The sequence below is a fragment of the Salarias fasciatus genome, chromosome 14 (genome assembly GCF_902148845.1).
Source record: "Salarias fasciatus chromosome 14, fSalaFa1.1, whole genome shotgun sequence".
NCBI lineage: Eukaryota > Metazoa > Chordata > Actinopteri > Blenniiformes > Blenniidae > Salarias > Salarias fasciatus.
In genome coordinates this window covers 5,561,156-5,824,672 of record NC_043758.1, presented here as the reverse complement: position 1 = coordinate 5,824,672, position 263,517 = coordinate 5,561,156, and the positions used below count along the sequence as shown (strand labels likewise).

General features: G+C 45.0%; 18 protein-coding genes across 27 annotated transcripts; 8 read left to right on the top strand and 10 right to left on the bottom strand.

Annotated features, from left to right (window-relative positions):
* Nucleotides 1–1,470: 1,470 nt before the first annotated feature.
* foxn1 (forkhead box N1) lies at nucleotides 1,471–6,657 on the bottom strand. The gene is made up of 8 exons (XM_030108710.1): nucleotides 6,643–6,657; nucleotides 6,057–6,302; nucleotides 5,763–5,858; nucleotides 5,479–5,606; nucleotides 5,250–5,346; nucleotides 2,495–2,702; nucleotides 1,981–2,412; nucleotides 1,471–1,841 (listed from the first exon to the last, which is right to left on the bottom strand). Exons 1-8 carry the CDS (start codon nucleotides 6,655–6,657, stop codon nucleotides 1,471–1,473), a joined length of 1,593 nt encoding a protein of 530 aa, XP_029964570.1.
* Nucleotides 6,658–15,871: 9,214 nt separating this feature from the next.
* On the bottom strand, nucleotides 15,872–21,562 carry LOC115400923 (solute carrier family 13 member 2). Of its 2 annotated transcripts, none has more exons than XM_030108992.1 (11): nucleotides 21,449–21,562; nucleotides 21,225–21,361; nucleotides 20,396–20,649; nucleotides 19,957–20,128; nucleotides 19,417–19,539; nucleotides 19,110–19,319; nucleotides 18,811–18,905; nucleotides 17,675–17,781; nucleotides 17,424–17,585; nucleotides 16,334–16,471; nucleotides 15,872–16,000 (listed from the first exon to the last, which is right to left on the bottom strand). In XM_030108992.1, exons 1-11 carry the CDS (start codon nucleotides 21,545–21,547, stop codon nucleotides 15,872–15,874), a joined length of 1,626 nt encoding a protein of 541 aa, XP_029964852.1. In that variant the 5' UTR covers nucleotides 21,548–21,562. The 2 variants fall into 2 exon arrangements, with proteins under 2 accessions (XP_029964852.1, XP_029964851.1); XM_030108991.1 differs by having other exon boundaries at nucleotides 18,787–18,905; nucleotides 19,957–20,115; nucleotides 20,404–20,649.
* Nucleotides 21,563–27,725: 6,163 nt separating this feature from the next.
* On the top strand, nucleotides 27,726–33,205 carry slc46a1 (solute carrier family 46 member 1). Its single transcript, XM_030108988.1, has 6 exons — nucleotides 27,726–28,071; nucleotides 29,168–29,559; nucleotides 29,649–30,127; nucleotides 30,886–30,969; nucleotides 31,202–31,358; nucleotides 31,454–33,205. The coding sequence occupies exons 1-6, from the start codon at nucleotides 27,760–27,762 to the stop codon at nucleotides 31,506–31,508; spliced, it is 1,479 nt and encodes a 492-aa protein (XP_029964848.1). The 5' UTR covers nucleotides 27,726–27,759; the 3' UTR covers nucleotides 31,509–33,205.
* Nucleotides 33,206–33,288: 83 nt separating this feature from the next.
* sarm1 (sterile alpha and TIR motif containing 1) lies at nucleotides 33,289–39,615 on the bottom strand. Its single transcript, XM_030108987.1, has 8 exons — nucleotides 39,020–39,615; nucleotides 36,938–37,556; nucleotides 36,636–36,848; nucleotides 36,206–36,297; nucleotides 35,780–36,106; nucleotides 35,493–35,682; nucleotides 34,956–35,077; nucleotides 33,289–34,670 (listed from the first exon to the last, which is right to left on the bottom strand). Exons 1-8 carry the CDS (start codon nucleotides 39,481–39,483, stop codon nucleotides 34,559–34,561), a joined length of 2,139 nt encoding a protein of 712 aa, XP_029964847.1. The 5' UTR covers nucleotides 39,484–39,615; the 3' UTR covers nucleotides 33,289–34,558.
* Nucleotides 39,616–42,991: 3,376 nt separating this feature from the next.
* On the top strand, nucleotides 42,992–46,018 carry vtna (vitronectin a). The gene is made up of 8 exons (XM_030108795.1): nucleotides 42,992–43,056; nucleotides 43,476–43,595; nucleotides 43,683–44,108; nucleotides 44,386–44,525; nucleotides 44,609–44,765; nucleotides 44,869–45,021; nucleotides 45,101–45,625; nucleotides 45,900–46,018. Exons 1-8 carry the CDS (start codon nucleotides 42,996–42,998, stop codon nucleotides 46,016–46,018), a joined length of 1,701 nt encoding a protein of 566 aa, XP_029964655.1. The 5' UTR covers nucleotides 42,992–42,995.
* A 393-nt stretch (nucleotides 46,019–46,411) lies between these two features.
* scarf1 (scavenger receptor class F, member 1) lies at nucleotides 46,412–52,353 on the bottom strand. Its single transcript, XM_030109423.1, has 11 exons — nucleotides 52,186–52,353; nucleotides 51,823–51,884; nucleotides 51,575–51,676; nucleotides 50,813–51,353; nucleotides 50,516–50,734; nucleotides 50,293–50,421; nucleotides 49,580–49,686; nucleotides 49,321–49,432; nucleotides 48,888–49,012; nucleotides 48,220–48,357; nucleotides 46,412–48,144 (listed from the first exon to the last, which is right to left on the bottom strand). The coding sequence occupies exons 1-11, from the start codon at nucleotides 52,290–52,292 to the stop codon at nucleotides 47,030–47,032; spliced, it is 2,757 nt and encodes a 918-aa protein (XP_029965283.1). The 5' UTR covers nucleotides 52,293–52,353; the 3' UTR covers nucleotides 46,412–47,029.
* Nucleotides 52,354–53,089: 736 nt separating this feature from the next.
* Nucleotides 53,090–60,732, bottom strand: rilp (Rab interacting lysosomal protein). Its single transcript, XM_030109299.1, has 8 exons — nucleotides 60,067–60,732; nucleotides 58,478–58,601; nucleotides 56,925–57,046; nucleotides 56,018–56,203; nucleotides 55,768–55,934; nucleotides 55,502–55,627; nucleotides 55,299–55,397; nucleotides 53,090–54,568 (listed from the first exon to the last, which is right to left on the bottom strand). Exons 1-8 carry the CDS (start codon nucleotides 60,409–60,411, stop codon nucleotides 54,442–54,444), a joined length of 1,296 nt encoding a protein of 431 aa, XP_029965159.1. The 5' UTR covers nucleotides 60,412–60,732; the 3' UTR covers nucleotides 53,090–54,441.
* A 2,109-nt stretch (nucleotides 60,733–62,841) lies between these two features.
* Nucleotides 62,842–77,142, bottom strand: prpf8 (pre-mRNA processing factor 8). Its single transcript, XM_030107961.1, has 43 exons — nucleotides 76,966–77,142; nucleotides 75,835–75,952; nucleotides 75,553–75,721; nucleotides 75,291–75,455; nucleotides 74,959–75,177; nucleotides 74,664–74,876; nucleotides 74,388–74,513; nucleotides 74,177–74,282; nucleotides 73,673–73,863; nucleotides 73,414–73,533; nucleotides 73,133–73,322; nucleotides 72,893–73,012; nucleotides 72,623–72,757; nucleotides 72,349–72,478; nucleotides 72,039–72,235; nucleotides 71,601–71,807; nucleotides 71,014–71,177; nucleotides 70,797–70,923; nucleotides 70,492–70,684; nucleotides 70,164–70,351; nucleotides 69,840–70,078; nucleotides 69,597–69,743; nucleotides 69,304–69,514; nucleotides 69,098–69,214; nucleotides 68,724–68,971; nucleotides 68,457–68,636; nucleotides 68,228–68,363; nucleotides 67,912–68,081; nucleotides 67,637–67,766; nucleotides 67,403–67,549; nucleotides 67,133–67,293; nucleotides 66,854–67,045; nucleotides 66,197–66,434; nucleotides 65,956–66,084; nucleotides 65,704–65,817; nucleotides 65,421–65,594; nucleotides 65,108–65,301; nucleotides 64,751–64,990; nucleotides 64,516–64,657; nucleotides 64,262–64,402; nucleotides 64,002–64,141; nucleotides 63,674–63,876; nucleotides 62,842–63,426 (listed from the first exon to the last, which is right to left on the bottom strand). Exons 2-43 carry the CDS (start codon nucleotides 75,941–75,943, stop codon nucleotides 63,272–63,274), a joined length of 7,017 nt encoding a protein of 2,338 aa, XP_029963821.1. The 5' UTR covers nucleotides 75,944–75,952; nucleotides 76,966–77,142; the 3' UTR covers nucleotides 62,842–63,271.
* A 666-nt stretch (nucleotides 77,143–77,808) lies between these two features.
* On the top strand, nucleotides 77,809–81,039 carry LOC115401071 (arsenite methyltransferase). Its single transcript, XM_030109230.1, has 10 exons — nucleotides 77,809–77,964; nucleotides 78,185–78,318; nucleotides 78,721–78,871; nucleotides 79,078–79,214; nucleotides 79,315–79,384; nucleotides 79,516–79,597; nucleotides 79,684–79,815; nucleotides 79,894–80,036; nucleotides 80,218–80,340; nucleotides 80,443–81,039. The coding sequence occupies exons 1-10, from the start codon at nucleotides 77,929–77,931 to the stop codon at nucleotides 80,518–80,520; spliced, it is 1,086 nt and encodes a 361-aa protein (XP_029965090.1). The 5' UTR covers nucleotides 77,809–77,928; the 3' UTR covers nucleotides 80,521–81,039.
* Nucleotides 81,040–82,001: 962 nt separating this feature from the next.
* On the bottom strand, nucleotides 82,002–88,365 carry aifm4 (apoptosis inducing factor mitochondria associated 4). 2 transcript variants are annotated; one of them, XM_030109229.1, is made up of 19 exons: nucleotides 88,235–88,365; nucleotides 87,492–87,579; nucleotides 87,252–87,361; nucleotides 87,028–87,137; nucleotides 86,345–86,389; nucleotides 86,167–86,248; nucleotides 85,963–86,075; nucleotides 85,796–85,882; nucleotides 85,602–85,693; nucleotides 85,262–85,392; nucleotides 85,040–85,155; nucleotides 84,866–84,937; nucleotides 84,591–84,654; nucleotides 84,250–84,326; nucleotides 83,981–84,098; nucleotides 83,816–83,914; nucleotides 83,652–83,727; nucleotides 83,461–83,565; nucleotides 82,002–82,725 (listed from the first exon to the last, which is right to left on the bottom strand). In XM_030109229.1, the coding sequence occupies exons 2-19, from the start codon at nucleotides 87,575–87,577 to the stop codon at nucleotides 82,695–82,697; spliced, it is 1,614 nt and encodes a 537-aa protein (XP_029965089.1). In that variant the 5' UTR covers nucleotides 87,578–87,579; nucleotides 88,235–88,365; the 3' UTR covers nucleotides 82,002–82,694. The 2 variants fall into 2 exon arrangements, 1 of the variants encoding a protein (XP_029965089.1); XR_003932856.1 differs by lacking the exons at nucleotides 82,002–82,725; nucleotides 83,461–83,565 and having other exon boundaries at nucleotides 83,653–83,727; nucleotides 83,816–83,910.
* A 1,082-nt stretch (nucleotides 88,366–89,447) lies between these two features.
* tlcd2 (TLC domain containing 2) lies at nucleotides 89,448–107,290 on the top strand. The gene is made up of 4 exons (XM_030109422.1): nucleotides 89,448–89,955; nucleotides 91,602–91,684; nucleotides 93,571–93,653; nucleotides 105,563–107,290. Exons 1-4 carry the CDS (start codon nucleotides 89,777–89,779, stop codon nucleotides 105,941–105,943), a joined length of 726 nt encoding a protein of 241 aa, XP_029965282.1. The 5' UTR covers nucleotides 89,448–89,776; the 3' UTR covers nucleotides 105,944–107,290.
* A 4,274-nt stretch (nucleotides 107,291–111,564) lies between these two features.
* ccdc92ba (coiled-coil domain containing 92Ba) lies at nucleotides 111,565–119,029 on the top strand. Its single transcript, XM_030108897.1, has 4 exons — nucleotides 111,565–111,599; nucleotides 111,950–112,090; nucleotides 115,967–116,014; nucleotides 118,329–119,029. Exons 2-4 carry the CDS (start codon nucleotides 111,958–111,960, stop codon nucleotides 119,027–119,029), a joined length of 882 nt encoding a protein of 293 aa, XP_029964757.1. The 5' UTR covers nucleotides 111,565–111,599; nucleotides 111,950–111,957.
* A 6,072-nt stretch (nucleotides 119,030–125,101) lies between these two features.
* On the top strand, nucleotides 125,102–145,734 carry cluha (CLUH binding protein of NUMT mRNA a). 3 transcript variants are annotated; one of them, XM_030109220.1, is made up of 27 exons: nucleotides 125,102–125,460; nucleotides 132,127–132,320; nucleotides 132,405–132,576; nucleotides 133,321–133,464; nucleotides 134,584–134,711; nucleotides 134,795–134,949; nucleotides 135,081–135,206; nucleotides 135,333–135,480; nucleotides 135,564–135,656; nucleotides 136,211–136,645; nucleotides 136,773–137,032; nucleotides 137,112–137,437; nucleotides 138,622–138,723; nucleotides 139,277–139,377; nucleotides 139,506–139,658; nucleotides 139,741–139,803; nucleotides 139,892–140,136; nucleotides 140,230–140,314; nucleotides 140,702–140,855; nucleotides 140,948–141,087; nucleotides 141,187–141,267; nucleotides 141,353–141,478; nucleotides 142,508–142,629; nucleotides 142,730–142,823; nucleotides 142,910–143,044; nucleotides 143,122–143,195; nucleotides 143,605–145,734. In XM_030109220.1, exons 1-27 carry the CDS (start codon nucleotides 125,334–125,336, stop codon nucleotides 143,729–143,731), a joined length of 4,110 nt encoding a protein of 1,369 aa, XP_029965080.1. In that variant the 5' UTR covers nucleotides 125,102–125,333; the 3' UTR covers nucleotides 143,732–145,734. The 3 variants fall into 3 exon arrangements, with proteins under 3 accessions (XP_029965080.1, XP_029965079.1, XP_029965081.1); XM_030109219.1 differs by having other exon boundaries at nucleotides 137,112–137,524; XM_030109221.1 differs by lacking the exon at nucleotides 125,102–125,460 and adding an exon at nucleotides 126,456–126,526 and having other exon boundaries at nucleotides 137,112–137,524.
* Nucleotides 145,735–148,414: 2,680 nt separating this feature from the next.
* On the top strand, nucleotides 148,415–179,709 carry LOC115401068 (lissencephaly-1 homolog). Its single transcript, XM_030109227.1, has 11 exons — nucleotides 148,415–148,553; nucleotides 154,979–155,288; nucleotides 167,115–167,199; nucleotides 169,480–169,554; nucleotides 170,010–170,216; nucleotides 172,978–173,146; nucleotides 174,231–174,333; nucleotides 174,447–174,675; nucleotides 175,156–175,257; nucleotides 175,337–175,493; nucleotides 176,338–179,709. The coding sequence occupies exons 2-11, from the start codon at nucleotides 155,257–155,259 to the stop codon at nucleotides 176,409–176,411; spliced, it is 1,233 nt and encodes a 410-aa protein (XP_029965087.1). The 5' UTR covers nucleotides 148,415–148,553; nucleotides 154,979–155,256; the 3' UTR covers nucleotides 176,412–179,709.
* Nucleotides 161,965–199,752, top strand: mettl16 (methyltransferase 16, N6-methyladenosine). Of its 3 annotated transcripts, XM_030109223.1 has the most exons (11): nucleotides 161,965–161,975; nucleotides 165,289–165,293; nucleotides 181,392–181,527; nucleotides 190,101–190,288; nucleotides 190,875–191,015; nucleotides 191,476–191,591; nucleotides 191,914–192,056; nucleotides 193,796–193,865; nucleotides 194,940–195,029; nucleotides 198,515–198,682; nucleotides 198,854–199,752. In XM_030109223.1, exons 3-11 carry the CDS (start codon nucleotides 181,400–181,402, stop codon nucleotides 199,325–199,327), a joined length of 1,518 nt encoding a protein of 505 aa, XP_029965083.1. In that variant the 5' UTR covers nucleotides 161,965–161,975; nucleotides 165,289–165,293; nucleotides 181,392–181,399; the 3' UTR covers nucleotides 199,328–199,752. The 3 variants fall into 3 exon arrangements, with proteins under 3 accessions (XP_029965083.1, XP_029965082.1, XP_029965084.1); XM_030109222.1 differs by lacking the exons at nucleotides 161,965–161,975; nucleotides 165,289–165,293 and adding an exon at nucleotides 181,034–181,146 and having other exon boundaries at nucleotides 198,854–199,751; XM_030109224.1 differs by lacking the exons at nucleotides 161,965–161,975; nucleotides 165,289–165,293 and adding an exon at nucleotides 181,038–181,066.
* On the bottom strand, nucleotides 199,583–202,801 carry n4bp2l2 (NEDD4 binding protein 2-like 2). Its single transcript, XM_030109226.1, has 6 exons — nucleotides 202,707–202,801; nucleotides 200,989–201,908; nucleotides 200,783–200,907; nucleotides 200,265–200,353; nucleotides 200,111–200,187; nucleotides 199,583–200,025 (listed from the first exon to the last, which is right to left on the bottom strand). Exons 2-6 carry the CDS (start codon nucleotides 201,906–201,908, stop codon nucleotides 199,842–199,844), a joined length of 1,395 nt encoding a protein of 464 aa, XP_029965086.1. The 5' UTR covers nucleotides 202,707–202,801; the 3' UTR covers nucleotides 199,583–199,841.
* A 914-nt stretch (nucleotides 202,802–203,715) lies between these two features.
* Nucleotides 203,716–215,308, bottom strand: brca2 (BRCA2 DNA repair associated). The gene is made up of 25 exons (XM_030108709.1): nucleotides 215,221–215,308; nucleotides 214,836–215,066; nucleotides 214,599–214,662; nucleotides 214,458–214,510; nucleotides 214,323–214,351; nucleotides 214,106–214,217; nucleotides 213,958–214,013; nucleotides 213,774–213,864; nucleotides 208,406–212,575; nucleotides 208,193–208,291; nucleotides 208,053–208,119; nucleotides 207,553–207,971; nucleotides 207,286–207,476; nucleotides 207,012–207,199; nucleotides 206,757–206,927; nucleotides 206,251–206,611; nucleotides 206,013–206,168; nucleotides 205,788–205,935; nucleotides 205,604–205,716; nucleotides 205,326–205,521; nucleotides 205,070–205,236; nucleotides 204,840–204,978; nucleotides 204,494–204,750; nucleotides 204,164–204,265; nucleotides 203,716–204,082 (listed from the first exon to the last, which is right to left on the bottom strand). The coding sequence occupies exons 1-25, from the start codon at nucleotides 215,273–215,275 to the stop codon at nucleotides 203,735–203,737; spliced, it is 7,983 nt and encodes a 2,660-aa protein (XP_029964569.1). The 5' UTR covers nucleotides 215,276–215,308; the 3' UTR covers nucleotides 203,716–203,734.
* Nucleotides 215,309–217,465: 2,157 nt separating this feature from the next.
* Nucleotides 217,466–262,270, bottom strand: frya (furry homolog a (Drosophila)). 4 transcript variants are annotated; one of them, XM_030109429.1, is made up of 63 exons: nucleotides 261,875–262,270; nucleotides 252,014–252,213; nucleotides 248,437–248,490; nucleotides 247,564–247,703; nucleotides 247,392–247,482; nucleotides 247,190–247,269; nucleotides 247,028–247,108; nucleotides 245,698–245,866; nucleotides 245,295–245,387; nucleotides 244,177–244,275; nucleotides 243,495–243,596; nucleotides 243,088–243,191; nucleotides 242,343–242,451; nucleotides 242,181–242,267; nucleotides 241,866–242,037; nucleotides 241,516–241,648; nucleotides 241,233–241,340; nucleotides 240,821–241,076; nucleotides 240,539–240,721; nucleotides 240,353–240,439; nucleotides 238,755–239,014; nucleotides 238,291–238,480; nucleotides 237,933–238,057; nucleotides 237,513–237,570; nucleotides 237,208–237,299; nucleotides 236,037–236,209; nucleotides 235,740–235,900; nucleotides 235,486–235,596; nucleotides 234,829–234,983; nucleotides 234,455–234,557; nucleotides 234,189–234,360; nucleotides 233,816–234,072; nucleotides 233,589–233,735; nucleotides 233,333–233,501; nucleotides 232,720–232,810; nucleotides 232,549–232,631; nucleotides 232,037–232,187; nucleotides 231,665–231,768; nucleotides 231,386–231,571; nucleotides 230,461–230,659; nucleotides 230,002–230,123; nucleotides 229,723–229,910; nucleotides 229,182–229,276; nucleotides 228,503–229,083; nucleotides 228,331–228,428; nucleotides 228,074–228,244; nucleotides 227,845–227,985; nucleotides 226,519–226,698; nucleotides 225,656–225,820; nucleotides 224,592–224,666; nucleotides 224,319–224,489; nucleotides 224,150–224,158; nucleotides 222,641–222,841; nucleotides 222,412–222,555; nucleotides 221,444–221,592; nucleotides 221,156–221,363; nucleotides 220,527–220,676; nucleotides 220,350–220,448; nucleotides 220,179–220,262; nucleotides 219,439–219,456; nucleotides 219,158–219,268; nucleotides 218,884–219,080; nucleotides 217,466–218,804 (listed from the first exon to the last, which is right to left on the bottom strand). In XM_030109429.1, the coding sequence occupies exons 1-63, from the start codon at nucleotides 262,089–262,091 to the stop codon at nucleotides 218,546–218,548; spliced, it is 9,168 nt and encodes a 3,055-aa protein (XP_029965289.1). In that variant the 5' UTR covers nucleotides 262,092–262,270; the 3' UTR covers nucleotides 217,466–218,545. The 4 variants fall into 4 exon arrangements, with proteins under 4 accessions (XP_029965289.1, XP_029965290.1, XP_029965292.1 ...); XM_030109431.1 differs by lacking the exon at nucleotides 261,875–262,270 and adding an exon at nucleotides 258,154–258,506 and having other exon boundaries at nucleotides 218,546–218,804; XM_030109430.1 differs by lacking the exon at nucleotides 219,439–219,456.
* Between the last annotated feature and the right edge of the window lie 1,247 nt (nucleotides 262,271–263,517).

Here is a 263,517-nt window from a genome sequence, read left to right as displayed (position 1 = left end):
TGCATTGGTTTTCTTGGGAATCACTGGTATTGTATCTAAAAACATGAGTCTGGGTTGAAGAGTGAATTTAAATACATACTATTAGTCCTGAGAGGGATGGAAAAGCTTTTATGAGAAGAGTCAAACAGCTTGAAAATGATCTTACGGTACTTAAGGTTTCAACTTTAACAGTGATTAAATATTAGATACAAAAGTAGATGAAGAGAGCTCATGAAAGAAAATGAAGTGAAAACGTTTTCTCTTTTATTTGAAGGACAGGTATCTTTTCAGGTCTGAGCTGTGCTCAACTTTTATTTTCTTTTTGTCAAAAGAAACTCGTAACCATTCGACTTCAGCTATTCTTACATCCATCAACCCACCAGCTGCAAACAAAGTTTAGCTGTTGAGTTTGTGTTTGTTTTCTGTTCTTGTTTACCAGGAAGTTGTTTTTGGATCTGGGGATTTTTCTGCACAGGCCTCAAGCTGCAGGTCATGAAATATCTTTGCTGCCACCTTCTGTGACAAAAACCTCACTGCATCGTTTCCATAGCAACCTACTTCAAACAAACATTCTGCTATATTTCAGTAGAAAAAGTAAAAAAAATAGTTTGCATGATTGAAAGTTGAATAGCAGTCCAGAACCCTAACCCTAACCCTTTGCACAGCCAGTGAAAGAAAATCGGTTTAACAACAAATCATTCAGTCAGTCGTACCTTGAAAAACTCCTGTGGGATTCAATCTGGGGTTTTTCTAAACACGTTCCGGAGTTTTTCTCCTTTCTTTATACTTTGTGTCTCCTGGTGGCTCATTTCATCTTCCTGTATCCCTGACCTGAAGTTTAGAACGAGTGTGAGGTGTAGACTGATTTATAAACAGTTCATTTCGCTTTCCTTTAACAGACAATCCAACTTTGGACAAGCAAATTCAGCTAAACAGTGGTATTTCTATATTGTCGTGTTTTTTCATTTATTTTATTAACACATTTAATATATCAGGTTGAGGTTCCCAGTAGCAGGGCTGCTCTTGGGTGTAATTTAAATTTTAATGCAGTAATACATTCATTACATTGAAACAACTCGATGATCCGCATTTATTTCATTAGAAAATATATTTACAATCGACAAAACATTACAGTGTTTTTATGGAAATAGTAAATTTGTAAATGACGGTCACAACACAGTTTGAGAAATGTTAATAAATAGATAATTCACAAATATATTTAATAACAGAGTCTGCAGGGAGAAAATTAAATACAAGAATAGATCATTGTGTGATGTCCAGTTTATTCTTCCAGTGATTAAGACTTATTTTTCTTTTTATCCAGATTAGGAAATAAAGAAAAACAGATCTCGAAAAAAATGTGTTTTCAAAGACAAGAACATTTTTCTTTTTTTCCAATTTGCAAACTGAAATCAACAGAAGATGTTCATCAAGCAAAGGCTGCAGCATCAGGAGCTTCTAGAGTGCAGGAGGGCGAAGGCATCCAGATGTTTACATCAGGGAGATGGGCGTGGTGCAGGAGGTCAGGTACCCCGCCAGGCTCTCCACCCCGGAATAAACCACAGGGTGCAGTCCGCTCAGGCAGCCGTGCTGCTCCATACCCGACTCCCTGTCCTCGCACTCGGCTCGACAGCGGCCGGCCGGGGTCACGGCCGGGGTCACGGCCGGGGTCACGGCCGGGGTCACGGCCGGGGTCACGGCCGACGCCTGGCTCACCGGCGGAGCCGCCTGCAGGCAGCGGGTCTGGATGAAGTGTTCCTGCAGGGCGGAGGTCCCGGACGAGGCCGTGGTGGTGGTCGGGGGAATGTTCTGTTCCGAGCCCGGGTCCAGGCTGTCGTCCCTCAGCTCCTCCCACAAGTGACCTGCAAACAGGAACGGAAACACATGAGAAGACTATCCTCATCGTTTAGCATCATCACGGTCTTTCTACCCACAGGTTTCTCCCTGGTGTTTAGTTTTTTTTTAGGTTTTCATCCCGAAACCTTCGTCTGACGCTGTTACCTTGCAGCTGCAGGTCTGTCAATGAGGGGTTGAGCGTGTCAATGTCGTAACTGGTGTCTCCCTCTATTAGTAAGTCCTGCATGCTCCTGGGGCCGACGCTGAAGTCCCCCTGCGGAGCGGCCATCTTCCCGGCCAGGGGCGAGTTCAGACTTCCAGTGGCGGCGGGCTGCTGCCCACACGGCGGGTACGTGGAGAAAGAGTTGGCGAGGTGAGCGGCAGCGGCGGGGGGCAAGTAGCAGGGCTGCGGGGGCTGAACGTGCGCGTACTGTGAACGCTGAATGGGCGAACTCGCCGGTCGGAGGTGAGCCGGGGAGCAAGACGAAAGGGAGTCGCTGTAGAAAGGGGCCACTCTGGACAGCAAAGCTGGACTGGGGTACGGCGGCAACGGCTTGAGCTTGTCTCTTCTCTCTCCCAGCAGACGATCGAGGTCCTCTGTGGAGGAGGTGAAGCAGAAAGTTGTGAAGAATGTCTTTCTAAGCCATGAGTCTCCTCCTCCCCTCTGCTCACATCCCACCTGGCCTGGCCATGCTCCTGCGCATGGTGACGGGGTCTTTGCGACGCCACTTGTGCAGCTCCTCCTGCATCTTCTCCACCTTGGCGGGGTTGAGGGCCCACAGGCAGCCTTTACGAGAGGAGCTGCCGCTTTTGTTCTCCACTTTCTCAAAGCACTTATTCAGGGACAGATTGTGTCGCACAGAGTTCTTCCATCCATCGGGAGCCGTCTGCACAGAGAGGGGGACATTTTGCCACTGAGACGCTGGACGTGAGAAATGTCTGATGTACTGCTTCAAAAGTGTGTGAAAAGTAATAAGTTATGTAAATGTCATGCACGCATAACTCCTGTTTTTGAGCAAATGCATGAACTAAGCTTGAAAAGAAGCAGCAGAAAAACAGATACATACAGTACCAACATGTAGAGAACGTTTGAGAGGAAAACAGGGGAAATCACACAAATTTCTAATAAAGTTTTCATGTCGTTGTTTCCATCGTGTCCTAAATTCCCCCGTCTTCATTATTGACGGGCTTTAAATTCACTGAAGAAACGTGGCCTCACTGCTGAAATCACCTGTGTTATGTTTCAGTCTATGTGTCAGGGGAGTTGAAGCACTATGAGATCTGTTCTAAATGAACTGAACTCCAGCCAGCTCCGATCAGGACAGCCGGTCCTCCCCTGGAGGGAACATTACAACATATATTAATTTTTTTGCCACCATCTGCTCTGGCAGAGAGCGATACCTGCGTGCCGTGACAGGAGTCCACAGAGCTCCACTTAAATCAAACACACTTGACAATATTCACCAAGTATTTAGACGTATCTCAAAACTGCATTTTGCAATTTTCTTGTGACCTGCTTTCAGATGATCGCTTTTATTATTGCATTGTTTATTTTTCAGGCCCTGCAGCCTGCGATTAATGCTACTGACAGCTGTTTGGAGAGACGCCATCTATAAGACGTCTTCTTGAATCTGAATGGCGGTGAGTCTTTGAGCGCTTTCCAGAGCTGAGTCTGAACTTATCTGATTAGTACATCGCTGGAATCCTCGAGAAAATGAGCAGGAATTCGGGTGAGTAGGGTTCAAACTGAGGTGCAACCCTGCAGCGGCCTTATTTAATCAAAGATTACATTTTATTATGTGATTACATCTCCAAAATAAATTCCTGAATAAATCTAAGAAGTCAATGGAAAATGAACTTTTATAATGCAATTCGCCCCTACAGCAGTCTCAGTGCGCTTTACATGATCCATCACGTTCAGCCGTTTACACACACACACACACGTGTGTGTGTGTGTGTGTGGGTATAAAAGTAGATAACATTTCTACAGGGATCCTGAGAACTTGTCACTTCCCTGTTATCTAATCGGGATGTGATCTGTGGGGAAAAACGAGCTGTTAACTTACATAATGTTTTGTGAAAGTTACAGTGAGCTGCTTTCTGAGAGGCGACAGAGCCACATGCACCCATTTCAAGACTTACTGTGGACAGTTTCACAGGAGTGCTTGGACTTCTGTTAAATTTTTTTTCTTGTTTTTTTGTCTCTTCCTCTCAAGCTCATTGCCTGGAAAGCACCAATAAATGGCATCCTGGATGAGGAATATGTTTGAATTTCAGTCGGTCGATGAACAGAATATTCAACAACTTGTGTACAGATTGGCAGACCGATAAGTGAGAAGTGTTTTAATTTTCAAAGATCTGGTTCATTTGCGCCCTCAGTGTCTCAGTATCGTTCATTTAGGCTCAACTGAACTGAATCACAACTGAAGTGATTAGTCGCGTCTTTCAAACTTGTAGAGTTAGTTCACTTGTTGCTGAAAAAATGAAAGTCCTAAAGATAACTCTCACTTTGTCTCTCTTATTCCAGACACTGAAACAGTGTTCAGGTGACTCAGTAACTCAGGCTGATTCATTCATGCCTTAAATTCAGCTGAAGTTTAGTTAGTTAGTTGGAAGTCACGTGGTTTTGTTTATAATTAATCTTGATCTCTTGGAGTGAGTGTTAAATTCCAGCATATTGTCTGCCGTCATTCAGTCTGAACTCCGCCTGTTCTTCAGAGAAACAGATTAATGAAGGAACGGCAACAACAAGAAGCTGCAACAAAACAAGCGAGAGAAACTTATGAACGCTGACTAATGTTTATTTAGAGACTTCAGTCATAGAGAGAGCAGATCTCTGTTTTCATACACGATAAAAGTGATATAATTCTAAGTGCTTTAATGTATTGATAGCAGGAGTCATTTATCAGCAGGTCACCAAATGTGCAGGTGTTCTAGTCCAGCATGTGACTTTCTAACAAAGCAGAAAAACCTGAAAAGTCTACTACCAATTATTTCTTGGACATGAAGATGTTGGCTTGAAGACGGGTGTGTTTTGCATGTCAGGGATTCCTGTCACGCTCCTGGATCCAAGAGCTCATCTCTTCTTTGTGTACGACATACAAATCGTCGTCATCCACAACAGAGGAAGTTACTCTGGTATCCTGAAACACCGAAACATCACGTCTCTTTTCTTTTTGTCCTGTCTGATGTCTTCAGTGTGAGTTTTCCAAGCGTGTTTTTCCCCAAAGTTTTCCTCCTTCGTAGTTTCTAGATTTCAGTGTGGAGTATTGCGTGTCTGTATTCTCAGCTTCGTGTTTCACACCTGCGGTGTCTTTTTAAATGCTTCTCATTTGCTGCCTTCTCTGGGTGTGTGTCCGTAGTGTGCACTGTCCTCAGCCTGCCAGGCCATCTCTCATGTCAGCTGCACAGTGTGTGTCACATCTCAACTGTACCTTGAAATAAGGGAAGTGTTCAGTCATGAAGCTGTAGATCTCACTGACGGGAAGACTTCCTGTTTTACTGTTCTTCAAAGCCATGAATATCAAGATGCTGGAGGGACGAAGGAGACGGTGAAAATGCATATTCTGCTCTGATGCTTTCAATGAAAATTCAAAGAAGATGCACCCATAAAACCGGGCGAAACGCGGTTGAATCTTTTGAGTCTGGTTTAGTTTTCCTGACCTGTAGGAGTAGATGGGCTTGGGGAAGTTGGGCGGAGCGGTGCCCTCCTGATGTGGGGGGCTGGACATACTTTGCAGGGGATATTTTGAGCTGTTGGAGCCATTTAGAGGGTAGAGTCTGGACGAGACCTGCAGAATCACAACAGAAGTTATGACCTGAAAGCTAACAAGAGACAAAGTGTTGTTGTAATTTCATAAAAACACAGGTGAAACTGAATATGTATCAATCATGTCACTATCAGATCATACAGATCCTGTTCCTGCACTGACACACACTACGCTCACCTGCTGCAGAGGGTATGAAAAGCTGTAGGATGAATAACTCTGAGACAGGAAGCATGAAGGCTCTGCTGCTGCTGCTGGAAGCTCTGAGTACGAACTCTGCAAAAATGAAGAGGATCGATTGGAGAAACCGCCAAACGCCTGGCCGATGGAGCAGATTGTTTAAGAAATACCAAACACTATCCCATTCACACAGAATTCATGAATTCATTTTGTTCTCTGTGTTTAACTGTGAATATCAGTGAGACATTTGTGTTATTTGAGTGAAACAGGATTGAACTGAATGGGCGTAAAGACCTGAAAGCTGCCTCTGTACTGCTCCCAGGGCAGCGGAACGCCGTCCCCGTGCGACTGGGCCTCAGAGCTGCACACCTCCTGCAGACTGCCGAACGAGGGCGAGCACGGCTGCGGGCGGCCTGCCGCCACCACGGCCCCGTCGCTGAACTGCCGGCGGTACGGGTGGAAGCAGTCTGCAGGTCTGAGGTTAAAGGTCCCGTCGACGCTGTGCCTCCGGTTCACGGCTGCGGCCCTGATAGTGTCCTGCTGGGTGGAGCAGACACATCCAGCCTCATCAAAACAAACACTTTTCATTCAAAATGCTGATTAAAAGCACTTATATTATATTCAATTTGCTTGAACACAAAGTTTTTTTTAGTTTCAGTGAAACATCTTTCAAATTCGTTGTTGTTCACCTTTTTCAGTTTGTTTACAGTAGGAGTTACTCCGGACAGTTTGATCATTCAAACGTGCTTGTTTTTAGGGAAATAGCTTTGAAGAGGATCCTTTTTGAAATGCGTTGTCTTGTTATTGATATGTGAATGCAATATGCTTGTGTGAGAAGTTGATCCTGAACTTTTGTATACAAAAACACAGAAAGGAGTACCTGTGACTCTGCCATCTGCTGGCAGGAGGTCCCTACAGGGCTCACGGTGGTGTCGACTGACCAGAGGGGTCAAAGTTCAAGTCTGACTGCTGGAACTGTTATCGAGTGTTAAGCTCTGCACCTGTGAGGAGAATGAAAATCACATCAAGACATAATGCTATTATCTAAACAGTCAGAATGATAGATGGGAGGCAGAACGGTGGCTGAGACTTTCCCTGAACTCACTGACCTTCAACAAAAGTGCTGAACTGATTTAAAGAGAGGAAGATGAGTAGTGGAAGGAAGCGATTCTGACACGTCTTTCAAAAGCTCTCGTGTTCAGCGATCCTTTGAGATCGTATCTTCTGAGACATTATTCTCCTGTAAACCGGGAAGACACACAATACGGCATCCTCTGACAGCGTGAGCGCCGCCGTTGAGTAACCGTGCATTAAGACACCGCTGGATGAAGGTGAGTCCAGGGTTCACCTGACTCTGAGCGTTATCTGATCCCAGCAGGGGTGGGAGACACGTGGCCCCGCTTCCCGTAAAGCTCACCTCAGCTCCAACATAAACCAAGCTCATTAAAACTGCCAGCAAACCAGAACTGGCGGCTCACGTCAAAGCCAGATACTGCTGAGGCGCGCAGACCGGACCCGGAACGGACGTGCGCGTTATAGAGTGAAGCAGCAGTCGCAGCTCTTTCTGTTCACGTGAAAAGAGGCTAAAGTTGTCGAGGGGAAAGTTGAGAGGTTGCATTTTTTTCGTGGCTGCAGCAACAAGTGCTCTCGTCTGCTTGACGGACGCTCTGGAAGCAGCCAGAACAGATGCACTTAAGGTGGAAGGTCAGCGGCGGAGAAAACCTGTGTCTGTGGGAGCGTTTCCAAAAAAAAAAAAAAAACACAGATGTCTTTAAAAGCAGCTGAAGACTGTTCAGCTGCTGAAGTGGAGCGGCATTCAGTGTAATGAATGACTCTTTAAACCGTCGAGACCAGGGAAATACCTTTTTTTCCTAGCTTTTAATTTTTAAGTGCAAAATCTCTAGATCTTTTAAACTGAAAGCACCTAACATACATGACAAGTGTTATGCTTTTTCTTGTCTAATACTCTTAAACAGCTGTTGACTACATATTTTTTTTAGTTTTTCCATTCTATATATAGTTTTCTAGTTACTGAAAACTGAAAGTGAGTAATTATCTGAGAACATATCCTCGGTGCTACTTCTGAGTCTCAGTTCGACCTGTTAGTCAAAATTAGCACTGGTCTGTGTTTTCGTAGCGCCGCTGTGGCCATTATCCGAGCTGTCAGCGCCGTCTGCGGCTCTGCGTCAGTCCGATTCGCTCGTTACGTCAGTTCCATCCGAGAGCTGCAGGACGAGATGATGCTCTGCGATCTTCTTGAGAAAACACTGACTGGGAACTAAAACAAGAAGTGGAAACTAAACAACTGAGATCAACTCTCAACACTCAGACGGATGGATTTATGGAAGAAAACAAACATTTCGCTGAAAGTCTAAAGATGTTTTAAATCTCTGGACAAGGGGATCGTCAACTTTTTGTTTTTTATTCATTTTAAAGGAATTCACACAAAAAAAAAACTTAAATACGTTTTCAAAAAAGACCATGCAATTTTTATATTTTGCTAAAACGAAGGCGGGATTGAAGTGAGACAATACATTTGGTGTCAGGATCAGAAGCTGAACCAGTTTATGTAAAGTAACATACACCAACGGTTCCAAGGAAATCCATCTGATCTGAACATGTAATTGATTTTAGTTTGGTATTTTTACAGTTGCCACTGTTTGTTTTCGCAGTAACTCTTCCTGCAAGGCAATTCTCTGAAACTTCCACTGATCTTAGGAGTGGCTCCTTCTGTGGTTTCTGCCAGAATGTTTTGGGGATTAATCATCTACCAAGTGCGTGGGTTTCAATGTTGTGCTATGTCAGGAATAAATGTCACTCATATTTATTGTAGTTATTTCCTTATTTTGCTCTGTTTTCTTGACAGTGATCACATATCCGTGATGGAGAAGACCGCTGAACTGCAAATATTCACTTTTACAACTCAGTGGAGATTTTCAGTCTATTTAGACCCGGTCTGCATGAGGAAAGTGGACTTAAAATCATTAAAACCAACAGGAAATCTCAGCAGAAGCGTGTTTTCCATGATGTGTTGCTGTAACCCGTTTGTTGTCATAAGCAGTCACACATCATTTCACTCCTGTGCAAAGTGCTCTCATATGATTTAGAGAAAGTTGAGACGGGGTCATCTAAATGGATGTAGGTCACAGGAAAAACTAAAGACCGTTTCAGCTGGTACCAAACCCCTGAAAGACAAAAGCCCTGCAGGATCGAACCAAATCGTGATGGACTCGATGGCTGACTCAGGTGTCTCCAAAACTGCAGCCCTCAAACGGCGTTCCCGGCCTGCGCTGGTCAGTTAAAAGCCGTGAGCACCGCGTCACGGAGGGATGGGGGTCCGTCATTCTCCTGGGGGAGTGAAGCCTGGCCTGTGTGCCTCACTCCGACAGATGAACGACTGCAACTCAAACTGCAGCAGGACATGAACGTCGCCGCTTGCAGGAAGGTGCCGCGATACGCAGCTGTTGTTGGTCATCGCAGTGTTACTGAAGTTCCTGCACCAGCAACAGTAAAATATTCATCACATATTGAAAATTTCAAAGATTTTAAGGGAAAAAAAAAACCTCTTTTTAGTTCATTTCATCAAACATTGTTCTGGTTGCAGGTATTCCATCTTCTCCAAGGAAACATGTCCAAAATTCGCTGAGGTCACCTGCTTTAAATTTCATCTCATTAAAACTGTTTGTAATGTAAACAGAAGCGATGATTGTCTGAATATTTGTACTTATTCCCTATTCCTGCACACCGTGTTTGTACTTTGATTCAGTTGACTCCTCCGTTATAAACTCAACACTGATGCTTCAGTGTGTCAGTGCTGCAGTGTTTTCTGACCACGTGCACTAATATGATGACAGGTTGGACCTGGCTGTTTGCATTTTGGATTTAAAGCGGAGGCACTACGAATTTATTCCGCTGTTGACAGCGTGTGAACAAACGATTAGCAAAAGCCAAAGTCAACAGAACTCAAATGAGGGAAAAGCTGTTTCTGATCTTATCTCAACTATCTGAGTGAAGAATCAGGGTTTTGTGGTTTGGCTTGATTGGAAAATCCTTCCTGGTTGTAGTGTCATGAGGATATGTGGCGTTATGCCCGGCAACTTTAAGGAGTTCTTCAATCTAGCTCCCAGAAATTGATTATATGACAGCATAAATAAATAATCTCAAGCCTGAAGCACGTTTAAAACCTCATCTTAAAAGCATCTTGTGTCAATCAGTTGTGTCCAAAAACATAAATTAATAAAAGCAATCAATGGTTAGTATTGCCTCCTTCAGGAGAACTCGTAGATCTTGCCAAGATAAAAGGTGTTTAGTGCAGCGGCATGAACAGCTATTGTCAGCAGAGGAGTGCACGGTGGTAATCATCAAGCATTGTTTGTGCTACTGTTAATAACTTTTAATTATGATACCTGTGCTATCCTAATAAAAGAAATAAATAAAACAACACTAAGCAGCTTTGAACTCAGAACTGTCTTATAAATACTGTGGTAGTACAATATTTATCTCTCAATTATATAATTGTGTTTACAGAGTGATCTACAATCACAAAAAATTAGAATATAAATTTCTGGATAAATGAGAATAAAAAGTATTGCAAACTCCTGCCTGATGAACTGAAGTGGTGAAAAACAACAAGTCACACTTCATACCAACTCACCTAACTTTGGTTCTGCTTCAGTCTTTTTCTCTCTTTATCAATCGACTTGTAGCTGCGGTCCGATGTTGCAACTTTTACTCCTTCCACCAACGTCGACACCTTAAATCCATTTCCCTCACAGCTCTGCGCTCGTCCTGCCTCCGCCGCCCTGACACTGCAGCACTTCAGACCGATCCACTGTCTAAATGTGTATGGAAATGGTTGATGGGTTGGTTTCATATTTTGGCATGTCAGGCTATCATCTTCATTGTGTGTGTGTGTGTGTGTGTGTGTGTGTGTGTGTGAGTGTGCCTGCGTGTGTGTGTGTGTGTGTGTGTGGCACTCGTCCAGGCTAGCCCAGCATAAGATATACAGAAAGAAAAACCTGCTGCAACAGGTTCCAAGAAATCTACTGGTGCAGTCACTCTCAGCTGGCAGCGCTCTCTTCCTCCTTCCATCAGTCTCTCCCTGCCTGGCTCAATAGCTACTTGTTTGGAATGGGACATGAGATACACGACTGATCACAGCCAGTGGCAGATCGGGCGTCGTGCCCTGTTTTCTGAACTTGCCTGTGGCGAGAGCTGCTTTAAAGGTGATCCGGTTTCACTTAACTGTTGCGCATTCAAACTAAATTTCAGTGCAAGTGAACATGAGCAGGATCGACGGTGCGTTTCTATGGTGAACATGTGCAGTGCACCGGATACCGGAACGGACAAAATCGATCGCAAAACCATCAGAAGCAGTCAACCTGTAAGTTTGTATTTCTCAGGGACACGTGACAGCTGCCTGATGGGAAGTCAGACTAACCTCAGCAGCAGTCGGCAGCTCCTCTGCTCTGTTTTGAGATGCTCCACACACGGGAGACTTTTCTCGAGCCGTTCCTCTGAAACCCGTGCGATGACGATGCGAGATGAAACAGCAGAGGAGGCAGTTAAACACAGGCGGGAGAGCCTGCAGAGGTATGTTAATACAGGTAGATTCCTATCCTATCCTTCCAGTGAACCAGGAACAGCAGCAGCAGCAGCTTTAGCTCGTAGCTATACGGTGAACAAGCCCTGTCCTCAGCGAGAGGGCGCGGCAGAATGACAGAGACACACAGGGTTATTTGCACGTTGAATAAACTCTAGTGTTACAGAGCAAGGCCTGCTCCGAGCAGGACTACTGCCCAAGGCTCTTTCCGCCAGAGATGGAGTTCTCGAGGAGGGAGTGCGGTGGGAACAGATTCCAGGCGACTCCTCGGAGAACATCTCATTGTCTGGCAGAAAATAAGCGCTCCAGCGCTCAGGTCGCCCTCCGCCGACGCACAAGGCAAACAGCCAACCTGAGTCTGCTGTTTTCTGATCATCGCATGGCCCAAACTGTGAGTTCAATACGAAGCAGGAAGCAGTGGTATGAGGTCGGGCACATGCATTTAGAATCTGAAGCCATTCTCTGACTCATGTATTTCTTTGCAAATACATTCTTTTCAGCAGCATCCTTTTGTCAGCAGAATCGGCCTGGTACATCCTGATGTGACCAGCTTTCATCTGCGTGTGACTCCGGTCTGGATAGATGGATGAATGGATGACTGAAACACTGTGAGGAGCTCACCCAGGGCTAATGTACTGGTACTGCTTCCTTGACAGGATGGGGTGAGTGGTTCAGGAAACAGAGTCAAAAAAATGAGTCTAATTAGCTCACGTAGGATAATGACTCTTTCTCCTGTAAGCATGCTGTAGGTCTGGTTGTCCTGTCACCAACACAAAGACAGTCACTCAGTGCGGCTGTATGCAGTCTGTTGTAGTTTTTAGTGTGCAAACTCACTGGTTTCATGTCTTCTGGCTCCAGAGACAAAGGCCCATTTGTCATTAGAATACTGCTTTTTGAGAGTTTCAATACCTCCCTGTCAAATGGAGCAGATGCAACGTCAGAACGCCGTGTGACATGTGGTACGACCACTTGCCTTCACGCTCTAACAATGGAGACACTGAGGTTTTCATTTTAATCTGCTGGAGTCAGTAACAGCGGAGACGTTCAGTGGATTAGTTTTTCTTCTAGTAAAAATGAAAACATTCCAGGTTCTGAAATGTGTTCAGGGGTAAAAAACAAAAAGTAATCCTTTGGAAGTCCTTTCTATCAACTGTTCCTGCTCCATGAGCTAAGAACTCCAAATATTTCTCTTGAACAAATACATATACAGTATGATTGGGGAGCGCAGCGTTTCACAGCGTCTGCGGGGTTATCTGGTTCACCTGCAGACATGTGACTACCGGGTCTGCTGTCATGGACGTCAGATTTATTGGGAGCCTTGTAAGTGAAGTGAGTCTCTGCACCTCTGCCTGTGTTGTTTTTGTCTTCTTGAATCTTCGGGGAGTAAAACGTACAGACACATATAGCACCGTCCTCTGCATGTCATTGTTTCAGCTCTTCAGGTTGGAATGTGGCTTAATGCTCAGAAGGTGTTTAATGATGGAAAAAAATAGAAGAAATAACAAGTGTGAGATCGATGCAGTGCTAAAAGTATCGGAAAGTCAGCAGAAACAAAGCCGATTACATTCAACGTGTAGTTTGTCTGGGAACCAAATAATTCCATTTCACTTTTCTAAGACAAAATCCAAAAAACACTGGGGATTAGTGAAGCACGCAGAGAAGAGAGTCTGGTAAAAAAAAAATAAATTCTAGCAAACACAAAAGGTCTATAGAAAGAAGTAGAAGAAAGAATTCGGTGCATCAGATGAAATCAGATAAGTGAGTAGAAATAAATGCTGTTAAACAGCAGTTTAACATCTCTTCATGTGTCCGATGTGCATCTGTCCTCTGAACCTCTCTGAGGCAGGGATGTCAAACGTGTGGTCTGCGGGCCAGGTCGCAGGTGGAAAGCATTAGGATAAGATCACAATATTTTCAGGCTGTGATTATTCTCCTTTTGAGCTGAAACTGTTGAAGCATTCAGGTGATGTTTGTATTTACAGGTAAAAATGCAGCGATTTCACTGGTTCAGCGTCAATCAGCATCCAAGCCAGACTGTGAGGGTGAACGTGGTTTTCTGGGGACGAATTTTATTTATGGCATTCATTGTTTTTCTACAGTGATCATATTTAAGATTTTGCACATAAAATGTATTGATATAACAGAAAAAAATGTGGAACTGTCTGATTTACAGGTGATTGTCCTATTATTTTTTACCTGCTCTGTGGCACCTTGCAGCAGCAGCCCAATGCTGCTAATACGTGTCGTTAAGTTTAACCATGAAGGTTCGGATCCATAAATGATTCTTTCTTTAATATGACTGAAATATTAACCAGAGGATGAATCTGTTACAACATTTTTTTTAACTCACTTGAGTCCTGCCCAGGCGCCTTTTTTAATTATGGGAGCATGCGGATTGTTATTTTTAGAAACAACATGTGAGCAGAAGCATTCACCTTGACAATACTGCAATTATGAAGCCTGTTGACAGCAGTGACACAAACACACACCTTCCTTCACCCAACCCATCTGTCCGAACACCGCAAACAATTCCTTGCCTGTTGCTCCAACTATTTGCTCTTCTCGATCTCTTTACTCTTTTCTCCTCTTTACTCTTTTTGATAAAATGTGCAAAAACAGGATTGGTTTAAGATATAGTCAAAATGAAATCTGGGTTCCGTGTTCCCAGGCGTGGGTGATTTATGAGTGTCCTTTGAAAACTAAGAGGAAAACATTTAGAGGCCCTGCAGCGATGAGCTGAATACTTCACTTCTTTTGCCGCAGGATCAGGTTATATAAAATCAGTAATTACTTATTAAAGTAATATATCGTAATAAAATGTGCAGCTGTCTTTTGAAATGAAGGCTCTCAGAGAGATCTATACAGAATTACAAGCCCATAACCAATCGGTTAACGCCAGAAACTCAGGGGCTGACGCTTTTCAGAAGGTGGCAGATTATTACTCCCCTCACTGATTTACATTTTGATCAGTCTTGTCAGGTCACCGACCCCAGAGCTGCTCCAGCAGTTCAGCAGCGCTCCGGAGGCGAAGCAGTGCTGCTGCAATCAGACTTTAAACTTTATTAATAACTTTATTAACTCTATTAATAGACTTTATTAATAATTCTCTTATCTGGTTTTAAAAAAAAAAAAAGGAAGGTGCCTTACCTTGGATAGCAGATATCCACTAAACCCTCATTAGATTCCTTTATGACAAAAACCAGCTTCACAAGAGAAAAGAGACTCATCCTTGGAGCAACGCTGTCGTCCAGCCTTCACCAGAATCCTGGGCTCTGGATTAAACCAAAATGTTTCGGGTTTCATATCTGCTTGCTCCTTTGACCCCTGCGTAGTGGAGTTTCACCAGCATTAAATCCCTCCACGAAGAGTCGGCACACGGCCCCCTGCCAAGGAGTTCGACGAACCGCGTTCAATCAGTCTCCTTGAATAGATTTTCCTTACCTTCAATCATCCCCCACAGTGACCCCTCCGAGGGATTTGCCTTCTGTCCCCGTGGCCTCCCCTCCATGGGGGCCAAGAGGTCCTAATCCTATGGATGGCAATGAGATTTGAGCCCATCATTAAATTTAGCAGACGAAGGTTTCAATGCTGCTTTTAAACTGCGGCCACTAAATATTTATTTTTGACCAACATAATAAAAATGGTGTTTTTGGGCAGCATAGCTGGACGGATGGAGGGATGGAGGGATGGCAGCTTTTTGGTTCCATAGACAGAGGTTCATCAGCAACTTTATTTTTTAAAATAGAAATGATGTAAGTCCTTTATATGTAGGTCTGTAACTGACATGAATGGCACACTTACAGTTCGTCTACATTTCATCATTTCAATTGGTTGCATTTTTTTTTTGTACATTTTTGATGCATTCAGTTGTAGAAATGTGTATTTTAATGAAATAAGTATTATTGTCATTAATATCAAGGTTTCTTGTTTAAAAAAAAAAAAGAAAAAAAATTCATGGTATTAAAAACAAGTAACGCCCCATGAGTGTCTGTCAAAAACACCTTGTAAATTGGTTTGAGTGACTCCAGATTTTTTACAGATTCATAAACGTCAGTGTGTTTTCCAAATAGACTTTATCATTTATCATTTCAATACATTGATATCCAGCCGTCACACACGGAGGCTGGAGATAGTCGTACTTCTCGCAGACACACTGTAACAAGAACACATGCATCTGCCCAAACCAGTAATATCATATTGTACATGGATAAGTTCACTGTATGATTTAAAAAAAAAAAAAAAAAACGCAGGTGATTTTACATTGAGTGTAACCCTGGTATTCCCAGATACAATGAAAAGAACTCAAATTAAGGTTTTACTACACGATATTTAAACTACAGCTCACACTGGTGTCTGTCTGCATATGTACAGCATGAAAACATGACATCTTTTCGATGAAAACAATCCAAGCAAAGTATGCCTTTAAATAAAAACACAGACACTTGCCAGCTACATCTAACACTCCTGGGGTCCCCATAAACAGGCGAATATCTCCTCAAGTCTCTGTTCAAGGAGTCTTGGTGATATTGGCCCAGCTTGGGAAAGTATTGAGGTCGAACATGGCTGCGCCCCACGTGTTGACGGCGAGGTTGATGATCAAGACTCCAACGAAGTTGAGGACGAATCCAGCTTTGGCCTGAAAGGAGAAAAGGAAAATAAGATCCTGACCTTGATTTAAGGCAATGCAGTATTTTTCCAATATTATCAAAGTCAGTATTTTAATGATATCAATCATTAATCTATTGCCTAATCTATCGGGCCAGTGAGGTATGTGTAATCTGCATTCTGCTGCTCAGGCTGTCTGGGCTCAGTTTCAATGGTAAAATCCATTAAACATCATGCAAACAAATAGGTAACGGCGATCAGATAGAGGGATTACTATAAGCCGCTTATCTGAGAACCCTTGTCCAAAACACCGGGTCCATCCTGCTCCGCGACTCGGCGGTTCTCGTTACACCGCGGGCCTCACCATGTCGATGACTTTAAGGTTGCCGTAGGAGAAGGCGATGGCGTTGGGCGGAGTGGCCACAGGCAGCATGAACGCCAGCGAGGCGGCGATGGTGCACGGGAGCATGACGTACATGGGGTGTATCTGAATGGCAATGGCCTGAACAAAAAAAAAAAAAAAAAAAGGTCAAACACACAATTTTCCCTGGTGAGTGAGTGTATTTGGTCAACTCCATCTTTCTTCATGGTTCATGTAAACTGACAACGGTGGATTTAAATGTGTGATCGGTGAAGAGATCGCTGTTGTGCATGTGTGATTTCTAGAGTCTGTAAAGACATATAACACTGCCTGATACATCTGCTCCTCTTAATAATGAATACTGTTGAGTTGTGGATCTTCCTTTAGGTAAAACACCGCTTCCTTCCAGATAGTGACGAAACATTTAACAGGAAAATATAGAAAAATAGAATCAAACGCTGTCAACATGAAGTTCATGAAAGAGAGACAATGTCCTTTTTAGAATATACTCAAAAAGTGGTAAACCTATTGTTTCACCTTTCACAGAAGTCCAGTGAGAAACCGATCCCACATATGACAGAGAGCAGTGTTTTTATCTTTACTGAGTTTACAAAAAGTAGAAGAACAAAGCAAATGTTTAACCCTAAGGAGCATTTAGAGGTATTTCGGGGGTTTTCTCATGCAATTGCTCTTATTTTCCAGTCGATGGTTTCCTCTCATTTAAAAGCTTCATTCATGTCCAAACCAGCTCTGCCACGAGGTGGACTTTCATCAACAAGGCGCAGTGGTCTTATCCTGCTTAGTTATCGTGATATTAGCAGTTTTTTATTGCTCGTGGGTCATAAAAGCAGCCCCAACATCGTTGTTTCATATCGGCGTGGAAAAAGAGCAGATTGATGGAACGGCAGTGGGGCTCCACTTATGTAACTTTGGCTGGTTCAACAAGCTCAAAGAGCTCTGCATTATTAGTCACATGCACCCATTTATACACTGTGCTGTGCAATATAATCGACCTTCAGGGTTCGGAGACACGTTGGCTCATTGACAGATGACAGACCATCTATTCTGAGGGCTCGGACTCGTGGTCGCTCACCATGGAGGCCAGTATGGGCAGGAAGAGCGTGGTGGTGGCCGTGTTGCTGGAGCATTCGGTGAACATCGCCACCAGCAGACACAGCAGGATGGAGATGGCAAACGGGGGGATGCTCTGCAGTGGGATCAGACATTCTCCCAGCCATATGGACAGTCCAGATACCTTCATCCAGGAAAAACACATCATGTTTAAACTCAAAAAAACGTCTAGTTTGAGCAAACATGTCTTCATGCTACTGCGGGTGTCGTTACCTCGCTTCCATGAGCCAAGGCAAAACCTCCTCCGAGGAGCAGGAGGATGTTCCAGGGCATTTTTTCATGGACGATGTCCCAGTTAAGAAGGGTTGAAAAATCATCATCTAATGGAATAAAGAGACAAAGAAGAGAAAAAAAAAAAAAAGCTGAAACACTCAATGGCTGACTGTTTATTTGGCTGGTTCAGTCATAAATGATGTTCTCTCTGGACCTGCTGTGAAAAAGTCAACCTTTTACAGTCTCCAGATAAAAAGCTGTCATAAAAACAGACACACAAACAATATATATAGAAAAACAAAGAAAAAAGCAACACCGGCAAAGCCACCAAATCAGACGGTTGTAAAATAAAGTGTGATCAATATGGCACTTCTTCTGTGGACAGAAATCAGGACGCTCGTTCACTTTTTGAGGAGGTCTTGTTGCTTAACGTCAGGAGCAGGACGCGCTCGACTTGAGTTACCACCAACTGTTGCACAGGCGTGACCTTGAGGCTATCGGGCTTCACGTCAGGAAGGAGCTGAGATGCAGTTTATTAGAACGTCCTGAATCAGCAAGATGCTTTGTCACTGGCAGTAAAAGTTCAGGACTGTATCTATGGCAGTAAAAACACAGATAGAGACCACAAGTCTTCATAAAACTGCACTTATATCTTCATGTTACATGCCGCAAACATGAAAGTGTGACGCAACCGCGAATGAACGTTCTCTCAGAAAGAGTATGGGAAAATAGATCAGAATGTTTTTTTAAGCTCAAGTAACCCTGGTTTTTATTCATTATTATTTCTGTGAATAAATTGTGAAAATCACTGATATAATTACATAATTATCATGTTTCTTTTTTGAAAAATGCTTTATTTTTATTTTAAATTTAAATCATTAGTAACTAATGTATAAATATATAAGAAAACAGCCAAATTTTAAATGATATATTTTAATTAAGAACTACATATACATAATTATTATAGCTATTACTACACTGCTCAAACAGGTAATGCCACTTAGATGCTTTATAATTTGATTTCACACTGTTAAATGAGATCCCAGAAAGACTGCATGCTCATCTAATTTGAAGCATCTGTTTTCTGAGCAGGCAGCTGCTGGAACCATGACGCCATGGTGAGTTAGCAGACCCACCGTCGTCGGCGCTCCCGCGGCACGTGGGAAACTTGGAGGGGATGCAGAAGAACAGCGACGACATCAGGATGGCCACGGTGCCGTCGGTGACGAATCTGTTTTCGAAAAGGCAACGTCAAACGTCCGCTTCAAAACAAGTCACCAAAAAGCCAGTCGGCATCCAACCTCCACTCAGACACAACATGCTGAAAGATTACGCCAATCAATGTCTGTTGAGTGTTAAACTTTAACGTGCGGCTCGTCTTATCTTCTATGAGCCGTAATATCCATGGTTTACTGTATTTCTGTGTTGGACTCACTCTTTGTCTTTGTTGAAGAGCACAGTGGCCCAGCCGGGGATGAAGCCCGGCTCTCGAGTGAACCACAGCAGAACCAGCAGAGTGAAGATCGTCAGCACACAAGCCTCAGCGAAGGTCATCCTGCCCAGCTTCTTGTACTCGTCCTTGATGACCTGGAAGGCCTCCTGGTCAGTCTCCTTCTTCGTGCCGCATCCGAAGGACTTCTTCAAGCTGAAGACCCACAGAACCATAAGACACTGTAAATCCCTCCGTTTTGTTTTGCAGCAGATGTTTATAGAGTTTCAAGGGGTCTGCTGGAGAAACTCACTTGAAGCCCAGATACAAGAACTGGAGCCAGAGCCACGAAAGAGCGAGCATCAGCACCATGTTGGGGAAAGCGAAGCCGAACCAACTCGCAAAGTTGATTATTCCACCATTGCCTGGGAAGAGTCTGTTGAAAAAAAGAAAATACACAGAGAAATCAGAAAAATAACATGTCAGTAACAGATCAGTAAACCAACAACTGTATTTTGCTGTTATTTAGAAAGCATCTGCTTTTCTGTTCCGTCACTTCATGTTTTCCACGTTGACGATGAGATGAGAATGAGAAAGATAAAATGAGAACGTTTTAGTTTATAATCTATAAAAAGAGGGGATCAGTACAGGAGAAACCACGATAATAGAGAATAAGCAGAATTTAAAAATAAGTTTGGAAGTGAATGTTATAGGAATATGATAAAAACCGATCACAAAACAAGTGTTTGGTCAAAACTACCAGGTTTCATGTCTGCAAGGTGTTTCATAAAGATGTGTCTGACTTTTAAAAACACAGTTAAGCACAGTCGTCATTGCTCTTTTGTTGTCGTACTCATCGATCTGGCCCTTCAGGATGACGTTGGGAGTGGTTCCAGTGAGGGTCGCCGTCCCGCCGATGCTGGCGGAGTAGCAGACGCTCAGACTCATGCCTTTGGACAGCTTCTCGTACTTCTGCTCCCTCTTCAGCCGGCGCAGCTCCGCCTCCGGACTCCTGTCGCAGACAGCTGGAGGGACGGAAAGTTTTCACATGGAGGAAGCTCATCATAGAGATTCCTATCCTTGCTTTTTGTGTGTTTGTTTATTTTCAAACACCTGACAGAATGCGTCAGCTCCAGATCTAAAAACTTACCTGAAGCTGCATCATCTTCAGTCATTTCCTTTGAGTCTTTGTCCTCGTCGTCTTTATCTGAATCTGCAAACACCACAGCAGCGCAAGTCAAGCAACATCCAAAGAGCAAGGAAATAATGGCTACACACACACACACACACACACACACACACACCTATGGTGATGCTGTTGTGCTTGGTGATGCTGCCTTCTTTTTTTTCGTTCATCTCAAACGTCTCGTTGTCCTGCCCGTCCTTTGCGGCTCGCAGGCCCATCTCCCGCTCCTCGGCTCTGGCCTCGGTGTCGCACAGCTGCTGCAGGACGGCGTTGGCGATGGGCAGCATCATGGCGGTGGAGGCCGTGTTACTGATCCACATGGACAGGAAGGCCGTGGTGCTCATGAAGCCGATCATGAGGCTGGAAGCGAAGCAAATGATCGGCCGACACGGTTAAAGATGAGATGAACAGTGAACTGGGACTCTGTGTGCGTCCTTCGCTTGGCCGACCGTAGCTGCTGCATGTTAAAGCGCACAGAGTCACCCGCTCAGTCTTTCCTTCAGGAGCGTCATCACACTGTCAGCCCCGGACTCAAACCAGAGATTATCCTGCTGTGATGCAAGAGAGCTCACCACTGCTCCAATCTGCTGCCTGTTCTTGGACGTTCGTATTGTTTGTTTTATGACTTATATTATATCTCAACTAAATCTGTAAACAGCTGCATCAAACCAGGATACAGTGTGATCAAGGCCCTTGGTACTGTGTTTTGTTTCTTATTACTGCAGTTAGCAATGGAATTATATATAATTTGAAGAAGAATTAAACCACAGCTCAAGCATGTAGCTGTCGATACATTGCTATAAATATGTAGATCTAGAGCTGATGACCGAAAGAGAGTGGAAATCCGTTTAATTACAAAGTTATCAGGTTCATTATAAACCGTTTTCAAAGCTGAGTCGGTCGGCTGTGTGCATGAGCGGAGAGAGGAGGCTCACAGGGATGGCTTCACGCCCACAATGAGCAGAACTTGAAGTGCGATCCTCTTGTGTAGGTTCCAGTGCTCGACGGCGATGGCAACCAGAAGCCCTCCGAAAAACAGCATGTTGGAGTCCTTCAGGTACTGGACACACACCTGAATGGTAAAGAACACAAAGAATCAGTCAGAATCCAGTACTAAATAGAGAAGATGGAAAAACCAGCAGTATGCAGAGAGAAATACCTCAGACGCCTCCATGATGCCCAGCATTGGGAAGAGGACGACTGGCAGCAGGGCGGTCATCGCCAGAGGGATACACTCCGTGCACCAGTACAGAGCCATGAGGATGATGGCAAAGCCACATTTTGCTTCCTGTGAACACACACCGCCGCTGTTGAGTTTAACACACTCATTTAAAGCACGTGACCGCAGCCTGCATGGGAAACAGTCTTGGTGTGTGTTTTGTGTTCTGTAAAACATTATGTAAAGCAGAGTGTGTTTGTGACTAACATGAAGCAATCAGATAAGAGTACAGCAGCCAGCACGTCATGTTAAGATGAGAACGTTGTGGGACTGCCGCTTCCAGATGAACAACAGAGGAGTGTCGGCATGTGATGCACCTTCATTTGTCATGTCGAGCAGGCAGATTCTTTTGAAGCGGCACAATTAACACGTGATGTCTTAGACTGAAAGGCCTGAGCCATGACCATCTTAATGGAAATATGTGTACATAACTGACTAATCAGCACTCTTAACAATATAAGACTAGTTAAATATCTCTCACTCCTGCAGCTGCTACGCCAATGAGGCTGTTCACTTGTTTTAATTAGCTGTTCACAAGCATAACAATAGCACAATACACACTATCTGATTGTTTACATGAACAGGGTTAATAAACAACACTGATTTGTCATGAGTGTTTCAGTACAGAGCCTTTCAGACAATACTAGTGCATTATAAAGAGAATAGTTATGAGTGAATCAGCATAGCAAATCCAAAACTGAAATGAGAGAAAATCTGGTATCAAGAAGCTACCATTTTATTAACGCTGGCTTGCTGCTCCATATCATTATTATGCTATTGTGAAAGATTCAGATTTCTTAATAATACGTGACATTTGTGAAAAACATTTGTGAACACTCCGCATGATTTGAGGAAAAATAAGTGCTTGTTATCCGTCTGATCAGTGTTACTTTCTCCTTGCTCACTTGCTTTATGTGAGGTTTAAAGTCACAAGGTGAGCAACAAATCATCAACGCTTCAATGTGCCGCTGTTGTAACTGTGATTCTCGTGTTCAGTTTTTATATGTATCCTTAACTCATTTAAAAACTTTGTAAATCTCATTTGGGGAATAAACGGTAAAGTAATTAATTTTAATCGTGAAAATAAGGGGTGTTTTTTTTAACTATTGTCATTGTCAAACGGTTGACTCAAACCTCACATTTAACTAAACACTAATGTCAGTTGACACATTTGCATAATTCTAATTTTCTCTTTACATTACATGATGAAAATTTTGACTCTCAGACCAATCTCTTTGAAAACAGAAAGCAGTGTAAAGGTAATCTGCGTATAGCTCCGCTAGCATTGCAGTTTACTTTCCTTTCACTTGCCTGGAAACAGTAATAAAAAAACAGAATAGCAGAAACACTCAGTGCAGATAAACTGTTTTTAGGTAATGCGAACCAGTCAAACCAACCCAGTGCATGTACGTTATATTTATATTCCACTTTTCAGACGCGTTTTAACTCCTCTCTCTCTCCAGACTCAAGATTCCAGGATATCTACAAGAAACAGGGCTTATCTGTGTGTATCTTCAAATAACACCCCTCTTCATTATCTTTCCTCAGCAACCCTGACAGCTTCCCATCTCGCCTCCACTCACCTATCAGGCACAGTGAGTTTCACAACACAAGTTTACTTTGATGATAATAGCAGTGCGACCTTTATCCTGCTCATTCCTACTGTCACACAGCTGAAGTAGGAAAAAAAGGCTCATTTTTGTTCTGCTGCTTTACATTTAATGAAATCATGAGAAGAGAATGATGAAAAAGTAGATAAGTACAAGACAAATATGACGAAGAAGAAGGGTGTAAGAAAGAAGACAAAGATGAAGAAAATGAATTAGACAAAGTTGAAGAGAAAATATGTTACAAAGTGCAAAATTATGCATAAGAGTCCAATCAAACTAGAGCTGAAGAAAGTCAACTGAAAGAAAATACTTAGAGAGACCTAAATAGAAATATTTTTAAATAGAAGAAAACCATTTCAAATTTATTCTGTAATAATTTAAATAAAATTAAATCAATTCTTAAAAACAAATAAATGAAATAAATCAATTAAATAAAATGCATTTTAACATATCAAAGTCTATTGAAGTTTGACATTACTAAATGGGGAAGGCCATTTCTATATGTTTCAACCTGTTGAATCTGACTGTATTTAGTTTGACCTTGGCATTCATATCAACTTCATTTAGAAATATAACAAAAAATTACTTTTTATATATTTATGAGAAGGACCAAAAGGTGGTTGATCGATGATATATTTGTCTGAATGTAAATAAGGGGGTCATTTTTGAGCAAAATGTCAAATGATAGCTAACGTTTGCTACATTTGATTGATTTAAGGAAATGTCAGTTTCTGTCAAACACTGTGGAAAAGTATTAAAACATCTCAATGGAAAACTCAACCTCAGAAACTCCTTCTTAATCCTATGTTGAGCAATATTTGGTTGCTTTAATTACCATGTGAAGCACTATGAGTTCCACCAATAACCTGCCTGCAAATAAGCATGTGAAAAATATCTGAAGATTAATGTTAGAACATCAAAACAAACATTCTTATACACGTGTTCATTTTCTTACCCGAGTCGGGATGATTATCGGCAGAGGCAGGAGTAAGAGAGGAGTTAGGATTATTATAAAGTAATTCCTATATCCCCACAGCTTTTTGAGAAATCCAGCCATGACCCACAGAGAGTGATGGATATCCAAATAAATGAAAACTATAATGGGAAAAACAATTACTGCTAAAAACCAGGGTACTGTTTTCAGAGGCAGACGCTGTCAAAATAAATAAAATTCTCTGAACTGAACTGAACTGAAAAGTCCTGGTATATATAGCTGTTCATAAAAGATGTCCCCCTGAAAAAAAGATTAAAAATTAACTATTGAGTGAGGGGCCGACAAGAGGAGCGTGGAGCTGCATGTGTTTCCAGTGAGTCAGATAAGGAAAGCAACAATAAGTCATAATCATCAGAAAAGCCAATCCTTTTGATCTCTTCCACAATGTGACAGAACAAGGTGGGTTTTCTGTTGTTGTTGGAGTTTTTTGCCTGTGTCAGGTGAAAAGCTGTCTCAATGGTGTTAAAGACAGGACGTACCACATTAAATGAGACATGAACAAGACCTAAAAGACAGTGTGTTAACTGAGGAAGCGGCTTATAAGTGATTCATATATGATTAATATATGATACATATGATTTTTTTTACATACAGCAACCTCAATGAGTGTGCATAAAAAGCAGTTAGGTTTTAAGAAGATTGGTGAGAAATAAAATCTTTATAAAATGTTTTGCATAAAAAATGTTTCCAGAGAAAGATTGCCTACATGAGTTGAAATGTTGACAAACCAGAGTCCATCAAAACATGGCAAAATTTGACAGGACAATGATTAATGGTGATGGGTGTGTTGCTTTTGGCAACTGAAGTGAGGTATGAGATACACGGCACAAACGTGGGAATGCACAAATGATTAATGTTATCTGTTCATGTCAATGGCTGAAGTAATTACAGAACACGTGCCAACAGTGGTGAAACCTATATCTAAAATAATAATAATAATAATAATAATAATAATAATAATAATAATAATAATAATAACAACAATAATAATAATAACGAATTTCATATAAAAAAAAATATGTAAAATAATTCATCTCGATAAACTACATTTCAGTCTAAAAACAACAACAAACACTTTTTTATATTTAAATGGATATCAGTGAATTACTGATAAACACAGACATAAATACTGCAAACTCAGGCGCTTTTTATATATTAAAAATTGTATTTCAATTCAAAAGAGTAAATAAATAATCAGAAAATCAGAAGAAAGAAAATCTCTGAGTAGACCTAAAGTTAAAACGCCATTTTTATGTACTATCTCAGAACAGTCTTAATTTTAATAGGTAAAACAAGAAAAGAAAAACAGTCATTTAAACTACAAGTACGCTTTGCACATATTATTTTGTACATTCTTCCATAACAGTTGAATCAATGTCTTAGTGCAAAAAATAAACCCACGGTTTCACAATACCCATGCATCTTCTCCCTCTCTTTCAGTCAGTTGCTGACAAACCACAAGGTAACACGTGTTAAGAGCCGACAGAAATATGTAGCAGTGTCTTCGCAAACACAATTTAACAGTATTTATTTAAGTTTTTTTACCTTTTGTGAGTCTTCTTTGTAACATCGGCAGCGTCTGTCACAAGTTAACACGGAGACCAGTTAATCCGAAACACCCGTCCTGCTATCATCAGCTGCTGTTCTCGCTGCATCCTGCTCTGCATTTGGTTTCTTCTGTAAGTTTGAAGTGTTTAGGTGGTGGAAAAAAAATCGTTTTTGCACAATACCATATCAAGGCTTCCATCCGGTAGTTTTGTCTTCCATCAGTCCTCGCCGTTAGCCGAGCTCCGACAAGTGCGTCAGTGAAATCGGTGTACCAGGAAACTGTGACAAACTTTAGGGAACTCAAAATCCGATCAAATGTTTGTTTGTTTTTTGATTAATTAATCGTAACCAACGAATTTAAGTCCCAATTACATATCAATATATAAAATCTGTACAAGAAATTATTTTAAATCATCTTTTGATTTCATTTGAAAACTACATATATTGACAAATATGTTGTCTTTTTTAATGTATGATATATTATTGTATATTTGTGAGTGTTATTTTAGTGTTTAACATAGATTGCTTCATAACCATACTTTGCAGCTTTACTGGGTCACAGCCAAACTGGACATGTCCCCACACAGTCCCTAAAAGTAAAGGACACAGAGACAGACAGTGTTATTCCACAGGCGTTGACACCACATGTCTCCAAATGGAATGTTTTTGGACTATATTTGAATCCCAGAGAAAGTCCACACATTTTCAGGGTCAACATCCACAGTGAAACAGTGCGTTTTAGTGTATTTAATCTATCAGTTCGTATTTTAATGTATTGTATTTATATATAAATGAATTTGTTGGTGGGGTTTGCATGGTCTTCCTGGGTGTGCACTCTAGTTTCCTTCCATAGTCCAAATGCATAAGGTGCCTCTAAAATTACCTGAGTGTGTCTGTCTCATTGTTTGTCCTGTGATGAACTGAGGACATGTCCAGGGTGGACCCTCTGTTTTCCTCAAATAGTTCAAATTGTCTCATGAAGGAAGTTTACAAAGTGCTCAGAGAGAAAGAAATGCTTGCCCTCTACCTCTATATGGATGTAATTTTGTGACAGCATTACCCAACAGACATCTTCCATAATTTATTTTTTTCCCATTTAAAGAGGACATGAGTCAAATACAATGTTGTCATCAAATTTTACTTCATGAATTAATTACTGGCTTTACAAGAAAAGGTAGGATGATGGTCATGTGAACCACTTTTAAAAGAAATTACTCCAAGTTACTGTAATGAGTGTGTTGGAAGGGGAAAAAAATCAAATGCATGTCTGATGACAAAAGATAGAGATATACTTCCCATGAATTATTCCCAATTTCACATTAATCCATCTGACTCCCAGAGCATCAATAACCTGTGCACAACAGTGGGCCCAGATGTCAGCACATTCACAAAAACAACAGATGTGCAATTCTCCACTACAGCCACACTGTATGCAGATCCATCCACTAAACAGAAAACTCATCAAAGACATGATCCAACAGTACTATACCCACAAGAATCAGTATCTCTGTTAAAACTGAATTTTGTTTGATATTTGTTTAATAATAATAATAATAATAATACCTTTAATTTGTAATGCACTTTACATTTGAATATCTCAAAGTGCAACAATAAAAAAAAAGAGACAGTTATACCACAGTTTTACTCCACATATGGTAATGCAGATTTTTTTAAAGTAATGCTCACTTTATGAATCTATAAATTAAACTTTCACCTTAAATCATAACCTCACTCATTTTCGCCAAACATTTTCTGAATATTACCAGCAATAAGTTATGTCTTGCTACATCATGTAAATAGCTCTGAATTCCATGGAGTTTGAATATTAAAATTAGTGCATATAAGTGGCGTGAGGAGTCTGAAAATAACGTTTGTATGAATGTTTGTAAAAGAGGAATACAAATTTTTTTTAATGACATAAGCTTTGTAAAAGTACTTCATGTGTAATTCGTGTGCTCTTCCACGTGAGGTTGCTGAATCCACGCTTTGAGCGCGTCACTGTCTTTGTTAACACGAACGCGACGCGGCGCGCGCTCGATCCACGCCTACAGGGAAGCTCCGCTCTTTTCCGGTTCAAGTCTCCTCGGACCTGGCCGGACATGGAGGACCTGGACACCGCCGCCATCCTGCCCGCGGACGACCCGGACGCCACGTCGCGCGTCCCGGAGGACGCGGGGGAAGCCGGGAGCGGGAGCGGCTGCTGCGGAGGCGCGCGGCCGCCGCTGAGGTGCTGCCGGTCGCGGTGGCTGACGGTGGAACCGGTGCTGCTGCTCTCCACCTTCTCCTCCACCATGCAGATCCCGCTCACCTCCCAGTACCTGTGGGAGCGCATCAGCGAGGACCTGGGCTACAACGGCTCCAAGCAGTCCGGGTGCAGCAACGGCTCCGTGCCCCCGGACCCCCTGGAGGAGGTAGACTGGCACGGACACGCGCACGACTCCTCTATTGGCAGGAATAGGAGCACAATAACAATATAATGCACGTGCGCTTTATTCAGAACTCACGAGGTCAAAAATAATGCAAAACTTTTTTTTCATTTTAACTGGACGCACACAGGTTACAACACAGCAGCTTCATTCAGCGCAAACTGATGAGAGGAAAAGTTTTAGAAGTCACAAAGAATGCTGGGGGTTTTCTGTCACAAAGAATGCTGGGGGTTTTCTGTCAAATGTTTCTCCAAACAGGCGGAGGAAAAAGAGAACTTCTCATGAGCATTGGCAACAATTACAGAAGTCATGTCTTATGTAAATATGAGATAACATATGGTAGAGTGACAGCTGAAGCTGTGAGAGGAAGTATAAACACAACGATTAAAGAGCCAAATGACATTAACTGTCCCATCATACAGAAGATTAGATCATCTCTTTTTAAAGCCGGCGTCCTGGTGGGAGCTCAGTCGCTGCTGTTGTTAATCGAGATCATACAAAGCAAGAAGATGTGAGAGCACACAGGCTGAGGAGGAACTCGCCACCTGTTGTTGATGCTCTGATCTTGTCTCTAAATCCCTCCGCATACTTCCTCTAATGAAGTTCTGAAGTTCAGCACAGTCCTACATTCACCAAGAGAGAGTCCACATTCACAGTCAACACGGTATCTGCTTCTTTATCTTGAACAACAACCACACACACATATAGTTTACCTGAAATAGAAGAACAAACCTATTCAAAAGTCAAACCAGAGTTTAACCCCGAAACAAAGTTCAGCAAAGAGGAACAGAAATCACAAGTTGAAACCGAGCCAGAGACAAAATGATGATCCTGCACAATTCAAAATGTTCCGGCCAGTTTGACCAGCAGTCAGAGAACTCCATCGAGGGGCTTTTTCCAAGCAGTGTTTTATTTTGATTCTGGAGAAGATCAATAGATTTTTTTTTAAAAATGTTTTAAATGTATTTACATTCATGTCAGAAATAAAATGTTCATCCATAAGTTACTCCTAGCAGGTCTGTCAGTGCCTCTTCCCACGGCTGCTCAGTGCGGCTGACTTGGCTCCTCTTCCGTTTTCCAGCAGGTGCAAATCTTGACGGCCAGGTGGAACCTGTACCTCAGTCTGGCAGTCTTCTCTTTTGGCCTGTTGACCGTCCCTCTCATGGGGTCGTGGAGCGACCTTGCCGGCCGCAAGTCGGTCCTCATCCTCACCAACCTGGGCATGGCCGTGCAGACGCTGGTGTACCTGCTGGTGATGTACCTCAAGCTGCCCGTGGCCTACTTCCTGCTGGGCAAGGCGCTCAGCGGCCTGACCGGAGACTTCACGGCTCTCCTGGCCGGCTGCTTCTCATACGTGGCTGACATCAGTGACAAGAAGTCCCGGACCTTCAGGGTGGCGATCCTGGAGGCTTGTCTGGGTTTGGCAGGGATCGTGGCCAACATTATTGGAGGGAAATGGCTGCAGGCACAGGGGTAGGAGAAGCCTGGTTAATATCATCAGAAGTGTCGTATCAGTATAGAAACTGCAGGTGTTTACTTTTTTTTTCTCGTTTCTTCTTCAGTTACATCAACCCTTTTTTGCTGGCACTGTCCACCAGCTTGGCCGCGGCGCTGTACACCTACCTGTTTGTGCATGAGTCCATCAGAACCGACCCGAGCGCCAAGCTGTTCACAACACGCCACCACAAGGCGGTCTGGCTCCTCTACCGGACGGGGGGCTGCAGCGCCATGGCCGCCGAGAGACTCCACAGATGCAAGCTGTGGCTTTACACGCTGTGCTTCTTCATCACGGTGGGCGTTCACTTCGGCATCCGAGACGTGCACGTGCTGTACGTGCTGAGCTCGCCGCTGTGCTGGGGGCCGTACCTCATCGGCATTGCAGCGGCGACTCAATACCTGTCCTTCCTGACCAGCCTGCTGGGCCTGAAGGTCCTGCAGTGCTGCCTGCAGGAGGCCTGGGTGGCCGTCCTGGGTCTGGCCTCCAGCATCGCCGGAGAGGTCGTCATCGCGTTCGCCAGCACCACCCAGCTCATGTTTACAGGTCAGACACTGGGTCTCAGTAGGATTTTATACATTTTGAGATGAATCATTTGAGCCTGAGTCGAAGGCTCCAGGTTCTGGTCGTTTCACTGCCACCCAGCAGTGTGTCAAACACTGACAAAGCAGAAAACACTCTTCCTAGAGACAAGCTGCTGAGTTCAACGCTTCCCTAACTTTTATGGCCCTTTTTTTATTGAGCTTTCCTCGCTCCACCGGTGAAAATGAGTTTACAGTTTTCCCGAACAAGCTTCATTTCGGAGGTTTCAGCAGATTGAGTCGGCCTCGGATATGTCAGCAACTTCATTTACAAGCCAATAAATTAAAAAACAACTTGTGACTGCTTTCAGTTTGAGCCCTCGGAAATCATTAACATACTCAAACATTCTTAACCAAGCAGTGAGTCTCGAGGAGGATCAATTATTGTTTATGACTCTGGATTCATTGGCAATATTATTTGAATGGACAGGCAATAAGCAGATGCTGTAATATCAGTTACACTTTAGGTTTTATATAAAAGAATACATTTTAATAATATACAACAGCCTTGACTTATTTATCTGTAATAATTTGTTTTTTAAAAGTTATGAGGAAAAGGCATTCCCTTGGCCCTCTTTCTTTCCCTTCTGAGGCTCTCTGGCGCCCCCCCAGGGGAAACCCGCCCACTCTTAAACATGCACAGATTTTAAATGTTTTTACATCCAGTTTTCTGTGTTGATCGATTGACCTGACTAATAAGTGGAAGATGTGTTTCGTCCCCAGCGTACGGCCTGAGTTTCCTCTCCATGGCGGTGTCGCCCGTGATCAGATCGAAGCTGTCCAACCTGGTGGACCCGTCGGAGCAAGGTGAGCCGGGCTGACGGGGTCGGGGTGATCCCAGGGTGGAGGGCCGTGTTTGTGTGTGCAAAACATATGTAAATGAGACCCAGCTGCAGAACGAGCCGGTGCACTAATTAAGTACACACCAGCGCCGTTTCACGCTTGTGTCACGAGGGACAGCAGGCTATGAACGCACTCATCTGTCTGTGTGTGTGTGTGTGTGTGTGTGTATGTATGTGTGTGTGTGTGTGTGTCCCAGGTGCCCTGTTTGCCTGTGTAGCCTGTGTGGAGAGCTTGTGCTTCCTGGTGGGCAGTTCGGTGTTTAACTCCCTCTACGCCGCCACGCTGGAGTTCATGAAGGGCTTCGCGTTTCTCTTCGCCGCCGTCGTTCTCCTCTTCCCTGCTGCGATCATCGGGTGAGTCCGCTCCTCATCCGCTGGCTTCAAATGAGCTTTTCAGCCGCATGTTGGTGAAATGTAAATGTTGTATTTGTTTTTGTTTGCCTTCATAGGACCCTGCAGTGTATAGACCAGAGGAGGAACCGCAGAGACTCCACAGTATCCTGATCTGACTGGAAGAGGACGGCAGGAGTCTGACAGGACGACCTCTTCACTGCCAGGTTTTATTCCAGGATTCAACAAAGACATTAAATCCAGCAGACCGATGAAGACCAACCTCCTGACAGACGTCACTGCTGTCTCAGATTATGGACAATTTCACAACAACAATTTCATGAAGCCTTCATGAAGGCCTTCGTTCAGATGAACATGATTCAACATTAAGCTTAATAATGTGATTAGCACATTTCCAGTACAGCATTAATGCCAAAAACGTGCCTTACATTTATGCTCCAGTTAAATGAAAAGACTTTTTTTTTGCTGATTTCTCCCCCTCGTGTTTATGGGCATAAAGTTCAGTTATCTCTGAACATGTGACCAATAGCTGTTAAGTAACTAATTCACTGCAAAGTTCCTACTTTTCCTCATGTTAAGCAGTGTTATTCATTGATTCTCCATGTTTCAAAAAAAAAATGCACATGCACCGACTGCAGAGCTGTAAAACTGACTGTGAGGAGGAAGAAAATTAATTTAAACCACGCTCTTCACAAACAAGCACTTTACACAATATTCTTAACAAAATCTAAATACAATTTTAGATGAGTAAACTATATGGGAAGCTCTTCGCTTTCCACTTTTTGTTTTTACTGAAACAAACTTATCAGTTAAAATATTATCCGATACAGATCAATTTTCTGTCTTCATCGTCATTATTAGGTCTGTTTGTTCAGTTTGGAGGTTTTATCTGAAAAGGGAGATAAAGTGCAGGCCTAAACAGTCTGAGGATAAAATGTGTGAGAGTGTAAAGTCTTTTCAAATAATAAAATCATAAGAGCCGAGAGATGTGAGGAAGTTGTCAAGCTGTCAGTAATGTTATATACAAATACGTCTCAAGAAATTAGAACACAGTGGAAAAGTTTGGGTGTTTATTTTCCCAAATTCTATTAAGAAATGTGATCCTAAAATGTCATTTTATGACTTTATTCTTTCATGTTTATCTTAAATCTTCTTCAAAAATACAGTATTTTATAATATACTATTTCATATGATGAGGTGTTTAAATTCATTTTAAGCCAGAGGACATAATTTCCAAGGCAACAATGAAAAAAATGGTTGAAATTTTCAAGTGTGTTTAGGTAAAAACACAACTGACAAAACACTTTTCGGTGTAGTTTTTCTCTGTAGAAGTGATTTAAAAATGATTATTAAAACTGAGGTCACACAAAAATATCATGATTTCGGGTTGTGAGCAGAAATGTCCCAATGCAGCGCAGCACAAACTGCAGCAGTAGCTGTAGATCCCCCACCCTCCGCCCCCCTCCACCCCCCTCCACCCCCATCCACACTGGATAGTCCCAGTGAGGGGCTCGTGGCCCACATGCACAGCCGGGTCACGTCCAGCGAGGGAACACAAGCCGCCGCGTCGGCTTCAAAATGCACAAAGGGAAGTTAGCGGGTTAAGTGAAGTATGAAGTGAGCTGCTATGAATTGATCGCTGTAAACATCGCTGCAGACCGAGCTGCAGTTTGAGCGGATCATGTGATCGAAGCCATTTTTCTGTGGAGTTGTGTGAGAATATCGAGAACTGATTTCTCCAGAAGACATCTGGATGATTTCGTGTTGTTGATATACAATATATCTTTGCATTTGTTTCTGTAAGTGGAGCGTTTTTATTTTCTGATTTGAATAAAAAAAAAAGATTTGCACATTTTTATAACTTGTTTTATTATGTTTGATCGTTCAGGTTTAAATAAAACCAGCAAAAATCCTACTTCACACTGTCAGAACACACAATGGTAACAGATGGCTCCGAGCTGACAAAAAAAAAAGGTAAATGTTAATAAATACATAGAGTACATTTAATTAATTAGTTAGCATGTTGAAGCAAGCATCACAGGCAAATTATATTAAGGCAAGATGAATTAAATGAAAGCCCTGGAAGGTGGTGGTTTTATCCGAAAATAAAAAAAAAAAAACACTGAGAAAAATGTCATTTCAGTCTGAAACAAATATCCAGTACGATGCCGCAATAAACCATGTTGGCCAATTTCTAATTCAGTTACATGATAATCTGATTGTTTTGTTAAATTACTGAGAATAACTGCTGAATCTCACAAATACATATTTAAATGAAGACATTCTTGTTTCTCCAAAGCTGAATGATGAGCTGAATTTGTTTTTATTGGCATGTTTACTAAACACTGAAGTAAAAATGAGTCTCGAGTTAACAGGAAGAAATGGTTTGTTAAATGACACTGTTATGATGGCGATCTGTAAAACATACGTGTGAGTAAGTGTGTGTTAATGTCAGTCACCAGAATGATCGCGTTAATACTACATGGATATGTTTCATGTTTCTACTTTGGTCGTAAATGTAATTCTGGATAAATCAGGCGGTTTATTCATCCGAGCATCATGTCTACGCTTCCCGTCTCTCTGGGCTGCTGCATTTCACAGTTTGCACAGCGAGTAATGATCGTTCCTCATCCTTCGAGCATGTTCAGGAATCAAGTCACATTTGCGGCGGCTTGTACGCGTTTCAAGTCTTCCTTGGAAGCCGATTCCTGAATTGTTTGTGCCTCTGCAGCAGCTCGGTGACATTCAACCCTCAGGCTGTCCCTCTCATCACATCGGTCATTCCTTCTGAAACCCGCACTATCAGTTGATTCTCCGACCTGCTTTGCACCGATTGAACAGACCATGTTTGCATACGGTAACTTCTGAGTGGATGCTGCACAAACTGCTGTTGGTTACGTTGCTGGGTGCTGCTGTCGGCAGATCACAGTTATTTTTCCTGAGATACAGAAGGCGCATATACTGTACCTGAAAACACACATACAGCAGTATCAGGGAGCTAAACATTAAAGGCTTAAACTTCATTACATACAATCTACAGTGACCTCTGTAATTTTTTAGGTCTAGTCATGTTAGGCAAGTAATGTTGGCTTTTATATCAAATTCAACATGCATGTGGGCCGATTGCGGAGAGCTGCTGGCACGTCGCCACAGGACACAGGGAATTTGACATCGTGAAGAGTTACAGCTGAGGTTATTGCCGTTTATTTCTTTTTCTGTGCCTTGGGGTCGCCTGCACTGTCCGTTTGGTCCTGGGGTCCCTTCAGGAAACGCAGTATCTTCTCGATGGTGGCCTCCTGGTACTCATGGGACCACCTGTCCACCGGGCAGATCGCAGCAGTTACTCAATGAAGTGCATTCAAAAACAGCTGCAGTACTCACAATAAAGCTCTCGTACAAAACATGCAGAGAAACATATGGACTCATGCGAAGCAGAAACAGTAGCTCATCTAATCCAAGAAATGTATTCATATGGAGCAGAATCTATGGCTGAGCCGTCACAGTTTTCCATGTTACTCCCCTCAGGGAAAAGAAACTGTCCATCTCTTTCCTGTAGCAAACACAGGAAGTACTGTCCTATTAGACTAGACCGAGACTCACTTGATGCCGTTGAAGTTGAGAATAGCTCTCATGTCCTCTGGTAAAGACATGGGATCAGGCCACAGGAAGTTATCTGTGACAGGAACTATGTTCTTCTTCGCATCCAAGGCTGTGACGATCTCCTGCAAGTCAAAAATTGCATTTTCTTTTTAACGTTCATGACATTTAACATGCAAAATCTGTGATGAATGTAACCCCTGCTTCACTTTTTGAGCCGGTACCACGGTCCGATTGAGTTATCTATAAGTCACTCATATTACTAAACATTTTAATTCCTAGAAAGGTTGAAATTACTTATAAAACTTCATCAATTCCATGTTATTTATAATTGTTTCACATGGTTATGTTTAACATTCTCTCTGACAGTCTTCCATATGATCAAGATGCGATGTTTAAAGCTTTTGTTGTTAATTGTTTGCATTTGTTATTCTTATGCTTACTGTGCTGTGGAGTGAAGGTTTTTTTTTTTTTTTTGTTTTCCGCTCCTCGGTGAAAGACATTTCAGTCCACACATGCAGAGCAGGAACCGTGTCTGACCTTATGCACCCAGTCCTTCATGGCGGTGTCCCCCATGCACTTGTCCAGCGCGTTGGCAGACAGGACCAGGATGAAGTTGCGAGCCTTCTGCACACTCTGGATCAGTTTGTCCTGGAATTTACCGGCCTCCAGCTTCTCCACGTCGATAAAGACGCTGTATCCTCTGACCTGCAGGTGCACCTTCAGGAGGCTGTTGAGGGAAAGAGCCACAAAGTCAGTACTGTTGTGCACTAACAAAACAAAACAAAACAAAAATCCCTTTCAACCCGACGCCGTCTCCGTCTCACCTGGCCAGCTGGGAGCCGGTGGTCCGCCGGTAGCTGATGAAGACGTCGGGCCCTGCCGGCTGGGCGTCGGTGTGGCAGGGCTTCAGGGGCCGGCGGGCGGACGCCAGGATCTTTGCTCTGTGGACTCCGTTGTTGATGAGGCAGTCGTGCTGCAGCTGCTGATCAGTCAGGTGCTGAACGTTGTTGCGGTCGACTCCAGACTGGACCAGGCCGTAGGTGTACTGGCGGAAACGAGGGTCCACCTCCACTAACCAGTCGGCCATGTTGTTTGGGTCACACGTGGCGTAGTTGGCATAAGTTTTCAGAACACGCAAGTCTCTCAGGAACCTGCACAAAGAGCCACAAGACAAGGTGTTACGACAATAAGAGCCCAGTATCGCATTACTTCACTTCATATCTGTGCACTGAAAGTGTTTTGCTACTTGCCTCTTGCGGGTCAGACCTGCACTCATGCCCAGGTCGGTGCTCAGATCCTGATCCGTTATGTTCAGCAGGATGTCTCCATCCACCTGAAGCTCCTGCGTCAAAGCATCACAGTCATTTCACAGGCCGATTCGTTTTCCTGCAGTATGACTGATCCTCAGGGTTAGGATTCGCCTCAGGTACTGAGACAGAGAGAACAAATCAATCTGGAAGAGTCTGAGAGTGAAGCTGCTACGTCTCCTCAATCAGAAGAAGCAGGCTCCACTGAGACGGAGGCCAAGGTCGAACAAGGACCACCTGGAGACATTATGTCTTTCAGATGGGATGAGAATGACTCAGGGTCTCAAGAACAAGAGGAAATTATGTCTTCATATTACTACATGCACTAAGCAGAGGAAAAAAATAGAAGGAGTCTTATTAATATTTCACTCACCTGGAAACGGTCACAATAGGCACTGAAGCCAATCTGCTGCAGCCACATTCGCACTTCACAGGTTTTCCAGTTGGGGACACACGAGAGGATCCGTCTTGGGACTTCCTCTCCCATCATGCTCAGCGCCCGCTTGGCCAGGGAGCAGGCCGTGCCGTTGCTGGAGTACATGACGATTCGCTTCAGGCTCTGCACCGCTCCGATCTCTTGAAATATCTTAAAAAAGGCAAATTAAAGGCTCAGTCACAGCAAAACTGCCAACACTTTGAGGGTTGATCTTTGAGGTGGGTGATCGGCGGCTGTACCTTGGTGTTGCGCTGGCGGGACTTGATGCTGGCCTCAACACACAGATAAAACGCCGCGATGCATTTACCCTCCAGCCGAGTGCCGTCCAGCAGAGGCAGCAGGTGCTGCAGGTCGGCCGCGGTTCTGCCCTGCATGGAGTCCGTACTGTCCAGCAAGCTGCGGGCAAAGTCATCGGGGTCCAGGGAGGCGATGAACGGCTCCACCAGCTCCAGCGTTCCCGACTTCACCACCTCTTTCTCGATCTCCCGGTTGGCGGCCAGAACGGTGACGGCCAGGCAGGCGTGGAAGCGGATCAGTTCGTCTTCTTTGGAAAAAGCCAGCGGGAAAAGCCACTCGGCCGCCTGCTTCTCGATCATCCACCTCTGGCAGCGGTGGCCGCCGTACATGGCGCAGTTGGCCAGAGCCACGGCGCAGTGGCGCAGCACGGTGGGGTCGGTGCCTCGGCACCAGAACAGCAGGGCGTCCAGGGCGCCGTTGGAGATGAGGTGGACGGCGGTTTCTTCCGTGTGTTTGAACATGTGCTCCAGGATGCCTGAGACGCTGCGAGCCAGCTGAGCATCTTCCTGCTGTTGAGACAAGTTGAGGATGACGCCCAGACCGAGGCGAGCCACATAGTCCCTGGAAAGCATGGGAACAGTGTTAACACACAAACAAGTGCAAAGCGAGGCAGTGTGACTTTATTTTTAGGTCTGGTTTGCACCTTCATGTGCATTTACATGTATCTATATTTATTTTTATATTCATAATACTTTTCAGGTGCATTTTTATATATATCTATATCTATTACTTCCATGTATGTATATCTTATGTATTGTATTTATACAGTACATGTATTTATACAGTCTGTGTTTGCATACTGCTGCTGGCAACACTGAATTTCTCCACTAGATCAATAAAGGCTTATCTTATAAAATGACATTTTAGGCTTGAATAAAAATACAGCATATGCATGGTGTGCAGCACTGAACCAACAATTTTCAGTTTTTTTAACATTTTTTCTTTGAAATAGGAAATAAAACTCCCAAAATTTAAAGTAATCCCTGTCTCAAATGTGAAGACCAGTTCCTCTTGTGTGTTTTTACTTTGTTGTTTGGAGCTTTCACAGCTGTAGCGAGTCAGTTTCAACAGGAACCAACCTCCTGGTCCATAAAGTAAATCAAGTTATTCAGTTAGGGAGACTGAAATGTTGAGATGCCACAGAAAATAATTGTCTCTGCTTCAACACAGCTGCTGCACTGACAGGCTCATCACTGGGCTCTGCTCTGTGTTCAGTGAGGACAATCATCAGATTCAGGTGTGTTTGCAGCAGGGAGGGAGCTAATGCATGCTGGACAGGGGCTCTGCAGGATGGGTGGGGCACCACTGGCCCAAAACACAATATACACTTTTTATATACCGTAAGTTAATGGTTTAAAAAAAAAGTCCTGTAAATAGATATCTTATACATTCCAACTGAATCAATGTCTCACTGTTGCCAATTCAAGAATGTGGTTGATCTGTAACAAATACTTTGGGAAGTTTCTAGCAAAAAGAAAAAATATTTTAATTTTGAGGGTTTTTTTAATGTGTGAAATCCAAGCATTGAAAATAGATTGTTTTTTCTTCGGTTTTAGACTCTGATGGTATTTGTTGAAGCAATACTGAGTGGCCCCCGGTTCACTCAGCGTGGGAACGACATGATTACATTGTGGTCAGTCATTACTCATCAGATATTCTTGTTCGCTGGTGGCAGTGGCCTGATTGTTCCACTTCACAGGCCTCATTAAGCTGTGGCCTGCATTAGTAACGCGTGGCCACCAGCTGGAATGATGAGGACTCAAAGTCACTGAGACAGATTCCTCAGCATTCAAGATACTGCTCAAAACTATGAAAATAAAAATATTTTTTTTGGTTCTGTTTTTACATACCAAAGCCTGAAGGAAGTTGTTAGTGTAAAGTGTCTAAATAAATTCGTGTATCAAAAACTTTGGGTTTGTTTTGAAGAGACCAATTTCATTTAAAAGTCTCTGTTTAGTTTGTGGATCTTTATATATGCTCTGGATTAGCTCTGTTTCTCTGAGCAGCGGTGAACCGTGGCGTACCTGTTCTCCGAGATGAGGATCTGCTCCAGCAGCTTGGCGGACTCATAGGTGAGCTCCACCGCGGGGGTCTGCTGCAGCTGCAGCAGCTTCTCCAGGCCTCCGTCCAGCCGGATCCGGGTGCAGATCTCCTCGGCCACCTGCCGCCCCACGGTGGGTAAGACCCAGGCCTCCTCCACCAGCTGGTAGATCTCGGCGATGGCCCTGCGCGTCTCCTCCGCCTCCGAGGTTTCCGTGGAGGACCGGAGCCTCCGGATGGCGGAGCGCAGGGCGGGGAGCGACGCGTCCAAAACCGTCTGCACGTCCGCGTTGATGCCCGGGGAGACGGCCCTGGGGTCGCTCCCGGAGCCGCTCCGGCCCCGCTGCAGCCGGCTGACATACTCCGGAACGGTGAGCCTGTCGGAGCTGAACATGACGGAGAGATGTCGGTAGAGCCTCCACAGGAAGAGCGCCACAGAGAAGAGCATCTACCGGACGCGACTCTTCAAGGCCCGCCAGGTGGCTCCAGGAAGCAGGGCCGCTGTAGATCACAGCTGACAGCGTCCGGCCCGCCGCATCACTCCTCTCCGGGTGTCATCCCAGATAAACCCCCGTAAAGACTCATAATCTGGAGCGGCTGCTTTGTCTGCCTCACAGAGCAGGAATAACAAATCTGAATGGAACTAGAAAAAATTTGCAGTTCCTGAAGAAACTGCAAGTGTGAATGCTGAGCTGAAAATGCTAAACTGTAATGCAGAAAAAGCTCAAGAAGCTCAAGATGAAAAGTTGAAAAAGGTTGAAAAATTTGAAAATCTGCAAAAAGTTGAAAAAGGTTGAAAACGCTGCAAAAAGTTGAGAAAGATTGTAAAAATTTGAAAACGCTGCAAAAATTCGAAAGAAGTTGAAAAAGGTTGAAAACACTGCAAAAAGTTGAAAAAGGTTGAGAAAGGTTAAAAACGCTGCAAAAAGCTGAAAAGAGTAGAAAAAGGTGGTGAAAGTTTGAAAACACTGCAAAAAGTTGAAAAAGGGTCAAAAAGTTTGAAAACGCTGCAAAAAGCTGAAAAAGGTTGAAAACACTGCAAAAAGTTGAAAGGGGTTGAATACGCTGCAAAAAGTTGAAAAGAGTAGAAAAAGGCGGTGAAAGTTTGAAAACACTGCAAAAAGTTGAAAGAAGTTAAAAAGGTTGACAAAGTTTGAAAACGCTGCAAAAAGTTAAAAAAAAGTTGAAAATACAGCAAAAAGTTGAAAAAGGTTGAAAACACTGCAAAAAGTTGAAAAAGGGTCAAAAAGTTTGAAAACGCTGCAAAAAGCTGAAAAAGGTTGAAAACACTGCAAAAAGTTGAAAGGGGTTGAATACGCTGCAAAAAGTTGAAAAGAGTAGAAAAAGGCGGTGAAAGTTTGAAAACACTGCAAAAAGTTGAAAGAAGTTAAAAAGGTTGACAAAGTTTGAAAACGCTGCAAAAAGTTAAAAAAAAAAGTTGAAAATACAGCAAAAAGTTGAAAAAGGTTGAAAACACTGCAAAAAGTTGAAAAAGGTTGAAAAAGTATGAAAACGCTGCAAGAATGTTGAAAAAGGTTGAAAGCGCTGCAAAAAGTTGAAAAAGGTTGAAAAAGTTTGAAAACTCTGCAAAAAGTTGAAAACAGTTGAATAAGGTTGAAAAATGTTGAAAACACTGCAAAAAGTTGAAAAAGGTTGAAAAAGTTTGAAAACGCTGCAAAAAGTTGAAAAAGGTTGAAAAAGTTTGAAAAGGCTGCAAACACTTGAAAAATGTTGAAAAAGGTTGAAAACGCTCCAAAAAGTTGAAAAAGGTTCAAAAATGTTGAAAACGCTGCAAAAAGTTGAAAAAGAAGCAGTAGACATCAGTAGAGTCAGTGTCAGAGTAACAGAGGATCAATAGAGCTCCAGTCTTAATGGAAAAATCCAGACTAATCAAGCAGCAGTCAGCACAACAGGTGTGTCTGTTGCTATGGAGACCAGCTGCACAGCAGCCATGACAGTGAATCAGCACTTTTTAATGGAGTGCGCATGGTTGAAGAAATGGCATTTCTCGGGGACCAAAAGACGAAATTGAAAAAGATTTTCACACAGTCAGATTCAGAAGCCTTTCATGAATTTAATGGTGCAGGAATCATGTCTGTAGGATCATCCATTCAGCCACGGCGATTGTGCGAACACGAGTGAAGTTTTGGATTCAGGCGTCTCGAAAATGCATTGGAGCGGATGGGAGAAAATTCTGCACTCTCCTCAAACAAATGCCTCTGGAGAGAGAACCGTGTGAGATAGAGACAAAGTGACTCAATTGTACGGGTCACAAGAAAAATTCCTACATTTTGAGGGGTTATTGTGCAGATTGAGCCAGAAATGTGGCCGTACGGACGAGAAAATAATTTTTTTTTGGGTTAAAATTCAGAGACTCCCGCACTCTAAATTCCTTTCTCCCACTCTAGCTTTTCCAATACACACCCATTGTAAACTTCAAAAACGGCTGAAATTCTCTCCGTACTTGAAGGCTCACAGCTGAAATTTGGTGAGAGATCGTGCAATGACATTACATACCTGAATAGAGGACAAAAATGCCTACGTTTTAAAAGTTAAATGACTTTTCTATGTGAAAGTATGACAAAGTTTTAAGGGTTCAAAGTTGAAGGAGTTGAAAGGTCAGTTGAAGGGGTTTTCCATCCACTTCAATGTTAAAAATAATTTTAAAAAGTTGAAATATTTCAAAAAGTTTAAAAAAGTTTAAAAAGTTTAAAAAGGTTTAAGAAAGGGTTTAAAAAGTTGAATAGTTTAAAAGTTGAATGGTTAAAATCGGTTAAGATTTGAAGGAGTTAAAGGGTTTCAAAGTTTGAAATTTTCTCCATCCGTTAACATGGGGCAAAAAGTTGCACAAAAGTTGAAATATTTTAAAAAGTTTAAAAGGTTTTAAAAAGCTAGAACATAGCACCGCTGTCCTTAAAAAGCTGAACATTTTGATACTTGAATGGTTCAAATCGGACAAAAACTGTAAGAGGAGTTAAGGGTCAAAAAACGGCGGAAGAAGTCAGAAGAATAATAATAAAGAAACAGGAAAATAAAGGTGTGAATGCCTTCAGCATTCACACAATGAAAGATTCTCTTTAAGAGGAGAAATAAAACAGCAACGAGCCTCTGAAGCCCAGAAATAAAACCTAATGTTGTCTTCTGTTATGTTCAGCGATGTTTTCCAGACAAAAGAGGCCTGTTGTTGTCTTCAGAGTTTGTCGCTCCGCAGCAGCTCGCCTCCCTCCCGCGCGGCCTGTCGCATCCTCCGTCTGCACGAGCGGCGCTGAGCGGCAGGCGCCCCCTGCTGGACGAGCTGCAGAAGACACCGGAGAGGGACCGCAACTACACTTCATCAGGACAAATACAACCGAATAAAGGGCGATATTTCTGCAACAAATACACAAAAACAAAATGATCAAAACCAAAAATGACTAAAATACTAACAGAAGGGATTTTAACCATGGCGTCTCGTGCAAAATACAGTGAGAACAGCACAAATAAGGTTTTAAGACTTGGCTCCAATAATCAAAATAAAGCTTCTGTTTATTGTCTTTTGTTATTGTTTTATTTTTTTTATGTGAAATATTCAAAATAAACTTTAAAAATTAAATCAAGTTGTCATGTAAACTACACAGAGAAAAGCGGGTCTGACATTTTTATTTAAGTGCTGTGAAAGCCCTCCCCCCCCCCCCCCCCCCCCCACACACACACACACACACACACACACACACGCACACACACACATACACAGAAGAGCTTGTTGAAAGCTCACATGACTTCATAACTTTTGTTTCTTATTGGTCGTGTTTCTATTTTTTTTTCTCCTGTCCCTGTTTATTTTTCTGAGGTAAAAAGAGGATTCCTGATAAGGTTAAAGCAAACAAGGAAGAGGGGTGACTGACACATGTTTCCAATGATTGGAAACGCACAGTCGATCATTACTTTCTCAATCTGTCCTCCTACACTGGCAGAGGAAACATGAGGCTGCTGGCTGTCCTGCTGCTCTTCTCTCTGCTCACTGACTTTTTATCTGCCGATGGTGAGTTTAACATCAAAACTCTGCTTTAAAGTTTGAAATAAGCTGCCGTGGAGGAGACGAGGGACTATTTGTATTTTAGTTTCTGCATTTTGCTATGAGGACTTTATTTTGAGGCCTTTTGGACCCTGGATATCCAGTGTGGAGTGACTTTTTTACAGTAATACTAGATGTTTAATGTTTAAGAGTTTTCTGTATTATCTGTTAGCCCTATACCGAACATTACATTTTAGTCACTATATGTCTGATTATCACATTATTCTAAAGTTAATCCAGATTGTGTTTTAAAATTCACCAGGAATCCTCTCATGCTCAGTAAAGACTGATGAGTTTACACTACTTGACGAAAACATTTGGAGTGCTTTGAAATCATTACTCTTCTTCGTGCATTGAGTCATTGAACTTTGTGGTTTCTGTTGTAGAGTCCTGCATGAATCGCTGTGAAAATGGCTTCGACTCTGAGAAGCAGTGTCAGTGTGACTCTATGTGCAAGTACTACAAGTCTTGCTGCTCGGACTATGAGGTGACCTGTGGTATGGCAGGTAGGAAGATCACTCTTCTCTAGATCTCTCGCCTTGTGAAATCCTCCAAAATGCACAAAAGGTTGCATCAATGTAATCTCCTTTCAGCTCGAGGAGACACCTTCGAGTTTGCCGAGGATGATGATGAAGAGCAGCTTACAGGCCCATCTCCCTCACCGGGACCCTCGGGGGACAGCCAGCCCCTCACAGCTGTCAGCCGTCAGCCCAGCCCCACCCGGCCTCCTCTCCCAGACTTTAACCAGAGACCACACCCCTCTGCAGAAATGACCAGAGCACCACGCGTGAACCAGAGGGTCCACGTCACTCCGAAAACACCCGTTTCCCACACGGTTCCCCCCTCACGCTCGCCCCCCTGCACCACTGCAGCTCCTCAGACCAACGCAGCCGTCGGGGTGACGACGGATCCCACGACCACCACCACAGGAGCGCCAGACCCCGACGCTCAGGTCTGCAGTGGGAGGCCTTTTGACTCCTTCATGCAGGTGAAAAATGGCTCCATGTACGCTTTCAGAGGTGAGCGACCAGCAAGGGACACTTGTAAATAAAAAAGGAGAGCATGCAACTCCAGACAGAAAGGCCCTGAACCAGCAGAGAGATAAGGAAACCATGCAAGGACAGTGACTTCCTTCACATGAATGTTGTGTTTGATATCAATGTTTTACTGCTGGCTGTACCGCAAATTACTCACCTAGGGTAATAAAGAACAGTTGACATTGACTTTGATTAGGATTGAGGAACTCGGCTGTAGAATAATCACGCTGAAGGTCACAGTTTGATATTTCTGTTCCAGGGGAGTACTTCTTCGAGCTGGATCAGAAGTCGGTGCTGCCAGGTTACCCGAAGCTCATCAAAGACGTGTGGGGCATCAGTGGACCCATCGACGCTGCCTTCACCAGGGTCAACTGTCAGGGAAAGACCTACATATTCAAAGTGGGTGAAATTCACCTGGTTTTGAGAGAATAAGAGAATGCCAGGTCTGCCTTTACACTGTCCGTGTCGCCGTGTCTCATCAGGGGACCAAGTACTGGAGGTTTGAGGACGGCGTGCTGGACGACGACTATCCTCGTGACATCAGCGTCGGCTTCGACAGGATTCCCGATCACCTGGACGCGGCGTTCGCTCTGCCGGCTTCCAGCCACAACGGAAGAGAGAAGGTGTATTTCTTCAAAGGTGCAGTCAGAAATCACACTTTTCGCCCTTCGAATACCAACATTTTCCACGATGATCTGATTTCCATGTGGAGTCTAAGCTGGCATCTTGTTGATTTTTCCAGGGGAACAGTACTACACCTATGAGTTCTTGCACCAGCCATCCCACGGCGAGTGCATCAAAATGTCAGCGAGTTCTCCGTCCGCGCTGTTCAGGCGCTACACTGACGTGTACTACCACAACTACGAGCGGTTTCTCAGCGAACTCTTCTCCGACTGTGAGTCATGCTGTCAGATTCTGTTAGCGTGGAGTGGATCCACATGTCCAGCTTAACTCAGTCCGTCTCTCTCCCGCAGTGCCTCAGCATCACGACAATCACCACTTTATCAACAAGGACTGGAAGGGCCTGAGGGCCCCCGTGGACGCTGCCATGGTCGGAAGGATGTACGTTCCCATGTGGAGGAGCGGCCGCCGCAACGACTACCGGCCCGATCAGCAGTGGGGTCGACAGCAGGGTCAGCAGTGGGGTCAGCCGTGGGGTCAGCAGTGGGGTCAGCAGTGGGATCAGCAGTGGGGTCAGAGGAGAAGGAGCCGGTCAGCCTATTGGAACAGCATGGCCGAGCGAGGAATGGCCATGGGTCAGGAGTTTGCCGAAAGAGGGATGGACATGGGTCTGAGGCTGGCCGAGAGGAGGATGGAGATGGAGGAGAGGCTCGGCCGAGACTGGGACAGGCAGTGGGATCAGGACTGGGACCAGGACAGACGGAGAGACGGGTACCGACGGAACAACAACAGAGGCAACTACGACTCCCGAGACGACCGATACTGGGATTACTTCCAGAGGAGCCTGCCCATGCAGACCGTCTACTTCTTCAAAGGAGGTAAATGGACCGGAGCTGTTTTTTAACAGGACCATTCAGATTCAAACATAATGAGTTGAAATTTATACATTATAATATTCACTTGTGACGTTTGCTTAAAAGTGACACATATAGTATTTTCATTTCGCTCCACTAGTTGCCCTGCGTTGAGTCCAAAAGCAGAAAACAGACCGCCTCTGATTTTCTTGGCAAGAACGTTAAAACATTAACTAGAGGGGGAGTTCCCCTCCCGAAGAGGTTAAACAATCGACTTGACTTGATCTGTGTTTTCCAGATAAATACTACCGAGTGGACCTGAGGACCAAGAGAGTCGACCCCGCCGTGCCTTCCTACCCCAGGTCCATCGCCAGGTACTGGCTGGGCTGCTCGGACACCACTGGCTCAGAGAAGTGAACCGGTGCTCATTCAGTGAAAGAAAAAAGTGTGCCAAACATGTCGAGGGTAAAACTGGCTGCTTGTCAAGGCAAACAGTGGAGATAAGTGAAAGTTCAGATGGAGCACACGGCTAAAGTTCAGCAGGCTGATTTTTTTTGTTTTTTTTTATTAGTTATCTCATAATTTCCCAACATCAGCTGACCGACTTTATTTAATATTCCAGCTGGGGTGATAACAGGCGGCCTCGCAGCTGCAGCAGTCTGCAAACAGCCAGGAAACCCACGGTTTGCTTTGACTTTGAAAAATGCTAATCTGCAACATTTCCAGGTTGAATGTTTTGTACATTCACTGCTTTTCACAGAATAATCGCACAGCTCTGTATATTGTTTTCAAGAATAAACCACGCGTATCTACAAATTCCAAGATTTTTATTTCTTTAATTTGTCATCTTTAACATACATAAAAAAAAGTGTAAAAAAGACATAACAGCAGTCCACCGTGCTTTCGGCCACTTCGTGTTCATATTTACCTTCCTGGTGACAGAAAGTCGGAGGTCTGAGAAGCAGCGGGGAGACGGCGACTTGAACACAACACTTCTGTCTGTTGTCATGGTCTCAATAAAAACATTTAAAAAGCAGCCTGCACAAACATGAGGAACAATCACTCAGTGTATCAACTGAGTCACGCATTTCTTCTCAACAATATGTTCCTCCATACTGATCATAGCTGAATATTGTCTGTTCAGCTTAATGAACCTCAATAATCTACAACCACACACACACACACACACAGATTCACACGTAACGGCAGCTTTTGGTCACCAGTTAACCTCACATGTGTTTTTGGACTGTGAAGTCAAGTTAACAGTCATCGCTCCAGCAACCTTTCAGATTCATTCCCATAGTTTTAACGTTTTCTTCCTCATTCTAACCATCATAAACTGTCAGTCAAATTGAACGGAGGACTGTCTGGAGGGTAACGGCTGCACAATAACAGGCAGGCGTGTTTCTGTCAGACCCGCTGGTGTGTTTAGGAGGGTTTGACCAGGACATTCTCATAGCAGGGTTCATCTGTCACGCTGACCGCGGCTCCTTCGTTGGTGATGATCTCAGTGAGACTTGCGGCGTCCCCTGCTGGCCCCACCGTCAGGTAGTTGCTCTCCGTTTCTGCTCCACTCTTGTCAGCGTCGGCCCTCCGATCTGACCCCGGGTCAGCAGAGGACAGCTCCGGCACGCTCTTCAAAATGGATGAGAGCGGCCGCTTGGGAGCGACGCCCTCTGAGGGCGGAGCCTCGTTGGGAGCGGCCGAAGCTGAATCGGGAGGGTTGTGGGAGGCGGGCTTCCTCCGGACCGGCTTGCACACTGCAGCCTCCCCTGCAGGCGCCCCTCCCTGCTCCCACAGGCTGGCCCGGGCCCCCAGCTTCCTCCGGGGGGGCTTGGTGATCCCCTCGGCTCCCCGGGGTTTGGACCTGCTGGGCTCCTGCTCCCGCTGCCTCTGCAGGCTGCCCAGTCTCCTCAGCATGGCCTGAACCGGCCCCTCAGAGCTCGGCTCTGTCTTTGTCACAGGCCTGCCTGCTTTACCCACGGTAACGTACACCGTGGTGACCTTACTGGAGCCGCCCGCCGGCGCATCGGAGCCAGATGTTGACTGCTGCGTCCCTTTATGGGCGGCTGCGTTGGACACGGTCCGTTTTCTTCCCGACAACCCAAAAACCTGCGAGGTGGCTTGAGACGGGGTTTTGTCTTCCACCTGGTTCCCCGCCTGCTGCTCCGACTCCTCGTAATCTGCTTGTACATCCACTGCGTCTTCCCTCTCCTCGCCCCCACCCTCCTCCTCCTCCTCACCAGTCCTGGCTGCAGCTCCTTGGCTCTGCAGAGCCGACAGCATCAGGACGCCCCAGGGTGACTTGGGTTTGCTGCGTTGGAGAGCCGCCGGGTCCTGAGCCGAGCCCCGCCTCTCTTTGGGGCTGAAGCGGGTGCCCTCTGCGAAGGAGACGGACGGCCGCTTGGACTTGGCGATGCTGGAGGTGCGAGGGATGTTGAAGGGTGACGTGATGTCCTCGCTGCTGAAGCCCGACGGGTCGAGGAACATGTTGCACTTGGAGCTCATCTCCTGAAACTCTCCGGCCGCCACAGCCGGGATGTCTGTCCAAGAGACACAGCGCAGGAAATGAGACCGTCCCGGTCACCACCAACAGAGGGCGACGTGACTGCCCCTACCTTCTCTCGGGGGGACGCAGTACAGAGCTTCTCCCTCCTCCTCATCGCTGTCGAAAGAGGAACCCTCCGTCACCCAGCCGGAGGACGGAGGCTCGATGAAGCTGTGGTTGAAGGTCAGCTCCGGGTCGTGGTGAGAGACTGAGAGCATGAAAGAGTCACACCGAAACGAGGCCTGTCATTTATAATCAGTTTAATCATTAAAGTTCTGTTAGTCACCAAGTTATGGCCTATTTGATTTGAATTAGATTTCCTGTTTTTAATAACATTCTATTGAGAAGGTGAATGGCAAACAAATATAGATTCAACAAACAAACCACCCAAGAAAAACATGCGTTGTAGTGCACAAAAAAAACAAACCTGTTTATTTCTAAGGGTATCCTAAAGTGTGTCAGGTCACACAGGTTTTCAGTGACTCACCGCAGTGACCCTGATGTGGCGGCGAGCTGCTGATAAATATAGTTGCGTTGTACTTTCATTTCACCACACCTTTGGCCAAGAATCTGAATGGTGCGGCTTGACTTCATAACCCACGTGTCATTTCTGCACAAACACTGTAGGCCTAAAAATAACTCAACTCTTATAACTCTGCAGACTTCAAGCAAAATTCTCTAACAGTAGTGTAATACTGTATAAACACAGTATGCACTGTTTGTGTGTTTGGTGTTCACCTGTGACGCGAGGCAGTCCAGAGGACCAGTTGGAGATACAGGGCAGAGCAGCACCAATGTTGGCCAGAACACTGTAGACGTGATATTTCATCCGGACCGACAGGCCGCCGTCAGCCACTGTCTCCCTTCAGATACAGACACAAAACTTTTCAACACTTTATTGGTACGTTTTCTTTCGGTTGTAAAATCTGAAGCGATTTATTTTCGACAGCTAAAATTATTATTATAATGAGATAAACACCACAACAGACCAGTAATGCAGTTTGAGTTTCCTTCTAAGGAAGGATAAAACTCACTGATGTCATTCAGTGTTTTCATTTTATTTGAAAAACCTTTCTATATTTGTTTCTGTGTTTCAGACAATTTAATATTTTTATGCAACTGTATTTATTTCAAATTCCTTATTAGTGGTGCTTATGATGATTATAATGACCTGTCTTTGCCATCAGCTGGTCCTCCTCCGCAGCACAAACAGCAGCACAGCACAGCAAGAAGCAGCAGCAGCAACGGAACCAGCACCCCTGCCAGGATGGCGCCTCGATTGCCTGACACACACACACACACACACACACACACACACACACACACACACACACACACACACACACACACACACACGACTTACTTCAGGCCCATAACCACACTAATGGACACACACACACGCCGTGGCAGAGGGCTGAAGGAGGACGTACTGCTGGGGCAGGAGCCGGTGACGGAGTGGCAGGAGACTCCCTCCCCACAGCTGCACACAGAGGAGCAGTTCAGACCAAACTGCAGGGCGGGACAGCTGCTGTTACAGCTGGAAGAAAGCAGAAAATCAAATCATCACATCACCGGGATGAACAAAAACCGTCTCTGTGTGAACACTGAATCAGCGTCTATTTTAAAATCATGACGAATAAACTCTGACGTAATAAAGGAAATTAAAGGGACCACAGGATATTTCAATCCTCTACCCTCAGAATGACAGGAGTTAACTCTGGGTTTGTTTGTTTTTTTCTATTTTGATGGGACAGATTAAGCAAATATCCTTCTCCAATACTTCTCCAAGTTAATGGAATAAAATCTCATTACCTAACTGTTGCCATGAGTTTTTTACTTATAAAATCACAGTTAATGACTGGCGTGCGGTTTGAGGTCGGCACAGTGCAAAGCAAAGAAGCGCAATCAGTCACAGTGGATCACACTTGAAACAGCAATCGAACAGATAACTCTTACTTATACAGTCACAATACATATGGTGAAAGTTTCCATTTCCCCCCAAAAGCTTAATGGTGACAATTATGGCACCTTGTTAAAAGGAAATCAAGAAAACGTGATTTATTTCTTTACGGCTCTGACTGTGAAGAATCCTGAAGTCATGCAGACTTGACTGTGTGTATTTAGGTGAAACAGCAGACCTCACCTTTCTCCCTGGAAGCCCGGCTGACACACACACCTTCCTGTGACGTGGTGGCAGTTACCATGGATACAAGGGCTGCACAGGAAGTGGCACGCGTCTCCAAATGTTCCGTCGGGGCACGCCTCCTCACACCTGCAAGAAGACGCAAAACAGTAATGAAACATCTAAGACGAACTCCGGTTCGATATTCTAACTGAGTTCCTTGTTGTTCGGGTTTTGCTCTAACCTGGGTCCAACCCATCCAGGGTCACAGCTCCAACACCTCCCGGTTTTGGGGTCGCAGGGTTCATTATTCCTGCATCGGGGACATTTCTCCTTGCAGCCGTTGCCGTGGTAACCAGGCGGGCAGGTGCGGTCGCACCGCGTCCCGTTCCAGCCGGGCTCACAGGCAGAGCAGGCGCCGTCGGTGGGGGAGCACGGCCGCTTGTTTTCACAGTAACCACAGCTAAAACCAAGACACGGAGTCCTTCAGACGCCGCTGAAGGGGTTAAAAGCGGAAACGCTGACCTGCACACACCCATACCTCTTTTTACAGCCGCTCCCGAAATACCCGTCTTTGCAGGGCTCGTTGCACAGTTTACCGTGGTAGCCCGGCTGGCACAGGCACTGGCCGGAGGTCGGGTCGCAGCTGCCGTGCGCCCGGTCACACGTGCACCTCTGCTCGCAGCCGGACCCCCACCAGCCCGCCTCACACTCGCACCGACCGCTGCCCTGGTCGCACGGCGACTGGTTGCAGCTGCAGGCGGAGGTGCAGTCCGGCCCCCAGTGGCCGCGGCGGCACTGGCAGCGGCCCGTCGCCTGGTCGCAGCCGGCGCCCGCCGAGCCCGCGCCGAAGCACTGGCACGGCTGGGCGCACGTGGACGTCCACCAGCCCTCGTAGCAGGTGCAGTTCCCGTGGACGGGGTGGCAGCGGCCGTGGCGGGTGCACCGGCAGGTGTTCTGGCACAGCGGGCCCCAGCGGTTGGGGTAGCAGGTGCACTCGCCCGTGGCGGGGTGACAGCGCCCGTGCGGGTAACACGGACACACCCGACGGCAGTCCGAAGCCCAGAACTCCGGAGGACAGCCTGGGGAAATTGAAAAAACATATATGTGTGCCAAAACTGAGCCTCTGTGTAAATTCATTCAACTCTTATGATTTTAATTGCAATTGTAATAAAAGTTCAGAGTAAAAGATGAATAGACGGATGTGTTATTGTAGTAATCTGTATTTTTCCCGAACCCAAAAGGAAATGTTTGGGTTTTCTGCTTCGGGGCCAAACAGCAGCCGGTGTTTACAGTGACTCACGTGTTTTACACTGAGCTCCAAAGTAGCCGGGTGGGCAGCGACACACTCCAGGATACACACAGACCTCGTCCTTCAGGCAGGCCTGCTCCCCCTCGCACACAGCTACACACGCACACGCACACACACACACACACACACACACACGCACATTGGCATGAGACACAAGAAAAAACACAAGAAAAGAAGGTCAACTAATCTCACAATGGGACTGATAGAGAGGCTTCGGTCATTTTCGGCTTCGAGCTCACGTATTGTGCACTGGTTTCCTTCTTGACGCCATCCAGTACAACACACCAAGGAAGAGGGCTTCCTGAATGTACAGAACATGGATTGATACATTTGAAACAAATCAAGATGTATAGACAAGAGCAAACACAAGAAAGAGGAGGAGATATTTAGGATGAAGACAAGGATTTGATTAACACCAAGGAGCTGCTTTTCAGCTGATTGAGAGATAGTCACAGTCCTCCCCCTCACACCCACCCACACCGACCACCGAAGCTGTTTTCACACCGATTACATCAGTTGAAGGATGCCACGTTTCTCCTTTCGGTTAAAGTCCATCAGCCAGACAGCGAGGAGCTGTCAGGTGTGGGTGAAGCGAGGCGTACCTGGCATCGGGGCAGACGTTCTTCCCGGCGGGATCCAGATCCACAGTGTGAGCGGACAGCAGCCGGCAGCAGAGCAGAGCGCCCAGCGCCCGGAGGAGAAGCTCCATCTCCACACCAAGTCCAGACCCTGCCACCGAACCCAGCCCTGTCCCCTCTGTCTCTGTCTCCTCTCCGCCTGCTCTGCTTCCAGTGGGGAGCACAATGAAGGGCCACTATCTCTCCCCGTCTGCCCTCCACCCTTCCCTCCTTCCCCTGCTCCCTCCTCGTCTTGTGGCTCCGGCGCAGCCAGAGAGGTCGAAGCCCCCGGGTTTCCTCTTCCCATTTCCTGGGGAAGCTTGAGCCACTTCCTTCTATTCAGTCAGACACAGAGCTTTTTAAAGATGGTCGAACACTAACACTCAAAGCTCGCCACACACACTCACACACACACCGGCTGGGTGCGTACAAACACAAACATACACCCCTGATGCTCACCTTCTTCCCAGAACCTATTGTTGAAGGTCCTCAGTGGGGGAAGGGGTGAAAAATTCCTTCATCCTCCCAAAAAGTTGATGGAAATATGGCCACATGATGAGTTTTAGCCTCTTTAAAAATGAACCGTCACAGCGGCGTCTTATGAAAGATTAGAATCTGAATGAGCAGCAGATTCCCGGTGTTTTTAATCTCAGTTTGAAATAACAGTTTGAAACTGTCTCGGCCTTAACTCTCATAAAATCAGATTTTCAATTTGAAGATTTTTTTTCTAATTAAATGAAAGGTCTTAAATAGATTAATAAAAAAAAGTGCTTGTTGCTCTAACTAATAGAGAGGAAGAAAAAAGGAACTGAGATCATTATGTTTCATTTAAACGTGGATTTTATTGAAATCTCAAATTTCAGGAAATCGTCACCAAGACTTTGTTTTGGTTTTTTTTACAAAAACTATACAGAAAATACACTGCCGTGGCTATCCACATCTTAAAACCGCTCGATAACACACATGCTTAAAAATATATATTATATATATATATATATATATATATATCTATATTGAAACACAGTATTTTAGAGGACAATGTTGAGACTGGAGGTTCGTATGTCGTCGATAAACAAGTATCACTGATCTGACGTGTCCTACCATCAGACACTCAAAAGAGAACTGGGGGATGGCTTTAGGAACGAGGCTGAATGGATTCCTAAATAAAACATATTTCCACTTGAAAGCATGTTATGATCACATGTCAAAGAAGCCGCATGGGACTGATAGAAGTCTTTCATGTCTTCACTGGAGCTCAAAACACTGACTCTTTTACCAGCTTCATCACTTTCACATAGCGTCTCAGAAAACACTTAAGAAGTATTTTAATGTTTTGGATTTTTATGACTTTTCAGCTAAAATCATTAAGATTAAAACATTAAATTATCACCACAGGAGTTTTTCCATCGTTTTCTAACTGTGAGCTGGTACCTGTATTCATATAGAGGTATTGATTAATATCAATGTGGATCAATACTGCTGGATACTCTGAATTCTCCACACTGATTCTTTAGCACAACGCTCAGATTGGTGCAACCAATCAGCACATACTTCTGGCACACCGGCCCGGTGCTTCGACATTTACTAAAAAACATATTTCTAACATAAGCAGCACGTTAAGGCTTGACGGATTAAACAGAACTGGCTGCTGGAAGAGACTGGTACTAAGACTTTTACTAACTTTTCTTTTTCTTTGTGGGTAAAAGTGCTTTAAAGATACAAGAGTAAACACAAGGCTTGGATTTGTCCTAATGAGGTCTGAGATAAAACTCTTAAACTTTTAAAAAGAACAACTTTACAGAAAAGAAGTGACCCTTATTTGTCATATTATTAGAGTCATTCATAAAATACTTGTTAGTATTGTCTTTGGTTTTAGCTAAACGTGTCTTTTTTACCTTACTTAAAATAGTGGCACGACTGTAGTTTCAGTACCTGAATACACTAGGCCATCTGAAAAAGTGTCCCTTTTATACTGTGAATTGTACATTCTGCTGTTTTATCACCGCTTCTCACTTGGATTGTGAAAAAAGAGCCTCGTGATGAGATTGAAATTCGCATATAGAGGAACTTAAAGTAGCCTTGATTGAATAACCTGACTTGTTTCCACACTGCGTTTTACAGTCCTCTTGACCTTTTTCTCCTGAACCGAGGGACGAGTCACAGCTGAGGACACGACGGGCGTCACACACACACACTCGGGAGGAGTCTCACAGTTCAAACTCCGCGATCGGGGAGGAAGCCTCAGGAAGCCCCCGGCCGCTCCGCCTCCTCGCCGGCCTCCGAGTCTCCGATGATCTCCCAGGTGGAGGCGGAGCTGGTCATGTGGGTGGGGCTCCGGCCGCTGCCAGACCGCGACAGGAAGCCAAAGCTGCAGCCGACACAGTGAGAGAGACACAGCCATGAGGTCAGGCCTGGAGTCGGGGATTACTGCTAAATATAGAGCAGGACTGACGAACATCTCAGTGCAGAGACTGCAGCAGCAGAGAGAAAGGCATCGAATTAGTACTGAGACTCCATCTGTTTATATATGTTTACGTATATTTTGCCCCTGATTAGCACATAGACAAAGTTATTTTGTAAAGATCTGCAGTTATTACTGTTCAATCAACCTGTCAACAAACAACAGATGTGACATTTCATAAGTGTAAATTTACACAAGTGGGAGGAGCAACATATAAACCACTGTACTGACTTTTAAAGCATGTCTGAAAGAAACGCCACTACCAGTAAGAGAACATGTGACTCAGTAAAATAACTCCAATCGTAAATCCAACGTCATCAGAGGCAAACTCATCATATGACTACGAAGTTATTGTCAGGCCCAAAGAGTCATCATGGAGTTTGGACGAAGAAGAGGTAATCATTCGTTGCACTGAGAAATAATCTGGAGAGGATACAAATCTGAGGTGTTACTAAAAAAAGAAAGAAAGAACTGAAGCTGGTTTAGGTGCAAAGTTCAGCGACACTGTAGACCAATTCCCTGTGTACTGTACCAACATCTGGATTTCAAAAGAGTTCTTACTGTGCACTTGTATTGTAGATCTTGTTTATTTAGATATATTTGTTACATTGTCTAGTTTGACTGGTGCAGAACTCACAAGTTTCGAATGCGTGACTCATCCGGCTTCACTGGACCATCCACCTCTGCTCCATCCACTTCTGACTGTGTGAACAGAGACGTCCTCTCTTCCTCGTCACTGGAGAAATGAAGGACAGCGTGAGCGAGTCCTCCCCATCTGAACGCACTTCGCCCGTGATAGCTCTGAGTGTGAGGAGTGTGAGGGGTGTGTGCGACAGAGACCTGCTGCTGCACTCGTTGACGGCGATCCCCAGCATCTTGGCCTTGATGAGCTTTCTCCTTTTCTTAATGGTGGAGCGAACAGCTTCTAATAGGAAACCTGGACACCGCTCCTCGCTCAGTATCTCCCTGCAGGGTGAAAGAGAACCGTGAAATTAGCTGAGCAGAAAGAAACAACTGCGCCAATATTTTCAACATTTTGTGTCTGAAGCTCTGAACCAGGACAGACAGCTGAACGGCAGCTCTTCTCATGAACACGTGAGACGCACCGCTGATAGTAGTTGAGCTCCTCCTGCACCAGGAAGAGGTTGGTTTTCAGCTCATTCCTCTCAAACAGGATGTCCCGGACCTCCTTCTTGGTGAAGCATGGCTGATCTTGATCCTTCTGGTCGGGAGGCTTTTCCTTCGACTGCTGCTCTGTTTTACTGGGACTCGACTGAAGGGACGACACGAAGGCATCGGATTAGACCACGAAGACAGAGGAAACACGAGCGGGTCGTATGCAGGAAGGCTGCACACCAGGCTGTTGCTGTTGGTTCTGTCCAGCAGTGCTTGGAGGTTTTCGATCTCCTTGCTCTTCTCCTTCAGGTCGGCCTCCATGTCGGCCTTCCTCTCCACGGTGCTCTTCAGCTGGGCCTGCAGCACGTTCTGCTTGTGCCGCAGCTCGGCGTTCATCTTCATGAAGCGCTCCAGCTGCTCCTGGAGCTGCTCACACACACACACACACACACACACACACACACACACACACAAAGAGACAGACAGGGAGAGAAACTTCAGATATTGAACATGTAGAATGAGAAAAAGCTCATTTTATCTGCACCAGCAGGACTGAGCGTCCGAGGAAAGCAGAGGGCGAAACAACCGTACAGTGTCCAGACAAATGCTGCTTTCATTTCCACGATGAAAAATATTTGAGGAATTTGTCTGACCACACAAACGCAAAAACAATCGGCGGTCAGCTGAACACTGACCAGGAAGCAAGTTTTTCTTTTCTTCTCTCGGCATTCGAGTCGCCTGATCGGAACTAAAGAGCTAAACATTAACAAACACGCTCAGTTATGGCTGCTATTTAAATCATGTGGTTTAACACATATATAGGCACGTGCCAATGCAAGAGCGCGCGCGCACACACACATTAGCACACGTGTGCCGTTGCAAACGGTGCCCTGACTTTCTGAAGTGCGGCTTAAATCCTGAAGCGGAGAGTACGGGGATAATCTCTGGCCTGGTTTCCTCGCTGCGTGGCTTTCCCCTGGTTGCTGTGGTGCCGTTTACACCATTTTGATACTACAAATACTGTTGATTCTCAGAACTTCACAGGCATAAGGCCAGATTCATGATTGTAGGACAATGGGATGAATGAATAATAACTGTGTGTGTGTGTGTGTGTGTTCTCCCAGTGTTGTGTTTTGGGCCCACTTACCGCCTCCACCTCTTTAGAGATGGTGCCGATCTGCTGCACTTTGGCCCTCAGGTCATCTCGCTGCTTGTCCACGACGTCCTTCAGTTTTAACATCACCTCCCGCTCCTGCCGCTGGACACGGTCTAACACACACACGCACACACAAAACAAATGGGTTACATAAAGTGTAGAATATGCAAGTTATTTTTGTGAAAACTGTCCCTCCCTGTAACAATCTAGCACTACGTATGAACGTATGTGTGTTTTAAGATACACTAAATTATATGTGAAATAAAGGAATCACCATAACAATTACATGAATAGAGAAATAATATGGTTCACAACAATAACAGTACATTTTCCTGAGGAAAAACTGTTGTACCGTTGTGTTTTTATACAAACACTTCCCACTACTGTGGATTGTTTCAGGTGAAGCCGCCGAAATGTCTGAAAACTCGGTCAAATAAACCCGAGTTAAACATTAATCGCAGCATGTTCTTCTCATAAAACGGCTCTTCAATCATAGAGCAACAACACAGATACATGGGGTGTGTTTGTCCATACACAGCAGTTTGTTTTCATTAAAGGAAGCAGTTTCTGGGACATCTGAAACTCAGCGTCCTGAAGCACAGGGATCGTATTCAGAACATAAAAAATACAGACCTTCACCTGCCTTATTGCCTCCTGTCAAATAAACTGCTTTAGTGATTAGGCTGAATGTTTTTTTGTCCTGTCAGGACAAGAAAATGAAAGTCAGCGAAGGGATCCACCCTCTGACTCTGATGAACACGATAAACCAGAAACAGGCTGGAATCTGTCGGCGCTGTGAAACGACATTAAAAATATCTTTTCACATTTGCTTCACGTTCTGTGTTTTGTAATGTTTCAGTTGTCTTTATGTGTTTTCAGGGTCAACAAGTCGTTTCGGGCCTCTGAGAACTCAACAAAACAACAACGCAATACCAGTCGGACCACTTTGTGCCTCGGGGCGAAAAGCGTTTAACTGCCAGCTTCTTCAAATGTGAGCAGTGACTGTAGGAGAAGGCAGTCGGTGCTCAGTATCTCCTGCTGGAGTGTTGACGAGAGCCTTTACTGGAACCGATTGGTTTGAACGCAGCATTGCTGGATTTACTTTGAAGGAAACTTTATCGTGGAAGCTTCTCTCTCTGAAGTAGAGGGGTTATATCATCATCATCATCATCATCATGAAAGAAAAGCGTCTGAAGTGCAGTTTTGTGTGTGGAGGTGAATCTAAAGGCTTACGGTGGCTCCGCTCTCTTCACCTGGCGTTTGAATTGGTTCAACAGGTGTGAGGTCGAGTTCTTAATGAATCTGAGCTGCTGACAATAAGGTAATCGTAAAATCCACTGGGGTTTGCTGTCACCCCGTCATTCTGGGAAATAATTACTTCTTACAGTCTTTTAACTCCAGAAGGATGCAGGAGTTTATTATTTTAATGTCTGAAGATGAACTGAAAGCTTATGAGGGAAATAAAAGGAGACGCTGGATCGGTTTTAGATTTTAAAGTTACAGTTGATTCGAGTAAACAAGATGAATAAAAGATGAGGCCAAACCTTCCTGAGCGTTGTTGCCCTTTAGCCTGATCTGCAGATCTTCCTTGTCCTCCTGAAGCTGCTGGACTTGAACCTGCAGCTCCTCACACCTCCTCTTCCACTGCTGGTCCTTCTGCTCCAGCTCCTGTTCAAAATGGACGACAGCCATTCTGTGAAACTAGAAACACTTCCCGACAGAATCCCACCAACAGAACATCTGAAATGGCTCAGCAGAAAATCTCTGGAGAGTGTTTAGAGATCCAGATTTGTGGAGTGGCGTCCAAACGGGTGTGTCTTTTCACGGTTAAGTCATCACAGATGTTTTAATAAAACATAAAGTTTACTTTGCACAAACACATTTCAACAAACCCCTTTCTGTGAGACGGTATTGTCTACATGATGATTAAAGGTGAATGTGTGGCTGCAGACGAAAACATTTAATCTTTAATCAGACATCTGATCTGAACGAGCTGTAAAACATTCCGATATGTCCAGTCCAGACAGGAAGCACAGCAGGACATGTTTCTGTCACCCATTTGACATGTCTTTGTCTGTATTTGTGATAATTTTGATGGTTTTCTTGTCTAGAATCACTTTACGTCTCATTGTAATTGTTATAATTTACAATGCTCCATATTGTTTGATGTTTTGTGGCAACACAACGAGCGACTTTGACTTCATATACTTTGTTTTGTGGACTGATAATAAAAGAGAATATATACAGCCCTCCATTTGGCTTTAAAAAACACTGCATAACAACTCAGTGGTGAGGTATGGCGGAGGTACCATCATGATTTGGGGTCTATCATCACTAACAGCAGTAAAATGTTAAGGTTTGCTCCAGTATAATATCAGAGCTGCTGTAAGTGAAGCTCATAGAGCAGGATGGGTAGGGTCACTTAATCCTTTTACTCCCATGATGCACCTGCTGACAGGTTTCTGCATGCTTCTCATGACCACAGCTCCTTGATCGTTTAAATGATCCAGATATTGAGCAGCTTATTGCCCAACCGAGAAGGGAGATATATTTTAGGGAGGACTGGAAGGAGCTGAACTAAAGCTGACTGCTGTCAGGACAGGGTGGGACAAGCAGAGCAACTTCCAGGACTCTATAACCCGGGAACTAATGTCAGTGAGGATGAAGGGCTGCTGGCGGTCAGAGGTCGCTGCCCATGAACTACTGTGTTTTAATATGTTGGACTTTTAAAGAGAAAGTGGTGACATATTAAAACAAGGTTTATCATGTATTTTCTTTCAGGAAAATGTGGAAATTGTCCTAATTTCACCATTACCTGACAGGTGAGGAACACCACTGCACTGAATATTGATACAATAGTCATTAAATATTAATTATCCTGATTGGGATTTTTTTTTTCTTTTGGGTAAATAAACATGCAGCGGGTCAGACGGACCTGTACTATTACTGTTCGTGACAAATGAACATAACAGGAGGCTTTAAAGCTGAAACTCCCAGTTGTTCCACTGCTGTCACGTTGTCATTACACACAGACACACACGCGCGCGCACACGAGGAGTAAATACAGTCGCTGATGCAGTGTTTATAAAATGGTGGTGGTGGTGGTCGTAAAGGGGCGGACGGCGCTCCTCACCCGGGCTCGGTCCTTGTCCGGCCCCTCGTCGCCCTCCCGGCCGCCCCGCTTCTTCTGCTGCTGCAGCTGGAGGGACTCGAACGTCTTGAGCAGCTCCTCCTCGCGCTGCTGCTGGACGTGGTTCCTGGAGGCGAAGCTCTCCAGCAGCTCGAGCACCTTCACCATCCGCGGCACGAGCCCCTCCACGCTCTCCTTCCCGTAGCCGTCGATCAGCTTCTCCACCTCGGCGCCGATCAGCTTGGCGATCTCGTACACGTCGTCGACGGTGAGGGTGGAGAAGGTCCTGTCAAAGCAGGGCTCCACCGCGGCGGAGCTGCCGCTGCCGCGCTCCGGCTGAGTCTCCATGTCCGAGTCCCCGCTGCTCGCTTCACGTGCCCCGCATCCACCGTCGAAAGCGATAATGTCCCGTCAGCGGGGGTGGGGGTGGAGGTGTGTGTGTGTGTGTGTGTGTGGGGGTGAAGTTTACAGCGTGTCCGCGCCGCTGAACTCCACCCGCTCCGCGCCTCCAACTTATCTACTCGGTCCGCGTGCCCTCGTTCCAGCGGTACACGCGCATTCTGGCAGGGCCGGTGGACAGCTCGAGACAGTAGCGGGCAGTGTACCCGCTGCAGGATCCTCCTCCTGTCCCGACCAATGTAACGCTAGATCACACACACACACACACACACACACACACACACACACACACACACACACACACACACACACACACACACACACACACACACACAGTCAGAGAGATGCATGCACTAACTTGCCTGCTGCCAAGTCGTGCATGCAGTCTTATGCAAGCAACAGAGCGCGAGCGCTGCATTTCCTGTGCAGGCTTCAAAAAAAAAAAAAAAAAAAAGAAAAGAAAAGAAAAACTAGCTGTCAAGTCAGAAATCAGGTCATCAGGTTTAGGAGATCTGATAAAGTGATGTTTTATCCTCTTTTCACATCCTTTATCTATATATATATCAATATTGTAATTCAACAGCTTTCCTCCTTTTTTTACAGTGTGTTCAGATAAGTGTGTGTGTATGGGGGGGTAAAGAAATCAGACTACAGGAAAGACTAAAAATTGCTGAAAAACATTTGATCACCCTGTGAAATTGGTGAAATTGAAGTATTTCCCTTTTTCTACTCTCACTTGTCTTCACTCATGTGTGACTGCTGAGATTTTCCTACACTGTATTTCATGGGTCTATAATGAAATATTACAAAACATGATTAATTAAACAAGAGGAGAACACAGTCAGCTCTGTTATCGGCGGTCCCTATTTTGGTATCCGGTAAGTGCACTTCAAGAGCAAGTCACTGAAACCAAATCATGACTGATGCATCAGAGCAAAACCAGTGGAGCCCTTTCTTCTCAAAAGAGGGAAGCGAGGCGGTAAAGTTCCCCCGTAGAGCCAGAATAAACTTCAACGCTTCAGTTCCCTTCTGCTCGCTTTACATATACAAGACCGTGGTGAGAGTTTAGGACGCAACACAATAACCACTATTCAGCAGGAGGGACGGAACAATCTGAGTGAGACTACATCTACAGACAAATAAATGTTATAAAGCATCAGGATGGAGTGAAGGAGGAGATGGAGATGATCGGTCTAACAGTTGAGGAAGCCGGGCGTCGGGCGAGATGGCCTGCTGTGGAAACCCCTGAGGCCAGCAGAAAGAAAACTTAACTGACATGTCATCTTTTAGGTTTTTCCCCAACTCACACCTACCTAAAACCATTTCACACTACTGTACAATTAAAAAACCTGTTTCTGAAAATAACTGGTTGTTGATTGTATCATATTAGTCTCTGACTTGCAGATATCTATGAAAACCCTGCTTTGTCTGTAGTCTATTTCAAAGGGGATTACCCTGGGAGCAGGATTTTAAAGCCGCCATTTGTCTGCTTTGACTTCTTCAGATAAATATAAATATTCTGTTGTGGAATTTTACAGATACAGAAAACTCAGCCGACTGAGAGTAAAGGCCAACGCTGACACACAACTCCAACCTTCTCTGCCATTGATTCAGTTTGTACAGACAACAGTCAGGAGAGTATCATCTGTTGTAGTTCAGATCAGAGTCTCTGGCTCCTCTCAATGTCAGAGCAGTGTGGCCTTTACACACCGTCGGTAACCTCAAGGCAAAAGCATGCTGGATTCAAAATATTCCATATCAATTACTCCTGCTGTTAGATTTTAAATTAAACAAACTGAAAAATAAGGGAAAAATAAATTTGGATTTTAACAATTATCTAACTAGCAGGAAGGGAGTGGCGCACACCTGATTAGGGTTAGGGCTACGGTTCGGGTTAAGACCACCAATGGCTACTGGGTACTGCCGGTAGGTTTTTGTAAATCTCGTTTTTAGTGGGTGTTAATGAGTTTCACATCAGTCACAAAAGCATTTTAGGCTCATATGATAATCATGCATGAAGTGAAGACGGAGAAGTGACGGGCTTTCTGTTGTATAAAGGAGCACAACAGATGGAGGAAGGATAATAAATAGTTCTACATTGCTGCATACATTCTGTATTTATCATGTCTCATGTCTAATGAGTGCTGGGGTTTATTTTCCATTTCATTTTACTGTCATTGGGACAGTTTTTTTTTTTTTAGATGTATTTTTGAAGTTGTGCACACCGTGCATGCGAACTGAATTTTGACCCTGCATTGACACTGTACGGAAACTGTCGACTAGAAGCAAACTTAACTGACATCAGCTTTTAAGTCCTCCCCCAACCCTTTTCACAGTACTGTACAATTTAGAAATGAAGAAAAACCAAACACCACACAGTGTTTCTAAAAATTGTCATCTTTATTTAAGCCCCACGCTACAGTGTCACAGAATGTATCCAAAGATAGCAAGAGGTCATGAAAACACAACTTTCACTTTCATTTCTCAGAGGGGTTTGAGGAAGTGAGTCTTTAAGAAAGAAGTCAGAGTATTAATGTGTGTCACTGCACATTTATGCACATTATGAATAGATAAGTAGCCACATAAACCAAAGAAAGTTGATCTCTAATTAAAAAAAGGGAGGGGGGGGGGGTATGGGGGTCGGAGCACATTACAACTTTTATAGAAAACAACAAAAAAAATTAACACATTTCGAAACATCTCCTACATCAACTTCCACATTTAACATGTGATCAAAAGAAACATTACAGAGCCCGTCGTGGACGAGCTCCTCGCCGTTCGGGGTGATATCTACAGATGACGGCGGCCCTCAGGCGTACATGTCCTCACGGTCGGCGTTGTAGATCTCGCCCTCCTGCAGCGAGGCGAAGTTCAGGAAGTGAGACGGCCGGTGGACTTCGTGGTAGAACTCTTTGGGGTTGGCCAGCTGCAGGTCGTACTTCATGTTGGGGTCGTGGCGCACGCCTGCAGCAGGACGAGGAGACTAAATTATCATCTGAACTTGTGGCAGTGCGGCCGCGATCATATTCTTAAAAGCAGAAGCTCGGAAAAAAATAAACACAATCGATGAAGCTGACACAGGGGGAGTGGAAACATCAATGAACGGGACGGATTGGTCACAAATGAGAGCAGATCTGTGTCACGTCAGCGTGGCACACATTCAGCTCCACCAACAGCGACGACCCAGAAACTGCGTGAACTCTCCACTCACCCATGAAGTTGTAGTTCCAGGAGACCTGTCCGGGAACCATGAAGAAGCCCAGGAAGCGGTCAGACAGCAGCATCTGCACCCTCTCGTAGTGCGACGGCAGGTAACCTTTGGGGTTGTTGCCCTTGTCCGTGTTCTGACGGCCCCATTCGTAGCCACTGGGCGTCAGCTTGTAGGCCGTGAGCGTGCACGAGCCCGGGGTGAAGCTGTGAAGCACAGTTACAGTTAATAAATCGTCACTTCAGAGGAAAGAGACTGAAAGAGTGACATGTTCATGATGATTAACACTTCTAAATACTGACCGTAGGATTTAACAGAGGCAGAAGCGTACCTGCAGGTGATGATGATGGTCTTCTCTCCATCCCATGAAGGATTATCCGCCATGATCTTGGCGTGGGTGGTGACGTCCTGTGGGGAAAGCTGCGGCGACTCGTTGGGCTGAGTGTGGATCCAGCCCAGGGGCTCCATTTCCTGTTTACCACAAGAAAAACAAACAAAACACACACTTCAGAACTGATATAGGTCAACAATTGCAAGTAGCAAGTATTTTTCAGACTGTATGTGCAGTGGACGTTCGTGTGCGTGTCTTACTTTAAGGTATTCGTGTCCAGGCAGCTGGTTGGGCAGGTGGACGGTCTGGTGCGTCCCCCACTGAGGAACCATGACGATACAGCGGATCTCCTTCACCTGGGGGTTGTCTGGAGGGCTGGTGCCATACAGGTACCCGGCAATCTGGAACAAAACACCACGGTGAGTACGTACAAGTGGGAATTGTTGGGTTTTGAACCAAGAATCAACCAGCTACGCTAAACAAACCAAATGAAAGCAAGCTATTGTTGACGTGCCTGTGCTCGCAGATCTGAGATGCAAATGAACTTCTTGAGGACGTTTTTGGGCAGGATGTAGGTGTAGCCCGTCTCCTTGATGTCGTCCGAGGACACGTAGATGTGGTTGGTCCGGAGATGGAGGTTGGCCGCGGAAATGGCCCTGGAGGAAAACGGGAAAGTGAATATTAAATATAATATATTGTAATTTGCTGAAGTGAGTTCCAGAGTTTATTTGTTGGATCTGCGGGCTCACCTGACTCTCCACTCAGTCTTGGAGGAGAAGGTCTGGGTCTCGTAGTTAGAGGTGGTGGAGGTGATGATCTCGTCTCCGTGCTTGTTGACGGTGCGGGTCTGAGTGGCGGTGAGCTGCGACTGCTCCTTCGTCTGTTTCTCGATCTCGGCGATCTGCTGGCGCTGCTGCGACGGAGCAGAGATCTCCATGCCGAGGATGATGTCTCGGATCTCGGACTGCGTCAGCGACGCCACGTTCACGCTGGGTGGATAGAAAACAAACACCAACTATTAAACGTTTGTCTGGTTCCATTCCCAGCTGTTTGAGCGACACACTGGTACAGTTTTATAAGGAAAAAGGCTCAAACTGAATACTTACTTGTTCTTTTTGCCGTAATCGGCCAGAATGAGATCCTTGAGTTGGACTTCCACTTTGATCCACTCCTCGTCAGTGAGTGTGGGCCAAATGTGGTGCGGCTCTGTGATGGTGGTTTTGTCGGGTTTCAGGATCACCTTGGCGCGGTCGTTGTTGACGTGCAGAGCCCGGAGGATCAGGATCAGTCTGGAGAAAGCCTACAGGAAGGCACACAACCCAACAAACTATTTACACACAAGACTAAGCTCATTTTCCTTTCTTTAGATGACCGTTAAATACAGATCATCACTAGTGTTTGGAAAGCAGTGACACTCACAGTGTAAGACGAGATGGTCTTGAGCCAGTCGTCATAGAGGTTGAACAGCACCATCTGTGGCTCGGTGGCTTTCAGGATCAGGTCCCCGAACTTCTCCACCTTCAGACAGGCCTGGAAAGGCAGCTGCAACTCGGAACCCTTGATCACGATGTTGGGGAAGTCGAGCAAGTGGACCTGCGCAGAAAGGACGAAAACATTAGAAAAACAAACAACAGAGAGGTTGAGCAGCATTTTTATCTTTCGGAAATCACAACAAGGTGATGCTGAAAGAAGCGAGTCTCACCTCCAGTGGATCCAGCATGCCCTTCCTGGTCACAATGATCTGTTTGGGCTGCTCCTCCACAGGCAGGGAGCGGATCAGGGCAGCCACTTCTTCAGCTGTTTTCCATTTGGCCAGCTACAGAACGAGAAGCATGTCGAAGGGAAATGAGAATGTGTGAGAACTGCTATGCTACTGAACAGAGTCCAGACGATGAATACTAGAATGAATCTATACAGACTATGGCACAGGCTGTATATGACAGCGTTTCCGTACCTGTCCCAGACGCTTCTGTCCGGCCCACACAGATGTGTGGATGATCTTGAGGAAGAGCTGACCCGTCCTGGGGTTGAAGATGAAGATGGCTCCATTGATGGGCTTCGTGGTCAAGTTGCCCTCAAACGTCTGTAGAAAAAAGATCACAGCAACTAAATTCAACGGGTTTTATAGAATTAATTACATGATAAAAAATGTAATCACGATCAGTACTTGAGGGGAATAAGGGGTTACTCCTCACCTTGTGGATGGTGACTCGGTAGACGTTGGTGTCGTCCACGAACCAGATGATCTGGTTGGAGAACAGCTCGCCGTAGTTCTGGGAGGAGAGGTACGGCTCGGTGGGCTCGGAGGAGTAGAGCTGCAGACCTTTGCGGATGCGCTCCCTCAGCACATACAGGGCGGGGTTGGCCTTCATGATCTTGGCCATGGCCTGCTGGATCAGAGGCTTGCTTCCAGGGAACCAGTTCCCGTACGCACTGCCGGAGGAAAACAAAAAACAGTTCAGGCACAAATTGACTTTTTCCCCCACCCCCAATGAACCAAAGACAAAAATCAAGACAGTAGTGTCCATGTGCAGTCATTTGGGAAGCGACTGTGAAGATCCTGAGGCTTCTGCAGAACATTTGTGGTGACATGAGCAAGTGTGTGTGAAATTCCAGGCAAGGGCTTCAGCTCTGCCTTTCAGTTTAACACTTGTAATGGATTTGGACTCTTTGTGAATCAGTTTGAAAAAGAATCAATATTTTACCATCTGTAATAATAGAATGTTAAAAAAAAAAAAAGGTACACATGAAACAACAATTTTGAGGTAAGTAAAGGATAAATCTATCTTTGTTTCCATGACTCCTGTAACTACAGTACCAACCCCTATGTTTCCACATGTAGCAGTTCTGACCTGTGCAGGTTGTAGGCCAGGTCGATGGCGATCAGCACCCCGGTGGGGGACGGGTAGATACTCATGTTGTCTGTGGTGTAATCCAGGAACTTGGCTCTGGCGTAGCGCTCGATGTCATGCGAGTCGTAGTCGCCCCAGCGGAGCTGAATGTCGATCCAGTACTTCTGTGTGGTGGTGCTGTCCATCACATCCCTACAGGAGGAGAGGAAAAAATGCAGTTAAGACACCGACAGTCCGGACAGAAACATCAAATTATGTTTATTTTGATTAAAGTCATACTTTGAGTCAGCGAGCAGAGACGGCCGAGAGACGTTCCACTTGTAGGACGCGAAGAGGAGGATGTCTGCACAGGATGAGTTCATCTTGTACGACTTCCTGGGGTGAATGGTTTCCTTCTGCACCGTCTCAATCTCCAGAGCATCCAGCTCCTGGTCAAACACCTGGAAAACAGAGAGGAGCGCGATGAAGAGTGACGAACGTGTTTCACAGCACTGTCGCGTAAGACCGGTTTATTCATCGAGGAGGAGAAGCTAAACCAGCAGGACCGACCTGACAGAGATCCATGACGATGCTCTCATGAATCTTCTGCCACAAGTGGGCTCTGAAGATCTGGATGAGGGAAATCTTCAGCGTTGGGATCTTTCCATGCATGAAGATTCCTGTCAGATCAAGTTGTACTTGGAAACCCACATACACCTAAAAAACAAAAACCGCCAGTCAGTTAAACCTGGGAACACGCTTCGTCTGATATTTCTCCAGCTGCTGGTTGCTGGTTTGACTCACGTTGGCTCTGTTGATGGTGGGTGACCACCACAGGGTGAAGCGACGGTTGGGGATCTGGTTGAGACCGGACCTCTGGGCATTAGTCAGCTTCTTCCACTTCATGGACTCCTCAAAACCACTGGCCTTCTCCCTGAAAACACAACAGACATGACGTCCTTTTGAATGCAGTTCATCAGCAAGATGCACATCGAATGTTTCCAGTACTAAATCCATTCTTCTCTCCCACTGTTTCTCAAAATGTACAATTAGCATTTGTAAAATATAAATGTTCTCACCAGAAGAGACCCTCCCAGGTGGGGAAATAAGTGCCTTTGAAGAGGGTGTGCTCCAGGATGCCCTCCACGCCTCCGAGAGCCTGGATCATGTCCGTGCGGTAGTTGTTCAGATTCCACAGTTTGCCGTCGTGCCTCTGGTGAGTCCACCAGAACGGATTCTGCTTCAGCACCTTCAAGACAGAAACATCAACACAATCAGAGGCCGCTAAGTGTCTTTGATATGTGAACACAAGATGAATTGACTGGTGTTGTATTGTTGGTTTAAAAAAAAAGGTTGAGGTCATTTCCAACGATTCTGGAAGTTTCTCCATCATACCTGGTACTGTTTGAAATCTGTTCTGACTCTCCAGCCTTTGTCGTAGGCCAGTGTGTGTCTGTCTTTCTGGAAAAGTGTGTTGATGCGGGGAATTCCTCTGTCCCATGAGTCCTCCAAATCCTCCAGAGTCAGACGTCTGCATCACAGAAAACGCAAATAAGTGTAAAATTCTCCTCGTTTCTTGAAAACAGCAGCTTCCACCAATATTTTGCTGTAATGAAGCTCACACCTGTTCTGTGCAATGGCCTCCTGCCTCTTGAGGGCGTACTCGGCCCAGACTCTCTGGGAGTCGATGAACTCGCTCTCCCATGGCTGAATGTAGCGGTACAAGTTAGGGATGAGCTGGTCTTCCTCGTGACTCATTCCAGACCTGAAGTGAGTGATTCCCACATCTGTCTGCTTCGACCACCTGGTTAAAAATAGAAGAGAAATCCCCATGTGGTTCATTAGCTGAGGAGGAAGTTAAGTGATCACAAAAATCGCACATTAAACTTACCGCAGGTCTGACTGGGGAATCAGCACGTGGCCCATGGACAACATGCCGAGGCCGCCCAGCTCTTTGGGAGTGTAGAAGACGACAGGGGGGAAGCGACTGGGCATTTTGGAGTTCAGGCCAATCTTGATACGGGTCTGAATCTTGTTCTCGCACTTGACCAGCAGGTCCAGGAGCTCCTGAGTGTTCACCACAGCCTCACGGAAGTACGTCATCAGACCGATCAGAGCGGTGTTCCACTTGTTCACAATCTGGAGATAGAAAAAAAGACATACTGAGATATTCTGACAATGCAATCTTGGCTTCTTTCTCTTTGCCATTTCAAACTGTCCATACTTTGTTTACACCATTATTCCTAGTAAGAGGTGCTTGCTAACCTTTGTGAAGGTGGTGGATCCGGAGGCCATGAGGATCTGACGCACTCTGTTGTGGAAGCGCTGCATTGATTCATCGTCCACACGCAGGAAACACTGAGCCGTCCTCTCTTTTGTTACCTGCACAAGTCAGTACAAGTGAGCTTGCAGTAGATTTCGAGGGGAAGTCTGAACCTGAAGCCTGTTTGTCTTTCTCTTCTTTAACGCACCTCATTCTGCAGGTTCCAGACGCCGTCCTTGTGAGTGAACTCCTCGTAGCTGGTGCGGCACTTGGGGAGGATTCGGCACTCGAAGCCGCACATGTTGAAGAGCAGGTTGGGGTTGTCCTTGCTGTAAACCGACACGAAGCTGTTCTCCCACTGGACCGTGGTCACAGACCTGGGCAGACGATTCTTGATATCCCAGAAGACGGCCCGTCCACTGAGAAAAGCCAGACAGAGTGCATGCTGGGACTGCTGTTCGACCGTAACCACACCCGGCCGAGACGCGACGGTTCACTCACAGGTTGACGTCGTGCTTCATCAGTCTCATGCGAGCGTCACGAGGCCAGCACTTCTTGTTGTTGTAGCCCACGATGTTCTCGTTGTTGGGGTCTGGATGCTCCGTCAGGTATCTCTGGATCAGGTCGCGGGCCTCGTCAGCAGAGAAACTAGAGCAGGAAAGAAAAAGACAATTAGACAACTCTGAAATCAGTGAAAATATAAAAATTTGGCTTAAAAAAAAAAACAGTTTGTTACAGTCATACCGGAAGAAGATGTGAATGCGGTCGATGTAGCGGCAGTACAGTCGGATTGGGTGAGCGCTCTCTGTGGCGGTGTCCTGGAAACTGAGGAAGTCGTTGGGCATCTGAGGCGGGCCGGCCATCTCGCTGGCCCGGTGCAGGCCCAGGACCAGCAGGTCCATCACCAAACCGTAGTACTGCACGATGAAGGACGCAAACTGGAGGCCCCTGATGATCCCATAGGAGTTGGTGTGGTTCATGTCCTACTCAAGAAAGAAGTATTTACTCAACAGCACTGAAGCCAACCCTGAAAACTAAACCTAAAAAAGAAGAGATGATCCCTCTAACCTTGTAGTTGATGACCACGTTGTTTTTGGCGGTCATGTAATCAGCGATGTTGTGGTCCACGATGAGACGCAGCAGTCTGTTGAGAAGCGTCAGATCAATCTTCTCGTACATTTTCTCGTAGCGGGACTCCAGCATCACGTTGCACTCTCCCTCTGCCGTCTCCCACACGTCCTGCAGGTTGTTGATGCCTGAAAAAGAAGAAACAGTTCTCAAAGACAGCCTGGAAAACAACGTCAATAAAGCAGGAATGTCATATTTTCAATGATGATGATCACTGGCAGCGTCCTTGATGAGGAGTAACATATTGAAGATGTTTTTTTTGACCCACCTTGGCACCACTTGTAGACCAGCAGCGGAGGAGGTTCAGTATCGGCCGGTTTGATCCAGGGAGGAAACAGGCGTCTCTTGTCGGCTTCGTACCACAGGTACTGGTCCAGGTAGGCGTCGGTGATCTTCTCCAGCGGCTCCACGTCGTACACCGGCACCAGGTGGCTGTACAGGTCCATGAACTCGATTCCCACCTGCAAAAGAAAAAACAATATACTGAACTGAATGCGATGGGTAAGAAAACATGTCAAGAGAAACACAATCCATCTTAAACATCATGTTTTCAGAGCCTTTTAATCTGCGGACCTCTTTGAAGGCTCTCTGGGTGAGCAGGTGACGCTTGATCCTGGAAAGAGCCTCGTGCGGATTGTCGTAGGCCTGCTCGATGAGCCCCAGCTCCTCCCTCTGACTCTGGTTCAGACGGGACTTCACACTGTCGCCGCACAAAAACGGAAACTCTCAGTGAAAACGGCTCAGAGCGAACTCTGCTGACGGCAGGCGTCAACGTGCTCCGCGTGTTCACCTGTACGCCTCCTTGAGCCGCTCCAGGGCCAGGATGAGCAGCTTGGTGTCGTGTTTGTAGGACAGCGGAGGGAAGGGGATGGGTGAGAAACGCCGACTCTCCAGCCAGTGCACAGTGGTGGTGTAAATCGCCACGGCCTCTTCCGCAGTGATGTAGGGACCGTCCTACGAAAAATAAAGACATTTAAAAAGAATGTGGTAAAATATTATTGAACTACTGAGATTCTTTCAGACTAATTTCTGATAAATTCCATTATAAGTGATAGAAAGCATTATCTGAACAGTGAAGAGCAAACTACACGTGCAGCCCGCAATAACACAAACACCATTCATGTTATTATTCCTCCAGTTCTTACGCACAGGCAAGCAGATCAATGCAAGTGCGACTCTGTAAGAGGACTTCATTTGAACCTTACACCCATTTCAATCATCACTGTGTTTTTATCTATAAAAAAATCTGCAAAACCAATTCATACTGGGCATAACTCATGAGAAAAATGGAAATATCAATGTCCAAATCCAAATCACTCTAAAAACCCTAACAATTCCCAGAGGTGTGTGTTTTCGGAGTGACTTCCTGAGTGTTACCTTCAGGTAGTTGTGCTGTCTCTCCTGCTCCGCCTTCAGGTAAAGACGGGTCAGCCGGCCCAGGTTCTTCTTGCAGACGGTTTTGTCCACAGTGGCTCCGCGGCGGATTCTCTCACGGTTGTAGTGAGCCGTGTTGGTCCACCAGTCGGCTTTGGCCTTCACGTAGCGCAGGATCATGTTCTCAATGGGAGTGGGAAGACCGGGCACCTGCAAAGGAAACCAACACAGTCAGTACTTCTCTCAGTGTTGATCCACATCAAGGAAAGACTTTTAAACAGCTTTTAGAAAGGTTAATGGACTTTACGCCTTAGTGACACATTACTGTGTTAACAAAAAGGTCAAATGTCCAGAGTTTATTTATTTAGCTCTGTTTCTTCACACACCAGACCATCACCCTCCCTGCTCGAGACTCAGTCACAGTGAAGATGATGTACTGACCTTCCAGGGGATGTTGGCTTTCCAACACCTCCAGGACTCGCTGAGATGCTGCAGGATGGTCCTGGCCTTGTTCTGTTTGATACCCTCAGGCATCATGTCCAGGATGTCGTGCATGACAGCGGCACGCAGCTCCAGGTCAAAGTGCGACTCCACACGCTGTTTGGTCACAGTCTTGGCCACGCCCTTGGAGTGTCGTCCTGTCGAAGCAGACAAAGCAAAGTTGCTGTGGACTCTGCCAGCAGAGTTCTCTCCAACAAATGTGACTTGTCACAGTTAAAATCTGAAGAAAGCCTAAATCGGTGAAGTGTACCTTCAAACTGCCGCGCCAGCAGATTTCCCAGCCACCTCTCCAGCAGAGGAGTGATGCCCCTCATGAAGAACAGCCACACTCTCCAGCCGGGAGCCCAGAAGCCACAGCCAGGACCTTTTCCCACAGGACCCTGGTTGGATGCACAGAAAACCACACAACTAAATAAAAAGGTGGAAATCCTATCTCAATATGACTCTTCAAAAAGAATAAACCTTCCATTAAACTGGGAGATTCGCCTTTACAACCAAACTAAATGCACGGCGTGTTTGCTCACAGTGTTGAAGCGGTAGTAGATGAGATGCTTCAGGTCTTTGCACATGCGGATTTGTCTCATCAGCTTGTACTTGTAGCGGTACATGCCAGTCAGCTGACCCACGTGAGCGAAGATGTACTGCAGTCCATCAGCCAACTGCAACAGAGGCAGAACTCTGAGATCAACCAAGTGTTATAATCATAAAACTTGAGAATATTAGACACAGCCAGGAGTGAACAGAACATGTTTTCAGAATGATCAGAGTGAGACTGTGATGAGGCAGCCACCCACCTGGAAAGCGTCAACATTTCCCAGCCTGTACTGCACGTGGCTGTCCACCACCAGCTTGCTGAGACGCAGCACCTCTCTGCAAAGATGGAAGGCATTTCCGAATCTGGACTTCTTTCGCTCCTATAGGGCACAAACACGAACACAATTTTACATAAACATTGATTAAATGTGTTTGTTTTTTTTTTCCCCCACACATAAAAATACATTCAGATCTGTTCCTCAAACGGCTGTGGCCTGTACCTTTGTGGTCAGCGTCTTGACAGGCTTCAGGTTGAAGTTGTAGTCCAGATGCAGGTAGTTGAGGTTCTTGCGGTGAATCAGCAGGTTGAGCATGTTGTAGCCCTGCCTGCACACCTGCAGGCCCACCTCCACCCAGTCCAGCTTGGTGGACTGAAAGAACTTTGTGGCTTTAAATGAGCGGAACAGATACCTGAAAGACAGCAGAGAGAAAATGTTAAGTTTAAAAACAAAACAAAACAAAACACGCTCTCTGAGATCAATTACTTCATCGTGACACTGACCTCTTCTTCTGAGCCTTGGGTGGTCTGTGTTTGAGAGCATTGAGCACGTAGTACTTGAGGAGCTTCTGGTAGGACACACGCACTTTAACAGGTTGTCCTGCAGGGCAGTGTTCGCGGTACCTGGAAAATATACCAGCTATTGTTAACGACTCTCAAACTGCATCATGCTACCTCAAAATGACAGATCTTATACAAAGCTCTGCCTTGACATGATTACCACTGATTTATTCCATCTCCGACACGCTCATAGTCTCCTCACCAGTTCTTGATCAGAGGGATGTCAATGGCACGCCTTGTACGGCCAGACCGGAGGTTGAAGGGTCTCGGTGCCCACAGCAGCGCGATGCCATTGGCGGTGTTGTCCGTGTAGAGTGGGGTCTCCTTGAGGAAGGGCTCCACATACTCAGGGAGCTCAAACTCCTCATCATCGTCAGGCAGAGGCTCTTGACTCTGAACAGGGCAGAGAAGTAAAGACTTTATGGACACTGAACCTTCATTAACTATGAAACCACTTAATTCACTGCATATAAACAGAAGGATTGTCTGAACAGTGACGAGTAAACTGCAGCTGCAGCCACTAAAGCATCGTAAGTCACCCTTCATGTTTTTATTCCTCCAGTTCTTACGCACAGGCAAGCAGGTCAATGCAAGTGCGTCTCTGTAGGAGGACTTCTTTCAAAATCTGGATGTGACTTTATGTAATGAATTTGTATTTCTGTCATTAGTTCCCAAAACTAAAATGGGTAAAATGTGCACCGCTGACCTTGACAGAGTGTCTGTGTGAAATGGGATTAATCAGCGGGTCAAAGTAGAAGGCTGGAAGATCCGGATCCTCGGTCTTGATGAACACCACGTTTGGAGTATGGTACCTGCAGAACAAAAATCACAAGTCTCAAAACCCTGAAGCCACAACATAAAATAATTGGCAGCTTCCTCAATAAAGCCAGTATTTGAAAGATCTCTCCACTTTTTACCATGTGAGGTGGACGTGGTGCGGCAGGTTGTTGTACAGGTAGGGGAAGGCGATCTTGTACTCCGTCCTGATGGGCTGTCGGATGATGATTTTGTTGATGTCATTGAACTCGTTCCAATCTTCATCCCTGCAAAAGGAAACAAATCATCTGAGACACAAATGATATAGCATCTTTTCTTGATTTTATCTAGAACACAAAGATGACACTTTTTACAACAAATATTAACACTAACTCCTCATCAGAGCATACCAACGCATGTAAGTGAGGATTACTTACTGCAGGTTGATGTCTCGAACCAGTGGCTCAAACTTTGGCCCTCCAGGGATGGCCATGTTTAATGCCTTGGAGGTGAAGAAGGCTTTGAGGTCGAACAGATAGAAGTAATTTAAATCCACCAGGTCTGTTAGAAGCTGATTGGCCAGTCGGTACAGCGTGGACATCATGGGCAGCGTGAACTGCCATCGACGATATGTGGTGCCATTCACAAACCTGAGCAGAGAACAAACTGGTTACATAACTCATCCAGCGATACGCCACCGTGATGCGCAGTGTTTACGGAGTGTAGGATTACTTGGTTGTGTCTTTGAGGGGCTGATGTTCGTAGAACCACTCCACAACAGAAGAGTCTTCCTCAGGGTCGAGCTCCATCTGGATGGCCTCCAGAGGCTCCACATCAAGAATGTTGTCAGCGTAGTCCAGCGGCGGCTCCTCATCGTCAAAAGGGGGAAAACGCATCCGCTTGAAGTGCCGTCGGTCGCGTTTCTCACGACGCATCATGATCCACATGGTGCTGGAATTCAATACGGGTCACCATCAATTTCATGTATTTTCTGAACACATAAAGGTTTATAACATCTTCTTTGCAGGTATAATGAAACCACATATGTAAAGCACAGCTCTTACCCCCACTGGGCGATGTAGACTGGCTCTATGACCCATGGGATTTCATTCACAAAGGAAATGGCTCCAGTGATGTGGTAGAGAACGGGCACATCCCGGATCTGCTCCCAGGGCATCGGCATGTTCTCCAGGAGCTTCAGCACCGCGTGGGGCATGTACTTGAGAGCGCTGTTTAAAGGAAATCAAAGAACAGCTTACTATATTAAGTACACGTGAAGCCTAAACAATACATTTTTTTTTCAGACTTTTTAAAAACGTGTCTTACCCCAGATACACCCTCTTGTCATGGCGAAACTTCCTGTTGGTCATGTCTCCATGGTCCCTGATGATCTTGCGCACATGCTCAGGGGGCATGTCCTCCTTCTGAGCATCCACAAAGCCAAACTTTCTCTTCTCGGAGTAGCGCTTTGCCTGCAGCTGCTGCCATTTTCTTGCTGTATGTTAAGAAAATGTTTTCTTATCACAATAAAGTTTTATTTTCTAGTACTATAGTTTTATTTTGACACCACATCTAGAACATGCAACAAATAAAGAGAAAACAACCCACCTTTCTCTTGCAGTTTCTCCTCAGACATGTAATCTGGAATGGGTGCAGGAGGGGGCACGCCGGGTGGCATGGCCGGAGGAACCCCTCTGTAGGGAAAAGCAGCCGCCATGGTGCCTCACTGTTCAAAAAACGGCAGACAAAACAATTAATATCAAGCACATATATTTGTGGGTAATAAAGTTGGTTTCACTCACATGACTGGAATCATAGCTCATTGAAAGAAAAGACTGATGGGATGCTGCTAAACAAATTAAAATAACCATCCCAGAGCTCACTTTGGAAATCCCTGAGACATCCAACACAATATACAATTTTGACTTACTATATTCATACTTTTACACTACAAGCGCTATTTCCATTACATACTAACACATCACATAATACAATAGTGCAACACTGTCCCTTAATTTATTTTGGCTCTAATAAATAAACTACACATTTAGTCTATTTCACAGAAAACGGCTCTCAGGACAAGTCATTTATAAAACGGTCTAAAACACAGTAACTTCTTCAGACAAAAAATGGTAAATCACACGATGATTATCTACTCGCTCGTTCGCTACACTGCATGCAGATATATACCCAAGTTAGATCTGCAAAAAAACCCGAGATACTTTAAATCTCAGATCAGGAATCGACTTTAATGCTTTTGACTAGTTATGTGTGCACAAACAAAGTGACAAAGTTCAACCACGACCATAACCTTACAGCTTTTCCAACGATACAATGTAAACTTTATATGTGAGGAAAAATTCCTAAATATTGCAATCAGTAAAGATTGGCTTTAAAATTTAAACAACAGCAGTACAATGAAAAAGCACTCTGTTTAACTCTGGTTTTTTGTTGTCACAGAAAATGCGGCTAGCTGAATTATCTCAACATGGCTTCCTGAAAGGCACAAACTGTACTAGCACGGAAAACTTTAGCACTACAGAGCTTGAGTTTGACTACAACCCGACTCAGTTACACTTGCACTTAAAAATACAGATCAACACAATATATAATCATAATTTTAAAGACAGCTCAGATTCGAAACGCGTGCGTAAAGCGGGACCTCCTTGCAGGGCCTAGCATGGATGAAGCTAAGCTAAAGCGGCTAACAGCTACGAGTTAAGTAACAAACGCACGTACCCGTGTTGCTCCCGCGTAGACTGTTTCCGAATGTTAAAAACAGCCTCAGTCTCCTCACACACTCTCAGCTACCACCACATCTCTCTTTACAGAGGTCTTTTCTGTTTTTCTTTTCTTTCCTGCTTCTGCGTCCTCATTCAAGTGCCGCACACGCACGATCGACGGCGGCCACACGATCGGCGCACAGAAGCGGAAGTCACAAAGAGCAGCTACGCGATGTTTACGTCCAAGTTACGTACGATAAAGCTCATCTACGGCGATCATTTACGCAAACGTAACACAGGCGCAAATCGGGAAATACCCGGATGATCCGGTTTTGGACGCTACTGCCGCCTACCGTGTCGGAGTATAAATAATAATAATAATAATAATAATAATAATAATAATAATAATAATAATATGAGAAAATTGAATAAACTTTTCTTGTTGAGACAACAGAATCAAAGGGTTATTAAGAAAAGGCAATAAAACAAACAAAATCTATTACTTCTGAGAGAAATATGTGAATTTAGTAATTTCTGCAAAAAATAATACTTCCTCTTTCACTGACTGGTTTTGAAAGTTTATTTTGTAATTTGAACAATTGTATAAACAGATTAATTCTAAATAATATCATTTTTGAAGCATTTCAAAAAGTAAATCTGATGATTCGCTGCTGCAAAAGTCTTCTCAAAAAATAGATATATATACAATATTTATCTAAAAATGTTCACGTTCAAATGTGTCTGCTTTGTTGATATTGGTTTCACAAGTAGAAAAAATGCATTGAAAGAAACAGGAAACTTGTCGCTGCTTTTACTCTGAAGTAATGGAGCTTGGACCGGAAACAGGGCAGATCTGCAGATTTTCCTGCACCTCTGTCCCACATTCAGATTTGATTATATACAGCGTCTGCCCCTCTGATTGAGAGTTTAGTCTCTGTGCACACTTCAGATTACACTTTATTTCGCTGTTTGCTGCAGAATGGACACGAGCGAAGGCGTGCGGGACAATGTCAAGGTACTGAAACTCCTCTTTGGACTTGAGAAACTTAAGACTCGATCAGCAAATGCGCGAATGTCTCATTTTAAATCGATTGAGTTGAGTTGTTTTCTTGCTAACAAGTAAAAAAAAGTAATTTTCATTAATGCAAAACACTTAAATAAACTTGTTTCAGTTACTGTTGCGCTGCATTGTTGTTTCCTCTAACCTGGATGTTCATTATGTGTCACATTTGCAGAAATACTACGGCAGCATGCTGGAGTCCAGCAATGATCTGCAGACCAATGCCTCTTCCTGCGGTTTGGCGAACAGGCCCACCAGCAGGAGTGTGACTGAGGCTCTGAGCCAGGTTCACCCTGAGGTGGCTAAAAGGTACAGAGAAACTGACATCACCTTTCTGCTCACAATCTGGGAAGATAGACCCAGACTAGACTGATTGTTGACACCCTCACTTGATGGTGTCCACCACAAGCTAAAGTTATAAACTACTCTGTCTCCATCTCTTCCTCCTGGCGCTGCTGTGGCTGAAGTTAGAAATCACTATGGAAACATGGTTTATAGACAATTCCACTTTAATAAACAACAAAACATTATTTCTGCTTCACATTTTGTGACCTAGAAATGTTATAGGTTGAGGAAAAGAAAAAAAAACTAATTTTTACTTAACTGGGATTGTGTTCATAGACCCCTACAGAGAACATCTGATTGCATCTGGTCTGTTTGCCCCACCCCTCACCTGTACTCACTGCTGCCATCTCTGTTGTTCCTCTGCAGATTCTTCGGCTGCGGTCTCCCGTTCCCGGCCAAGCTGGCGGGATGCAGCGTCCTGGACCTGGGCAGCGGCTCGGGCCGGGACTGCTACGCCTTCAGTAAACTGGTCGGGCCCAACGGACACGTAACAGGACTGGACATGACCGAAGAGCTGGTGATTACACACTACAACCGACCCGTACACACTGATTTAGAGTTCACTGAGTTGGAGAGGAATTAAGTTCAAATACTTTATTACAGCTCTTCTGGAAAGTTCCTAGGTTTCTGAATGTATTAAATACAGTTTACTTACGACATATATCATCTCTGTCTGCCTTCCAAGTTCACAATTCACCATGAATGACTTGTGTACCCCTGTAGATCACAGTGTCCCGTCAGTACGTGGAGTACCATCAGAAAAAGTTTGGCTACGACAAGCCCAACGTCACCTTCGTCCAGGGATACATGGAGAAGCTGAACGAAGCCGGCATCCAGAACAACTCCATCGACGTCGTGCTGTGAGTCTGAGCGATAACCGTCACCCTTCCAGATCTGTTTTATTTCAAAGAAAAACTTTAATGTGTTTGAAGAGTCACGTTTTCGGTCTCATTGCTTCAGGTCCAACTGTGTGATCTGCTTGTGTCCGGATAAGAAGCAAGTTCTCCAGCAGACCTACGACGTCCTGAAGGTCAGCCTGAAGAGCAATGCGGCGCAAACCACCAGAGACCAGATATTAATGAGTCACCGTCATGACGGATAAATGCAAAGTGTCCCGTAACGCAGTGTTCACGGTTCCTCTCCTCCCCTCCTGTCATACAGGACGGAGGTGAACTCTATTACAGCGACTTGTACGCCAGCCAAGTCATTCCTGATCACATGAAGCAGGACCCAGTCCTCTGGGGTGAGGTACAGCTCCAGTATTTGGAATGTGAACACACACCTTCTTCTTCTCCTTCTACAAACCTTTTTTTTTTCTTTCCGCCTCAGGTGAGGGAATGGGAGGCGCTCTGTTCTGGCAGGACCTCATCTCTCTGGCCCACAGCGTCGGCTTCAGCACGCCACGCCTGGTGTCAGCGAGCCACCTGGTGGTCCACAACGCCGAGCTCAAAGCTAAAGCAGGTGACTGACCACAGTGGCGCTTCTACAGTCGTCAGAATATCAGTTTGTCAGTTATTTCTACAGCCGTCCGTCTCACAGGTGACATCCGTTACGCCTCGGGAACTTTCCGCATGTTCAAGCTGCCCAAAGGTTCGGTGAAGTCCAAGGCGACTGTGACCTACAAGGGAACGGTGGAGGACTTCCCAGACCAGCTGAACCTGGATTCCAATTCTTCTTTCAAGGTATCAAAGCCGCTTCAGATAAAGCTGATGAGGCCATTATCGATTTACTCTATAAACTCCACTGGATCATTTATTAACCTGAGTATTTGATTCCATTATAGTAAAAAAAAACAACAACAACAAAAGACACTCTAATAGTGTTACATTCTTTAATAAGACGTCACAATTTTATCTCCTGCAGAAAGACGTGGCTGTGGAGGTAGACGGGGAGACGGCTGCCGTCCTGCAAGCTTCCCGTTTCTCCTCAGACTTTAACATCCAGATGTCGGATTTACCCGATTCTCAGTCCGGGTCAGCGCCACAGGTATGAGTGTTTTATTGCAGCGCTGACTCTTAAACTTAATCTAATCTGTGGCTAAAACGCAACCAAACAACAGCACGTGTGTGTTCATGTCTGCTTTCTCAGTACTGCCATCTGAGTCCATTTCTGCTGGCCGACAAAGCGGGATCGTCGGTGAAACAATGCTCCAAAACAGGCAAATGAACAGGCAGCTGGAGCAGAAGGCCGATCAGGGATGAAGGAATCCCCCTCAGCAGGGGGAGGCTGGGACGTGACGGGGCATTTAGATAACACAAATGAAGACATGGGAGGATCGAGGCTCCTGATCAAGTGAAAATAACAATCTGTTTGTTGGGAAAAAAAGGAGCTAATTAAATCCACACGTAGACATTTGATACTTTTAATCTTGAAAGGGATTAATTATTGAGTCAAATCAAAGAGTTTTTGAAATATTGCACACTTGATAACAATTTAGTTAAAATGCTGAAATGACCATTTTCTTCAGTTCAGCTTTGAATCTACTAATTTCCTGATATTTGCAGTTCAGAAATGGGATGTTGGCCCAGAGCTGCCTGTGTCTGCTTCCATTTACTGCAAGAAAATAAACCTGTGATACTCATGTACTGACTTAATTTGCACATTTAAAAAAATTTAATTAAATCAATGCAGTGACATAGTCAAAGAATGTCTTAGATATCTGAGGTATGTTTACAGATGCACCATAAGATGATGTTTAATTTGATAATAAACTTCTTCACAACAAGATCTTGAGGTCAGTGATTCCTGATTGCTTGTTCATGACCAGTCGCTCGCTGCTGCTGTACTGGTTTAGCTTTTGAACTCGTGTGTGAGGGACTCAGACCCGGGGGGTAAATCCAGGTCAAATATTATCTAAAGTCTACAGTGCGAAGCTGTGATGACTTGCTGTTTTCACTCCTATAAAAGGGAGTAGCAGAAATGACAGTGTAATGCTTACAAGAGCTTTTTTTTTTCTCTTGGAAAGCTCACATTAAAATCACAATGCCACAACCACACAATAAAAGTCTGAAATGAAGTTGGAAAGCTTCCCTACAGCTGAGTCACGGATGATATGGCTGTAAAATAATACCTTCACATTTAAAGTTGTAGCACAGATTTCATATTCTCACAAAACCTAACAATTTCCTCATAAAGTTACTACAGTTTCAATAAGGAAGCAAATTTTGACGACAGCTTCTGGTGCAAAATTCAGAGAAACATCATGAAAAACTTCAATAACAAAATTTCTTCGAGGCTCATGCTGGTTTGAGAGCTTTCCTTGCAGCATCACTGAGAACACAGCATTTTATTTTTTCGACTACTCTTAAAAAAATGTGTACAAAAAAAGTCTTATTTGAAATTTTTTTAGTTTCCTTGCAGGTTTAGATGTGGATAGAGTGAAGCCTGTCATCAATATCTCCCGTAACCACAGCTACAACTTGATGGCAACATTAAACTTTAATTCTACTTCTGCTGATGAGGTTTACTCGGTGATGTTTGTTGACACATTTGCTGGAGAAAGATGGTGAAATATCAGGCATTCAATAACTGAGGATTCATTACATTTCACAAAAGCATGAGAATTTATATTAAGTAACAAAAATCTGCCACTTTGCTGTAAACGTGTGCATTTATATTGATTTCAGGCATTAGAGTACAAGAAAAAATAGCTTTCTGTAATGTTTAATGCATTTGTTGACCTCTTTAACCTTATTCAAAATCCATCAGAGACAAGTAAGAGCATATAACAACAGACTCGTATCATCACAAACGGAATGAAGGAAACAAAAATACAAGTAACAGAAGCTTTTATAGTCTGGGAATGGAAAATCAGAAACTCTCTCTGACTTCGTTCAAGTTTTAAGCTGGACATAATGTCAGTAACTGTTAATTATGAGCAGACGAGGCAGAATGTTTCTCACCATGACTCAGTGAAGATAAAGAAATGCTCTAACACAGACAGACTGTTCTTTTACAACGTTTAGATTAATGAGTATGGCATATGGGTCAAGTTTAAGGTCGTGGCAACTGCATGAAAAAAAACATAAGCAGTGATAATATTTATTGTTACTTATAGTCGAGTAAAATCATTTTTATTGCCTCATAAAAACAACCGTCTGTGAACAATCCTGATAGTGGCAGCTATAGTTTGACATGAAGAGCCGACATGTCAGTCGTGCTCGTTCCAGAGCGATCAGAGGTCACGATCAGCAGACTCGATAAACTCGATCAAGCCTTCTCTGCTGCCATGGCAGCGGCAGCACGCCTCATTAGGAGCAGAGCGGGGCTCCGATGGTTCTCAGGAGGCCGGAGACGACCGGGTTTGGCACTTTACGGGTGAAAAGAGAGGAGACGTCCTCCTACATGTGGAGCCAGCTCAGGTCAGCAGCTCTGAACAGAAACAGGAAGCAGATCGTCAGATCGAGGCTACGCCCACATTTTATTCTTCCACTTAAATATTTAATAGAAAACATAAAGGAAACCTGAAACCCTAAGAGTCAATGCTGCAGGCCTCGATTCTGTACACTTACAGACTGTTTAATAGTGTGGTTTTGGTGAATGTAAGTGTCTTTGTATTTTGCATTCTGAAGATTTAAGTGGTAAAGGAAACTCTTTATTTACCATATGCTGATTCTACCCATTTATTTTTTTAACATCTTTCTGAATCTGAATAGATTTGATTGTTTTTTTAATGTTTACACTTCTTGTAAAATCTGTTCTACCTCAACATCAATATGTATAAATCTAAACTGTGCAGCATTAAAGAACCACGTTCATCTGAAGAGAGATAGAGAGGCTGTACATTAACCCAGGTGCCAGAAAAAAAACAACAAACTGTCCCAAAGAGCTAGGAGGACCTCTACAGGTGATGACTGGAACAAATAAATAAAATAACAGGTTGACCATCGGCTCCGCATCGATCAGAAGTGTTTTTACTGATCATCACTCCCAAATATTCATTCATAGTTCCAATTCAAGTTATTAGTTTCTTGTTGTTGCTGTTTGGCTATTTGATGAACTGCATGCTGTATGAGTGAAACTTTTAATTTCACCATGACCCATTTGACCTCTTTATTTTGAAGAACTGCCTGAACCAGATCCATAGTTTTAAAAGGTGGGACTCACTGCGCCTGGGCCTTTGTCACCATCTGTCCGTTCGCCATCAGCTCTGCGATCCGAGCGACAGCAGGGTCAAACATCAGGCTGGCTGCAGCGACCGCCACCCCGTCCCTGGAGACAGGACAGAAACACACCACGGACATCAGGAGTCGGCGCACAGCCGTCTCACAGCTTTTCTACACACACCGGATGCTCACTTTATATAGAACGCCAGAAACTTCCTGTCTTCCACTGAGCCTTTGAAAATAATCTCTGTGTATCCTTCGCCATAGCCTGAAAGACAACGGGAGAGCCACGATTTAGTAAAACTGCCACTGAAACATCGTTCTATCAGGGGAAATTTCCACTGAAAACACACAACCTGTGTATCTGATGCTCTTCCCGAGCAGCACGGTCCAGAAAAACGGGACAGACTCAATTTTCGTGGGCTTGTTGAGCATGTTCAGAGCTGCGACTCTGCCTGGCGGAAAAATCAACACGTTAGACATATGGAGATAGAAAGTGTTTCTGTGTTTTAGCCTCTGACCTTGAGCCTGGGACATCTGCCAGTGGCCGATGTGAACTCTCTGGTCGTCGCGGATGCTCAGAGGGAAGGACGTCACGTCTCCCGCACTGAAAATACCGGCTACGCTGGTCCTCATGAACTGTTGGAAAATAAAGCTGCCACGTTAGAGAAAGACGTGTAGGACTCAGAGTTCACAGAAAACCTTCTACTTTAACCATATCCGCAGCTTCAGCTGCGAAGCCATGTTCATGCTCCGCCTGCCGAGCTGTGGAGTGTCTGCATACGTTTACCTTGTCAACAATCACGGCTTTCTTTGAGTCCACTTCCACCCTGCTCCCGGCCAGGAAGTCTGAATTGGGGATTACACCTGAAAAACACATCGAAGTGTTAAATAGATATAAAACCCACATCTTGTCGATATTATTGGCAAAGCTGCAGCTGAATGTTTGCACCTTCAGACAATCTGAACATGTTCAACATGAGACGATTATGAAAAAAAGAATGTAGAATCATACATTTGACATATTTTGGTTTAAGCATAATCTCTAGATTTCACACTTGAAAAACACAGATGTTATTCTGGGGTTGTTGCTTGTAAAATGTTGGGTCTCATAAATATTCACAGCTTTACCTATTCCAGCAATCACCACGTCGGCTTCCAGGATGGCTCCGCCCTTCAACACCACCTCCTTAACCTGCAAAAGGAAGATGCAACTTAAAGCTTTACAGCTAAATACAGACAAGGTGAGAATGATAAATGGGAGAAAAAGTTTAGGACAACAAATAAACATGAAGGCCTACTCCGAGAAAACATCGACATGCATAAGAAGAACATGCAAACTGACTTAAAGTACAAATGAAGTTTTCATTGGGATGCCTGTGACGAGGCGGTCTACACACACCTACCTTTCCATCCTCTCCTCTGATCTCAGTAACTTCATCGCTCATGTAAAACTTCACATTCTGCTCCTCCAGCATCTTCGGGAAGGAAACTGCACTTTAGGTTGTTTTGTTTGATAAAAGCTGAGAGACTCCGACCCACTGATCAGAGACAGACTTGCTGTCGTCTCCATGTCCTACCTGCATGCTCATCTTTCCGATCTCCGGCCCCAGAGAACGTTCATAAGGGAAGGCGGTTTTACCAACCAGAGCCACACTGGCAGCTTTGTCTGACAGGTAGGAGGCCACCTCCATGCCTAGAATAAAAAATAAAAACAATACGAAGCATCATGTCAGTCTGGTAATGATGCGTTTTTGGAGAAAGGGACAAAGTCTGCTGAGCTAAAGAAGAACAAAACCTACCAATGAAGGACGCTCCGACCACGACCGCTTTCTTGCCCAAACATGAGGCGTGAATCTCTTTGGCGTCTTCGTAGCTCTGCAGTAACTTTACTCCTCTCAGGTGAGAACCGGGACAGCTGAGCGGCCGCGCTCTGTCAGCCACAACAAAAAAAAAAAGATGGTATTATCATTAATGGGACACACACACAGGGGTCAGAATTCAGCCTCAAATCCATATTCTTTTGACTGCTGGAAGAAAATTTGAGTGTTCTCAGAAAACCTATCCATGCAAACAACTGAGGTTTTTTGTTTATTTTAAAATTTAAATCAAAATTCCTGATAAAGAGATGATATGAATCACCTGCAGCCTGTTGAGATGAGGAGCTGATCATACTGCTGCACGGTGCCGTCGCTCATCTTCACCACCTTGTCATCAGAGTTCACAGATACCACCTACAACACACACACACACACGTTATTACGTTCTTAGCTACCGCATATATGACTTAAACAAAAAGAGAGACGAGAGACAACACAAAAAGCTAAATTGGTTACCTCTGTCTGAGTCCTCACTTCAATTCCGTACTGTTGATAAAAGTCAGCAGATCGCAGGAGGATGCTGCCGCTGTCCACGTTTAAGGCCTGAACAAAGCGCACATCAGTGGCACTCATCACTTCAGTTAGCGGAAAAGGAAAACCACAAAGCGGTCCCATCCTCTCACCTTGCTCAGTTTGGGCTTGTCGAACGGAGCCAGAGTGTCCTTGGTCAAGATGACGATGCGGCCCTGGAAGCAATTTTGACGAAGCGTCTCTGCACAGACTAAAGAGGCGGGACCTGAAAGAATAATGGCAGCACGTTCAGGGTGTCAGTTCTCACCTGCACACACAAAACCAGCGTTTAATTCATGATCACAGGGACGCCGTACCTCCTCCTACCAGCAGGACGACTTGTTTGATGTCTGGCGACATCCTGCACATCTCCTTCACCCGCTTGCTCAACTTCAGAGACTGTGGAGGAACAACCGTTTAAAGAAATATAATTAACATGAAATAAACACAAACTTTTGGCAATTTTTAGTGACTTTTATTTGACGCTCTGCTTACGCTTTTGCTGATGGAAACATAGACGTTACCATCCACAACCTTGACCTGGAAATACAAACACAAGATGAGGCGTAATTCGTCCGCAAGCTGTAAAATTATCACAGCATTTTTACATAATATTTATATTTTTATGGGAAATCTCATCAATAGCAATACTGATGAACAGAAACTAAAAGCAATAAAGAAAGAAGTGGTTCAGTTTTTCCAGGAACTTTCACCCGTTTTCTCACAGAACGTCAATAAACACTTTCTGTGACAGAACTTTTGAGGGAAAATATATAAATTCGTGATGAATGTGTGCATGACAGCTGCCACTGAGCATCATTGATGTTTGGACCTTGGATGTAGTCACAGTATCTAACAAGCTTTAACTCATCTGGATTTGTCAACAAAGGTGTGCAGTGTAATGGAAAACTGTCAGCGCCATATGTCTTTGTGTATGTAACAGAGCTGCTTATCACTCTGCTGGAGGTTGTCTGACAAAGTCTTTGTCCAACTGTTGACATACGAGCCCACTTCCCGGAGTTTGTATTAATAAGCAGAGGGGCAGGCAGTGAGCCACCCCAGCTTTTATGGATATGTGTCTTACACAAAAGCATTTTATATCTTACTGTAAATGTAATATGTGTGGCTATCTTTACTCATACCAACATTTCACTAAATCTCAAGAAAATTAATTTTACCTTATAGCTGGGCAAACAGTCCAGGCCTGGATACTCTTCAATATCTCCAGTTTTAACACTGAAACAAGCTCCATGGAACGGACATCTCACTCTGTCGCCCACCAATGCTCCTGGAATGCCATTTTAAAGGGTTTTAATACGTACATACGTACGTACATACGTACATACAAAAACAGTGTAGACAATGTGAAATAATCTCAAATTTCAGGGACAATTAGTTTTACCTTTGATCAGAGGTGCATTGTAATGAGAGCACTGGCTTCCCACGGCATAGAACTGACCCTGGATACGGACTAACAACACCTTCTGATCGGCCACTGCGACTTCTCTCATTCTTCACACATAAAAAGCACAAAAACAAATTAAACATAGAGAAGACAGGGCAAAAACCAATGAGGGTATAAAGTTGTTAGTTACACAGTTTGAAAATTAATAAAACAAAACATATTCAGTTGTTCACTTACTGTCCATCTTGGAGGTCATCCTCCTGACACACCTGTCCCGTCACCTCCTCCTCTCCATGTGGACCGGGCTCCCGGGACTGAGACATACCTGAAAGATAAAACACACACACACACACACACACACACACACACACACACACACACACCCCTTATTGTTTCAGTAACTGACTTGAATTTCAACTGTGCAGAAGGGGATGATTAGAACAGGTTTTACATGGAAACCTATAAGACCCATACAGATGGATTATGTGAGAGTTTGCTGAAACGTTTATAAACAATAAATCCATTCATATTTTTCCTGTGATTTGAAAAGCAGCTGATTCGCAGAACAAGTCATCTTGTTTGCAGCTGACTTCAACGACACCTAGGAAACGACTGAACGCACAAACACAGAATATGCTGGCAAAACGCTGTGTCACTGTGATGAATGAATTTTACAGACACCTCCAAGAAAAGCTATTCATGAACAGAAATCATTTTTTTTCTACACTCATCGTAACGCTCCGAAGCACCTGACTGAATGAAAAGGATCCTTAGCATGCATTTAGAAATTACTTTAGAACAGAAATGCAGCATTGTCTTCAAAAACGATTACACCTACACTATCGGTGAGTTTATAGAGATTATTTTCAAATGCAATAGCAGATATAAATGTATTTAGCATTAAGCGTTGCTATAAAACTAAGCATTAAGTTTATAATCAATACGCTGGATGAAAGTAGCTGAAGTTAAAGGAAGCTCACGTGCGGCGGTTTGATTCTTTGAAGTGGTCAGTAAATGAGCATCAGCTCTCTGCTCCTCCGCTGTTTTCAACCCTCCGCGAGGACCTGCTGCCACAGAGGCAACAGAACCGCCCGCGTGACACTCTACTCGGGTCCCGTGCGCTCATCACAGGGCCCCTCCCACTGCCGACGGGAGCCGGAAGGAGACATTTTACACCAGCTGGAAAAGGGCGAAAGCGCTGTCTTTTTTTGGAATTAAATGACCTAAGTCTCTAAAATTTGCCAAAAGTCTAAATTGAAGATAAATAAATAAATGAATAAATAAATAAATAAATAAATAAATAAATAAATAAATAAATAAATAAATAAATAAATAATTCTGGCTTCTTTTCCTCACTATATAAGATTAAGATTAGAAAAAAAGTTAGAATTCCAGGCCAACGTTAATGTAAAAGTAAGAGCGCGCTAGCCTCCCTGACTGAAACTGGAAGCTGTTTCCATGTGGAAAAAGCAAATTCCAGGGATGCTGGTGCTGAGAACATTGTTTTTGTTTGTGACTATGCAGTGCTGTTTATAACCGCATGGTGTCGCTGTATCCTCAGATAATCCAGCTGCCATTCATGGGTTCACAGCAGGCCAGGGTATGAATGGAACCAATGTTCATTTGGTTAATCGATTGAAAGAAAAAACAACAACCGTGATGTGGCATCCAAAGCATCCATCAAATCTTAATGGTCACTGCAAATGGTACTAATTATGTAATAAATTTTGTATTAAATCAGAATTCCATGCTATTTTTCTATGCTGAAGGAACACTTGAAATAAACTACAATTCCCACAATGCAACGGGAGCAAGGGGTCTAGTAGTGTTGCCTTGAAAAGCTTTAGTAATTTACACATTTTTGATGGGACGGTATTTAGTGTGACTCCTTTCACAGTCGGGTGAACATTTACTAAACTATTAAAGACTACTGTGCGTATAAAACTTTAAAATCTATGTTAGTCTTATTTTAAAGTTTGAATGTGATCTGTAGCTCCAAGTAAATTTGTATGATTAAAAAAAAGGAGAATTCCTGCAGCACGCGAAGGCGGCGCAAGGGAGCGTGTTTTTGGAGGAGGAAGAGGAGATGGAGGGGGGTGAAGACGAAAGGAGGCGGGAGAGAAGGAGGAGGAGGAGAAGGAGGAGCGCCAGTCGATGTCAAAAAGTTACACAAGCGGGCGGACGGGGTTTTACAACAGGACGGTTTCACAACTGTAAACACGGCTCCACGCCTTCCCTCAGCCATTCACTGAGCCGCACTCAGCTGGAAAATCACTGGAAACATATCTGGCTTCATTTTACTCCTCGCTTCACGCCTCCTTTGTGGACAGCAGTCGTGAAAGAAACACTTTTTATTCTTTTCTCCTTTTTTTTTTTCCTGCGTGTTTACGACCCCGAGTGTGGAGGAGATGCCCGGAGACACTCCGACATGTTAATGTGATCGTCTCGGTTGATCGTCTCTGCTTCGTCCAGCCTCGCCAGAAACCGAGTCTCGCGCCGGGGAAACCTCCACTCTCTGAGCCATGGAGTTGAGCTCAGTCATCATCACCACCGTGTCCTCCACCGGCTTCTTCACACTAGTCAACAGCGGGTTCGGGAAGCTTCCCGTGCCCGAGCCCGCCCGCAGAAACACGTGGAAATGGAGAAATATCTCCACATCGTTCGTGCACAGCTTTATCACTGCCGTCTGGGCAGTGATGTGGTGAGTCCAGCACAACATCTGCACATTGATCTCTGCTGCCACATTTTCTTTCACTGTGCCATCTAATATTGGTATTCTTCTTTGACCCAATAAATATTTATTTGATAATATTGATGGTATTGCCAGAATCCAGGGTTCCGCAACCTGTGGCTCTTCGGTCTCCCTGCAGCTCACACAATCCCATCGAAATCAACATTTCGACCTTTTCGTTGCATAGCATCAGAAAATTTAAATGGTTTTTGGACTGAAATAAACATTATCTGGCATGACACACTGCAGGCGCTGAACAGTGAGTTATGAAGCAATCAGTATTTTATTCAGGTATTCAGGAAAAAGTATGCACTTCCTTGTCTCACTTCGAAGAAAAATTTGCATGCATTATAAAACATTTTTTCCTGTTTTTAATTGCACCAAAATCCCACATGAACCAGTTTCGCTTATTGGTTTACCAAAGCTTTATATGTACATAAAAATCTAAAAATCCATTAGGTATTCATGTTAAAATGACAAAAGCAGTTAAAACTATAACAAAGTTTTAATGCTAACATTTAATTAAAGCTAAACTACAGAAAAGGTTAATAAACAAATATTTATTGTAAAATGGTAGAAAACACTACAAAAAAATCAAGTGCTTTGACTGTAGTAGAATATTTGTTGCATGAACCACAGTTTTGACAAATTCTGCAAAGCCATACATGGAAGTATTTAAGAATGGGGTGTCAAACATACGGACCGTGGGCCAAAACCGGTCTACAGTAGGTCCCAATTCACCAAGCAAATGGTCAAAATTTGTTTGATTTTTTTTTTAAACACAGTTTTCTTAAAGCGAAACTTCAACATTTTGGCAAATTGGCCCATTTAGCGCAATTATTTAGTCATTTCGAACAGCATACTTACTTCTTTTGTGAGGGCGAGCTGTTATTTATTCAGAGGTGAGTCGGGGAAGGTTTTCGGGACGGACACAATGGAAGTGGATGGTATTTTGGTTCCCCCTCGTCAAACTCATCAAATACACAATCCAACAACCCAAAAACACTTTGGTGGGCAAATTATAATCCGCACATTCACTACGCTGTGGAACACCAACAAATAATATTGTAGCGTTACGACATTGAAGCAAATACTGGGAACTACTTTTTCTTTTGAAATCACTACGCCCAGACGCCATGTTTAGTAAGTAGCTCCGTCTTAGCAATCTTCGCATAAACAACTCAATCTCGTAATTTTGCATTAATACTTCACAGCGTAGTGAATGTGCGGATTATAATTTGCCCACCAAAGTGTTTTGGGGTTGTTGGATTGTGTATTTGATGAGTTTGACGAGGGGGAACCAAAATACCATCCACTTCCATTGTGTCCGTCCTGAAAACCTTCCCCGACTCACCTCTGAATAAACTACAGCTCGCCCTCACAAAAAAAGTAAGTATGCTGTTCGAAATGACTAATGAATTGCGCTAAACGGGCCAATTTGCCAAAATGTTGAAGTATCGCTTTAAGAGTAGCGGGCAAAACCCAACGCTGAGACCTTAACTGAGATATCGGCGATGCTGCCAAACTTTCAGTAGCCTGAATGTCATTTTGTCATTCTGTATGCTTCGTCTGAACCTCTTCTTCTAATTCTTTTTTCTTTTTTATTTTTTTTACAGCTTTTTCATTCATCCACAGATGGCTGAAGATCTGATAGAAACGCACTCTGTCTTTTCTCATGCTCTGGTGTCGTTTTCTATCGGTGAGTAGCTCTCCCACGTTCTGTGCACCATCAGTTACAACCGAGCTGTGGGTGGAGGGCAGGGTGCAGTCGGAGGTGTAGCCATCCCAAGGGAAAGTGCCCAAGTAACAACATCCATCCCTGCTATCCTCATTGTCTATCTATCATGTAAATTATGGGATTTGGTATTATTTATATTTGTTTATCATGTCACTTGTCAAAAATAAAGCATTCCCGTTACTTTGGGTTAAAGCGCTCTGAATGTTTTAAGGTTTCTTCCCACAATATTGCTTGAAACCACGATTCCATTTAGTGAATTTCACAGTGTAGAAACTTTCATAAATTAGATCCTGTCTGATGCGCTTGCGATTCGTCAGACCTGGGCGTGCCGGCTGCCCCACATTCCAAAGATAGCAACTATCCCTTTTCCTTTTTACCCTCCTTTTATTCAAGCTTAACAGTGTTACAGTGCCACTAGTGGCACGTGAGCGCTCCCAAATCCACACAATGTTTTGGATCTGTGCCAGCCAGCGAGAACTTGCAGAGGATTCCCAGGATGTTTGAAATTCCTTCAGGAAGCCCGTCTGTGGAAGCTGGCAAAGCGACACGCAGCGCTGGTATGTGGAAATCAATGAGGGGCATTATGATCGGTCCCAGGCACGGGGCGTAACCCCTGACGGTCACGTGACCCCGGCGGGGCAACAACTACGCAAAAAGTCGTTTGATTCATGCAAGCTGTGCACATCAGATACCGCTGCTGGCAGAGAGAGGAGTCGGTCACCCACACAAACTCGGCGCTCCTCTCAAACCCCCCCCCCCCCGCCGGAGAAGTGGTGTGATGCAAGGTCTCAGCAGGACTCCAGAGGAGTTCTGTGTAACAAAAACATTCATCAGTTACCCAGCTGTAAACCTCTCCTCCAGCTCCTCTGACGTTCTCTTTTACGGTTCATGTTTTAAGCCCGTTGACCTGATTTCATCCATTATTAATCGTGCAGCCATGTAGGACTGGATTGCAAATTGCCTGTTTATTTTATTTGTGGGTGTTGTCCCGTAAACTTACATTTCTGCTCTCATTGTTCTGCAACTAAAAAGCCATATAGCAATAAAACACAAAAGAAAGCCGTGAATCAGTGAGACATGAACTCGGGTGGCATCAGGCAGGCGTCTGCATCCGGTTTGGCCTCGTTGACTCATTCCAGCAGAGACATTAAAGTCAGCCTGAAATCATGAGCTTTGAAGAACTGCTTTCAAACTGGAATTCCCTGCTGACAACTCTTATTTATGATCAACACAAATGTTTAACTTTTGATTCTTTGCCATTGCTAGTCAAATGGTGCTTGATTCTCTTGTTTGAGGGCCACTCATTCTTCATAAACCCTGTTCTTTAACATATATGTTTAAAAAAGGTGCTGGTGAATAAATCACATGCTATTTCTGTGTCGATTGGTGGAGTGGAGGTAATGGAGATTCACCTGATAGACCTCGTGTGTTTTTTTTTCTTCTGCGGTTGGAGGTATTTCTGTGCGTCATGAGAGGAACCCAAACATGTCGTCACTTCAGCAGAAGGCTCCTCGTATCGAGTTTCCAGCACAATGGGGCCAGCCCCGCCGAAGCCCCCCGCTTTATTGCCCCTTCAGTCCCCATCCTCAACCTTCCATTATTTTTCCTGTGATCAGAAAAGCGGTCGCCATGGATACGGGTGGTGGTGGTGAGGGGGTGGGGGTGGTGATATGAATAGCCCCTCTCCGCATCTTGGTTGCCATCGCTGTCGTCATGGAAGCAGGGCCCCCCGACACACTTGATAGGCTCAAGCCCGCCGTTGTCAGAAGAATCTGTTGAGTTTAGTTGATCTCTGAACTGAACTGAGGGACGACGTTAACCTCGGCCCCGTGTGTCTGCCCCTGCAGGTTACTTCATCTACGACCTCCTGGACATGCTGCAGCACCAGAGACTGAGTGAAGCCTGGGAGCTGCTCTTTCATCACGTCGTGGTAGGTCTGTCAAAGCATCGGTGCCAAATGTGGAGAAACTCTGGTGAAAGATTTAGCGTCTTCACCCCGTTCCTGCCCTCATCAGGAAGCCCTTTGATTTGTTGCTACTCGGCACATAATGATCCCCCGCTAAAACCCCGGCACACCTGCCAGAAGCACGACGCGAGAAGACGAAAGACCCGTCTTTCTCGTCTAGTAACAAAGGACAAATGAAGGAGGGACAATGAGACAATTAATCCAGTGAACCCCCCCCCCCCACCCCTCCTGCTAAGCATTCATCCTTTCACTCCTTAAGAGCATTGAACTCCACCCGCCTCCCTCCGCCGCTCGCTTTCCACTAAACCACAAAACAATATCCGTCAGATTTCCACGAATTCCTCCCCCTCCAGCAGACCTGGCGTGTGCACAGATATTTATCTGAAGGGAAGGCTTCGCTCTCCACAGTATGGAAAATAAACAGGGAAATGACCCTGAAGCGTCGATGTGGAGCCACATCCTGCAGAATCAATTCTCCCTCTGCTCCTGACTGCATGACCTACATCCTACATGGTTCTGATGCTCATAGTGCCAAACCTGTTCTCACCACTCCCTCCGCCAGAGCTGCTTGTTTAATGTTTCTTCTGATAATCATGGGAAGATTAGAGTAGATTTGTGCAGTGCAGCAGCTGTGGTCTATGCTTTTATTGATATATTTATTGCCTTTTGTCATTGCTGAAGGATGTAGAAACAGTTCTCTCCTCACTGTGCAACACATGAAGAGTTATTCCGAGCATCGCATGCTTCTGGTTAAATTTAATGCTTTTAAAGCCAAATGAGCTTGAAATGCAAGTTCTGACATGCGTGATATGGTAACCTGCAAAATCATCTACATTTCAGCAGATAACCAAACCAACGTTGTCATTACCGACGAACTCGCCTATCAGGGTTTCGCCTATCAGATGAAGCTATCAGAGGAATTCTCTGCCCTCATGACGGATCACTCACAACATCGCTCAAAAATGGAGATTCAGACTAAATCGCACGCCGCCTGACGTGTTGCACACTCCTAGTAATTAATCACTATATTACAGTAGTTTGTTTTGGTAACTTGTCTGACGCTGTTTGTTGGTGGGAAAGGCCTGACAGTTTGATAGCTGTATTCGTATGTATGTATTTGTTTATTTCTGAACATCTTGCCTTTCTCTCCTTCACTTCCTGGTAGATTCCAATGAATGGGCTTCGGCCAGGCCAGCTGGCTTTAGATTGTCATTAGAGAGAGAGAGAGAGAGAGAGAGAGAGACACACACAGAGACTTCTTTTCTCATTCTCGCAGCTCGCTGTGCTTCTCAGCGAGCGCTCTTCCTCCTCACTCACTGGTTCTCTGACTGTAACCCCACTGGGACTTTCATTCATTCTCTTCCACAGCGGAGCCATGCTTCCCTCAACTCCTGTGCAATTTCAAATCATCTTAGCATTTTTTGACATCAGTTTCCCTTTATTTTTCCCTGTTCTTGGTTAAAAACATGGTTAAGTCGGGGATTGATTTACAAACGATGATCACCTGATGTCTGCAGAGTTTCCCCGGTCAGCCAGCGCTGACCCAAGGAGGCCCAGCTGGTCTTACTGCCAGGAGCAGAAGGTCGCTCTCTGGTTAATCTTCACCTCATATAGGTAGCCAACATGTCATATCTATTTCTAACACACCCTTCCTCCTCCTCCTCCTCCTCCTCTTTCTGCCTTCAAATACATCAAGAAACCAACTCCCCTTTAGATAAAAAAGCGCACTTTGTCGTTTTACATTTCCGTCAGATCTTTACGTTAATGTTTGATAACCCAGCAAACATTACTGTGTGTGGACACAGCTACGAGTTCAGCACAGAACACCGAGGGTGTGTTTTGGCCAAGGAAAACAAGGGAAAGGTGTCAACATGTTTTATTGTTATATGTTGAGTCTTTAAACAGGTGTGAGCCCTTTTATAACACACTTCACTGAGGTGGATCTCTCCCTGCCTGCCTCTTGAAAACGCTAAACAAATAATGTTAACTCTCACTGATGAGATCTGTGGTACAAAATGTACCAGCGGAGATGAATGTAATGTATATAGTACCATTTTTAGTTAGATGGCAGTGGCCTCAGCGCTTGGGTTGATAGTATGGAGCCTTAAAATAGTTGGCACGATGAATCTCGGCTCCATGAATCGCTCTCAGGGGAGACCCAGCGTGTTTTTGTCAGAGGCGTTCGGCTTTCAGACCTCACTCCTGTCCTTCTACGTGTTGCTTCGTGGTGTCTTCATTCAGGAGTATGCAGTTTCAAATGAATTCACTGGCTTTTCCTCGTCGCAGTCCAGGAGAAATAATAAAGTCAGACATTCCATGGGAAGTTTTTTTCCTTCTTGTTGACTTGAGGTTGAGATTCCAGCTTCTTATGTCTCACTGGGAAAAATGTAAACCTGTAAACCTCACTATCGGCGCTCTTCGGGGCTTCTTCTGACTACCTTATATGAGTATTTATCTCTGCAGTTGCAACCTCTGCAGACTAGTTGGTGCAAAGCTTGGTTTTATTGTGCATTTTCCCAAAATAATACTAATTTAAAAGAAGTGTAATCTCCATTTTGAGACTGTTGCCATATTTTGCTTATGACGGTTGGAAATACTGAGCTTGTATTTAAAAATGGAACCAGACGAGAGAAATGACAGGCAAAGAGAGAAGGGAAGCTATTTGGTTTTTCCATAAATCCAGCGGAGCCAGCGTTCTCCTTTGAGGCGTCGCTGACAACGCGCAAGTGGAAACTCAGAATGGGTTTTGCCCTGTTGCTTTTCTTGCCGTATCTCATGTGTTTCAGTCGGTGAAGCATTCCTGATGTGCTTCTCTGCTCCTATCATTTGGGTCAACTCTGTTATCTGTGCGGGTAAATCCAGATCGGACGAGGCTGAATAAGTCAGGAATCACTGTTATTTGAGGCTCAACACTGATTCTTGACGGTTCAGTCAGCTCCGATATATGAACCAGGACAACCATAAAGGGTGTGAGTCAAAACAAAAGCTTGTTTTCTGTCTATTTCTGACCCAAAAGTGCATAAGCAAATTATTATTTTTTTTTTGCAATTTGTCACTTTTCCAAGTCAGTCAAGTCTCTTTGGCCCATTGTGCTAAAAAATGGACACGCCTAGTATTTCTGCACACCTTGTTACTGGGTGTTGATCTGCTGAGGACACGCCCCTCGTGACACAAATACACTCGATGTGTTCAGATCCAAGAAGTAGGACAATATGCATAAAAGGATGATATGGCCAAAACATGCACTATTGTATTCATAGATTTTGTGGATTATATATTCATGACTGATTTCTCGTCTTTACCAGCACAGCAACTGATAATAAAATATCTGATAAATAAATGAAAAATGAACGTGTGTGTGTGTGTGTGTGTGTGTGTGTGTGTGGCGGCGTGTTTCAGAAACCCTCGTGCCGTGTGTTTGAACTCAGTCACCACGTCTGCGAGGTTAAACGTGCACCAGCCTCAGATATGAGTAGAACTTGTCTCAGTTTACCGGGGATTGAGAATAGATATTTGTGGGGGGGGGGGGGGGGGGGGGGGGGGGGGCGTGGCGGCGGCGTGGCTCTCACGTAGCCCACAGGGAATGTCACTTTTGGAAGCACAGCGCACGTTGGTGGAATGCCGTGTTTGCTGAAGGGACTGTCTCAGTTGTGCAGAACGTGATAAACCTGATGGTCCTGTAGACCAGTTCCTCCCTCATTCAGCTGCTCTTCTAGCTAAAAGCTTTTTATGGAAACCCGAAGTTAACCTCAAGTTACTGCAATATTATTCATCATCCCACCGAGGAGGGGGGTGGGGGTTGTTATTCTTAATTCGTCTTTGTTTATCCAGAGATATCTGAAGCTATTTATTTTCCCAATTACTTTACTTCCTCTATTCATCAAGAACATTAGCAGAAGTTCTGCTTTTTTTGAAAAACTGGAGCGCTGATGTGTTTCCAGTCGTCCACACTCGTCTGTGGCTTCGTCAGTCCTCAGCGACACACCTTTCGCTGTGACGCACCACATGGAGGGATGACACGTTTTCTGCATCTGCACAGAGCTTCGGAGGTGTTGTGAAAGCCAGAGATAAAACTAATGCATCATAACCGGTGAATATAACCACATGAAATCACATTTCTCAGAGAGGAAGTGGTAACTTCTAATATAACGCAGCCAGTCACTGAGACCAAACGTCAGACTTCGGCCTGGTAATCTGCAATCTTGAGTCCAGAATCTCTAAAATAGTTTGGGTTTTTCTGTTTAATTGTTGGTTTTAAGTAGATTTTGCTTGTTTAAAAGACTTAAGGTATTAAAGAACCATTTAAATTTTATATTTTAATGGTTTATGTATGTTCAGTGTCTTTTATGTCTCACTACTTTGTTTTAACTTAAGTTTTTTTTTTATCTGGCTTTAATCATCAGTTTTACATTTCCTTTGCACTTTCAGTCATCTTCTTAAAGGCGTTTTTGGTCCACTTCCTTTTCTTTCAGTTTTAATCATCAGTCACCATTTGATTTCATCTTTCATTTTAAGTTTTCATGTTATCATTTTATCAATGTTACCTTGAAGCATTTTGGTTCTCCATAAAAGCTGCTTTATACTTGGTTGTAAAAGAACCAGTGAAACCTGAGCCGTTATAAGGAGAGGAAGCGGTGATTGTGTTGCTGCACCAGCGGCTCCTGAGACGGTAAAGAAAACCTCAGTGGGTCTTCTGGATGAGACGGGTTCTCATGTCTGCTTGAGTTACATATTTTTGGCGGGAAACCCCTCCTTCTCGCCTCGTTCTGTGTGTTTCCAGACATCTGGTCTCCACACGGACCTCCGGCTCCCCGAGCGGTGCACACACACACACACACACACACACACACACACACACACACAGAAACACTCCGGCTTCCTGAGAGGTCTCCTCTCTCCGCTCCGAGCGTTCTGTCCATATATCACACACGCTGCCTTGTCCTCCGCCCCTCCCTATCCTTGTGTGACTTTCAAGCATGTCCCCCGTCCCCACCCATCTGCCCGCTCGCCGCCGCCCGCACTGCCCCCTCGCACGGCTCCAGACCAATGAGAGCCTCTGTGTGTTTGTAGTTCTTGATGTGTTTTGTGTGTCATGGCGGGAGGTGGGGAGGGGGGGTATCCTCCTTCATGCTATGTCTGATACTGAGGAATGTCTTTGTGCATTGTTTTTGGGTCAGATGTATCTCACACCCATCAAATGGAATACTGAGAAATGATAAATGGATATATTTGGACTCTGGCTTCCTTCTCAACCCAAACCTGTTTGTTTGGTTAATTAATGACTTGAACCCGAGTGGTTGACTGTGTCCTTTAACCCCGGAATGACCTGACGACCGGTCTGTCGTGTTCCAGGCTTTTTGATCAGCGTCAGCTGAAGCAGCCTACATCTCGTGATGTGTGATTCGCAGTCCCAACTTTCCAAACGCAATCAAATGAAATCCGCCTGCGTGTCAGATTTGGAACATGATCTTAACATACTGCCACACCTGGAAAGTTACCTTGAATGAAAGGGGGCCATCGGTGTTCAGTCAACACAATTTAGACGATTCTTCAGCGATAAAATCAAAATTTATGAGAGAAGCGTAAATAGCGCGTGGAAATCGCCGTACACGGCGTGTCGGTTCGATCACAGAATCCTGTCCAGCTTATCAACTGTGAAAAACCAGTGTGACGTGTGACTGAGCGATGTTACACTGGAGGACTGGTGCTACAAACTCACACACACACACACACACGAGTGCTGTGGTTTCCAGAGAGGCTGGAAAAGCAGTGTCTTAAAAAAAAAGAAAAAAGAAAAGAGAGCGAGGAAGCATTTGTTCGGGTTGGCATACCAACCAGGAATTCTGTTTGTAGAGGCTTTCATCCGTCAGCGGCTTTAGAAAACGCAGAGAGAGAGTGGAGTAGAGTTCCCACTCAGTGAGCTGATCGTCATCTTTTTTGAAGCGCGAGGTGGGGCACAGTTCAGGCTGCGTGTGTGTGTATGTGTGTGTGTGGGGGCACCACACCTAATGACCTGCAGCGATCAGATCGAGATTTAAGGAGGATCCTGACTCGGATCCAGCCGCTGTAGGAATCCCACCGTTCGTACGAGCGATTCCAAACGCAGAGTGTGGGCGGGTGTTCGAGCATGTGAGAGAGCAGCGTATCGGTAACCTCAGGTTGAACACTCGATCGTAACGCTCTCTCTGTCCTCTGAGAAACATCTGGAATCCCTGTTTTCTCTTCCTGTTGGAGAAACAACATTTGTTATTTTGCTTGCTGTAATTGCTGAAGAGAGAAATATCAGTCCTGATTTCATATTGATCCGTTCATGCAGGCGTTCTGAGTGCAGAGTGCATGAGAACCATGAAGTATCATCAGATCTTGTGACGCTTTCTCTCCTGATAAGTGTCAAGTTGCGTGGAAGAAAAGGCATCACTGATTTTTTTTAATTTCTTTTTTTAATCCATCCCTTTTGCCTTCGAGAAATGGCTCCAAGACATTATTTATTACACCGAATGTGATACGAACCACCGCTCTGCCTTTCACGTTGACCTCCCGCCTACCTCTGGAGGCCGTGCTTCAACTGACTCGCCACTGGATGAAGAGAAGAAACGCTCGCTCTCTTCGTCCGAGCTTCAAAATGAGCAGCCGCACCGTCCCCATTAACAGAAATGTCCCTCAATGATTGTGTTTGTGTGGATTTCTGAGCAGATCTCAGCTGACCTGAACTTAACGCGGGTCGCATGACTGCCGTTCGGTCCACCATCCCGCTGTCCTTATTTCAAACTGTGGACCTCCCCGTGTGCGTGCGTGTGTGTGTTTGTGTGTGTGCGATCACCACAGTCTCATGTTTCCCAGCTGCACATCTTTCCCTCCATTTCCTCTTGAAGGCTTTGAGTTTTTTTGTTTTTTTCCCTCCAAGGCCCTCCCACCTGCCCATCACCCCACTTACGGCCTACCTATCACCAGACGTCGAGCATCTCTCGAGCTGTTTCCTGTCCGTCGGCTTCGCTCGGCTATTTCCTGTTCCTTTATGACTTAAGAAACCGCTGCTCCTCCGCTAATAGACTTTTAGGAAACGGAATGCTGTTACGTGGTTGAACCAGAGAAATGTTTTTGAAGCCATGTGGAGTAAATCCACCAGAGTACACAGATTATAGAGTTAAAAAATATTGTTGGACACATTTAAAAAATGAAGACAGGCCTCGTCTTTAGTGAGGGGTTTTCTAAATCTATTGATCCACATCGACTCCTCAGACCTTTTCACTTTTAATTGCTGCTTTACAAGAAGGCGAAGAATGTGTTTTATTTGCTTGTGTTGAGCCTCACAACATCTCTCAAACACGCCGCCACAGGTGAAGCACGGAGGTCAATGACCTCTGTCCTCTTCAGACACTATCCTGTCTCTTCCTTTTTCTTTTTTTTTTTTTTTTTCCCAGTGTCACTCAGCACTCCCTTCATGCTCTCTGAGAACGGCTCAGCGCTGATTACCAAACCTGAATTTCTCCTCCGACTGAGCCAAAGAGTTATCAGCTTTAAGACAGAGAAACTGGTTTGGTGTGGAAATATTCAATCACCCTTTGTCCCCGACAGGAGAAGCGAACGGGCCACTCTAAAAAAAAGAGACACGATTATTTACAAGAGTTCATGAAACGTCAACGTGTGTTTTGATGAGGGATGAAACAAGGCTGAGTCCGATCCAGTTTACCTGGAGGTACATCCTGTCCATGCATACAGTGCACAGTGTATGCACAGTGTATAGGTGTGTGTGTGTGTGTGTGTGTGTTTCAGTTAGAGGCAGTAAAGCAGAACTGAAGGCAGATAAAGAGTCGAGGGGCTCGGGCAGCTGGCCGGCTGAACATATGCAGCCACTCAACGATCAGAGACGCATTTTGGGCGAAAACCTTCGTAAATTAGTATTCTGAAGCCGAATTTTATGTAATGCTGATCAATCAAATGAACGTGAATGCAACACGTGAAGGACAGGATACATAAGCGTTATGATTTTTTATGATCTCTCTTACATCTCGACTTATCTCGTCCGCTTTTCTCTCAGGTGACCTTTACGATCGCCTTTATCTGCTGAATGTATACGTATACATGGGGTTTATTGTCGGCTTACACTTCGGGTGCTGATTGTCTTTCTGCTCCAGAGTTAATTTTTGTTTACATTAACATTCGCCCTACTTTCTGACTGACCTCGAACCGCTTTACGGTTTCGCTGAAAGAGCTCGTTAAACAGGGTGGGATTGGTCAAGAAAGCAGAGGATGGTGTTTATTGTTCTCAGCGACCGTTATTGCCTTTCTTTACAAGAGTTATTGAGTAAAAATGGGATTGGGGCCGTTTAGAACAAATATTCATTTTCATTCTGAATTATGTTATTAGAACTGAAAGTAATTGGGGCACTGACTTACTTTCAAAATAAGTGTCTTTCCTGTGTTTTTAATTGTGAGGCAGCGTTATTCACCCTGAGATGAAGAGGATTTGAGTTGATAACCTGCGAAAAGAAGCTTGTATTGCAGTTCATGCATCTTTTTTTTTTCTTTATCAGTTCTTTTTTAAGGATCGGTTTTCACCATTTCCACCCAGACCTGTGCTCACCGATCATCTTTTCCCCTTGAAAGTGGGACGAGGCGAACGTCTCTCACCAGGGTCTAGAGAACGTCTAATTGAGCCCACGGGGAGGGAACGTACAGAACAAACACACACTTATACCGCCTTGTTTTGCAGCCCTTTGTCTGGATTTCACACAGGTGAGACTAACATGTAATGTCTTTTATTTATTTTTTTATTCAAAATATAAAGTTTTAGCAATGCGGTGCAGAGCAGAAAAACATCCTGTGAACCAGATCCTTTGGAGCAGCAGCTTCGGCTCCGCCGCTGGAGGTGGAAGCCAAGTTTCAGCAGGACTTATTGTGGCAAATCCACATAATGCTGAATCAATTCCACTTTGGTAGCTCCAGCCGGCTGGCGGGGGGATTACTGTGAGCCCCCCCCCCCACCCCACCCTCAGAGCACAGTGCTGACGCCATGACTGCGAGTGAGAGTGTTCTTCATGGGAGTCCAGTCAGCCCCGATCAGCTTTGGCTTTTCAGCCATTCATCCATTCATTGTCCCGATGACGGCTTGGTCCAGTCAGCTGTGAATCCAATCGCCTCCCTGGAATTTTTATTCATGTAACTCTTTATGGCTAGATTGTTGTAGTTCATGGAAATGGAGAAGTTTTGTAACCCTGACAGGAGCTTCACTATCTGTAATCTTGGCGAGATAAGGCGGCGAATGACTGCGATTGGCCGGACATCAGTTGTGCAAACGTCAATAAAACCTCCATAAACGTATACGCACGTGCCAAGAAGTGGTGAGTTTTTGTAACAGGCTGGAAGCGCTGAATGCATTGGAGGATCTGGACGGGAGCCAGTTTGTTTATGAAATCTGAAAAAGTGGTCTTTGTCTCCGGATTTGTCCCGCCCTCCCTTCATTGGGTTGTATAAGGGTTTGTTTTGACCTGACCTGAGCGGCGCTGCGCTCCGACACGTTTTATCTGCCTCGATCTGATTAGACTTTAGATAAGTCGGGCCCGAGACCACCGTTTGAAGGTGTGTGTTTGGATATATATATATAGATGAGAATAAGGAGGAGCGGGTAGCATAGAGAGACAAGCCCCAACATGGCGTTCTGGACCGCCAGATAGAGGAACAGGCTGGTATCAAGAAGACCGACTGACAGAACAGGCGTGAAGCATAAAGGCTTCCATACAGAGCAGATCCACAGTGCAGGCTGTGGAAAGACGCCCCAGAGACGGTCCAGCGCTTCAGACCAGGATGTAGGGTCAACACACACACACACACACAGACACACAGCCGGGTGGCGGGGGTAGTGTACAGAAACACCTGGACACATCTGCATCTGAAAACCACTCTGCACCCATTATGAGCAAAACTGAGATATGCATTATCTCATAAGTACAACTGGATTTTATTACATTTTTAGCTTTGGTCACCATTTTCAGAGATATTTCCTCTTTTTTTTTTTTTTTCTTCATGGATTTTCCTGCTTTAGTCATTTTTATGAATCATTTCTATTTTGGACTCCAGCTATTTAGAAGTTTGTAGCTGCTCTCAGTTTCTTACACTAGCTTTTTTTCCCTTTTTCATTTGTCAGGGACCGAGCCGGAGGGCGAGGTAGCCTCAGTGAGGCCACCTTGTTCTTATTTTCCTTTGTCCTTTCATTAAATGTTTCCTTTTTATTTATTTCCGTTTTTTCCTTTCCTTTCTTCTTTTTCAATTTTCCCAACAATTTCTGTCAATATATTTTCACAGTTTTACTTGTATTTTTGTATTTTTCTTTTGGGTGGCTGGGTGAGGGGTAGTTTTAGCTATTTTATCTATTTTTGTATTTTCCAGCTCTCCTGGCTGTTTGAGCTGTTTTTATCCTGGAGATGAGAGCATTTTCAAACATCAGTGTGGAATGCAAATATAAAATAAATATTTGTTTACAAGTAACTTCGCCAAAGCTTAATGGAGCCGCGACAGAAGAGCTGAAGAGCCGTGTGACTGAGTGTCTTTCAGTTTCTAAAATAGATCTAATAATAATGAACTTTTCTGTTGCACTTACAGTTTTTGAACAATCCCTGATTTCTCACATCAAATGAGACAAGTCTAAAATCCTTAAGCATACATTTTTACTTATAGTAGTCTATCAAAGAAGGATTTTTGTGAGAAGGAAAGAGGCCTTTAAAACTATCTAATGTGTTGATCATTTGTGAGCAGAAGTCGTGGCTGTGTCGTGCTCCTGGGCGGCTTCGATGAGAGGGTGTTGCTGTCGCCGGTTTAACCTCATTCAGGCACCTGTCTCACCGCAGAGGAATGTCACAACCAGCCGTCCGCACTGCGTGTGAAAAACCCTCTGTGCTGTTGCCACAACCGTCTCCACCCGTGCGCCGTGACCTTGATGATGCAGCTTGTTTGTTGCTAAATACGCTTTCTCTGTGCTGGTTCTGATTGGCCAACACCTCGGCCATCAGAAGCTGTCAACAGGTGAGCGGCTTTGGTTCAGTCTGTGATTAGTGTGAGTCAGTGGGAACCTCGACACCTTTTGCTTTCATTGTCTCAGCATATTGATGCAACATGTTTTCTGGCTCATGCCGTGTCTGCTGGTAGAAAGTGGACTCAGCAGTGTGCGAAGACATTTGTTTGCAGCGACATAGAAAATAGTCATAAAACTGCCTCATGCACACCACAGGTATGTGATCCAGTGAAAGCAAAAAGCTGCTGCGGCCGGATTCCCTCTCAGCGTTGAACCTTCCCCTGCCTGTCACTTGACTGTTTACCATCCTGTGCCATCACATGAAACGCACACACGCGCCAACACGAGGCGCTTCTCTGACATTCTGGATCCCGTGACCTCCATTCACCGGACTCGGGGTTAATTTTCCACTCCGCTGGTCCTCATCCTACGGGGTTACGTGAGGACCGGCGGTGTGTGTGTGTGAATGTGATGATGGGCTTCCTGTGAAGAGTCGGCTCCACTGTTTTGGCGCAAACACACTGGTGTTTTCTGCGTAAAGCGCGGCGGCTGTGGGCGTGCCGGCCTGCAGCTTCCCTTCTGTCACATGGAAGATAACTGAGTAATCCTTTCTCCACCAGCTACTCAGTGGAGTAATAAGCAGACAGGGTTTGTTGACTTGTCTGTGGTCTGATGGGTTGTTTTTCTCTCCTCAGTTTGGTTTCCATTACTCTGCTGCCACCTGGTGGCTTGCACTTGTAAACTTGAATCAGCGTTACATGAGCTCTGCTTTCAATTCAATGTGTAATTTTAGGCATTACCGTTTTTTCCCCCCCTATTTTTTCCCATTTTAACGCCGTTGCTCTCTCGCTCTGTCCTCCTGCAGGTGATCACCTGCTTCGGCCTCTCCGTGCTCACCTGCCGCTACGTGGGCTTCGCCGTGGTCGCCCTGCTGGTGGAGATCAACTCCGTCTTCCTGCACTTCAGACAGATCCTGCGCATGGCCGGCCAGGCCGCCGCCACGCCGTACCGGGTCAACAGCATGATCAACCTGGGCACCTACGTGGTCTTCCGCATCAACACGCTGGCCTGGATGACCCGCTGGCTGGTGCTGAGCCGGGACAAGCTGCCGCTGGTGGCCTACACGCTGGGCAGCGTGGGCCTGGCCATCATGACCGTCATGAACATCGTCCTCTTCTGCCGCCTGCTCAGGAGCGACTTTTTAAAGAGCAGCACCCGGGAGGCCAAGAAGGACAAAGAGATGTAGAGAGGAGGGGAGGAAGAGTCGCAAGAAGGATCTCACACACACACTCACACACACACACACACACACACACACACACACACACACAGATCTCATAATTGCACCATGTGGCTTAAATCTGTTGCCGTTTTACCTGTGTTGTCGTATAGAGAACAAAATGTCTTGACTTAACGTTCAGGAGGCTGAACGCTTCTTCAGCTGGTCAGTCATGTTTTGAGCAGGTTTTTAGGAGTGGAGGAGGGATTCATTCTCTACGATCACAAAACGAGGCCTTATGAAATGACACCTGAGGGCTTTTTTGTCCCCACAGGGAGTGAAAACCCTGCGATAAGCGAAGACACACAGGACTCATCCACTACGGTGCATCGCGAGAAGTTAGAATGGAAAAGAAAAAAAGTTCCCCATAATGGTAATCAAACAGGAAAACTTTCTTTGTTGTTATTTTAGCTCATCAGCCATAAAAATAGAAGAAAAAAAATACTCTAATTATCTCATTTATTTTTGTTATGAATGAAGAATTAACGAAACAAATAACATTGATGGAATATTTTAGGAGGTGCACCTCTATCCATCTCTCTCTCTATATATATATATACACATATAAAGTGCTACACAGATTCTGTTATGAGTTGTTTTTACTCTCATCTAGAGATTTTTATTTTCTGCTGAAGTCAGTGGAACTCCGTCTCCTTGTGTTTAACACTGGCACTGCAGAGGTGAATGTCTTTTCCTCCAAACCTCCTCAACTTAAAACCTGCTACCTCAGAAAATGATTCTCTTTCCAACCCTCGCTTCACTGTTAACATTTAGATTGCTTAATCTTCGCTGAAAAAAACCATAAATGAGGTCCTGCAAACAAAGTGATGAATGAATGCCAAATTCTTTAGAGTAGCACTTAAACGATTACAAACAGAATTATTTCAATCAGCATTCAGAACAAGCAGATGTTCGGCATGTTGAAGCTTTGCCAAATGAAAATTTCAGGGAAGTGGTTCTGTCAGACGGCTTCTTTCGCAAACTGGAAAAACTTAACGGTCCATACTGTTATAATCGTGATCTAGATGTGTATTCATGCGCCGTGACGGCGTGCGGCACGCAGTAGGAGCTTCAGACAGGCGGAATCTCTTCATGTTGCCTTTTCCTGACCTCAGCCGACCGCCGCAGGTGCTTCTGCCTCGTCGCCTCTCGCCTCGGCCTGTGCCATCCTGCCTTTAAATCGACGCGCGGAGGCGGTCGCGACGTCCATGTTGGAGCAGGAAGTCTGAAAATCTGTGAAAAAAAAAAAAAAACAGCGAACTGTTGGAACACAGCGCTGCTGCGGAGCTGCCTTTTCTCCCGCCTCCGGTCATGGCCTGGAAATATTTCTCCTCCTGCTCTTTTTTGTGCATAATCAGTGTTTTCTTGGCTAATTGTGTATCTTAGTAATTTATTTGGATTTCAATGTCAAACTGTGGATTAAAAGATGAATTGAACACACGTGAGTGTTCCAGTTGTAACATAATGATGGATTGATTGATTGATTGACAGCGCAGCTGATGTGATTGTGTAGATCACGTTGTGTATTTCTTGACTCCCTTCAGCCGGCGTCGGTGAGCTCCAGTCTGACTCATCTCCGCCACAGTCCCTCTGCGTTTTCGCCCCGAAACCAGGCTGCCCCGCCGAGTTGCACGTCAGCGTGCCGAGTGTGTGAACCCGATACGCTCAGAGGAAGCGTCCCATCCAAGCCGTTAGAGGACGATCTGCTTCCAGCACCAAGTGCTTCAGCTCAGCGAGCGACCTAAATCCACCATCTCAATCCCCCCTTTGTCTCCGAGTGTGACTGCGCTCATGAAAACGGCACTGTTTGGGAGAAAAACAATACAGTTTGGATTATTGTTGGTGTGGCTGATTAGATCCTTTTACACGGGGCTTTTATAGCAGCAGAATGACAGTTTTGTGTGTGTGTGTGTGTGTGTGTGTGTGTGTTTTGGTTCAAGTATGTGCTTATTGTTATTTGGATGTGTCGACTGTGCTCATATATACAATTTTGTATGTGTATTTTAAAACGTGTGCGTCTGAGATTAGTGTAAATCTGAAGGATCTGTGAAAATCTCCACAGTCTGAGTCTGGCCTGTCAGGCAGGCGTTAGGATACCAGTGGTTTTACTTTCTTCTGCAGGGACAAACGTTTGTCCGTAGCTCCGTGTTGCCTTCATTCTCTTCTGCTCTTCTTGACCTTTTTGATCTGCACTGTGTTTTTTTTTTTTTTTAATTCAAAGTGTTAATAATGCCAATTACCACTGTAGGATTTAAAAGCATAAGATCGGATAAAAAATGAACCTGCGAATCTCAACTGAGGGCAAAGAAAATCCACGTGTGAAAACACAGAGCGGCTGTCTGACCGAGACATGAACAGATCCTTCAGACTCACACCGGACAAATCACACACATGCAAATTGTATTAAGCATGCACAAACCTTAACACACAATGTTAAAGGCACATGTAAATATGTTTGTGCACAAATCAGAACACACACACACACACACACACACAGTGTGGGAGAGGCCTGCAGAAGTCATTCTGCTGCTGTGTTCCAGCCTCTTTCTACTGCAGATGTTTTTCTCCTCCTCTGTATTTTGGGGCAGCTTTGTTGTGGTTGTAGTGAAAACATCTGGTAACAAGTGAACTTATATTTGAGAATCAAGCTGACCGTGGTGAATGTGTTGTGTGACGCTGTAACGTTATTGAAGTTCTACATGTTTTGGTCTCATGTTTGTTCGTGACGTTGCTGTGATGGAACCCGGCAGTGCGGACGCTGCTTCACGGACGTCTTCGCTTCACCCCGAGAGGCCGTTTTCTAACAGCAAACCGTCGTACGGCTCTCTCTTCGCTCTTTCCGCTGCCTGTGTGATACGGACTTCTAAACTCGACTGTACTGAAGCATCTCCTTTTCTATACTTGTGGCTCAGTAGAACAGCTCTTTCAGGGTGTAGCTGCATGGAAGCAGTTATGTACTAAAACTCTTAATTGAAAAAAAATCTTCTCAACCAGTGAGAATGAAGAAAGACCAGAGTCCGTATCACAGCCTTTGTTTGATTTGAATTGAAGCAATCCAAACCAGTCGAGGCCCAGAAAGTGACTCACCTGCTTTCTCCGCCCACCAAACCGTCACATCTGGATGTAACAGTGTGTGTGTATATATGCATATACATATATATATATATAACCATTTTATTTTTTCATGTTTTGGAAGAGATTGTTTTGTAATTAAATTTCCTGTTTCTATGTTTATAGTAATAACATTATTTGTTTTTATGTCTAAATAAAGATCAATGAAATCAAAGTCACGTTTCTTTCATTCTGTATTCATTATTGGTCTCAGAATTAACTTTAAGAGAGTTTGGGAGCTTATGCAGCCTTTATTAACCAATGTTTCATTTTTATTACATGAGATGTTGTCGGTAACAGGTTTCTTTTATCTTTGTTTTGGTCATTCAAAGTGAACAATACTTTGTTTTTATTTTAAATGTGCTGAACTATAATCAGAAATAAATCATGTATTCATTGTTGGATTAAAAAAAACCCAAATAATCAACTTTTTTTATCAGCAGGTTGGTAGATAAATAAACAAATAGCACTCTTGGGTATACTTACAGTTTTAAAAATAACTTTTCAAGTATGGAATTTTACTCATATTGAAGTAAAATTTGATTGTGCCCATATTTGAAACCCTTTGATCATCGCATTAGTGGCCAATAGCTTGATTGTTTAGTGGAGAAACACACATTGTGTTTCCAAAATGAGTACCATTTTTATATAATCTATATATTCTATCTTTAAAAAGCGTTTTGAACGTAGGTATATCCGTTGCTTTACATGACTTGAGATTTAAAAGTAGCACTGTAGTTTTTGAGAAACGTCGTTCAGATGGGATTCGTCCTCCCACACCTGAAAAGTGTCATATATGTTGAGCTGGTTTATGAGATGGTGTCATGGTTTATTTATCTGAATATTGAGCCCGTTAATTTAGGTGATATCTTTGATCTATTGGTTGAGAACCACTGCAGAGATCATCTCTGTCCATGGTGCTGGAATCAAATCAGTCCATCTTCTTCATCTAACCACGCATGTCCAGGGAGGGCAGGCAAACTCCACATATAGAAATCCTCCAAAGCACAGACTCAAACTGGGGATATTTTTGTGGGGATGTGAGAGCAAACCACAACACCACTGTCTCAGGAGGAGTAGTCCACACACTGAACTCATCCCCAGCAGGTCCAGACTGAAATTATTGCTCAGTCAATGGGTATTCAATTAAAACACTGCACCCTGCTGGTGTGTCCTTCCCTGGTCACATACTGAAGTGCAGAAGTCTGCAACCCCAGGCTCTGCAGACACATGTCTCTGTGGGGACAAATGGAATAGGGAAAATAACTGAAAGCACAAGAAATGGGGAAAACAAACAAACAAAAAAGAAAAAACGGCTTTTAAAAAAAACCCCTGAAATGACTGAAATTCCTAAAAGAAAGAAATGAAAATGACCAATTCCAATAGTAACCGATCGGACCCTAAAAGAAATGCAAAACCGCTCAAAAATGGTTAAAACAGCTAAAATGTGAAACATCTTATACAATAAATGATGAAATAGAGAGAAACATCTAAAATCAGGTATCACAACAGTTAACTTGAAATGAAACGTTCACATTCCTGAGTCCTGACTTGCAACAAAAGCACATAAATGCAACATAAGATATAGTTTAAGATATGTTTTATACTTATAATATAGCTGTTTGTCCCATTTTAAAGATTAAACATGTTTTGCAGCTAGAGTTAAACTTCATTTAGCTAGAGTTAAACAGATTTTATTTATTTATTTATTTATTTATTTATTTATTTATTTATTTATTTATTTATTTATTTAGTTATTTATTTGTTCATTTGTTCATTTAATTGAACAATTCATATGCAAAAATTCAAACAATAGAACAGCGAAAACAGTCAATACTTTCCAACAGTAATCCAGCAAGAGTTTAATTAGAAAAAAGAAAAAAAAAAGCATAAATCAAAGAACATCAGTCAGTAGTTTGATTCCCTTTGGGGCAGTTGAGCGTCGGACGCGCAGCGCAGCCTTGACGCACAGACGCAGGGACGCGCGGTCGGGATGGGCCCGGTCCCTCCAATCACATTTCGCTCGGACTCCGTCGTACGACGTTCCGACCGCGGTGCCTTGTTTTCATCACCCTCCTCCTCCTCTTCTTCCTCCTCCTCCTCCTCCTCCTCCAGCTCTTCCATCCATCCCGCGGCTCCAGCTCAGTCTGTGGGCGAACGCGGGGAAGATGCGCACCTTCCAGCCGGACTGCGCATTTCGACTCCGCCGGGCTCTCGCGCCACATCCTCGCGGCTGATGTTTGACGCAGATGTTGCAGCGCCTTTCTCGGTGCCATGCACCGTGGAGGGTTTGCTTCTTCTTCTTTTTTTTTTCGCCCGGCCGTCCAGCCTCTTCCTCCTCCATCCAAACGGCGTCACTTGCGTCCGAGAGGCGCGTCGTCGCTCCAGTTTGACTGAATGCCGCAGCCGGCAGCGTTTGGATCAGCTCAGCAGGCCAGCATGCAGGCACCCCGGGAGGTTCTTATAACGGGTCACATCTCTCCATTTTTCTGTGCTTAGCAGCAATTCAGAGGTAAGTCAAAAAACTGACTTTTTCTTCTTCTTCTTCTTTTTCTTTTTTTACTATCTAGCACAAAACTCTCTGAGGTTATTGATCTGGCAGCTTCTTGACAGGATGTGCGTGGTTTGTGCTTTTTCCTGCTGATTTCTCTGGTCATCAATACCTTATTTATAGCGTCAACATGACCTCAATTCAGAACAAGCACTTCTCTCTGTGACTGACTTGAGCGATGCTCTCTGTGACAAAGTCAGCAGCTGAAGTTATAAAAGCTGGGGTCTGTTCCAGGGAGATGTGGGGGGGGGGGGGGCTTGTGGAGTGAAACTGCCCCCACCTCTGTAACTCTGCTCCCTCCGTCTCTCCAGCCTCTGCCATGGGGGACGACAGCCGCCTTTCTCGGCAGATCGAGAGTGTGGAGAGGAGCGTGGTCTTCCTCAGACAGGAGCACCTCTCCCTGCTGCACGGCCTCCACCTGGAGATCCTCTCCCTGCAGAAACGATGCTCAGGTGAGGCTGGCGTGCTGCCGACGTGTGTGTTTGTATGCGTGTGTGTGAGAGAAAGAAGGAAAGAAAATAACTTTGTGACCCCAGAGGACCGAGATCAGAGAGTGAAGAGCCAAATTATACTTAATGCTTTTCTTTTTACTAATCCATGCATTACTGAGCTGAAGACGAAAAGTTCCTCTATCTATCTATCTATCTATCTATCTATCTATCTATCTATCTATCTATCTATCTATCTATCTATCTATCTATGTATCTATCCGTCTAGTTTTCATTTTGAGAAGCATCCCTCACACTAATCCTCTTTTGGCATCACTCTTTTTGTATTTTCCGCTGCTGTAGCTCTTCCATTAATCAGCATGGAGCCCTATCGTTGACCTTTTACCCTCAGAGAAAGGATTTACTATAAGATTCTGAATAGCAGGCTTAACTGGCTGGAACGGACACCGCTCTCTGGCCTTTTGTTAGTGTTTTTCTTTCTGCTTCATATTAATCCGTTGAGCCTGGACTCAGGCCGTCTCCCGCTTCCGTCCAGGTAGAGCTCCAGTTTGAAATACGACGCTTTGCGCTGAACCACAGCCCTGCGTTTTGAAGGGGACTCTTGTGATTCCTTTATGGTGTTTGCTTTGTTCATCATCAGACGGGAGCGTGCGGCGTCCGTCAGAGCCATGATGTCATGCTGCCATTCCTGTAGATTACATCATTTCCTGTCCGGGGGCCTAATGGATATGACTTCCATTTAATCAAACATGCACACGTGTGTGTGATCACACACACATGCTGGGTTCTGCTAATCCCGTGAGGATTGCCTGTTTAATTTAATTGCGCTATAGAAGGATTTTTTTCTCTCCAACATTGATCTCCAGTCTCACTCCAACCAAACCCTCCTAATAAGTCACTTAAAACCCTAAAAAATAATAGAATAAATCTCTGAATGGGAAGCAACACACATCTATTGGTTTATTGTTTACACACAATAAATCCCCGGAAAGATACACACACACATATATCCATTATGGTTAATCCATAGCTTTTGTAGCTTTAGTAATCCATATGAAGAGGATTGTGTTGTGCAGGAGGGGGAGGGGGGAGATGGCTCGGAGTCAGCTGTGCTAAAAACCACTTCCTCCACCCTCCTGTAGTCCTGCTGCACCGTCACATCTGTCCAGTCCAGCTGTGCGTGGCAGTGAGGAGTTCTCTCACCTTTTTCTTTCTCACCGATTGAAGTTTTCTGCTGTCACGACACCGCTCAGCCCACATTGTTCATAGTTTCTGGTTTAAAAAGAGAAACAAATTAAAATGGCAAATGAACCAAACAGAATGTTTGATGCTTTAAACGAAATAACATCAACAGCCTCTGGACAGGAAGCATCATGCGATGATGGTCCAGGCATAAAAAACAAAAATTCAAATAAAGACGGAGGTCATAAGTTCAGGAGTCTGAATGTAAACGAGGCTGGAAAACTGGTAGCAGGAGGCGGGATCAGTGTTTGCTGCCAGCTCAGTCTGTAAGGTGACTGCAAGGTTGAGTCCAAATGCTTCCACGCTCGTCAGCTCTGTAAAACTCTTGGAGTTTCCTCATCTCGTGCTCCTCTGTCTCCTCGAATGAAGAAGAAAACCACGTTGTCAAAACTCACGTATGATGTGCTGATGTGTGGCAGAGAATAGATTAGCAGCACGTGAGTGTCTTTGTCCTTGAAGATCATCTTTGCAGAATTCAAGGTTGTATCAGTGAAAGGAATAGACGGTGAAAACTCAGCGAAGCTGCAGGAGATAAGCCTGAGAAATGGGACGTTGCAGTTTGCAGAGGGGCCTCACTTTCACCGTTTCCAGAAATATTTATAACCATCGGGTTCCTGTGGCTAAATGAACTTTCCTGGATCCTTCCGGCAGTTGCAGGGGAGGATAATAACTCGAACCTCAGAGCTCTCCAGGTCTCCCTCATTTGGCAGTCACAGTTTAATGCTAAATCCAGTAATCGCAGAGCGTGCCTCGGCGGAGCCGGCCCCCTTCGTCTTCCCCTCCCTTCACTCCCGATGTCTCTCGGTCTCCCTCCCCTCCTCGTCCTCCTGTGTCTGCCTCTCTTCATGCCAGCTGCATGGGTGGGCGTGTTATGCTGACTGCAGAGGGAAGAAAAGAAAGGGTGTGACAGGGGGGATCGAGAAGAGAGGAAATGCAGTCTACAACTAACACGCATCCCTCCAGTTTGACCTGAATCGCTCTGAAAATCTCTCCTTTGAGAAACGTTTACGGTTCATCGTGTTTGATACCAATAATTTGATGGTGATAAATGTCTACTTGTCTCATTTCCTTACAGGAAGATTTGTCTTGAGGAACTTCAGAATTATCTTTTAATTTAGTCATAACACATCAAAACTCTGTAATCAGGACATCAGATGACAATTCTACATATTAGCTTTTCTAAGAAGGCGTCATTTGAATAGGATCATTTCAGAATTGCTCACACACTTCTTTTGTAGTAAAATAAAGACATATTTGAGATTGTATTTCTCCTCATGGCTCCACTGAGATCAAACTGGGTTGAACTAAAATGAATGAGACTGAAGACATTAGTCTATGGCTCTGTGAACAAAGACACAAAGCAAATTTAGACCAACGTGCGTGACTGTGCTGAAGTGTGCGCTGAATATGCCGAGCGTTAGGATTTCCCCGAGGCGTTCAATGACCATCAAGATGACTGGCAGGCCTGACAACAGCAGCAGTCTCTCCCCCCTTCATCACCACTTCACCTTCGGATCTGGCCTCACGGCTGCAGAGCGGCCGGACTCGAACATGAGATCCGATCCTGAGTGGCGGGCAGCGCGATGATCCCGGTGAGATCCTCAGAGTCGCTCCAGTCGTCGGCCCTGCTGCTTCCCGCTGGGTGAAAAACTGTTTGATCATCCAAACCTGATACACACAAGCCGCTGAATGTCCAGAGCCTCTTAGCTGTCTGTGTTTTTATGACACTGGCGAAGTGCATTCCCTAATGCGGGACATAAAAACCCATCTGCACTGTCACTGAGACGATAGCGGCGTTTACGAGGGATGCAACACACAAGGAAATGTATTTTCTCAGAGGGAGTTTGGTGAAAGCTGTGGAGGTTTATTTGTAAATTTACATGAAATGAAACAGCATTTCACTCCTTTTTTTGTGTTTTCTATGTGAGTGACTCAAGTTACTACCAAGCATCTTAACGTCTGGACGTATAGAGGCCTCGTCAGCATTAAAACCGAAACATAATCGTGTTATATTAGTCAGCACATGCTTAAGTGCCTCCATAAATACATAGTGCAGCTTACATGCTGTCTCCTTTCTTTGGAAACAACTTCCTTGGGAAAAAAATAACCTAAGTGGAAGATTCTATAAATTACAACATGTCAAGACAGACAGACAGTGTGGATGGATGCATCTAACAGGAGCAATTCTTCCACATTTCTTTCACGAGAACCGAATAACTGAAGCAAAGCAAGAGCCGTTAAAACTCTGGCTATGCCAGCATGTGACACTGAACTGCCCTGAGTTTACCCCTAAAGTTTACCCTCTGGATGCTCACCAACAGGGGGCGCCGTTTTGAAAGGTTAAAAGATATATATTTTTTGTTTTGTTTTGTTTATCCTCCCTGTGACAGCAGGGACTCCAGCTCCTCAGTCTTTGATGTAAAGTTTCAGTTTTTGTTTCATAAATTATGCATGTGATAACGGAAAATGCGCCGGTGACTGACTCAGACATCTGTTATTCTAACCAGCAGCAGCAAGCGGGAAATGTCCGTGTGCAGCAGGGCTGTCGTGCTTCTATAACCTACCTCAAATTAAATCCTTTCTTTCTCTGTGGCACCTCTGTAATCTGTGTTTTTGTGTCTCACTTGTGCTTGTCAGAGCTGACCAGTGAGCTGAAGGTGATGCCTCCCGGCAGGAGCCAGATCGGTACGTTGAAAGTTCCTGACTTTACACATCTGATTTCCTGTAAATGATCTCTTTCTTCCTCTAAATGTTTTTTTTTTTAGTTTTGGAGACACGAAAGACAGACAGACGTGTGTTTACATCTCCCCAAGCAAGTTTATCCTCATCACAGTAAACCTCACCCTCTGCGTCACGTCCCTCGTCCCTCCACCGTCCCATCCCCCCCTCTGGGGGACAGATCCCTGTCAGCCGCCCCCCCCTCCTCCCTCTCCTCGCCCATGAGGAGGGCAAACACCGTGACCCTCCCTGCACAGGCCTGATGAAGCAAATCTCTGCAAATCTCACACATGCAATTATCCTGTGTGAAAGCAGAGCGGTGCAGCACAGGGAGGCTGAGGATTAAAACACAGACACACACCTCATGTTTGGCTGCCGGCCTCCTGCATGCAGCGACTCAGAGACGGACACCATTTTGTCACGGAAAATTAGAGCCAGAGGAGAACGGGAGCAGTAGTAAAGGACTGTAAATGTGCGTGTTTGTGGAGAGTGTGGAGCGGAGGGAGGAGTCGTGCTCCTCTGCATTACTCAGCCATTAGATCCCATCTCCTTTTTTCCAGGACAGGTTATCCCCGGATCCATCAATACCAGCTCAGCCCTCTGTTCTCCTTCCACCCGGACAAATTGATCCATCCTCTTTTTCTTTTCCTGCTCTCGTTTTTCCTCGAGGTCCCGGTGGAGGTGTCCGCTTACAGACTCTGCTGAAAACTAAAGAGTTGTAGGGCCAGGGAAGGAGGTGGAGAGGAGTGTGATTAAGGTGCAGATGGTATACAGAGGTATCAAGATCCTATTAAATAGAAATTTGTGTTTTCATAAAACAAATATTAGTTTCAGACTTGACAATATTGCTTTTTATCAGTATTCTTCTCCATCCGCTTGTTTAAAAACTACTAGAAGACAAACTGGGAAAAGAAACACACCTTCCCTCTCGCCTTTTCTCACATTTGCACCCATAAAGCGCCGTCTTACTCTCAAATCTAAGACCTCTTTGCCTGTGGGATTCACCAAACCTCCCATCATCCTCGAGGTTTCTGCAGGCAGAGGGGTCAGAGTCGGCCTCTGAGGGTGTAATCTCCCTCTCCAGCTCCAGCTCAGGCAGTCTGGAGGGCGCTGCACTGAGTCAGGGCTTTTTATCCAGAACCCACTCGCCTCCAGGGAATTCTGCTGTAATGAAAGAGGACAAAGGTTGTCCGCAGAATTTAAACAAAAAAAAGAAAGAAAGAAAGAAACACACACACACACACACACACACACACACACACACACACATACATAGAAAACTAGGCAGGATACTGTGGTAAAGCTGGCCTCAGTACAGACAAGCAGAAAAGGCCTCAGGTAGGAATGTGGAGCTCTGTGGGGAAACGTTCTCCGTTACTGCTCCGTGAATCTGTTTGATTGGGTGAATATCAGATATCAGGACTATTCGCTGGAAACGAAGCCTCATGACGCAGCTTTAACTGAGCCTTGATATCAAGACGTGAAGCAGCTTTGAGCTCCGAACAGCATTTGTTTGTCTGGTTTTCTCACTTTCTGTGCTCCACCCATGAGCATGAGCATCAGGCGCCGGCGCTGGGTGGAGGACAGGGCGGGTCGACAGGAGATCAGAGCGATGGTAAAAATAACACATATGAACCTGGATACCCTCATTTAATATGAAGAAAACTCACTTTAGAAAACATATACCGAGTCCAGGTACATCATGATGCTGCTCAACAACCCCCTGGACCGTCTTCAAATCCACTGAGCTATTTCCAGTGTTACAAACGATCCCTGACAGATTTGGAGAGGAGACTGGAGACGATCCAGATTCTTGCTGTTTTCCGTCTTGTTCGCTGCTGCTGTCATTGTCTCCAAACACAAATATGATGTGAACAATCTGTGAGTCACGCTTGTGTGTGAACAGTCGGCCAAACAAAGGCTCAGCTTCACTACAGAGAAGAGGGAGCTGTCCTGCATCACTGCGTGTGTAATTACTGCTGTAAATCAAGGTTTTGGTTACACATTACAGGCAACTGCGGAAATACATTTAACAGCACTGAACTGGATTTGTGAGTGAAGAATCGATGTGTGTGTACATGGAAGGAGGGTGTGTTTTGCTCTGTTTTTGCTGGAGGGGAATAGAGGCGAGCGATGCTGAAGTTCTGTCATGAGGGGGATAAAATGTATCTTTCTGACAGTAATCGATGCTTCTTTCACAGACAGTCTGAGGAAAACACATCCTCTACATGTGTTTTGAAAGTGATGCAGGGTTCCCGACCGTCTGCTCTTTGTGCGTCAGACCTGCAGGTGGAGGAGGAGCTGCTGGAGGCGCGCTGTCGGGACGTGGAAAACCACCTGTCAGAGCAGGAGTGCACTTTAGGTGAGATCCGCAAGGAGCTGAGCCACAAGGGGGCCTTGGTGGGGGCCCTGAGGGCCAACCTCAAGGAGAAGGAGCGCCACTTCCTGGAGGAGCTCAAGCGCCGCAGCCACTGCTCCACCGTCCTCAACACGGAGCTGCAGAAGCAGACGGAGGCGGCGGCGTACCTGTCCTTCCAGCTGCACGCCGCCAGGCAGAAGCTGCACCACCAGCGGATGCAGCAGAGGCAGGGCCTCCTCGCCAGGGCCGGCGGCCAGGGGGCCCAGTACGGCGCCGAGCAGAACTGCCTGTCGGCCCAGACGCTGTCCGGAGCCTCGCCCTCCTCCCCCGTGGTCAAACCCAAGCGTAAGAGCATCCGGGCGTCGTCCCGGGTGGAGCGCTCCAGGGAGTGTGTGCCTGTGGAGAAGGTGATGGGCCCCGCGGAGCCCACGGCCATGCCCGACCCCGCCCTCTTCCTCCACCCTCGCAGGCACAGAGCCCGTCCCAGGCACGCCGCCGCCCAGAGACAGCCTCCACCGGGCCTGCAGAGAGAGGCTGAGGAGGAGGAGGAGGAGGAGGAGGAGGAGGACAGACTGGTGACCTCTGCAGCAGCGCCCCCTGCTGCTCAGACCAAGGCAGACTGATGACCACTGTGACCAGTATGGAGCTCTCCTCCTGTCAGACTGTTATTCTGCACCCAGACCCGTTTTAGCCATTTAGCCCGATCACACCCACCGCAGACTCTTTTTATTACCGACTTTGATATATCTTTACATGACAGAGTCAGTGCACCTTGAGTGGGTCTGAAATTAGAAGGAGTTGTTTACAGTGCTGTCCGGCGTCCGGGGCCTTATTTCGGAGCGGCCCCCGCCGCTGTGATTTACGGTGGCGGAGCGTTTGACTGTAGGAGCAGCCATTTAAAGACCGCCAGCCCAGTTGTGTGACCAAACCAACTGTGACCTTTCAAGGCCGACCGTACATCGCCCCATGTGGCCAAACGTTTGTGTAGCCCCCCTCCCCCCATGTGAGCTGAAAATACCAGCAAAGGTGGGAACAAAAGTACTTTTCTGAACGCCAACAATTAATTACCTATCACTTTATTTTCACTCTCTTAAGCCCACGACCTTTAAGCATAACTGCTAGTATTCAAATTTATTATCTCTATTTACACCTAGAAAATACAAATATGCGATTGACTTGGAGATTTGTTTGTTTTTTTTTAGACTGCTTTCCTCTCTCTCTCTTCTTTTCTTTAAATTTTACACTCTATTAACAGCCGTCAGAGCAACAGGACACAGTTAATGGAAAAAAAAATCCCAATTTAAATCACGGTGCTTTGCATTAGCTGACTGTAGCAACAGCTTTGAAGCCTCTGTTGTTTTTATCTGCTAAAGAAAGACTTTTTCAGGGTGAAATTCAAATAATTCCTTTCTTATTTATTGCTCTATATAATGGAAATTAATGTTTTCACTTAGTTATAGTGAGTAAATTCAGCAACTAATATAATATCATTAGTGGGTAAAAAAAATGGATATTCTATTACGTATTTTACTACAAAGTGACAAAAGGTGACACTGAAAAACAGCTAAATCAGCTCAATTGAACAAGTAGTAACATTATATATGTAAGTTAAAGACAAAGCGATTCAGTAGATGACTGGAGGGATCAGTGAGAGATTAGCAGGGACAGGATCCTGATAGCAGATCATTCATCATCATCATCATCATCATCATCATCATCATCCTCATCATCATCATGCACCACAGTAATGATGAAATCTTCACAAACCAGTTAATCAGACTGTGAAACTTGTTCATATTTTTCCAGAGTGATTTTCTTATATCAATGAAGTTTGAGTTCACCAAATATTGGTCCATGAAATAGTTGCAGTAATTTTCCTGTTAAAGGAGGGATTTCCAAATCTAAACTATCAAAAGCTGAACCAGTAAAAACGTCTGCGGTTCTTACTCTCTTCATGGAATCAGCTGGCGACAAAGTTTTTAAATGTGAATTTCAATTTTAACACTACCTACTGAAATGGGTTTGTTCAGTGTATGTATTGATAATATATAGGCTAGTCCAGAGTGTTTATGGACTGAGCTCTCTTTAGTGACGTCTATCTCAAAATAGATGTAAATCATTAAAATATCTTTTACATATCATCAACATGTCACCCACATCTTTAAAAGGGTCTTACTTTGTTCTTTAAAAATATCCTACAAGGGAAATTTATAATTTAGTGATTAAAGAAAAAGTGTATCTTATAAATATAGGCCCAGAGTTCATGTTATTCCAGAGTCTTCTGCCTGTAATTTGACACCTGCCTCATGTTGTCTCCTGGTGCTGCTGTGTGTTTTGTTGATGATCAGCTCACAGCTTTTTTTTTTTCTTTTTTTTTTTTTTTTTTTTTTATAGGATGTATAGAGACTTAGCATGCAGTTAACTCTTTCAGTGCTGTCCTATCAGTGCTGGGTTTGATCCCAGCCGATACTGGGTGAAAAGGAAGGGAACACCCTGAACAGATCACTGGTCACAGGACAACCTCAGAGATGCTCCGTCACACGCCCGGCCAATTTAGAGACAGCAGTTGACCTGAAGCACATGTTTTTGGACTGTGGGAGGGAAAAGAAAACATGAATGCACAAAGAGAACAAGCAAATTTCAGAGAAAAGGCCCCTGATCCAGAAATAGAACCGATATTCATACTGTGATGCAGCGCTGCTAACCACTAAGCCACCGGTGCAACCCAGTATGAGCATCTCGGTTTAAATTCACCACTGAAAAGACAAAAGGAATCATAACAGTGATTCCTCTATATCACACATTATTTCATTCACAATTCACAACCTACTTCTTTATCATTTTCTGAAGATGAAAGGACAAAAACGGTGAAGTAATCATTTTTTCAATAATTTCATCACATTCATCACATTTATCTTTTTTTCATCAGTGCCTGTTTCAGGAAGTCAGACAGCTTTAACGTTGGTGATGTGTAAACTTTTCTTCTTGGGCAAAATCGGTGTGTTTTAATACGTGGTGATTCACAGAGGTGCGTCTTCTTCCTTTGGAGTGACTGCTTATTCGTAGAAGAGAGTCACATTCAGGTGATAGGAATGAAACAGACCATGCGTTTTACTCAGGTGGGGTTTGCATATGAAACACACACACACACACACACACACACACACACAAATAAACACTTACAGATGGCTGCTGTCTCTTCATGTGTGAAACAGCTGTAGGTTTTTGTCGGGGTATAGTTGATGGACAGTCTGTCTGCAATGTGTTCTTTTCCGTTTTCACACATTTCACAGGAGTAGCTGCGTTTCAAATGCAAACAAAGACAGTGACAGCATTTTGAAGGACAAGAGTCGTGTGTGTGTGTGTGTATGTGTGTGTGTGTGTGTCCTCTGTTATCAAAACATACACGTGGAGGCCTCTTGTTTTACAGCAGGTGAAGAGCATTAAGACAGCAGCAGGAAAAAGCATCAAACTAACCCTTCAGATGACAATATCGTAAAGCAGAATGTGGAGTTATGACGGTGTTTTATTTTACAGACACTTTTTTATGCCTCCATGTTCGGGTCCTGCTCATGAAAGTTGGGCGTTTTAATAAAAGTTGGTTGTTTTTTACTTGAGCTGCGATTTCTTCTCAGCATCACAAGTTTCATATGAGGCCCTTCAGGATTAAATGTTGATGTTTTAGGAGCATATCATCATAAAGCAATATATTTATACGCTGTTAGCGCGACCAGGTCTGCTGGTTGAAGGACACTTGAACAGTTAAAGTGAATTTTATGATTCTTCGTATTTTGTAATTCTCCTGACTCTACTGGACGTTTCGCAAAATATTTTACTCAGCTGTCTGATGCAGGAGTTTTCAATGTGTGGGAGCATGAGCTCCCCTCACACACCTTCAACCACCTTGAGTAACTCCCCCAATTCTCACAAGTCACACGCTTCGTCTCGCAGCAAGTGGTCACTTCAGGTTGAACGTTGGAGGCATTGTGAGATCCGTATGTCTGCCTGCAGTGTAGATGGAAATATCTGATAACAAATGTTATACTTCTAACTTCTACACGTTCGCTACAAGATCACTGTGTAATTTCTCTTAGTCTCCATTATATTTGCAGTAAACTCAAGTTATAAAAATGTGTTTTTGATAAAATTAAGTATTCACTAGGAAAGAATGAATATAGCAGAAAAGAATCCCCTCGTCTTCCTCCTTCAGGAGCCCCCATGAACCAGTCTGACCCCTCCAGGGGAGGCCTGCCCCACACATCGAAAACCACCTGACTGTGTCATTTTACAGTTGTAATGGGAGGCATATCCAAAGGAAGGGTTCAGTGATGTGCTGGTTGGGAAAGTATTGTCAGGAAAATAGTTTAATGTATTATTAAAAAATCAGTGAAATTGTCTTCTTTGGTAAATGTGATGCGGGTTTTCATTCGCCTCTCTGTTGGTGAGACATTAGCATGAATTCTGTGCACTATTCTTCCTCCAGTTTCACCAGACGGTTGGTGAGAGGAGTAAAGCACTGTCTGGTTGAAAACATTGTCCCCTCTCAGAAGGACAAATGAACTTCAGACTGTTAAAACTCCATGAATTTATCCCTCCATCCATCGTCCACAGCGGGTAGATAAAATTCCACCTTTTATTCAACTTTCTTCTTCCATATTTTTTATCACGCAGTGAAAATCATGGCTGCAATCTGCATCTTTGCCACGTTAGGTGCAGGTGAGAGACTGTCGACTTCCAAGGGGAACTGACTGATGAGCCAAAGAGGGTCACTATTGAAGAAAACTGAACAAATAGCCTTAATGAAGACGTCTCTATACGAGTATTTTAACTTAAAACATCTGAATCTGCATCATTTGACCTGCTTTTTCTACTTTCCATAGAAAGCTACAGCATATCCCTCATTAGCAGGCCAATATTGCTCCCCTAACACCTACTGAGAATGTCTTCCATCATCCTGATATAATCCAGAAATTGATCATCGGTGTAATAAATGTCAGTAGCAGCGTCAGAGTGTCTGCCATTTCTTTCCTGGTTGAGGTCACGCAGGTTTGTTTCCCTGGATATGGAAATATATCATTTGACATGTCATTGTTGTTTTTTTAAGCAATAATGCTGTGTATGTGTCTGTGTGTGTGTGAGTGGTACAGAGAGATGTCACTTCGGGTAAGTCTCCCGGTTTTTAATCAAACTGATTACCGCTTACACTGTGTGAGCTTCCTACAGTGACCTAATGTACACATAACTGGAATAAAATGAAGGGTTGTCTAGTCTGGCTGTGTCGTTATTGTTATTTCACAGTTTCCTCTCAAGGGAGAGACAAATCAGACGTTCCGGCTTCATCCGATTCAGGGTCATGGGAGACCGGGGCCGATCCCAGCTCACTGTAAACGTGAAGGCAGTTTACACCATGAACTGCGTTTGTTCTGACCATGGCTACTTAAACATTTAAAAAATAATAATGAAAAGCTTATGTTTTGTTGAGGCATGACTTCAAATCATAAAATAATTGAGTTTCATATTTTGAATTTTACTTTTTTCAGGCTAAACGCTAATTTAGAAAATTTCACAGGTTTATATTTACAAAGTTTGTTTGCATCTCTTTATCAGAATGTAAGTTAACCTGGATTCACCAAACAGATGAATTTTAACTCTGTAGCAGAGCTCTGCTTCATTTAAAATCTGAAATGAAACAGTGGGTAGAAGCTTCCTGAACATGGAGTCCTTTTTGTAAATCCTTGCATACACACTGGCTATATTCTCAGCAAGATTTACTGACTTGAACTGCCACAGTCACAGGGCGCAAAGCTCAAAAGGCTTTGTTTCTTTTTCAAGCATGTCTTATTTCCGGTAACATAATTGTAGTGAAATCGTGATAAAATTCTTTTTTTTCTGAATGATTTGCCAATAAAATTAAACTTAATGTGCAGCAGTATTAATCTAGCTATATGTGAGGATTAACAAAACTGATTTTACTGAAATTTTAAGATACAAATATTTGATATGATTTGCTGCTGGTGAAGTAGCTTTAATCGTCGTCGGCCAAACGTTTCTACTTTTGAGATAAGCTAATTTTATCAAAATATTGTGGGCTCATATCATAGAACGAATAAAACTTTGTTTTATGCAATATCCAATCTTTTATTAAAACAATCACAATGGTGATCCTTTATTGTTGTCAATATTGGAAAGTTATGCTTTATGGTGGGATTCAAAACTGTCCAGGAAGTGAATGTTTTGAGTGTTGGATGGACAGGCAAAACTGAGTGTTACAGTAGTGGAATTGTAGCCATATTATATTTATTTGAAATATGGGCCAAAGGAAACAAGATAGACAACGAAGAGAGTGGGGCTGAGGACATAGCCCTGGGGAACACCAGATGAGACTGGAGAATTGAAGATTTCAAATAAATTAACTGTAGTTTCATGAATAAAATGAATCTTATGGAATAAACTTTAAAATGTGGTGAATTGTAGGTTGTCCCCAGCCAGGCATCATTTCTATTTATTTATATCCAGGAGCTGCTGGGGACAAAAAGCATTTGGATAATTAAGTTGACAATATGGTGACTGACGAAGTTAAAAAAAACAAAAAATTAAACAATATTGATTTGTGAAAACTAGTTTGTCGCTCGTGGCTTTCCGTAGTGCCACGCTCGGTGGGAGGGGAAGTGCAACGCAAAGGCAAAGAGGTCAAGAGAAGGGGAGGAGACAAACCACGTGTGATCCCCACTATGTGCCGCTCTGTCCTTCCTCACTAGACTTGTTTTTGTAAGCCCATACCCTTCGCATGTAGCCAGCTAACCCGTGTGAGCCCGGAGAAGCAGAACTGTGTGTGGGTGTGTTTTAATTTTCCGCGTCCAACAACAGGCTCATACATTCAAGCAAAGCTGCGGGGGGACTTCTGTCACCACACACTGACTGCCGACCATGGTGAGCAAGACAGATGACATCCCGGCGTCAGTGCCTGGCTGTAACCCGGTGGATGTTGCAGATGAAGCCGGGGATGGGACCCAGGACGGCAAAGAGACGCGTCTGAAGGACTCCCCTGGCTGCGGTGAGAAAGCTGCACTATGACGGCTTCGTGTGTGCACAACATACAGACACATGCAGGGGGTGAATGGCAACTCCGGTGCATGCTGCAAACTTCATACAGCAGCTCCTTGGTGAGGACAGCAGCTGTCCTCCGTGGTTTCCAGGGTTGGTTGGCCTTGGGACGTGTACTTCCATACATTTGTTATGTGACTTAAAAGTCCTCAACCCCAAGGTGGAGTTAGGGGGGGTTACCTCCTCCTCCTCCTTACCACCCCCAAGCATCTCCTCGGTAGCCTCTGCAAGTTTATAGAGGTGCGCCGTGCAATATCCTGTGCTAATAAACTGTTAAGTTATGTGCAAATGTGCGAGCTTTCACAAGATTACACCCATCTGCATGCACGGGTTCACGGCCGCATGCATGGACTTCAGCCCTTTGCTTGAACACACCAACCAAAACAAATTAGCCGGTGTGCTAACATGTTAGCCGCTCGGTTAGCTGGCGGCTAGCCCACCGGTTAGCCTGCTAATTTAGCCTGTCCGGGCTATGTCGGCGCTCAGCTTCGTGGCCCTAAAGCCTGTCAAACATGCGAGGAAACATGCTGCTTTCACACAGCGTGAAGCGGCTGCATGGCTCATACTTTAGTGAATTAAATAAGAGCCGGGGCAGCTGACAGGCAGGCAGCCGCGTACAGACACACATGTTCGGTAACAGCATGTCACAAGAGTCCGCTGAAGGTCACCTTCAGTGGATTCCTCCACTGTCTGCGCAGACAAAGGGGCCTGCAAACACACACCTGTTGTTTATGGGGGACATACGCCCCAAATCACTTGCTGTCGACGTGTTAGAGGTTATTAAAAGCTCGTATTATTCGTATTTGGATGGATGTTCAGCGCTCTGTGGTGGGTGGTATCCTCCTGTCGGGTCTTCCCGTCGAATTTCACCCCTTCCAGTGAACACCAGGTGGACTGTTCCAGGTCGACCCTGGAAGCGGAAGCTGCTTGTTGTAGTAGAAAGAGTCATGATGGTGTGTGCGACGCGGTGAGAGAGAAGGTTACGCTAATAATACATGAACAGCCGCGCAAAGCAGGTGAGTGACAACCTGTGGGAGTGAAGCGGCGGAGGCCAGTCTGTGGAGGCTGATATCAGACACTGTCAGCCCGTGGAGTTTGTGCGGTAGAAGCACCGGGGTGCCCGCACCCCGTCACCGGCTCTCACATGTGGGACCTTGAAGCGCCTGTGCGGCTCTCTCTCCTCTCACCTCACTCCAAAACACTCGACCTCAGGTGGTTTGTGGCTGAACAACCCTGCTGGGCGTGTGATTAGTGCGTGTCACTATTTGTCTGGGTAGTTAGTGGTTCATGCTTTGAGTTGGAGTCATTTTGTCAGACCACATGGACTACAGTCATATAAAACTTGAAATAAATGCTACATTAAACATTCGTGTATTAGAACACCGGGATCACTGACCCATTTTATGGAAAAAAGTTGTTATCTCTCTTTCTGACCTCTCTACCGGTTAGCTTTTGTCATGCTTTATGTAACACTTCATTCATTGTCTGGCTATGCTGCATTTATTGGGCTGCTATATGTTCCAAATTTGTAGCCTTAACTATTACCCATGTGCACTCAATTCACTGATAGAAAAGGCAACTTTACCCATAATCATTTAGACTTTTGAGTATTTTCTCTTTCAAATTAACACAGTATACATCTGATACCAAGCTGGAATGTGCTTATTTTTGTGTTCTCTGGAAACCTTATCAGTATTAAGCTGCAAACTCTGGTTAGTGTGGACTTTCAGTGTGTGTCTTTGGCTTGTGGAAAGAATTCTGGGCATATCACATTTTGACGTGATTGAGGCTTTAACGGATTAAAATCTACAAGAGCATCTGGAAGTAGAGCACCTTTAAAAAAGTTTGACTTGTATGTTAATGTGCACTTCACATACAAACTATAAAGTAAGTTTCAAATATTTATGGTTTCAATTGTAAATTTGTTGGTCTGTTTGAAATAAATTCAGTTTCATAAATGTGAAATTGGGAAAAACTTCAGACTTTACATGTAACACATTGGGAGTTGATTAACTTTGTACAATTTTCAAAGAGCAAACAAAGAATTTATTGAATGAAAAACAGTGTGGTTAGTGATTTTTCTGAGGCCTGATCATTAGTCAGTGAAGGGTTGTTAAATGACAAGCACATGGTGGAGCAGACCGATCAGGGCGAGGTTCACCATCCCTGGTTTTAAGGAGCTTACAGCTCCAGTAGGTTGAAGAGTGGCTGAGTTAATCCCAGGAGCCACTGACACCCTGGCACGTTTCCTCATCTGGCTCCTGAGCAGTGCAGGTTAGACTGCAGGCCTCTGCTCTTGGATCAGTGCTTCTTGAACTCCTGAGATCATTAAATAAAATGTGTAAGCCTGATTTGTGTGGATATTTGGAGGTGCGTAGAGATCAAACTGCATACTTGTCCAAAAGTGTCTTACTTACCACATCTCTCAGGCTCAACAAGATTAAGTTTTCAAATCCTAAAAAATAGATTTTGAAGTTGCATGTTGGGGTTAATCAACACTCTTACAGATATTTAGCTGCAGTACTAAGCTGTGACAGAATGAGCATGGTCCAATCCAATGCACTAACATCAGAGAATAATTGACTTTTCTTTCATAACAAGGATGATATATCAGTAATTAAACATAAACTGGTAGTAGGGCCAGTTGTCTGCGATGTTATATTCAGTGACGCTTTTATCTTTTTTATCTGTTTATTTATTTTCTATCAAAACAGAACTCAATGTCAGGATCCCGTCTGTCCACCAAGAGGATGCTCCCTCGTAGTGCAGCAGATACTGGCACAGAGAGGCCTTGTGTGCTTGTTGTGGTGGTTGTTTTCAGGGTTGTCTGGCTGGTTCATGTTGCTATGGCAGCAGCCATGGTCCCCCATGTCAAGGGCCGCCAGCTTTATTAGCTGTGCAGAGAAGTGAGCTGGAGTAATGGGCTGCAGAAAAGCTCATTTTGAGTGTGACGTTTAAAGCCGAAGGTGGAGAGAACAATCACTCGGAGCTTTTTAGAGTTCGATTCAGAGTGAAAAAACCTGAGTCATGTGTTTCATTGTATCTGATTTGTGTCCTGGTTCCTTATCCTCTGCATTGCTGACGGTTTTCTGTCTTTCTCACTATCCGAATGTTTGTCTGGTCGATGAGTTTGAGTTCCTCTGCTCACACTGTTGTTGTGGTGTGTGTGTGTGTGTGTGTGTGTGTGTGTGTGTGTGTGTGTGTGTGTGTGTGTGTGTGTGTGTGTGTGTGTGTGTGTGTGTGTGTGTGTGTGTGTGTGTGTGTGTGTGTGTGTGTGTGTGTGTGTTTGGTCTCATTCACATCAGTGGTTTTGCTGCTTTGTGCTCATTGACACAAAGCTAAGAGCTTAGTTTTTGTGAGTCAAGAATTGAAATATTCCAAGATGAATTGAGAGTAAAGTAATCAGACTATTTTAATTTCAGTTGAGCAGAAATATTTCTCAAGATGCTGCCCTTTCTTCCAAGATAAATTTAACTCTCAGTATCTGACAGGGTTTTTCCTAATAGCATGTTTTTTGACTGAGAAACTGACCAAATGGGGCAAAATAGCCCAAACCACAAGAATGGCTACCATTAAATCACAAAGGGAATTTTTTCTGCTTTCTCGTAATTTTTCAAAGCTTTCAAGATATTGTATGTATTCTTTGAGTTATGGTCACAGATGTATGCTTAAGTCAGCACTACCATGATAAAACTAAAGCAGTCCAAGAGTTATCTGTAACACATCAAGACAAGTCAAAGTGAACAGAGAAATCTTATGAGATAAAATCATTTTATTGGAATAGCAGAATATTTGAGAGACAGAAATAAAATTCATGCGACTTAACATGCATAAAAACTCGGTTGTTTTCCTTTAATTGAACCACATTTTTAAAAGTGGTGAAGCTGAAGCCTCAGAAGTGGGGAAAATCAAACGTACTTGAATAGAAACAGTTTCTGAATCGTCACCATGACTCAGATCTTCACATACCTTAACCCTGTTTGGAGACGTCATTTCATCAGGAATACGTCAGGAAAGTTCCCTTTTGCCGTTCTGTGTTTACATCTTTTCCTTGTGAACAATAGCACGAGACGCAGCGCTTCTCCTGTGTCGTGTGTTAAACTGTAGCCAGAACTTTTCTTCTCTCCGTCCTTAACTCCTTGCTTTCAAATGAACTTTATTCCACTGGTCTGGATCAGTTTTGCAAGACGTTATTCAGCTTGTGACACATTGTACTGCTGCATTTCTGATGCAGCCACAGCTGTGAGGTTCAAACGAAGTCCAGATTATTTCACTTTCCCACTGAAACACCAACTAAAAACTCTCACCTATACAACCTAACTTCTAGCAACTGTCTCTGCTGATCTTATCACATGAGTGTGATTAAAAACATTGGCCTCTCGCCTTGGTCAACAACTGAACTGATCAGTTGGTTCAGTTTTACTGTTATTGCGTCCCGTTATTAAAACCATCCAGTAACTTTATACACCATCTTGTAGCACAAATCTGGATTACAACACTAAACAAGATGAGGCAGGGTGGAAAGTTTGCAGATATTTTGGCAGGAGTACACAGAAGACGGTCTTTGAGGTGACATTGTGACAGTTCTTGATTATTTTCCAGTTTGGCTGTTTTGAGAATTGTTAGCGATGGCAGTGTGATGTCCCGTTCAGACGCTCAGACTTGCCAAGCGCTGACAGATTTCTGCTCCGGTGCTGAAAACAAAAGCCGGCGGCTCTGAAACACTCGACACCGAGCGCTGGCTCTCCTCTGACACCGCCGACCGGCTCGGACGCCGTTGTGTTTGTTATTCAGAGCGTGGCCTCTCCAGCGCTCCCTCCTTCGATTCCTCCTCCGCCACCATTCCAGTGCCTGGGCTCTCACCCGGGGTCGTGGCCCAGCTACGGGGGGGGAGGGGAGCCCCCTCCCTCTCCTCAGTAACCCTGAGGCTGTTACCCTTGACGCTGAGCAAGGACACCAGGCGTGAGCAGCAGTTGTGTCCCGGTGGGAGAAAACAGTTGTCATTTGTCCACACAGCCATTTTTCACCCCCCCCCCCCCACCCCCCCCCCCACCCCACCCCACATTGTGTGAAGTTTGACTGCAGAGTAAATACAGAACATTTCTGGAGTCGGAGATGTCTCCGATCCATTTTTCTGTTATAAAGAAAATGTCCGCTGACCCTCTGCTGTTTCAGAACATTATCGCTGGATTTTGTTTTGGCCCCTTCCTTTCTGGTTGAGCCAGTTACTTATTGCCTCATTTTGAGATAGATTAATTTGTGTTATGTTGTTGTTCCAGTTTTTTTGTTTTTTTTTTTTTGGACAGATTGGAGCAACAGAGCCAATGATTGATCACAGGGAGAGCATTTCACTGTCACGCTGCTGCGTGTGTGGATCTCGGCAGTGACACTGTAGCTGATCCTGCTGGCTCTGGTCACCCCATCATCAATATTTCACACTGTTATTGGTAAGATCATCCAGACCCAGAGGTTTGTGATGCTCGTCTGTGACTCGGCGGCCCAGCAGCCTACAGAGGAGGAGTCTGGCGTTATCGAAGCCCTGCTGTGCTGACCCTCTGAATCATCAATTCCACTGCTGTTTTGTTGGCTTATTTTGCATTTGCAAAGAGAAATAAACCAGAATATAGAACTTGTCTCGCAAAGGCTTGTAGAGGTTCCTCGGCTCTGGTCACAGAAACCAAAGGTTTGTAATCTCGGACCAACAAAAGATTTAGGCTGTTTTTTTCCCCACTGGCCATATTTAGGTCATCCTTGTTGAGTTCCTGGTGTGAATGTGATGCAGCGGTGCCATCGAGACAGCAGAGCTGAGCTGTGGGCAGCGCTGAAGCCCTGCTGCACCCGTATTGTGGTTTGAAAACAGTTGCACTGTAACAGAAGCTTCCCGAGCCTGTCCAGAGCTGCTGAAGTGGGAAAGTGCGACCTATCTGCACCATAACTTATCTCGTGTGGAGGAATGTTCGTTGCAGTTTTTAGGGCAGGATGCTCTTATCAGCTGATGCACCCCTTCACCAACAGGTCAGGGGTCAGGAGGACAGTAGAGGTTTAGTGGAACTGATACACTTTAACGTTGAGAAAATCCAATCAGCCTGGCTACACGGCGGTCATGTTGGCTCATATCAGATATATGTCTGATTTATTTTCACATGTGAATGAGGCCTGGATCCCGTCTCAAAATATCTGGATTAATGGGTCTTTTTCCTGCTGACTTTGTCCAAAAGCAGACCTGATCTGTGCCACACAACAGCAAAAAGATCAGAATTAGGTCACGTTGCATTGACTGAGGCCTGAATGCCCTTTGCTCGCAGCTGCAACTGGGAGCTGGTGAGCAATGCAGAGGACTTCATGAATGCACGACTATAAGCAAACACACAAGAATGGAGATTTCAGAGCAGAAATGAATTTCCCAGCTTTAACGGGGCAAGCGCGTATTCACACCAGCTGTCAGGGAACACATTTGCTTTAATGTAAAGAGGAGCGTCAGTCTAGGTATGGCTCGCTCTAAAGTACTTTTTACTTTGTGGAATAAGAGTCTTTTTTTCTTTAATGTGTAAAAGTCATTTCATCATGTCTTCACTTTTAGATTGAAATGTGAATCTCTCCGTTTGTGCCGTTTCAGGGCACAGTGCAGATACAGCCATGGTAAACGGTGACGGCGCTCACGATCATACAGAGGAGGCGGAGTCCAAGCAGGACCGGGATGGAGAAGCAGACGGAGGCGAGGAGTCGAACGAACAGGAAGTGATCGTGATCCAGGACACGGGCTTCACCGTGAAGATCCAGGCTCCTGGAACCGAGCCGTTTGACCTGCAGGTGCAGACAGAAGCAGTTCTTCTTTAAAATCATCATCGCCGGTGGTTCTCTGCTTCACATCCTCTGCTGTCTCTCGCTCATCAGGTGTCACCGCAGGAGATGGTGCAGGAGATCCACCAGGTGCTGATGGACCGCGAGGACACCTGCCATCGCACCTGCTTCTCCCTGCAGCTGGACGGAAACGTGCTGGACAACTTCGCCGAGCTCAAGTCCATCGAGGGCCTGCAGGAGGGTTCGCTGCTCAAAGTAGTGGAAGGTCAGAGGGATTATGTGTTTGGACGGAGCACGATCACACACTTCATACATTATTCACACACTATAATCAGGCTTCATCACAGAGCTCTGTATGAACCAGACAAGCCTCCATGAGGTGACTGACATCAGGATCACTCCTTCTGCACATTTGAAAAGCTGCTTGTCGGCTCTCAGCTTGTAAAAATCATACCTCAGTAATCTCACATGCATTGTGCACATTCCATTCTTGCTGCAGTGAACTCGGAGAAAATATAGTGAAGCATCTTTTTAGCTTACATCTTTTAGATGTAGAGACCCCAGTGTGATAGAGAAAGGGGTTTGTTTTCTTCTTTTCGTTCCAGTTTTAGTATTTAAACCAGGAAACCCCATCACATGTGCTTTCTTCACAATATTCAGTCATCCTCACCAGAAACAGTTGAATCATTCAGTGACTGTTGATTTAAGGATACAGACTGTAACTTTCAGGCTTTCCACTCATAACAAAGACTCCACTGTTCTGTTTCTCTTCATCAACGTTGTGAAATCAAATTATAGAATTATACAGCAGGTCCAACTTGACAAACCTGGTGGATTTAAGTCACAACAAAAGATGTACTTGTTTTGTTCTGCCGTCCTGCAGATAAAAGTTTCAAAGCAGTTATTAGTTTTCACAGCAGAATTTCCCCTCCTCCTGATTCCTCATCTTCACCTTTGTGGGATTTGGCTCCTTCTTACCAAACCCGTTCACTTCCTGTCTTTTCTGCAGAGCCATACACGGTGCGTGAGGCTCGCATCCATGTGCGTCATATCAGAGACCTGCTCAAGAGCCTGGACCCGTCAGACGCTTACAACGGCGTGGACTGCAACTCGCTGTCTTTCCTCAGCATCTTCACTGACGGCGACCTCGGAGGTGCGAAAGCCACAGGCGCTGATAAGTTTTAATTCCTTAAATAACGCAGGATTTTTGTGCAAATATCCATACAAGCTATGTGCATGCAGAGAGATATCAGATTGTCCCATTAACACTGAATTATATTATTTGAATATTATCTAATTCAGTCTGTGGATTAGTCCCATAAATCTTGCACACATGATCCCACATCCAGCTTCACCAGGAAGTAGTAGTAACTATTGAGGATGAGTTTATAGGCTCCACACTAAATAAATAAAACATCCATGAAAACCTGCTTTACCTTTTCTTTATTTTTTTCCTTTACTCAAACAAAGCTATTTGTTTCATTTAGAAATTTTACATTTCACATTGAAAGCTTGTCAATCACCACCCTGATAGTTTTGGCTCGGCCTAAAAAGCCAGTGGTAAATAGATTTCACCTATGAAGCACTTTACCACCACTTGAATGATCCCCAAAGCCCTTTACAAGTTGGTGTTCAGTGTCTTGCTCAAAGACAAGTCAGAAATGACCTCTTTGGTAGTTGTGGTTGAGTCATGGACAACACAGGTATTTTCCGTCTCTCTGGTGGATTTTATAACTCACTTTTCCTTCAGAGCACATTAAGAACCATTGTTTGACGCTGGTTCACTCAGCGGATCCGTTTACAGGCAGCTTTTATTTTACTTTCCCTTCAAAAGTCACAGCAATGTAACTCAAAACACACGTTTTTCTTCCTGCTTCTGCATGTTTCACTGAGCTGCTGCAGGCATTAACATGATTACATGCAGTTTACTGCTTGAAGTGTTGGCCCGACCCAGTTCCTGTGTCTGAAACACATTTGAACAAATACTGTAATCCAAGCTTTTTGTCCCCAATTTGATTCCAAATGCCATTTGATCAATCTCCTCTAATCTTTACTAAACTTCGTGACCTGGTTTCCTCCTCCTGGTAAAGCTCAACAGCTGTGACTGAACTTGTTAGACTGTCTTCTGGTCAGTTAAAGGTCTGAGTATTTCCCCTGATATTACATCTGTGATAGAGTATCGGCGTCCTGCAAAGCCGCATTCTGCCGTCCGCGGCTCTCTCTTTAACACTTCTCACACAGAAAGATTCAAACTAAACTTTCCTCCTTGCAGATAGTGGCAAACGCAAGAAAAAGGGCAACGAGCTGGAGCAAATCGATTGCACGCCCCCAGAGCACATCCTGCCAGGCAGTAAAGAGCGCCCCCTAGTGCCGCTCCAGCCACAGAACAAGGATTGGAAGGTGAAGAAAAGATGGAAAGATGTATCAAATGTCAAGTTATGGTTATTATATCTTAGTTGTCTTTTCCGTGACTTTGTGAGCAGCCCATGCAGTGCCTGAAGGTCCTGACCATGAGCGGCTGGAACCCGCCGCCCGGGAACAGGAAGATGCACGGCGACCTGATGTACCTGTACATTGTGACGGTGGAGGAGCGCCACGTCAGCGTCACTGCCTCCACCCGCGGCTTCTACCTCAACCAGTCAGTCAGCCCCTCTCTCACTCTTTCCAGTCTGTTGGTGATTTTGAAAACTTTTTGCCTTGTTTTGTAGTTTGATGGAAGTTTTTAAGAAACTGTCTCACAAATCCAGATTTTTCTCCCGCCTTTCTCAGGTCTACTACCTACACATTCAATCCCAAACCAGCCAATCCCAGCTTCCTGAGCCACTCTCTGGTGGAGCTGCTGAGCCAGATCAGCCCCGCCTTCAAGAAGAACTTCACCGCCCTGCAGAAGAAAAGGTTCAAGCTGCCTCTGGCTTCAGGATTTCTAGTCACTGATGCACGTTTGCTTAGCTTTAAAAATTGTACGTTTTTGCACCTAAACTCCAAATTATACAAGTTATACCATGTTTTTTTTTGTCACAGAGTCCAGAGACACCCATTCGAGAGGATAGCCACACCCTTCCAGGTGTACAGCTGGACCGCTCCTCAGGTGGACCACGCCATGGACTGCGTCCGAGCCGAGGACGCCTACACCTCCCGCCTGGGTTATGAGGAGCACATACCTGGACAGGTGTGATTGTCAGCCTTCACAGAAACACGATGGGAATTGCTTCTTACAGTGTGAACGCGTTTCTGAATGCTTACGTCCTTCAGACCAGGGATTGGAACGAGGAGCTGCAGACCACCAGAGAACTTCCCCGGAAGAACCTGCCTGAGCGTCTGCTGAGGGAGAGAGCCATATTCAAGGTACGGCGTCGGTCTGCTGGTCATCTGAAAGACGTCATTGACGTCTCTTCTGAGTTACTGGATGCTAGAATGCTTTTTCCACAGACTGCGTGCAGCCTCAGTCATTTCATATTGAAGGGCACTTGTCCATTTGTTGCCACAGTTTGTGCCTTTGACAAACATCAGAACTCCCTTTGTGTATTTGAAATTTTACCTCAATGTTGCGGAACCTAAAGCATCAGCTCTGCTTTATGAAATAAGAAATCATGTTGCAGTATTGCACTTGAATATCACAATTTTCGCTTACTGCCCCCGAATTTTTATAAATTAGAGACGAAGTCTGTAAGAAAATGTCTGCATGTGCGTTTATTTTCATTCCAGATGAAATTATTCTCTGCCATGTGTTTTATCTAGTTTCTCAAACTGGGATGTGAAATTCGTTTTTCGTGTCTGACATTTGTTTTCTTGCTGTACAGCCTTACTTCTATTTAAAGTAGCTTCTTAAAGTTACCAAGAAAATTGATCGCAGCCTGTCAAACTCCTCTTCCCTCCTCTTCGTCCGGCTCCTCCTGCAGGTCCACAGCGACTTTGCAGCCGCCGCCACTCGAGGCGCCATGGCGGTGATCGACGGCAACGTGATGGCCATCAACCCCGGAGAGGAGACCCGCATGCAGATGTTCATCTGGAACAACATCTTCTTCAGCCTGGGCTTCGACGTGCGGGATCACTATCGCGAGCTGGGCGGCGACGCCGCCGCCCACGCCGCGCCCACCAACGACTTGAACGGCGTGCGAGCGTACGGCGCGGTGGACGTGGAGGGCCTCTACACTCTGGGAACGGTGGTGGTGGACTACAGGGGCTACCGCGTCACGGCCCAGTCCATCATCCCGGGGATCCTGGAGCGGGAGCAGGAGCAGAGCGTCATCTACGGCTCCATCGACTTCGGAAAGACCGTCGTGTCCCACAGCAAATACCTGGAGCTGCTGGATAAAACCAGCAGGCCGCTCAAGGTCGGTCACATAACTGCTGAGTAACTGCAGCTTTCCTTTTCACAGCAGTGTATGAGTGAAAAACAGTCGCATGTACAAATACTGAATGAAAAACTGAGATTATTCTTCCTCCTGCTGTGAATTTCAGGTCCAGCGCCACAACGTGCTGAACGAGAAGAACGAGACGGTGGAGCTGTGCTCCTCCGTCGAGTGTAAAGGCATCATCGGAAACGACGGCCGACACTACATTCTGGACCTGCTCCGCACTTTCCCTCCCGACCTGAACTTCCTGCCGGTGGAGGGCGAGGAGCTGCCCCCGGAGAGTCAGCGCTGCGGCTTCCCCCTGCAGCACCGCCATCGCCTGGCCTGCCTCCGCCAGGAGCTCATCGAGGCCTTCGTGGAGCACAGGTCGGCGCCGGCGCCAGGGTCTGCTGCGCCGACGCTTTGACCTGAAGGGCTGAACGTGACTCGCTCTCTCGTCCCGCAGGTATCTGCTCTTCATGAAGATGGCGGCGTTACAGCTCATGCAGCAGAAGGCGAACAAAGACTGTAATAAGACGGACGCGCCCGCCATCACGGACGCGTCCGCAGAGAGCAGCGCCGACACGACGCAGGCCGCCCCCTCAGACCCCCCCGCTGCGGCAGACGCTCCCACGGACGGGACGAGCCAGACGGACGCCGCCGCCGCCGCCGTCGTGTCTGCCGCCTCAGACGCAGCGAGTGACGGAGACGAAAGCTCCACAAAGCCCGCCACAAACGGGCCCGTAGAACCCGCCGCCACCCAGAATGGCGAGTGCAAGAGCCCACTGGAGGGTAAGGAGCTCGAGGAGAGTATTCCGGGATTAGCTCAGGCCAAAGAGCTGGCGGAGACCTTAGTCGCCGAGGACGGATCTGGTATTGGTACGTCCCAAAAAAACCCCAAAAACAACTCCCAGAAGGCAGGGTCGGGACGATACGGGGAGAGCGAGTCTGGTGGATTACACGTTTGATAGATATTAATCCAAAAAGCACCTGATCTGATTCAATTCTAGAAAGGAGGGCTCATGTAGAGGAGAAGCCTGGCGTCTTTCCACCGGACTTCCTGTCCCTGTTCAGTCCTCGGCCTGCCGTGGGGATGAGTGTTGGCCCCCAATCAACCCCGCTCTAGCCTGTGATCCCGCTGCAACCAGATCTGACCCTAATAAGCCGAATAATCAGTTTTGATCCTCGTGTTTTTTGCAATCCTGAAATAATCTGGTGTGGAGTAGTGGTTTGTGTGGTGCTGTATTGACCCCGAATGAATAACCTGCATGACAAACGCTGATCTGGAAGGTTGGGACTCGTGATTCAACTGGTGTGGGTACTGAACAGACTGTCTGCATTTTTGATGGTGAAATTACATATTTTATGTTTATAATAATGTGAATTATGAACATCTAGAAGCAATCTGGTACCAGGCATTTTTTTTTTTTACCTGACTCATTTAAAGACAAATCTCATTGCAAATACTTACACAATATCTTTTATCAGAGCTCAATATGGTGAGGGAAGCTTAATTCTCTGACATTTATCACTACACATCAAGATAGCACAAACCGTTTCCATCGCATCAAAGTTTTTCCAGTAATTCCTACCAAACAGTGATGATTAAATCCTGTGAACAGCGAAATCACTTTGTCCTGTCATGAAAATGAAGCTTAGAAAGCTTAGCGTGTAGAGAGAAATTCTGTCTTTTGTGGCAGGCATTATCATCGATCAAACCATTTAAGCATTTATCCATCTATTACATAAGTAAAAATAATATTTTAGGTTTCTGCTTTTGTCTCCTGCTGAGGACTGATTTGAAGGATTTTAGTGAATCCTGCAGAGTAGAAGTGTAGGAAAGAAAACGCATGCACTGACTCAGCGTTGGCATAGTTTAATTAATCCCTTTTCCATTGTGTTGATTTGATGTCCTTGTTGTCGTCGTTACTCCGTTTTTAAAAAGCATCTTCATGTGTGACTGAAATTGCAAACAGATCCCAAAAGCCGTGAGGTGGTCCTGAATGCCTGCAAGGCGGTCGGCTCCATCAGCAACACGTCTTTCGATATCCGCTTCAACCCAGACATCTTCTCTCCAGGTCGGTATGAGAAGCATTATTCGGCTGTCTGGTAAAAGGTTTTGACAAAAATACAGATGTTCAAAAAACTTGTAACTTTATTTTGTGGGACAAGAAATGCTTTATGTGACTTTGCCTTTCAATAGTACAGTCTGTAATATTTTGAATTGAATGAGACAGTGTCATGCATTAATACAACATAGGTTAACATGCTTTTACTCATATTTCACTGATATTAGTATGACCAAGTGCCTGTAAAATATAAAAGAGTGAAATTGGGTGCTTTTCAGAGACACAGAAACAAAGCCGGGAACATTTTTAATAGAATAGAGATATTTTAATCCCTGAGTAAAGTTCGCTTTGCTTTTATAATTATCATATTTGTATAAACACACTGACAGTTACTCCATCCACATACATGATTTATCAACAAGTAAAAAGTGAGACCTTTTGTAAGCTAAATGAGCTCTGATGAAAACCTGCTATTAGTTTTAATAGCATGATTGTTCTTCACACGATGGTATCGTCCAGTTAGCTTAATGCGTGTCTGTGTTTGTTTGTGTTGTTGTTCCAGGAGTGCGTTTCCCTGACGACAGTGCAGAAGATGTCCAGAAGCAGAAGCAGCTGCTCAAAGACACGGCGGCCTTCCTGGTGTCCTGTCAGATCCCCTCGCTGGTCAGTGTGCATATCTACGTTTTATTCTTACTTCCTCGGAACAGTTTTCTTTAAATGGGGAAAAAACAAAGCATGTTGGATCACGATCTTATGAAGTGCTTTTGACACCTGTGGTGTTTTCTCACCAGGTTAAAGACTGTTTGGACCACAGCGCTCTGCCGATGGACGGAGCCACGCTGACGGAGGCTTTGCATCAGAGAGGCATCAACATTCGCTACCTGGGCACGGTGCTGGAGTTCGTGGATAAGACTCCCGCTAAAGCGCAGCTGGAGCACTTCTACGTCGGTCTTTTTCTTAAACTTCTGATCAGTCCCAGCAGTCAGATGCACAGTGATCCTGATTCGCTCTGTTTTCATCCTGCAGAGGATAGGAATCAGTGAGCTGATCACCAGATGTGCGAAACACATCTTCAAGACGTACCTGCAGGTCGGTCCGAGCTGCGGCGCCGCACTTTATCCCGCCTCCTCAGAGAAACCCGGGCTGATTGTTGAGTTTTATTTTTCCCCCGCTGCAGGGCGTGGAGCTGTCGGCCCTCTCTGCCGCCGTCAGCCACTTCCTCAACTGCTTCCTGAGCTCCTTTCCCGACGCCGTCGCCCACCTGCCCCCCGACGAGCTGGTGTCTCGTCGCAAGAGCCGCAAGCGGCGCAACAGGGTCCCCGGCGGAGGCGACAACACGGCGTGGGCGAGCCTGACGCCCAGCGAGCTGTGGAAGAACATCGCCTCGGAGGCGCAGAGCTACTATCACTTCACCATCCAGTGGTGAGAACGCGGACTCCCTCATTCACTCCTCTCTGAGCAGTGATGGAGCGCTGATAGGTTTTTTTTTTCTTCTTCTTCTTCTTCTGTAATCAGTGAAAGTGCGGACCAGGTGGTGGAGAAATATGGCCTTCAGAAAATCACTCTGCTCAGAGAAATTTCCGTCAAAACTGGCATCCAGGTACACACAGTGAAGCAGTTTAGAAATACTGACTTGATCAAAAGGCAAATAATTCAAACATTTGTTTGTTTGGTTATTTCAACATTAACTTAAAAGTTTAAAGATTTTTTTAACTACTTAAAACAGATGGATGCTTCACAGTTGGATATTAATTAATGACAATGTGTTTCTGTACTGTTCAGATTATTTAAACTGCATCTGTCTGTGTTTAGTACCTTTTATTGATACCCAGCTTCTGTCTGTAAATCAGATATCATTCATTCTGATTGATTTCAGCCTCTGTAAAACCTCGAGTTCTTCAATTTAAATTGGAAGCATTCAAGGAAGTTTTGTATGTAGCCTTTGTTTCATATAGTTTTCCAAATTGATGTTGTATTTTGCTTCCAGATTTTGATAAAGGAGTACAACTTCGACAGCCGCCACAAACCTGCCTTCACAGAGGAGGACATCCTGAACATTTTCCCCGTGGTGAAGCACGTCAACCCCAAAGCTTCGGACGCTTTCCACTTCTTCCAGAGCGGACAGGCCAAAGTGCAGCAAGGTGACGCTCGGGAGTTTTCAAACCTTTGATTTAATTCTGTCTGAGCGCGTAAGCATTTCAAAATACGTGAAACTGTTGTGTGCCGACTGCAGGTTTTCTGAAGGAGGGCTGTGAGCTCATCAACGAGGCTCTCAACCTCTTCAACAACGTGTACGGAGCCATGCACGTGGAGATCTGTGCCTGCCTGCGCCTGCTCGCACGCCTTAATTACATAATGGGAGACCACCCTGAGGTACACACACAGACACACACACACACACACACACACATCAGTTCTCACTGTCTTTTTTCATCGTACGCCCCCGAATGACGTGTGAGTGTCGACCTGCAGGCTCTCAGCAACCAGCAAAAGGCCGTCCTGATGAGCGAGCGAGTGCTGGGCATCGAGCATCCCAACACCATTCAGGAATACGTGAGTTGAGTCGCCGAACGTGTTCAGCGTGTTGGTTTTGACCCGAAGCCTCCTGACCTCCGTGTCTGCTCCCCTGACCTCCCAGATGCACTTGGCTCTGTACTGCTTTGCCAACGGACAGCTGTCGACTGCCCTGAAGCTGCTCTACCGCGCCCGGTACCTCATGTTGGTGGTGTGCGGGGAGGATCACCCCGAGATGGCGCTGCTGGACGTAAGTGCGGTTTAAAAAAATTCGACCTCATTTATAATAAAAGTCATATAAATATGTCATTTTATGAATAACGGGGGACAGAAAAACAATGCTGCTGGTTTTGTTCTGTGAGCAGATGTAGGGGGCGCCGTATAAAACCTGACCTCAGGCGCCACAGTGGGTGGGTTCGGCTCCAGTGATGAGATTTTAAAAAAAAAGAACAAAGCACAGGCTGCAATTCGATGAATCATTGACCCTGACTGGCCTGGTTTTGTGTCCAACTGCTGAACGTCTGCAAAGATTTGGAAAATAAATCAAGCACTTAAGAATGGGAATTAAATTTTCCAAGATTCAGGTCTCGGGTTTACTGTTGACAATGAGAGACTGATCTGTACTGTCTGTTTGTATTATATAATGGATGATGTGGTGAAATAATTGTTTTACCTGCTACTTGGTTCTTTTTGTCATGACTTCCCCTGACCTCAGGTTGTTTTACTGCTGTTGCTCCCCGTGAGCCTCACATTTCCCCTGCAGGAGCACCACTGTCTCATAAAGTCAGATTCACTAATGATTGTGAAATAGTGCAAAAAATAAGAGATTGAGACGAGCTGGTGCTTGAAAAAGCAGCGTGTTGTCACATCTGGCCGTTTGTGTGCTGCTCATCATTCAGTTTTAGGCTCAGTGTAACAGTTTGGATCGGTAAAAAAAAAAAAGAAAAAAAAAAAAGCCTAATCTGAGGGCATTTTTCATTTTTTAAGTCGCGTGGTCTGCCGGATGCTGTGCAGACTCCGGCCTGAGGGCAGACGGTGGGCTGAACAGGACGGATGGTGCCACTGCTGATATAAACATGAGGAGAGATGAATTACAGCAGATGGCACTCTGTGTGGTGGCATGAGAGAAAGTCTAGATTTTCTCAATTTCTCTAAATTTTAGGAAAGCACACATTAATAGTGCTAAAATTTATATAGAAATCTTAATTAAAAGAGAAAAACAAATGGATTTTAATATGTGCGTCTCTCAAACCCTTTTTCTCTCTTCTTGTTTTCGCAGAGTAACATCGGCCTGGTGCTGCACGGAGTGATGGAGTACGATTTATCACTCAGATTCTTGGAGAACGCCTTGTCTATCAACTCCAAGTACCACGGACCCCGGTCCCTCAAAGTGGCTCTCAGGTGAGGGGGGCGGGGGTCCATGTTGTACCTGCACAGGTAGAAGAGCGCCGCCCACAGGGGGACGGATGACTGAGTGTCTTGTTGTTGTTTTCCTCTCCAGCCATCATCTGGTTGCGAGGGTTTATGAGAGCAAGGCCGAGTTCCGCTCGGCGCTGCAGCACGAGAAGGAGGGTTACACCATTTACAAGAACCAGGTAGAGCCGATCGGAGCCGAAACCCGTCCGCCTCGCAGCAAAGCCGCTTCTGCAGCCAACGTGGATTTTCTTTATCGTCATTTCAGATGGGAGAGGCACACGAGAAAACTAAGGAGAGCTCAGAGTATCTGAAGTATCTCACCCAGCAGGCTGTAGCTCTTCAGAGGACCATGAACGAGATCTACAAGAACGGCTCCAACGCCAGCATCATGCCTCTGAAGGTGACAGGGTCCAGGACAGAATACGGTGATGCTGCGACTCTGAGCGCTGGTCTGACCCTGGTCTCTCTGTTTTCCAGTTCACGGCTCCCAGCATGGCCAGCGTCCTGGAGCAGCTCAACATCATAAATGGCATCATCTTTATACCTCTCAGGTAAAGTCAGAAACAAGTGTGAGGCTCATGATCGCAGCTCAACGCCAAAAGCTATTATCCACTCAGCGTTTTCATTTTTCGGTGGGAAACTAGGTTTTTGTCTGAATAAATGTTGTTGAAGCGTCACAGTTCATTCCAAAGTGAGAATACAACCCTTTTAAATATCGTTTATAGCAGTTAAAACATTCAAATATTATTTATTTCTCTAAAGAATTAATTACTGGCTAAACAGCATAAAGCACAACAGCTCCATCATGGATCTCATTTATGCTTTCAGATTTTGGCAGAGATAAATCTGATCCGTTCATATTTGTCAAGAAAACACAAACTGGATGTTTGACAGCTTTCGACTTGTGGAGAGGCGTTGGTGCAAAAATAGTGAAAAGCTTCCCGTTTGTTCCTTTTCCAGCCAAAAGGATCTGGAGAACCTGAAGGCGGAGGTCCAGAGGAGGCAGCAGCTGCAGGATCTGGGAAAGAGCGAGGAGCCCGTGGAGGACAGTCCGCTGGAACTGGAAGACAAAATTCCCATCGATTAATACTGAACTGCCCCTCCGCACAGCGTCCTTCCTGCTCGCCGGGGGAGAGGAGGGCAGCCGTGACGCAGCAGCCAAGTCGGCGAGCCTGCGGACCCGAGAGCCGAGCAGTCTCGATCAGCATTGAAATACACAGGGGGAGGGTGGGGTCGGGGCAGTCCAGAGAAAAACTGTTTGAACTGTAGGACACAGAGCAGTGTCCTCCGAGGTAGGACGAACGTGAGGGAGGGAGGGAGGGAGGGAGAGTACGAGCATCATAGAATCAGTGTAATGTGCAATCTGAAAAATCCCCAGCCCGAGAACCCGGCGAGCGCGCCACTGGAGGTGTGAGCTACTTTGATATACAATTAGCATGGTGGCAGCCGGGGGAGGGAGACCAAGAATGACCATGACATTGTATACCAGAGCCTTATCAACTGTACATCACCCCCCACCCCCCTCAAAAACCCATGCTTCCACAAAGCTTAGACCACCGTTAGCCCAGCATCATGTTCCCCCACCATTGCCTAAAGAGCCTTGAAGACCTCTGACCCCTCCCCCCACACCCCCCTCCCGCGACGGTGCTTTCAACGCGTTACAGCACCCACCCTGTACTAGAACTCAGGGCTGCTTTCTCTGTGCACTATGACCACAACACAGGCGCTAAATTCGCGAGTTTCCACGTGAGGCTTCAGAATGTAAATTCGCTTCTTTGAGCCACTTACAGATATCACCCTTCATTTTTCCCCCCCCCTCTTGTCCCTGATGGTTAATGAATTCAGTCCCAACAGACGGTGACACATCAGTGAGCATCAAATGGTCATTCAGCTTGATTTTCCTTTTTGTTTTTTAGTTTTTTTTTGTTTTAGTTTTTTTTTTTTAAATAAACGAAACAGATTTTTGTAAAACTGCACAGGAGAATTAAGGTATTTTATGCCTGCTGATCATAAATTAATTTAAGCCATGTCTGTTTTTTAGAAAATGTATAGAAGTGGCAATAGATGTATAAATCTCTATTGGTTTCAGACAGGTACTTGATTGATGTTAATGGGAATAGCAGATTTGAAAAGGTTTAGGAAAAAAAAAAGCGTCCACCTTTAAGCAGTAGATTTATCTATCTATATACTAGCTGTGTTCAATCTTCTATTTTTACACACTGAAAGGAAAAAATATGTGCATGTGTGTTTGTACGGTTGCCGGTGTGTGTGCGTGTGTCTTTGTGTAGTCTGACAGAAAAATCTAATGGCCGGAGCTGCTGCTGCTTTTTGCTGCTGCATAGTTTGATTAGCGGACGTCGGCTTTCCAAATGTTTTATATTTGTAAAACCGGTTTAAAGACACTGACTTTGGCCTCTTCTCTCAACACATTCACATTCAACCACTGTTGCAAGATCTGCCTATGAATGAAGCTAACCTCTTCTCACCGTTAGACAGGTGCTCAGCATGGGCAGAACAGATCTATTGTGGCTGTATTTGTTTTTTCTTTTGTTTATTTCTGTCTTATCCTTCCATCTTTTTTTCAAGTAACTGTCACAGAAACCAGCCGGGAGTGAGCCGGGAGTTGTTTTAGTGCACTTTTCCCATGCTGCTTGGATGTGCTGAACTCATCCACAGCACCACCAAAAGTGGACAGAAGGGCTGCTTCAGTGTGATGTACCAAAAAGAAAAAAAAAAGGACTGATAAAGATTTCTTTGTGCTTGTATACATGCAATGTATCCCTCCCATGGCAATCTGTTACTTAATTGTTGCCGTGTGTAGACGTATGTGATTTAAAGCAATAGAGAGATGCCGCTGGAGCTGATTGTTTCAGAATATGCAGATTTTATTGCACAAGGTGGGCTTTTGACTGCACTGGCCGATTGACCTGGCAGCAAGTGAGTCGCCTTGAGAACAAAGCGAGCTCTGGAGACCAGGAGACGAGGTGACTGCAGTGAATTTCCCCCTGATTGTGCTCTGAAACATGATGTGGATGGCAGAGCGTGGTGGTATGTGCCTATTACTTCTGCTTCTGAATGGTGATGATGGGTGAAAACTTTACGATTTATAAAAGAGAAATATACCTCCTGATTCTGTTTTCTGGGTTTCTTTTTCTTTTGTTTTTCTAGTGTGTTTTGTTACCCTCGCGTGTCAGTCAACAGTAACGCTGCCGGTGTCCAGCAGGTGGCGCAGTCACATCTTATTGTGAAGGATGGACTCTGACCTGAAGGACAGGAGGTGTCTGAGATTGAATACAGTTTAACATCAAATAAATGAGGGTCGGTTTCATTTTATGGTCCAGTATCACAAAAAAGTGACATTATTCTGAAGCTGTTGAAATCACAATAATTCCTGGAGGTGTTTTAATAGTGTGGATCAAAGGATATGCAGAGAATGACACCAGTATTGCTTTTTCAGCGGTAAATATCAGTCTCAATCATTTAGAATTCTCTAGAGTAGCTATTTTCCCTTGTAATGCACCAAGATTGCCACTAATAAGCTGAAAAAAGATAGCCAATTGTCCGAAATATTACAGTTAAGCCAAACGCAGACACAGCTTGTCTTGGATCAATGCATCCTTTAGGTTTGGAACGGTTAGTTGTCAACTGACTTTTCAAAGGAAACCATGATAAGAAACTGTTTAGATCAGACGATATGTTGGTGCGATTGGCTTTACTCTGATATTCTGGAGAATCTGGGATGACACAGGGGTTCTGGGGATGGCCTTCGAGGAAAGGAGGGTTTGGAACCACAGAATTTCTTTGCAATGATTCACTCATGAGTAGCTGAGCTGTTTAAAGTGCACCAGATTTATCTTTTTATTGAAATATATATGCAGTAAACAATGCAAAACCTAATATTTTTGGTTTGTTCTGCACAGCAGCAGGTCTGGAGAATGAATGTTTACCAATATGACTTAAATACAGACTTATAAAGATTAAATATTTCATATGCCGATTATGATATGAACAGTGTTTTGAGAAAAAATGTTCCTGTATCTATCCTTGAATATGAAACATTTCACTGCTCTCACTGGTCAAACAGCTTTGTTGTCTTTGTGTGATGTTCATAACGACGATTGTTTGAGGGGTTTTGCGTTTTCCCACTGATTAAATCTGCACAAAAGGTTTCTTTACGCCCCGTGTTTGAGTCTGCTCCCCCTGACAGTGTGCGGTAAATGTGTGTTGCTCTTTACTAATTAATCCAGTTATTTTCGGGGGGGGTCTGAATATGCTTTTATATCGAAATAAATCAAATAAAACCAGGAAAAAAAATATGTTTGAGGGTTTGTCATGACTTCATCTTCCATTTATCTCTGTCAGTTTATTGAATTCTGGGTCATGGAGCTGAGCCACAGTGCCCACTGCCTGATGTGACCCCGGACTAGGAGTCCGAACTGAACATCAGATTGAAATTGATTCTGTCAAAGAAGTGGAAAGCTTTTGCCAACATTGATCTAGAATTAAAAACTGGTGGAGTTTGTGATTAACGTAAAAGAATAACGTGCTGGACATGGCCCCTGCTCTAGAATTAGACACCCCTGTTAATTCATAACTTCTCTGATAATCTCAAGGAAATTCTAATCATATTTATCTCTGATAGTGCAGAAGCTATATAAAGTGAGTGTAATGTTAATGATTTCTTTAACATTTTATCATTTCCCCCAGAAAGTATAGCATCAGTTTTAGTTTTAGTTCCTAAATAAGTTAAATGAAATATTTGCTTTACCTCTGTGTGTATTGAAGGATGATTAAAAAAATCTTAATTTAAAGAAACAAAGCCTAATAGTTTGAATCTTTTTAGTGTCTACATAGTAATATTCCTGCTCTCCCACACTCCATCTTCCCAAAACGTTGGTGCAATACTGTTTCAGCTATACATAAAAACATGATGCAATGGATAGCAATGAATATAAACCCCTGGTTTTATTCCCAGTAGAAACCAGACAACATCTCAGATGCTGAAGGAAACGACATTTTAACATTTCATGTAGAAGCTCACTTTGAATGTGAAGGGAGCAACATTTCAGAAATGTTGGGACATGAACATGTTCACTGCTTTGCAGCATCCTGCTGCAACAGCTGTCTGTAGTGTGAATCTACATTGAGGTGTCCCTTTCCTAAAACGTTGGAGACAGAATGATCCTCCAGCTCCACTCAATCTTTTTTCTTTCGTGTTTTATTTTTGTTACTCTGACACATTATCAAAATGAACAAAAATCTGACATAAAGTTATAAAAATAATTTATTTCTAATTCATGATTTGTTGTACATGATGTTTTAGACATTCCCCGATGTTTTGGAATTTATTGTGTGTCTGTGTAGCTAGAAACTTAGAAAATTACCAGACGGGGAAATTTTATTTTCATTTTTGACAAGAGTCAGTTTGCCTCACACAGATGTGCAGCTGAATGACAGTGTTATTGTGTCCTAATTGAGCCAACAGAAATGGAAGTATGCTGAAGAAATCAATATCATCTATTGAGTTTGATTTCAGAAAAATGCGGATATTGCTTTTTTTTTTTAGTAACTAATGGGAAATTCCCACTTGTGAAGGCGACGTGTTAAAATGAATAAATGACAAATGAATCACTGCAGTGGCTTCTGTAAAGTCCGATAAAATAAAGTAAGACATGTAAGAGTTAAAAAAACCCTATTTTTTTCTGACAGCGGCGTGCGCGCCCCCGACAGCCCGTGAACGCGAGCTCCGTGCGCGTCCCCGTGTGAAGAGGAGTGCGGCTTTGAAGAAACAAGCAGCAGCGGCAGCGGCAGGAGCGCAGTAGAGGCTCACTACACCTCCACATCACGCCCTGTCAGGTCGTGTCAGCGAGCGGGGACGGCCGAGGAAACCCACGGGCACCAACAATACAGTGAGTCCAGAGTCTTCCTGGCGTCTGAGCGGCGGCTCGGCTCGGTTCGGCTCGGCTTGGCTCGAAGCGGAGGGGCGCTAAGGAGGGGAAAATGACGATGTGGCTGTAATTTGTGCACCTCCTTTTGCTCTCAAAATGGCGGACAGGCCGCTCGGAGCAGAGCAGCGGCAGCAGCAGCAGCAGGTAGCCTGTCAGCGGAGTTTACCGTGTCCGCTCAGAGTGCTGGTTCAGTCCTTGAAGTGGCTCGGTTTGGTACAGGTTCGCGTTCGCTTACCGTGTGTTGTTATTGCCGGAGAGGATGGCTAATGCTAAAGTCGAGCTAACTTTCTGACAGCACCACCGGAGTAGCTAACTTTGCTAACTTTGGCTAACGATAACCTGGAGGAGATTTGGTTGAAACATCCGCTCTTGTTTTCCTCTGATTCATCAACACGGTTTGTCCTCTCAGCCAAGGCTCTGTCTGTTCCAAAACTGTTCATATAGACGTGATTTACAGCCTCGTTCAAGGTGTAACCCGTGTGTAGTGTCCGATAATTGGCACCGTTTGCTGCCGCCGCCTAACCTTGTTTTGAAAGCTCATGATAAACCACATTATTCTGAACGTCTCGTTCACACGACGCTGAAGTTGTTGTGGCAGTCAGCAGTAATTGTAACGTGTAACTGTCTGGACGGTTTGCTGCAGTTTTCCGTCGCTTGCTTGTATCCAGTCTTGGCATGTGGAAAGCCGTTAACTTAGTTTATACCCTTCATTTACTGAGGAAATCATCGCATTTAGGTTTTGCGTGCACTGCAGCTGCTTTCTGTCACAGTGCTGTTGAGCCGAGCCTCTCATCACCATCCTCCCTGGCTCTCCACGCCTCACTGTGTTTGGCACTGTGTTTGAAAATCAGGGTGGAGCACGTCGGAGGCGAAGTGTTTGTATGATTTCCTTCTCAGCGACATTCAGTGTCTGATGTGCTTTCTGGGTTCACGATCGAGGGATTTATCTGAGGTTTGTCAGCTTTTTTTTTTTTATAATATACTCGCGCGAGAATAGTAGTCTGCCTTCTGTTTTCTGTTTTTTACCCTGCCTGGTTGGATCTTAAGCAGTGTGCTTTACCAGGATTGTTAACCGGTTTCCTTTCCCTGGCCACACCTGCAAACAGTGCTGATCTTGATCAACATGTGCGCTTGAATATTAGTGACATTATTTATTCCTCTACTTCAGAACATCAAGAAAAATGTTCGTGGCTCTTACCTTAGTTACAAGAGTTTCTGTCCGTCTTGACATGGTACAAATTGAGCAAAAGATTTGTGGTTATTTTGATAGCGTTAACCTTTATCATTTAAATACTATCTTACCTCAAGCACAAAGCCAGCAGGAGTGTTCTTTCTTCTCCTCTGGGATCTGTCAAAGCATAGCAGGATGAAAGATTGCTTTCTTTAGCTAAACAGTATGTTCTACGTAAGTTATTTGTAGACTTTACTCTCATTTGTCAGTTACAGGTAAAGTTTGGCATACTGTGTGCCTGAACTGTACATTACTTCTGAACTATTATTTCATATTAAGGTGTACACCAGCAAATGTCTGGCATGACTGATTAGTCACATTGTTATTCGTGCGTGAAATAAGTGCATGTGATAAAAGGGCCTGCCGTTGCTAATCCTATGTTAACATAGCCATTAGTTGGAATATTGACTGCTTAATATTTAAACAGTCAGTAATTTGATGCTCTGGGGGCGTTATTACTGAAATCTCTGAAAACTAATGTGATTTGAATTGTGTGCGACATGACCAAGTAATCAAAGTTGCAGGTGGTCAAGCCTACAACTTCCTGTTATACTTGTACATTAAAAACCCTTCAGTCAATTTACATTCCTGCAGCGTTAAACACATGATCATAAATTCCTAATCAATGGACACTGTAGTGTGCCACTTAATGTTTTTAATATAATTAATATATACATGGTTTTCAAGAACATTAAAGTCAGTTTTGAAGTATTCAGTAACCTATATGAAATAGTTTGTTTTTTTGGTAAATTCTGTAAAATTTTACTGTAACATTAAAAATAACTCGGCTTGTATTTTCGAAGAAAGCCCCCTTCAGTCATTTTTTTTCATCTGATTGCATTGATAATATTGACTCTGGCAACTCATGTCATGCTCTTATATAACAATATTAATAATAAGACTTTGTTTTCAGCTTTTCCAAATATGAGAGAGGTTATGATGTTGGACTGGTTCAAAGGCCAGCGTTCAGCGCACACGCAGCACAAGAAGCACTATAATAATTGTACCTGCCATAAAAATACACAACTTTTTTTGCCTTGTGATTGTATGAGTCCATAAATGTTATCAGCTTGTTTCATGGTAGATTTGCTGTGTGTATTCGGTCCCTAGCTTCGTCCAAATCTGATTCAAACTTGCAAAGCTCCATTCAATACTGCTTGCAATAATACCCAGTAAAGCTAGTTGTATATCACTGTGATAGGAAGTGATATTTACAAGGGTTGCTTTTAGCTGATCAGTCTTTGGATTGGATGGGCTCTCCTTTCTGGTGTGTATACAGTGGAGGTATTCTTGGAAAAAGAGCGCCTCCTTTTTATTTAGTGTCAACAGACAATGAGGAGCGGGAGAGGTTGTTTGGAGCAGACTGAAGGGCAGATACTGTGGTTCTTGCTCTTATCCCAGCTGACAATATCACAGAGGCTGACCTTCCTGACAGCTTGCGCTTGACTCAGCTGACCAGTCTGTACTTTGTGCTGCCGACTGTCTGCTGGTCTCTTTTTTTTTTATATATAAAGAAACATTAACCAGTTTTGCTGTAAGGCTGTTCACGCTCCCAACCATCCCCAGAGGCCATTAAAAACTTCTCTGTTATGGTTGGCAGGGAATGAAAAGACTTGATATTTCCAATTTGTCAATATGTCAACAATAACTAACAGACACTCTATATTTAGGGCTCCAGTCTATATTTAGGGCTGCAGTAAGCTTGTTGGCGGGAAAGAAAAGCCCTGAAGAGATTTAAGTATACGAGCGGTGAACAAGCATTTGATGTCTGCCAACTTCTCCGTGGAGGTTGATGGAGTTCCTCTTCACTCTGTGTACACTGTTCCTGTTATTCCAGTTTTATCTATGAGTTACAAACTACCACATTCATGCTACTAGCTGTATAATTTGCCAAGTTTCTAATTGCTGTTGCCAACCCACTGAAGTGGCATAAAGACTTTACAGGTCATAATGGCTGCTGATGGAAAGCCGGGCCAGATGTTCACCCAATTTTAACATGAGTTAATGATGAAGCTCGTTGAATAACTCCTGTCTGAGAGTTTCGCTGTCTGCTGCTTACTGAGAATGAGCTTTCACAGAAGCTAGAGATGATTTACGAACTACTCAGTCACGCGTCCAGATTAACATCTGAAATTTTGAGGCTTTCTGGAGTTATCTGTACAATTAGGAAGGCTTCCATGCAGGCTGACGACGGAGGTTTATTCCTTTCCCTACTTGATTACACAGCTTAATGAATTATGCATGTTTTCAGCAGGTGCAACTCAGCAATGCACTGCTGGCATGCAAATTACTGTTTGTGTAGCTATCACCTTTTGTTAGGCCACAAAACTGTGTTAATCAAAACTGGTGGCATGTTGCTGTAAGCATATCTGCAAATAATCCACATGACCACTTTGCATTGATAATCCATGTTTCTGGTTACTCATTTAAAGATGGAAATGTTATTGGAATTTGTTGACATGATTTTCCTTCTGATTCTTTAACTTTAAAATCAAATTGAGTCAGTTGCAGTCCATATTAAATTACTTTATTCTTCGACCCCTTTATTTCTTGAGCGGTTTGTGCTCAGCTGGTTTGGATCATTGCATGTGAAATCCACCTTGACTAACACATGCACAGTGTTTTTCTTTTTTTCCATGTCATTCTCATTTCACCTGGCAGTGCTCTATGTTGTCAAACCCAGTTTTGGCCAGCATTTCTCATGCGCCGGCGAAAGCGAAGCAACCACCGGAAAATGACGCTCTTCCAGATTCCAGCTTCTTGTGATGCCCTGCATCTAAAGAGGATGTTGACATAATTCCACTTGCAAGAAACTGAGTCAGATGTGACTGTGTGATCGGCGTCGACTTCGTAAGCACTGATATTCTGCTTTGTGATAAGTTGTTTGACACAGTGGGACACCACCTGCCAGACTGTACATTAGGTGTTTTTTGTTTTTTTTTTGTTTTTGTTTTGCTCCTCCTCGTTTTGCATTTTCCACAAGTGTGACTGCTTGACACTTGGTGCTGGTAGTCAAAAAATGTAGCACACATAACATGCCGCTCTGGTAGTGCAATGCGGTGCATCAGTCTGATGTGCTACATTTCATTTATTTTAATAGATCTTTCAATCCCGTTTTAAGATTGAGTTTCACCTTATCCATTAATATTCACCTAAAATTAAAACTCTTGTCATGTACTACTGTGCTCTTTGTTGTCACTTTTCAAGCATAATTTTGTTATATTAGTTGTATTTTTTTTGGAAGATGGAATTAGCATAGATTATAATAGATTATAAAAAACAGGATTTCAGTTTTATCTGAGTTGTTATCTAAAATCAAAAGAAGTGGAGCTTTTTCTTCTGCTTTGTACAATAGGGCAAAATCTGGCATGGTCTTTCAATGTTTAAGCCGTTACTTTAAAGGGACCTGTTATTTCCTGCTGCTTTACAAAGACAGACGACTCGACGGCAGGAAGACACATTAACGTTATTAACCATCAGTGGATGGATTTATAGCATGGCTGCAGCCTGTATCCCTCTCCATCGAGACACTGCATTTTCCTGCTGAACCAATTAGCCTGATTATGTGATTGTGCAAACATTTAGCTCAATACTGAAGCCACAAATGAGATTTTCAGAGTGGGGAGTCTCGCATAAATGGATGCATACAGTGGTGGCAGCTGCCACCAAGACGGAGGGAAGTATCAATATATGCTGCAGTAGATGACCTAATTTTCACACATAACGGCTGTAGATGGGGCCTGCTTTTTGATAGATTGTTGTGGAGTTTCAAAAAGAGCCCATTTTAGCGCTGGTGCCGTTGCCTTATGTTGTTGTAGAGCCGTGACCCTGAATCACAGTAGAGTTTTTGGGCGGCAGCCAGAAGCCTCCGGCATGCCGTAATACACACAGCCAGGGGTAAGGAGGCATTTGGACTGCTGTCAGCTGGTGACATCAGGGTCCAGAGGTTAGTTCTGGGCCACGTTGGGGCAGTTCTACACAGTCACAGTGTCAGATATACAGTTGATGCGACACTATTTTACACTGTATTTATTGACTAGAACTCAAACGTCATGGATGATTATTTAATAAATTCAGCAAACTGAACTGTGTGCCAGGTAAATCAATCTTGTATCCTTTGGCTTCAAGGTCCCTGCATTGCTCTGCTTATTTTTTTTGCAAACAAAAGCAGAAGGAAAAATCCCCAGTGGTAATGTCACTGGTGCTTCATCAGCTGAATTGAGGAATGTGTGAATTTTCCACATCATTCGAGCTTCCCGGAGTGTTTCAAGCTACGACTGATTTCTTCACTGCCCCATGCAGGAAGTTTCCAGCCGGACAGTCTTTTGTCCATCTTCCTGAATGTTTGCTTTACTGCATTTGAATTTTTGTAGTTCTTTGAAAGAAATATTTTTGACTTACTTGGCACCTTCATTGATCTGGCACAGAATTAGTCTGGCTGGTCCCAGGAGACCAAGAGGCTTAATGTTATGGGTACAAATAAAGAAAAGGTGGGGGGTAAAGACTTGTACACATTAACAATCCACTCTGACAAAAATAATCACACCAAAGTGGCAAAATCTTTACACTGAGGTAAACTGTCGACGTGATTTCAGTTCCCAGAAGTGGAGCCTGTCAGCTCTCTGGTTGATATCATAACGAGATGATGGGGTCAGGGGAATTTGACAAGAGCCCAGCCGTTACTGGAGCCCGCTCAGCCGTGTCCTGTTTTTCTTTCCTGTTGGCAACCTGGGAGAAGTACGTTGCTGGAAGAATGTGGGTCAGCGCTTGTATGCACGGGGGAGGAGAGGCATTTTCTGTAAGAGCAGACCTCTCTGAAAGCTCTCAGACCAGATGGGTGACATGACTTCTCTGCGTTGCAATGGTAGAGAGCATGGGTGGATCAAAGAAAGCAGAGAGAGGCGCCAGTTTTCAAAAGGTGTTTTAATTATATTGCTCAGAAATTTGAATGCAACTACATTGTGTTTTCTTCTTTAATTGAATTTGCTGATATATATTTTTGACAGGTAGACAGCTCCTTCAGCCATTTTATCTGCATCTAAACTGCTGAAAACACTGATGCATCACTCCTCTGGGCTATAAGCCTTTCTTTTCCCACCCACTCCTCATGTTACCTGTCATGCATACCTAATGTTGACTTTCTGTTTCTCTCCAGATGCAGTGTAGACTTGGCTGGTGAGCGGTCTGCAGGCTCTCCTCTTTCCTGTCCCTGGAGTCAGGCGGTTGGGGAAGATTTCTGCATTCCCCTTCCTCTCGGTCTGAGTCTCTGTTTGGAAACGACCAACCGCCCGTCATTGGAGTACACGCGTCGTCTTCGTCTGTGTTGTGTGGATCAGCACAGCTCATCTCCTGATTGAGGGGAGCGCAGCAGCTGCACAAGATCACCTTTTACCACCTGATCCCTCCCGGCCCTGCCCACACTGCCCCGTCACCATGGTGCTCTCACAACGGCAACGAGATGAACTGTAAGTAGGAAACTCGCCTTTGAGAGCCAGTGGCTTCGGCATTCAAATATGAAAGAGTGAATTTAAACGTCAAAGATGTGCACATTATGGTTTGCTAGTTACAACTGCCGTCTCATCCACTTGCATGGGTGTCCAGTTAAACGGCATTCTGCTGATAGTTCTGTGAAACTATTCGAAGTATTAGGTGCTTCAGTTGTCCAGTGGAAGAACTGTTTGGCCGGGTGGTTAAGTATCTTCTTCAGAGCAGCTAAAAACAGGTTTGCAGTAACTATGCTTTGCCCTATATAGCCTATATCTATGTTTCAGGTTGACATTCAATGTGGATTCCACTTATCATTGCGTTTTATGTTTGAGATACTTAAAGATAAAACAATCAATAATCTGCAGTCCTGTCTTGATGGCTGTGTGAAAGGAAAGGTACTGCACTTTGACATCCTGAACTGGGGATAATTTTGCATGAGTAGATGGAGCTGTGTGAACTGTAAATTCACACAGGACCATGGTTATATCTGTTTTACAAAATAAGCATAATTAAAAAACAAATCCATTCATTGTTGGCCTCGTAAGCTGCAGATCACACAGTAAACTAAACTCCCTGATTTTCCCTGAAGAAAGGAGTTTCCAAAAGTGAAGAAAGTGTGCATTCATTTTAAGACAACTGCTTTTATTATCAATTGATTTTCCAGATATTTTCTACATTTGTTACAAAAGGGAAAAACTGTTCAGGGCAGTTTGAAGATACATCGAATATTGTTATCAAAATACTCTCTGCGCTGTGTACGACAAATGCAATAGACCTTCGTTGGAAAATTATACACTCAAATGTAGGCAAATCAGCACCAATGGGGAAATGGAAGAAGTTGGTCATATTGACCACAGCAGTATACTTTCTGTTAAGCCCCCATCATAACTCAGGGTTGCTTAAACTTGTTTACATGTTACAGTGGATGTGATGCTGTCGATGGAAAAAGGACATTTCCTTTGAGCTTGTTGATGCTGTTGCTTAGTAATTGTTTGATTCCTGTCCTGTTGCCAGTTATGGTGTTTCGCGTGTGTAGTCCTCAGAACCCGAACTTGTACGACGTTTATAGTGTTAGACCTCCAGCACTTCAGCAACTCAACCATCCAATCACATACAAGATGTATTGTTAGAAATGTGTGACACAGTGATCATCCAAAAACAATTTGTTGTTCTTTGTATGTTCTACAGGCATGAAATCAGCATTAAACCCTGAAAGTACCGTTATGAGCAAATCGCTGTTTCCTCTTATTGAAAATGTTTTGAGTGGTTGAGTGTCATCTGCACGTGTTACGACTTCTTAAAAAAACCAGTCTTTCTGTTTCTCCTGCTTGCTGACATTTTCCGTTGACATCTTATTGCAGCCCGTGTTATTGTGATGTCCATCTGTGCAGGGGCTTAATTTGCAGCGCTGCAGTTGTGTTGATCTGAATCTCATGTTTCTCAAAGCTGCCCGGTGACACGAGAACGAATTATAAGTATCAAAATCAAAGCTGTTGATCAAAGGCTTGATGTGTGCCGTTTCCAGTGAGCAGTGTTTGTTCAATTGTGCCCAGGAAGTGGTATTTTTAATGTTTTAATTCTAAAAAGCTAGAAGGCTTGTTTTTACCAGGTTATTAGTCTGTGTGCTTTTAGGCAGTGATGTGCATTGACTACAGGCTTCAGATTAAATTAGGGTTTTTTTTTTCTTTTCTTTTTTTTTTTTTTTTTGGACTTCCCTCAACATCAATCAATGACTAGTTGGAGGTTCCTGAGTCCCCCTAGGGCCTGAAATACAAATGTATTGATTTTCCACCTACACCACCCTCCCCTTAAAATGGTCAGAATTCATTATGTGTCTGACCTGACCCAGAAGAAGCTCAGGGTCACCTTTGCCCCAGAAAAGACACAAGGGGCTAAACACGGAGTGATTCAGAGTGTATGCGTTTGTTTTTCTTCGGTCAGTATTTTTAATTCAGCAGGAAAACTATGTGCCCAACAAGATGGAATAATCACAGGCACCATATTGGTACTGAGACAAAGAAGCGCATTGCACATGTGCTGTGTAGCATATATGGAATGAGAGAGATAATGATGATGGGAGGTACTTGCTTCAGATTGGCACTGCTGAGTTGGAGCACTTGGTAATTAACCCCTAAGGCATGAGATTAAAAAGTTAAGGCAGCCAAATATTGGATGCAAGGACATATGAAGGAGAAGGGGGATCATTCCGAGCCGTAATGTTCAGTAGTCCGCCTCCTGTAGCAAGTTCTGCCCAAAATCAGGTGTCAAATTAATTTGATTATTGAAAGAAAAAAAAAAAGAACAAAATGTAACAATTGCTATTAATTAAAAAAAAAAGATCTAAGTTAACATCTTATCACACAAAATTCTTCCCCCTCCCTCTCATTCGGAGGTGCAGTCGCAGGTTGCAAGTTTTGATGAGTTTATGAGTTTAGGGATGTAACACCTCTCAATGTGACAGGAAAAAAAAAACTTAATCAAGACATTAAAGGTGCATTAAGGAGTTTTTTAACTATAAAAAATGCTTATTTTCCACCATAAATATGTTACACATTTTTAATGATGTGTACAATGTGCCCTTACATATTCATTACAAGTACCTCTAACAGCGTTAAATTGTCACTTTAAAGTTGCAGTGCCGGTCCAGCACCAACATTTTTTTGGGGAGAATTTGAAAGGAATGACGTAATGCACGCTCCGGCTGGCCTGATTTAGTTAGGTTTCGTTTTGTCCGCCATTACTCCGCCAGATGCTTAGCAGCAACAACTGAGCAGGATCTTCCAGAAAGTAAGAAAAGACTGGCTTCTAGCACTGCCACAACTCCAGCACAGACTCCACCAGGCAAAAGAAACTTACATTTTACTTGAGCGCTACTAAAAGAGCTAGGAAGGAGTTCCCCTCTTCCGTGCATGCAAGCCACAGGCACGAGTTTTTCACTAAGCTGCATTACCCAAGGCCTGCAGGGGGCGCTGTTTCGCATAAAACGTGCAAACTCCTTAATGCACCTTTAATGGCGGTGAAGACATTGTTTGAAGGGAATGTTTATTCAATGACAAATGAGAATGTTTTTCATTATTTTTCTACAGGGAATTTGATTCTTATTGCACCTTTAAAGAATTGATGTGTGGAGAGTTTTGAAATATCATTGCACTATAAGCAGCCAGAGGGAACACCTGCTAATGCTGCACCCAAGCAAGCTAGGATTTCATCTTTCCTTGCTTCCCTCCTCACCATCACGCAACTTAACCTGCAGTTCAAGAGAATTTTTCAGCAACTCAGCCCTCATGCTTATATACTTAAAGATAGGGTAGGCGATGTTGTCCAAAAGCACTTTCTGTCATACTGAGTGAAATGCTCCTTGCCCCCCTGGGAGAAGTCAGTACATTATGTGTACGGAAAAAGGTGCGGAAAAAATCTGACAACTGTAGCGGCCAAAGGACTGTAAAAACTCCGACCAATCGTAAGGCGCGGACCGCTCTTAAGAAACCAATCAGATGCTCCCCCCCGGCGTGAAAAATAGAACGAGGCGGAGCGGGCGGGCTGCATAGTGTGAGCCACGGCGCGCGCAGCGCTCCCCTGCGCGTTGTGTGCGGGCAGTCAGGCGATCAGAAACTCCGCGCACTCCGGCACTTCCGCATCCAGTGTGTTCCCCCGTAACAGCGGGAGCTCCTCCAATGGGGTGGGAGCTGGGCGGAGCTAGGCGGAGCCTTGGGGAGATGCTACATTCAAATACATGCTAGTTTTCCAAGATCGCCAACCCTATCTTTAACCGAAAAGACCTCAGAAAAATGTTTTACATCAAGAGTGAAAGATGATCATTAAAGTTGGTATTTGATAAGCTGTGAGCTTTGAGGTGATGTTTGTTTAGTTTGACTCCTGCGCGGCCGCACGGCCATTGAAAAATGGAACTATGTTCACATGACGAAGCTCTTGTCATTCCTCAGTGTTTCTTGGTTTTTCTGCGATTAGTGCTGAGGGAGGGATCTGTTGGTATGGAGCGCTCTATTGGAATGCTAATCTTTCATGCTATTTGCTATTCAGAGGAAGCTGCCAGGACCTCCCACTCTCTGCCCCCCTGCAGCCCCCTTTTCTCTGCTACTGCACAAGTCTGTGGCCCCCTTGGTTCACAGGAAACTGGTGTTGGGACCACTAGAGTCACATTCAAGAGTCTGCTACATTCCAACCGTTCAGAGACGTTGCCCGTCTCAGGCCATACGGTCATTGATTCGGCCGTGAAGTGCCCCTAAGATCTCATTTCCTAGCTGAGCATTGCATTTTGGCAATCTGCGCAGCCTATTTTGAACCAGACGAAGGAGGGAATGAGAAAAGTGACTGAGTGACTGCCTGCTATTCATTCTAATTTTTTCATTGGGGAGGCCTCCCTTTTTTCTTTGTTTACCATCAGGCAGCAAACAAATAGATTTCTCACTGTTTGATTCAGGCATCCTCTTCTCTCTCCAGGATTTTCCAGCCTCTGCTATCAGAAGCACCCAAGCTGCACTAACCCTGATGGATTGAAATGTCTTTGGCTTTAACTTCGTATTTGCTCCCTTTCCTGAAATATATAAAAGTAATTAAGACAATGCAATTAATCTTCAGTCGTTCAAGTAATTACTGACCTGCTCTTTGCCAAAGATCATCTTGTTTTATTTACCCAGTGTGGAACAGCATATTTTTAAAAAAGAAATAATCTTTGTCTCCCAGACTGGTGCTATCTCGTCAGCATCACAGTCAGATGCTGTGATTGCGTAGCATCTGCACAACAACCCTGTTTTCGCCTGTTTTAGCGAATGAAAAGCACACTTGTGTTTCTTCGCAGGGTCAGGGGACTTATCCCCGGCAGCATGGAGTAAAAATAGATACAGAACACAAACTAGTTGCTCCCCTGAAAGACCTGCAGGCGCCTGTGTGCAGATGGGCCTTCTGCTTTTCAACTGCCTCTTTGCTTTACAAAGAAAATCCCCTCAGCCTCCTCCATGTCTCAGGCAGAGAGACGGTTCATGTGATTTCTGTTCTCTTTCATCGTGCCCCTACAGTGTATGTGATGACATAACGGATTAAAATGCCATTCAGAGATATGGATGTTACTTAATGAGTGCTGTAAGTATGAGTTTCCATACACTTCACTCGTTAGTGTTCCAGAATCTAATGACATATTGATGTTCTAATTGCTGCTGCCTTTGTTTCCCTTTACTTCACCTGAGTCGAGACATAATATTAACATATACCATTCACTCATATGGAAAACCTGATGCACATTTTTTCTTTAAGACTTCTTTCTGTAGCTTTAAATAGGTTAAAGTTGGCTCACGGTTTTAGAAAAAAATATCAATGATAAAAGTCAAACTGATACTTTGGGAGTGGTCTTTGAGAAGAAGCACATCAGCCTTAAACCAGTGTCAAAAACTTAATTGCAGAAGCTAAAAGGCCATATTTAGTTATTTGAGAATGGCGCCAATGCGCTTTGACTGCGTCAGTTGTTTTTCTTAAAAACAAGTGAAACTGGAAGGGAGTTGATGTAGAAGGTATGCTTTCAGATTATGTTCTTCAGAAAACTCTGATTACATGAACTAGGTTTTGTTATAACTGGATCAGATTTTAAGGTTTTGAGTTGCTTTCTTGTGACTGAACTCATAGTTTTGCAGTACCACAAAAAAATAAAGTTTATTTGTTAATATGCTTACATGTGCTGGCATGGCCCAACTGAAATCAAACTTGGCTCTGTGGCCCACGAGCTGAAATAGGTTTGACACAACAAGGATTTATGTGTAGTTTCTGGTATATTTGCCACCACTAAAGGATATTCCTGTGACTAAAACACCCGTATGAGAGTAATGTACACACTCGCATCGATTTAGTGTCACTTAAATCATTTCCGCTTTCGCATACATTGTTTAAATTTTGATAGCCTTGTCAATTTGCAGTGTCTGCAACCAGATTTATGAATTAAAGGCCACAGCCACCCCCCAAAATAAATTGCTCTCAGTTGCCCAAGTTTGACCAGTATTTGGGAAAAAAAAGGAAAAAAAGGCTGCCATATATCCTCAGTGTTTGAGTGACAGGCGTCTCCTGATTATGATGGGGGGGTTGCATCCAGGCTTCTGTTGCTGGCAAACCCACCTTATTTTAGCATGTGTGTGTTCTGCAGTCTTTTAGATCAGGGGTTCTCAACCTTCTTGACCTCTGGGCCCAATTTACCCAGTACATGGTGAGCCCAGGCCCATTTAAATATTAACACTTTAATTTCAGCTGATCCCAGTCTTGGTTTGATTTGTATTCAGTAACTAAATCAAGTTTTTGTTTTTGCTCTACAAAAAACTCAAATTCTTGACAAACTCTACAAATCTGTGACAAATGAACATTACAATTTATTTATGTTATCATACTCTTAATGAGACACTTCAGGGTTTCCGTCAGACCTTTTTTAGTCCGGGCGCCCCGCCCACGCTAAATTCTGCAGCGCCCGGACAACGAACAGGGGACAAAAAAAAAAATAGCGGCGCATTTGCGGCTAATTAGCAGTTGCGCACCACGGAGCAGCAGCGGCGGCCGCTTGGACACGCCGTGTGAGCAGCGCACTGCTCGGCTTGTACCTGCCTCTCAGACATGATCAGATCCAGTCTGGGTGGAACGGGGGACAGCCTCACTCTGTTCAGCCTCCAGTGGTTCTTGGGTCGTAGTTGTGGACACAATAGAGAATCATGATTCACACAGGTATGTAATTGTGAATGAAAGAAGGAGTTGCATAACCTGTGCTGTAAATGCAAGTTATTTTTAACTCATTTTCTTTATCTCTTGAAAATATCTGTCAGCTTCCCAACTATGTTTCGATGTTTGGTTTCGTGATGCCGTCTTAGTTTTGAAGGCTTCAGTGCTTCGTTGGCTTTAGCGTTAGCCCACGCTCAGCACTTGGCTCCCAGCTCTGCCTCGCTACCTCCATTCACTAAGCCAAACTTAATAAAGTCAGGGTTGTACTTGAGCACAAATTTTGCCTTTGAGGAAGGAGTGACATAACGTCACCTTCATTTTTTTCATTTTGTAAAGGTTTCCATCACTTCAGCTGAATGTTTACATCTGGCTTCTTCTGCTGCGGTTTTTCTGAAGCGTGTTCAACGACCGAATGACTCATCAAGGCCACCTGGAGTTGCAAAGCTGCATTACAGTCTGCAGCCGCAGGACTGGGCCACGACCCCATGATGGAGAATCACTATTTTAGATGACAACAAGTATTGAAAATGACTGTTTGCGTCTGCAGGTGGTCGTCAGCACACAGATTTGATTTTTCCTGACTGATGGACTGGCACAGGGACTGTCTCCACATTTCTGGACCATCGTGTCCCATCTCTGGCATCACTTGAGTTATTGCCTTTTTTTTTTTTGTATTTTTTTTTTTTTAAGCTCATCGATTAGTTTTCACAAAGCTTCAGCTTCAATGTGGCTGTTAATTTCATTTTCATCAACTCCAGACATGTTGGTTTCAGACGTGTCTTGCTTCTATCTTGTGTTGAAGAGCTAACTTCGTATTTCATTAGAACCATGTTTGCATTATTGGTGTACAAAAGCATAAAAACATAGAAAAATCTTTGGTTAAACTCAATGTGTGAAACTTAACTCAGTCCTGATGAATGAAAAGGTTCCACATTTAGTTGTCACACTGGAAAAAATAGAGCAAACTGATTAAGTATTCATTCAAAGTGACCCTCAAAAATGTGAAGGTTTTTGTTTTTTCTGCATTTAAAAAGACTTGTTTTTTGACTTGAGGGCTGGCTCTTAGTGTTTTGCTTTTGTATTGCTTAAATATCGATATGGACACACACTTGAACAGAGCAGATATTGGTTGACTTGTCATACACCATCCGTCTGAATGTCATTATAGTAGTAATTGTTTTGTGCTTCTTTAATAGGTTTAGTTTACAGGCAGTTGTCAGGGAGGATATGGCTCATGCTTGTGTTGTATGGCCCAACAGATTTTGATATACCTGCGCTAAGTACTTCATCATATGTCACATGAGTTTTCAGACGTGAGTTGCAGTCTTTTAAATATTGGTGAGCACTTTTTACCTATACATAACAGCCCTGACATGTCTGGTGTGGAAACGTTTCTTTGTCGAGCTCATGCATGAAGACCACTTTGATTATGATTGAAGACACAAAAGTATCATCCTCTCTTCCGGAGGAAGGAGTTACAGCAGATTATTTAGTGATGTTTGAGAATCAGAGTTACTGATCTAGCACAAAAGTTTCACATCATTGAAGGGATCATTGACCTTAGTTGTGTCCCCTTTTTTGTCAGAATGCCTTCACACCGTACCTGTTTGTTCTGAGCCAGAGTGTTTCAGTTCAAGTTCTCTCCATTTGGGCAGGTGTGAAAACTCACTCAGACTCTGCTCCGCCGATGCGGGTCTGAGTTCGCTGGCAGGTGGACTGTGGTCTGGTCTGGTTACGGTGAGAAAGCACAGTGACTATCCAGCAGACTGAGGGAGGACGTGACGTAGAGCACAGTGCATTTTTAGGTTGTAAACAAACAATGTCAACACAAATCTGAAGAAGCAGACTTTAAGCAGAGAGAAAAAGTTGGGAAATGTCTCGTGGGAAGAGGTAGAGTAGTGAAGAAGTGCAGGCACTCACTGATATAAGCCAGAAGACTATATATCACTAGCTAGCCACTAGCCAGTTTACCATGTGCTCTGTAGGCTAGATATGGCATGGGTCAAGGAACTGCAGCACATGGGAAGGCTGTGTGTCTGCTGCCAGTTCAGTGTGTTACTTCTGCCTTCACGGGAGGCTGTTTGCTGGCTGATTAATTTCTGAGCTCTGCCAATCACTAATCTCTTATTTAGCATTCCAGTGTCAGATCTGAAGAACTACACTTTATTTCCAGCACCATGCTCTTACTATGTAATTGAATAATGAAACAGAATGGGCATATTAATCAAACTATCTTGATTTAAAGCATAGATGCTTTTTTCCCCACTGTCAGGGGTGAAAGGTAGTTTTGTAGTTTAGTAATTGGTTAACATCCCCACACATACATGTAAAAGCTGAAATTGAATCATTCTTTAAATGTTGCCTCTCTTGTTTGCTTTCAGATGTCAGTGGCCGAACCTGAATGAAAGGAGAAAATGTTTGTGCTTTTGTCCTCTTTGTTGTAAACATGAACATTGAGCTAACATAATAGTAACCTGCAGTGAAGCTGTGGCTCCTCTGACAGTAAATGTTGCTCATTTCTGAGATGCATGTGGAAGATAATGAAGCAGGGAGTTGGAGGATGTGACATTGGCGTCCGACATGCCGGATGTCTGAGTCACCGTTCCCCTCTGAATGTTGAGGTCATCTTTTCATCATTTCATCTCTGGCCATCCTGCTCGCTCTGTTATCTCTCACCCAGCCCATTATAAAGCTGTGATACGCCACATAGTGATCAGTGCTGTGCTCATCATGTGGTCAGGGAAATTCTTTCGGTCTCACAGGAGTGGAGAATGTGTGTAGCTGCTGTACAGGCTCTCCTTGCTTTCTATTGTTCTTTCTTTCTTTCCATCTGTCCTCTCTGTCCATGTATTCGCCCTGCCCTCTTTCTCGCCATCCCCTCATCACGTCATCTGGCTGTAGGGTGCTAGTAACCATGGAAACCTGCTGGTTTGCTCTCTTTTTGTCAATGTAGTACACTTCTCCCTATTTTCCCCCTTTTTTATTTATTTTTTTCTTCCTCCCCTGCAGCATTTGAAGAGTGTATGTTAAATGGTTTTATGTTGTTTGGCACGTTCACAGTGCGGCAACTTCAGGGGCTGTGAATGCTGTCTTGATGTTGTAAATATTAGCCTCAGTTGTTTTTCCTTTGTCGCTGTGCTGTTGGTACACATACTGCTGCTGTGTGTGTGCTTTATTGTTCTCAGATGAAACCGATACAAACCATGCATCACCAGCATCATGCTGGAGCTCCGCACAAACTGCTCCTCCATGTGGTTTCCATATAGTCAGAAGAGGTGTTCGACCTGAAGCTGGATCGTCTCTTTAATCTCCAGTATCTTCTTTTTGTTTTGGTGGTGGTAGTACATCAGCTTTTCAAACATGATGCACACACCCACGCCACATCAGAGTGTTTTTCTCTCTCGCCTTCACCGACGTATGCATGTTTCCAGACATGCTGGCACGCCCTCGGCCCTCCTCGCTGGTTTTGTAGGTGTGCGGCATGCTGTCAGAGGAGTAGATAACCTCCTGCTAACCTTGAGCTGTAATAAAGTCTGCTCTTGCCATCGTGGGAGTTCAGGTGGGCAGGGGGGACAAGACAGGTTTGCTGCAAAGCACTGGCCGTGAGGGCACGGGGGGCACAGGCTGGGCTGACAGATTGTGCCCCCCCCCCCACCCCTAACCCACCCAGCCCTGTCATGTTGGCACCTTAAAGCCCTGCCTCCCTGACAGCTTGTCTGGTGTCTCCTGTCATTAAATGTGGCCACAAACAGAGGAGAGTCACGAGAAATATTGTCCTACTGTGTTTTTATCAGGTATTCATGAATTCACTGTCTTGTCTGTGTGTACTTTGGATAATTATTCAGTGTTTTGCCTTTTTTTTTTTTAAACGGTCTAATATTTCCAGTATTCTATATGTGGTCTGAAGACAGAATTAGTTTTCACATGATTTGTCTTGACATAAAAGCTGTTGCTTTTATATTGCATGCTCATTGCACATTATTACGCAGGTTATCAAAAAAGCACCGAAATCAAAATGTGTAAATAGTATATGCTAAGTGATGTGGTTACGCAAGGTATGCAGTGATATGGTTTCAGTTTGATTAATTTACCTGAAAGTTGCTTGTGGTAACGTTGCGATGTGTCCAGTAAAGTGATGATAGTAAAGCTGTCAGTCCATGACCTGCATCTGCATCAGTTTAATGATTTGCAAGGGAAAAAAATGAAAAGAATAATTTTCCCTGCACTCTTTAGGAGAAGCTAATTAGATGAAGACTAGAAGCCTGCACTGTTGAGAGTAACTTGACCCTCATTAATAATGCTCAGTAAATGTTCTGCTGCTGAGAATGCAGTTGTAAAGTGTGTGTCTGTGTGTGTTTTTGTGCGTTTCCTTGTGACAACCCAGGAGACAAAACCAGGAAGAGTGAAGGGGTTTCTCCTGGCTTTCAGCTGGGCCCGACTGTCTATTGTCTGTTCTATCTGGCCATCTCCTTTCACATATTTGGAATAGTAGGGCTGCTACACATCCCTGTTGCTTACGCTTCCATCACACCCACCACCCACCTTTGTGTTGGCGTTCTGAACGGTCCGGTGCCTTTGACTACCCACTTGTTTTTTTGTCTGTTAATTTAAGCCCGGGAAGGAGATGCTCTGGTGTAGAGTATCAGTAGCCAGAAGCTTGTACAGTTCAGAGGGTTTGCTCTTGCTTTTCTTTTCCTCTGAGTAATGGAGGGATGTACGCTGACTCTCATTTCCCCGATATCCACACCACAGGGAGTCGTCCATTCCCATTATTTGCCCACAGTAACAAGAGCTCATTATAGAATCCAGACAGATGTGTTCTCCGTTTGGGTGGAGGGCCGTGTGCGGATGGGACTGACTGCTCTGCAGAGCCACCTTCAGCAATACACACACACACACACACACAGGCATTTTTATGGCACGTGATAACAGTGAATGTGAAATGTACATCTCTGTCACATCTCCTCAACCTGCTCATTTTCTATCTTTGTTTGACGCTGCTGAATACAGCTCTGTTACTCATGCCGTTGGCAGTTTAAACAGTATCTCCTCTGGTTATCGGAAGAACTAATTATGGTTTTCTTTGTCTGTTTCAGGAATCGAGCGATAGCTGATTATCTACGTTCCAATGGGTATGAAGAAGCATATTCCACTTTCAAGAAGGAGGCAGAATTAGATAATGTGAGTAGATTGAGTGGACACACACACACACACACACACACACACACACACACACACACACACACACACACACACACACACACACACACACACACACACACACACACACACACACACACGCACGTGTGCGCATGTAGAGCCAATCAAGGCAATTTGTGCTAACAATATGCCCTGATTTCCACTTTATTTCTCACGTTAGTCAACATGCTCTTGGGTGTGACCGGGAACACCTGCACCCTATTAAGATGCTCTGTGCGGTTAGTGGGGGTCTTCGCTCTGCGCTCCTGCTAACTGATGTTAAGAGCCGGCTTTCATCTACCTGTAAATGTTGCGTTCAAAGCACCGCTGAGACCCATGGCCTTCTTTCTGTTTTTACAGCGTTACAATTTTTTTTTATAAGTTGATACTTACATGGGCTTTCAGCGTCATGCAACTTGGTGGGTCTGCTCAGCCATGTGTCTCTGTATACATTCTTAGGTAATTTTGGTTAACAGTAAGTAAAACCGATTTATGAACATAATATCCACCAAACAAAGCACATAAAATAATTTTATTTTAAGACAATTGTCCTGCAAAATCACATCACTTCAAATAATTTTGGTCTACCTTTTGAAGCACTTCTTTTTTTCACCTTGCCTTCACGTGATTCCCCGCCCCCTCCGTCTCTTGTCTTCATTCGTTCTTCTCTCAGTTGCTCTTTGTGCAGCAACCCTTTGGAAGTAAGCTGAATAATGGATGAATGGCATCGAGGGATCGGTGCACCCTGTTGGATGTTAGCTCTCAGACACACACACACACCTCGGCAGGACAAAGCTAAACAAACAATTGGTTTTGTGTGCCATCTCCCTCCAGCTTTGTTATTAAATGTTCTTTATTCAAGCTTTTTGTGCCTTTAAGAGCGTTTTAAGTTTTGTTCTCTTCAGCCCTTTGTGATTATTTTAGTAGCAACTTAAGGTTAATGCAATGATAGAACGTGTGTGCCAGTAGGAATAGTTAATAGAGGTCATGCTCTAGTTTTTTTTCTTCTGCCTTGTGGTATGAAATGTCCATATATTAATGCATGCTGTATATATATTGGCAGGCTTGTCTGAAGTCTGGCGGCTGTCACTTTCTGTGTGTTAGTGTGTGGACAGATGGCAGATTAGATGGCTGCACACTTGTCTAGGCTGGGTTCCCCGCTTTCCTTCTATGTTTTCCACCTCAGTTTCGCTCCCGCGCCTTACTACGCGTCTTTGTCTTCTATTTTTTTTTTTTTTTTTTTTTTTTTTTTTTTTTTTTTTTTTGCACCTCATACCAGTCGGAAGAGCCGTCGCCTCTCATTGAGAAGTGTTAAATATAGTCATCGGGTCTGCCTGCAGCTCTCCACACCTCAAGGATGTCTGCTTTGTTTCCAGTGGAAGCTGAGGAGGTAGCTGTGAAATTGGAGCCAAACGCTAATTTTCTCCCTCACTGACACCCGCGGCAGTCTGTCACTGTTGGTTTTTGATGCTTTAATAGTTAGTAGCAGCCTCCAGGCCTGGGTTTACACACTCGGTGGCATTAGAACTGTCATATAATGAACAAATTAAGGACACACAAAGCACTAGTTAGGATGCTTTTAGTAGGTTTCGTCTTTTCAATTAAATTACAGTTAAACAGCAATCAAAGAAATGCAATGATCACTTTGAAATGTTGTTGTTGGCTGATTTAAGAATGATGATTCACAAAAAATTCTGTCATTTCGAGTCGATTGTTCTTGTGTTATAAAAAGCAGGGGGTCCTGGATTTGCAGACCCCCACTGAGGGTCTCCTGGACACAGAAAACATGCCACGGACTCGTGTTGTTTCCCTCTTGGCTGTGAGAAACAAGATGTTTTTGTGGTGAAGTCGGTTACGTAAAACGTGGCGTCCAGCTCGAGGAATTAGCCCGCAGGTGGAATCAGGCGTCGCTCTGCCAGGACAGCCACAAGTTAACTTCCAGTACCGGCTGTGTGGCTGTAAGCTGCCTAAGCCTTTCTTGTCTGCAGGAGATTAGCTTGTGTGAGTAGCATTAGGACTCGGGTGTGTGTAAAGTGTGTGTTTTGTACAGTGGGATGGCAGTGTCTGGCAGTCAGTACTGGCCTGTGAGCAGCGTGTCCATAATTCCCTGTTTTTTCTTACTATAGTTAAAGACCCTAACATGCCCCCTCAGCTGGACCCCCGCCCCCTCCACCTCACAGCCCTCAGCTTTTACGCTGAGCTCGCCCCTTTAATTGGCTTTCTTTTGCCTGCTTGCCTGAACTTCTCCACCTTTCTCCACAGAATGAAGAATTGGATAAGAAGTATGCCGGCCTGTTGGAAAAGAAGTGGACCTCAGTCATCAGATTACAAAAGAAGGTTTGTGGGAGTTTTTTTTCTCCGCAGTGGATGCTTGTGGGGATTGCAGCCTTGTGAATGGTTCGTGACATTACTGCTGATTCCAGCGTTAACACTTAAAAGGGTTTACTGAGGAAGTTATGAAGCCAGCTGTTCATGCACAACAAATTCTTGTTCTTTTTTTATTTATTTTTTTTGTTAATCTTCAGCACAATCCTATTGACACCAAAAGTTTTTGCACCAAGCACCTTTGCCATCCCTCACATGTCACAGCTATCGAGATCAATGATGCCAAACCGTGGTCCTTAAAGGCCACAGTCTGAAATGATTCATAAGTATCCTTCCTTAGAGATGGCTGAATCAGATGTACACGTCCCCAATAATGAACCCCTCACTGCAGTCAGGTGTTTTGCCGAGCCGAGAGAAGTAAAGCATATCTGCACCTTTCTTTGACGGTTGCATGTGTGCTCCATCAGGTTATGGAACTGGAGTCCAAACTGAATGAAGCTAAAGAAGAGATCACCCTGGGTGGGCCTGTAAGTCAGAAACGTGACCCCAAAGAGTGGATCCCACGTCCACCAGAGAGGTACTCGCTGAGCGGCCACCGCAGTCCCGTCAACCGCGTCGTTTTCCATCCTGTCTTCAGCGTAATGGTGTCTGCCTCGGAGGACGCGACAATAAAGGTCAGTGCTTTACAAAGTGAATCTGTTAACAGAGACTATGAGGCTGCTGCAGTGTTGTACAGTGCCGAGTCCCGTGTGGCCGTTCTGGGTTTTAAAAAGAGATATTCCTCATGTGAGATGTGAAACTGGTGGGATGAAAGATGTCGATGGTAGCAAAACCCGCCGTTTCCTGCTGGTTGGATGTGTAAAGAAAAGCTCATTTGTATGTGTTTACAGTCACTTTGCTGACTGACTGTGTTTGAAGCATTCGAACAAAACTCATTATTCAAATGTCTTCCCACTTGCTGCTTGCACAGAAGGCACAGCTGTTTCTCTGTTTGGATGATATTTGAGTATGCTAATGTTTACAATCAATGTTTGGACTGAGGCAGACATTCATGCTCGTGAGAAATGCTCATCCCTCCACACCGGAGTTACGGACACACAAAAACCTGACATACACCCATGTGGTGTCTGAGGCTTTCTTATTTAAGGCTTTAAAATCATAGAAATACATCTCCTGGTTGTAGAGAGAGCCTGATGGATCCTATCGACCCCCGTTTATTTACTCTTCCAGTCGAAGTGACAGTAATAGGATTTAGGTTTAGAATTGATGGGAGTGGTCTTTGCATGGTGGCAGCTCGCTCTGAGTGTTGCTCCTCCTCTTCTTGATCACACTGCCTTCAGTGCTGTCCCCACCTCCCTCCGCTTCCTAAATACACCCTGAATTATCTCTCCAGTATTTCTGTCTATGTTCCCTCTGTGTTCTTAGTTCCTGTATTTAAGCTACGCTCTTCTGTCTCAGGTCTGGTTTTGCAGCAGCGTCTCCCCTTTGCTCTGCGGCACAATGTCAATACTGTGCTGAGCTGTTTGTCGTCCATATTTTATTCATGAGACAATGAAAGACACTTGTGCATCTCCTCTTTTTGACTACACCCTTGCGTTTTGGCATCCTCTTCCTTTCCCTGCAGCCCCCACCTCCATTGCCCCCCGCCAGCATACTTACTCATTTATCTGCCACTTAAAGCGTTTGCTGCTCTCCATGCAGTATTCATCCCTCCAGAGCAGCCAGCCCGGAACCCAAATCTTACATCCAGCCCTCCTCTCCACATCTTTTGCTGGTCACCTCATCTTCCTGTGGTCTGCTCCCCCGACTCCCACCGTGTCCTACTTTTCCCCTCCTGAAGAGCTCTGTTAAATTTTTTAAGCAAGAACTAGACTTCATATTCTTCACGTTGGCACACAGACGGAGAAGTCCGTCAGTTCTACACTCAGATTTGGCCTGAACACCGTATGGGGTGATGTGTTGTGACCCCCTCCTTAAATGTTTTTAAGAGATTATTTTGACGTCTTTCACTTTTATACGCAGATTTGGAATTCATCATCTGCTGCTGTGAAAGATTTTTCTCAGTGGTGTGATCAGCTGATTCACTTTGATTTTGTGCTGACTGCACAAACGATGTGGTATTAACAGTGGCCCTCTTTGTTGTATCGATAAAGCGTCAGGGCTCAGCGTTATCAGCCTTGGGGCATCACTACAACAAGCTTCTCAAGGTCAGGGTTTCAGAAGTGTCGGGGGATGAGCCCACAATTTCCGATGAAGCGTTGCCGGGAAAAGGCATCACCCTGATTCCTGGATTTTCTTTTGGTGAAACTCTTGACACCCCCAGGAGAGACAACTTGAAAACTAACTGCTCTCGGTGAAGTAGCTGCTGTCTGGTAAACACTATTATCGTTGAACCAGAGAGATCCTCCTTGTTTTTTGTTTTTTTTTTTCTCTTTTAATGCAGTATTTTTGGCGGTAAGACGTCGGGTCATGAGATCTCCTCATGGATTTGCCTTTCAGCTCAGAAACATGTGCAGACTGTGTGAATTGATCAAAAAGAATGTGAGTTGAGTTTAATGCTGCTGACAGCAGTTAACTGGGAGTGAAAAGGCGGAACTTGGAGTTTTTCTTTCGTCGTTTTTGGTTCATTTCATTGGGATAGCTTCGTGTCATCTTGCGCTGAATAACTGGAAAGAGTCGATTTGTAATGACACTGTGCTGCATAGTAGAACGATCAGTCAGTGGTACTGAGTTACAGGTTGATAGTATATTTTATGTGCATTAAGTGATGCTGTTACGTGTGTGCATTGTTCCGTCTTGTTCACATTAAACAGATTAGCCGCAGCTAGTCAACTGCATAAAATCCAATAAAACCCCACTGCACTTTGTGCCTCGTGGCCATCTGCAGCTTCATCCCGGGGAGGAGGATGAGGAACGACAAGGGTGGGGGAGGCAAAAGACGGGGGTGAGGGTCTTCTGTCACCGTCTGCCCATGCCCCCCACCCCCACCCCCACCGCCACCCCCTCCATTCGAGGAAGATCGAGGAGCGTTTATCCCCTCCGTGACAAACCGTCTGTCTTTTTCAAAGCCGGAGACGCAACAGCTTTTCAGGCTCCAAAATCACTGTTCATGCCATATTCCGTCTGCCCTTCAACCAGCTCCTCCACATGGAGCAGCGTAAACTGTTCTGGCTTTTTATCAGGTCTCAGTGCAGCTCCAAACAGCATCTGACAACAGCGTGATACAAACTGTATTATTGGAGTGTGCAATATGTCTCTGAGCTGGGCCATTGTTTCTGAGTTCTTGACATTAAGACGATAGTGAGTCTCTCCTCACTGCTCAGATGAGTGATGTGACACTTTGGGATTTATTGAAGGGATTCAGTGCGGCCTTGTTGAGTTGTGTCTGTGACATTCCAAGTGTCTGGAGGTAACGGAACCTGCTCTGCTCCTCAGGTGTGGGACTACGAGACAGGAGACTTCGAACGCACACTGAAGGGCCACACAGACTCTGTGCAGGACATCTCATTTGACCAGACTGGGAAGCTGCTGGCGTCCTGCTCTGCTGACATGACTATCAAGCTGTGGGATTTCCAGGGCTTCGAATGCATCAGGACAATGCACGGTAAGACAACCACCAACCTTTCTCCTGGATATTCGCAAAGGTTTTCTGGCATGATGAAAGCTTCCATCTTTACAAACATGTTCTGCAATCGTCTGAACTTGTTACCACCTCCTTTTTTTTTAAATCATGTTCCAGCCCTGCTCTTTGTTTTAACACCCTAATTGTCAACTAAATGACAGTCTGGTTTCCATGTGCCTGCTGGTACATCTGATTGGTTATGCGCCTTACCAATAATTCACTTCTCAGCTTCATATGACGTGGCTGGTTTGATATGAAGCAGACATGGCTGAAACTGAATTAAGGAAGCCACACAAAGCCATTTGTGTGTGAGCAGCAGCTTTAACCAATTCCTAGTCGTTCTGTTCTCATAAAAGTGGGCGTGAACGGCTGGCACACATCCTCACTCAGAGGAGTGATCAGTGGTTCTGTTCTCTGTTTTCTACGTTCATCCTCTTCATCCTCGTCTCTCCACTTTAGCTGCGTCTGCTGAACCTTTCCTCCTTTTTCACATCTCGAAAACCAACATGAGGCCAACTGGTGAAGTAGATTAGTGCCGATTTGGACAGCAGTTTAATTATCCTCTTCAGCGGAAGATAGCACTTTTCTTCCCCCCCATCCCCCCCCTGCCGCCGCACACCCCCGTTATTATAGCCTCGTGCTGTAAGTGCGCAGAGGCACACAGGCTGTTAAGCTGGCCTTTTACAGTATACTTACTGTTGTCTGCATCTGTTTGGGAGCTTAAATATGGACCAGCATTTAGGTAATTAGCCGTCTTTTATTCTCCATAGAACAAAAAATAAGCCTCGGCAAATTGGCTGCCCGGCTTGTCATTTAATTGGCTAATTATGACCAAACCCATCATTTTTATTTTGTGTTCCTGTTGTGTGTTGGATGCTGCAGATGTGTGAAAATGGCTGCTGGATTTGCTGGTAGTTAAAAGAGAATACAGAACGATTAAAATGATCATGACTTGTGAAGAGATTAAATTGTTTTGCACCCACTTTGAAGATTTTGTTTGGTTTAGGTGTAGCGTTTCAGAAGCTTCCAGCTCTGACGGAGATGCTGTTTTGTGTTTCCTGTTCAGGACATGACCACAATGTTTCGTCTGTTGCCATTATGCCCAATGGAGATCACATCGTTTCTGGATCGAGGGACAAAACCATAAAAATGTGGGAAGTTGCGACCGGGTACGCATTGAAAGAAACCCACCCTCAAAACACTCCTGAAGCAGATTCTCTTACTCATCACGTTCTCTCTCGCAGCTCCGTAACCCCGGCGCCACATTTCTTCTGTCCATCAGGTACTGTGTGAAGACCTTCACGGGCCACAGGGAGTGGGTCCGCATGGTGCGGCCCAACCAGGACGGCACGCTGATCGCGAGCTGCTCCAACGACCAGACGGTCCGCGTTTGGGTCGTGGCGAACAAGGAATGCAAGGCTGAGCTGAGGGAGCACGAACACGTGGTGGAGTGCATCGCCTGGGCGCCGGAGAGCTCCTACCCCACCATCCTGGACGCCACAGGCTCCGAGGTGAGGAGCGCGTCGTCGTGTGCTTTTGATGAGTGATGAGTGCCCTTTTTTTTTTTTATTCACGTGATCTGAAGCGCCGTCCCTCTCCGCTTGCGTTGTCCTGTCAGTGCAGCTCAGACGTCACCGCTCAGACTGACAGCCGTGCGTGTGAACAGACGAGAGGAATCGGCTCATGGCCTCCAGTCAGCCTCCTCGTGCCTTGTGATCTCGAGCGTGTCCAATTGTAGCCTGACTGACTGTAACCAAACTTCCCTCCCAGCAGCTCTCTAACCTGCGTTTGTGTTTGCAGAAGCTGGTTTTTACACTTTTTGTGTTGGCTGTTTAAGACGGTATAAGCCAGACGTGAAACCTCAAAGGCAGCTGTTCTCTCACAGATGTTTGCAGATGTTCCCCGAACCTTAAAGCCAGCGATAAAATGTTGTTACAGATAAGTCAATGTATACCAGAGAGATGAATTTTCCCCTCTGTGTGTCCGAGCAGACCAAGAAGAGCGGCAAACCCGGCCCTTTCCTGCTGTCCGGATCGAGAGACAAGACCATCAAGATGTGGGACGTCAGCATTGGCATGTGCCTTATGACACTGGTAGGAACCGCCGTGTCTGGTCTTGCTTATGTAAAATATTGAGCTCGAGTCTGATGAGATGGGTTGTGGCGTGTCACAGGTCGGCCATGACAACTGGGTACGTGGGCTCCTCTTCCACCCCGGAGGGAAGTTCATTGTGAGCTGTGCGGATGACAAGACCTTAAGGATCTGGGACTACAAGAACAAGCGTTGCATGAAAACCCTGAGTGCCCACGAACACTTTGTTACCTCTCTGGGTAAGCAGCCCTCCGAGCCGCTGTCGTCTGTACCGCAGGAAGCCTCTCGGCTCACCGGTATCGTCTTTAGAGAAGGGCCGGCTAATTGTAAGGGAGCCGGCGTCTCCTCCAGCGTCCTGAGGGCTGCTGGCAGCTGGGGTTTAAGCGGTAGACAAGCGCTGCAGGATTTTCCCGCCTCCCCCTCCTCGTATCTGCGGCTTTTCTGCAGATCAAGGCTCGGGAACTCTCCTGAGGAGCTCTTGAGCCAACTTTTCCTTGGCAGGCTGTTTGAAACCCAGTCCTCTTAAATCCTGCTTCAACTAAAGAGCATCGCTGTGAGCTATTGATGTGATGAATTCTGGCTCGGTGTGGAAAAGACAAAGCACCTTTGTTTGAAATCATTGAGAAAGGGGGGGAAAAAAAGGTGTTCCATTGTTGGTTCTGTCACTGAGCTTCTCCCAAAACACTGAATGTCCGTTTATTTCCAGTGGAGCATTGATTGTGAGGCTACGGACGTGTTGGTGGTGCTTTGGTTTTGACCTCAACAAGAGGTGGTTCGACTTGAATCTGTTTGGTTGTTATGGCTGTGAAAAAGGGAAACGTCTTCATGTACATGGTCAGGAATGGAGTCGAGCGCATATATTAATACTGTTCATGAATAAATATCAAAGCTTTCCTTGAAATATATTCAAATGGGATTTGTTTCTATTACAGGAAATCATTTGAGAGGATCTGATGTCTCTTATTTATTTATTGTCTCTTCTCAAGTCCTCTAAGCTCCATTGCTTAAAAAAAAAAAAAAAAAAAAAAAAAAAGCAATAATAAAGCCTGTTGTGATGGTTTGTTTTCATGTTTCTGCCGACAGATTTCCATAAGGCTGCTCCCTACGTCGCCACCGGCAGCGTAGATCAAACGTTAAAAGTGTGGGAGTGTCGCTGATTTGGACCTGGGAGGATCGGACCACCCACACCCCCTCATTTTACCCAGGCGCTTCTCTGGATCCCACATCTCTTCACTCCTGCCATCCCCCCGACCCCTCTCCCACCGCCCTGACCCCCCCCCCCCCCCAACCTCAGCTGCTCATCCTGGTCTTCTCCGGCTGCAGTCACCACCGTGTTTATTTAACCATCGCGCTCTCTGGTCCAATAACTTTTGTCCTTCTGTGTAAATTATTCCTGGATGTAGATCGAGCTATTAAATGTTACACAAAAAAAAAGTATTCTTGCATGGTAATCCAAAATTGTATACTGTAAATTTACATAACGTTGTCTAGAAGTACCATAGGTTTAACTCGGGGCTGAGCGTCTGTCACGCAGCCTTACCCACCACCTGAAGGCAGATGTTTCCCACTGGGTGTGAACCGTAGGGCACTAAAAACCCATAATTTAAGAAATGACAGTGTCTTTATGTGTAAGATTTATTTTTGTCTATTTTTTTATTTAGGTTTTTTTCTCTCTCTCTCTCTCTCTCTCTCTCTCTTTCTTTGTTTATTTCTCTCTTTCACTGTCGTAGTCTGTTGGTGCCTAGCTTGGTGAAACGTTCAAGAGACGAGGCAGGAAAATGAGATTGTGGGGCTTTGTTATTGAAATAATCTGTAGCTTTATAACATCACTTCTCGAGTGTGCATACCATTTTTTTTCATGTGGAACTAGGTAATATTTTAATGGCTGTATATACAAATGTTTCAAACTGTTGTCGTTTGGACCTCGGGGGCTTGAAACTGCTTTGTACTCTTGTCATGGTGGCACAGCGACCACCAGCTATGGCTTTAGGTAAATTATTTCATTTTCTCAATGGATTTGTGACGAAGCCCGGTGTAACGAGCGGGTTGGCGTCGCCGTCAGAGCGTCCCGGGTCACGGTGCGGGGGTCGGCGTGAAAAAGCTCCGCCGTCCCACCTCTGAGGGGGAAAAACAAAAACATGGCGAGGAGTCAAAGCGAGCCCCCCGGGTTTAATACCTGGGATGTGCAAAGATCTCTCACTTCTGAGTCTTATGACTCGGCATAGATGAAAATTTTTTTTTTTTTTTTTTTGAGCGAAAGCAAAAATGACAAAGTAAATTAAGATGTAAATTTAGCAGGATAAGAGATTTGGCAGTTCCGTGTGACTGTAAATGATGGCGCCGATGGGCGAGTGGGGGGGGGGGAGCCCAGCAGGAGACGCTCGCCGAGTCGCCGTCGGTCTGGTTCCTCCGCAGAGCGCCGCCTTGCTGCGTTTCTCTCTGCCGTCTCAGATGGGAGATGTAGGTCAGGATCTCTCCGGGTAAACCCCCGCAGAGCCCCTCCCTCGCTCCGTCTTCTGAGAGGAGACTCCTCAAAACGAGCAGCTTCTCGTCTTGGCGGAGCCACAGCTGTAAAGTAGGAAGAATATTGTTTTTTTTTTAAACGGCTGGAAAGCGTAAACCAGTCCGAGCTGTGGGAACGACCGTTCCGCTGCCCCTTATAGGACAATAAATAATGAAACGTCTTGCTTCTGGCTGTAGTCGGCAGGATGATTCATTAATCTTGCACATCCCTGTTTTCACTAAAGCTTTGGTCGCGTGACGGCGATCACAGGCGACATTAATGATGTTGATAAATGCATAAACCTCTAATTTCTGATTAGCCTTTTCATTCCAATGCAGTTCTTGGCTAATAAAGAATTCCACTGCTTGACTTCTTATCTGCAGCTTCTTTGCCAACTCTTCCCGTTGTGTGCTGGACGTGGTGATCCGCTGCTCGAGCTCTTGTCCGTGGCCACTGTGAGCCTAACGTGACCTGTTGATGTAGCGCTGCTGCATGTAGACCTGCAGCCGGAGGCAGAGCTGTCCCGACACGCACCGAGAGCTCACTTCCTCCGGCACTTTACCGTCTGTTCATATGTACAGTGTTTAATTAATGCTTCCTACAAGCTAGCGGGGAACGGTTGGTCTGGCTCTTCGAAAATAACAGTTAAAAAGGTGAAATGCCTGTTAAATTCATCAGTAATGCAGGGGAAATTAAATTTGATCGTTTACTGTCCTAGGGATCTGCAACCCGTGACTCAAAATGAGTTTTATCTCTTGGATAAAGTCTTAAACAACAGGCACAATAACTAAAATGGGGGGGAAAAAAATGCTAAAATTACAAATTTTTTAGCTTAAAAATACAGAAAAGCAAACTGCTGAGAAAAGAGAATTGATAGAATGCCCTTCTTCCTGACTCTTTAACTCCCCCCTCATTCCCGCTCAGTGTTGTTTGGTAATTTCATCCTCGTACTTATAAAGCCTTAAATTCTTACTCTTAGCCTTGTACATATTAATACCAAGATTATTTTATTTTCTACCCTGTTTTGTTTTATATTCAGCGTTCCATTTTTTTCTGCGTGGAGCAATGCTCAAATAAGTTTCCCTCCAGGGTTGAAGTATTTCTACACTGAAAGGTCAAAACTCTTAAAACTTTCAACAAAAAAAAAAAAAGGGATGGAACTGTGAAAATCAGGTACAAAAACACCTGAAAATGTAATGCAATGTTCACCGTCCTGAACTGTAATCGAAATTTCATAAATGCAGTGTAACATAGTCTTTGTACGTGTTTCAGAAGGAGTGTGTATGAAAATTTAGACTGTTTTTTGCTTTATTTTAAAGGTTAAAAAGTCACCCCTGCAGACCCCTGCACTTGGCTATTGGATCTGTAGTTTAGGGGTTTTACAGTCAATTTAATGAACTGGGTGTTTTGGATAAACTTGACCAGGGATGGAAAATTACCTTTAATGCTGAATCGTGAAAGAGCTACATAAGATCTGTAAAGTCACAACACTGGTTAAAATACTGGAAATGCAGGTAGTGAATGAAGTTTGAAAAATGACAGGTCAGCCGTTTCCACAAGGGAATCAACAGAGATTTGGGCAAACATTCTCCAGACGAACAGCAGCTTGAGGCCCCCGCCCCCAAACCCTCCTCGCTGCGTTGGTTCAGACAGCTCTGTCCTCTGGCTGCAGAAAGGCTGGTTTTGTGGTGTGTGATGCTATTTGAAGGAGGTTTTCCAGCCTCCTCCTGTAAACGCTCTGGGATTGTGGCAGACTGACATCCCAAAGGAAAAGCCCTCTCTATCAGGGAATATCACTGGTGTGCCCCCTCTTTATGAAGTTTTTTTTTTTTTTAATTCTGTAAACTGATTCCTTCACAGGGAAAGTGGACTTATGTTGTATTTGAATTTGGCGAGGCTAAAGAAGATGCCAGTGTGTTCAATGTTTGAGCTGAAGCCAAAAAAATTGGAGACGTTTGAGAAATCGGCCTCATTTGTGGTCACGCCACGACCAACGTTTTTTTGAAAAGTCTCCTCAGGATCACGCTATGACATACCAGGCCCTAAAAATCTAGATGAAAACCATCGTCCCCTGTCGGGTTAGACTCCAGGACGGGGGATAATCAGAGGTCAGGATGATGTGTGCACACGTAATTTTGTAATAAAACAAAAGCAGCCACACAGCTGCTGTTAAAGAAAACCACCCCTTCTGCAGGTCCTAAGCAATCCCTGTGCTGCTGTGCTGGATGGGGGGACTGACCAGCGTCCGCGGGTCGTCCCTCCTCGGTCCTCCGCCTTTGAACCACGTCTGAGGGCTTCGGACGGCACAGCAAGCTCCTCCAGCAGAGCTCATGATGTGTTCGCCACTGTGGTCTCACTCTTCACACAGCAAACTGTTAACAATATACCTGGATGTCATTACTGTTTGCAATATAATAAAGGATGAAAATCTACAGCTGAGCCTCCTGTCTGTTTACAGCTGTTTTGTTGGGAGAAAAAAATGAATCAGCAGGAACTTGTAATGTAGCTGTACTGAATTTGTAGATTGCAGTGAGTCAAGACAATAAAACTGAAGAAGTTGGCATCTCAACTGAAGTGTTTTTAACTGAGAATATTATGGTGAAGATGAACTATCATGTTAGGTATTGTCAACAGAAATTCGTTGCCATTTTTATAGCTTTTCTTTATTTTTTTAGAGCTACCTGATAATGTAAAAACACATTTTTGGCAGTTATTGAATGTTTTTCTCAATACTGACAAAATCACAATTTATTAAAAGGATAGATATGCAGTTTTAGTAATAGTTAATTACTAAAATAATACATTAATAATAATACTTACCATAAAATAAGTTTAAAAAGTCTGAATAGAGTAAACCACAATGTTCATTATAGCATATTAAATTTATCTGATGTAAAAGAGTATCTAGGAATAAAGTTTTTAACGTTATTTCAGTCACCACAATATTCAAAAGTAACTACAGAATAAAAAAATGCCCATGTCTTTGTCTTTCGACTGTTTTCCATTCTTTAATTTATTAAGTATGTTGTGTTTTTAAACATGAATGTTTTTAGCTTTTAAAACACAACCTTGCTTTTCCTGTATTTTTTTATTCTGTTTTTTTAAGCTTTTGAGCTGATTTTTTATTGTGTGTTTGCTTTCTTTTATTGTCACAATGCTTTTTTAGCTTAACGAAATAACATTCTCCAAATTCAACGTTCACTGTCTCCATGACAAGCGTCTCGGTGACGTCAAGGCGCAACGGCGTGGCGGGGTGACGTCAGACGCATCCAGGAAGTGGGCTGCAGAGTGCAGAGACGTTCTGACAACGTGAGTTTGTGTTGATCTTTTTTGTCCAACGTGCTTTTTGTCACAAGTCGGCGTATCCGTGTAAAGAGCAGCAGATGAAGGTAAGCAGGAGGACGCGTTAGCTTTAAACCAGCTGCTCGTTAGTTTTTGGACCAGTTTGAAACATCAAGTTAGTCACTTTAGTAAGTTCTGTAAGATAAGTGCCCTGCCAGTGCGTTAGACACAGCAGAAGTTTTCTGTGGGCGATGTTCACTGACGTTTTACTCGTGTCTTAGTTGAACTGAGTGTATTTTCCATGCTGACTGTCCCTCTTGATCTCCTCGTGTTGTCTTCCGGTGGTTCTCAGCTTTGAGCATGGCTCTCAATCGGTCCATGCATCCTCGGAACCGGTATAAGGACAAGCCTCCGGACTTTGCTTACCTGGCTTCAAAATACCCGGACTTCCAGCAGCACGTGCACACCAGCCTGGCAGGGAGACCTGTGTGAGTACCTGACCTGAGAGAGGATCACTGTTTAGCAGCACCCAGCTGCCCTCTTCACTGCTGGAAAAGCAACACCAGTACTGTGTATGACGGTTCAGCTTTTGCTGTGTTTCATTTAAAATGTTGAAAACAAATGGAAATCAGACACAACTGCTTGAAGCCAAACCACACACTATTCCTGTTTGCAGAATGCTTACACAGTCCAGAAACACATGATCCATGCATCCATTGAAGTGGTGGAAGAAGCTCCTGCTTTCATGGCTGAGGCAGAGGACTGAGAGATTGATGCACATGCTGATCAATGCAGAGCTTATCAGTGTTCTACCAAACTGATTTCTGCCCTAAAATCGCTTTATGGACCTGATTTAACAAACTCCTCACTCCCAAATTGATTGCCACGAAAGCACATAGTGGTTTCTTACTAAACGGACAAGAAAACCATTTAGAGTCTTCTTTAATAAAACACATTGTTTGAAAAAAAAAAATCCTCAATTACTGGAACTAATTTGGAACAACAGAAACAAAAAGAATAATGAAGAGTTCAATAAAGACTGAACAACATCTACAAGAAGTATTTTAAGAGAGATTAATGGGTAGTGTTGGAATTCTATGTTCCAGATTACTGTAAACCTTACTGTAAACAAACTGTGATCAATATGAGGAACATTTTCACTGAAAACATGCAACTGTCAGTATAAATTAACAGTTTGTTCCTGCCAATCCCAGAACAAACAACTATAGACTAGAAATATAAAGCTTTTCATGTGAGATTACAGAAATCCATTTCAGCTGGTTTGAGCCTCTGCTTCTTTTATTTACTTTAGCAGCAAAAGAGAAGATCATACGATCACTATATTGAAAAATACCCCAGCGATTATATTTTAAATGTACTATCAATAGTATTATTTGCTCCATATCTTTAAATGGTCTTTTCTCCATGTTTGCAGATGGTTAGTTAAAGGACACTGGACATTATGATCAACAGCAGTAGTACTGTAACGGCAGATTACGAATACTCGGAAAGTTCACGTCTTTATAGCTGTTTTTTTCTCTGAGCTGATACAAATTAAAAACGTGTAAAGCTTCTGATATGAGATATAACACAATCCGTAGTCGCTGTTAAAGATGATCAGTGAATGATGAATTTAAGCTCTTCTGTTGTTTTATTTGTAAAACTCACCCTAAATGAAGAAGAGTTGCTGCCTCCACGCACCATGAAGGTGAAATTTAAAGGGCAACTTCGGTTTTTTGACATCTGGACCTTATTTCTAGGTGTGTGCATGCTCATATACTCACTCAGACAAACATTGTGCAGCACGGAGTCCTTCAGAAGTTATTTAGATCCAACCGATTTAGCCGCACTTAGCGGGGGCCACGGCAAGGGAGCTTTAGCGCGGGACATAATCTCTGCAAAGTCGCTCATTTCGGCTATATTTTTTCATCCATCGCCAGTGTTATCATAAAGTCAGCTCGTCTACCGTCTTCAGGTGGGTCAGCTCTCTCTGGAGGTCTCCAGGCCGGCCTGGCCGCACCACACGCGTGCCGCAGTGCGCGCAGGGACCTGCCGCGTTCCGCCTGGATGTCTCTCCTCACCGCGGGTCTCCGGAGACCTCCGGAGACTCCGTGGAGCAAGCTCCGGGCCGTTTACCCACCTCGGCCCCGACTCGGACCAACTCGGCCCTGGAAGTCAGACGCCCGCGCGACGTGACAGCCGAGGCCCAGCCAAAGTGCCTCTCTGCTGGGGAAAGGAGCTCTGCGACGTTCCCATCCGAGCTAATTGTGGCTAAGTTAGTGAAAACTGTCAGCTCGTCAGCTGAGCTGACCCACCTGAAGACGGTAGACGAGCTGATAACACTGGGGATGGATGAAAAAATATAGCCGAAATGAGCAATTTTGCAGAGATTATGTCCCGCGCTGAAGCTCCCTTGCCGTGGCCCCCGCTAAGTGCGGCTACATCGGTTGGATCTAAATAACTTCTGAAGGACTCCGTGCTGCACAATGTTTGTCTGAGTGAGTATATGAGCATGCTCACACCTAGAAATAAGGTCCTGATGTCAAAAAACCAAAGTTGCCCTTTAATGGAGCATGTTGTACATCCAAAAACTTACTTGGAAAATCTACAATGTCCAGAGACTTTGGGTCATGTTGTGCTTTTATTTCCACCGATGCACCAGTTTTCTGTCGGTGATGCTCACAGGAGCAAATTCAGCAGCAGCGGCGGCGACTCGCTGTGAAGCTCCTGCTCATTCAGCTGCTGGCAGCAGCAGGAGGGGCAGCAGCGTGCACGTGATGCGTGAACACACAACCACACTTTCATTTATATCCACTCTGTGAGTGTGTGTGTGTATGTGTGTGTGTGTCTTAGTGGGACTTCACATTGTTATCAGACTGAATCGAACCATTAATGTAGCTTAAAGTGGGTCAGTGTGTCGATCAAACAGAACCGGAAAGCTTCCTGTCTGTTTGTATGTCCAACATGTGCATGAGCAGCTCGGAGCTCCTGTGTGAGTCTACGTCTGTGTGCGTGCGTGCGTGCGTGTGTGTGTGTGTGTGTGTGTGTGCATGCTCATACAATTGTGAGTTGAAGTTTCTTCTGGCAGCACACAGCACTATAGAGGAAGTTTTCACTGTTGTATTTATCCTGCAGTTGTCCAATATGTTATCCGATTAGACGTTTGCGGCTGATGGTAGAAGTGTTTTGTGTGTGTGCAAGTGTGTGCGTGTGTGTGTGTGTGTTACGCAGATGAAGGTGGGAAGGGGTGCTGCAGCAGTGAGTGTGAACATCTGCGTGCCATGGTGAACACATCGGTGTGGGCCGGTCTCTGTGACGGCGAGGTGACCAGCCAGTCGTGTTTCGGCGTGTGTGGGCAGGCGGCGGAGTCCGGCTGTGACAGCTGCTAATTATCAGCGTGTCGCGTCTCTGCGTCTGTCAGTACGTCTCTGACTGACAGACAGACAGACGACGACAAAGGGCCGGGCGTGTTCGGATTAGACGCTTTGCATGGAATTAAAATTTAGATGAAAAGCGAGCGGAAACATGAGGAGATACAAAAAAGAACAGTTGATCATGGAAAGGGAAACGGGTTTGACAGCAGTGATCATAAACAACGTCTGCATCCAACACAACTATTCACAGAACACACACACACACACACACACACACACACACACACACACACAGTTCTTTAGTGTTTCAGCTAATCCTGTTGTTTTTTTTTTGGAAATTAAATCTGCTGTATTGTTTAAAAAGGTTAAAAATCAGACATTCGCCCATTAAATTAAACATTAAATATTGTCCAAGTAGAATATATGAATATTTTCTATCATGCTGTCACAGTCTGTCCACTAGTCTGCTTTTCGTCTTCTAATAAGCGTCTTGGAAACGTCGTATCTGGAAAGTGCCGTACTGTGATTTGAATCGGTTTGATCAGTTCGCTGTATTGGAGCCGTTCTGTTTTCCCTGTCGGATCTCATCACATGGAAGAATGACCCTTAATACTGAGAGGAAATGACATCACAGCTTCTCACTTCCTTAAACTCTTCAGGAGTGTTTAAATCTTCAAATCCCAAAGAAACCAAACACTTTATTCTTTACTTTCTTTCAAAGTCCTTTATTTAATTTGTAGGCCTTTAAACAGGTTAAAACTGTTGCAGCAGTCAGAAAGCTGGAGCCTGTGAGGGTTATTTCTCCGCCAGCGGCCTGAACGGGTGTCCGGGATCTGCGCCTCGCTCCGTGCGGCTGCAGCTCCTGCTGAATGTCTGCGGAGATGTTGGCTCGTCTTCCCCCGTCGTCCCATCAGCCGAGGGATTAGGGCTGTTTTTATATTTTTCAATGAATTCATCTTGTGGGTTTTTGAGTATTTAAGCAGGGAGTTTTGGGGGGGGCGGCGGGGTTAATCTTGGGGAGACACTCTCTCAGTCCTCCAGAGAGATACGAGTCTCCTCATTTAGAGCGCGGCGGTGCGGAGGACTGATAGCAGCGAGTGGCGAGGAGAGAGGAGCTCAGACCACAGACGGGTTTTAATGGAATCCAAATGTGGGCCAAAAAAAGCAAAATAGTCTGAATGTTGGTTTGTTTGTGTTGGTTTATGGGTAATGAGGAGGGGAGTGCAGATGTGATGGAGAGGGTGAGATCCAGAGGAACCTGATTAAAAATGCACAAACCGGGTTTTCATTTTTTAATTTGAGAATGAGCTTTTCCAGTCCATCATGAACTTCTCAGTCGGGTTAAAAACACAGCAACATTGAGAAACCGATGGAAGCCTTCAGCCATTATACATTTATTTATGATTCTGCAGCCGTCAAACTAAAATAATATAATCATAAGAGCATTCCAGCTTTGCAGGACGGCGATTAAAAATTTAATTTATGGACCTCATTAATCAGCATAATAATGGTGATTAAAACAAGCAGAACACATTCCAGCCTGCGCCTCGCTTCATTCTGGGATCCTAATTGTCCGTCCGTTCAGCATCAGCACATCTTCTGTGTTGGAAAATGAGCTCAGAAACGATTCTGTTCATCTTAAAATTCACAGCCAGTTTTTGGTTTTGTGACAACTCAGCACGTCTGGGAAGAAGAGAATAAATAAAATACACCTGACATGAGAGGAGTTACTGCTAATCAGCACAAAACATTCCCCCGCAGACTGGAAGGTCACCGCTGTGCGGACGGCTGCGCTTTATGTTGATCATGGAGTGAGACGGACGGAGCTGTTGGTCTCAGCAGTGAGTCCTCTTCCTCCTCTTCCTCCTCCTCCTCCTCCTCCTCCTCCTCCTCCTCCTCTTCCTCCTGCTCCTCAGCCCTGATTCCTCCTCGCCTCTCCGGACTCGACCGACTCCTCCAGCTCGCTCCCGGGTCTTTCCTCGTCGTAACTTCCCAGCTCCGGGCTCCAGGTTTGTCCCACGCCGAGTCCCGTCGGCCGTGCCGGCGGCGCGCGCACGCACGCACGCACGCAGCGGTGAACCCACGCACCGTCGCAGGCGTAGACGGCGGGCGCGCTCCCGCTCGCGCTACTCCTGGCATCAGCCATTGCTCCAGCGTGGCCGGATTTGCGTGCTCCCCTTCATCTGTTCGGTAGGTGGGGTTGCCATGGAGATGTGGCGTTCGCAGCGCTGCTGATGGGAGTGATCGGTCTGCAACACACACACATCCACACACACACACACGGATATGATGGGGCTAAAAATAGCGGGCTGGCCTGAGCAGCCTGAATATTGATCCTTATCTAATGATGCCTCTGAGGAGAACGGAGGGAGGGCGGGGTATCTGAGCGCTGCCGGGCGTGGCGTGGCGTGGGGCAGTGCGGCGCAGGCCTTGATTTCCGGAGAGTGTGAGCGTTATGCTGATGCATCCCTTCACCTCATTAGCCTGATTCCTCCCTGAAACTCGGGACTCTTTTTAAAGTGCAGCCGTCTTCGGCGGAGTCGCCGTTCTTCAGAGCTGCCAGGCGGCGGCGGTCTCCTCTCCGGGGCCGGCAGCTGCTGAAGCCGAGCCATTAACCTGATGTGTTCATTAGGAGCAGAGACCGGGAGCCAAGATTGATGCGGGAGCCAACAGGTGAACTGCATCTCATCGAGGGTCGTTTGTCTTTGTTATCGCTGCTGAATGAGATGCAGAGAGAAGCGGCTGGCAGCAGCTCAGAGGCCGTTTCACCTCCTGGTCTTCAGACATTCTCACCAAAATCACAACGACGCTGTGATGAAATCATGGACTGACAGGAAAGAAGAACATACTTTGTATAGGGAGGAAATTTGTGCCCATTCATTCTGTATAGCGGCTAAATGTTTATGGACAAGAAGGTCAAAGGTCAGTCTCTCTCCCAGGTCATCATGAGGAGAGTTTGCTGGGGTCAGAGGTCAGTCCTCTGAGCAGGACAGTCAATTCCCGCCACTTCACATTCATCCAGCCGTGCCTGTGTGCCGGAACAGTAAAGCTTTAAAAGCTTTAGGAAGAGACACAGAGAAGACCCAGAAACGCAGAGAGAACATGCAAACCTCAGCCGTTTCCTGTGACTTTCATGTTCCTACTATGACACACATGTACAGACTTCAGTCCTGATGCACCCGACAACAAAAACATGATGTGGTGTTACAAAGTGTGTGTTTGATTCTGAAACAAGCCTCCAGTTGATTCAGGGATTCTTTCTTAAATCGTGCTGAGTGTGTTTTTATGGTTAAATGAATGAATGAATGAAGTTTATTGAATACATGCTTCCGTATTGGTACAGCCACTCTGTTGCACAATTGACATACATATAAAAATATATTCAAAAGGAATGGGAAGAAGTATAAACTTATAAGCCCCATCCCTTTCATATTTCATATTACATTTGTATACATCCAGTTCCGTTTTTTTTTTTTCTTTTCCCTTCACTGCTATATATACTTACATACATGAAGATATAAATACATAAGCATATCTATTACTGTTATTAATACCATGACTACCATTATTATTATTAATATTATTATCATTATAATTATTATATTTTTCTTCTTTATTGACGTATACTTACTAAGTAAGACATTGCATTGGTGTAGAGATACATATTGCCATCACCACTCCATTACATCCCCATCACACAGTAAGACTCTCTCTTTATAGATTAACAGTTGCTTACTTTTAACTATATATAATTTAGATATATTCATTAGACAGAATGGCATTGCTGGTAACAATTACTTGCAGTTGTGAGTGGTGCTTAAGATGGCATTTTGTAGACCTGCACAGGCCCTTGACCGTGTCCCATACTGCACCTTAAAAGAGACAAGGTTTCTGGCGGTCTGCCGCCAGCCGGTGGTGACCTTCAAGCAGCAGCGCCCCCACTTGCCTGCCCTACCATTCATGTGAATTGTCTGTGCTGTGCATTAAAAGAGACAAGGTTTCTGAAGGTCTGCCGCCAGAAGGTGGGAACTAGTTCAGGACAATGTGTTTTTTATATGATGATGATCAGCTAGTAGAACGTTACTTAAAACCGGTTTTGACACTGAATCTGTTTATTAAATTAGAGGAAATTAGAGAAACTGCCAATTTCTCTTTGTTCAGTTTACCTTTTTTCTCTGTAAACACTGAAACTCTAACCTCAGATGTTTCAACGCCTTGAGGTAAAACTCTGTAATTAACTTGATAAAAATCAAGATTTCTTTCTCTACTGTTCAGCAGCACAACAACTAAAGGAGGTTTTTCACTTCACAAATTAATGGTAAATCTATTGGCATTCAGACATTGATTTGTGGAAAGAAGATAATAACCACATCAATATACATTTATTATGCCAGGATAGTGAATCCATCAGCCTCAATATGGACTTTAAAACACTTGTGTGTGTGTGTGTGTATGTGTGTCAGTGTTCCAACTGTGTACAGTGTTTATAATCCAGCAGTGTTTTTCTGTCTGGAGCGTTTGAGGCTCTCTGGTCTTCACTTGCACCCGTTCGGCTGAATAAATGGAAATTTGGATGCACTTTAATTTGCTGTGAAGGGAAGCTGAAAATCCTGACGGAGGGAAAAGAAAAACATCTTATCTCAGTGTAATTGGAAAATCAAAATGAAGGGTTGGTCACTCAGACTCTGAGCTGCAGGTCCGTCCCGAACATCCACAGCCATTTTTTTTCTTCTTCTTCTTCTTCTCCTTCTTCTTCTTCTTTTCTGTTCTACGGTGAAGCTCCGTCGAACCTGTGAGGCGCCAGACGCTGCCGTCGCCAGGATGTGTCTAATTGCTTCTGCCGAGGTGCGAAAGCTCTCTGCACAGCTTTAATTATCCCGATCTCGCCCACTTGTTTTGTCTGAGGCGCTCGTGCCTGTTCGTGTGACAGCTGAAATCATTAAACATGTTGGGGGGGGGGGGGGGGGGAATGGGGAAGATGGGGGAACCACTGGAGGGAGGTGGGGGGGGGGGGGGGGGGGGGGGGGGTAAAAACTGGGTGGTCCAAGTCTTAGTGAAAGCGTGAAAGTGGTTGCCGTCAGTCGGCTGGATTGTGGATTGATGGCTGATGATTGTCGCTCAGCTGAGTGTGTCTGTGCCGCTCCCTCCTCTCGCACAGGGATTTAGAGTTTTGAGTTGAGTTTTGGAAGGCAGCAGTGGAGGCTGAGGTGAACGCTGGGAGGCCGGGCCTCGCTGAGATATGAAGAGGCGAGTGTGATGAGGGGTAGCGGCGTGCAGCACGGAGGGCGGCGAGAGGCTGCAGGGCCGCAGGGTTAATTAAGTGCTGCATTAAGAGCTGCTTGATGAATTGCTGTCAGGTCGCTGCGTCGGCAAAACAAGAGGATCGGCAAGTCAGTGGACGGAAACCGTCCTGAAGGAGAAATTCTGCCTCCACACAGCTTCTTCAGAGGGGGAAAAAAAAAAAAAAAATTGTCATTGGATGAAGCTCTGCTTTGAACTGAGCTTTTCTGATAGAATTTCATTTATTCTAGATGTAAACAAACAAATGACGGCCCTGGACCGGGCTTCGGCTTGCTTTGATGTGTTTCGTTTGTTTCTGGATTTTCACTCTAATCGGGCGCCGGCCGGATCCGCGGCGGCGTTTAGAGCGTTTTATTCACTCGGCCTCGTTCGTCTTTCCCCCACAGCGTGAACTTCAAAGAGCCGGAGGCGGTGCGGGCGCTGACCTGCACCCTGCTGAAGGAGGACTTCGGCCTGACCATCCAGATCCCCCTGGAGCGCCTCATCCCCACCGTGCCGCTCCGCCTCAACTACATCCACTGGGTGGAGGACCTGACCGACGGCCAGAAGCAGCCGCGCCGCGGCATTGACATCGGTACGGCGTCGCCTGCCGGGTCCTGAGATCACGGCAGAGCGCAGGCGGCCCTCGGACGGCTCCTAACAATACGTGAGCGTTAATCCAGCCGCTGCCGTTCGATGTCGACGTGGCCGGCGGCGGCTCAGGAAACGTCACATGTTGCTTCCAGTCAGTCCCAGTGTTCCCAGAGCTCATCACAGAAAATCCCTGTCCACATGTCAGAGTGTGTGTGTGTGTGTGTGTGTGTGTCAGGCCTCTTATTGGTGACCCTGAACCTTCACCCAGACTGACGCTGTCTGCTCTCTGATGGATCACCACACGCCGTTTCCCTCCCTAACAGGCGTCGGTTCTGTCTGAATTAAGCGGCTCTGGTCTCCGTTAGAGGCCAGTGATTTAATAAAAGCTCCTGCAGCTGACGTTTAATGTCCATTATGTCCTCTACATCCCAAATAATGTTTTAAAAACGGGCCGCGTCACGTTCCTGGACCTCTCTTCCTCGAGTACAGTCGCTTCATCTAAACAACGCTGCACATTTCCATATCTCCCAATCACAGCCGCGATCAATCACCGTGACTCCGCCTTTCGTTTGCCGGCGTTTCCTCAGGCACCGGGGCGTCCTGCATCTACCCCCTGCTGGGGGCCACCATGAACGGCTGGTACTTCTTGGCCACGGAGGTGGACGACATCTGCTTCGACTACGCCACCAAAAACGTGGAGCAGAACAATCTGTCGGAGCTCGTTAAAGGTTCGTGGGCTTCATTCAGCCGGAGCGACGGTTTGTCCAGAACCACCAATCCACCGCGGCTAAACAGCAGCTGCCTGTGCACGCTCGTAAAGACCCCAGGATAAATGTATTCCCTGATAATCAGGTGTGACGTTTCTCCTGCATTTCCATTTTAATGACGGGTTCTATGGCGAGCAGAGCTCCAGAGTGTGTTTAGGGTGGAAGCAGCTTCACAGGCAGAAACTGTCAGATTCTAATGGGTGGAGGAAGGAAAGAAAACAATGCTGGTTTATTTTTGAGCATTTAAAAAAGACGAGAATGAAAATTGAGAAAGCAAAAATGTTTTACTTATGAAATAGTGTCTGGTTGACATGTTATTCCACCGAAAGCTTCAGAAATCACGACTACTCTGTCATTCCGGTGTCTTAATACAAAAAGTGGAGCTTTTCTCAGTCATTGCTTCAACGTTTCCGTCCTCCAGTGGTCAAAGTCCCGCAGAAGACGCTGCTGATGGACGCCTTGAAGGAGGAGACGGAGATCGTCTACGACTTCTGCATGTGCAACCCGCCTTTCTTCGCCAACCAGCTGGAAGCCAAGGTGAACTTTTCACATTTCACAGGGTTTTTATCCAGAACTCCAGAATAGTGTGTTTCTAAATGCTCAGGGATCTTTCCACTGGGGGGGGAATGTGAAGTTTTGGAGAACTCAAAGAACAATATTTGAACTATTTGACAATACGGAAGGTTGTCAGATTTGTGCACCTAGTCAGTGCCACACACCTTTAGAAGGTGGAGTAAACGCAGATGGATGGACGGAGCGCCGAGCGGGTCCAGCTTAAAACACGGCGTGTTTACACGCCGCCGACGGCGTCCTAATAGGATCTGCTCCTAATCTCTGTCTGTCCCGGTGCTCCCTTCAGGGGGTGAACTCCAGGAACTCGCGGCGGCCCCCCCCCAGCTCGGTGAACACGGGCGGGGTGACGGAGATCATGGCGGAGGGCGGGGAGCTGGAGTTCGTCAAGAGGATCATCCACGACAGCCTGCAGCTGAAGAAGCGCCTTCGGTGAGGAGAAGCGCCCGGACTCCGGCTCGGACTGCAGCCGGGCGGCGTCCGGCGGCGTCCGGCGGCCGGGAGGTCTGCAGCGGCGCTGAGCGGTGAAACGAGCAGATGGGTGGCTGCACGCCGATGGAGCCGTCACCCTCAGCCGCCGGAACGGTTTTGGCAGTCGAGCCGTATCCGGGAACCCGCCGGGAACAGCTGTGTTTGGGTGGTGGGGGGGTGGGGGTCTCTGGGGCTGCCGTCACTTCGCCCTCCCCCGTTACCAGGGCTGTCACCGGGGCAGCCGAGCGAGACCGGGAGGGGGGGCTGCGTGCTGCCGCCGCCACCGAAACTGATTAAACAAGCTGCACCTGCTCAGCCTCCTGCAGAGAGGTGTGTGCGTGCATGCGTGCGCTCACGTGCACGCGGGTCGCTCCAGTGGAACGCCGAGCGTCCTGAGAGGCGCTCACGTTAACACCTGCCTGCTCTCGTGTCACGCTCGTGCACCGAGCGGAGAGCGCCGTCCCGTTTAACGGGTTTGACTCCGCAGTCAAACCGAGCGGCGCCGGCTGTCACTCCCCAAAAAGCGTGCTGGGACGCCGGCGCCTCCGGGTGTCCATGGAAACGCCGCCAGCCTGCTCGGATTGGTCCCGTGAGACGGCGCACCTCGCCACCCCGCTCCCCTCTCCAGCGGAGGGTAATTACTGTCGGAGCGCCGCGGCCCGGTGGAAGTCAGGTGATTCTCCTCACCCGCCGAACCATTGACCTGAAAATTACCAGCTCGGAAGGAAGATGGTAATCACAAGCCGGCGCTTCGGAAACGTGAAGAAGGAGGATTGAATCCTGAAGCTGCTGCAGCTGCTCACCCTGTTAGGGAAGCAACAAAAAAAAAAGAAGGATTTTGAGGAGGGAATCTCTTCCGGCTGTTCCTCCCCGCTGTGCTGAAAAGCAGAGAACATCTGTGAATATTAGAGCTCGTCAATATTTCATGAGGTTGACATGTCGCGACGCCCGCCCCCCTTCGCCCCCCTCAAGCATTCCTGTTCGCCCCAAACCTGGCTGCATGTCTGAGGCCTCTCAGCCGCTGAGCGGTGAGGAGGAGACGCCTCGTGTCTCGGCCAGGTTTGGAGAAACGACCGACTGTTTTTACAGTCCAGTCTGTTTACATCTGCACTGAAGCCACATCGTCGCTGTCGTGAGTAGAAGAAAATGCAGCATCTGTTGCTGTTTATATCAATAAAACCATCTCCTGTCAGTAAAAACAGACGGAACATCTGCAAAGTATGAAAACATAGATTGTTTTCCTGTTAGCTTTCTGTAATTGCGCCTTTCTTGGTGTGAATTCTTGTTTTGATCGTGGTTCCTCGGCTGGATTTCAGCAGCAGGAATCCAGACGGCTGAAACCTGACAGTGAAGAAGACACAGAGCAAAGACTTTGATCTGAACTCATCCCGTTTCGTCTTGATGTGAAAAATCACCGGTTTTTCACCTTCATTTAAATCAGCCTCTGCGTGTTTTCAAGCTGCGGTGATTGAATAAAGATCACATCATCGGCATCGAAAAGAGAAAACATCCAGTCCGGTAAATTGACCGCGCCGATTCCCTGATGTGTTTGTCTCTGCTGAGTATTGATCACCAGCAGTGGGCAGCGCAGCGGAGGTTATTGATCGGGCCTTTGCTCCTCTGCCCTGCCGGATGGAGCTTCTCTCTCCTTCACCCTTCAGTCACACACGTTGGCTTGACGCTGCTTCTCCTTCCTGCAGGTGGTACAGCTGCATGTTGGGTAAGAAGTGCAGCCTGGCGCCTTTGAAAGAGGAGCTGAGGAAGCAAGGGGTGAGTATCTGACGAGAGCCAGAGCAGAAAAACACACATTAAGCAAACATGGCGGGCTCAGCTCTACAGCAGTGGACTCCAACAGTAATCCATATAATCCATCGTTCCTTAATCTAAATGCTCCTGTGTTCATGTATTTCCACTCACACTGTTATTCTGAGCTGATCTCAAGTAAGAAGTACAGTCCGTTTGCAACGTGTCCAGAGTTCAGGCTGTAGATCTGAAGCCTTGACGGAGGAACGCTCTGATCTCCGTGCTGCTTCCCCTGCATGCGGCACCGATGAGCCGTGAACGAGCTGATTTCTGTCAGCGGTGCGTGGCTGAGTCACGCCGCTCTGTAGCAAACATGCATTAGTGTCATTAGCCGAACTAATAACCCGGCACATGACCGGCGCCATGGTCCGGTGCCAGCCGCAACCCGGAGCACCTGCCGGGCCTGCAGCCCCCCCCACCAGAGGGTTCAGGCGGTCGGAGTGCCGCGCTGGCAGCCGTCCAGGAGAGAGACCCGACGCCTCGTTTCCAGGAGCGCCTGCAAAAAGAAACCTGCTCCAGTTAATATGCTAATGCTCTTATCTCTGTTTACTCATCTGCAGCGTCGTCTTTTCTCCTCACGTCGGTAATTTAGAAAATGTGCCTGAATGGAGTGTCTATGTGAATCCAAGTGACCTCCTCTTAGATGGCGGCTCTGTTTTCACACCAGATATCCGCTTTTTACACCTTATTTGAGAGATGGGTTTTTGTGTGAGAACAGAGAACAATATGCTGTGAAGTTCAGGCTCGGTCAGTTTCTGCTAGAAGAAAGAAATGTTTCTCCACAAATGTAACAAATGTACATACAGAACTATTTACCACGACCATCGTCTGCATGTCCGTCGAAGCGCTCCAGTAGAGTTGTGTTTTCCACGTTTGCATGACAGCAGACCGCAGTGTTTCCAAAAAGTTGCGCTTCGAAAGTCGAAAACAGCCGAAACACAAGAACAATTGTCTGATTTCAAGAAAGCGCATCAAGCCATGCAGGAGACATGAAGGCCTATTGAAGCCCATGATCTGCCTCTCTTTGCTGCTTTCCCTCAGGTCCCTAAAGTGACCCACACGGAGTTCTGCCAGGGCCGGACCATGCGCTGGGCGCTGGCCTGGAGCTTCTATGACGACGTCAGCGTGCCGGTAAGTTCACACCTCTGCTTCAGCCGATCACTGAGAACCAAACACGAGTGGAGTCTCGCCCACCCGCCTCGGTTTCCCCAAAACCTCCTGCTCCTCCTGAATAATGCACAGCCCCGGCCCCGCCCGCCCCACCCTGCTCCGTCCTCTCGCCTCCCTCCGCTCCATTATCTGCACTTACTGCCTCCTCCGGGGAGATGTTTATGTGATTTCTAACATGCTGTAGCCAGGCAACAGTTTCCAGGGCAGGTTCTGTGCGCTCTGGCTGCACTGCTGACTCGCCGGGACGCAGAGAGAGATGGAGACGGCAACGCGCACACACACACACACACGGAACAAAAAAACCCAAAACCGTGACGCAGACAGGAACAGGTGGAGGTTCTGTGATGGAGACGCTTTGTTGTGTTTGTTTTTCCCTCTCGGTTTTGGCCTTTTCAGCACAGAGGCAGTAAAGCAGAATGATTGGCCTACATTCTCCTCCTGCTCCTCCTCCTCCTCCACACTCACACACATCCTCTGTCCTTTACGCTCGGGAGCTGCTGGCAGACCCGGTGTGTGCAAAGTTTCTGCTGCTCAGTATGGTTGACTACATGATTCTGCCTGCGTGTGTGTGTATGCGTGCGTGCGTGCGTGTGTGTGTTCATTAATGTTACATATGGAAGAGAACGTATGTGACATGCGGTTCAGATACGACCTACTTTAACCCCTCATTAACACGCCAGCCTGCAGATTCCTGCCACTGCTGGATCTGCTTCTCGGTGTTTTTCACCACATGCAGCTGCATAATTCACTGATCCGAGGCTCCCAGCGTTCGCCCGTCTTACTTCTTGGAAAGATTATTTTTAGAAATTCACCAAAGTTTGGTGATGCAGCGTCTGCAGCGTTTGCTCTGCTCGGCGCAGCGCAGCGGGTGTTTTATGATGATGGTGTGTTTTTCAGCAGCGTCTCTAAAGCCACGTCTGCGCTGACGAACGGAGCGGACGCAGGGCTCGGCGGTCCGTCTGGTCCCGCGCACGGTGCGTTCACGGCTCTCTGCTCTGCAGTCTCACTCTCGCACGAGGTCGATCGACCTGCAGCAGAGCACATCTGGAGGCAGGGACCTACTTTCTGAGCCGCCGATGTGTTGCAGGGTGTGAGCGGTCCACTTCACGCTTCCACTGCAATAACATAAACCTGGAAGGGACATCCTTTCTGGTGTTATTACAGTGAAACACACACAGCAGAAGCAGGAACAATAGAAGAAGACTGTTGTGTTGGTTTATCGGAGCCTCAGGCTGGCTGTTGCTCATAGGCCCCGCGGCAGGAGGAGGGGTCAGGGAGCACCGTGCAGGCCTGGGAGCAGATCGCTGGTCAGAATACGATTCACTGTGTTTGCCTGAAGGCGTAAAGGCAACGCCTTAGTGTGTGTGTGTGCGTGCGTGTGTGTATGTGTGTGTGTTTGAGTGTGGATGGCTTCATTAGGTCAAGATGATGATTGAACATAATCTCTGAAATGAAGAGCTCTTGTTGGAAGCTCTGAGGTTTTCACACCGTCTGCTTTTGAAAGCGAGCCAGGTTTTTACCATGAGGCTGTCACCGGCCCTCAGAGAGTGTGTGTGTGTGTGTGTGTGTGTGTGTGTCTGTCTGTCTGTCTGCCTGTGTGTGTGTGAGGTTCAGAGCAGGGGAGTGAGAGTGGATAAGTGGGATTAATAATAGAGGGGAAGAGCAGGAAGCTATTCAGCACATGTGAAATTGGACATGAGGATTTTCTGCCCTTTGTCTCTAAATCCGTGTGTGTGTGTCTCTGTCTGTGTTTTTGTGTATCTGTATTTCTGTTTTTATGTTTCTGAATGATGTATTAGTGCGGAGAGATGTGTGTCAAGGATGCCGGGTACAAGCAGGCAGGGTTGGCCTGATGCGTTTTATTGATTTCCTTTTCCTGTACGATGAGCCGTGGGGCTTTACGGCGGGCGGAGGAGAGGCGGAGAAGGGGGAGAGACGTCTGGGACAAACAATAAGACGTGAAAGAAGCTCCAACACGCCGCCAGACCAGGCGGCGTCTATTGTCGGCGCTGTAATTAAAAGTCTCCGTCTCCTGAATGGGGATCCAGACGGGAGCCTCGCTCCAGCTGAAGATGATCGGCTGATAGAGGCGGAGGAGCCGTTTCCTCTCGGAGCAGCAGATTCAGAGGAGATACGCTCAGGAATGTCTCGGAGAGGAAAGACAAGGAAGCTGGAAGTGAAACTTTCAGCCTGAAGGTCACAGTCTGCCGTCAGTAGGTCAGTCGGCCATGTCGTCTGCTCCGTCGCCACCCGCTGGTGCTGCGGCGGGCCGCCGCCTCGCTCCCACCCAGGAGCAGGAGCTCCACCCGGGCAGCAGGGACACGGCTCGGAGGTGACCTCCACCGCCAGGACGCTGTGACCTTACAGGATCAGACAGCAGGTCTGGGTAGAGCTGATGCAGCTTCAGCTCCACCTGGTGGTTCATTTCTGCTTCATCAGTCAAATCTGATTTGATAAACATCGTTTTTATGGCAGTGCTGAGGTTTGTTTGAACTTTGAGACTTCCTGATCCTCTGATCCTGATCTGACCTTCACTCCTCCAGAAAAACAGAACTTCCTCACTTTCACTTTTTTTTTCTTATCAAGACGATTCAAATGTGAGTCAGCGTGTTCGAAGGAAATAAAACAATCAACTTTACTGAAGACTGAATTAAAACAGAGTAAAAGTTTAGAATCTCAAATGTAACTGATTTGAAATGGATTACAATCCTCACCTAACAGACATCTGAGTGAATTATCTCCCCATCGCTCAGAACCACTGTCCAGAGTTTTATAAGCATTAAAGGCAATTTATTTTAGAACTGAATTCAAATGAAACTGTTAAAATGTGTCAAATATGGAGGAAAAAGAAGATTACTGTGAGTTTCCTATTTTAAAATGCTTTCTTAGACACTGCCCCCTGCTGGCAGCTGTGCTCCTCACGTTGGATTTTTTGATTTTCTATTGTAATTCCAGTCTTTTCTCTGACTGTTGATGTCTGAAAGCAGTTTTTGGAGTGAGCGAAACACTGAGGAGCTACATTCAATTCAAACAGGAGAACTGGAGAGAAGACTCAGTTCAACTGCTCTCGTCACGAGTCATTACACCAGGATTAGAACATTTCAGCGACTGTTGACCGGTATCCAGTCGGTCCCTCCTCTGGATTTACTGTACTTATAAAGTTTCAGTGTACTTTGAGGCTGATTGTAATGGAAAAAGGTGCATTAACAATGATCTGTCACATTTTCATTACTTCAATCACATTAAAAAGTGGATTATCAGGAGGAGAACCAGTATTTGATGTAGTCTGGTTTAGATCTGTCTGCCTCTTGATTTTAACTCACTCAGATGTTCTGGCTGAACGTCCGGGGCTGATTCCCTCTGAGGAATGACCTCGACATGACAGCAAGCCTGAACCTTCATCCCAGTTCTGGATCGTCTGATCGCTGTTGTCTCTGTTTTCTCAGTCTCCTCCCAGTAAGAAGCGGAAGCTGGAGAAGTCCCGGAAGCCGCTGTCCTTCACGGTGCCGGAGGCGGGAGTGAAGGAACTCCAGGCCAAGGCGGCGGCGGCGGGCTGCAGCGGACCGGTGGACACTGTGACGTCTCTGCTGGAGAAGACGCTCACCGAGCTGAAGGCGAGTTCAGTACAGATGCTCCACGTCAAAATGCGTCCCATTCAAATTCAGTTTTATCGTTATTATCTCATCTTATTATTTAACCTTTAATCTTCATTAAGAGTGATTAATAAGTTAAGAGTCGTGTCCAGGCCGCCTCTGAATGAATCGGATGCTTCCTGTTTTTTGCAGGTGCTGCACAAGCGGCTGCCGTGCAGCACCGAGGAGCGGAGCCTGTTCCTGACAGCTGTGGAGAACACCTGGATCCACGGCCGGCAGAAGAGACGAGAGCAGACGCGTCAGTTGCGAGAGCTTCCCAGAGCTCCCCACGGCGCTGGAGCCGCCGCCGCCACGCCTCCACCCGTCATCAGCAGCAGCGCCGAGGCCAGGAGCTCCGCCACAACCGAGCCGAGCGAACAGGTGGAACCGACCGAGGGGGGAGAGGCGGACGCAGAACCACAGCGGGAGGACGAGTCTCTGTCGCCGCCCCCGCCCAGCCCCACCTCCACCCTCAACTTCCTGTTCAAGTGTCTGCTGAACGTGCAGATGGAGGAGGCGGACGTGCTGGTGGAGCTGCACTGGGTGGACGGACAGAACAAAGACCTGATGAACCAGCTGCGCACCTACCTGAACAACACGCTTCTGAGGTCCGTCTCCAAGTCCTGAACCGCCAGCACAGCTCCTCACGGCGCTGCGCCAGTTTTAAACTGTTTATGGACTCGTCCGGAGAAGTTTTGATAAACTGTGGAACAATTATGAAGCAGTTTTTAGTCCGGTTCTATTTAGGTTTTACTGTGTTCACACTGTACACCAGTATCGTGTCCCCAAAACTGTCAAATTTTTGAAATAAATTTTTTTTTTTTTTAAATTCTGACTGGTTTTGTTTTGAATCGTCACAGTATTTTACTATTTGAGACTGAAAAGTGTCACCAGATTATCAGATTTTTATTTCTGATCAAACCAGTGCAACTTTGTTACACTGAGAAAAATAAATCTAACTGAAATCAATCTACCAATAAATCTCATACAAAAATATTCTTCTCATCAAATATGTAAAACTTATGAAAGTGAAAAATAGTTGGGTTTTACTCCAATGTACAATAAAGTAATATATTAAGAAAAATTCCAGAGTATAAAAAATGTCCTTCAAGTCGAAGCGTTCGGCTGAGATAATCCCTGCTCAGTAATGCTGGTTCCCGGTCCTGGCCCGGGTCCTGGGGGGCCGGCGGTCTCGATCCGCTCGGCGGCGCTGCTGCACGTGTGACGGCTCCTCTGAGTTCAGGACGGCGTCCACCGAGACGGGAGAGGAGAAACGCTCCAGCATCTGCAGGATCTTCTCCTGAGGAACGCCGTGTTTGTTCCTCCTGGGAAGAAGAAGAAGAAAGCAGCTTGGCGTCTGGAGACGGATTTATGAATCCACAGCAGCAAAACAAACAAACCGAGCCTCACCTCTCCAGCTCACACGCATCGAACTTCCAGCTGGTTTCAGGCTCACAAAAGTCCACTGTGTATCCTCGCTCCAAAGCCTGTTTCGATAGGTTCCACATTAAAACGGATTAAAGAGTTAACTGAAGACGGCAGGAGGTGCAGGGTCGTCTCCTACCATCTGAACATACGGCTTCATTTCCCAGGCCTGCAGGTTCGTGTTGTCAATGATGACGGGAGAGCAGCCGTCGAACAGAGCGTGTTTAGCTGGAACAATGATATTAAAAAGATTAAATAACTTTAAAACTTTTCATTTATTACAATATGAAATACAGAAATACCAAAGCTGAAGCAGTAAATCATGAAGTTATTAAAGCCATGAGTCACGTCCTTCTCCAGCAGCAGTAGAAACATTTAATGATTCTATTCAATATACCATGTAAATTCTTTATAATTTTCAAAGAGTTACAGCAAAGAAAGGCTTAAAGGGGGAAAAAATGGAAGGTGAGAAAGCAAGAGGAATGTTGAAACTAAAATAAACTGGTGGTGGAGGAGAAGCAGACTTACAGCTGCCTCCTCTGCTTAAAGCTGATCTGACTGGACCCATGTGTTTAAAATTAGGCTCAAAAAGTTGCAGATTTTAACACTTCTCAGGAATAAAGCCTTCAGACAGAAAAAACCCATGAGCCCCTTCACCTCTGCGCTGGTTCCATTCATGCGCCGCGCCGAGGAGGCCGGGCTCAAAGTGGTATCCGTCGTCGTCTGCAAAGTAGTCGTCGGTGCTCAATATGACCCCGCTTGGACCGGTGGAGAGCAGCTCCCTGAGAGACAGAGGTCCCAAAGGTTTTTAAAAACATCTTCGAAGCACAAAAACTTAGAACGAAAACCAAATGAACACACACCTGGCCCGTGTGGATTTCCCAGACCCGGGCAGCCCCCTCATCAGGATGAGGACGAGGTCGGGGTGGGCTGAGGGATCGTGGTAACGGTCGCGGGTCGGGGAGTGGTGGCGTCTCTCCCACACGTCGTCCAGCGAATCAAATCTCTGAAAGTGCTCAGAGCGCTCATGTTCAGTTCCCTGACGGCTCCAGCTGACAGCAGCTGGATCCGAATGTGAATCAGAGCCGAGTCTCTGCTCGTATCTGTGTCCAGAAGAATCTCTGTGAAAGTCACAGGACGGGTGACGGGAACCATCCGGAGGGGGGAAGTACGGCTCGTGTGGAGGGTGGCTGGTTAAGCGTGGATGACCAAAGGAAGGATCCACAGGAGCTGGAGGATGTTGTGGATGTAGAGATGCAGGTGACGGAGGGTGGTGAGGGAATGGCGGTCTTGGAAATCTATAGTCTGGTGGTCCTGTCTCAGGTGGAGCAGAGTTAAACTCCGGACGAGGTCTTCTGGGATAGTAAGGCTCGTTCTGGTACCAATGAGACCACGTGTGTTTCCGCCCAACACGTTTCTGGAAGCCGTCTGCCTCGTCAAAGCGTCTCGTGTCGACGTCGTTCTCCTCCAGTCCATCCTGAGCGTCTGGACTGGGAGGCGTTTTCAGAGGCGGGTCGTCTTGTCCCGTTTCAGCACTGTCAGGAGGTTCAATTTCCTTCAGCTCTTTGTAAAATTCACTCAGCGAGTCTTCGATGTCTGATTTAACGGCGTCGGTTTGAGGTGGAAAAGCTGGGCCGATGAACGCCGTGCTGGTGAGGCCGACCTCCTTTAACACTCGCTCCCTCTCGCTGCCGTCTGAACTGCTGCTCTCGCTGCTCTGACACTGGGCGTTTGGCTCATTTTTTGTGGGATCCGGAGTCAGAGAGGATTCTGGTTGAGACATCTGCATCCAAACAGAACAATACAGTCAGAAAACAAACAAACAAGGGACAACAGGTAGACACCAGTCTCAGCATTCATCTATAAATCACATGTGATTGAAAATATTTTAAACTGTAATTTGAGATCTGCAAATACTGCTTTATTGAAAGTTCCAATAATAATTTGTCCTTTTTTTAAACTGGTGAAGCAATTATCTGGTTCTATGTCAGGAAAATATCAAATTTGGAGTATTCAGGTAAAAGTTATTATGGTTAAGATAAACACTCAAGATCACTCCAAAATATGTGTGGCTCCAAATGTGAAACGATTTCAAGCCAACTGCTTCAAATCCTTGAAAAGACAAAGCGTGTCTTCATTGATCTGCATCAGTGACTGGGAAGTGATGAAGACTTGATTATTGAGTCTGAGAACAGCTCTAAACTTCACTGAGACCGCACAACGGATCTCCAACGATGTTTTCCTCACCTTGGCAGACTTTAAATGCCATGACATTAACTTCTGTTTAACATTATTGTTGACTGTCCTTTCCTGTAATAGTCACCTAATAAATTCCAAATAGCTAGCTTAACCTTGTAGCTAACCCTGTTTAATGAGCAAATTGACCAATACGTAGTTATCAAAGTGGTTTTGTCCTAGTTCTGTCCCTTCTTTGACTGTTTACATGTAGAAGCTTTCAGAGAAATCCCACATTTCTTGGTCAGCCGAGTCCAAACGCGCCTTTATGGGCGGAAATGCGAGTTAATGATGAAACAGCTCAGGTACCAACAAAGCGTGACGGTCGGTGTTCGTGGCTTCTTACCGTTCACCGCCAGAGCAGGACTGAGGAGAGAAAAACAGCATTCAAACTCAGCCCGGTGCACGAGCTCCACATTTCAGGTGCCTTGTTTACGGAAGTGACGTCACACTTTTTCTGTTCCTCATAAAAGGCCGGTTGAGTCCGACAGCGCCACTAGCGGGAGCACAGAGTACTGCAGCTGACAGACGCTCATCGAGCAGAGGGAAAATACGCATCAAAGTTGCCTTTTTAGATGCTTATAGTTTAAAAAACATTTTTAAAAGCATTATCTATGGATACTTGTGCTTTGATGATTTTTTTCCCTTTGTTTTATTCCCTTTTCACAGCAGAACGTTGAGCTGTAGCTGAAAATAATTTGAGCAATTTAACAGTATCTGTTCTCAAATACAAATTTTAATGACTGTTTCTACCTTCACTCATCGCTGCAGTTGCTCAGAGGAACAACAGGACAGAAACTTTTCACACCGTGAAAGAGGCAAACCTACAACGTGTGGCCAAAAATGAATAGCACCTGTACTAATGGGAGACAAATACTGAGAAGTGGTTCCAAAGTTCTGCCAGCTTCATATGATCCTCTCTGGAGACACAAACAATGCACAGCATGCTCTCTAAAACACTAGCACAATATGTGTAAGCATCATGCTGCTACTGTAGGACTCCTTTTCAGGAAATGGTCTGATATTTTAACACGCTCGGCCTCATTTCTGATCACCTCCAGCATTACAGTGTTAAATCACAATTTCAGAAATGAAACAATTTCCACTATGTTTTCAAAATCTTCACTACGTCCTCATTGAGGCTTTTCTGTCCTATTAAGAAAAAGCTATACCATGAGAATGTTTCCAAAAGCCTCCCAGCCAGTTCTCAGCTTTTAGAAACTGATAATTGACACAGAGCTGAACAAGTCATGAAGCCAAACAGACGTGATTTTACTGTCGCAAAGCAATAACACAACTTTAACGCAACATGAACAGACAGTATTCTCTTTGTAGAGTGAGCATTCGCTCATCTGGTTTTGTTTCTTTAGCGTTTTACTCAACATGCAGCGCCTGAGTGTCGATCATCGCCAGCTCTTCATCTTTCACCCATTCCTTCTCCTGCAGTGACTCCGTGGCTTTGGGAGCTGGAGCGCGTACAGTTTTTAAAGTGCTTAGTGTCCCAGACCTCCGAGGGGGATTGAAAGTCTTATTTACACACGGAGAAGCCAGCGAGCTGAGATGGGAGAGAGGCGGTGGGGACGGGATATGAGACAGGTAGTCCAACGCTCGCTTTCTCTTCAAGCTTCTGGGGTCTTTTTCTGAGGAAGACGTCGCTGCAGGAGGATGTCTGTTGACAGGCGTGAAGGATCCCAGACTTGTGACAGGCTTGTGAGACGAAACCTGCAAAAAAAAGGTTTCAATTTATTATGAACTGTTGAAAATAAATCTATTTAACATGCCAGGAATCCACAGAAAGCTCACCCTGGTCATGGTGTCTGCTGTCGGAGCCGGGGTTTGTGGTTTTCCAGATTTTATCAAGAGGGAAAGTTTCTCCTCAGCAGTTTGAAAGAAGTTACCTTGTCGCTAAAAAAAGAACAGGATGTCATCAGACAATGAACAAACTTCTTTGCAAATGAGACAAAAAAACCCAGTAAATTATTAGAAACAATCTAATGGAGGATACAATCCAAGTGGCTTCATTACATTTTCTAAAAATCTGGAATTTGACATTACTGGACAAAACAGGAGGCTTCAAGTAAAAGCAGTGGCCTGTTGAGCTTTAATCAAACCAGAAGCAGTAAATCGCTGTACCTGGACCTGGACTTTGATTTTGCTGAGGGATTCTTGGAGATGAACTTCTTTGGGATTTGTAGAGAAAACCGTCAGATCTCCAGCATAAACCACAGGCGTGGGACTCATGGACTGGCCTCGCAGCTGCAGGTTACTCAGCGCCAGCAGGACGCACGGCTTTACCACATCTTCCAAGCCAGACTGAGAGAAGCTGCTGAAACAGCGGACTTTCACAAAGTTCACTTCCCCATCAGCCAAATAAAACGCAGGACAAGACCCTGTATCCAAAATACAGAATTATTCAAAAGTCAGTGTCATTACGACAGAAATAATTCAAGAAAAATCTAAAAAAAATCCTCTACTTTACCCTGTTCGTCTACGACGCTGATGACGTAACCCGTCACGTCGACTTCTCCACAAACAGGCTGAAAGTCTGGGTTCTGAAGATTTACAAAACTTGTCGTGACTCTTGGCTGGAAGCGAGTCGATAACCATTCGGGGGAAGCCTAAATAACGAGAAAGGCAAAGGTCAAAGGCCACAACGTAACTCGGCATTCAAATGTCTTCATATGAAACGTGAACGCTGCAGCCAGGAACCTGCAGGTCCTGAAACTGGGTCTTCTTTGTCCCGGTCAGCTGAACATGTTCGATCCCGCTCCGTTTCTTTCCCTCTGAAGTGGCGAGGTTATAGACTTTGTAACGACAGCCTTCCTTTAATAAAGACTGCAGGTCTGCAGACGGCCGCCACAGATTCAACTGATACACTAAAATGAGAGAAAAAAACAAAACATCAAACATCTTAATGCAAGTTTGACTCTCAATAAATTCGTTAACTGAGATGAAAACAACTCACCTTTACTCCGCTGATCCAGGGAGTCAGCAACACAAAGTCTCCACACCGGCGTTACGTCTCGTTTGGGACACTTCATCTCACCGTCCTCTGCCTCCAGGGCGCGGCGGCATCGATCCTGCAGCTCTCTCTGCTTCTTCTCCATTAGAGAATGCTGGTAGGCACGGAGAGCCTCCAGCTGATGTTCACTCAAATGAGCCTAAAACAAGGAAAAAAACAACACAGCTGTAGATCTGAAGAGATGAATAATGTCAACAACCTGTACAATAATGCCAGCTGACCTCCAGGTAAGCTGGGTCATCGCCCACTGCTTCGTACAGCTCCTCCCCCTCCTGCAGAGCTGTGATGTCCTGGTAGTTCCTTGGCGGGTGTCGCCGTTGAGGCTTGATATTCCCTGAGGAAGACGAGCCATGAAAACCTGCTGAAGGCGAGTCTGCGGCTCACCTGAGGGAACGTGACGGCTACCTTTCTCCTCCTGTTCAAACTCAGCTTGGATCTTGGCAAACAAGGTCTCCATAGCTCTCTGCTTGTGGCTGCTGTGTCGTCTGGCCTCCTTCTCTTCCGCCCGAACGGAACGAAACACGACGCCTCCGTCCGGCTTCCTCTCCATCCACTAGAACATGACCCCAGGCGACAACGTGAGCCTTTATGACTGAGAGGGAACATCATGGCCGATGGAGTGAGGGTCACCTGGATGGGGTAGCTCCTCAGGATCAGAATGTCAACACATCCCACCGGCCCCCCGCTGGTGTACAGAGAGGAGACTGGCAGCAGGAACGGCCGCGGATCCTTATAAAAGCCCAGTTTGACATCCCACCGTACAGGCCTGCAGCTGTTGGCACTAATCTGGAAATATATTGAGAATTAGGAGAAGTCGTGTGGCTCCCCTGCTGGGTGAAGGACAAGCTGAAGTTTCTAGCAGAAATACCTTTAACATAGCAGACTCTGGCGCCTCCAGAGGCGGACAAGCATCCTGCACCCCCGCCAGCTGAGCGCCGTGGACAATCAGCTTGCCCCCGACGGCCAGGCGACCTCTGTGGAGCATGGCGGTCAAAGGTTCATCCAGCTGGGCTCTGATGGCGTACCAGCCGTCCGTCAGCCAGACGACCGCAGGTGGAGACTGAAGCTTGGCGTCGGCGCCTTGAGGGGTTTTGGCGTTCTTGTTTGGGGAGAGACCCATGGAGGCGATCCCAGACACACACAGGACCAGGGTCTTAGCTGCCGTGTCGTCCTTCTCCAGAACCTTTCTGAGCGCCGGCCTGCGACTGCGGTCCACCTCCACATCGTATCTGTCAGAAGAAACGTGATGCAGGAGAGGCTTCAGGTCACAATTCATTCATTCGAGAAATCAAACATTTTTAGTCAGAAATAGTTTTTTTGTCGTAAGAAAGAACAATGAAATGATCTCCAGTGACCCCGGTGACCTTCACATACCTGTACTTGAGCTGCAGCAGGACCTGCTCCGGGGTGAGACACAGGCTGCCCATGGTTTCTGGAAAGGACTTCTCCATGGACGCCTGCTTCCACACGATCCATCGGTAGTGGTTGAACACCCAGGCCTCACTGAGGAGTTTTGGATCCACGCCTGGGGTGTCGCATAACGCTCTGCAGGGAGAGGAGGACGAGAAGGTAAAGCTTCACGGTCTGTGGATCCACCTGGCTTTTCAAGTACTGTAATTTCACGAATACCTGTAGAACTCCTCCTTCCCCGCCGTCCCGTCGTTTCTGGGGATCAGCCAGCCTCCGTCCCCGAGCTGAACGCCGCCCCCTTCTGCCAGAGCGTCCGGTTGGATGAACTGCAGCAAATTGAAGCGAAAAGATCCTGCAGTCTCACTCGTGATCTCACTGACATGCCAGTGAACTCCATGACCGTAGAGCTGAAAAACAAGAAAAAGACAGTCTGCATGACAAAACAATTAGAAGAGTGAAGAGGAGACGGTGCAGAGGGCAGACGCTGCCTTGCCTCTTTCGGGGTGTATCTTCCGGGGGCTTTTCCATTCACTGCAGCCTTTAACGGGACCTTCGCCACTCCAGAGGTCTTGGTGAGAAACAGGCTTCCTGGCAGCGGCCGTATGGTCTGGCGCTTCTTTTTCCTGATCCTCATGTCCTGCATATCTCGAGCCAGCTCAGTATTTTGAAGGTTCTGATAAAAATCTGTCGGCGAGGAATGACAACATGAACGTTCTGTCTGCAAAGCAAGTTGTTTGCAGCGTCTTTAACTTGACTTTACCTCTGCTTGTAGAGAGAGTCTCGTGGACACATGAAGAGTCAGCAGATCCACCCTCCACTGGACGGACTGGATCGTTTACCAGAGCTTCACTTGTGGCCTCATCTGTTTTCTTAGTGGGCGGTGCAGAGGTGCTGCTGTCTGAAGACTTTACAACGCGGCGCAGCTCTTCATCCTGGTCTTCCTGTTGAAGCTTGGAAGCGTTCTCTTGCGGATTACTCCTTTGTTTTTTAAACGGAGGAACAAAAGCAGCAGCTCTTGTTTTGTCCTTGGCCGCCGTATTCCCACAAGAGTCAGTTCGTGCATTTTTGATGAAAGGAGGAACGAACGCAGGCATCTTGGAAGGCGCCGACTTGTTGTCTCCTGAGGCTGACGCTTGATTTGTGCTTTCCAGCTTGTCTTCCTCGTGGTGTTTCCCACTCCCGTAGAAAACAATACACATCAAAAAGGAAGTGAATACCTGTGTCAGCCGCTTGAGAACTTCGCAGACAATTCAAGCTTACCTGTGCGGCCTCGTGACGTTTGGCTGAAGAGAGTCACTGTATTTGAAAACTCCTCTGTCTCGGTCATCTTTAAAAAGAATTAAAGTAAATAAGACTCGGCTGTATTTGTAGATAAAAGTGTTAGAGCGTCAGCGACGTACCGTTTGGACAACTTTTCATTGGTTGTAGAGACGAACTTCTTGAACGATTAACACTCTTGTCAAACTGCTCGAGTAACTGTCGTTTCAGTGGCGGCTGGCCTACATTATTTAATACAAAAAGAGAAATGTAGTCATTTCAAATAAACTATAAATCACAAACAACTTACTGACAAAAACACATTCTTCTTCAATAACTGATGGTGAAACACTCACCTGCAAGATCATCATGTAGCAACGCTCTTTTCCCTTTTCCGTTGTTCCCTTTTGAGGATCTACTGCTGGAATTCGGGCTTTCTGGAAACTGCATGAATTCTGAAGTTGGTGAAAACCCCTGACCTGAGAGACTTTCATCTTCCAGCAAGGCCTTTGTGCAGTCAAAAGCCTCCTGTGCAAGAAAGTCCTGCTGGGTTTCAGTGCAGCCCGTGAGGTGAAGTGACTGGAAGTTCACCAGTGAGAACTCTTTTGCTCTTGGAACTTTAGCTTCTCTGCGACAGCTGGACTGATTTACATTCAGTTTTTCCAGTCCAGGGCTGAGATGTCGGTCGACGACCTTTGCTGGAGTTACGGTGTCTTGGAATTCAACTGGAACTTCTGTTGAACCTTCTGCCGCTTTGTTTTCATGAGCTGAGTTAAAAGATTTTCCTCCTAAAGAAGCACATTCATTAGTAGACCTGTTGTTTTCACCAGGTATTAAATGATTCAGCCTCTTTTCTATTGATCGATCTAAGTTGAGCAGATCATGTCGGTCTATTGAAACTTGAACGTGGCCTTTTGCTCCTCCTGCTGTTGTGAAACCGCTGAACATTTGAGGCTTTTCACCGCCGTCTTGTTTGTTACAGTCTGAAACAGTTTGGATATCTTGACTCAAACCGATGTCACTGAAAAGAGCTCTGGCTCTCTGTAAGGCCTCAGAGGAAACGGACACTTGTTTACCGCTGGCTGCTTGAAATCCACAGTTTCTGGATGACGGACCAGGAAGTGGAAGTTTGAAATGTGGAGGAGCAGCACCCATTCTATCCTCAGCTCCTTCAGATTTACTCAGATTTCTTGCTTTCCTTGGAGCTTCAGATGAGACGGTAGCTTCTTTTCCACAGGCTGTCTGGAATCCGTTACTTTGTGGAGGCAAAGTGTTTGATTTTTGTTTCACTTGTTTGTTGGCGTCTTCAGAGAATCCATTTTCAGGCTGTATGTTATATTTTCCATCCATACCATAATCTTTGGTTAAACAATCTGCCTCCTGCATTTCTGCTGTACAAACAGAATCATCAAATTCTTTTAAAAGATGTTTTGCTTTCAACAGGCTTTTCTGAGAGACGTGGACTTTCTCTCCTCGCGCTGTGGTGAAACCACGATGCATTTTCTCAGTATTTTCACCCTTGTCTTGCTTGTTGTCGCTCGTCCGTGGAGCTGAAACAGCCTGGATGTCTGCACTCAAATCGATGTCGCTGAAAAGAGCTTTGGCTCTCTGTAAGGCCTCAGAGGAAACAGCCACATGTTTGCCACTGGCTGCCAGAAATCCGTTGTTTCTGGGCAACAGGGAAGAAGCTGGAGCCTTGAAAGGAGGCAGGAATCCCATGCTTTCATCCTCAAGCCCTTCATATTCACTCAGCAGAGTTTCAGCTTTCCTCAGAGCTTCAGATGAAACGGCGACGCCTTTCCCACTCGCCGTCTGGAATCCTCCACCCAGTGGGGGAAAAGCATTCGCAATTTGTTTCTTGTGTTTATTTTTGCCTTCAATGAATGTTTTTTCACCCACTTCGGAAATATTTGCCGCGCCCCTTTGATCCGACTGTGCTTTGGAAAGGTTCTTTTCGATGGTACTTCCATCCATATCAGACTTCTCCTTCTTATCACTCGTCCTTGTGTCTGAAACAGCTTGGATATCACTGAAGAGAGCTCTGGCTCTCTGTAAGGACTCAGAAGAAACCGACACTCGTTTACCGCTGGCCGCCTGGAATCCACGGCTTCTGGATGATGGACCAGGAAGTGAAACTTTGAAATGTGGAGGAGACGCACTGATTTCAGACCCAACTTCTTCACACTCACTCAGCAGAGTTCTGGCTTTGCTCAGAGCCTCAGATGAAACAGTGAGTGTTGTTCCACTGGCTGTCTGGAATCCTCCATTCTGACGGGGCAAAGTCTCGGCTTTTTGCTTCATTTGTCCGTTGATTGCTTTGATGCATCCATTTCCAGGCTCTCCAGAGATGTTTACAGTCACCTTCTGACCTGATCTCAGACCCGAGGAGGATTTGTTTTTAAGATATGCTTCATTTTTCTCAGGCTTTAAAGGAATCCTGTCGCTACGGTCCATACTGTCTTTGACAAACCCGCCTGCCTCTTGCATTGCTTTTGCTGAAACAGAATCATCTACTTTAGCTTTTAACAGACTAAACTGAGACCCCTGAACATTCTCATCAACTGGAGCTTTCAAATCAGGGTAAGTCTTGTTAATATTCTCCATGTAGGCTTGTTTACCGTCACTCGTCTTTGTGTCTGAATTTGGAGGAACATCAACGCTCAAACTAATGTCACTGAACAGAGCTTTAGCCTTCAGAAGGGCCTCAGATGAAAGCGCCACAGGCTTTCCGCTGGCTGAAACAAACCCTCCCTTCCCGGGTGGTGGACCTGGAATGGGCGTCTGCCGTTGAGGTGGTTTCTCACTGAAGTTATCCTCGACATCATGACTTCCACGCATCAACGCTTTCGCTTTCTTTAGCGCTGTAGATGAAATGGCGACTCCTTTTCCACCAGGCGTCTTTAATCCACTAGAGGAGCGCTGTCCAGGATTTCTGTGGCTCCTTTCCTCGTACGTGTCCTCAGGTGCAGAATGTTCCTTCAACAGATATTCAGCCCTTCTCAGTGAGTCACTTGACACGGTTACTTTCTTTCCACTGGCTGTGTGGAATCCATCGGCCTTGATCAATCCATCGATGGAAGAGGAATCAATACTCTTTGATGACCAGCATGGCGGGGAAGAAGCAGACTTTGAAGTGGAAACTGGGTTTTGTGGAATCAGTGTACCGTTACAACCAACTCCGATTCCACTGGTTCGTTCATCAGAAAGGCTGGATTTCATCATCGAGCTTTTCTTAATACTTTCAGCCACTGGGCCACTGCTTTTACTCTCTTTAACCGATATTCTGCTGTCGTGCTCCGGGATGTCGCAGTCTTTGAAGAGAGCATGGGCCTGTTGAATGTATTTTGCTGAAACTGAGATGGCTTTGCCACTCGCCTTGTGGAAGCCACTCTGGCAGGTTGCGGTGGCCGTTTTGCAGTTGTTAAAACTTTCAGGAGCATCTTTATCCCTCGGAACTCTCTTGTCTTTCAGGGTCACTTCCTCCCTAACAGAAGAATCCATGCTGTGATTTTGTTTGGTATCAACCTGGCCGTCTGCTGATTTCAGATCTGTGAGCTTCTCTAAATCTGCAAACAACGCTCTTGCTCTGCTCAGGCCTGCTTTTGAAACCGTCAGAATATTTCCTCCGGCACTCTTGAATGAAACTCCGAGCGCTGAAGGATTTCTGCTCGTTTCAGTGTTTCCAGCTCTGTGAAGGTTTAGTGGTTTAGTTGAAATAACACAGGTCCTTCCTTCAGACACGTGCACTGAAGAAGAAGGCCCGCCTTCATCACAGGGATGCACTTTTTTCAGTTCATCTGACACACTTTCAGACTCCCCCGGTGAATCTGATGCTCCACACTTTGTTTTATTTGTACCTGACGTGACTCTGTCAGGCGTCCCGGCCGACGCCGGCTGCCTGTCAGCATCCGAGGGGAAGCTGTCATCGAAATCTATGCCTGCAAGTAAATCAGCGTCGAGTTCTTTCTCGGTTTTGGGAGGTGAAGTGACAGGCCCTTGTGAATTCTGTTTCATTTCAGCGGTTTTGAACTGTGTAAATTCAAACTGGCTTTCAGCCTCCTCCAAGAGCGTACACAGCTCTGTCACATCAGCTTTTTGAGACTCTGTCAGGTGGCAGCCGGCGTCCTCCAATCCCCCCAAAGAGGGCGATTGATGTGAATTAGAGACGATGAATCCTGATTTGTTGCTTCTGCTCATTTGCTGATTCACAGCACTGTCGCTTTTGGTGGAGTGAGAGTTGAAAGTCTTTCCAGACTCGGCCTCTTCCAGAAGAAGCTTGGCTCTCTCCAGATTGGCTGAGGAAATGTGTATTCCTTTATTCGAAGCGGTTTTGAATCCGGATGTGTGGAGGGAAGGCTGGGCTGTATTTAAACTCTTTCTTCGAGGGTCCTCTGCCTGTCTTTCCTCCAGTTGGGTTCTCAGTCCACTGCACAGCTTGGGTCCAGCAGCAGCGTCAATATGTACTCCTTCATCTTCCTTCTTTTTCCAGTGGACGCCATCTTTAGAGGTTAGCTGACCCGTGTTCCCTGAGCAAACAGGAACGACCGACGACGTGGGGTCACGAGAGACATCTGCAACAGCAGACTGGAATCCACTGTCAGCCGTGAGGCCTTCATTAATGGAGTACATCTCATTAGTGAGAGAAGCAGGTTTTCTGTTTCTGGCCTCATTAAAATCAGTGTGAAGATTTTCACGCACTGTTTTCTGCTTGGCTTGCTTTACGGCTAACAGACAAGCTGAAGGAGAAAAGTGACTCTTGGTTTCCTCTGTCACTTTGCTCGTTTTATCAGAGTCTAAAGTTTGACCGAAGTCCTGAGCAAACTCCTTGCAAAGCTGTGACATGTCAAGGTCTTTAACTTGAGTAACACTTCCCTGCTGTTGGACGTCAGGCTTCTCAGAACTGGAACAGCCGAGTTCACCTGGAGCCGAGTGTCGTCCTGCAACGGGGAATCGAAAAACAAAGAAAAGGTTTATTTTTTTGTCTTACTAAAAGAGAAAACATATTGTGGATATCTTACCAGAGTCTGGCATCCCCGTTGATGAGTTCATCATCTGAGATCGACTTTCTTTGCTTTGAACTTGAGGTTTCGAAGCTGCAACAGTGTAAACAAATGTCCTCTTTTTCTTCATCAGACCAGAGGCTGGGATTTTGGCGACAATGTGAGGAGCATCAGAGTCACTCTGTGAAGCAGGAAGTTCAGACAAACTCAAAGGAGACCACTGGCTCAATCTGGGATCTGAAGCTGCGACACTTGGACTTTTCTGATCAGCGGGTCCGTCCTTGCTGGACGCAGGGCTGTTTGTGGCAGGTACGTCTACAGAGCTCGGACAACGTTCTTTGGTGGGAAAAATCGGCTTCGGTCTGACTTTTCTCAGCGCTGAACTGCTGTTGGCAAAAAAAATGGAGAGGGTATTTTCGGCTCCATCAAGAACACTTGAAACTGCGCTGCGGATTTCTCCATCTTCAATGGCATCTGGCATCTTCTGCCTCCAAACTCCAGCACTCTGACTGAGAGAGTCAACAGATCTGGCCTCAGGGGAGACGGCACCTGTTGATTACAGAGCAGAACTCAGTATTTTACCTCAGGAGAGCTCGTACTCACAAATTAAATGTTTTCAGAGCATTTCATGTCGCTATTGTCATATTTACTTCTATTTTTTCATCCAGGAATGTGTGAAAAGCTGTGAAACTTTGCATTATTACCACACTTTTAACACCGTTACCTTGGAGAACAGGTGGGATTTCACTCCTCCAGGGCGGTATCACGCTGGCTTTCGATGGATTTGAAAGAGAGGGGAAGAGCTTGCGGACAAACTAATAAAAATACACGGACACAAAAGAAAACATTTGAAAGTCAATATTAAAAAAAATAAAATAAAATTAACAAAACCAGAAAGACAGACTTACAACAACATTTTCTTCTGCAGAAATGCTTGCTGGGCAGGGGCTGGTTTCATTTTTAGCTGGAAATGTTCAAAGACACACAATTAATTCAACAAGGAATATCTTGAGTTCTTTAAAACTTAAAAAAAAAAAAAAAAAAACTCACACTTACATAAAATCAGGGTGGAGGGCACAGCTGGAGGGGTGTTCAGAGAACTGGTCCAGGAAAAGTCAGGATTTATCTGTGCACCCAGACTTTCAGAAATATGCTTGGCGTAGCTGCTCTGTTCTCGTTAAAGAAAATACAGAGACAAAGTTTAATGTTGTACAGCCAAATAATAACAATACAGGCAAAAAGATCCCCTCCCCGACTGATTCAATGTACTTACAGGGGATTTACGTGGTGTACGCAGGAAATCTGTTTAAAAGAGGGGGGGGGGGAAGAAAAAAGGCAATATGCATCAATTATGGGATCAGGTTTTCCTGAGGCACATCATACATTTGAGTTCTTATTTTCAACCTACCAAAGCTGATCTCACTCCGAGGGTCGAGGCCTCCATATTTCAAATCTGTGACCCTAAAAACACCAAAGAGGGTTTTAAACCTACAGACAGCAGCCAAGCGGTTTCGTCTGAATGGTGTCAAAAACTGTCCATTGTACTCACCCCTGTTTTGAAACTGCAAAGACATGCGGACTGTGTGTGGCCATCCATGGCAATGTTCCCTTTTCTAAGACGTATCAGAGAGAAATATTACATTTAGATTCAATCAAAGAAAACTGAGCGGTGCAGGTCGAGTGAAGAAAGGCCTTCAGCAGAAGAAGAAAAACAAAAAAGTATGGTGCAAAGTGGAGTGAATTTTACATTTAGCATAAAATAATATCACAAACCATCCAATGATACCTTGTTCAGTGAAGGAATGCTCATCTTCAGTTTGGGGCGAAACGATTCGACCGTATCTGAAAACTTTGGGGGTTGAAAACAGTTGACTGTCCACGTCAGTTTTGTCTAAAGTCGCTTTGAAATTTCCCTCTTGATTCGCACACAGGTCCTCCTGATCCGACGCACTTCCCTCATCGGCAGACATCTGAGCTGTCAGCACCTCAAACCAGTTTGGGTCCAGTGGTCCTAACTCTGAAATGAGGAATAACAACTAGTTATAGATCATTTAACAGAACATCCCTTCTCTACTCGTTGATTTTCTTGTACAATATTGTTTCAGCACAAGTATTTATTATTTAGTGATACTTTATGTGAACTGTGCTGGTGCTCTTGGGTGTAAACGTACCTTTCCAGATTTCATCTTTGAATGTGTCATACATGTTCTTGGAGGTGAATTCCATTCCAGACACGTGTGCTATTCCCACTGTTTGCTGTATGGCGAACCTGAGGAGACAAAACAGTGCAAGTATTTCACAAACTGCCAGTGTGGATATGACTAATAACTGCTGAAGATTTCTTTCTGCACTTCTCTGTAAAATTACATGTGTTCATTTTTGGTCAAACAAGAGCAGCTTTGACTTTTAAAAGGATCCACTCCCTTCACCAGAACATGACCATTGCCCATTCTGTTATATTGAATGATTAAAGGGCTATTTTGTCTGTACGGGTCGATTTTCTGAACACTGCAGTATTATTTTTATGTTCACCATCCTGCATCATATTAATCTTTTAGAAATTGTTTATACAGCCCAAGTGATTACAATTAATATATATATATATATATAAAAAACAAATAAAGACACATGCATGCCTCCATAAATACAGTTGTGGAGTGAGGGAGAGTGTTTCCTGTTGCTGCCCCTAAATTATGGCATGAGTTACTGCCCCGCCACACGACACAAGCACCTTCACTTCCGGCTTTTAACCCAGCTTGAAACTTTACTGTTTTATTGTTATTATTTTTATTGTCTTTGAACTATTATCACTTTATATGTACAGCATTTTGCTAAAGATGTGGTTAGCTATTTAGATAAAGTCGAGTCGTTTTGAGTCCGCTGATCTCCTTTCTGATCCAGGACCAAGTGAATCCAGTCCACAGCTGGAACCACAGATATAGATACAATACAGATATTTTCATAGAAGCCTAATGAGTGAGGGCAACACTGTGATCATATAGTGAAAAAGTACTTTATTTCTAATCATAGCTGTTAAAAATACACCATGCAGTGTTATAATCAAACAGCCATCATGTGAACAAATCTCAGTCCATGGCTCAACACCCAGAGTCCCACCATGTTTGGGCTATTTGCATCACTAATCAGAGAAAAAGTAGCCATACGGTGTAAGCATGGCAATAACATTAAACTTTACTGATGTACGTCCTTGATTTTATCCATGCACTTAGCAGGTACCAGGGGCTGATAAATCTGGTAAACATAATGCTGAATGTTGGGGTCACACCAGCGTTTGCTCTCCTGGCGCTTCTGATCGCCACACAAATGAAACCGGCTACGAGCCACATCTGCTTCCTGACAGCCCGCAGCATGTTGGAAGTGTTACTGCACAAATGTTTGCAAACTTTTCAGCCGATCAGCTAGCTGTCGATGCTAGGATAAAAACCCTTTTAGCTGCAGCTGAACAGTTATCGAACACAGTCGATACAACTGAGTGTAATATTAAAACGTCTCAGACTCACCGTGGCGACGGAGCAACGACTCAACTTCCATGTCGCGATAAAAAAACAGTCCCAGAATGTAGACAATAAACTTTAAAACCGAGTTTAAAACCACAGAACGTTGTTATTTACTACAGGTCTGTTAGCTCGTGCAGCCGAAGCCAGAACAAACCTCGCGCGCCGCTCGGCGGAAGTGAATACACTGCCTTCAGAATAAGAGCCCCCCTTCAAAATAACACAAGTTCGGAAGTCACGTGGCTACAGGAGCGCGTATTTAAAACATCAGGGGGACAAATCAATCTCACTTAAATTAATTCAAATAGAATAGAAATGTATTAAAACGTTTAAGAAAAAAGTGCTGTATTGCAATACGTTTAGCGTACTTTGTATGTTTTACATTGAACAAGTAAAGCTGACATGTATTTAGGCTAAAGACCCATTTATAAAGTAAAAGAAAGATTTTGTTTTCAAACATATTTAAATAGATTTTGGTTGATATGTAATGAGTTAATCTGTGAGGCAATTTGTTTTTACATTTGAACTGGTGGGGAAAAAACATTATTTAGTCTTCTTTAACTGGAATCCACATTAGATCAGAATACATTAAGTGGAAGACCGATAACCCTCTATTTTGCATCTGCATTACCTTCAGTTTCAGGTTGCCAGATTCATTAAGGTTTGCTATGTTAAAACAATCCCATCAGGATTAGAATTTATTTTGGTTTACAGGTTGGGCTGCACCATGATGATGCTTATTATTGTTCTTCAATGTTTTATTGTATGCTTAATTCTTTTTTTTCAGTGTTCATATCATCAGATATCATTTTGATCTGAATACAAAAGCATTTTTTTCTTCAACTATGAATGAAAGCAGTCTTGCTTTCTAAACTGCACTACGGACAAGAAGACACCATGCTTACCAAATGTAAGTTTTATTATGTTGTTATACAAGTGTGCATGACACCAAAATACAGTACAATGCAAAGGCAGTCGTATTTACAAGGCGAGAAGCTACAGCAACTCTTTACAAACATGGAGCTACTCACTCTGAATGCAACTCAAACTGGAACGTCAGAAAAATACAATCTTGTGAGTTTTAGCAAAGCTCCCATTTTCACTATGTACAATTCTTCAGTTAAAATAACATCTGTCTTTGTTCATAAACTCTACTATTACACTGTATAATACATAGAATTTGCAAGCTTGGCAGATTTACCAGATGAAACAAAATATTCTTTTTCTATAAATCTAGGCTGATAAAAGCTTCTTTTTTTCTCTCTCTCTCGCATACAATATAAATAATTTATCTATCTGCTAAAAGCTGCACAGTTAAAGGTACAGTAAGATGTATTAAGTAACAGGAGGCCCACGCAGCTGCTGGCAGGCTTGAGATAGGTTACAGTAGATCTGCAGCATGTCAAAGTAGCTGAACGTGAAATGACGTAATGCAACATTTCCACCCATGATGGTCGTCAGGATCAAATCTCCACACTCACACAACACACATCCACACACGAACACACACACAAAACACCCACTGCTTGAACAAAGCAGTGTCACCTCCCTTTTTTCTTTTTTTGTGTGTACTGACAGTTTTCACGTTTTCCAATGTTATGATATTAAATACATTCTTTCAGGAGACAGTGAAGGTTTTTCACTTCAGTGAAGGATTGCACGTTTCCCTTGACAGTTACAAACAACACAACAGGAAGAGAATCGCTTAGCTTTGGTATGTCGTATGTTCAATCTGTTGACCTCAGTAGCTGCGGGACAGTTTCTATCATTAGTGCAATAAAAACCTAACTTTGTTTACAACAGCAAAGTCACTCATATTTGGAAAAGTAAAATAAAACGACAGTATTGCTGCACGTCAGGTGATCTGAGTTCATGACATTCTGATGAATCCCGAGCCAGAGGAGGAAACAGGGGTTGGATTATTCCCAGGAGAGAGCACTGTTGTTGTTAATCACTGAGATGCTAGCAGCTGGAGGAGAGATCAGAGAGTCGAACCCGAAACCCTGGAGTCTGGGAGGAAGGCCGTGATGGCTCGGTAGCCCTGCGCCCGCCGGATCATGTCTCGAGTTTCCCCGTTCAGCTCCATCAGCTTCACGGAGATTTCTGTCAGGTCCTGCTTTGAGCCCACCAGAGCAAACGTTCCCGTTTGACCCAGAGTCTGATGTCTGAAGTAGATGTTCAGCAGCGTTTGGACCTCGTCCTCAGAGTCGCTGCCAAAGATGTCATTCGGCCACGTTGTTCTGCAGAGGAAGTAACGTCGGGTGATGAGGGACGGTGCTTCTGTGAAGAATTGACTAAAGGGAATTCTGCTTCTCTCACCTGCACTCGCGAATGTGGCGGATGGCCGTCGGAAACTCGCCGTTCTTCAGAGCCTCCAGGACGGCCTGCACCGCGGCTTCAGAGGAGCTGAAGGCGGGCTCAGAGCAGGAGCTCGCCGGGGTCACAGAGGTCACCGAGGCCGCCGCTCCTCTCAGGCTGCTCCTCAAATCATTCAGCTCCTTGGACATGTTCGTCAGCTGCAGGTCCAGAGAGAGGAACGTCACTAAACACGGCGATACGGCGGGTCTCGTGGGCTGAAAGAGAGGAAACCTACCTCGGGAACGGAGCTGATTGCATGGACCTGTTCAATCAGCTTACAGTAGGACTGAAAAAGCAGCAATAACTGAAAGTGGAGTTTGTAGAGTCTTTGACAAAGTTCCAGTTGCTGGAAGAAAAAAAACACATTAAATTGATTAAATACATTTCTCCAAATAATGAACGCTTCATTGCTTGTTATCAATGTTGTAAAACAACAAATCACAAAAGCACTTTGCTGAAAACAGCGTAATCATTTCGTGATTTGGCTTTTGAAAAGAGGGAAACAATCTAACTTACAGCCAGAGATTCCATTTGCTACCGAGCGAGCATGTTACAGAGCAGAACAGAGGCGTGAAGAAAGAGTCAGAGGAGGAAATCAAGAGCATGCAATCCATTACGTTTTCTATTTTACACAAGATGGAAAGTATTAGAGAGGAGGTCAGTGTTTTCAGCATGCATAAAAGAAAACTGAGAATTACTTTATGTATAAATTATAACTGAAAAAAGGGTAGTCACTATGAGAAAGTTAAAAAAAAAAAAAAAGTCAAACAAGCCAAGCAAATTAGCCACTCTGCAGGTAAATTATCACTCACTTTGGAGAGACTCTCAACTACGTAAGTCAGGCCGAACAGCAAAACGCACTATTTTGCCGTTAAGGTTCATAAAGTGAGTGTAATTGTTCGCGTCTACGTCGAGTGCAACAGAAGAGAACTTTTCATGCTTGGCCGAGCTGAAGATGAGCACAACGCACACCGTGACACGCGAGAACCAAAGTCATGTGCGGCAACTCAAAGCTCTTGGAGACTTAAAAACTTATGTAGAGTGAAAAAAATTAGAGGTAACACTCACAGAGCTACAGTAGCACACAGTTACCGTAATGCAGAAAGTACAGTACGAAAGATACGATTACATGGAATCCTGAATTGTTTCTGGAGAATATTACAGTAAACAGTGTCTTGTTCTGGCCTCCTGTTTGAATATTAAAGCCATTGAATGAATTTTTTTACAGCATCCCTCAGTTGACGCTTCTGTTTTACCTTTTCCTCGTGTTCCACCGGCTGACATGTTATCACGGCTCCTCCGGCGCTCCTGGGAAACGTGGCTTTGCAGTTGTTCAACCACTAAACACGACACACACACACCATGTCACTACAGTGTAGTTAACTCAGTCGCGACGCGGCTTTGGGAACAACAGTTCACATCCTTACAGTGAGAGTTGCTTCCTTTCTGTTGTTGTAAGTATCAAGATATTCCTGAAGTTCCAGAACACTGAACTTCATTTTCTCCAACAGTCCGTACGACACGATCTGTGAACGGAGACGGAGAGCGCCGTTCTTCACGATGTTCATTCTGACAGGCTGAGCGTCGGCGTTTGGGGTTCTTACTGTGTCTGCATCGATAAACAGCGTGGGACACTCGGAGCAGTACGTGAGCATCTGGGAGGACCTGAGAAACTTTGATCCCAAGCCTCTCAGGCCGTCGCCGAGGTAACTCACAGCGTCGCAGGTCAGGGAGCAGAATTTGGTCTGAATGCTCTGGGAACAAAAAAATAAGTAAAGCACACACCAGTTCAAATGACTTTTATATCATATACACTCATTCAGCTAAGATATAAATCCACTGCTTCAACTATGATGTTTGCCTGTTTTTGTGCCACTGTGTCCTTGAGCAAGGCACTGAAGCTTCTAACTGTGTAAATGTAATGAATTGTGTAAAACACTGAAAGTGCTAAAACGGTTTAAAATGTAACTGAACTCTTAATTTTGAAAGTTAGAAACAGGTAAAAGTGAGGGACTGTGCACCGACTGAAGGTACTTAAAGCCCTTATTCTGCCAGTTTTCTGACATTCTCTGCCGTCAGCTTTGGTCAGTGAAGCGAACAACATCAGATTAATGATTCTTTGAAGATATTGGAGCTGAAAGCATCCCGGCGCCCTCCATTAGACAGACTTCTTCTGACAGGAATGTGAAGGTTAATGAGCCACATATCTGATTCTGTGACGCAGACGCGATACCTGAAAGAGCGAGGAGAAGACGTGGAAGGTGTAGACCGCACAGGAGCCGTCCGTGTCCGACACCAGCTGGTTGATGTGACTCCTCCACGCCTCCTCGGCGTCGTCGCACACCGTCGGCTGGAAGGCGGCGAGGATGGCGGAGAAGAAAGGCGACGGAGGCGGCGAGGAGCGCGACTCCAGCGCCTCGTCTCGCTCTTCCTCGGCGAGGCTGAATGGACAAAAAAGCCTCGTTGGAGGAGAAACAGTCTTCCGATCGACCGCTTGCAGGAGCAGCCGAGGCCGGGTTACCTTGGGAAGAAGTTCTCGGGGTCGAGTTCTCCTTTGTCGTCCACGACCAGACTGTCATCGCACTGATATTCAGAGGGGAGTTCGCTGATGGACAGCGAGAGGTCGTCCTCGGGGACGTTGGGGTCTTCGTCTTCTTGTGACGCATCACGCTGAAAGGAAGCAGGCGGTGCACATGATTTTAAAAGAAATCTTAAAACCAACATGGATTTGGAGCAAATAGTGCGGCAGCATGCATTAACTGTATTCCCTGTGCCATTCTTACAGAATGAACAGGTCATTTTGTGGATAAAACTTACACACTAACCTTGCCATGGAACCCTATGGACGCTCCTTGTGGCGTTCTCTTTTTAATTTAGTGAATTCAGTGTGCATGAATCGTGCCAATTCGGTAGATTGCGTAACGTAATATGAGCCAGCGTTGTGGCCTTGCACACTTGCGTTTGGGGGCAGGCAATGTGTACACCTCTCCTCACCCTCCACCTCCACATGCCACGAGTTTTTAGTTATCGTTTAGAGCCACCCGACATGAGCACAAGGTGTACACACTGCCTCGAACAGACAGACACAGAAAAAGAGGAACCTGTTTTCCATCACCCCCCCTTTGTGTTCCTGAACGATCCCTCTTTAAATTAAAGGTCAAACTATCCCCGAGCCCAAAGCGTTATCGATAGTCTGCTTGCAGGTTTTAGTCCATTCCCTTTTTTTTTTTTTTTCTCTTTTACATGCAACTACTGAAATATCAAGAAACGATCATGCTCTACTCAGAAAAGAGGAAATTAAAGTGAGAGCTCCACAAAATATGACTTAACAGAGACTGAACCCAAAGCACATTTAGCATCCAGGACGTTTGACAAGAAGAAGGTGCGACAGAGAGACTATTTGGCAAAGTTAGTGAAGAACTCCAGGATGGAGCTGCGGTAGGAACTGTTAGCGCCCAGAATCTCAGAGACTTTGAAGCCCTTATTCACCCGCTGCTTCGAGTCCTCTGGCAGTTGGACCTCGAAACTGGGGTTTTTGGTGTTCAGAGGAGTCGAGTCTGCCGAGGTTGTGTCAAAAAACGCCGAGGACGAGTCCATGCTACTGTTCTCTGCCGTGGGAGACAGGTTGACAATCTGAAAAGACGGAGAGGACAAACCGGTCGAGACACGGCGGGGTGCGGGACTTCTCAACTGCGTGTGGACGGAGAGTTGAACCTACGAGCTGCGAGTGTGAGAGGATCTGGCTGGCAGTGAGGGAGTCCTCCTCGGACGACTCGTCCGAGTCCTCGCGGGCGATCTTGCTGAGGCTGGGCATGCTGCTGGACAGCTGGCTCTCCTCCAGCGGCTGCAGGTCGCTGTGGTCCAGGCTGTCCATGGAGCGCCGGCGCACGCCCCAGTTAAAGTTGTCCACCGTCTCTCCCTGCAACCACAAGCAACTCTGAGCCACCAGGTACTGAGCGCAATGCCTTTCTGAACACAAACGTGCACTCAAATACACACATAGACACACACACGCATACAATCGAACAGCAATGCATTTCAGTCTGTTCCCAGTTTTCCCCTTGACAGTGTTACGAGATTTTCACACCAGAATTAAAATAAAAAGACTAACCGCAGTGCGAGTGCAACTATCTTTGGTTTGACACTATTTGAAAATGCAACGTTGAAAGTTTATCAGAAGAAGAACTTTCTTTTGTAGATTAGCTTTAAACCTGCAACAATGACGTCGTCTCAAACCAGGAGTCGTCCTTGAAAAGTGATGAGAAATCTTTTGAGACTGAGCCTATTTTTTAGACTTCTGCACACATTTCTATATTTTTACAACCTTTTGAAAAGTCTCTGCTTTCATTGGCTGCATCATTTCTGGGCATGAGACAAAATGTGTCAGAGAGCTGGTGTCCAAAAATTACATGAGATGAACTTACACCCCATATACGTTGGTATTCGTTAATTTGTTTGTGCAGCGTTAAGAGCACGTGAACAGCTCTCCTCTTTTTGTGTTTTATGCTGTTCGTGTCAGAGGTGGAATTGAAATGAGTAAATGGGAAAATTTACAAAAATCCAAATAAAGAGGAAAATATTTATGGCCAGAAAAATGAGACGTGAAGAAACGTTACTGCTGCTGCAACAACTTATCCAGTGATCGAGGTTAAACAAGTAATGTGTACACTTGGAACAGACTTCAGTTCGACGGCAGTGAAAACACAAATCAGAGAACAAGTTCCTCTACTGTGTCTCTAGATGGAGCTAAGAACCCATGGAAAGTGTGGATCTGCTCATGTTTAGGCCATATCACACTGATCCAGATTTGTTTTTCAAGAAAAGTTAGAGACAAAAAGAAATATAAATCACAAACAGATGCCCAGCCTGTATCAGGAAAACCACCTGGAAGTGATATAATGTGCTACAAATATAACGGAAATGTTTTATTTCAGAGGCTGTGTCTGCACATGGAAAGAAAATATTAAAATAGAGATGAATCGCAGACAAAATGAGGAATTTGATTCAATATATGTACAAGTATGCTGAATGTACACTTTATTTGCCGTCCGTCTGTCTCTCTCTCTCTCTCTCTCTCTCTCATGTGAATACGACTGTAAATTACACAGCAAGCACACACAGTTGCTTCTACGTGTCATTGGTGTTGCAGCCAGTTAAATAAAAAAGCCGCACAAGCAAACACTTGTTCAAAGAGCACAGCAAGTAAAGACAACATGACTAAACTTACCTGGAGCTCCTAGATAGCACAGGCAGAGAGAGACAGAAGAAGAAACCCCATTACACTCAGATCGGACCCAGCACAGCACACATCGCTTTTCTGCTGCTGCTTTTTAAAAGAATGACCGTGTTGTTTCACAATAAACAGAAGAGAATGTGAGAGGGACACACAGTCTCACCTCTCCGTCCTCCAGCTCCACGTCCAGGAAGTCAAAGTCCCTGAAGACCCTGAACTGCTGCTCCGAGGTGGTGTCGTCCATGTTGTCGGCCTCCCGGGTGCCGTCGTCGGACGACACCAGGCTGGGCTGATGCTCCATGAGGTCCAGCTCGCCGCAGCTGGAGAAGATCACCTGCAGGGGGGACACGGGGCCAGCGTGCACGTTACGGCCACAGCCCGCGACGGATCGACGCCGGTGTGAAAACCGCACAGCTCTGTTCAAAACGGAACTCACTGAGGGGTTTTTCGTCAGGCCCTTTTCTTGTCCACACAGAGACAAAACATTCACCAGTTTTTCCCGGGTTCTCTTCTGCAACACACACACACACAAAAAATGCTTGTAAGTTAGGAATCTCTCTAAATATACAAATATGAGCAGACGGATCACGTTTAGATTTAGGTGCACACTGTGCAGCAGAACGTCTCCACATCGGAGTCTGCAGAGGGTTAAAGGGTTTAAGACAGTTCTTTTACTCTCCATCCGTGAGATGTCCGCTCTGTAATTAGCCCTGGATTTCCAAATCATTTCAGTTCAACATCCTCATACAGTCATTTTGATCCAGAGTGGACCGGATCAGTCAAACAAACACACTTCTAAATAACGACAATAACTGCAATTACTAGTTATATTTTACAGTTTTATCTCCTATTTTACTTTATGCCCTATTCTTTAATTCCTCATATACAGAACTTTGTTTTCAACCTGTGTTAAAGTTTTTCTTTTTTTTTCTAAATAAAATTGGTATGATATGTATTAAATATAATTTTATGAAACCTGAACAATTTGACATTAATTTAGACAAATAAATGCAAATTCAACATTCTAAAACTTAGAATATTGTCTCCTGGGACTAAATACAGTCAAATACCCCAAAACAAAATCCTGCTTTAATCCTGTTGCATCCAACAACTTGCTGATAGATCTGAAATCATATCTGAAATACATGACTTCTGCAGCTTTTAGCATAAACCTTTTCACAGCTTCACCTCCTCAGCATCCCTCATGCCTCAGTCTGCTACTTTCATATTTGTGTTAAACTTGCACAAATACAAATTATTAAATCAGAGAACGTTTGATTCTATTTATTTTTCTATACTTTCAAAGGTCATTCTACAGGTCAAAATTAATTAAACTCCCCATTTGATGAGTGTTAATACATTAATTCATCCTTCAGTGTTTCATCTTATTAAATACAATCATGACAGGAAAAATTACAGCTGCCGAATCTTTAGTTTGATCATTTAACCCTGAAATTAGGATCAAGCTTCTGAAAAGGAAGAGAAGTAAAAGCGTGTGACCTGTGAAGACTGAGGCCTCTTCCAGCTGACGGGCACCAGCACGTTGTTGGTGGTGGACCCTGAGGAGGTGGAGGAGGTGCTGCGTGTCACCGCCGTGGCCCTGCTCTTCACGTCCTGGCCCGGAGAGCGCTGCAAATCATCGTACCGCCGGCCAATCACTGGCGTCTGCGTGGAAACGGGACCAACACGTGCAGGAGGCGACCGTGAGAGCAAGCAGAGGAGAAAGCTGCCTCCCTGGCGGGTCAGCTGGACTCGGCCTGCTCGGCGGCTCCGGCTTTGTTTTGACTCTGACTGCAGTGACGTGACGAACGCGTCGAGAAAAAAAAAAGCCACTGCTCTGCTTCTGTGGTCACAGCTTTAATTCCGTTTGGGTGTAACTTTAAGCAAAAACTGAAAAAGAGGCCTAGATTTCCTATAAATTCTAAATATATATATATAAGAAAAATCAGTGCCTACTCCAGAGTTTAAAAACCCTCTGATGGCTTTACACTAGAATTCCCTGATTCACATACAAAGAACGGCAGCGGAGAGTTGACATCATTTCCTGCCATTCATGAGCCGCACAAATAGTTCCCTGTTCGGTTCCCACACACACGCCGCTCCGCCCGTGTCTTTCAAATCGCTCTCCGGCCCTGCTCTGCTTGACTGATTGTGTTTACCTTTCGATCTGTCCAGCTAATCTCAGGGGTTTGGTCGAGAAGAAATCTCCCCATTAAGGAAGGGGAAGAAACGCTTCCTTCTCAAAGAGCTTTAAAAGATTCCACATAACCTCAACAAGCACCACACCCTGGAAAACACAGGGAAAAAAAAAACACACACACACACAGGAGGCTGAAGCGAAGGCGAGAGAGGGAGCCTCTAACCTCGGATATGTCAAAGTGGAAGTCCAGCGTCTTGCCGGGCAGAGCCTTGGAGGAGCGGTCCCAAACGCGACTGATGTCCTCGTAGGAGAGGTCGCTCTGCGGGAACGAGGGCTGCACCAGGCTGGCCGAGCGAGAAACCACCAGCTTCAGGATATTCAGCGATTCCCTCCAATGGGCCGTCTACAGGGAACACACACACACACACACACACATTAACCTGCACATGCAGATAATAGCAGACATGTTTGGATGTGGCTCTATTTTTAGAAACAGACGTGCTGGAGGGAAACTGGACGCAGCTGGAGAAAGAGCAGAGACTTGGCCCGTGGCAGAACGGCAGACTGTTTATAGTTTGGGTGTGTCTAGAAAGTTACTGCTCTGACACAGGGCACATTTTTTCCCATTTTTCTCAGGGCGCGCTCACAGAAAGAAACAAGACGTACAAGACTGAGAGCGAGCTAAAGATTTCCACTGGTCAAGTTATCCAACACTCTTCAGCCTTTTCCGCATCAGGGCCCAAATAATCTGTGAGCTGCTGAAAAGAAGGAAAGAGTGAAATCTGGACTTAAGTACAGTGCATTGCCCAAAATATTCTAAATTATCAGACACTACTGAAACTATTACATTTTAACAGAATTTACCTGCAAATTATGTCATAAAAATAAAAAGAATATTACAGAAATGACTAAAATGTTTTTTGTTTTTTTTTTTTATTTGAGTTTTTTTTTTTTTTTTAAACATTTTTCTTACTTTTACTCCATTTAATTAATGAGGGATAAAGTTACACCAATAAAGTTGAATGCCAACACTTTGGAATTCATGGTGTTTCATGAAAAGTACAGCCAGGCTATTCGTGTACTGAGTGCATTTCTGTACCTGTACTGTGATGAATTGTTCTTAACACACGCAATTCCTCTTTGGTACAGAATGTGAGCAAATCTGGAAAAAACGCTGCATCCCTTTGCTTCTTAACACACATGGAAGTTAGATAAAATATTTTCTCCTAAATTAAATTATTAGCAAAAACATGCATATTAAAATTACAGTCAGCTCAGTTAGGTTTAATGAATTATATATTTAAAAAAAAAACCCCACATGTACTTGAAAATACCACTCAGTTACATTTCTTTGTATTTATAATTTGGTTCATTCCACCAACGCGAATGCCAACAGCGTTCAGAGGAAATGAGTTCAGCCACTGTTTCTGTTATCTTGTATGAAATTCTTCTTTTTTGGTGCAGTTGTACAGAAAGTCTGGACAATAAAGTTTGCTGCACGGTTTATCTGCCACTGGTTTAAATGACAGTCTGTGTAGTTTTAACCCACCTGGACAAATTTCTCGATGGTCTTCAGCACCTCCACGTTGAAGGGTTTGGCCTGGATCCCACTCAGGTCCATGTGGCTGAGGAGGCTGTAGATGATCTGTAAAAGTGTCTGTTGCATGCTGGGAAGGCCTTTCTCCAACAGCTGTCACAACACGTCAAACAACACTTGATTAATTCTCTCGACACAGCGCGGCTGTGACTTTCCAGACATGAGGATCGGCTGCACGAACCTCGGCCATGTAGGTGACCAGGCTGAGCGTGATGTCGGAGAAAGCCTCGTGAAGGTACCGACACACCACGTTGACCCACGAGAAGCAGTCCCGCGTGTAGGCGTGCGTTTTGTACAGGGTCATGACGTGAGCCAGGTTCGAGAGCTTGGCGTTCTTCTCCTCAAGGCAAACCTACACACACACACACACACAGACATGCACAGTTTGAGGAGTTAAACATAGAAAGGATGAACTAACAGGCTATAATCGGTCCAAACCTGAGCGATCCTCTCAGCGACGTCTTGACAGAACTGTGTGGGACCATCGAAGTTTTGCACAAGATGAGGCAGCAGGCAGAGGACATTCAGCGGGAAGCCTGTCGAGACAAATCCACATGTCCACGATCAACTCTGAACTGAAGCCGAAGCTCCAGCGTGAGGCGACTCGTACCGATGGCTTGAGACGTGTCCACCACGGGCACGCGGGACACGGGCGTGAGCTGGCTGAAGAGCTGCAGCGTGAGGTCGGTGGTGGAGCCGGAGGTGAAGCCCTTCAGCAGCAGCTGCTGCAGCCCCGTGAAGCTGCTCCACTTCAGCTGGCTCTGCAGCTTCTCCAGCCGCTCCCGGTTCTCTTGTTTGTCCAGCGACAGGTTGGCCAGCAGCTTGTTCAGCAGCCTCAGCGACATCTGGTACTCGAACTCAAAGTCCGACTCCATGAGCGACACCGCCACCCAGAAGATGGTGGCCAGCAGGTTGCTGGGGTGGTTGACGCTGGTCGGGTCGGCGACGTTGTCTTTAGAGGAGGACGAGCTGCGCATCTTGGCCAGCAGAACCTGCTGTTCGCCGGCCTGAATCCGGTCCAGGGTGGCGCTGCGAGGCGGATCCGACCACCTGTCGGCCTCGCCAAACTTTTTGGGCACGGAGGAGCTCCTCTGGTGTCTGCTCTTCTCCTCTCGTCTCAGATTGAGCTGGCCGGTGCTCTTCCTGTTGGACAGCAGCTTGAGGCTGGCGAGGAAATCAGGAGATGAGGCTCTGCGTTCGAAAAGGGGAAAAAAAAGGGAGTTAATGTAACATTGTCCTTGAGTGGATCATCTCACTTTGTTCCCTGCCTCTTCTACTGTTACTCCTACCTCGTCAATATGGCCATAAGATCACTGTTCTTCAGACATTCGGCCAAGTTATCGACCACAGATTCCAGCGTGAGTAAAACTTCCATCACGTAGCCCTGCGAGATAAAACACAACTGCATTTCATATGATTCCATCAATAATTCAGCGATTCACCAGCTACCCATTTCCTGATGAACGGACATTAATAAATGCCGCCCTGAATTCAGCGAATCATGAAACATTGAAGAGTTCTCGGGCTCCATTTATAGTGAAAGACTCAAAGAAAGCTGATGAAGTTACCAGGGAGGTAATGCAGCCTGAAGCTGAGCTTTCGCCAGAGGTTTAGATTTCACACAGAAACTGCCTCCAGCAAAAACAGATATCTTTAGTGCTCGGGGTGAACACAGCGAAAAGATTCACTTTGATGAACCAGAAGAGTTTTCAGCACAGAATCAGTCAGACGGATAAAATATCTTCATTAGAGCAGGTTCATTCTCTGCCCATCTTTAAAATACTGTAACAAGAGTTTGATGGAGTCACCGATGTGCGACTGACCACTGACCTGCACCTCTTCTCCGTGCTCGCCGACCACCTCCACGAGCCTGGACAGCAGGTCGGACACGGCGTGGGAGGAGACGGGCTGACGCAGGGCTCGAAACACCTGGAAAGAGCGGCCGGCGTAGTGGCGGGACGAGCTGCACAGCGCCGTCTGCAGCGCCACGTCGCTGAGCTGCTGCTCCAGGTGGAAATCTGACCAGGGCGGAGGAGGGAACGGCGTGCAAATCAACGCCATAACGTCGCAGGAAATAGATGGAACTGTACCGGTTCATCAGAGAACTACCTGACTTGGACTCTTTGAACACGGACACCACATGCCGGAGGAAGTTGGAGAGCTGCGCTGTGCTTTTAGAAACGTGATTCTTCGGTGAGATGTCTTCGTGACACCACAGAGGTCCGTACGCTCTGCACAACAAGCAGGAACAAAACAGACCACGTCACCTTTTTAATGCACGCTATAGCACAACGAGGACAAGTGAACGGCATGTATGAAACTACAACTCAAGCTATGTAGTACAAAAATTCCAGTACTGATAATAAAACATACAAGAAATGAACAAAGTTTAAATTTAGACAGATGTACTGTGTTGTGCCTGCAGCACCACTAGGGGGGTTCCTGCAACAAATATCCAAGACTCTGTAGCCAGATACCAGTAGATCCTTCTTTACAAGTAGGATTTTCCTATAAACATCTCTTCAGGCTTTTTGCTGAAACATACAGGGAGGAAGGAAATTCAACAACCTTGTGGTCAAAAACTCAATGAGCTTGTTGGTCTTGTCGTCCGTTTTGCTGGAGGCCGCCAGCTCCTCCACCTCCTGTGAGATTTCAGGCAGGTTGTTGCTGCTGCCCCCGAGGCTCAAGCTGGACGACGTAGACGACGAACTGAGACCGGAGTCCGGCACCGGGGACGCCTGGCACTCCCGCAGGAAGTCGAATCCTCCTGAACACGGCAGACGACACAACGGCGGAAGGTTAAAGGTTATGAATTTCTGCAGTAACAATTCAAATGCGACAGAATGCACAGATTTACACGACAGAAGTATTATCTTCGGATAGAAATTACAGTCTTAACATAGTTTTCTTTAATTGTTAGTTTTTCTTCTGGCGGACAAATATTCAAAAGGCGATTATTTTGACTGTTTCCAAACGTCTAGACATTTGCTGAACAGTTTATCAGCCGGGGGGAAGGGCAGAGTTGAACCAGGCTGTCCCAGCCTAAGCAGATGGCCCCAATTTAGGAAAGAGGATAAAAATAGCAGGAAGGAATGCTTTAATCAAGACCTTTGATGTCCTCTGAGCTCCATATTGCTTCTGGCGCAGTATTGAAATATTTTCTCCCCAGATAAGAAACTTATCTATTGTCCGAAAAGAATGCTCGCCACCCCCTCCCTACGTGGTTCAAATCCACCGAAGAGTCGCGTCAAAAGTCAAGATGCTCTATGAGCTCAATGCAGATCCAATGCTGTGGAAGTTATTAAAAATTACTGATTGAATATATTAAAAATTACTAAATAAACACATTTTATTTGAGAAAACTACCACTTTTAAAGAAAGGCAGCAGCACTGTAGCATGTCTCAAATGTTTTAAAAGTAATCAGCTACCAGCAGTAGTTTTACTGGAACGAATTACTTTTTAGAACGACGTTCCAGCAGGGAGCGGATTTACCTGAGGGCGAACACTCCGGCTGAAGGCTCGGTCTGCAGGTGAGGGTTTTGGTGACGTTGATCTCTCGCGTCTGCAGCAGGACCGATGCGACGGTCTGGAAGTTGCTCTTACAGGACAGCGTGATGAGCAGGTGGAGGAGGAGATGTTTGCTGTGCTCGAACACTTCTGGACGATAGTGATCCATGCCTGAGGCGGCCGGAGAAACACAAAAACAGTTCAGTCACTCGTCACAGTCCGTCAGAAGATGACGATGCCAGAGACGATCGATCGTTGATTTACCCAAAAAGAGAGCATGGAGCAGTAAAGGGAGATGCAAGGTCCAGTCCTCGCTCACACTGTGGTCCACCACCATCTCAGTCATGAAGATCACCGCTATGTTACACCTGGAAGCGACAGGAAACTTTTTGTTTCATATGTGTCCATGAAAACAGTGAGTCACAAAAGAAAGACTAAAGATTCTGCGGTAAAGAGTTTTGGTTGTAACTAAAATGCAGTTAAATTTTAACATAAAAGAAAACATTTTCTTCTTTACATTTCCATTTTCTGATACAGACCTATATGTGCATGTTGGCAGAGTATTATATTCTATTTGACCTGTTTCGTTTCAATAAATTGGTGGATTTGAATTTTCTGGGGCTGCTGCAGTCTTGCCTGTGCAGCGGTCCTCTGGGGGTGATGGTCTCCGGCAGAAAGTCCACCAGCGGCGCCCAGCATCCTCCAGTCACAGGCATGGGCAGAGGATGAGGCTGGTTGGTCTCCATGACGACCATCAGCCAATCAGCATACGGGGGCAAGGGCTCGCCTAAATGGTTGGAAAGTCGTGAGACGTGAGTGGATGGAGTGACACAAGACGGTAAATCAGGTTTAAGAAGACAAATACAAGATGTGAAACCCTACAGGAGAACGATGACTTGATATTCCTTAACCGAAACGGGTGCAGGGCAGTTTTTGGGTCAGCAGCAGAAGTGCAGACGCCCCTGGGCCTCAACACTCGTGTCTCAGTGCCAGTTCTCACAGAAGCCCCTTCAAAGCCTCGGGGCCACTCAGGCATTATCAATGACTTCACGCTGGCTCCCAACTCACCCTCCAACCCAGCCTGTGTGCTCCACACTCACCAAGCCATGACAACCACCGTTTTCTCAGGAAAAAAAAACCCCACTCACTCTTATCCTCGTCGTAAGATCCTCCGGAGCTGTTGCTGTAGCGGGACTCCAGACGGTTGTGGGCGCGCATTATGTGACTGAGCCTGGAGTCAGAAGATAATCATCAAGATATGTAGACGGATGTTGGTGGGAAGAAAAAATGCAATTAGCTGAGTCATACTGAAGTTGTACCTCTCCTCGCTCTCCTTCAGAGTCTTGGCGTCGTCGGTGTCAGGAAAGCTCTCCTGGCCGGCGACGACAGTGTTGCTGCTGGACGTGGTGCCTGCAGACGAAACAACACGTCGCAGCAGAGATATTTCACAGTAAGGAAAGTCAAACAGGCAGACTGAGTCACTCTCTTTCTGATTGTACACAAATAGGTGCCAACTTTATATTGTGTTCATACATGTAGAAACTGATCTGCTGAAATGATGAACTGGTGTTTTAAAGCATATCTTATTGTTATAATACTAGACAATAAAATTGCATATTAATCTAATAAGGCAGCTCTAGCGCCATCAAATGACTTTATGTTAAACTCACACAAAACAAAACACGGAATTAAAACCACTTCCTGGAGGTTGTTCTCGCGTTAACAGGGAATAGTGACAGTAAAAACTAAAAATTGAAATTTATCTGTTTCTTTGCAAGTCGTACTCTTCAAACAGTAAATCAGGTGCTGAGATCATTTCAAGTTTCCTTTTAGTTGCGTAATGTCCTCATAATAGGTTGACGCTCCATGCTATCAAACTTCAAGCACAGATGCAAACAAAACAGAAGAAGAAAGAAGAAGTCAGAGCCGCACCTGAAGCCACGACCGAGGCTTTGCTCGTGGCGGTGAAGCGATAGAAAGGTGGACTATCGCAGTGCTGCACCACGGGGTTGACCGGATCCGTTTGCTGTAACTCAAAGATCAGCTCCTCCATGGTCTGCATGGTGTTGTTCCGACACAGATAGATCACCACCTTCTTGATCTGAGGAGAAGAAAACCCCACCACAGTGAGAAACTTGGAAGATTAAAAAGAGAAGACAGGGTTTCCTCAGAGATGTGAGAGGCTCACGTATGGCAGGAGGGTGGTGTCGCTGCTGACGCCACACAGGCTGATGAGGAACTGCAGAGTGGTTCTCAGATTGCTGCTCCACTTCTCATTGTTCACCAAAGCGTTCCAGGCATTTTCCATCTCTGAGCCAGGTAGATCATCCCCATACTGAGGAGAAAAAAACCAAAACAAAAAGAAGTTAGCTGCCTGAAGCACCTCTCCATTGATGTTTCCCCAACGTGACGTACCTTGGCGGTCATGAACATGAGATTATTCAGGACCATCGACGTCGCCTGTAAGGAGCCCCAGCCGCTGCCTTTCAGCTGGTGCGATGAACTGGAGCTGGTCAGCTGACTGCAGGAGTCGTACCCCGAGGTGCACGAGGAGAAGACGGGAACCAGCAGGCCGCTGTCCACCAGCTCCATGTTCCCCAGCCAGGGCAGCAGGTAGGTCAGCATGATCTGCCTCCCGTTGGTGTGAGTGGTGGGGAACCTCTGGCTGACCTCTGCACCCAGCACAAGAAAGCAGATACTAGCACCAGCTTCAGTCTGCACAATATACAGGGAAATACAAATATGTGTTCAGCAGGGCTCCAGGCTGGCCCACACGCAGGACGAATACCTGAGAACAGAGGAAGTGTGAGCTCGGGGTACATCCTGGCCAGCAGGCTGGAGAGCTGAGGCAGCGACACGCTGTACAGCGGCGGTAGCGGGCCGTGGGTGCCGTACAGGATGCTGCTGGGCTTCTGCTCCGCGATCTTCTTGGAGTACACGAACAGCTTGGCTTCAAGAATCTAAGATACCAGAGAGGAAAGGGACGTAACGCCGACAGTGGAGTCACGAGAACTACGAAGCGGCTCAATAACAGACCGCAGGTAAAATCCTCACCTGCATGAGCTGCATTGAAATCTCATAGATTTCTCTGTTGGTGTCTGAAGCCTTGAAGAGCACCAGGTTCAGCAGCGTCACAATGTCACTGGGGTAGTTTTTACTGGTAAAAAGAGACAGAAACTGTTTTAAAAAATGACTTTGGATCAATACTGAGCCCTTTACGGAGATTAGCTGAGGTGAGCTTCAAAGCTCAAATCAATTCAGTAAAAACCATCCTGTCTTCAACATCAAGTCTGGACAAATCAGAGATTTGCAAAATGTACAAACACACACGAGATTGACCGATGCAAAGCGAAGAGTCTGATGAAGGAGTGTGATGCGATCTTTAGAGTGTGAACTCAAGGTAGTGGCGACGCCGTCTGATCGGGTACCTGCTGCCGCAGACCGTGGCGATGGCCTTGAAGCAGCCTGAGGCCAGCTGGTAGGAGCCGGTGTAGCAGCGATCCACCGCCCAATTGAACAGGTTGACCTGGTCGGCGTTGAGCTCCAGGAGCAGGATGACCACTTCACAGCCGAGCTGATGGACCTGCGATCACACACACACCCAACACAGACACAAACTGCTCAGACTGGATTTCATATCATCTGAATCTATTCTCAGTCCCTTTTCAACAATTTATAGCTTCAAAGTGAAAGGATCCGTGTGGTTTTATTTCTGTCACACTGAGGTGATAAATTGTTTTTGCTGGCTCGCCGCCCGGATAACACCACTCCTCACGTCGTCTGGAGACTTTTGCAAAAGAGGAAGGTAAAACATGAGCATGCAGCTGGTTTCATCTTTAGAAAGGGAAACAAACCTTGAATGACACCAGCAGCTCAGAGAGAGATTCAGGTGAGGCTTCTAACACATTACAGTGAAACGTCATCTTCCTGCATACACAACTTCAGCTTGACAAGACAGCTTTGAGCTAAAATTGCTTTATCAAGCAGTAGGGAAATTTTTACCTTTATAAATCAATTTTCAACCATCATGCAGACTTCTCTGCTCAGCTCAGTGTTTAAATGCACTAAACGTATCGGCTACATACCCTCTGATCTTGGCAGGCCAGTATATTATCCAGCCACTTGTAGAGGTATCCATCTGGAGAGAGGCCAACGTTATCAAACACGGGGCCGCAGCACAGCACGGCGGACATGGCCTGCAAGGAGACATGGGAGCATCAGCCAAGCAGCTTTTTAACTACAAAGCGAAAATACAATGAAAGCAGCACTGAAACGGCGGAGTTATTGTTTGCCTGTGCTGCGTTGTGCACTGTTGGATGAAAGTGTAAACTGTGTTTACCTTCAGGGCGCAGTACTGATATCTGGTGATCTGGTGGTTCCTGTCGCTGTAGCGGTCGAGCGGCGTGAACATGATGCTGAACGGGCCGGCCCACTGACTGAAGAGGATGAAGAGGTGGTGCCTCAGGCTCTGCTGTGGAAAGAGGAAGCGCCTGTGGTGCACTGTGGACGGAAACAAGACCGCACACTTGATGCTTGCTCTTTAAGAGTGTTCAGTCACTTTTTATTCCAGATGGGTTTCATCAGGTGCTTTCACATCCTTTCCCAGAGCATTTCTGGCTCTATGAGTTCGAGGTACCTGGCACACATTGGATAAAGTTGGCCACCATGGCGCTGAAGTGAGCTCGGATGTCCTTGAGGATTTCTGCGTCTTTGTCGTTCTCGGCTTCCAGCAGCATCCGGGTGAGATCCACGTACTCCAGGAACAGAGCGCCGAGGGCGAGGGTGTCGCGCTCCAGAGCTCCGTTTGTACTGATCACAGGAAGGAGACGCCCGGTGAGGAGAAACCACAAACCAAACATGTGACTGGGACTGTACCGCTTCAGTAATGTGTGTGTGTGTGTGTGTGTGTGTGTGTGTGTAAAGATAAAGATATATTTAATGTCAACAATTTACAACTCCATCTACAAACATCAGCAAAAAGTGCAAAAAAACAATGAATGATAAAAAATTTTTGCCAAAAGTTGGAAAACAGGAAATAAAAACAAAGAAACTGAGAAGATCTCAGTGAAAAATCAGAAAGAATAACAGGAGAAAGTAGCCTAAAGTCCTTGAAAAGCAGATGGCAACGATAAGAGAGGAAAAGCTCTGACTTCCTTAAAGAATCTCACATCAAAAATATTTAATTTACATTAAATAAAGCCTACAATCTTCCAGCAGACAATCAATATTCCATATAGTCCTTTTTTGTGTTTAATACTGACTGAACCAAACTGGGAGATAAATAAAATCCAATTAAACATTTTATTAAAAAAAAAATCATGCTGAACATGTGAATAACAAAAAACAACAGAAAACACAGGCCCACCAATACCAGCGAAAAAGAAATGAAGGAAACCAACTAAAATTAAACAAAACTAAGTCTATTTTCTCATTGTGTGAAGTTTCAATTTAAAAAGGTCAACCTCTTATTTTCTGTATACTTATTGGAATATGACACTAAACATCAAATGTTCCTTCCTGTCAGTCTATTGCATAATAACAACTTGCTAAGCCGTATGTATAAATCAGTAGAAGGTTATTGGTACACTGACTATATGTAAAATATAAAAGTATTCTTTGAAATAATATGATGTCCACAGTTAAGTCCAATTGGCTGCTCTGAGTAGAAATGTCAGTTCCAGGCTGTGCTGTGCTGTGCTGTGCTGTGCTGTGCTGTGCTGTGCTGTGCTGTGCTGTGCTGTGCTGGTGACCCCCCCCCCCCCCGCCCCCCACGCCGCTGAACACCCTGATACCCTGAAGGCACTGACCTGTCACTGATGACGCCTGCGTCGGCCAACAGCTCAAAGATGCGCAGCAGCTGCAGTCTCAGCAGGTCTCGGCGTTCACGTCGCTTCTTGTTCTGTACATAAAAAAAAAAAAAAAAAAAAGAAAAGAAAAAGAAATCCTTTACACAGATCCTCACTGACAGAAGGGCTGGAAACAAGGCTATTAATCTTCATTTATCCTCAAAGATTTTCTGCCACAGCTGCTCGCTGATAAAAGTGCAGTCCCATTACCGAATAATGCTGCAGACGCTGCTGATATTACATGCTGGAAACGTGAAAACACAAACCTCGGGTCTTCTTTCTAAGGCCTCCTTCATTAGCGGGTGCAGCTCCTCCACAAGTTCCCTGCGTGCAGATGGAGACACAACAAGCCTGAGCTAACGATGGAGGATGTGCAACGAAATAACGCTCACTTAGTTCAGTAAGAAAAGTTATTTCATTATTGTTCTAGGAAAAGGATTTGAGCCATACAATCGGATTTCTAGGAACAGTTTGGATGAGGCTGTAAATGGCATCAAGGTGCCACGCCGACATTATCCCTCATTTATTTCCACTTTAAATCTACCAAATACAGGTCAGCACAGACTTTAGCTGGAATGACAGACGACAGGGAAGCTGCGGCTCAGTGTTGCTGGGAGTCGTTAAGGCAGTGAAATACTGGAGCATCTTCACACGCAGAGCCCTCCTCCTCCTCCCCACTCAGGTACCTGAAAACCAGCGAATTGCTGCGACCAAAGCCCAGAACTAACGACTCTGTCAGCTCGATGCTCTCTGCCCTCATCAGGGGGACCAACTGCTTCAGGAGCCAGGCCACGGACGGGCTCCCGATAACCTGAAACACCAGAGACAGACCGCTCAGTCACGCTGCCCGAGTGCCGCCGATTACTCAGAACGGCGTCTCGGACAAGTGGAAAACATGGGCTTCCTGCTCCGTCCACGTGAGAATAGCTGCTGTGAAATCTGATGCTCGGAGCTCGAATGTCGATGCGAACACCTGATCCCGCAGAGAAACGCGGCGAGGAGAATTAACGAGGCCGGAGGACGGACGGGGCGGCGCGCCGCTACCTTGTTATCGTAGCCGACGCCGCCGTCGGGCGCGGCAGCCGTGATCTCGGGTGTCGACGCTCTCAGGTGGCCGGGGCTCATGATGCTGGGCTTGGCCACGCCGAAGCAGAGGATCAGGTAGTTCCTCCACAGCGTGACGTAATTATCACCACTGCCAGAGGTGCTGGTCTTCTTCGCATACACTGGATTACTGAGGAAACACACAGAGGTAGAGGCGTATTAAAGCCCAGAACTCTTCACCTGCTAACTTTCTCATTTCTTCTTTGGTCAAACACACCGTTTGAATCATGTCATATGAATCCGACATTACGAAAAATGATACATTGTAAAAAAATAATAAATAAAAATACAAAGGTTGAATGTTTTGTCTGCGTTTCCTCAAATTTCAACACAGCAGGTCAGATTTTTAAGAATCACTGCATTATACATTACGGTTATACTTTCTGCGGAATCTCAGGACTTACTTCGGATCAACAAGCGGCATGAGCGCCTGCATGCGCGTGAAGGCGTAGGGCCAGGCGTAGCTGAGCGCGGTGGGGCAGTGTTTGGGCAGGTTGTCCTGCCGGAGGAGGCTGTAAACGCACAGGACCCAGGGATCCTTCACGGACTGGGCGAAGATCCACGCGTGCGACGGGCTCCGGATGTCGTAGTGGCTGTTGACCAGCAGCGCGTTCCACTCCACCAGCCACTGCAGGTCGACGGCGTGGCCGGCCGGCAGGACGGTCTGCACAGTTCAAAGGTCACAGGGGTCAGGACCGAAGCTGGCATGCTAAAAGAAACACCCATGCTGTCGACGTATTTATCCTTATGCAAGATAAATAATGAAATTTGAATGTGGTGGTTATTAAGGAAAATCCTCGATAATCGTGTTGTATATTTAGAAAGACAATCTTATAATGCATATGGTATTTACTGTACCATCTCATGCTCAGTGAAGCCAGCAGGCTCTGAATCGCACTGACAGTGTGATGTTACATAAATGTGAGTAAAAAAAGAAAACAGCTGTTAAGCTCCAGCTGTTCAAATCAGTGTTTTACACGTTAAATGAAGAAACTGAGGCACTGCAGTAACATGAATAAGATGTGAGTGAATCATTTAATAAAATCTTCTCATTTCTTCAAACAACTGTCTGAGTTATCTGCTTTGTTAATGTGTAACCGTACATTTGGTTACTGAAAAAAGAATGGAGGATGTATATGACAAAAAAGAAATAAGTTGAATTTAACTCATATTGTTGATCATTTTATCAAAAAATACATTGTTGAAACCAAATATAAAGTAAATGCGACAAAGACAAGTTAAAATAACCAATTATTCAACAACAAATGTATAAATGTTGCTGATTACACACAAGGATCAATTCACCTGACTTCAACTTTCAAAGTAAAAGCCTCTAACCAGCATTATTGTTCCATGATTCAAAAGTATTTTTTAATTTGAAGACTTTGAGAAAGTGCAAAATCAACCAGTCTGCTGAGAAGAGTTAAAGGAAAAAAATGCCACTTTAAGGTCCTCACTTTGATTTGAAAATACATTTATTTGATGTATTTTGTCCCGTCTGCTGCTGGAGGAGCCTTAATGACTTTGCATGGAAGATAAACTGGAAGGCACTTTACCAAGAGGAGAGGGGAAAGTTTGCCGTTAATTCCTCCAGGACCCTCTTCATGTTTGTTATTTCTAATAAAAATGGTTCAAAGTAGAGGAAACATGTTCCTGAACTGATTGATTTAAAAACAACACCAAAAAAAACTTTAAAACTTAAAGAAAAACTAATTTGTGTCTCTTTATATGGATCGACAATAAGAGTGAACTCCTGGGAGCTGCCTACAGCCTGTACAAGGCTGTGATCTTATGATGAGCAGAGCTGTTTCTCCTGTTTGTTTCTGTCAGTTTGTGTAGTTTAGTTTGATGATTCAGCGAGTTTCCACATTTTCGTGTTTCCTCGACTGTTTTCCTTCTTAGTAATGCTCTCTGACTCAGCCCAGGACATTCTTCAAAAGCATAACAAATGACCTTAGGCAGGCTGAGAGGCTGGGATTACGTTAAAGAAACAGATACAGACCGTGTCCGACACCGCCACGTTGACAAAGCTGTCCATGATAACAGGGCTGAGCTGATCCATAACCTCGATCATCGGTTTATCATCATCCTGGGGTTGACGGAGCAGAAACTGTCAGTCTGCGCAGCAGATATTGATATTTCTCTTGTCTCTTTTGTTCAGTTTTGTCATCTTTTTTCTGGGTCTTACCTCGGACTGTCCGATGGTTGTGAAGAGACTCCTAATCTCTTTGAGGATGGCCACAGACAGCCTGCGGGTGCTGAGCTGGCAGGAGCACAGCAGGACGACGGCCAGTCCCTCCACGGCGTGCAGCACGGCGGAGTGCGGCCCTCGCTCTGCAGGGATCTTCAGACTGGAGCTGGTCTGCAGCAACTGTGGGGGGAAAGAAAAAAAAATAACACCCCAATGAAGTCAGTTTGCTCTTTGATTGACAGCTAAAGTAATTCAGGATTGCTAGAAAAATCAGCGTACCTCCACGGCGTGCAGCTTAGTGGCGTCGTGGCTCCTCCCTGCAGCGGCCAGGGTCAGCTTCCACTGCGTGAGCAGCTGCAGCAGCAGCTTGAGGGACGTGTCCAACAAGCCCTGGTGGGTGTCCTGGACCTCGCGGAGCAAAAAGTTTGTGAATCCAAACAGGACGTCGTCGCGCCAGTCGGGGAAATCCACCAGCAGACTTTGCAAGGAATTCTGGGCGATGAGTCGAAGCTCGTCATCCATATGGATGGTCAGTCTCAATAAAGCAAAATAAATTAAACATAAATACGAGTCTCTTGGTTCAGTCACCTTCGAGTAAATCCATTTGATTAAACTTATATACTGCAAAAAACGAGTTATCTCAAGACAAACGGAGAAAAACCAACGATTGCAGCCGTCAGAGACTCCTCACCGTGAGAGCAGGTCTATGAGCTCCGGCTTGGACATCCCGTCAGGCAGGATGCGAGGAATGGCCGCAACACACGTCCGAAACAGGTCGATTTTCGGCTTCCTCTCACCCCTGAAAAGGTCAGACTCCTGTTAAAACTACCCAGTTACTTTGTGAAGAATCACTCAGAATCATGCAGAGTTTTAATACGCGGTTATTTCATGCCACATTAAATCCTCCTTTTTCTGAATCATGAAGGCTTTTTACTGAGTTAAATATCCCTGGGAGGGGGGCAAGGCGAACTCACGTGATCATGTCTTCAGGCTCCTTATTCAACATCTGAGCATTGGTCATCATCATGCAGCGCCCCACCTCCTTATCCAGATGTCTGAGGATGTTATCAATGGCTTTCCGCACACTGTAGTAGTACTGCGACATCCCTGAAGTAGAAATATATCGTTGATTATGCTTACATGAGCCATAAAACCGTCTATGAGCTGCTGCTGGTTCGCCTCTTTTTCTTTTTGGGTCCCTTTTAATGCTACTGACCAGCGCTCGGCATGTTACAGGTCTGTAAATCTTGCATAATGAGTTTGTCAGTGAATCTGCAGAAGTCAGACATTTTCAGGATTCCTGGCCACGGAGAGACTCACTCACCGATGACTTTGGCCTCCTCGTCTGTCAGCGTTTTGCTCAGGTATGTCTTCTTCACTCGCAGAGTGTTCCCAGACGGCAGAGTGCAGCCGGTGTTCGGCATGGGAGGCTCGCCGTCCTTCTGCTGCAGCTTATCGGCCACGACCAGGAACGCTCGCAGACCGATATTCATTCTCTGTACGGAGCAGACAGTTCAGGCAGGCAGTTCAATACACCAGATTCCTCACTAACAGTTGTTGAAGCATTAATGGCTGTGAGATGGTGAAAGCAAAGTAAAATAGCTTTCAACAAAGACAATTTATACTTTTTTGCGGATACCTCTGGGTTAAGACTAAAGGCTTTTGCAGGTTTCCCCACACAAAGAAGGTCAAAGATAATCTCTTTCATGGCGAAATCCAGCCTTTCCTGTGAACAACAAAGAAATGTCACTTTCTCACGTGAGTTCTGCCCGAGCGTCAGAGCTGCTGACGCCGCGTTTACCTGTGCAATAAACTGGATGATTTTCACAAAGATGTTGAGAGGCATGTCTCTGGGCACCACGCTTCGAGATCCTTTGGGGAACAGCGTGGTTATGATGTTGTTAAGGCGACTGCGGAGACAAGAGGAAACACACACTTTGAGAATATTACAGAACAGAATGCCCTGCATGAAAGACAAGCCTGTTTTGAGAATAAGTAACAGTGAAGGGGAGCCATGCGCTCAAGAAATGTCTCACTACTGATAAAGCAGCTGGAAACTGGCACTAAAAATCATGTGGGCATCTGTGGCTAAAAACCCTTGAGGCAGCAAAACCTTTTCTCGAGGGACTCTGGCCGTTTCCTACAAACCAGATGCATGACTGTTGTGTTACGTGGCGACTCTAAATGTGACAAGTCTATTAATAGGATAGTGTTTCTTTTATTGGCTGATCCAGGGTGTTCCCTGCTTCACCGTCCTAACCTGGTACAGATGTTGAAGTGCTCTGGGGATGTATAACTTGTTTTCATTATTATTACTATTAATGAGTGACACATCAATCAAATACTATTGATTTATTTTACATATGTCACCTTTTTCCTTTGCATTTGTAAGAGATATGTGTTAAGCCAGTTGTGCAGTTTCCCCTACATTTATATCACATATGTCTGAGTTATTTAGCAATTTTCAATGTAATTTCAGAGATATTAGAGTCCACTCCGATACTCACTGTCCTATTATATTTTGTGAAGAGACAACAGGAACATACCCTTGTGTTGCTGTGTTGCTCTCACACTTGATTCTGATCATGTAGACCCACAACAGTCGATAAAGGGACTCCAAAGCAACGCGAGCCATTTTAGGGTCTCTACTCTGTGAAAAAAAACACAAACAACAAAAACATTTTTAAAAAGTCACTAACCCAACTGTTTGTTTGTTTTCATAGACGCTGCTCACATTAAAGTGTGATTTTATCTTCAGTTTAACACAAAATAAATTCATTTTACATAATACCTGTATGAAAAAAACTGAATTATGAGTATTGAATATATATATTAAAAAAAAAAAAAAAAAAAAATTTCAAAATGTAGTGTAGATTAAGGTACTGGTAAAGCAGTGACACACACGACCAGACATCCACATGCATATGAATGGGCTGCCGGCTCCCAGGCTCACCTTCAGATTTGAGAGGCAGTTGTTAAGGAAGACGTGCCATCGGTTGAGGAAGAACTGTTTCTGGCTGACACACAGCAGACACGTCACCAGCGGGTAAAACGCCTGAGAGACAGAGACAGCGACAGGATTTTACATTTTTCATCACATCACTGAAGCTTCTCAGGCACCTTCTTCAAGTACACAGCTGTAGGATTTATTATATATCAGCTCTGACACATATTTTTCAAACTAGTTCTCTTTTTAAAGGCAGTGTGAGGATTTCTTGTATTTTTAAACTTTTTTTTTTTTTTTGCTGATGATTTGCCTCCTATAAAAAGTAGCTTTCAGTCGCAGCCTTTGGGGGAACGAACAGCAGTTTCCTTGGGTTGTCTTGTGAACTTCTGTGGTAAAATGCTTTACTGAAGCCGCGCTGGGGAGAAGAGACTTTACACAGCTTTATACACACTGCACTTCTCTCATGCTCTTTTCACGCTTTGAGAAGCCTGTCAGCCTTCCCTCACAAATTATTTTTAGTGCGGACACTAACACTGTAAAGTAACATCACACAGCAGTGACCTTGAGGACTGACAGAGCCCACAGGCATCCAGGAAGTGTGCGCACGCAGCGGAGTGAAAACAGAGGAGTTGCAAAAGCAAACAGGCTCAACAATCGGCGCCTGTTTGCTCGCCGCTCTCCGACTAACCAGCGAGTGCTTCTTTCTGGAGGACAGGTCCAGGGTTGTGTCGTACAAGCTGTCCACAAAGTTCCTCAGGCAGGGTACGTTCACCTCGTTCTTCACAGCCTTCACAACAGACACACACACACACACACACAAGTTAACACCAGCACAGCTCATGCCTGCATGGGGACAGTTGATTTGTGTGTATGTTCTAATATTTATGTGTCCGAAATGTGAGTATTTTTTTCGTGCATACAGAAATTTGTGCGCATACATCAACGAGCAGGTTTATTTCTATCTTTTAATGTTACGCCTGAACTTAATGAGCTCGACCACAGAGCCGCTGAGCGTTATGAACAGAGCTGCACGATCAATCAACCAGTCAATACGTACAGAGCTCTTTCCATTCAGTCACATGCAGCAGTACAGTGCATTACATGTGATAAAACAATGTCAGTTAAACAGACAATATCCTACTTTTACCATAATGACATAAATTTACTTAAGTACTAACATTTATGTAGTTTGATGCTAAGGTGTTTGTGGTTTGAGATATGCCTTCAAAATAAGAGTGCCCTTCACATCATTTTCTCAAGTTTGTTTTGGTTGTTCGCTTTCACTGTACCTCTTGAGCAATGTTTCAAACTTGATTTACTTTTTTTAAATGAGAAATTCTTTTGAATTTGTAAAGCATGAGTTTGCTGCGCATTGAAACATGATTCATTGCTGTTAGTCGACTTTTTATTTGCAATTTTCAAATGTTGATATCGTGATAATAATAAATTTGAATTATAGTCTGCAGCACTACTTATAAGACAGCACACATAAGCAGACACAGTGGAAACCTAAAGGCCAGACAAGTGAGTGCCTGCTAGTCTGCAACAAAGACAGGAGCGTAGTAAAATATTCTTGTATTGTGAGGACAAAGACATTTACTGGTCCTTTAAAGCAAGTACACATCTCAGCGCACACACAGCAAACATATTCTATACCTACAAACTGTATTACACACACACAAATCTTGGTATGCACACACAAAACTCCACACAAGTCATTTTGAGATGGTAATAGCCCCATAAATCAGACTCTATATAACTAAACTTGAGTAATGTACACAGCATGTTTAAAATGTAGACACTTACAGCCGCAACAGGAACCAGGATCTCGACAAAAAGGCCAGCTAAGGCGTGTTTAATGTCCTTGTCCTTGACTTCCAGGAAATAATGAGCACACTCCTGCAGGAATAAAAGAGTAGGTGCTAAGAAATGTATACACTTAAAAACTGCTAGGCATACAGAGTGTTAAAAGAAGGTTTACCCAGAGATAAACAGACTTCATATTTTATATAAATCCCAGACTTCATGACAAAGCTATTAGGAGATACTTGTCAAGGCCAAAGGATAAATTTAAAACATCACAATCAGGATCAGGAAACATTTACATTATTATGAAATTATGTGCTCAAGGATAAGGAAGTACATCAATTCAAAATGAGAATAAAGTTATTCTGTGCAACAGTAAGTTTAAAGATGTCTTGACTTGTACCTGCATGAACTGAAAGGAGGCTTCGAAATCCTCAACCGGATACATTTTAATTCGGAAGAACTTGACGCCCATGATGAGGCTGATGGTGCTCTGCACCACGTACGGACTCTGCTCCTTCTGCCGCAGCTCCTTCAGCTCAGTCATGAACTTCTTCTTCACAGCAGGGAACCTGAGAGGAAAAATAGGAAAGGAGATTCTATATAAAGACGCGCTGGCAGAGCTCAGTCAGACTAATCCAGAATTAGCACTTCCACTCCAAAAAAAGTAGGCCTTGGGGAAAAATACAGTGGCAATAAATTTAAAGGGCATGTCTCCTGGAAATATCACTCCCTTGTTTCAACCTCCACTGAAGCCTGTGCCCTAGAATGAACTCCCCATCGAGCACCTGATCCTTTGCCCAAATTGAACCAGAGATGGGATTCTACAGCCGGTCTAAATTTAGAAGACAATTCATCATGGGATCGCAGACAAGCATCTCTTAACCCCTTCCCTGCTGGAGAGTGCTGGGCAAAGTCAACCCGGCTGTGCCTGAAGCTGGAAAAGAAACCGCTCAATGTTTCCATACTGGCATTTATTCAAAGCCACATCCGTCTTCTATCACACTTGACTCAACTCAGGGGGTCATGGAGGGGTCGGAGCCGGACCCAGCTGGCCGTGGGTGGAGGCGGGCTACACGCTGAACGGGCCACTAATCCATTAAACACTCACACGAACACCGACGGGCAATTTAAAGTAACGAAGTAACATCTGTGGAAGGAAGCTCACACAGATGCTAAACACTGCAGCACACCCCTCTAACTCAATGAATACATCTTACAGCTAACTAACTCACTGCAGTGCTTTCTCTTAAACCACAGTAAGGAAAAAAGTGAAGGAGCCTCTGTGAGGTATTTTCTGCAGGAAATGAAGCTAAGCTGACTTTCTGAAGGAGGCACGGAGCAGAGTTAACAACCAAATCTCCATTTTAAGGGTTCGTTCCTCGCCGCAATGCTCTAAAAACGTCAAACAAACAGACATCTATTTCCAGTCCTAGTTTGGTGTGAAGGGGACCTGTCCAAAAGTGTGTCGTCTCTGCAAAGCATTCAGAAGACTGGAGTGTACAGCAGAGAGGCACTCTGACTGGTACGAAGTGGGAAGATGAGGCTTTACGTCAAAATAACCTTTGGTACCTGTGATCTTTAGAAGGATCAGTTCCAGTTTATTAGATTCAGTATAATTAGCATTTTTTTGTACTTATTTATGTTGTCACCAAAGAACCTAACTTTAAATGGAAACAAAGAAAGAAGAATCCTTCATGAATGATATAATGACAGCGGTTTCTGTGACTCACTTGGACTGTGCCAGGACTCCTATGACTTCTGCATAGAGGTCTGCTACAGTGTGCATGTTACCAGTGTTGGGACCGTGATACCTGCGGGGAAAAGCAAAACACTTAGAGAGGCTCAGCGTAGTGAAAGCAAACGGGACGGTGCAGCGACGGTGGAGAGCTTACCCCTCTTTGTATCTAAAGTGCTTAAAGGCTAAGTTAATGACTTCATTGACCAAGCTGTCAAGGACGGGGTAAAGCGGCATCTAGGTACCAATCGGGAGACACGGTGGCGTCAGGTGAAAAAGAAACAAGAGAAAGAAAATTCTACAGTCAATTTGCAGTAAGGTAATAAGTTTTTGTTCAGTTGGGGAATTAGTCAGGTCACCTGCTTCAAAACTTCTATGAGTACAAGAGAGAAGATGAAGTCGATGGCCAAATCCCTCCGTTCAAGTAGATAATCTCTCTGCTGCTCGTCACTGTTGGGAGAGAAAACGCAGGTTTGCTTCACACCGTTTCCCACATGTTGCATGAGAGAAATAAAGCTTATTGACTCTCACTTCTTGGACTTGGTGTTGGCTCGTGGCCGGTACTCGTGCAGCTCCTCCTCCAGCCCGTTCTGCCTCTTGTACCAGTCGAACAAAGTGCGCAGGATGGAGGGAAGACTGTACTCGGCCAAAGAGCTCATGGTGCTTATCAGCTGGAAAAACAAGACATACGTAGTGCAAATGCACATTTTTGTTTATTAGCTAACATACCGGGGGGAGCGATAACAATCAGAGTTTCCTTTTGTTTATTTGTGCAGCAATTTCAACACAAAACTCACAGCAGCACACAAGAAGCTATTTATAATTCACGATGTTACCAACTGCTGTGTGGAGTACGGAGAAATTTCAATTATAATACAAGCAACACTGCATTAAGAGGCAGAATTAAATAAAAGGAGACTGAGGAGCGAGCTGGTCCTCATTAAGACGCCGCAGAGAGGCAAGGTGCCCATGGGACCGAGGGAGGGAGGGAACGGAGAGGAAGGAACGGGCCGGGCACACAGGAAGGGAGGAGAGTCTGGACGCAGAGGGGGAACACAGCGAGCCCTTCATTCAGCACCGGGCCGGAGAAGAATCCTGGCTCTGTGCGGCTGCTGAATGGCCTCACGCTGCAGCACAAACACACCTCTGTGGCTGTGAAAGGACCTTCTCTGCAAAGCCACAGACCTGCTGGACACACCTAGCAAGCAGTGGCTGCCAGCGCACAAGGTAAACACTCCGGGCCTCCACTGCATCTGAACGAGCTCCTGGACCGACGGCGAGGCTGTCAACGCTCTCGCGGCATCAGACTGGGGCAGTTTTTAATTCTGAATATTTCACTCTACGTTGCTCCTTCAAGTAAAATAAACGTGTCTCTTCCTATATGCAGTATGTATTCATACTTACTTGATCAAACTGTGGATCCTCTCCCCTCTGTAGCGACTTGGTCAATGGCTTTTCCTGAAAACACAGAAAATGGGGGGGGGGGGACATTCTTCAACTTTTTGCTGAAAAGCTGTACAGAAGACCATCAGTCCATCTGAAGTGCGCCAAGTATTTTTACACAGAGACTCAATTCAGGTCAGCTAATGAGAGAGGCATCTATCAACCTGCAGTGTCCCACACCGCACTGGAAATAAGACGTTCATGACAGATCCCATTATTACAGTCCTCTGTCATTTCAGATAAAGGCCTTCAAGAGAGATTAGGGGTGAGAGGAAAGGACCGCCAAACACATTTCAGTCTTCAGTGCTCCAATTTATAAACACACGCCCTGTATGTTAGTCATGAAAAGGTTGAGCTCAAAGGGTGGAGCAGCGATTAGCGCTGTTGTCTCACTCTTGGCTCAGAGACATGATGGCAGTATTTCCTCAGATTCACATTAAACTTAACTTCTGTCATGTGTACAAAGCAACAAACTGCAGAATGCAATCAGAAACGCTGAAGCAGTAATATGTACAGGAATAGAAATAGATGTTATGTAAGTAATATGTGGCTACAAATATGCACAATCTATCAGGACATGTTTACAGGAATGCAGTTATATATTTGGATATTCTGAGACTCTTTTGCGGCTGTAGCCGTGCGTACAATGACTTTCGGTTTGCCGGTTCCCTCCTGGGATGGCCACATATACACTGAAATGTTGACCACATGTTTGATTTGGCAGAAATTCAGGGGCAGGATGTCCAGCCTGACACAATCTGAGCAGCATGAAGGGCCTTGCTCAGGAGCCTGCAGTAATCAGCAGTAGGACTCAAACCAGCCATCCTCTGGGTTTCAGCTGGCTCCAAAAACCTCTCTGTCATCTACTGGAACTGTAAATATACTTGTACTTACAAAGTATTCCGATTACAGCCTGATTCATCTAAAGGCTTCAGTTTATTGGTTCAGTATTTTTATTTTTTTTCACTTCGGTTTCCCCTGAGCACAAAATTATACTTTATTAAATAAAGCTGGATATAAAATTTTCTTAAACCATCAGCGACACACAAAACTGTATTTTCTTACAATAAATAACTGACTTTTTACCCTAATTCTCTCAGCATGTTCCTCCTTTCCCTACCTCACTTAACACAAGCAGTAGTTTTCTGCTCCAGTGGCCAGACAGCGAATCACATCGGTCGCTGATTAATCCAAAATAGCAAACCGCCGCCTGATGAGTGTCACTTTGACACTGTGTGGGCGGATGTTAATGTCGCTCTCTGCCTCTCCCTCCCATTCTAATCCTAATGCCTTCATCAACCTTTTTAGCTTTTTTTTTTTTTTTTTTCTGACCAACGTTTGAATCTGAGCAGGGCATCTGTGCTGAGCGACAGAAGAGTCGATGCCTCTTGCACTGCTGGGCTCTTACAGATGTTGCTGCCCTGCTGTGCTTCCTCATGGAGCAACACAGACTCTAAACTGAGTCTACATCACATCGAGTGGTTGATTAGAGATACCTTTTTGAGTACGGTATTTGCACATGCAAAACGTCGTGGCAGAAACATCAGGAACACGTCTCGTTATAATGTGGTTCAGTAGTAAAACTAAAAATGGGGATAGAGTTGACTGAAAATCAACTCAGAAACAGATGAAATTGAGCCTGATTCCCTTTGTAAAGGCAGAACCTGTTTCTCTTCTGTTGGACTTAATCAAACCAGCTTGTTCAGCTGAACCTAATGAAAAAGCTGCTGAGTAAAAGACGAGCCCGAAACAAATTACTCAGCCTGCGCTCCATTAAGACGGGAAGAAATAGACACATCCTCACTGCAGTCCTCCGGAGGGTATCACAATGAAGCCAGGGTCCACAAACTCTCTCGCTGGTAATTAGCACTTCCCCGCAGAGTAACAGCTTCCTATAAATCACAGGCAGTGAGGCTGGAGACGACGCGTCCGCAGCAGCCGCGCTGCCGTCAAGCCACCAGCGAACCCGGAGTAGATCCCAGCTGCTAAAACTCACATGGAGGTGGAACTACTTCTGGTCAACAAAGCCCCTGTACTGCCGGACAGAACGCCCAAACATGCTGACCTTTTTCTAATACTTCTATCATTTTGCTCCATACAAAACAACGACTTAACCTCCAAAGGACTGTGGGAGAAAAATGTTAAGGAAAAAGTCACACAGACACAGGCAGAACATGCAAACTCTACATATTCTCTCGGTGTGTGCGTGTTTTTTTTTTTTTTTTTTTTGTTTCACTGGGAACTATAAACATTCAATTGTGGTTATTTTTGAGTGTGTCTGCAAAATAAAAACACCTTGCAACATGATACAGTCCAGTTTTACACCATTACAAACTGAAAGTCTATAAACAAATTTATTTTTCATCATTTTTACAGAACAACCAAAGATTTTGATGTGCTTCTCAAGAGACAATCAACATAGAACCTCATTTTTTTTTTCTGTTTAACTGAGTCAGTAACTTAATCCAAATGATTCATTACAATTTGATTCATTTTTAGTTAAATCAGCAGAATTGTTTTCCTTTTTTTCTTATGAATGTGCAGATTATTTTCTCAATTCACCCAACCACTTGATCGTAGTGATTATGTGAATATCTATAACATAGGATTACTGTATTAGATTTTTTTTTTTTTTTTTTTGTAAAAATGGTTAAAAAATATTCAGTAATAAACCACATGTCGGGGCGACAGTAGCTCAGTTGGTAGAGCAGGTCGTCTTATAACCGGAAGGTTGGCAGTTCGATCCCCGCTCCCACAGGTGTAAAACTGTCGTTGTGTCCTTGGGCAAGACACTTCACCCACCTTGCCGAGTATGAAAGTTGTGAGAGTGAATGGTTGGTGGTGGCCGGAGGGGCCGATGGCGCAGACTGGCAGCCTTGCTTCCATCAGTCTGCCCCAGGGCAGCTGTGGCTACAGTAGAAGCTTAACACCACCCAGTATGGAGTGAGTGAATAATGCAATGTAAAGCATCTTTGAGTGTCCTGAAAAGCGCTACATAAAACCAATGCATTATTATTATTTACATGTACTGCATGTAATATTTGTTTGTATAAATTTCAGACTGGAGAAACTGTTTACATTTACACACAAAACCAAACCTGAAATGTTTGTTTTGACTGTCAGTTAGCAAAAAGACTTTTTGTTTCCTGGTAAGTATGGAATTTCTTGGTTGATTTTACTTGAAAAGGAATTAGTATATACTGTAAATGGAAACTTTAAATTTGACTTTACCCCCTTAAATTTAGGCGCCCTCACCCCCGTTTGCAATTCGTCACCGTCGATCCAGATATTATGGTCCAGTCGGCCAGACTTCCTGTCTAGTGGTGCTCAACATGAGGTCAGAACACCCACACAGGGTCACGAGATGAACTAAATATCCCCCCACAAAGCTATAAATAAGGTTTTTACATGTCCGTCGTCTTTCCGAGTCTTCTTCCTGATTTGTGAGTCTTGTGAGGTGAAGTGTTTCCTGGCGTTTGCGTGCTTCGGGTCACACGGGACCAGCGACCGCCTCGGGCCTCCGTCAGCGCTCACTCACCAGCGGCTCGGCCATGATGATGCGGATCTTGCGCTCCGACACCGTGGTGAAGTTGGCGAACAGGCTCTTGAGGACGTACTCGCCCGGCCTGCTCTCCGGGTCCACGCTGATGGGCATCATGGTCGGCGGGCCTTTCTCTCCCTGGGGACAGCAGACCGGAGGGATGGGGGGCTTACTGTACCCGTTCCCCACGGGCGACGCTGTGGACGAGACACAAGAAGGACACGTCATCTTTTTTTAATCCGCTAATTCAAGCCGAAACGACGGGATCAGACAAAAGGAGATCGCCAAACAGGGAACGGCTGCGAAGTTTCCAAACATGGACAGAAAGTTCCCAACACGTTGAGCATTCCTGAGTCAGGCTGTTCAAAGGGCACCGGCTTGCCCCCGAGCCCGCTCCTTCTCTCCTGCCGCGGCAGAGCAGAGCTCGGATGGAAATCAAACCGGCAGCTGGTGTTTTCATTAAGTGCCAGAGATGTCACTGCCCTTTGAGGGACGCAGAAATCTCAGCATGTGACCCCTTCTGCGGCCGGTGTTACCATGTGGCCAACGTTCCACTACGGATGGTCCGAGTTCGGCCACGAGGGGCCGGAAACTCACTTCAGGCAGGTTAAAGATTTACCTGGCCGTTACAGCCGGCTGCCTCCAGACATAAATCTGCTAAATACGGCAACGAAACGCATCCAAACGTCTTATTAGAGCCTCATTCATTCAACTGCAAACCTCACGTCACGTCGCCTTTAAAACAGGCAGAGTTCAGTGAGGTCTGAGGTTTGATCTCAACCCCTGCAGAAAAATGTGAAAAAAAGAATTATTCAAGGATTTCGGTCTTAAAGCAAAACATATATGAAATATTCACCATCTAAGAGTTTAGAATTACACCAACAGTAAACACAAGAACAATCTAAGAGGGACTCTCTCTTCTTTATCGTGTAAAAATGCAACTTTGCACTTTATACTCATAATTAACCCCAGACTTCTTCGGTATTGTTTGGACTTTACCAGTGAGCATGAAAAAAAATTACCTACTTATTTCAGTTTTATGGAAATTACACATCAAGACAAGACCCGCTGTGTTTCCACACACTTAAGGTGTAAATCATAATGAGACTGCTGCAGTGAGCGCTGAATCAGTGTGAGTTTTAACCCTTTACAGACACCTGAAAATCAAAATATGGAACAGGTTCATTTTCTATTTTCTCTACTTTTGAGCTTCTTTGTTATCAAAATACAAAAAACACCATCACATGGCATTTAGATAGAACAGAATTGGTGAAAAAAGACTAAAGTCACACATATTTATTAGCCTGATGATCTCTCAAAGTTCTTGGATGTACATTATTCAAGTTACTGAAGCGTCTCACCACAATGTCCTTCAGGTATTCTATAAAAGTTATAGTGATAACAATGTTCAGCCTATGAGATGAAAGTTTCAGATTCACTTAATTGAAAGTGAAGAAATAAAGTATATCAAAACATAAGACAGGTGTATTTAACTTGTATTGTTTCAGTTTATTAAACAGTTACAAGTAAGAAAAGTTATTTTAAGGATGTTTACATACTGAAGTATTTGATGTAATGACATAACATTTTGAGATGCTATATTTTTAAGTTTAATCACCTATAATGATACAGGATAATACACAACAATGCTTGACTTATACTTGATATACTCTTTCATGTATAATCAACGTGAAGATAAATCCAATTTTCATGAAGATAGTAAAATTATTTTTTAACTCTGTTCCATAATTGGGACATGCACCTGTATACCTAACAAACAAAATTCAACTATTACTGTATGCGATCACAAATATTCTCATTACTATGAACAGGTTTAAATACCATAGAAAACACATGTTTCTCAAAATTTAGGATGGTGATTAGATGATATTGAAATGAGATCAAATTATTTCGTCTGATGAAGCAGAATCAAACATAGAAAGTATTTTCTTCAAATACGTTAAAAACGACTTGAGCGATTTGCCTAATATCCTAAAATCGGAGGCTTTGGTGCCAGGACCCAGGTGTTGGTCTTCAGGTCTTTTCAGGACATGCAGCACTGGGATACGTCTGCAGGAATGCCCAGCATGTGTGTCGACCTTTTATGGCTTTCAGAACATGCTTCCCTCACTCGTGGCGACTCAGCACCTACCCAGACCCTTGATGAAGCTGATGACGCTGGCCTTACTCCAGCACACAGCTGTCCCGTCCATGGTGGGGAAGGAGGATATGGTATCCAGGGTTTCCCTAAATCAAGACCGACGCTCGCTAGTGAAATCCACAGACTTCCATGTGCCGTGTGTCAGCTGGCGGCGTCCTCCTGGCGGTAATTTCCATGGCAGACAAAGCCAACGGCGGGTGTGTTTGAGAAAGTGGGAGTAGTGTTTGGTACAGGAGACCACGCAATCACTGGATCTCTCTCTCCCTCCCTCTTTCTCTCCCTCACTCCGCTGTGGCTTCCTCCAGCCTTGTGACCAGTCGGTGCCTTCCAAGAGTGAAGGTCAGAGGGGAATTTTTAGCCGAGGCACAGTGCGCCGGTGAGGTCCACCATGCTATAGTCGTGTGACTATATTTATCCCGGGGTAAACACTCCACTGACAGTGCAGCCCTCCCTCTTTCCTCGATAACCGTCATCCACAGCTCAGACGACCGGAGTGTAAACGCAATTCCTAATCAGGTCCGCTCTGAGTTTCCACTGAAGAAGAGCTGCAGCTTTAAAGGAAAGCTTTTAGGAAACTTTACAGGACTGCAATGGAAGAAAATCAAGGCGTAGTTACGGATCAAATCTCTGTAACTTGAATGTTTTGAACATGAAGAAAGAGAGAAAGAAAAGACCCGGTGTGACCATGAAGCCTGTTCCTGCTGCTCTGGGCTTTGGAGAAAGTCTCAGACGCGACATGTGACTCTGCAAACAAGGAGCTCGGGCACAGCGTGCATTACGTCATCCCCATGCTGGAAACACCCTGAGCATGGCGGTGCTCCCCGGAGGACAATGCAGACAGGACAACAAGTGTCTCTCTGGCACACACACACACACTCACACACACACAAACTGTATACATGCTGTGTGTATATATACAGACATGCATGTAATGCAGCGCACTGAGACATTCCCACTGGGTAAACAGCGACTTTGGCAGCAGTGTGTGAACGGAGTGGGAGGATATTTGGACACCAGTGACCTCTTTAACTGCACCAGAAAGGCCAATATCAACACAGACCTTTGGGAACACGTTGTTCAGTTTCTGTATGACACACCGACTATGTCTCTCTGTGAATGGGTGACGCAGGCTTTACAGTCCCAACATTACTACTCTCTGCTGTACAGGAAAGTCTGTACACAAATACATTTAGTGCTCAAGTACTCAGTTACCATTATTGATTCTACTTTTCAGGAGACTAAGTTTAAGAAATCAAAGCAATTGAATAAATGTACCCAAATGTAGATTTGGGTGAACAAATGTTCACTACACTCACGGTATAGACTGCAAAAAAAGAGCCAAAAGTCTGATTCACAATAAAGATCACACAAATCTAATATTTTAACAGACCAAGATATTACAATTCAGTCATCTGCAAAGAAACTGACTGGAGATGGGGGTGGGATTTAATAAGCTCACGCTTCTTCTTAAACATGTTCAAAATGAAATAAAACAACCAAATGGATGATAATACATTTAAACTGAGGCCTCATTCAATTTTCATTTGGTTATTTTAGTGTACCTAATTTCACTGGCATATTCATTTCGGCCTGAGCGTTTTATCTACATGTATATAAACACATCTATAAAACAAGGCTGCCGAAGTTGTACAGCTAATTAAATCTACGTTAGAAAGTCTCACATAATGTCAAAAATAAGCCTTGGTCTAATTTACGGATTCAACATGGAGCTTGAGCCTGGAAGACACAACATTTCGATAAAATGCTCAGAATTGCTTGGAATGCTATGTGGAGTTCAAGCTCAGCCATTTCCCAGCAGTATTTATCAAAACAGAGGAGACAGTAGTGAAGCAACAGCATGATCACGAATCATCACAAGTTCACAGTTTAATGTCTGCAGAAAAATGTGGAGAATTGAGATTAAGGGAGTGATTACAGACTGCTGAGAAAAGTTGATTAAATTGACAGTTTCTAACTACAAACCACATGCTCTGCTTTATACGAGTTAGCATCGTGCTGGAAACAGCAGCCGGCTGCTCGGGGGCATTTCAGGCCAATTATGTAAGTCCATCTTTTAAAAGCGATGCATCTGTGAGCTCCAGCCTCACAGAGGGTGTTTTCTGTTTGCACCGACGCAATTCATGTTCACAAACTAAAGAGTTTCTTAGAAATGAATCTCCAATGTGAGCTAAACATCCATCCATCCATACCGCTTCACCCTGTGCAGCGTCGCAGGGCGCTGGTGACGATCCCGGCTAACTGTGGGCGACAGCAGGATACTCTCTGGACCGGTCAACAGTCCATCACAAGGCAAACACAGAGACCGAACCACACACACACACACACACACATTCACATCTCGGGGCAATTTAGGGTCACCGGCTGAGCCAAACATGGATTCGGTCAAAAACAGATCTAAAAGGATGGACTGGAAAACGTAAAATAGAATATGAAAATTGAATTTAATAAAATGGAGGTTAACTTGATTTCGTAACAGAAATTAAAGCACAGCTGAGCAGCATGTTTGAGCACCGCTGTGCACGGCGGCTCTCATTGGCCGACGGAGGACTGGCCCTCGGGCGAGCCGAACAGCAGACCTGATGCCGCTGCTGCACAATGCCGGTTCTGTGCTGCTGTCCGTCACTGTTCTAATAGAACGAGACACATCGGCTTCTTCAAGGCCCGACCCTGAACGGTTCTGAGGCAGTTAGGTCTGTTGTGGCACACGGGATTTGATAAACTGCAGGGAAACACATATATTACAGTTACAGTAAATAACTTTGAGTGATTCTTTAAGATTCTGGTTAAAAAGAAAGGAATGAGCCTATATGGTTCACATCTAACACAAACAGAGTCTTTACTATCATACAGTGTCTCTGTTGCCATCTTGTGATTTGTTACATAACAGCTTGCGCAGGAAGCAGAGGAACAGGATTACCAGAGCGCACAATTAATGAAAATGTTAAATGCATAGATGCGAGTCTCTGCTGGTGCGGTCCGGCGGCTGCCTGTGCCTTTATCACTTTAGCAAAGTGACCCACTGTGAGGATTATGCAACATCATCAGGAGATAGCTCAATGTTGAGTGTGTAGACAGGGACAGTGTGTACTGTGGTATCTCCTGACATTCAGATGCAATAGATACACACTCGCTGCCACGCCGCCTGAGAGGTGCAGTCGGATCGCCGGCAGCTCTCACTTGGGATAAAAAGCCTTGTCACATCACATTTTGCTTGTTTCGGGTTTGGTTGGGGGGAGGCGACACATGTGGTACACGTGGTTGGACTGTCAAACTGCTGTGTCACTGTTTACACCCTGCGTTTCGTCTTGTTCCAGCTGGGTTTGGTGCCGGTCCTGTAGACAGCCTCTCAAATCTCACATGAAGCAGAATAATACCATTATCAGAGGCAGGAAGGCATTCCACACGGGTCTCGTGGGTCCAGTGGGAAGCAGTGAAGCTGCGAGCTCTGGACAGAACATGCAACCAAGCTGAACCTCCACTAATCCTATTACTGAGTCCTCACACTTATTAAAACCTATTTAGACTGCAGGAGGAGACTGGAGCGAACTTAGCTGGAATTTAAAGAGAAGCAGCTGAATCAAATTCAGAAAAGAAGAAGAAAAAAACAAAACTACCAGAGAGATCAATCTGTTAACAGCACCATGGTATTTTCTGTTTCTGTAGTGAACTTCGTCTTCGCCGGCAGCTCGTGCTGGAGTTATGTCTGTCTGTTGCTAAGAGACAAACGCAGGCCTGTTCATAAAAGTGCGAGTAAAGATGCTTCTAAGTTTGCAGCTCATGGCATCCTGAGCAACAGCACAGCGCTTCAGCTCCATCTGCAACAAGCAGCAGGCAGCACGTCCCAGTCACAGACCACAACACGAAAAACGGAGGCTGCAAAGTCGAAGAAGCTGCCCGTCCAGCTCTGCACAACAACAACAACAACAACAACATGAAGAGACAAAGTGCTACTCACTTCCACTCCATGATTTCAGCAGCGACTTGATGCTGATTTCAAAGAAGCCCGAGTCCTGCTGGCTGGCCATGGCTGCAGCCTCCTGCTAAGTGTCCCCCTCTAACTGTGGAATCCCTCCAGCCCCAGCAGCCCCAGCAGCTCCAGCAGCTCCAGCAGCAGCAGCAGCAGCAGCAGCAGCAGCGGTCGGGCTGGGACCAGCAGGTAGAGCCTGCTGTCACCTCTCTGTGACGCACACAACGCTGCGCTGACGAGGCCTGAGAAAACACACCAGCACCGCTTTACCCCTCCTCTCTTGTGTCCTGTCCTTGGCTATCAGCCCTCTCTCGCCCCCTCCCTCCACGCTCTCTCCACATCTCTCTCTCTCTCTCTCTCTCTCTCTAAAGCCGTGGCAGGCAGTGGGCGGCAATGCAAGCTCCCTTTAAATAACTGCGCGGAGGCTGAGAGTGCAGGAAGCAATCCTCTTAGCGGAGCGCAGTTAATAATAACTACTGTTTGTCTGCGTGCGCGGCCTGATAATGATGACAGCGGCGGTCTTGTGCATCTATCAGCATGACTGGGAAAATGTGATGGGTCACCAGCGTGAACCGGGGAGGCAGAAAACGAGGGAAGCATGACACATTAGAGGGAACATCTGGGTGAGCAGCGGGGAGGAAAGGAAAAAAAAAAAAAAATGGAGAAGACGTTGAAGTGATCAGCAGGCACATGGGATCAGCAGCACTCAGGATCTGTCTGGGAGCAACAGCTGACTGATGGCTTTTAACCCTTTTACCGCTTTCCAAGCACCAACTTTAGACAGCTGCCAGTCAGAAACCACCGCTTAAGAGCATACATCAGCGAATATCTGCATTTTGCATGTAACCCCTTCAAAAGTACTTATTTTAAATTGAATGAAACAAAAAGAAAAAAGAACAGGGACATTTTCATGCAAAAAAAACACTCTGAAAACAATGTTGCTGCTTATATTTTTACAGAAAATACAACTAGAGAACAAAAACATATGATCAAGACGTACTATGAACACAGACACAAAAAAATTCCCTTTTTTCCTGAATTTCAATAAGTCAGCTTTATCTGATTAAAACTAGTATAGAAACACACATAAGCTCTTCTGCTGCCTTTCCTGCAACATGCAATGATTAAATCCAATATTTAGTGGGGGGGGGGGGGGGGTTTCTGTGTAAAGAAGCAGAGGCGTGCCGTCAACCATATGGAGCACAAACACGTCCTGCAATCCTGCCTTGACTGCACTCTCAGTATAATCCTATCACCACTCTGTCTGTCGATCAAGCGACGGCCACTTGACCTTGATTACGTAACGCAGTGTGTGATGGAGAGGCCGCCGCTGGCGGTGGCAGTGTTTGGTAAACACACATTTCAGGCAGCGCTGTTGTCGTGATAACAGCCAGGTCGGTCATGTCTGGTGTTCCTCTGCGAACACGGAGCCTGTGCAGACACGCACTTCAAACAAACTCACTCTCTCTTTTCTTTTTCAGCTATTCTGGTGACATTCTATATGGTGAAATAAATGTTTATCATTACTCCTGCTACATATGCTACGTACCGTAATACCCACAGACAGTCTGGAATAGTGTGAGAATTACAACGAAAACATAATTGCAGGTTTTAATTGAAAATGACAATCAAACTTCCCAATTTGCTTTTTTGAGGTAAATTGATTCTCTTGGTGTTGGAGAGCAGAAAGAAAGAATTTTGAATTAAATTCAGAATACATAGTACCGTATTTTCATTGTATTCTAAATTTATCCTAATTTAGATTAAATCCAAAGTCAATTTACGTCTAAATCTGAAGCATGTGGTCCAACTTATTGACACTGTAACACTTCTACCTCTGTTTATGATCAATTCTGCTTTATTCACTCCAGGATTATGAGTTGCAGCCATGACAAACCCTGGACAGGTCTCCAGTCCATCACAGGTCAAATATTGTGTATAATATACACGACACACAAAAACTACTTCTTAGAGATGTGCCATCATAAAAACCAAACACAAACACAGTTTCTTCATTAAACAATAATCAGAGTTCACTTTTTATGACTTATCTCTCAGTTTTCAGATGCGGCAGTGAAAGCTCACATCTCTATGGAATCCGTACTGTGATGGAGTGTGTGAAAACATGCAAATGACACCTGAAAGGGACCGGCTTTCACCAACATCAGTCTGTGGAGAGTCACTGAGCCAGAGAAGATTTCATTCAGCTTGAAAAAAAGGCCAGTAGATTTGACTAAAGTCTGAATGTTTTTAGAAAGAACTTCTTTATGACGCCGTCTCTTTTAAATTGGACCTTAGCAAAAGAAAACAAATGAAGAATCAGCGAGGCAACAAGCCGAAGACCATCTGGAGAAGTACATTCCATCAGCAGGAGTGTGAGAGTGGCGTTGTGGAAGTGTCTGGTACTGACAGTCCTCCTCTAGCTGTGAACGCCGCAGCCACACTTTCTGGAAACAAACTTCACCGACTGGCTTCTGCAGACCGGAGGACTTTGGTAGTCTTATAAGCTCATCACTTCACACACTGTGAGGCTTGGATTTCATAAAGTTGGGAATGACAACATGTTTCACTGCTTAAAGTAAAGCTCCGCTGAATCCAGTCAAATGTGTCAATAGGACAATTATGTCCTTATGTACGTCAGCAGCACATCGATCCCCACAGGCCTCTGCTGAGCACTGTGCTGTGAGGGGCGGCCGAAGGGGCCGGGCTCACAGAAAGAGGGCAGGCGGCTTCAAGGAGTGGATCAAAAACCCTCACTGGCTCAGTCTGTCATAGGATCAAACTGTTGGGAAACGTCCATCTGAACACACACATTTCCCTCCACTCATCCAAAACGACGACAGTACATGTTTACCGGTCTGATCAGATCAGAAATGGGTCGAGGATGAATCACCATCTGAGCTTGCACATGGTTCCAAAACAGTTAAAAACATCCAAGAGGAATTAAGATGAAAATGTCAGATCTGCTGTCATTCTAAAGTATACTCAGATATTCAGATTACAGCTGCTGCTGAACATGTGGACATACAGAAGCAACAGTTTTCTGGCACACTGAAGAGGATCAGCGTCACTTAAACTTCTTCACAAATACACCCATAATTACTGGTTCTGTTTATCGGAGGGCTTCTCCAGCAGTTCCGTTGGTTCTCAAGAAGACACTACATGAAAGAATCCATAAACTAAAAAGTGCAGCACCGGTTTCAACTGTAAAAGACTTTCCTCATCTCTCCTGAGTGTGTCCTCAAGTAGGAAAAGACTCAAACACGTTTAACACTTATTAAAAGGCATTATCAAGCTCCGATGAAGGTTAGGAATTTGAGGTATGTCCATCCAGTTCGGTCATTTCTCTGGTTATTCTGGACCCTCCTGTCTTTAATTACATCATATATTCAATCACCGCTGTTTTGTTGACAAACTGAGTAAAAAGTGATCAGATTTAAAACTCATTAGAAGCAAAAAGCTGCACATCGACTCCAAAACCAGTGTGAGCGCTCCCCAGCTGTGTGTCTGTGTTATTAACACTCCACCGCATTCCTGTACGACTGTGACAAATACAACCGGGAGGTGAGGAATTTCACAAAGTGATGGCAATAGTGGTTAAATACCGGCACTGCCTCTGCGACACATTTTTCACATCCCTAACAGATTAAGAAGAAACGTCAACTCTTGAGGTGACAACCAGAGCCTCGCCGATCAAAGCTGTACCTACTTTCAAGTATGGTGGGTCTCTTCTTGTGGCGCATCTTTTTAAACTTCCCTCTGAAGTCTCTGGGTGGGAAAGGATCCAGAGGTAAGCTGGCAATGCGCCCCAGGACAGCCTCATCCAGTCCCTCAGAACAATCCGTCTCACTCTCAGCCATGTCTCTCGCGGCGCTCTCCTCTGAAGACATGTTGGATGGCAGGAAGCCCACAGCTACTTCTTTCATTCTTCCCGTGGAGTCATTTGAAGCGGTGCCAGGTTTTTTTCCCCCCTCCCCACCTCCCTCGCTCTGTGTCAGTTTTTAATTTCTATCCTCCTCCTTTCCGAACTCCTCGCTCCTCAGCTGGGAAGCCAAATTCCTGCTGTGCACAGATGCAGCCTCCGTCCGTCAGCCTCGGCCTGCTAATGTGTGTTAACCTCTGCACTTGTCAGGGCAGTTCAGCAGCTTACAGTAACATTTGTGAATCGGGCAGGTATTGGATTACTTTGGGGGCCCCTCCTCTTTTCAGCAAAAAAGGCAGGAGGCCGGAGAAGAGAGGGGCAAAGTCATGACTAAAGAGGGCGGGAGAGAGAGAGAGAGAGAGGGAGAGAGGCTGCTCCGCTCGCTGCTCGCCATCCCTGCCTACTGTAAGCCCATGAGGCCGTCCTGAATAAATATCCTGTATTTGTCTTGGAGTCCAAACAGACATGCTTAGCCCCAGGCGCTGGTAATGAGGTGCAAGGTACTTTCCTAAATCATCATAAATCGCCCCGATCACCACGGACTGAGAACATCTCCAACAACTTCTTATCGCACTTCGAGGAAAAAAAATCCTCCAAATCCTCACAACTCTTGGTTTTGTTAAAGGCTGCAGGGTCGTCCCATAGCATTATGGGTTGACTCCCACAGGAAAACGCGTGAAAATCAAAAGTGGCAAGTAACCAAGTAGTTGTGCTTTTTGACAACTTTTTACTTTTTCTCCCTAAATTTGAAAACAAATATTTACACACTCTAAAAACATCAAAGGATCAAAGCTGATGGGAAGAGGCTTCCATAGCGGAGCTGCTTGATTTGAATTTAGAAGTAATTAAGTTAAATCAACAATGGTGGAATGAACCAACTTTCTATTTCGTATTCAGAAAAGTAAATCAATCCAAAATTAAAGTAACTGAATGAGATTGTTTAAAAACAAACAAAAAATAACTAAAGCTATCATTCAGTTTGACTCAAAACTGTGATTTAAGTTGAATGTTAATGGTTCAGAAAAGCTTACTTGCTGTAAAACACAAAAAAACATCACAATAACAGGTATAATTTAAGCATATTCATACGCAATTTGCATTTACTTTCTCTTTCTCATTATTTTTTTACTCAAGTAAATTTCACTACATGTGCTTGTTGTCTTTTCCTGAAGAAGGTGGATCAGACAGAATTCGTACTTCGTGAAAGAACGTGAGTAATGCTGCCAACTCTGCTAAGAGGTGTGAACCCGCCATCATGAAATAAAAAGATGTGAATCTAGAGAAACATCATGCTTCACTTTGTCTTTTCCGACTCCTGAAGTGAGGAGTAACCGGACACGCCTCCCACATGAACCAGTTTTTCCTAGTCTGACCTAAATCAGCAACACAAACACTGTACGTCCGTGACGTGAGGCGCTTTCTGTTGAAAG

What these genes read in the sequence shown, in the direction of transcription:
- brca2 (XM_030108709.1), bottom strand. Translation starts at nt 215,275, where the DNA reads ATGGAATTCACCTCCAAGAACATGTATGACACATTCAAAGATGAAATC. An exon ending in CAGAGTCTGCTATGTTAAAG is followed by an intron (nt 206,169 to 206,250) that starts GTATTTCTGCTA and finishes ATATATTTCCAG; the next exon opens with ATTAGTGCCAACAGCTGCAG. An exon ending in GTTTGAACAGGAGGAGAAAG is followed by an intron (nt 205,717 to 205,787) that starts GTAGCCGTCACG and finishes CGTCTTCCTCAG; the next exon opens with GGAATATCAAGCCTCAACGG.
- sarm1 (XM_030108987.1), bottom strand. Translation starts at nt 39,483, where the DNA reads ATGCTCTTCTCTGTGGCGCTCTTCCTGTGGAGGCTCTACCGACATCTC. An exon ending in ATCCTCATCTCGGAGAACAG is followed by an intron (nt 37,557 to 39,019) that starts GTACGCCACGGT and finishes CATGCTTTCCAG; the next exon opens with GGACTATGTGGCTCGCCTCG. An exon ending in GCAGGTCTGACCCGCAAGAG is followed by an intron (nt 36,107 to 36,205) that starts GCAAGTAGCAAA and finishes CTCTTTGTGCAG; the next exon opens with GTTCCTGAGAGACTTGCGTG.
- ccdc92ba (XM_030108897.1), top strand. Translation starts at nt 111,958, where the DNA reads ATGGGGGACGACAGCCGCCTTTCTCGGCAGATCGAGAGTGTGGAGAGG. An exon ending in CCTGCAGAAACGATGCTCAG is followed by an intron (nt 112,091 to 115,966) that starts GTGAGGCTGGCG and finishes TGTGCTTGTCAG; the next exon opens with AGCTGACCAGTGAGCTGAAG. An exon ending in TCCCGGCAGGAGCCAGATCG is followed by an intron (nt 116,015 to 118,328) that starts GTACGTTGAAAG and finishes TTTGTGCGTCAG; the next exon opens with ACCTGCAGGTGGAGGAGGAG.
- scarf1 (XM_030109423.1), bottom strand. Translation starts at nt 52,292, where the DNA reads ATGGAGCTTCTCCTCCGGGCGCTGGGCGCTCTGCTCTGCTGCCGGCTG. An exon ending in CCTGGATGGGTTGGACCCAG is followed by an intron (nt 50,422 to 50,515) that starts GTTAGAGCAAAA and finishes GTCTTCTTGCAG; the next exon opens with GTGTGAGGAGGCGTGCCCCG. An exon ending in CCAGCTGATGGCAAAGACAG is followed by an intron (nt 49,013 to 49,320) that starts GTCATTATAATC and finishes CTGTATCTGAAG; the next exon opens with GGAGACAGTGGCTGACGGCG.
- prpf8 (XM_030107961.1), bottom strand. Translation starts at nt 75,943, where the DNA reads ATGGCGGCTGCTTTTCCCTACAGAGGGGTTCCTCCGGCCATGCCACCC. An exon ending in TCAAGACGCTGACCACAAAG is followed by an intron (nt 73,013 to 73,132) that starts GTACAGGCCACA and finishes TGTGCCCTATAG; the next exon opens with GAGCGAAAGAAGTCCAGATT. An exon ending in GATTACGGCAAAAAGAACAA is followed by an intron (nt 64,991 to 65,107) that starts GTAAGTATTCAG and finishes CTATCCACCCAG; the next exon opens with CGTGAACGTGGCGTCGCTGA.
- aifm4 (XM_030109229.1), bottom strand. Translation starts at nt 87,577, where the DNA reads ATGTCTCAGTCCCGGGAGCCCGGTCCACATGGAGAGGAGGAGGTGACG. An exon ending in ATGTTTCCATCAGCAAAAGC is followed by an intron (nt 86,249 to 86,344) that starts GTAAGCAGAGCG and finishes GTTCCTCCACAG; the next exon opens with TCTCTGAAGTTGAGCAAGCG. An exon ending in ACAAGCCCAAACTGAGCAAG is followed by an intron (nt 85,883 to 85,962) that starts GTGAGAGGATGG and finishes CGCTTTGTTCAG; the next exon opens with GCCTTAAACGTGGACAGCGG.
- vtna (XM_030108795.1), top strand. Translation starts at nt 42,996, where the DNA reads ATGAGGCTGCTGGCTGTCCTGCTGCTCTTCTCTCTGCTCACTGACTTT. An exon ending in GAAAGACCTACATATTCAAA is followed by an intron (nt 44,526 to 44,608) that starts GTGGGTGAAATT and finishes GTGTCTCATCAG; the next exon opens with GGGACCAAGTACTGGAGGTT. An exon ending in GAAGGTGTATTTCTTCAAAG is followed by an intron (nt 44,766 to 44,868) that starts GTGCAGTCAGAA and finishes TGATTTTTCCAG; the next exon opens with GGGAACAGTACTACACCTAT.
- n4bp2l2 (XM_030109226.1), bottom strand. Translation starts at nt 201,908, where the DNA reads ATGTCTCAACCAGAATCCTCTCTGACTCCGGATCCCACAAAAAATGAG. An exon ending in GGGAAATCCACACGGGCCAG is followed by an intron (nt 200,908 to 200,988) that starts GTGTGTGTTCAT and finishes TCTGTCTCTCAG; the next exon opens with GGAGCTGCTCTCCACCGGTC. An exon ending in TGAATGGAACCAGCGCAGAG is followed by an intron (nt 200,354 to 200,782) that starts GTGAAGGGGCTC and finishes TCATTGTTCCAG; the next exon opens with CTAAACACGCTCTGTTCGAC.
- LOC115400923 (XM_030108991.1), bottom strand. Translation starts at nt 21,547, where the DNA reads ATGGCTCTGTACTGGTGCACGGAGTGTATCCCTCTGGCGATGACCGCC. An exon ending in CTCTTCAACAAAGACAAAGA is followed by an intron (nt 18,906 to 19,109) that starts GTGAGTCCAACA and finishes TTTCGAAAACAG; the next exon opens with ATTCGTCACCGACGGCACCG. An exon ending in TGCCCATACTGGCCTCCATG is followed by an intron (nt 16,472 to 17,423) that starts GTGAGCGACCAC and finishes TTTTTTGTTCAG; the next exon opens with GCCATTGCCATTCAGATACA.
- foxn1 (XM_030108710.1), bottom strand. An exon ending in AGTACAGAGGCAGCTTTCAG is followed by an intron (nt 5,859 to 6,056) that starts GTCTTTACGCCC and finishes TCATTTTTGCAG; the next exon opens with AGTTCGTACTCAGAGCTTCC. An exon ending in AACACTTCCCTTATTTCAAG is followed by an intron (nt 2,703 to 5,249) that starts GTACAGTTGAGA and finishes CTCTCTGTGCAG; the next exon opens with ACGGCTCCCGATGGATGGAA.
- LOC115401068 (XM_030109227.1), top strand. Translation starts at nt 155,257, where the DNA reads ATGGTGCTCTCACAACGGCAACGAGATGAACT. An exon ending in TCATCAGATTACAAAAGAAG is followed by an intron (nt 169,555 to 170,009) that starts GTTTGTGGGAGT and finishes GTGCTCCATCAG; the next exon opens with GTTATGGAACTGGAGTCCAA. An exon ending in GCATGTGCCTTATGACACTG is followed by an intron (nt 175,258 to 175,336) that starts GTAGGAACCGCC and finishes GGCGTGTCACAG; the next exon opens with GTCGGCCATGACAACTGGGT.
- mettl16 (XM_030109223.1), top strand. Translation starts at nt 181,400, where the DNA reads ATGGCTCTCAATCGGTCCATGCATCCTCGGAACCGGTATAAGGACAAG. An exon ending in AGCCTGGCAGGGAGACCTGT is followed by an intron (nt 181,528 to 190,100) that starts GTGAGTACCTGA and finishes TTTCCCCCACAG; the next exon opens with CGTGAACTTCAAAGAGCCGG. An exon ending in CCAACCAGCTGGAAGCCAAG is followed by an intron (nt 191,592 to 191,913) that starts GTGAACTTTTCA and finishes TGCTCCCTTCAG; the next exon opens with GGGGTGAACTCCAGGAACTC.
- slc46a1 (XM_030108988.1), top strand. Translation starts at nt 27,760, where the DNA reads ATGGAGGACCTGGACACCGCCGCCATCCTGCCCGCGGACGACCCGGAC. An exon ending in AAATGGCTGCAGGCACAGGG is followed by an intron (nt 29,560 to 29,648) that starts GTAGGAGAAGCC and finishes TTTCTTCTTCAG; the next exon opens with TTACATCAACCCTTTTTTGC. An exon ending in TTCCCTGCTGCGATCATCGG is followed by an intron (nt 31,359 to 31,453) that starts GTGAGTCCGCTC and finishes TTGCCTTCATAG; the next exon opens with GACCCTGCAGTGTATAGACC.
- tlcd2 (XM_030109422.1), top strand. Translation starts at nt 89,777, where the DNA reads ATGGAGTTGAGCTCAGTCATCATCACCACCGTGTCCTCCACCGGCTTC. An exon ending in TCTGGTGTCGTTTTCTATCG is followed by an intron (nt 91,685 to 93,570) that starts GTGAGTAGCTCT and finishes CTGCCCCTGCAG; the next exon opens with GTTACTTCATCTACGACCTC. An exon ending in TGCTCTTTCATCACGTCGTG is followed by an intron (nt 93,654 to 105,562) that starts GTAGGTCTGTCA and finishes GTCCTCCTGCAG; the next exon opens with GTGATCACCTGCTTCGGCCT.
- frya (XM_030109429.1), bottom strand. Translation starts at nt 262,091, where the DNA reads ATGAAAGAAGTAGCTGTGGGCTTCCTGCCATCCAACATGTCTTCAGAG. An exon ending in ATGCCGCTTGTTGATCCGAA is followed by an intron (nt 238,481 to 238,754) that starts GTAAGTCCTGAG and finishes GTGTTTCCTCAG; the next exon opens with TAATCCAGTGTATGCGAAGA. An exon ending in CCATCGAGAAATTTGTCCAG is followed by an intron (nt 226,699 to 227,844) that starts GTGGGTTAAAAC and finishes TGTTCCCTGTAG; the next exon opens with ACGGCCCATTGGAGGGAATC.
- LOC115401071 (XM_030109230.1), top strand. Translation starts at nt 77,929, where the DNA reads ATGGACACGAGCGAAGGCGTGCGGGACAATGTCAAG. An exon ending in AGACCTACGACGTCCTGAAG is followed by an intron (nt 79,385 to 79,515) that starts GTCAGCCTGAAG and finishes CCTGTCATACAG; the next exon opens with GACGGAGGTGAACTCTATTA. An exon ending in ATTCCAATTCTTCTTTCAAG is followed by an intron (nt 80,037 to 80,217) that starts GTATCAAAGCCG and finishes TATCTCCTGCAG; the next exon opens with AAAGACGTGGCTGTGGAGGT.
- cluha (XM_030109219.1), top strand. Translation starts at nt 125,334, where the DNA reads ATGGTGAGCAAGACAGATGACATCCCGGCGTCAGTGCCTGGCTGTAAC. An exon ending in CCGTCAAAACTGGCATCCAG is followed by an intron (nt 140,315 to 140,701) that starts GTACACACAGTG and finishes TTTTGCTTCCAG; the next exon opens with ATTTTGATAAAGGAGTACAA. An exon ending in TAATGGGAGACCACCCTGAG is followed by an intron (nt 141,088 to 141,186) that starts GTACACACACAG and finishes GTCGACCTGCAG; the next exon opens with GCTCTCAGCAACCAGCAAAA.
- rilp (XM_030109299.1), bottom strand. Translation starts at nt 60,411, where the DNA reads ATGGAGACTCAGCCGGAGCGCGGCAGCGGCAGCTCCGCCGCGGTGGAG. An exon ending in CGGACAAGGACCGAGCCCGG is followed by an intron (nt 58,602 to 60,066) that starts GTGAGGAGCGCC and finishes CATTTTGAACAG; the next exon opens with GAGCTGGAGCAGAAGGACCA. An exon ending in TCTCTAAAGAGGTGGAGGCG is followed by an intron (nt 56,204 to 56,924) that starts GTAAGTGGGCCC and finishes GTGTGTGAGCAG; the next exon opens with CTCCAGGAGCAGCTGGAGCG.